Below are 276,208 nucleotides of genomic sequence, written 5' to 3'. Positions count from 1 at the left end.
GTCATTGCCTTTTTTTTTTTTTTTGAGACAGAGTTTCACTCTTGTTGCCCAGGCTTGAGTGCAATGGCACAATCTCCACTCACTGCAACCTATGCCTCCCGGGTTCAAGCGATTCTCCTGCCTCAGCCTCCTGAGTAGCTGGGACTACAGGTGTGCGCCACCATGCCTGGATAAGTTTTGGGGTTTTAGAGAGACGGGGGTTTCTCCATGTTGGCCAGGTTGGTCTCGAACTCCTGACCTCAGGTGATCCACCCGCCTCGGCCTTCCAAAGTGCTGGGATTACAGGCGTGGGCCACCTCACCCGGCCCACCCTTTTACACTTGGGGAAACTGGGGCCTGGAAGGAGAAATCTCGTCTAAGGTCACCCACAGTCCACTGCAAGCTAGAATTAGTGCTGTCACCTCCTGACCCCCAGCCCAAAGCCCTTTTCCCGACTCTGCCTCCCTTTGAAAGTCCCTGGGGAAAATGTCTGTGTCTCCTTTTCGCTTCTCGCAAAGTTCAGATTCCCTGAAAACTTCTACCTAGTTTTCGAGCTCTGCTTCTCTCCTCCCACTTTTCTAGGTTCTATCTTCTCTGAATCTTTACAGCTGTTGTCAAACAACTCTTTGTATAGCCTAAATATTTTCCATTAACTCTGGCTGAATTTTTAGAATTTAACTCCAATACAGTAGCTTCTGGCCACCACTGTGGCCGGAAATTAAAACTGGCCACATTTCAAGGGCGCAATAGCCACATGTGACTAGTTGCTGACTTGTTGGATAGCACAGATAAAGAATATTCCTGTTACCACAGAAAGTTTTACTGAGGTCGGGAACAGTGGCTCACACCTGATTTTAGGGTCAAAGTGCTAGTAATCCTAGCACTTTGGGAGGCTGGGGCAGGAGGATTGCTTGAGCCCAGGACTTCGAGGAGATCAGCTTGGGCATGTAACATGGTGAGACCCCATCTCTACACCTTTTTTTTTTTTTTAAAGAAAGTTTTACTAGCCAAACCGTACTATAGAGCAACTGTTTAACTCTGTAACTGTCATTATCCCATTTTATTTAAATAATTAATTCTTTTTTTTTGAGATGGAGTTTCACTCTTGTTGCCCAGGCTGGAGTGCAATGTTGCGATCTTGGCTCACTGCAACCTCTGCCTCCCGGGTTCAAGTGATTCTCCTGCCTCAGACTCCCCAGTAGCTGGGATTATAGATCTCCGCCAGGACGCCTGGCTAATTTTTGTATTTTTAGTACAGACAAGGTTTCACCAAGTTGGCCAGGCTGGTCTCTAACTCCTGACCTCAGGTGATCCGCCTGCCTCAGCCTCCCAAAGTGCTGGGATTACAGGTGTGAGCCACCACACCTGGCCCCATTTTATTTATTTACTTTTTTTTTTTTTTTTTGAGGCAGTGTCTCACTCTGTCACCCAGACTAGAGTGCACTGGCACAATCACAGTTCACTGCAGCCTCGACCTCCTGGGCTCAAGTGATCCTCTTGCCTCAGCCTCCGGAGTAGCTGGGACTACAGGTGCGCACAACTACACCCAGCAAATATATCCCCATTTAGTAGAAGAAACAAGTGAAGCTCAGAGAGATCGCCCCCAAGATCACCAATCAGATTGTCTCTCGAGCCCAGGAGTTCAAGACCAGCCTGGTCAGCATAAAGAGATCCCCATCTCTACCAAAAAAAAAGAAAAAAAGCTGGGCTTGGTGGTGCACACCTATCATTCCAGCTACTCAGGAGACTAAGGTGGGAGTATCACTTGGGCCCAGAGGGTCTAGGCTACAGTGAGCCCTGATCATGCCACTGCACTCCGGGCTGGGTGACAGAACCAATCCGCGTCTAAAAAAAAAAAAAGAAAAGAAAAATAGAAAAAAATCTCAGAGTCCCTGGACTAGAAACAAATGGCAGAGTAGGCAGGTGGACTTTTCCTTGGACCCACGCAAGATGCTCTCATTTGTTTCAGAACATGCATGGTATAAAAATATATGTCTAGTGCCCCCTTGTGTCTACCTACTCAAGCACTGTGTGTATTCATGTGCATCTGGTTTATTAAGCCCCAGAGGCAGCCAGTATTCTTTTTTTTTTTTTCTTCTTTTTTTGAGATGGAGTCTCGATCTGTCACCCAGGCTGAAGTGCAGTGGTATAATCTGGGCTCACTGCAACCTGCAGCTCCCAGGTTCAAGCAATTCTCCTGTCTCAGCTTCCTGAGTAGCTGGGACTACAGGCACGTGCCACCACGCTCAGCTAATTTTTGTATTTTTAGTAGAGACAGGGTTTCACCATGTTGGTCAGGCTGGTCTTGAACTCCTGACCTCAGGTGATCCACCTGCCTCGGCCTCCCAAAGTGCTGGGATTACAGGAGTGAGCCACCACGCCCAGCTGAGGCAGCCAGTATTCTAATCAAGGTCCAAATCACAAACATTTCCACTATCCATATCTTTATCTATATTCAGAAGTTTTGCTCATTAGTATAATGAATGTCAGAAACCTTCTATTGGTAAAACCAGGGGCTTGTTAATCAGCCTAAAAGGGCTGGGTATGGTGGCTCACTCCTGTAATCCCAGCACTTTGGGAGGCCAAGGTGGGAAGACTGCTTGAGCCCAGGAGTTTGAGACCAGCCTGGGCAACAAAGCGAGACCCTGTCTCTACAAAATAAAAAATAAATTAGCCGGGCGTGGTGGCACCCGCCTATGGTCCTGCCTACATGGGAGGCTGAGGCAGGAAGATCACTGAAGTCCAGGAGGTTGAGGCTGCAGTGAACTATGATCATGTCATACCACTGCACTATAGACTGGGTGATAGAGTCTCTGCCACCAAAAAAAAAAAGCCTAATAAATGTGGGAAAATTAGGCTCTGTGAGTGGAATTAACAGCATTCAAGTATGTGGGTTAGGCCAGGTGTGGTGGCATCCACCTGTAATCCCAGCTACTAGGTAGGGTGAGGCAGGAGGATCTCTAGAACCCAGAAGTTCAAGGCTATAGGGAGCTGATTGTGCCACAGCACTTCAGCCTGGAAAACAGAGAGAGACCATGCCATTAATTGTATTTTTTTTGGTAGAGAGTTTTGCTCTTGTTGTCCAGGCTGGAGTGCAGTGGCATGGGCACGTCTCACTGCAACCTCTACCTCCCAGGCTCAAGCAATCCTCCTGCCTCAGCCTTCCAAGTACCTGGGACCACAGGGATGGTCCACCACTACCGGCTAACTTTTAAATTTTTTTTTTTTTTTTTGAGACAGAGTCTCGCTCTGTCACCCAGGCTGGAGTACAAGTGGCACAATCTCGGCTCACTGCAACCTCCGCCTCCCGGGTTCAAGCAATTCTCCTGTATCAGCCTCCTGAGTAGCTGGGATTACAGGAATGCACCACCATGCCCAGCTAATTTTTGTATTTTTAGTAGAGACAGGGTTTCACCATGTTGGTCAGGCTGGTCTCGAACCCCTGACCTCAGGTGATCCAGCCGCCTCGGCCTCCCAAAGTGCCGGGATTACAGGCATGAGGCACCGTGCCTGGCCAATTTTTAAAATTTTTAATAGAGACAGGGTCTCACTATGTTGCCCAGGCTTGTCCTGAACTCCTGCGCTGATCTCGGCCTCCCAAAACACTGGGATTACAGGCATGAGCCTTTGCGCTGGGTAGTCTTTTGCCTTTTTTTTTCGAGACAAAGTCTTGTTCTGTCACACAGGCTGGAGTGCAGTGGCATGATCTCAGCTCACTGAAACCTCCGCCTCCTGGGTTCAAGCTATTCTGCCTCAGCCTCCCAAGTAGCTGGGACTACAGGTGCACACCACCACGCCCAGCTAATTTTTGTATTTTTTAGTAGAGACAGGGTTTCACTATATTGGCCAGGTTGGTCTCAAACTCCTGACCTCATGATCCGCCCGCCTCGGCCTCCCAAGGTGCTGGGATTACAGGCATGAGCCACCGCGCCCAGCCACATCTTTTCCCTTTTAAATACTGCATGGGGCTGGGTGCAATGGCTCACGCCTGTAATCCCAGCACTTTGGGAGGTTGAGGCGGGTGGATCTCCCAAAGTCAGGAGTTTGAGACCAGCCTGACCAACATGGTGAAACTCCATCTCTATGACAAATACAAAGAATTAGCCAGACATGGTGGCGGGCGCCTGTAATCCCAGCTACTCGGGAGGCTGAGCCAGGAGAATCGCTTGAACCCGGGAGGCGGAGCTTGCAGTGAGCCGAGATGGCGCCATTGCACTCCATCCTGGGCAACAAGAGGGAAGCTCCATCTCAAAAACAAAACAAAACAAAACAAACCCTGCATGGCTTGAATTTCCATTTTATAACCTGACTCAGGCTGGGGAATATCTCTGTCCAAGCTCTACTTCACAATTCCGTCTTCTGGGGAACAAGTAGGGACAGAAACTCCCTCCCCAACCCAAGCAGACGGTGCAGCGGGGAGACACCTCAACAAACAACATGGGGAATGAAGCCACATCAGCCAGGAAAATCGGTGAAAGCCTCGGTTTAATTGGAGACAAGATCGAAGGATTATTGATCAACGGACCGAATGACTGATCGTCAAAGTGGACAATACACAAGCAGCTTACAGAGGTCCTGTGCCCACCCTGGGGAGAGGAGCCCTGCTTGGGGGTGGGTCTGTCTCTCCAGTCACCCCCTGGCTCCTGGAGAAGGGGGAGGGGACAGGCTCTGCCCAGCCCCAACCCCTAGGATGACACGACTTCCCATAAAACAACAGCGGTGAGTCCACCCTTTTCCCAGGACTATGGTACAGTTTGTATAATACAGCAGGAACAGAGACTCTCCCAACGGGAGACCTCCTTCCCTACCTTCCCGACTGGGTCAGCCAGGGAAGGGCAAGTTTTTATTTTCCCTTTTTGCCTCCGTAGAATAATTTACAAACCAACCTTACAGTATGTACAAAAAAGAAAGAAAGAAAAGAAAAAAAGGTAAAGAATGAACAAAAAGAAAGAAAAGGCCCACTCCGATCGCCGGCTGGGACAAAAACGACTTTCGCTACAAAATATGAACCCTGTACAGACAGCATCAAGGGGGTGTGAGTGCGGGGTTACCTCCCCCTGGGGTGGACAGAGGGATGGAAGGCTAGGGAGGAACTGGGGGCTACAGTACCGTGTGCTCAGAATTGGGTAGGGGGCAGGCGATGAATGAGGTCGGTCCAGCTGCAGAACCAGGCCGAGGGCGAGGGGAGGAGGGAGAGAGGGGGTCTTTCCTTCCAAACAGTCCCCCATGGCTTGGAGAAAAATGGTCTTGCATCTGTCTGCCGTATTGCTCAGGGACTAGCTGGGGGGGAGGGAGAGGCTCGGCAAGGTACGGATGGAGGAGAAATTATTTTGGTGCCAGGGTGTAAGGAAGGGTTGCCCAGGAATGAGAATGAGGGTATACACCATTATTGCTTCCTCCTAGGGCAAAAGGTAGGGGGGCTGTGATCAGAGTGTGGAAGGTGGGGTCTGGAGGACCCTGGAAAGGGGGGTGCGGCCAGGATGGGGGTTCTGGGCGCCTGGCCCTGCCTCACCCAAGGTGCAGGCGGCCACTGCAACCCCCTTGCCTGTGGCCGTGGGAATTATTAAGGCAGAAACAAGAGGAGAAGCAGCTAGAAGTGGGGCGGGGGGCGGGGGGTGAGTGGATCAGAGCCACCGCCCCAAAAAACGGAGAAAATTCAAAGTGAACCCAAAGTGGAAGGGAAAGGGGATGGAGAGTGGAGGAGGTCTAGGGCCCTCCTCAAATCCCAGGCCCGAGGCTGGCGGTGTGAACGCCCCCTTCCACACCACCCCCGTATCCTAAAGTGAACAGCTCCCCCAGCTCCCTGACTTTCTAGCCAGTATCGCCAGGAGTATCGCCGGGATTGTGCAAAATCAAGCGGAAGACTTTTTTAGGGGGGAGAGGAGGCAGCAAACCAGAGGGGGGCTGGAGCTGGGACCTCCCACAGTGACTGCCCCCACCCTGGCCCCAGCCCCGCCTAGAATGGCTATTCCTGACCACGTTCTAGAAATCCTCTAAAATTCAGAAGAAAAGCCCAGAAGGAGGCCCCACACCTGCTTAGGCCCAGGTAGAGACTCCCCAGGCGGCTGGAAGACTGAGCCTGGAACTTGGGGGGCAGTGGGGGAAGGTGAGGGGAGGGGTTTGGAAGTGGAAAGCGGGAACCAGGAACAGGAGCATCTACAGTTGCTGTGTTTCTTTCTTTTTTTTTTTTTCTTTTTTTGTTCTTTTTCTAAAAATGTTACAATTAAAATTCAAAAAAATAAAATCCCTTCCGGGACCTCAGCCCCTCATTCCCCAGCCCCCACCTCCAAAAAAAGGCCCCGTGGGTGGGGGCAGGGGGGAAAGGGGAAAAAAAGAAAAGAGAAAAAAAAAAACCCACTTTTCGTTTTCTTTTTTCTCAGGAGGGACAAGAGTCTTTGAGGCAGCGGAGGAGGTGGTCGGGGGAGCAGGGGAGTGAGGGGAGGAGTGGAGGGGAACAGGGACAGAGGTCTGGGGATCAGGTAGGGTCTCCACCTGACCCCCCGCCACCAGGAGCTGGGAGTGCGGATGTGTCCTCCCCAAATGTCCCTGCGCAGGCACTGCAAGCCCTCTTGGCAGCCTGGTGCTCTCGTTGGGCCTCCACCTCGGCCGCCGTGGAGGGGAGGCCCGGGAGGCCCGGGGCATGCTCTGAAACAGACAGGGTCCTCCAGGCAGGGAGAAGGGGGCTTTGAAGAGCCAGGGCAGAGGGGCTGCTGTGGCTTACAGCAACCACGAATTCCTCCTGGGACGAGAACTCATCCCGAGCCACAGGTGCACTGCCTGTGGACTGTGCCTGCTGTGTCAAATACACTTCCTCCAGCTCGGCCTCCAGGGATGCTTCCTGTGCCATAACTTCCAATGACTCCTGGGCCGGGGATGCCTCCCGGGCCATGGTTGCATCCAGAGCTTCCTCGGCTCCTGACAATCCCTGCGCAGTCAATGCCTCTTGGGCTGTGCACGGTATCTGAGCCATTGATATTTCTTCCTCTTCTTCCTCCTCCAGCGTCAGCTCAAACTGGAACTTGTCAGGCGGGGGTGGGTGGCCTGGCCCCCTTGACTCCTCCTCGGGTGGCGGAGATGGACTCTGCCGGATGGCGCTGTAGTACCAGTCCCGGTTGTCCTCCAAAGTGTCCAAGATCTCCTGGGCATCTGGGTGGACAAGGTCCGCCCAGGTCTCCCACAATGGGTGCACAATGTAGTCAATAAAACCCACCTGGTGGAGGGGAAGAAAGTATAAATGGGCGGCCTATGGGGTGGATGATACCACCACATTCTGGGAGCTAATGAAATGAAAAACATGCTTATGGGCCGGGCATGGTGGCTCATGTCTATAATCCCAGCACTCTGGGAGGCTGAGGCAGTCAGATCATTTGAGGTCAGGAGTTCGAGACCAGCCTGGCCAGCATGGTGAAACCGCATCTCTACCAAAAATACAAAAATTAGCTGGTTGTGGTGGTGCATGCCTGTAGTTCAGCTACTTGGGAGGCTGAGATAGAATCGCTTGAACCTGGGAGGCGGAGATTGCAATGAGCTGCAATCGCACCACTGCACTCCAGCCTGGGTGACAGAGCAAGACTCCGTCTCAAAAACAAAAACAAAAAAATGTATACATTGATGCAGTTTACACACACACACACACACACACTTTTTTTTTTTTTTTTTTTGAGATGGAGTCTTGCTCTGTCACCCAGGCTGGAGTGCAGTGCCTCGATCTCGGCTCACTGCAAGCTCCGCCTCCCGGGCTCACGCCATTCTCCTGCCTCAGCCTCCCGAGTAGCTGGGACTACAGGCGCCCGCCATCGTGCCTGGCTAATTTTTCTATTTTTAGTAGAGACGGGGTTTCACTGTGTTAGCCAGGATGGTCTAGATCTCCTGATCTTGTGATCCGCCCGCCTCGGCCTCCCAAAGTGCTGGGATTACAGGCATGAGCCACTGAACCTGGCCTTTTTTTTTTTTTTTTTTGGACACAGTGTCTCACTCTGTCACCCAGGCTGGAGTGCAGTGGTGTAATCATAGCTCATTGCAGCCTTGAACTCCCGGGCTCAAGCGATCCTCCCACCTCAGTCTCCCCAGTAGCTGGGACTAAAGGCGCACGTTACCACACTCAGTTAATTACTGTATTTTTTGTAGAGACCGGGTGTCGTCACATTGCCTTGGCTGGTCTCAAACTCCTGAGCTCAAGCGATCTGCCTATCTTGGCCTCCTAAAGTGTTGGGATTAGAGGTGACAGCCACTGTGCCCAACCCTGTATGTATTTTTCTGTTTTTCTTTTCTTTCTTTTTTTTTTTGAAGACACAGTCTCACTCTGTCACCCAGGCTGCAGTGCAAGGGTACGATCTTGGCTCACTGCAATCTCTGCCTCCTGGGTTCAAGCGATTCTCCTGCCTCAGCCTCCAAAGTATCTGGGACTACAAACGTGTGCCACCATGCCTGGCTTGTTTTTGTAGAGATGGGGTTTCACCATGTTGACAAGGTTGGTCTCGAGCTCTTGACCTCAGGTGATCCACCCACCTCAGCCTCCCAAAGTGCTGGGATTACAGGCGTGAGCCACTGCACCTGGCCTATTTTTTAAAAAGCTAAATGCAATTCCAGCTACTCGGGAGGCTGAGGCAGGGAGAATTGCTTGAACCTGGGAGGTGGAAGTTGCAGTGAGCCGAGATTGTGCCATTGCACTCCAGCCTAGGCATCAGAGCGAGACTCCGTCTCAGGAAAAAAAAAAAAAAAAGTAGGCCAGATGCAGTGGCTCAGGCCTGTAATCCCAGCACTTTGGGAGGCTGAGGTGTGTGGATCACCTGATGTCTGGAGTTCAAGACCAGCCTGGCCAACATGGTGAAACCGTGTCTCTACTAAAAATACAAAAATTAGCAGGGCATGGTGGTGGGCACATGTAATCCCAGCTACTCAGGAGGCTGAGGCAGGAGAATCGCTCGAACCCAGGAGGCAGAGGTTGCAGTAAGCCAAGATCGCGCCATTGCACTCCAGCCTGGGGGACAAGAGTGAGACTTCATCTCAAAAAAAAAAAAAAAAGCTAAATCCACAAACTATTGCTATGAAGTTGCCTATGAACATAACTACATTATAAAGTGTATAAAATTAGTTTTCCATGGGGTGTGTGTGAGTGATTTTGCACACCTAGGGGACATTTGGCAATGTCTGGAGGAATTTTTGGTCTTTACAAATGAGCAGGGGGAGGCTGGGCGCGGTGGCTTATGCCTGTAATCCCAGCACTTTGGGAGGCCGAGGTGGGCGGATCACCTGAGGTCAGGAGTTCGAGACGAGCCTGACCAACATGGAGAAACACCGTCTCTACTAAAAATACAAAATTAGCTGGGCGTGGTGGCGCATGCCTGTAATTCCAGCTTCTCGGGAGGCTGAGGCAGGAGAATCACTTGAACCCGGGAGGTGGAGGTTGCAGTGAGCTGAGACTGCACCACTGTACTCCAGCCTGGGCGACAAGAGGGAAACTCTGTCTCAAAAAAAAAAAAAAAAAAAAAAAAGAGCAGGGGAATACTTCTGGCATCTAGTGGGTAGAGACCAGGGATTCTGCTAAGAATCCTGTAATACCCAGGGCAGCTCGTAGCACAAAAAATGATCACCCAAATGTCAACAGTGCTGAGGCCTAGAAACTCAGGTCTGGACGGGCAGAGACATCAAACTCAGATGGTTGGGTTTCACCAGGGAGGATATAAAGTGGGGAGGGGCCAGGCAGGGTGGCTCACCCCTGTAATCCCAGCACTTTGGGAGGCTGAGGGAGGCAGATTGAGTGAGCCCAGGAGTTCGAGACCAGCCTGGGCAACATGACAAAACCCCATCTCCATGAAAAATACAAAAATTAGCCGAGTGTGGTGGTGCACGCCTGTAGTCCCAGCCACTCTGGAGGCGGGGGTGGAGGATCATTTTAGCCCAGGAGGTGGAGGTTGCAGTAAGCCAAGATCACACCCCTGCACTCCAGCCTGGGTGGCACAATGAGACCCTGTCTCAGAAAAAAAAGAAAAAGAAAAATGAAAACAAGGCCAGGTATGGTGACTCACCCCATATCCCAGCACTTTGGGAAGCCAAGGTTTGAGCCCAGGAGTTCAAGACAAGACTGGCAACATAGCAAATCCCTGTCTCGACAAAAAATTTTAAAAAACTAGCCAGGTGTGGTGGTGTGCACCTGTATTCCCAGCTAATCTGGAGGCTGAGGCAGGAGGATCGCTTGAGCCCAGGAATTCAAGGCTGCAGTGAGCTATGATCACACCACTGCATGCCACCCTGGGCAACAGTGCAAGACCTGGTCTCAAAATAAATAAATAAAACCTAAATAAAAGAAAAACAGGAGGCTGGGCGCAGTGGCTCATGCTTGTAATCCTGGCATTTTGGGAGGCCAAGGCAGGTAGATCACAAGGTCAGGAGTTCAAGACCAGCCTGGCCAACATGGTGAAACCCCATCTCTACTAAAAATACAAAAATTAGCCAGGCATGGTGGTGCACGCCTGTAATCCCAGATACTTGGGAGGCTGAGGCAGGAGAATCACTTGAACCTGGGAGGCGGAGGTTGCAGTGAGCCAAGATCGTGCCATTGTACTCCAGCCTGGGCAATAGAATGAGACTCCGTCTCAAAAACAAAACAAAACAAAAAACAGGACAACTTGGCATTGTGGAAAGGCAGGGGAGGAGCTCCTGGGCCTCAGAACTTCAGGCCAAGATGGGCTGGGGAGACCCACCCTGTCCCCGTCCATCAATGCCCCGAGCCTGTACCTGAGACTTCTCCACGGAGGCAGTGTGCTTGTCACACATGGGGCTGATTTCCATGCCACGCTCGCGCTCTCGGTCACCCTGCTGGAAGAACTCGGCCATGATGCGGTCTGTCCACTGGCGGTACAGCTCCAGCGGCTTGGTGGGGTTGCTGAGGTCTGCACAGTGCACCATGTTCCGGAGGACCTGCATGGGGTTGGGGCACAGGGGAAACTTCAGAGGCTATGCCTCTGTCCCAGTCTGAGACCTCAGGCATTCTTTCTTTTTTAAGAAATGGGGGCCAGGCACTGTGGCTCACGCCTGTAATTCCAGCACTTTGGGATGCTGAGGTGGGTGGATCATGAGGTCAGGAGTTCAAGACCAGCCTGGCCAACATGGTGAAACCCTGTCTCTACTAAAAATACAAAAAAATTAGCCAGGCATGGTGGCGCATGCCTGTAATCCCAGTTATAGTGGGGCTGAGGCAGGAGAATTGCTTGAACCCAGGAGGCGGAGGTTGCAGTGAGCCGAGATCAAGCCACTGCCCTCCAGCCTGGGCGACAGAGTGAGACTCCATCTCAGAAAAAAAAAAAAAAAAAAAAAGAATGGGGCTGGGCGCGGTGGCTCACATCTGTAATCACAGCACTTTGGGAGGCCAAGGTGGGCAAATCACTTGAGGTCATGAGTTTGAGATCGGCCTGGCCAAGATGGCGAAACCCCATCTCTACTAAAAATACAAAAATTAGCCAGGTCTGGTGGTAGGCACCTGTAATCCCAGCTACGCTAGAGGCTGAGGCAGGAGAATTGCTTCAGCCCAGGAGGCGGAGTTTGCAGGGAACCAAGATCCGTGCCCTCTAGCCTGGGTGACAGAGAGACCCGATCTCAAAAAAAGAAAAAACCAAAAACAGAAAAGAAGAAAGAGAAAGAAGAAGGAAAGGAAAGGACAGGACAGGACAGGACAGGACAGGAAAGGAAAGGAAAGGAAAGATAAGGAAAGGAAAGGAAAAGAGGATCTTGCAATGTTGCTCTGGCTGGTCTCAAACTCCTGGCCTCAAACAGTCCTCCTGCCTCAGCCTCTGGAGTAGTTGAGATTATAGGCGTGAGCCACCACACCCAGCTTTCAGGCTTTCTTATCTCCCACCTGGGGAGGGAGGGAGTAGGGAGAGAAGGTGGGGAGAACAGAGAACAGAGGAGGTAACAGGGAGAGGTGTGTGAGAGATTGAGAAAATATGGGAGGAGTCGGAAGGGGGGTGAGGGAAGAGAAGATGGTTAGGGAGAGGGACAGGGGACCTGGAAGGGGTTGATGAGAAGAAAGGAGGAATTGGGGGAAATGGGAGGAAATGGTGGGAGAGATGGGAAAGAGAGATGGGATTGGAAAGTGAAGATGGAGAAGGGGACAGACAGAAAGAGGTCAGGTGTGGTGGCTCACGCCAGCTATCCCAGCACTTTGGCAGGCCAAGACAGGAGGATAACTTCAGCTCAGGAGTTTGAGACCAGACTGGGTGACATAGTGAGACCCCAACTCTCCTTTAAACATACAAAGTAAATAAAAATAAATTTAAAAAAAGAGGGCTGGGCGCGGTGTCTCATGCCTGTAATCCCAGCACTTTGGGAGGCCAAGGCGGGGGGCGGGGGGGATCACCTGAGGTCGGGAGTTCGAGACCAGCCTGACAGACATGGAGAAACCCTGTCTCTACTAAAAGTACAAAATTAGCTGGGCATGGTGGCGTATGCCTGTGATCCCAGCTACTCGGCAGGCTGAGACAGGAGAATCGCTTGAACCCGGGAGGCGGGAGGCGGGAAGCGGAGGTTGCGGTGAGCCAAGATGGCGCCATTGCATTCCAGCCCGGGCAACAAGAGCAAGACTCCGTCTCAAAAACAAACAAAAAAAAAAGAAAGAAGGACACAGGAAGATGGGCCACTTGGGAGAAAGAGGCCGAGGAAGGGGCAGTTAGCTACCCAGACCTAAAGGTGTGGCTGTGGGAGTGTCCTCCCTCCTTAGATGATGGGGCGTGGGGGCACCTGGATGCGGTCGGAGTAGTTATCCAGCAGGAGGACCCCTGAGCTGGTCACTTTCTTGGTCTCCACCATGGTCTTCAGGTCAGCCAGGAGGGTCATGTGCTTGGACATGTCCGTGGCCAGCACCTGCGGGCAAGGGGGCGTCACTGGGGCCGCTGACACCCGCCCCCCAGACTGACCCGGGCCTCTGAAGTTTTCACCAGGTAGAAGCCGCCCGCTCTGTCCAGGTTGAGGGTTCCTCTGGGACTCAGACCCACTCCTCCCCAAAGCCCTCGACTCCTAGGCTTCCTTTCCCGCTCCGTCCCGCCCCAGCCCCGCCCACCATGTCGATGACCATCTTGCGTAGGCTCTGCCGCTGGCGCTTGCTGAGGTTCTGGAAGATGTCGCAGTTGTCCTCCTGCAGCAGCTTGAAGCCCACGGCCAGGTGGTGATTCTCGAGCACCGACTCATCGTTGTACATGAGCGCCAGCTCCGAATCTGCAGCCCAGCCCGGAGGTCAGGGGAGGGCCCACGTGTGCAGCACCAACCGCAGGAGGGCCAGCTCCGCCCCCAACTAGCTAACCCCTCCCCAGCCCGGCCAGCCTCGCCTCCAGCCCAGTCAGCTCTACCCCAGCCCGGCCATCCCCTTTCCAGCCCAGCCACCCCCGCCCCCAGCCCCGCCTCCTGCCCGGCCATCCCCTTTCCAGCCCAGCCAGCCCCGCCCCCAGCCCCGCCTCCTGCCCGGCCATCCCCTTTCCAGCCCAGCCAGCCCCGCCCCCAGCCCCGCCTCCTGCCCGGCCATCCCCTTTCCAGCCCAGCCAGCCCCGCCCCCAGGCCAGCCAGCCCCTCCTCCAGCCTAGTTAGTTCCGCCCCCAGCCTGGCCAACACCGCCTCCAACTCAGCAAACCCCGCCCCTGGCGAGGGCCACTCACTGGTGTTGATGAGGAACTGGTTGGAGACCCCAGGGTGATCCACATCGTGGATGGCAGCCGCGAAGAGGGCGGCGAGAATCTCCAGGTCCGTGAACACTGCCTGGGAGCAGAGACACGGATGTTAGAATAACAGAGTTGAAGCCATGCATGGTGGTGAGCACCTGTTTGTCTCAGCTACTTAGGGGGCTGAGATGGGAGGGTCACTTGAGCCTAGGACTTCAAGGCCAGAAGTTCGAGGCCATCCTGGGCAACATAGCAAGGCCCTGTCTCAAATTTAATTTTCTTTCTTTTTTTTTTTTTGAGACAGAATTCCGCTCTTGTTGCCCAGGTTGGAATGCAGTGGCACGATCTTGGCTCACTGCAACTTCCCCATCCTGGGTTCAAGCAACTCTCCTGGTTCAGCCTCCCGAGTAGCTGGGATTACAGGCTCCCACCACCACGCCCGGCTAATTTTTAAAATATTTTTGGTAGAGACAGGGTTTCGCCATGTTGGCCATTTCTGACCTCAGGTGATTCACCTGCCTCGGCCTCCCAAAGTACTGGGATTACAAGTGTGAGCCACCGTGCCTAGCCCCCCCCAATTTTTATTTTATTTTTTTTGAATTGAAGTCTCACTTTGTTGCCCAGGCTGGAGTGCAGTGGCGCAATCTTGGCTCACTGCAACCTCCACCTACTGGGTTCCAGCGATTCTCCTGCCTCAGCCTCTGGAGTAGCTGGGATTACAGGCGTGCCCCACCACGCCCGGCTAATTTTTGTATTTTTAGTAAAGACAGTGTTTCACCATGTTGGTCAGGCTGGTCTCAAACTCCCAACCTCAGGTGATCCACCCATCTTGGCCTCCCAAAGTGCTGGGATTACAGGTGTGAGCCACTGCACCTGGACTAAAACTTTTTTTTTAAGAAATAAGATTTTTGACCGGGCACAGTGGCTCACGCCTCTACTCCCAGCACTTTGGGAGGCCAAGGTGGGTGGATCACGAGGTTGGGAGTTTGAGACCAGCCTGTCCAACTTGGCGAAACGCCATCTCTACTAAAAATATTATAAAAACTTAGCCAGGCGTGGTCGTGGGCACCTGTAGTCCCAGCTACTCAGGAGGCTGAGGCAGGAGAATCACTTGAACCCGGGAGGCAGAGGTTGCAGTGAGCTGAGATCGTGCCACTGCACTCTAGCCTGGGTGGCAGAGCAAGACTCCGTCTCAAAAAGAAAAAAAAAAGAGAGAGAAATGGCGTCAAAGATAGATAGAGGTCAGAGACACAGGGTCAGAGAGACACACAGGAGGCTGAAGAGGCAGTCACAAAGAGAGACAGGGACGGTCACTCACAGGGCAGTCACTCACATCTAGTGCAGGCGTGGCCAGCAGTACGTGGGTGGACTGCAGCACGTCAGCTGCGTGCAGGCTGTTATGGTAGGCCACGTCAGCGTGGTAGTGATCCTCCAGCGTCAGCATGTATGTCACCATCGTGTCCACAGGGATGCGGAATTTCTTCAGCAGGTCCCGCTCCTGAGAGCAGGCAGGGGCAGGGTGGTGACCTCCACCGGCCCCCAGCGCCCCGCTCTGAGCCCCTCACCCGGGCCCACTCCCGGCTGTCCCCATCACCTGGAATATCATGTACATGATGCAGGTGAGTGAGCGGCCTCCAGCGTAATCCGACACGCAAAAGATGTTCAGGCCCCACTTGTTCAGGTTCTCCAGTTCCTGGTGGAGACGGAGGCCAGAGGTCAGGAGCCTGTAAGGCTCAGGGCCCTGGAGAACATTTCCTAGGAGTTTGAAGCCTTGGTCTGAAGGAAGCACCATTATTGCTCACCCAGTGGGTGACAGGTTCAACAGCACAGAATGTACTGCCCTCGTCCTACTGGGCTGCAAAATAGCGAAAGCAATCACAGCCACTGTCTTTTGAGTACTTATGATCTGCCAAGTATTGCTCTAAGCACTTGATCTCATTTGGCAGGTGAAGGCACCAAGGCTGAGAGAGGCGATGTGACTTCTCCAAGATCATGCAGCTCATAAGTGGCAACGCTAGGATAGGAACCCAGCAGGACTGGCCCCCAGCACAGCTCAGCCTCTTAGCTAAGCTGTTCACAAGCCCCAGGGGAGAAAGGAAGAAGGGCTTATTTTCCATGTCTCTCCAGAATTCAGAAAAGGGCCAGCACATAGTAGCTGCTTAATAAACACCAGTTGGCCGGGTGCAGTGGCTCACGCCTGCAATCCCAGCACTTTGTGAGGCTAAGGCGGGTGGATCACTTGAGGCCAGGAGTTCGAGACCAGCCTGGTCAACATGGTGAAACCCCATTTCTACTAAAAATACAAAAATTAGCCAGGTGTGGTGGCACACGCCTTTAGTCCCAGCTAGTCAGGAGGGTGAGGCAGGAATATCGCTTGAACCCAGGAGGTGGAGGTTGCCTTGAGCCGAGATCACACTACTGCACTCCAACCTGGGCGACAGAGCGAGTCTCCATCTCAAAATAAATAAATAAATAAAAATAAATAACTAAAGGCCAGGTGACTGAATGGAAGATTCACTGGAGGAGGTGGCTCAAAGAGGGTTACAATAAGCCTCAGCTGAGTGAGCCGCCAAAGATGGATCACTTCCACTGCCGCTGTCCCCTGGAAGAGCTAGGAGTGAAACCCCGGTCTGGACTTTTGGGGACACTATGGGGGCACAGTCTGGATTAGCGTCACTGGTGTGTACACCAATCCCCCTGCAGCTGGGAGTGTTGCCTGCTAAGGCTCACAGCTGCCTGCATTTCCAGAAGACTAGTCCCAACAGGAGCTACATGGAAGAGGTGATACGTCCAGCCCTGGGGACGGCCCCCAAGCAATGAATGATACAGAGGTACAAAGAGCCAGCATGCTTGCCTCAAGATGGGCTCAAACCCTCATCTCAAGCTCTGCTTCTGGGAAACCTGGCCTAAGACATAACTCAATGCCCAGTCCTTCTCAGGGCCCCAGGAGACCACCCCCTCCAGCCCTGCCCCTACTGAGCCCCCACCCACTTGGGCCAGGAGCTCTTCTTGATCGGTCTTCACCCCAAATCGGGGAATGTTAGAGTTGTTCAGGCTGTTACTATGCATCAACTTTTTCACCCCTGTGATTTGGGACATGGGCTGTAAGTGTGGTACAGGGGGCGGGGGCGGCTGGGAGGGTCTTGGTCGCGGCGCTTGCTGTTTTTCTCGTTCCTTCATCGTGGGTGATGGGATCTCCACTTCATTCTGTTTGTCTGCAGAAGATGGGGAGCAGGAACAAGTGTGAACACCTCTTCCACCCCTGGAGGCTCCCTTATTCTTCAGCCCTCTACCACGTACGGGGAAGGCTCACCCGAAAGGGCAGAACCCTTCCAGCTGTGATGCCGCTGGCTACTCAGAGTCAGGAAACCAGAGGGGATGTGGGAAATCTTCCGGGAGGTGGTGGGCTGGAGTGGGGGCCCAGGGCTCTGGGATGGCCCCAGTCTGATCATCAGATATGGATGGAGAGTGGCGTGGGAAGTCAGAAAGCGAGGTGGGGATGCCAGGGAGAGCCGCTGCCTACCCCGAACACCCAGGGAACCTTTTTGGATGGGGAAGATCCCAGCATGCGGGCCAAGAGTGCTGGTGTGGGGGGTGGCATCACTGGGAAGAGGGAAGGGTGGTCTCTGGCTCCATGTCCCTGCCCCCCCCCCGCCCACCTTGGCACCAGCCTGCCTGGGGGACAGCCCCAGGAGCCCTTTTCCTGAGCTTTCAGGGGCTTCCAGAGCTCAGCCAAGGTCACCCATTGTGACCTGGAGCTAGCTAGTCAATGAAAAGGCCTAATACGGGTCATTTGCATGTTATGCTCCCATTGGGTGGATCCTCAGAACTCAGAGACACACTCTCACTGGTAGGAGCACTGGAAACACCGAACACTTTTTTTCTTGAGACAGAGTCTCGCTCTGTCGCCCAGGCTGGAGTGCAGTGGCACGATCTCTGGCTCACTGTAGCCTCCACCTCCCGGGTTCAAGCGATTTTCCTACCTCAGCCTCCCGAGTAGCTGAGATTACAGGCACCCGCCATCGCGCCCGGCTAATTTTTATATTTTTAGTAGAGAATGAGTTTCATCATGTTGGCCAGGCTGGTCTTGAACTCCTGACCTCAAGTGATCCGCCTGCCTCGGCCTCCCAAAGTGCTGGGATTACAGGTGTGAGCCACCGCGCCCAGCCCCAACACTTTTCTTGAGCTTGTCTGGGCGGTTCCCGAATTTGGGGGCCTTTGGAGTGTGGTGATAAACTGCGAGGATTAAATTATCCTGAGTTTGGGGGAATATCTCTAGCTTGAGGGTTTTGAGGTACCCATGAACTTAAGGGTTCCAGTGAAATCGGGGTATTCTGGTGCATCTGGGGTTCCATTGAATTAGGAATCTTACAGGTGTTAGTTTTTTTGAGACAAGCTGGAGTGCAGTGGCACAATCATGTCTCACTGCAGCCTCGAACTCCTGGGCTCAAGTGATCCTCCTGCCTCAGCCTCCAAGGTAGCTGGGACCACAGGCACACGACACCACACCCGACTAGTTTTTTATTCTATTTATTTATTTATTTATTTATTTATTTATTTATTTATTTATTTATTTTTTTGAGATGGAGTCTCACTGTGTCACCCAGGCTGGAGTGCAGTGACGCGATCTCAGCTCACTGCAACCTCCATCTCCCAGGTTGAAGCAATTCTGCCTCAGCCTCCTGAGTAGCTGAGATTACAGGTGTGCGCCAACATGCCCGGCTAATTTTTGTATTTTTAGTAGAGATGGCGTTTCACCATGTTGGTCAGGCTGGTCTTGAACTCCTGACCTCATGATCTGCCCACCTCGGCCTTCCAAAGTGCTGGCATTACAGGCGTGAGCCACTGCGCCCGGCCTAGTTTTTAATTTTTTTGTAGAGACAGGTTCTCACTATGTTGCCCAGGCTGGTCTTGAACTCCTGGGCTCAAGCTATCCTCTTTTCTCAGCCTCCCAAAGTCCTGGGATTATAGGCATGAGCTGCCTCTTCCTGCCTCTTACAGGTTCTTAAGCTTGATAATCTTCTAGAGATTAGGGTTCTAACATTTTGGGAGTCTACTGAATTGGGGGGGGGTCATACCAAGTTTGGAGACCCTATTGAATTTGGGGGTTTTTCAGTTTGGAGGTTGCTAAAGTTTGGGGGCCTTTTGTGGACTCGGAAGCACAGAACTTCCCTTAAGTTTGAGAACTCTACGGAGTTTGGGCATCTCTCTTGAGTTTGGGTGTGTCTACTGAGTTTGGAAGGGAGTCAATCCAAGTTTGGAAATTCTATTGAATTTGGGGTTCTACTCAGTTCAGGAGGCTTTTCAGCTTGGAGGCTTTTTTTTTGTTTATTTTTTGAGACAGAGTCTCACTCTGTTGCCCAGGCTGGAGTGCAGCAGTGGCGTGATCTCGGCTCACTGCAACCTCTGCCTCCCGGGTTCAAGTGAGTGCTAAAACAAAGAGGTGTTTGTTTGTTTGTTTGTTTGTTTGTTTGTTTTGAGACGGAGTCTCACTCTATTGCCCAGGCTGGAATGCAGTGGCGTGATCTTGGCTCACTGCAACCTCTGCCTCCTGAGTTCAGGAGGTTCTCTTGCCTCAGCCTCCCAAGTAGCTGAGATTACAAGCACACAACACCATGCCCGGCTAATTTTTTTTTTTTTTTTTTGAGACAGAGTTTCACTCTTGTTGCCTAGGCTGGAGTGCAATGGAGCAATCTCGGCTCACTGCAACCTGAACCCCCTGGGTTCAAGCGATTCTCCTGCCTGAGCCTCCTGAGTTGCTGGGATTACAGGCACCCACCACCATGCCTGGCTAATTTTTTGTATTTTTAGTAGAGATGGGGTTTCACCATGTTGGCCAGGCAGGTCTCAAACTGCTGATGTCAAGTGATCCACCTGCCTCAGCCTCCCAAAGCGTTGGGATTACAGGCGTGAGCCACCGCGCCCGGCGCTTGGAGGCTTTTTAAAGTTTAGAAGGGTTTTAAGCTCACAGATGATTTCAAATGTTGAGTTCTATAGAAGCTGGGGGTCCCACAGAGTTTGGAGGCATCAGGAACATGAGGGTTCTTGGATAGGGTGACTGTGACCTTTGGGGAGTTGAGAGTCAGAGTCCCTGGGAAGATGTGAGCAACAGGACCCAGGGTCAGGGGCAGCCCCCTCTCTACCTCAAATGTCCCCCCTCCAATCCCACGTGCTTCCCCTCACTCACCCAGGAATGTTGTGGAAATGTACTCTGAGACCTGGTTTCCGGACCTGCTCATTTCTGACAGGTGTGTGAGCTCACGGTTCAACATCCTCTTGAACTAAGGTAAAGGAGTCAACAAGGAAGAAATGATGGGGGAAGCACAGTGGTGGGGAGGGTGTCAGTCCTTCCCAAGAACGCCTGAAGACCCCATGAGTCCCTCCTATTTTTCTGCTCAGCCAACAGAGCCCCTATAAGACTGCTGGGGGGTTGGGGTCAGCCTTTCCTCTCCTCCCAGCTCTGGATGGAGGTCCCCAGGTTTGGGGAGTCATGATCAGCATAACCCTCCCTGCCTGAGGAAAGAGGGGCTTCCCTCCTCATCTCCCCCAAGGAGGAGCTAGAGGGGCACCTGTGGAAGGGAGGGGCTCCTGCCTAACAGGGAGCCAATGGGGAAGCAGGAGAATCCCGTCGCCATGGCGATGGGAGTCTCCTTAGCAACTCCCCCTCCAACCAGCTGCTGAGCTGGGGAAAAGGGGGGCAAGCCGGAGGCCCCTTAACCCTTGCCTTCCTAGAGCTGCCCCTGACCCAAGTGTTCCCAGACATGGACCCCAATCCTGGGGGTCCTGGCTCCTGGCATCCAGCTCAGTTTGGAAAAAGGGAACGTGGTAGCCAAGCTCTGGGGGACAAAAAGGTTTGGCCGGGGTAGGGGAGAATGGTGAGCTGAGGAAATCCCAGTTTGATCACCCAGGGGAGGGGGAGGGGGTTCCCATCATAGCCCCCTCTCCCCCAACCCCAGAAGGGTGGACAGATGCACGGATGAACAGAGTATACCCAAAACCGGGCTTGGAGGCCCCTCCTGGTCCCCCCATGCCACTCTGCACAGGCCTCTGCTGTGACATTGTACACAGAGGAGAAAGGGCATTGGCTCCCCACCCCCAAGCTCTGCCACAGCACCCCAAAAGCAGGAGCAGACTCTGTCCAGGGAAGCAGGAGAGACACTTGGCAGGAGGGGTGAGCCTGCATGGCCCAGGCTTGGACGGGGTGCTTCCTCCTCCCGGTGCCACCCAGAGACCCTGGGTACACATCCACACAAGATGGACCCACAAAATCTCACACAACCACACACACAATCACAGGCTCTCAGTCCTACACAGCGTCACACAGCCCAGACACACAGATCAAAGGGCATGCAAAATAAGGGGGTCACTGACATTTGGGGTCACATGTCCCCAAAATATCAGGCAGCTCTGGGCTCAGACACACAACCCAACACACAACACCACGGTCAGAGCCAGATGATCTCAGACAGGGCCACACAGTGACCCAGGCAAACAAGCCTATACTCAGGCAGACACACACCATCGCAGACACACACACACACATCCAGGCACTGACACAGTCACACCCAGTGAGGGACCCGCAGTCCACCCCCAGGAAGAGTCACACACCCCCAGCTGCCCGCCATCCACGCCCAGCCCTGGGCCACACACAGAGACAGTCGCAAGGCTTCATCTCCAGGCCACACACGTGCACAGCTGCACACACAAGCCCACACCGGGGGCCCAGCTCACCAGGATGCCCGCCCACCCCCTACCCTGCACTCTCCTACCTGGTCCCACCAGCCCACCAGCCAAGGCTTGGAGCAGGTCTCGCAGAAGAAATCCACCAAGGGCATCTTGGAGACTTAGCCCGCCTGGGGCTGCTGCACACAGAGGCTGGGCTTGGGGAGTCCCGGGGTTAACAACCACTGGGGAGGGGGTGCCGGGCAGGTGGGTAGTGGAAGGGGGAGCCGCGGAGGGGCCTGGGCCGGCCCAGCAGGGCTGGGGGCTCCCTTCCCCTCCGCGCTCCCAGCAGCAGCCCTGGTTACATGGCCCGCCAGCCCTGGGCCCCAACGGGCCCCCCCGCGGCAGTGGGTGGAGGCGGTGGGGGGTCCGTGCCCATGGGAGGGGGGCAGGGCAAGGGTCCCAGGAGGAGGCTGCGGAGCTCTGTGTGTGCACCCGTGTGTGTGCGTGTGTGCTCACTGCAGCACTGGCAGGCTGCATGGGATGTCAGGTGGTGCTGGGGGTGGGGGGGTATTAAAGGGGCATCAGAGCCCATGGGCCTCAGCCAGAACCTAGGTGGGCTGTCCCCATCAGGACCCGTCCCCTCCATGGACACACCCAGAGACAGAAACACACACCCACTTTACACTCACAGATGTACAAACACCCTGAGACACACCTTCCAGGGACACCCACACACATCCAGGCACTTGACACTTGAATATACACAGATACCCAAATGCTTTCTGTTGTACACTTACAGCACACACACACACACACACACACACACACGGAGACAGTCACAACTCTGATGTCCAACACACTTATAGGTCCACAGCTGAGCATATAGCAAATGCCTTCAGACACGCCCCATCTAAGGGCACAGACCCACGTCCAGACCCACATCCAGACCCACACCTATAGACAGACACCGAGATACCAGCCACATTTCTCTTTTTTTTTTTTTGAGACGGAGTTTTCACTCTTGTCGCCCAGGCTGGAGTGCAATGGCGCGATCTCAGCTCACCACAACCTCCGCCTTCCGGGTTCAAGCAATTCTCCCGCCTCAGCCTCCCGAGTAGTTGGGATTACAGGCACCCTCCAGCACACCCGACTAATTTTGTGTGTTTAGTAGAGACGGGGTTTCTCCATGTTGGTCAGGCTGCTCGAACTCCCGACCTCAGGTGTGATCCGCCCGCCTTGGCCTCCCCAGCCAGCCACACTTACAGACACACACTAAACACACCCACAGACACACTTTCCAACCATTGCAAATATCCACTGCCCTTGGACACAAACATATCCCGACAAATCCATAAGGAAATATACTCACAGATGCAAAAATACACACACACACACACACACACACACACACACACCATTGCAGAAACATCCTCAGACCCATATCCAGAGACACAGCTACATTTCAGATGCTTGATCCACCCTCAGGGACACAATCGCCCTCGGACTGCTATGTTCCTATACAAGCCTCCACCCACTGCTGTAAGCACCCCCCAACAAAGACACTCCCACCTACAGATCATTTCTTGATAAGCACCCGCCCACAAGGGCTGTTACCACTCTCTCCAACTCCAGGAAGCATCATTCACACATACTGCCTGCTTCCTGAATGGTGTCCCCTGGAGTTGTGCAGTGCACCGTCTGCACAACTGTACATGGGAGCATTGCAGTCACCCCTGCAGCCCTGCAAACACACACACATTCACAAACACATAGAGCTACACATTCAGTTTCCCATCTGGTCCGACTCTCCCCTGCAGACATGCGCACCCCTCTGGCACAGCCCCACACACCTATAACCCTGCATAATTACCCATGCAAACCTATACACCTACACAAGTACACACTGGCGTGCCACTCTTCAGAATCTATTCCCAACACCCCAGCGCTGCAAATGCGTAGCCAATAAACCAGCAGCTACACAGACCTATAGCCGCAGATACACCCCCGCAGACCATAAAAGCATAAAACCCCCCAACGGAAACGGTCACCTATTGACATATGTACAACCAGACAGACACACCCCACCCCACAACACACACCAGGCTCCTCCAGCCCTGGGGAAAGTCATAATCTACAGGAGCTTCAAGCCTTGAAGCTGCCGCCCAGGGGTTGGCCCCACCCAGGGACTGACCCCATACCATAGACCCTACCCAGAGATTGGCCCCACCCTCATGACCACGCCCAATAGTTGGCCTCGGCTACAGGACTAACCTAGTGGTTGGCTCCACCCATAGGGCCCGGCTCCACCAGCCCCCGCCCAGGGATTGGCCCTGCCTTAATCAGCCACACCCAGTAGCTATCTCCGCCCACAGGAACAACCTAATGGCTGGCTCCATCCGCAGGCCGCGCCCACTGGTCCCATCCAGTGGTTGGCTCTACCCACTGGCCCCGCCCCCGCCTGCCCCGCCCAGGGGTTCTGCCCACCACCTGCACACCTTGTGCGAGGCCATCTCGCTGACAGAGCGATAGGTCTGCATGGTCTCCAGCTGCTCCAGACACCAGTCCAGCTCCTCCAGAGTCTCCCGGGCCAACTGCTGACACGTTTCTTCTAAGGAAGGGGCAGCCAGGGTAGTGACTGAGAAGGTCTGTAGGCAGAAGCCCAGAGGCTCCAGACCGCCGTGACGGGGTTCGCCAGGTGAGTGGACTGCTGGGTGGGGAAGGGGCTGAGGGACCCCCACTGGGGCAGCAAGAGGGGCCCCTTCCCACCCCTCTGGGCTTAGCTACCTGACAGCGTGGCCTTGCAGACAGGGGTGGGGCCGCCCAGAGGGGACCGCCTGCAGAAAAAAAAAAAAAATTGGGCTGCAATGTCAGCCTGGGTCCCCCCACCAGGTCCCTGCCTCCCGCTTTCATGAACAGTGCCAATTTTCATTTGTCTGAAAACTCACCGTGTCCTAAGGACGCTGCCATGTACTCTGCCTGCAGCCTCAATGAGTCCCAGAAAAATCCATTTTATAGATGTGGAAACTGAGGCTCAAGGAGGTGAAACAGCTTCTTCAAGACCACGTGGCTGATCCGCCTTAAGGTCAGGTCCTGGGCTTCCAAGATCTCTGCTCTCTTGCCTAACTCTCCACAAATCCTCCAAGCCCCTGAGGATGTCTCTATCCCCCACCCCCAGAAGGACTGGCAGCTCTCAGCCACATCTCTTGCCCTAAAACAATTAAGGTCCACTCCTATGTACGCAGGGCAATATTCTAGCACTTTCTAGACATCATCTCCTCTCCTCACAGCAGTTATCGAAGGGAGGCATTATTGTAATCCTCATTTTATTTATCTATTTATTTTTTGAACCAGGGTCTTGCTCTGTCACCCAGGCTGGAGTGCAGTGGTGGGAACACAGCTCACTGCAGCCTCAACCTCCTGGGCTCAAAACTATCCTCCTGCCTTAGCCTCCTGTGTAGGTGGGAACCACAGACACATGCCACCATGCTGGGCTAATTTTTTTTTTTTTAGAGACAGGGTCTCATTTTGTTTCCCCTGGGCTGGTCCTGAACTCCTGAATTCAAGTGACCTCCTGCCTTGGCCTCCCAAAGTGCTGGATTACAGGCATGAGCCAGCACGCTTGGCTGTGATCATCACTTTGCAGAAGGGCAACAGAAGCACCATGGAATGCCATTTGCCCAGCAACTTGGTGTCAAGACCCAGCGTGGGCCTGGGGACTGTGGCTGTGGCCTCACCACCATGCATCCAGACCCCTAAATCTTTATTTATAAAAACCTCTGGGCCGGGCGCAGAGGCTCACACCTGTAATCCTAGCACTTTGGGAGGCTGAGGCAGGTGGATCACCAAAGGTCAGGAGTTTGAGACCAGCCTGGCCAACATGGTGAAACCCCATCTCTACTAAAAATACAAAAATTAGCCCGGTGTGGTGGTGCATGCCTGTAATCCCAGCTACCCGGGAGGCGGAGGCAGGAGAATTGCTTGAACCCGGGAGGCAGAGGTTGCAGTGAGTCAAGATCGCACTACTGCACTCCAGCCTGTGTGACAGAGTGAGACTTGATCTCAAAACAAACAAACAAACAAAAAACAAAAAACAAACAAACAAAAAACACCTCTGTGTCTTAGGCACTTGACCTGCAATGGCTCTCTGGCTCTCTGGGAGCTGTTGTCTGAACAGAGGTTCAGAGAGGTCACCTGCCTGCCGGAGGTCACACAGCAGGGCTGAGAGCAGAACCCGCATATGCTTCACCTTATGATCACAGCTGTTGCAGCCCAGCCTTCACTTACTTGTTACTGGGAACCGGCACATTGGTCAGGAGTGAGAAGTTGCTACGGACGCTCCGGAGGCTGGCCAGCACCTGGGATGGGGAGCGGCAGTGAGGAGTGGGGTTCCCCTAGAGAGGCAGTGGGGCTGGGCCCTGTCCCCAAGTGTGGCGGAGCATTGGAGCCCCTTCTCTCCTTAACCATTTGGGAAGAGGTCTCACCTGAGCAAATGGTGTTACGATGAGGTCTTCAGCGTGCCTGTGATTGAGGACAGAAGCAGGTCAGGGGTCCGCAGAGAAGCAACTGTCTAGGGTAGATGCCCTGTGAGGCTGGACCCAGGGAGGCTGAGAGGGAGGGAGGGGACTCTGTGGGACCCAGGGAAAGAACACTTGTACTGCATAAGGGTGGACATGTGTCCAGGGCTGATCATGGAAGAAATGGCAGTCAAGGAGTGTGGCTCAGGTAGGTCCAGGGAGAAGAGACAAAGTGGAAAAGGGGAGAGGGGAGAGGGGAGAGGTGAATATGGTTGGGTGTTTTTTTTTTTTTTTTTAGACAGAGTCTCACTCTGTCACCCAGGCTGGAGTGTGGTGGCATGATCTCAGCTCACTGCAACCTCCGCCTCCCAGGTTCAAGCGATTCTCCTGTCTCAGCCTCCCAAGAAGCTGGGATTACAGGCATGTGCCTCTCGCCCCACTAATTTTTGTATTTTTAGTAGAGACTGGGTTTCATCATGTTGGCCAGGATGGTCTCAAACTCCTGGCCTGGAACAATCTACCCACTTTGGCCTCTCAAAGTGCTGGGATTATAGGTGTGAGCCACCGTGCCTGACCTTTTTATTTATTTATTTTTTCTTTTAAAGAGATGACATCTTATCCTGGCCAGCATGGTGAAACCTTGTCTCTACTAAAAATACAAAAATTAGCTGGGCGTGGTGACTCACACCTGTAGTCTCAGCTACTTGGGAGGCTGAGGCAGGAGAATCACTTGAACCCGGGAGGCAGAGGTTGCAGTGAGCCAAGATCACGCCACTGCACTCCAGCCTGGTGACAGAGCAAGATTCCATCTCAAAAAAAAAAAAAAGAGAGATAAAAAAGAGATGAAGTCTTGCTATGTTGGCCAGGCTGGTCTCAGAATCCTGAGCTCAAGCAATCCTTCTGCCTCAGCCTCCAAATGTGCTAGGATTATGAGTGTGAGCTTCCAAGCCTGACCCGAGGTGAATACGTTGCAAGGGCGGGGCTTGATGAGGGGAGCAGTGAACAGGAAGGGGACCAAGTGGGTTGAGGTGTGTACAGCAATGGCTGGGGGCAAGGCCTGGAGGAACCGAGTGAGAGAGGAAGAGGCTGAGGAGGTTCAGGGGGAACTCACACCTCAACAAGTGTCACGATAAGGGAGGTTAGCTCAGGAAAACCTGGGGGAAGGGCAGGGGGTGGGTCAGGTGAGATGTACACACTGTGGGAAGATACAGTGGGTGGGCACTCACACCTTTCTGGCTGGACATGCTATAAAGTAACTGAGGGCAGGCGGGGTGGCTCATGCCTGCAATCCCAGCACTTTGGGAGGCTGAGGTGGGAGGATCGCTTGAGCCCAGGAGTTTGAGACCAGTCTAGGCAACATAGTGAGACCCCATCACTATTATATTTTTTTAAAAAGGAACTGAGGGCCGGGCGTGGTGGCTCACGCCTGTAATCCCAGCACTTTGGGAGGCCGAGGTAGGCGGATCATGAGGTCAGGAGATCGAGACCATCCTGGCTAACACGGTGAAACCCCATCTCTACTAAAAATACAAAAAATTAGCCGGGTGTGGTGGCAGGCACCTGTAGTCCCAGCTACGCAGGAGGCTGAGGCAGGAGAATGGTGTGAACCCGGGAGGTGGAGCTTGCAGTGAGCTGAGATTGCACCATTGCACTCCAGCCTGGGCGACAGTGCGAGATTCTGTCTCAAAAAAAAAAAATAATAAGAGAAAAAAAGGAACTGAGGCCAGGCGCGGTGGCTCATGCCTGTAATCCCAGCAATCTGGGAGGCTGAGGTGGGCAGATCATAAGGTCAGGAGATCGAGACCATCCTGGCTAACACGGTGAAACCCCGTCTCTACTAAAAAATGCAAAAAAATTAGCCAGGCATGGTGGCGGGTGCCTGTAGTCCCAACTACTCGGGAAGCTGAGGCAGGAGAATGGCGTGAACCTGGGAGGAGGAGCTTGCAGTGAGCCAAGATCGCACCACTGCACTCCAGCCTGGGCAACACAACAGAGAGACACTCCGTCTCAAAAAAAAAAAGGAACTGAGGCCAGGTGTGGTGGCTCACGCCTGTAATTCCAGCACTCTGGGAGGCCAAGGCAGGCGGATCACCTGAGGTCAGGAGTTTGAGACCAGCCTGGCCAACATGGTGAAACCCTGTCTCGACTAAAAATACACAATTAGCCAGGCATGATGGCTGGTGCCTGTAGTCCCAGCTACTCGGGAGGCTGAGGCAGGAGAATTGCTTGAACCCAGGAGGCAGAGGTTGCAGTGAGCTGAGATGGCACCTCTACACTCCAGCCTGGACGACAGAGCAAGACTCCGTCCCAAAAAAGAAAAAAAGAAAGAAAAAAAAAAGGAACTGAGCCCTTTATAGGAGGGGCAGGGTGCTGCTTACCCTTCACTGGGGAGGACAGGTTGGGGGTGCTGAGGAGGATAGGGGTGGGTGCCCCCCGACTCCCTGCTGGGAAGGGCAGCTTCCAGCAGGACCAGGCCTGGGGGAACTGGCATGTGGGGAGAAGGATGCTCACGCCTCGCTGGTGACCGATGAGTTCCGGGACATGGTCTTGGGTGACATGTCATAGTCGCTGTCTGAGCGGTACAGGAAGGACTCCCGGCGCTGGCTGGTGGCCGCCCCGGCGTGCAGCACGAGTCCTGGGCTCGCCTGCGAGTCCAGGGGGCTGCGGCCAGGAGGTGGTGTCGGCCCATTCTCTGCCTCGAAGCTGCAGGGGATGGGCGAGAAGAGGGGTCAGGAGGCTGAAACGCTGTTAGGGAGGTCAAGAGGAATGAGGAGGCCGGGTGTGGTGGCTCACTCCTGTAGTGCCTGTAATCCCAGCACTTTGGGAGGCCAAGGCGGCGGGGGGTGGGGGTGTGAATCACTTGAGGTCAGGAGTTCGAGACCAGCCTGGCCAACATGATGAAACCCTGTCTCCACTAAAAATACAAAAATTAGCCGGGCATGGTGGCAGGTGTCTGTAATCCCAGCTATTCAGGAGGCTGAGGCATGAGAATCGCTTGAACCCAGAAAGCGGAGGTTGCAGTGAGCCAAGATCGCACCACTGCACTCCAGCCTGGGTGACAGAGCAAGACAATGTCTCAAAAAAAAAAAAAAAGGTGGGGGTGGGATGAGGAGCCTAAGGGAATTCCTGGCAGACATTCAGGTGGAGAATTTTTTTTTTGAGGTATGGTCTCGCTCTGTGGCCCAGGCTGGAGTAGTGCAGTGGTGTGATCTTGGCTCACTGCAACCTCCACCTCCCGGATTCAAGTGATTTTTCTGCCTCAGCCTCCTGTGTAGCTGGGATTACAGACATGCACCACCACACCTGGCTAATTTTTGTATTTTTAGTAGAGACGGGGTTCCACCATGTTGGCCAGGCTGGTCTCAAACGCCTGGCCTCATGTGATCCTCCCTCTTTGGCCTCCCAAAGTGCTGGGATTACAGGCCTGAGCCACTGCGCCCAACCAAGTGGAGGATGTTAAAGAAAGACAGATGCCCTAAAAGAGACGGGAGACACAGAATTGCAAAGATGGAACTTGTTGAGCACCCGTGTGCATCCATCCCCACTGCTGTGCTGGGGACACCCCAAGGCCAAAATTTATGGGATCATTCACTCTTTCCTTCATACCTCAAATCAGCCTTGGTGCCAAAATCTATCCAGAATCTGTCTACTTCTCACCCACTCCTTGGCCAGCTTCCCTCAGCCAGGACTGGTTGCATTCACCTCTGCCCTAGTACCCACCTCCTGTTTTCAACCCCCAGTCTTTCTTCAGTGGCCACCAGGGGGAGCTTGGAAACACCTGAATGAGGTCAAGTCCTCCCTCTGCTCAGAACCTTCGATGGATCCCACCTTACTCTGGGCAAAATCCAAAGTCCTCACTGCAGCTCACAGGTCCTGTCCCATGACTTTCCCTTCCCCCCTCACTCATTCTGCTCCAGCCACAATGGCCTCCTCACTGTTCCCTAAAAATCTCAGACACAGGCCGGGGTGAGGTGGCTCATGCCTGTAATCCCAGCACTTTGGGAGGCCAAGGTGGGCAGATCACTGGAGGTCAGGAGTTCTCCACCAGCCTGGCCAACATGGCAAAACCCCATCTCTAATAAAAATATAAAAATTAGCCAGGCGTGGTGGTGGGTGCCTGTAATCCCAGCTACTTGGGAGGCTGAGGCAGGAGAATCACTTGAGCCCAGGAAGCGGAGGTTGCAGTGAGGGCCAAGATCTTGCCACTGCGCTCCAGTCTGGGCAACAGAGCAAGACTCCATCTCAAAAAAGAAAAATCTCAGACACAGTCCTGCCTCAGGGCCTTTGCACAGGCTGTTTCTCCAGCCCAGATTTGCAGCGGCTCCTCCTTCCCTCCTTCAGGCCTCTGCTCAAATGTCACTGCCACAAAGAAGCCTCCCCTGACCAACCCAGCTAAAATTTCAACCATAATACTTTTTTTTTTTTTTTGAGATGGAGTTTCACTCTTGTTGCCCAGGCTGGAATGCAATGGTGCGATCTCAGCTCACCGCAACCTCCGCCTCCTGGGTTCAAGCGATTTTCCTGCCTTAGTCTCCCGAGTAGCTAGGATTACAGGCATGCACCACCACGCCTGGCAAATTTTGTATTTTCAGTAGACACAGTCAGGCTGGTCTGGAACTTCCAACCTCAGGTGATCCACCTGCCTCAGGCCCCCAAAGTGCTGGGATTACAGGCGTGGGCCACCATACCCAGCCCATTTTGTATTTTTAGTAGAGATGGGGTTTCTCCATGTTGGTCAGGCTGGTCTCAAACTCCCAGCCTCAGGTGATCTGCCCACCTCTACCTCCCAAAGTGCTGTGATTACAGGCGTGAGCCACCGTGCCCAGCCCAATACTATTTCTCTTCCTTAAAACACACACACACAAACTAAAATCCCACACTTACTTGACATAATCTATATTTATCTTTTTTTTTTTTTTTTGAGACAGTCTTGCTCTGTCACCTAGACTGGAGTCCAGTGATGCGATCTTGGCTCATTGCAACCTCTGCCTCCTGGGCTCAATCAATTCTCCTGCCTCAGCCTCCCGAGTAGCTGGGATTACAGGCACCTGCCACCACACCTGGCTAATTTTTGTATTTTTAGTAGAGATGGGATTTTACCATGTTGGCCAGGCTGGTTTCGAACTCCAGACCTCAAGTAATCCACCCACCTCGGCCTCCCAAAGTGCTGGGATTACAGGCACGAGCCACTGCGCCTGGCCTGGTGTTTTTTTGAGATGAAATCTCGCTCTATCACCCAGGCTGGAGTCCTGTAGGGCAATCCCAGCTCACTGCAGCCTCAACTTCCTGGGCTCAAGCTATCCTCCACCTCCACCTCCCAAGTAGGTGGGACTACAGGTGTACGCCAGCAAGCTCAGCTAATTTTTTTTTTTTTTTGAGACAGGGTCTCACTCTGTTGCCCAGACTGGAGTGCAATGGCACAATCTCAGCTCAATGCAACCTCCACCTCCCTGGCTTAAGAAATCCTCCCACCTCAGCCTCCCAAGCAGCTGGGTCTACGGGCACATGCCACCACCCCCAGATAAATTTTGTATTTTTTGTAGAGATGGGGTCTCGCCATGTTGTCCAGGTTGGTCTGGAACACCTGGGCTCAAGCAATGCCCTCACCTTGGCCTCAAGTGATCCACCTGCCTCGGGCTCCCAAAACACTGGGATTACAGGCGTGAGTCACCGTGGCTGGCCCATTATATATTCTGGATACAAATCCCTTATCATGTATTTTTCTCCAAGTTTGCAGCTTATCATTTAGTGATGGGGTCTCACTCTGTTGCCCAGGCTGGAGTGCAGTGGCACTATCATAGCTCACTGCAGCCTCCTGGACTCTAGCGATCCCCCCACCTAAGCCTCGGGAGTGGCTGGGACTATAGGCACATGCCACCACACCCAGATAATTTTTGAATTTTTTGTAGTAATAGGTAATATGTAATATTGGTAATATATAATATGTAATATTACTAATATTACATACACATGCATATGCAATATTGCTAGTATTATATATGCATATGCAATATCGCTAATATTACATACATGTATATTCAATATTACTAATATTACATACATGTATATAATATTACTATATATAATATTACTGATATTATATATGTAATATTAGTAATATTACATATATTAGTAGTATGTAATAATAGTAATATGGTAATATGTAATAATAGTAATAAGGTAATATGTAATAATAGTAATAAGGTAATATGTAATAATAGTAATAAGGTAATATGTAATAAGTAATTATAATAATAAGGTAATAATAGTAATAGTAATAGTAATATGTTGCCCAGGATGGTCTGTTAACTCCTGGGCTCAAGAGATCCTCTCGCTTTGGCCTCCCACAGTGCTGGGATTACAGACGTGAAACGCTATGCCTGAAGCGTGTCTTCTTATACATTTTTGTTTTGCTTTGTTTTGTTTTTGAGACAGGATTTCACTCTGTCGCCCAGTCTGGAGTGCAGTGGCGCGATCTCGGTTCACTGCAACCTCTGCCTCCCGGGTTCAAGCAATTCTCCTGCCTCAGCCTCCCGGGTAGCTGGGATTACAGGCATGCACCAGCACATCTGGCTAATTTTTGAATTTTTAGTAGAGTCAGGGTTTCACCATGTTGGCCAGGCTGGTTTCAAACACCTGGCCTCAAGTGATCTGCCCACCTCAGCCTCCCAAAGCGCTGGGATTATAGGTGCCTGGCAGGCCTAGGAGATTTCAAACTTATTTCTTAGTAGAGAGACCATTCCAGTAAAGTCTTATGGCGACTCTCTATAGGCTGACCTAGAAAGGGAAAGCGGGGGGTTCCTATCCTCTCTCCCTCTCCACTTGCACCCAGTCAGAGCATAGCCTGAAATCTACCTACTAGTCTAACCCCAGAGACTACGCAATGGGGAAAGAACTGTCTTTTCAAAACGATGGTGCTGGGAAAACTGAAGAGGTGGACCACATACAGAAATTAACTCAAGGCCGGGCGTGGCGGCTCATGCCTGTAATCCCAGCACTTTGGGAGGCCTGAGGCGGGCAGATCACCTGAGGCCGGGAGTTCGAGACCAGCCTGGCCAACATGGTGAAACCCCGTCTCTACTAAAAATTCAAAAATTAGCCGGGCGTAGTGGTGGGTGCCTGTAATCCCAGCTATTCAGGAGGCTGAGGCAGAAGAATCCCTTGAACCCAGGAGGCGGAGGTTGCAATGAGCCGAGATCACACTACTGCACTCCAGCCTGGATGACAGAGTGAGACTCCACCTCAAAAAAAAAAAAAAAAAAAAATTAACTCAAAATGACCAAATACCTAAACATAAGAGCCAAAACTATAAAACTCTTAGCAGCTTCATGACATTAGATCTGGCAATGATTTCTTGAATTTGACACCAAAGCACAGGCAACAACAATAACAAACAAGTGGACTTCAACAAAATGAAAGACTTTTGTGTATCAACAGAGGCTGAGGTGGAAGGATGGCTTGAGACCAGGAGCTTGTGGCCAGCCTGGGCAATATAGTGAGACCCCATCTCTTAAAAAAAAAAAAAGGGCTGGGCACGGTGGCTCACGCCTGTAATCCCAGCACTTTGGGAGGCCTAGGCGGGCAGATCACTTGAGGTCAGGAGTTCAAGACCAGCCCAGACAACATGGCGAAACCGTCTCTACTAAAAATACAAAAATTAGCCGGGCATGGTGCTGTGCACCTATAGTCCCAGCTACTCAAAAACAAAGAAACAAACAAACAAAAAACACAAGAAAACAAAACTTGTTTAATTAGCCAGGCATGGCAGTGTGTGTCTGTAGACCCAGCTACTGGGAGGCTAAGACTGGAGGATCACTTGAGCCTGGGATGTTTGAGGCTGTAGTGAGTGAGCTGTGATCGCACCACTGCACTCCAGCCTGGACGACAGAGGGAGACTTTGTTTCAAAAATAAATAGGCCAGGCCTGGTGGCTCAGACCAGTAATCCCAGCACTTTGGGAGGCCGAGGTGGGCGGATCACTTGAGTCTAGGAGTTTGAAACCAGCCAGGGCAGCATGGTGAAACCCCGTCTCAACCAAAAAAAAAAAAAAAAAAAAAATTGGCCGGGCGTGGTGGCTCACGCCTGTAATCCCAGCACTTTGGGAGGCCGAGGTGGGTGGATCACGAGGTCAGGAGATTGAGCCCATCCTGGCTAACACGGTGAAAACCCTGTCTCTACTAAAAATAAAAAAATTAGCCGGGCGTGGTGCCACGTGCCTGTAATCCCGGCTACTTGGGAGGCTAAAACAGGAGAACTGCTTGAACCTGGAAGGTGGAGGTTGCAGTGAGCTGAGATCGCGACATTGCACTTCAGCCTGGATGACAGAGCGAGACTCTGTCTCAAAAAATACATAAATAAATAAAATAATTAGCCAGGCATGTCGGCTCTCACCTGTAATCCCAGCTACTAGAGAGGCTGAGGTGGGAGAATCACTTAAACCCGGGAGGCAGAGATTGCAGTGAGCTGACATCGTGCCACTGCACACCAGCCTGGGCAACAGAGTGAGACCCTGTCTCAAAATAATAAATAATAAATTGTAAATAATTTGACTTAATAGACAAATGACTTGAATAGGCATATCTGCAGAAAAGATATTCAAACAGCCAATAAACATATGAAAAAAAATCCTTAACATCACTCATCAGGGAAACGCAAATCAAAATAAAGAGATACAGGTCTGGTGAGGTGGCTCATGCCTGTAATCCCAGCGCTTTGGGAGGCAAGGTGGGTGGATCACTTGAGGTCAGGAGTTTGAGACCAGCCTGGCCAACATACCGAAACCCTGTCTCTACTAGAAATACAAAAATTAGCTGGGTGTGGTGGTGGGTGCCTATAATCCCAGGTACTTGGGAGGCTGAGGCAGGAGAATTGCTTGAACCCGGGTGGCAGAGGCTGCAGTGAACCAAGATCACGCCACTGCACTCCAGCCTGGGTGACAAAGCAAGACTCCGTCTCAAAAAAAAAAAAAAAAAAAAAGGAGATACCATGTCACGCCTATTAGGATGGTTCCTGAAGGGCCTTTTACTTTTGAAGATCTTAGGGTTCCTCCATCCCCTGCATGCAATGCCAAGGAGGGTATTTTGGGGACAGCTGTGTCCTGAGCCCCCTTCTCTCCAGGATGCCACTTGTAACTGGCCTTTACCCGTGTCCTGTTTCCCAGTTGCTCTCCCCTCCAGACAGCTGGTCTCTTCACTCCAAGAGAAGGGACTGTGGAGCCAGGAGGCACTCCTACCTCCATCCACCCCGTCTCTCAGCCTCTGACCTGCCTCCTGGGCCTCAGATTTGAGTTCCAGAGACAGACCTTGTTGAAGGCCTGGAGTCTTCGCATCCCTGAGGTCACAACACCTCCTCTCTCACCTGCTGCACTCTCCATTCCAACCAGGTCTCTCTGCTGCTCCGATTCCTCCCCACTCACAAACAATCCATTCCTACCTGCTGTTGAGAGAACCACCATAACCCCAATCAAAAATGTTTGTAGGCCAGGTGCGGTGGCTCACGCCTGTAATCCCAGCATTTTGGGAGGCCGAGGCGGGCAGATTACCTGAGGTCCGGAGTTTGAGACCAGCCTGGCCAACACGGTGAAACCCAATCTCTACTAAAAATACAAAAATCAGGTGGGCGTGGTGGCAGGCACCTGTAGTCCCAGCTACTCAGGAGGCTGAAGCCGGATAATTGCTTGAACCCGGGAGACGGAGGTTGCAGTGAACCGAGATCACACCACTGTACTCCAGCCTGGCCGACAGAACGAGACTCTGTCAGAAACCAAACAAACAAACAAAAAACCCTCAAAACTAACAAACACATAGAATCACCACACAACCCAGCAATCCCACTCCTAGGTCTATCCCCAAAAGAACTGAAAGCGGGGATCTCAAACAGATACATGTACACCCATGTTCACAGCAGCGTAATTCACGATGGCCAAAAGGTAGAAGTGACTGACGTGTCCATCAACAGATGAATGGATCAACAAAATGTGTTATATCCATTGAATGGAATAGAATTCAGCCTTAAAAAGGAAAGGAATTCTGACACAGGCTACAACATGGATGAACCCTGAAAACATTATGCTCAGTGACCCAGCACTTTGGTAGGATGAGGCGGGCGGATCACCTGAGGTTGGGAGTTCAAGACCAGCCTGACCAACATGGAGAAACCCTGTCTCTACTAAAAATACAAAATTAGCCGGGCGTGGTGGCACATGCCTGTAATCCCAGCTACTACTCGGGAGGCTGAGGCAGGAGAATCACTTGAACCCGGGAGATGGAGGTTGCAGTGAGCCGAGATTGGGACATTGCATTCCAGCTTGGGCAATGAGAGTGAAACTCCGTCTCAAAAACAAACAAACAAACAAAAAAACCAAACAAAAAAACATTATGCTCAGTAAAATAAGCCAGTCAGAAAAAGACAAATAGTGCATAGGAAATTCCACTTATATGAGGTCCCTGGAGTACTCAAAGTCAGAGACAGAAAGTAGAAGAGTGGGCGCCAGGGGCTGGGGGAGATAGGGAAATGGTGTGTTTGTGCTTAAAGTTTCAGTCTGAGAACATTAAAAAGTCCTGGCCAGGTGCGGTGGCTCACGCCTGTAATCCCAGCACTTTGGCGGGCGGAGGCGGGCGGATCACAAGGTCAGGAGAGCGAGACCATCCCGGCCAACATGATGAAACCCCGTCTCTAATAAAAATACAAAAATTAGCTGGGTGTGGTGGTGCGTGCCTGTAATCCCAACAACTCAGGAGGCTGAGGCACGAGAATCGCTTGAACCCGGGAGGCGAAAGTTGCAGTGAGCCGAGATTGCGCCACTGCACTCCAGCCTGGCGACAGAGCGAGACTCCGTCTCAAAAAAAAAAAAAAAGTCTTGGAGGCTGGGTGAAGTGGCTCACATCTGTAATCCCAGCACTTTGGGAGGCCCACGCGGGAGGATCGCTTGAGCTCAGGAGTTCAACACCAGCCTGGGAAACATGGCAAGGCCCTATCTCTACAAAAAATGAAAAAAATTAGCAAGGCATGATGGTGTGCGCCTGTGGTCCCAGCTACTCAGGAGGCTGAGGTGGGAGGATCACCTGAGCCCTGGAGGTATAGACTGCAGTGAGCAGTGATGATGCCACTGCACTCCAGCCTGGGTGATAGAATGAGACCCTGTCTCAAAAAAAAAAAAAAAAAAAAAGATGGATGGTGGTGATGGTTGCACAACAATGTGAATGTACTTAATGCCACTGAACTATACACTCGAAAATGGATAAAATGGGCCAAGCAGAATGGCTCATTCCTATAATCACAGCACTTTGAGAAGCTGAGGTGGGAGGATCACTTAAGTCCAGGAGTTTGAGACCAGCCGGGGCAACACAGCAAGACCCTATCTCTAAAAAAAATTTAAGTTAGCTGAGCATGGTGGTGCATGTGTATAGTCCCAGCTACTCAAGAGGCTGATGCAAGATGATTGCTTGAGACCAGGATTTGGAGGCTGCAGTGAGCTGTGATCATGCCACTGCACTCCAGCCTGGGTGATACAGTGAGACCCTATCTCACAAAAAAAAAAAAGGCCGGGCACGGTGGCTTACGCCTGTAATCTCAACACTTTGGGAGGCCAAGGCGGGCAGATCATGAGATCAGGAGTTTGAGACCAGCCTGACCAACATGGTGAAACCCCGTCTCTACTACAAATACAAAAATTAGCTTGGCGTGCTGGTGTGCGCCTGTAATCTCAGCTACTCAGGAGGCTGAGGCAGGAGAATCACTTGATCCTGGGAGGTGGAGATTGCAGTGAGCCAAGATCGAGCTACTGCACTCCAGCCTAGGGGATAGTCTCAAAAAACAAACAAACAAAAAAAGCCACTCTTAAGGTTCTTAAGGTGAGATAATCATAGATCATCAGCTTGGACCTTTGATGATAATGTCCATTTATTTATTTATTTATTTATTTATTTATGAGATGGAGTCTCACTCTGTCACGCAGGCTGGAGTGTAGTGATGTGATCTCAGCTCACTGCAACCTCTGCTGCCGGGCTCAAGCAATTCTCCTGACTCAGTCTCTCGAGTAGCTGGGACTACAGGCACGCGCCACTACACCTGGCTACTTTTTGTATTTTTAGTAGAGACGGGTTTCACCATGTTGGCCAGGCCAGTCTCGAACTCCTGACCTCAGGTGATCCACCCACCTCAGCCTCCCAATGTGCTGGGATTACAGGCGTGAGCCACTGCACCCAGCCAATAGTGTCCATTTGTTGAGCACCTGCTGTGTCCTGGGTGCCAGGTTAGATCCTTTCAGGCATACAGTAATAATAACAAGACATTTATTGAATGCTTGCTGTGTGCCTGGCATTATGAAAGTGCTTTATACACATTAACCGATAGAGGGCTCCAACCCACTCTATAAGTTAACATATAGGTCCTGGTTTTTGTTGTTGTTGTTTTTTTGAGACGGAGTTTCGCTCTTATTGCCTAGGCTGGAGTGCAGTGGCACCATCTCGGCTCACTGCAACCTCCGCCTCTCAGGTTCAAGAGATTCTCTTGCCTCAGCCTCCCGAGTAGCTGGGATTACAGGCATATATCACCATGCCCGGCTAATTTTGTATTTTTAGTAGAGACGGGGTTTCTCCGTGTTGGTCAGGCTGGTCTCGAACTCCCGATCTCAGGTGATCCACCTGCCTCGGTCTCCCAAAGTGGTGGGATTACAGGTGTGAGCTACTGCGCCTGGCAACATATAAGTCCTGTTAACATTCCCATGTCATAAGGAGACAAGGGGTTGGTGGCTTCATTGTCTGAGAACCGTGTCCTGTCTCCTAAGGTGGATTTTTTTCAGCTCCAGAGAAGGCGAGAGGAACATAGCTACACACCTCCAACTCCCCGGCCTAGGATTTAAGCTGCAGTTTAGGACGGTGAGACTCTGTTCCCAAGCAGGTGCCCAGCTAGCACATCCTGGCACATCTACCAGCCCCAAGGGACTCAGCTCACGTCAGCAGGAGCCCAGAGGCCTGGATGGGAAGAGGACACTCCCTGGGGCCCTGCTGTTTCTGTTTCAAGACCCGATGTCCCCTGGGCTGAGGGAGGACAGAGGGGAGGGGACAGGGCTATAGAACTTCTGCCTGGGAGCTGGTGGGGATAGGGGAGAGTCAGGGCCAGCGATGCCCCAGTATCAGACCCCTGAGCAATGGAGAGTCACCCCTCCCTGGCTTGCCACTGACTGCTCAGGGTGGCCCAAAGTTAGGCCAGAGGCCACTCCAGCAACATCCCCATGGGACCCAAGGCTGCAACCCAGACACAGGGGTAGCTGCCAGCCTTACATCACAGCCACATGCCCAGACACTCCATTGGAGGTGAAATGACCTGCCCAAGACTCCCTCTTAGGCAGGCTAATCATTGTTTTTTGTTTGTGTGTGTGTGTGTGTGTGTGTGTGTGAGTGTGTGCGTGTGTGTTGATACAGGGTCTTGCTCTGCCACCCAGACTGCAGTGCAGTGGGGCGATCATGGTTCACTGCAGCCTCAGCCTCCCAGGCTCAAGCGATCCTCCCACCTCAGCCTCCTGAGTAGCTGGAACCACAGGTGCACACCACCACACCCAGCTAATTTTTTTTTTTTTTAAGCAGAAATGGGGTTTCACCATGTTGCCCAGGCTGGTCTTGAACTCCTAGACTCAAGCAATCTGCTTCCCAAAGTCTCGCCCTCTCAAAATGCTGGGATTATAGGCATGACCACTGCATCTGGCCTCAGGCTGATCATTTGGTGACACTTTCAGATGAAGTTGCTACCTGTTTCCCCCTCCATGTGGCCCCTAGGCCTTCCCACCAGGGCTTTTGGGAGCATGAAATTGGGCTTGTTGAGGGCTATGCAGCCCAGGGAGAGTCTAGGCCTTGGGGGATAACTACTGCAGGGACTGATGGGACACAAACAAGCTAGGGAGCGGGGGCGGGGGAAACGAACACATTGGTAAAGATTATAATAACAAGAACTATGGCCAGGTGCAGTGGCTCATGCCTGTTGGAGCATCGCTTGAGCCTGGGAAGCAGAGGTTGCAGCGAGCAGAGATGGTACCACTGCACCCCAGCATGGATGATAGAGATGCTGTCTCAAAAAAAAAAAAAAAAAGCCGGGCACCGTGGCTCATGCCTGTAATCCCAGCACTTTGGGAGGCCAAGGCGGGCAGATCACTTGAGGTCAGGAGTTCGACACCAGCCTGGCCAACATGGGGAAACCTGTCTCTACTAAAAATATAAAAATTAGCCAGGCGTGGTGGCGGGGCGCTTGTAATCCTAGCTACTTGGGAGTCTGAGGCAGGAGAATTGGTTGAACCCAGGAGGCGTAGATTGCAGTGAGCCAAGATCGCACCACTGCACTCCAGCCTGGGTGACAGAGTGAGACTCCATCTCAAGAAAGAAAAAAAAAAACAAACTTATGTGAAGGCCACATGCTAGGCATTGTGCTATACTGTAACATGCATTAATGCTCCATTTTCCAGACAAAGAAACTGAGGCCAGGCACGGTGGCTCACGTCTGTAATCCCAGCACTTAGGGAGGCCAAGATGGATGGATCACTTGGGGCCAGGAGTTTGAGATCAACCTGGCCACCATAGAGAAACCCCATCTCAACTAAAAATACAAAAAAATCCTAGCTGGCATATGGTGGCGTACACCTGTAATGCCAGCTACTCGGGAGGCTGAGGCACAAGAATTGCTTGAACCCGGGAGGCAGAGGTTGCATTGAGCCAAGATCACTCCACTGCACTCCAGCCTGGGTGACAGAGCGAGACCCTGAAAAAAAAAAAAGGAAGAAAGAGAGAAAGAAAGAAGGAAAGGAAGAAAGAAAGAAAGGAAGGAAGGAAGGAAGAAAGAAACTGAGGCACAGAAAGGATAAATACTATGGTTATTAGTAGCAGAGCATGGATTTCTTTTAAAATTTATTTATTTTGTAGTGATGAGGTTTTGCTATGTTGCCCAGGCTGGTCTCAAACTCCTGGGCTTAAGCCATCCTCCCACCTCAGCCTCCCAAAGTGCTGGGATTACAGGCATGAGCCACCACACCCGGCCTAGAACGTGGATTTGAACCCGGGCAGCTGAGCTACAAAGCTGCGTCGAGTGTCTTCCCCCAGGGCGCACAGGGCAGGCAGGCCTGGTGTCTCCCCCGGCTCCCCGTGCTTTTCCACCTGACTCACTTGTAGGTGGTGCCAGGCAGCCTTTATGGAAAGGCCTGGCATTTGCTCTGTGAAGGTCACACGGAGGTTGAAGGCGGGTGCTGGTGTGTGTCTCCCAGGCAGGCGCGTAGTGCCAGGTGACACAGCTCTTTGGGGGGCTGAGTATGTAAGAGACTGGGGGAGAGGGAGGTCTGTGTGCCCCCGGGCATCGCACATAGACATCTCTGTGGCATCGCACATCTGCCCGTGTGAGCAGGGGCTGGGTGCTCATGGGTGCCTGTGTGCATCTCTGTGTCTTTATCTGTGTATTTCTGAGTCTGGGTGACTTTATGAGACCGTGTCGCACTGATACTGTGACAGTCCCTGACCCCTGTGTGGGCACGGGGTGCGTTCCTGTGTGTATCTGGTGCAGGTGGGAGTACAGCATGCAGGAACATGTGTGGGCCCTGGGTGTGTATTTTGGTGAGAATGTGTCTCACCAAAATACAATGTCCCCCACTGTGGAGGAACGCAGCGTAGACGAGGATGTGCGAGGGCTGGGCCAGGGTTGCTGTGGTCTGTGTGTCACCTGTGTGTGGCCATGAGTCAACTGCAGGGTCCTCTTGGTGCAGCCAGGAGACCCAAACCTAGTACGGTAAACACCAGGTGACCCGGATTGCCCTGTGTGCGGCCCTGTGTGCGTGTCTGTGTTAGAGACCATGGAGCAGGAAAGCAAGAACAAGGCTAGAAACCCCTGAGAATTCTGAGAACTTAAAGGCCACTCACAGCCCCAGCTCAGTCCAGCCTATTCTAAACACCCTCCATGAGACCCAGAATCTCCCCTCCCCACCCCCAACCCAGCTTGGTTTTCAGCCTGGCAGCTCCAGCATGAGAGGGGGTGGGGAAGGTAAGGCTGGAAACACTGAGCCAGGCAGGGACTTAGGGACCTGGTTCTAGGCCAGTGGCCTGGGAGTGGAGCCCAGGTGACGCTGGACACCCATATTTGCAGCCAAAGTGAATGCCAGAAGCCCAGGTTTAAGGACACAAAGAGGGTGACGGGTCCTACCTTGGATAGGCAGGAATGGACCCAGCACCCACTTTGAGGGCTGCCACCTTCAAGAAGCCCTCAGTAGCACCCCAGGCCTTTAGAGCCAGGAAAGGGGGTGGGGCCCCAGCCAGATCCTGGAAGCCACTTAGGGGACTCACCCAAGTAGACTCAGCACCCCCACCCCCCCAGCACAGCCAGTGCCCTTCAGTATTAAAAGAGAGGACTGACTGGCCACGGGCCACCCACCTGACAGATCTGCCCGGAGGGTGCCGACGGGTGTCCTCATCGCTGAAGGGGAAGTGGGTCAGGGACTCGGGGCCCGTGGTGGGCAGTGCCAGGGCAGGGGGCCGGGGCCGGGCCCGGGGCGCTGCACCGGAGCGCATGGGAGCCAAGCGCCGTCGTCGGGGCGCGCATGGGGACGGCGGCAGGGCGGTGTGGCGCGCGCTGCTGGCCAGGCCCAAGGTGTCCGCGGCCTCCACTGCCGGCACCTCCTCCACGCCTCTGGTGACCCCCCCAGGGACAGCCCCGGGCAGTCGGGCGTTCCCGGGTCTGCACGGGGGAGGGGAGCGCACGGGCGCTCTGTCTGCCTCCCCCTGCAGGGGTCCTGCGGAATCGGACGCACACTTCCCCCCTGTCTCCTCCCTCCTAGGCCTCTGGGGTGCCCCGGGGCTCCGGTTTCCCGGCTCCGGGCCCGCCCTCCTGCCACCGCCTCCGGCCCCGCCTTTCCCCCCTCCCCGCCCTGACGTCGAGCTGGGCCCGCTCGAGGTCTCTGATCGCCGTGCGCCCCCGGGGAAACGGGACTCGAGTGTGGGGCCGGGTGACATAAACCCAGGGGAGGGGAAGGTGCAGCTCAGCGGTGGGGAGGAGAGACAAAACAGAGACAGAAGAGACAGAAGTGGAGACAGAGACGCAGGACGCAGAGAGAGAGACCCGGAGAGAGGCAACGATTTCCCTACACACACCCTGCGGACCCCACGCGGGGCTCCCAAAGGCCCCGGCCCCTCTTCCTCTTCTGTCCCCGCCCCATTTCGTTCCTGGGGCCAGTCGCTGGGCCCGGTCCTGCCCCGCCGTGCCCTCCTTCAGTCTGTGCCTCAATTGCACGCGGAAAGTAGGTGGAAGAGGTGGAGGCTGAGGACCCGGAGAAGCCCCCAGGGCCAGCCAGTGCCCAACTCCGGGCTGCCAACTTCTGCCTCCAGGATATAAGGACATTAGAAAGCCAGACTGGATGTGGCTTCGGGGCCTGTCACCCCCAGACTTCAAGCCCCCGCAGCCCACCCCGTCTGGCCAGAAAGGGAACTTCCATTTGCCCTCCGTGGCCCGTTACTAGGAGTGAAACCAAGCCTCACCGCAAGGCCACCCCCAGAGGGCATGACTGGCCCCATTTCACAGGCCAGTAGACTGAGGCTGACAGAACTGAACACATATCCCCAGGATGAACACATGACCTGGATGGCAGGTCGCCCTCACTCCTCCAAAGCGTGACCGCAGCTTCAGGTTTGCACAGGAAGTGGGAAGGATGCAACATTTATTAAACGTCTACTGCATGCCCTATCAGAGATCTCCAGGGCAACCCTGGCGGGCAGGGATGATTTTGGTCGCTGCTATGTGACAGAAGAGGAAAGTGAGGCTGGAGAGAGTGAGCCACGAACCCTAGACCCTGGAGTGCGCCAGGTGGCCAGGGGCGACTCGAACCCACGGTCACCAGCGCTGCACTTACCCAGCCCCAGCCCAAGCCTGGCGGCCCAAATCCTGGCAGCTGCGGAGAAGCCGAAGGCGTCTGCGGAAAGTTGGGGACGGGCTGGCGAAGAAGACGGGCGAGGAGGGCGGCGAACGCGGGCGGCGGGGCGCGCGCGGGGCCAGGGGCTCGGGCAGGAACGCCTCGTCCTCAGCCGCCACCGCCACCGGGAAGGCCACCAGTTGCAGCTCCGGGATACGGCCTAGGCCGCGCGGCCGCGCCATGGCCGCGGGGCGGCCTCGCCTCGGCGGGCGCTGGGGAGCTGCGCCGCCCACCCCGCGAGGCCCACGCAGGCCGCCTGCCCAGCCCCGGGCCCGCGGGCCCCACCCCGCCCTGTCGCCTCGGCCCTTCCGGCTTCGCGCTGGAGCCGCCCCCAGGGCGGGGCGGGTCTGGGGCGCCCGCACGGCTCTGGTGGGGACTCTCCCGCAGACCCCAAAGCCGCCCGCGTTGGCTCTGATGTCCTCACAATTGCCAGACGCGTCCCCACAAACACCAGGGACACCCCCAAATCTGTGGGGACACTCCTGCAAACTCTCCATGGTGTTGACAGGCCCCACAAGCCCCAGGAGCCACCCCACAGTCTCTCAGAATCCCAAGGAGCACCCTCATTGTCCCTGAGACAACCCCACACAAGAAGTCCAGGGGTACCCCCCCAAATCCCGGGGCTTCTCAGCACAACTTAGAGGTGTTCTGAGACACCCTCATAAACCCTAGGGCACTCTCATAGCTCTCCAGATGCCCCCATAATCCTAGCAGTATTCTCACTGTTTCTGAGACATGCCACAAGCCCCAGGAGTGCCCTGAGAATCCCAGGGTGCACCCACAAATGCCAGGGATGCCCCCAAATCTCTGGGGGCACTCCCACAAACTCCCTGCCAGTGGTGCTCTGAGAGCCCAGGGAAAACCCTTCAGATCCCAGAACCCCCACCACAGTTCCTCAGATGTCCCAAAATTCCTCCAGAGCTCCCCATCATCCCCAACTCTCATCATCCCATCATGCATAGACCCTCCCTCAGTACCCCCAGAATCCCCCACACCCACAGAGCCATTTTCATAGACCGAATATAGGTTCCCACCAAATCCTAGAGTTCTCCACAGACCCCAGGAACACCTCCACAGTCCCTCAGATGTCCCTTAATCCCTGAATGGTTCTACAGCATCTCTGAGATGCCCCCACAAGTGCTGAGACCCCAAGACAACCTCGGGAATGCCTTCAGACTCAGGGGATGCCCTAGTAACCATGGAGATGCCAGCAAAATCTGGGGTGCCCCAGTAGACCCCAGGGACACAACTAGATTCCTCTCCAGCTCCTAAGACAGTCTCACACCCTAGAACAGAATCCCAAGATGCACCCCACAGTCCTTGGGGACAACCTAGAATGCCACCCACAGCTTCTGAGATGTGTCTTACATCTCTTAAGACACCCCTAGAAGGCAGGCGTGGTGGCTCATGCCTGTAATCCCAGCACTTTGGGAAGTGAAGGTGGGCGGATCACTTGAGCCCAGGAGTTCGAGACCAGCCCGGGTGACATGGCGAGATCCCATCTCTACAAAAGATGACAAAAATAAGCAGGGCATAGTGGGATGAGCCTGTGGTCCCAGCTACTTTGGAGGCTGAGGTGGGAAGATCACCTGAGCCAAGAGGTTGAGGTTGCAGTGAGTTATGAAAGTGCCACTGCACCATCTTGAGACAGTGAGACCCTGTCTCAAGAAAAAAAAGAGAAAAGAGGGTGAATCTCTATTTTCTTTTCTTTTCTTTCTTTCCTTCCTCTCTTTCTTTCTTTCCCTTTCTTTCTTCCTTCCTTCCTTCTTTCCTTTCCTTTCCCCTCCATCCCTCTCTCTCTTTCTTTTCCTTTCTCCTTCCTTTTCTTATTTTCCTTCCTTCCTTCCTTCATTTCTTCCTTCCTTCCTTCCTTTCCTTTCCTTTCTCCTTCCTCCCTTTCCCCCTTTCTCTCTTTCTTTCTTTTTCAACAGTCTCGCACTGTCACCCAGACTGGAGTGCAGTGGCACGATCTTGGCTCACTGCAACCTCTGCTTGCTAGGTTCAAAGGATTCTCGTGCCTCAGCCTCCCAAGTAGCTGGGATTACAGGCATGTGCCACAATACCTGGCTAATTTTTCTTGTATTTTTAGTAGAAATGGGGTTTCACCATGTTGGCCAGGTTGGTCTCGAATTCCTGGCCTCAAGTGATCCACCCGTGTGAGCCACCGCGCCCAACAGTGAATCTCTCTTTTCGAGTCCACGTCTGTGAAATATCCTTCCTTCTCTAGTGTTGGCTCTGATGCCATGGGGCCCAGAGTGAGGAGGCCTGGGCTTGCATGTGGCCTCTGGCACTTCTTAGCCCTTTGATCTCGGGCTAGTCACTTCATTTCATTGAGCCTCAGTTTCCCCAGTTGTAAAATGGGTATAATACTACCACTCACCCCATGGATGGACACATAAAAAGCTCAGAAAAGTGTCTGAACCTAGTAAGCACTCAATATGAGCTACAGTTATTATCAGTATTTGACAAATATTTACTGAAGGCTTATAATATGCAAATCACTATACTAGCCAGAGGGTATAGATGATGATGATAATGACGATGATGGTGATGATAGCAACTAACCCTTTAGAAAGCTTCCTGTGCATCCAGTGCCTCTAGCTATGATCTCTCTCTCTCTCTCTCTCTCCCTCTCTCTCTCTCTCTCTCTCTCTCTCTCTCTCTCGAGACAGGATCTCATTCTGTCATCGAGGCTGGAGTACAGTGGCACGACATAGCTCACTGCAGTCTCAACTTCCTGCGGTCAAGCGATCCTTCAACCTCAGCTTCCTGAGCAGCTAAGTAGCTGAGTAGCATGTGCGCCACCATGCCCGACTAATTTTTTGTACTTTTTCTAGAGATGGGGTTTTCCTATGTTGCCCAGGCTGGTCTTGAGCTCCTGGACTCAAGTGATCTGCCTGCCTTGGCCTCCCAAAGTGCTGGGATTACAGGTGTGAGCCACCATACTTGGTCTTATGATCTCATTTAATCCTCACAAAATACCCACCAGACACCTACCAGGTGATACTCTTTTTTTTTGTTTGTTTTTGACAGGGTCTCACTCTGTCACCCAGACTGCAGTGCAAGTGACATGATATTGGCTCACTGCAACCTCCACCTCCCAGGCTCAAGTGATCCGCCTCCCTCTCAGCCTCCCAAAGTGTGTTGGGCATGAGCCACTATACCTGTCCCAGAAATGCATTTTTGTTCACCGACCAGTTAAGGTTTCAACGCCCTTAGCTTCCCTGAATTGTTTTGCCAGTTCGTCAGATCAGCCCTTGGGAATATGGTTTTTACTAGGCCCATTTCAGAGACGGGGAAGCCAAGGCCCAGAGAGGAGTGACTTGGCCAGGGTCTCCCAATCTAGAAAGATCAGAGCTGGATTATGGACGCAGCTGTCTGGCTTCAGAGACAGGAATTTTAGCCATGAGGCTACACAAGCCCTTTATGGATGAGTTTCCTTCCAGCCCAATGATGCTTGTCCCGTCCTAGGAAGCCAGATGTAAACTGAGTCCTAAAGCCAACCTTGATCATGGCCTAATGGTCTATGAGCCCTTACATGAGCTGCCTGTCACCTCGCTCCCTCCTTTTTTTCCACTGCCTCCTCGCTCACTCTGCCTCAGACACACTTGCCTCCAACGTATCAGACACACTCCCACCACGGGACCTCTGCACTGGCTCTTCCCGCTGGTTGGCACCCTCTTCCATCAGACACCCATGTAGCAACTTCCCTCTTTTGTTTTTAGTTAGACGGAGTCTTGCTCTGTCACCCAGGCTGAAGTGCACTGGCACGGTCTTGGCTCACTGCAACCTCCACTTCCTGGGTTCAAGCAGTTCTCCTGCCTCAGCCTCCTGAGTAGCTGGGATTACAGGCACTTGCCACTGCGCCCAGCTAATTTTTGTATTTTTAGTAGAGATGGAGTTTCAACATCCTGGCCAGACTGGTCTTGAACTCGTGACCTCGTGATCCACCTGCCTCGGCCTCCCAAAGTGCTGGGATTACAGGCGTGAGCCACTGCGCCCGGCCCTTACCTCCCTCATTTTATTTGGGTCTTTGTTCAAATGTCACCTCCTCAGAGACACCTTCCCTGACCTCAGGATCCCTCTTTTTTTCATATCCTATGTGTGACTATCTTGAATTATCATACAGCTTTACTTGCTATTTCTTTCTTTTTTTTTTTTTTTTGAGACGGAGTCTGGCTTTGTCACCCAGGCTGGAGTGAAGTGGCACAATCTCGGCTCACTGCAACCTCTGCCTCCTGGGTTCATGCAATCCTCCTCCCACCTCAGCCTCCCAAGTAGCTGGGATTGCAGGCATGCACCCAGCTAATTTTTGTATTTTTAGTAGAGACAGGGTTTTGCCAGGTTTTGGCCAGGCTGGTCTCGAACTCCTGGCCTCAAGTGATCCACCTGCCTTGGCCTCCCAAAGTGCTGGGATTACAGGCCTGAGCCACCGCACCCGGCCCTTTACTTGCTATTTCTGCTTCACCCTCTAGTCTGACAATTTCAGGGCAGCAGGGAATGTGTCTATGGCAAGGGTGTGCAATCTTTTGGCATCCCTGGGCCACACTGAAAGATGAAGAATTGTCTTGGGCCACACATAAAATACACTAACACTAACAATAGCTAATGAGAAGAAAAAAAAAAAAGAATCTCATTGTTTTAAGAAAGTTTACGAATTTGTGTTGGGCCGAATTCAATGCCATCCTGGGCCACGGGTTGGACAAACTTGGTCTACAGCATTCTCAGCCACAGTTCTGAAGGCGCTCAGTGTTTGTGGAATCAACGAATCTGCTAGAAATGAGGAGACTGAGGCTCCGACAGGTGAAGGTCACACAGCGAGTCCAGGACAAAAGCTGGATTTACTTATTTTATTTTTTTCTTTTTGTAGAGATAGGGTCTCACTATGTTGCCCAGGCTGGTCTCAAACTCCTAGCCTCAGGCAATCCTCCCACGTCAGCCTCCCAAAGTGCTGGGTGTAAGCCACCTCGCCTGGCCAAAAGCGGATTTGAACTCTTTTCTTTCCTTCCTTCCCTCTTTCCTTTTTTTTTTTTTTTTTTTTGACAGGGTCTCACTCTCTCGCCCAGACTGGAGTGCAGTGGCCCAATCTCGGCTCACCGCAACCTCCGCCTTCCAGGCTCAACCAATTCTCCTGCCTCAGCCTCACCAGTAGCTGGGATTACAGGCATGCACCACTACCACCTGGGTAATTTTTGTATTTTTAGTAGAGACGGGGTTTCACCATGTTGGCCAGACTGGTCTCAATCTCCTGACCTCAAATAATCCACCCGCCTCAGCCTCCCAAAGTGCTGGGATTACAGGCATGAGCCACCGCGCCCAGCCAGATTTGAACTCTTTCATACTCCACAATGAAAAGAGTGGGCTCAGATGCCCTCACAATTCTGTTCTCACCCTGCCAGACTGTGGCTCTCCCAGGTCCAAAGCCCCAGTTTTCCTAAAGTCATAAGAGCCTGCAGTCAATCTGTTACCAATGAAATATGGGGCACCCTCCCCACCAGCCGGGTTTGAGGTTTGGGGGACGCCCCCTTTCTCTCTGCTGATGTCATTTGAGGAAGTACTTTCTCAGAACACCAGCTCCTGGCTGCCCAGCACCTACGTCAAACATATCAGCCTCACCACAGCCCTGGGGGTGGACAGTTCTTATTTTTCAGCCCCGTTTGACTGATGAGGAAACTGAGGCTCCGAGAGGCACAAGCACTGACCCCAAGTCACACAGCGAGTCAGCGGGCAGGGCTGCCATGTGAATGTTACCCAGCGGTCTGCAGTGGAGCAGATCTGTTTTTTGTTTTTTGTTTTTTTTTTGAGACAGGGTCTCGCTCTGCTGCCAGGCTGGAGTGCAGTGGTGCCATCTCGACTCACTGCAACCTCTGCCTCCCGGGTTCAAGTGATTCTCCTGCCTCAGCCTCCCGAGTAGCTAGGATTACAGACGTGTGCCACCATACCCGGCTAATTTTTGTATTTTTAGTAGAAACGGGGTTTCACCATGTTGGCCAGGATGATCTTGAACTCCTGACCTCATTCGTGATCCGCCCACCTCGGTCTCCCAAAGTGCTCAGATTACAGAGCCACGGCGCCTGGCCGAGATCTGGTTTTTAACTCCTATTCTCACCTTCCTCGCTGTGTGACCTTGGGCAAGTCCCGTGGTCTCTGTTTCCCGGGCAGGAAGCGCAGAGCCAAGGATGCTGGGGTTCACCGGCCTGCCGGGCAAGCGCGCAGAGGCGGGACGGGAACTCCACGGCTGCAACTTTTCGGCCAGGTTCCTCCCTGTCCTCCAGACGACAGTCCCCGCAGCGTGTGGCAGGGGCTGGCGCATGGGGAAAGCGGCCTGGTCCCAAGCCCGGGAGGGCGAGGACCCCACACGCAGCCTGCGGTCAGCCGGCCTGGCGCCCGCTCTCCAGGACGCTCAATAAGCATAAAATAATAATACTGGGCGCCGCGACGGTGGCGGCGACTTTGCTTTGCTCCGGGACTGGCGGCGTCCCTGGAGCAGGTCCGCGCTCGGAGCGCACACCCAGGCTGTGCCTTCCTCGTCGTCCGGCAGAGGGCGCGCGGGGAGACCCGCTCCCAACCCACATCCAGGGACTTGGGAGCGCCAGGGACAAGGGGGAGGCGAGGACCCAAGTGGAGACAGAGACCAGCGACCAGACGGAGACCCCAGCTCGGCTGCCTCCACCTGCTCCTGGGGCCACACTGTGCCCCCACCTCGATGGGGAAGTTTTAGGGCCCAGGGAGGGGGGACGCAGGGTCCGTATGTTGGCCCCGTCCCCAGTTCAGACAGCTCCCCACCCCCACCACCAAAGTCCTCCTCTTCCTCCCTCTCCATCTGCCTCTTGACAGATCGTGGCTGTGCCGTGACTCAGCCGTCTCATACATCTTCAGGTCTGGAGGGGAGGTTTGGATGACATCTCTGGTTGGGGGTGGGCAGTGCCCTCTCTCTGGGGATTCCTTTGACCCAAATCGGGGAGCTCGCTGGACTCCTTTTGCGGTAGCTGGATGAACTCCAGTGTGGGGAGCACTGAATCCTGTATGTGCCCTGGTAAAAACCCCCTTTTTGAAGAAATGCCTGTTCTAAGCATTGAGGTTGCCATCAGACACCTTCCTCCTTTTCCCTGGGAATGGGGGAGGACCCTGGCACTGATGCCAGCTACAGCCCACCCATCAGTCCCAGCTTTGGACCTCAGCATAGACACTGAAGGGTGCACAGGCCCACAGTGAAACAGAAACCCGAGTCGACGTGGGGATGTGGTTAAGGTTCCTGTTTTTTTCTACTCACCCTGGAGAAATGGGATCCACCCAGGTCCCCCCTCCTTAGTCCAGGTCCCTGAATGGAGATCTACTGATTATGTTAAGTCCTTTACACACATCTCCAAGCTCGCAGAACTCTCAAAGTGACCCCCACATGGCAGTGCCAACAACAGCCCCACTCTACAGACTGGACAATTAAGGCTCAGAGAGGGCAAGACACTTATACAACGATGCACAGGAATTGGGCGGACCTGCGTTGCGATTCCAGCTCTCCCATCTCCTGGTTGTGTGAGTTTGGGTGAGAAAGAGAAAAGGTTTAGCTGGGTGCAGTGGCTCATGCCTGTAATCCCAGCACTTTGGGAGGCTGAGGGGTGGGCAGATCACCTGAGGTCAGGAGTTCGAGACCAGCCTGGCCAACATGGTGAAACCCCATCTCTACTAAAAAATTCAAAAATTAGTCAGGTGTGGTGGTGGGCGCCTGTAATCCCAGCTACTCCGGAGGCTGAGGCAGGAGAATCACTTGAATCCGGAAGCAGAGGCAGAGGTTGCAGTGAGCTGAGATCACGCCACTGCACTCCAGCCTGGGTGACAGAGGAGACTCCGTCAAAAAAAAAAAAAAAAGAGAAAGGGTTTTGTCTCTGGGCTCCAGTTTCTCCATATGCCAGCAGGAATACCCTGCTGGAATACCCAGGGCACTGGGGATGAGGATGCATATGGAAAAGTCCCTGGCATGGAGCCGGAGGGTGAGCCATTGCAAGATGGATACCCACCAAAATATTGATGATTATTACCACTCAGCCACTGTCCCCTAAGACTCAGTGCCCCAGAGACCAGGCTAGGAGGAGTCCCTGGAGCCTTGCAAAGAAATGGGGCCTGGATCCTACTTCACTTCACCCACCCCTTGGTGTCTTAGGACAGTGACCTGTGCCAGTTTGGCCCCCTGCCCCAGTTTTAGCATTTTCTGTTGATTCCAACTTTCTCTTCCTTCAGCCTCTCTCCAGTTCCCTTTGGGAAATGTCAGCCCATGTATGCTGGGCCCGTGACACTTGCTTCCTGGTGGGTACAGGGGTGCAGGGGGACTGGGGCTGGGGGGTGACCAGAACAGAGGTGGGGGTGGCCTGGAGGGCTGCAATGACTGCTGAAGACCCCCAAAGAGACTTAGGAAGAGTAGGGCTACATCTTAGAGAGGCCTCACTCAGGAGCTCCAGGGATAAGGAGCCCAAATCTGACCGTCTTGGTGATATCCCCAGCAGTGGGGCATCGAGGTAGAGCACACGGGCAAAGCTGTCAGTTGCACACATCGCTGGAGCACAAGCAGTCAGACCCTGGAGCACCATCAGAGCAGGAACAATAACTAAGAACACCAGGTGGTTAGAGGACACCAGTTCTTAGGATACACCAGGCAGAGGGAACCCAGACCACATGTCAGAGCACCGACGCTCAGACGTGAGCACCTGGTGAAGACTAACACACAGCCACTGTGTTTCAATCACAGTGTCCAAGGAGCACAGACTGTTCCACGAACTCAATCACATTGTTCCCCAAGTGTAAACACCCCAGTGCCACAATCACTGCATGCCAGAAATGACACTGTCACAATCACATTGTCCCTAGACCACCAACGCCATTGCACAATCACTGTCCTAGGAGCAGAAACGGTCACTCTATCCCAATCACTGCATCCCATGAGGCCACAGTCACCCTGTGACAGTCACAGCATTCTTGGAGCACACACAGTCACTGTCGCAAACCCTGTCCCAGAAACACACAGTCACACTACCCTGGAAATACACAGTCACACTGTCACAATTACACTGTCCCTGGAGGACACATAGTCATCGTGTCACCATCACAAGACCCCAGAAGCTCACACAGAGCACACAACTGAGGTAGCCACAGCTGGTCATACCCGGACAGCTGGAGCAAACGGAGGTCAGTCGGAGGATACCCTCAGAGGAGACCACGCTCAACACACACGCACCCTCACTATGCTGTCACCTCTGCAGTCGGGGACTCCTTCCCTCTGTGCTGGGACTGCGCCCCCCCTCCACTGTTTCCTGCCTCTGAACAGCTACTTAACGCTAACACTCTTGCCCTGAGAGGGGAACTCCAATCTAACGCAAGGCTCCCAAAACAGTGCTCCCCCAAGAGGCACCTTCTGGATTTCTGACCCCAGCTGCTGCAGGAGAAGTCCACTAACATCCCCGCAATAGAGTCCTCCATCCCCTAGAAGGACCCTGAGAGCACCCCACCCTGAAGTAAAGATCCTGGTCCTAGCAGGCACCCCCTTATGGAGTGCTCCAAGAGTACCCCAAACACTGCGAATCTAGCCCTCAGTATAGTGCCCCTAGGAAGGTCCCTCCAAGTGGTTCCCAGCTTAGCAGCTGTTCTCCACTATCACCAAGAATACAGACCCCTAAATGTGCAGCCCCCTTCCCCAACCCAGACCTCGTGAACACCACGCGCAGCGTGGCGCCCCCTAAATGGACCCCAGGATGGGCTTCAGCAGGAAGCCTTCCGTAGAGCGCACAACCGGGGCCAGGTCCTAGACGCCCCCGCAGCCGAATTCCCTCCGCCGCCGCCAGCCAAACCGACCCCACCCGCATCCTAGCGCCCCCTGCGGCCGGCAGCTCGAGTTGCCTCCTCCCTGCGCGCCCATCCGTTCCGCGCGCATCCGCCGCGGGGAGTCTTACCGCCTGCTGCTGCCTCCGCCCGCGCCGCCGCTGCCGGTGCCAGTGCCATGGAAGGACGAGGGCCAGGACATGCGGGTCGTGCGCAGGCCGGGCCGGTCGCTGGTGTCCATGGCATCGGCGCGCTCTATGGGCCGGTGCGGCTGCCGCTCCGGCTCGGCGCGCTCCGCGCTGTCCGAGTAGCCGCGCTGCTGGATACGGATGGGGGTCCGAGGCTGCCGCCACAGGTGCTGGGGGGGAGGCTTCAGGGTGGCCTGGCCCTCCCGGGGCCCGGGCAGTGACAGAGACAGGCTCCTTTCCGAGGGGACGGTCGGGGGTTCCATGGCGCCGGCCCCCACTTGCGCCCTGGGGGGCCCTGGCCCTTCCAACCTACACCCCGCTCAGCTGCGCGCAAGCCAGCGAGCCCAGGGCCCCGCGGGTGCGCCCGGCCGCGGTAGGGCCATGGCGCCCCGGGGACAGACCCGGGGGCGCTGCGGGCCAATCGCCCCCGGGCCGGGCTCTGCAGCTTCCTTTCGGCGCCTGGAGCTCTGCTCAGTGCGGGGCGGCGCTCTCCGCGCTCCGCGCTCCGCGTTCCGCGCCCCGCTCGGCGCCAGCCCCGGCTCCTCCGCCCCGTCCCGCCCCTCCCCGCCCCCCGCCCGCCGCGGCTGTCAGCGCCGCCCCCCTCCTCCCCCGTCCGGGCCAGCGGGGGGCAGCTACCTAAGGAGGGGGGGCCCTTCCCGCCCACGCAGATCCCCGCTCCGGGCTGGGAGGGGGCGCTGGAACTCGTCTGTCTTCAAAGCACCCTGCTTGGCCGCGGCGCGCACAGGCACGAAGGAGTTAAACGGTTAATCCGATCTGGAAGCAGACACCGGACTGGTTGCCAGAGTGTCAGTCAGTCGGTCCATCATGGCGAGGGCGGAGTCCGGTGCTGGCGTGTCCTCGCCGCTACCCCTGGCCGGGGGTAGTTTTTGAGGAGTGGTCCTAGTGCCACCGGCGCGGTGCCTGCAGCGGGCGGCGGCAGAGTGTGTGGGATCTCCTGTCTGTGCGTCGGAGGATAGTGATGGTGCGGGCCCGGGGCGGGATGTGCGCGCACGTGGCCTCTTCCGAGGGTTGTCTGTGTTTTCAGTGTCGGCTGGAAGTGTGTGTGCGCACGTGGTTGGCTGCTGTTGTCTGCCCGTTTCTCTGGATTTGGCTGTGTGTATAACTGTGTGTGTCTGTGGGTGAAGGATGTGTGCGCACATGTGCTGCCTATTTGGAGGATGTGCATCCCTACGTGGTCTTTTTTCAGGTGGCCTGGGGACTGTGAATGTGTTCTCAAGCGCTTGGATGCGTTTGTGGTCGGTGTGTGCTTGCGGAGTTGTGCACGCGATTCGGCCTCTGTCGTCTGACTGTAGTGTCGGAGGGCGTCTATGTATGTTAGTGTGTGCGTGTGCGTGAGTGTATGTGTGTGGTCGGCCTGGGGCCTCTGGGGTGTTTCTGGGGTGTGTCCCATTGGTTCCCTTGTGGCTCCAGGAAGACACCCTGTGGCGGATACCGCAGCTGCCGGCCCACCGCTCTATACATCGCTGCCTCTTCTAAAGCGCTTCTGCGAGAGGTAAACTGAGGAAGGTCCCAGGTAGCCGCGGAGCGCACCCCCGTGCCCTTTTCAGGCGAGTAAACAGGCGAGCCTCCTCCCTGCGGCCCCCGCCAGCAGAGCCCCCCTTCCGGCACCTAAATCGGGAGTCGCCGTGACTCACGCTCCCGCCTCCCCCAGCGCCGCGCCAAGCGAGCAAGCAGAGAGCGAGCGGGATCCGAGTGCGCCCCCATCCCCCTCAACCCCCTCCCAAGGATGGCTGCTGGGCGGGGGGAGTGCACGCGCCCGCGTGTCCCACCGCCCCCCCCGCCCACGCCGATAAGAGCTCGAACGCGAAACTGCTCTGCTGCGCGACCCGGGGACCAGACCCCTGCCCCCGTGCGCCCCCTGTCACGGGCTCCCCAGGGCACGCGATGCCGTCTGCCACCGCCCTCCCCCCGCGCCCTTCTCCTTATTTGAAAAAAAAAAAAAAAAGACTGCCGGTCTTCAACCCCCACAGCCACTTTTCTCCCCGCCAGAGGGGGCTCCCGGCGTGGGCGAACGCCGAGCAAAAACCGGCCCCCCCATCAGCAGCCGCCGGGTATTCCAAGGGCCAAAACTGTGTTCCCCACTTCTCTCAGGAACACCCCCCCCATTACACACTCAAAACGGCTTCTAGGGAATTTGCAGGGGCTGTGAGTTCTCCCCAGACCATATTTGAGAGTCCTGGGCTGGGCCAAATTCTTGGCAGGGGTATGCTGTAACGTTGGTTAGAGATCTGGAAGCGGGTGGGAGTGCGTAATGTGAGGTGGGTGGGGGTGTCAGGACACAGCTGGGGTTGCAGAAGAAGGAGGAAACGAGGAGCGGTGGCCTGAGCTGGGGGATAAACTGATCTGGACCTGAGGCTAGTGGGATGGGCGTGGGGAGATATAATTAAGCAGCTCCAGGGGCGAGAGACAGTCACTTGCTCTCCCTATCTGGAAATGAACCATTGGACCATGACGGAAACAGAGACCCTGGAACCCTCCAATGGAGTAGATGGGGGTGGGGGTGGATTGGAACTGCCGAAAGCGGTGACCAGAGGAGGGCATGGGGGCAGGGACCGGCCAGAAGCCAGGACCAGCTCAGCTGTCTGACTTTCCAGCTCATTCTTGAGCCAAGAGGGGGGTTGAGTACTCTGGGAAACTGGTTGGGTACCTGGAAGGTCCCCAGTTGAGAATCAGCAGGAAGTGCTGTGTGAACCCAGAGCTCGCAGATATTTCTCACATCTCCCCAGGAGAAAGAAAAATGCTAGTCCAGACCCCTTCCAAGACTCCACCATCCGCTTCAAGGCGGAGAAGAAACCTGATCCTCCCAGGCGGGGACATGAAAGCCGGTGCACAGCCGCCTGATCAACCTGCCCCAGCTCTGTGAATATGGGAGCATCTTGGGGGCTGGAGACATGACACCCCTTTCCTCAGTCCTGCCCCTTGCTGACTCAGGCAGCTGGAAAATGAAATAAGGGGTTCCTAGAGCCTGCGAAGGGTGCCTTGGGGGTAGGGGTGTCACAGCCCGCCACAGGACAAGTTGCAGCTAGTTTTGCAAACGGCAGGGAGCATGGAGATCGGGAAGGGCTGGTGGCTGGACCTAGCCCAGTTGGCACCGTGCCTCCCCAACCCACCTCCCACTCTGCTCCCTCTCCTACCTACCTGTCGTTCTCGGCCCTGGTGATGGAAATCCGCGGTGGGATCAGCAGCGGCAGCGTGGTGGGCCGTGGCGGCAGAGGGACCCCAGGGTCCGAGGGCTCAGGCTGGGCCCAGCCCAGGCCAGGACCGGACGAGAGGCGGCGGCGAGGGCGACGCAGGTCGGCCCCCAGCATGTTGGCACGGTCGGATTCGGGGGTCTCCCTCGACCTCTGGGGAGGGACAAAATGGAATAGGGGCGTGGCCTGGCTGGGAAGCTCTGAGCCCCTCTCCCCAAGAACACCCCTACCTAGCTGTCTAAGGGAGTAGTTAATGGCGGTATAGGCTCCCCTTCACGTGTGAGCCACTCGCTGACCCCTCACACAGAGGATGCCCTACCATCCCTTAGGTCTAAGAGTGCCCCTTCTCAGCCATAATTTTTGTGGAGTCCCCTCTCGATGCCCCAGCCTTGGGGTCTGTCACATCTAGACATTCTGTCTCAAGTGTGAGACCTCTCTAACACATCACCTTTTTAGGGTCTCTTCCCAACCTCCACGTCTAAGAGGGCCCCTCTTGGTCTTAATGTCAATGCCCCCCTCCCATCCCTCACATCTGAGACTCTCAAGACCTCACCACCCCTAGCGCCCCCTCCCACCTCCTCGCCAAAATCCTCTCCTCATTTGAGAAGCCTCTGCCTGCTGTCCCTGGGCCGGCTGAGAGCCTCTTAATCAGGGCAGCAGGAGAAAAATGGAATCAAGGGGGTAAACTGAGGCACGAGGGGACCAAACTCCTCACAGCTTGGAGGTAGTGAAGCCACGTTCAGGAAATAGCCGTGGTCACTAGAGGGCGCTAGTCTACCCCCAGGGGCGAAGCCCCGCCCCTAGCCCTAGCCCCTCCTCTCGCACCTCGTCCCCGGTCCCTGCCACGGACAGGGCACTGCGACTCCTCTTCATCTCGCCAACCTAGCGCGCCGTTGGGGCTGCGGTGGCCATGTCGGCAGGGCCAGGGCCTCCTGCAAGACCAAGCCAAACGCATCTGCCATCAGTGCCCCAGGGCTCCCCCTGCCGGTCGGGCCTAGAACCCGCCCCCGCCACTTGCCTATTGCCTCTCCTGGGGCGTGACGTCAGCGGACTGACGCACTACCAATGTGGTGACGTCGCCCCCGTTGCCAGGGCGACGGCTGACGCACGGCTGGGCTCCTGACGGCGTCAATGCCGGGGTTGGCCACTGGGGGGCCGAGAGCCTCCGGGCCCGGGTCGCCCCAGCCCCCACCCTTCCTCCCGCGGGGGCTTCCCCGGCTCGGGGATCCCGCAGAAAAAACTGGGAGCTCCCAGAGCTGGCCGCGTGCGGCGCGTGGTCCGAGCCGGGGGCCGGAGGAAGCGTCTCCTCCGAGCTGTTGGGCTTTTAAGCCTTAAACCCGAAATAGCTCCAATGTGCGGGGGCCGGGCGCAGAGAGACGGCGGCTTGGGCACAGATGGGGGACGCACAGGCAGAGGCGCGTGGAGACAGACAGGGACGTGTGGAAATAGAAACAGACAGACAGGGACACAGACGCCGTTCCCGAAGACGGGTGCGCTCTGCAGCCACCGATCCTTGTCTGAAATGCTTGGGGGAGGGAGAGGCTGGCTTACTTTACCTTGGCACCCAGGCGCTGAAAATTATTGCTGTGCGGCCATGGGTCAGTGTCTTAAACTCTGTGAGCCTCAGTTTCTTTTCTGTGAAATGGAATGATATTCCCTACAGGGTCCATGTGAGAATGAAATGAGATCAAACCATATTGAACAGAATAGTGTCTGGCACTCAGTAAATGTTTAATAAATGGTAACATCTGACCCTGTGGGAGCCTGTTAGAACTCGATTCAGATCATGATCTTCCTCTACTCAGAGCCCTAATAGCTCTTACCTCACTCAGAGGAAAAGTCAAAGTCCTCGCGTGGCCCACACAGTCCTGCTAGATAACGCCCAGTCACCTTCCTGCCCTCAGCTCCAGCCACACTGGTCTAGCTGTTTCTGGACACAGCAAGCATGCTGGTGCCTCAGGCCCTTTGCACTTTCAGTTCTGTCCACCTGGAACTCTTCCCCCAAATATCCGCAGGTTGGCCAGGTGCGGTGGCTCAGGCCTGTAATCCCAGCACTATGGAAGGCCAAAGCAGGTGGATCACTTGAGGTCAGGAGTTCGAGACCAGCCTGGCCAACATGGTGAAACCCCATCTCTACTAAAAATACAAAAATCAGCCGTGCGTGGTGGCAGGCACCTGTAGTTCCACCTACTTGGGAGGGTGAGGCAGGAGACTCGCTTGAGCCTGGGAGGTGGAGGTTGCAGTGAGCAGAGATCGGGCCACTGCACTCCAGCCTGGGCAACAGATTGAGACTCCATCTCAAAAAAAAAAAAAAAAAAAAAATCCGCAGGTCCCTTATCTCTTTTAGGTCTTTGCTTATATCTCATCCTTTCAGGCATTTCTTTCTTTCTTACCCCACCCCCACTTAAAATTATAATACAACCTCCTAGGACTTCTGGTCCCCCTTTTCCCACTCTTCCCCCCTCATACCACACTATGTAATTTATTTATTACATTTATTGTCTGTGTCTCCTCACACTGGAATATTAGCTGCAGGAGGGCACGAAAACTTTGTTTAATTATTATGTTAACAATAATGTAGTATGATTCTTTACTATCTCCTGAGTGTCCTGAACACAATCTGGAACATAATAGGCTTTTAATAACCTGTTCAATGTCAGGTTATTATTGAGAGCCTGATAGTGTAATGTTCCTAACAGTTCTACTGTGTACTAGCTGGTTTATCCCCTACTTTGGTTCTTTTGTTTCTATTTTTTAAATAGAGACTGGGGTCTCACTATGTTACCCAGGCTGGTCTCAAACTCCTGAGCTCAAACTAAAGCTCAAACTCAAAGTGCTGGAATTACAGGTGTGAGCCATCACACCCAGCCTAGTTCTTATTTCTTTATTTTTTTTAATATTTATTTATTTATTTGAGACAGGGTCTCACTCTGTTGCCCAGGCTGGAGTGCAGTGGCACCATTGCACAGCTCACTGCAGCCTCGACCTCCCAGGCTCAGGCTATCCTCCCACCTCAGCCTCCAGAGTAGCAGCTGGTACTACAGGCACGCGCCATCATGCCTGGCTAATTTTTGTTTTTGTTGTTTTGTAGAGATGGGGTCTTGCCATGTTGCCCAGGCTGGTCTCAAACTCCTGGACTAAAGTGCTCCTCACACCTCAGCCTCCCAAAGTGCTGGGATTACATGAACCCATGTTCATGCTGGGCATGAACCACTATGCTCAGTCTGGTTCTTATTTCTTTTTCTTGCCTTATTGCCTTAGCTAGCACTTCAGTTCAATGTAAATTAATGGAAACTAATGTAAACATCATTTCTTCAACCTAGCCTTTAGCACCTGGTGGGCCCTCAACAGACATTTGTTGAACAAATGGATGAATGTATAAAGATAGCTTAGGCCAGGCACGGTGGCTCACGCCTGTAATCCCAGCACTTTGGGAGGCCGAGACAGGTGGATCACGAGGTCAGGAGATCGAGACCATCCTGGCTAACACAGTGAAACCCCACCTCTAGTAAAAATACAAAAAATTAGCCGGGCCCAGGGGTGGGCGCCTGTAGTCCCAGCTGCTCGGGAGGCTGAGGCAGGAGAATGGCGTGAACCCGGGAGGCAGAGCTTGCAGTGAGCTGAGATCACGCTACTGCACTGCAGCCTGGGTGACCTGGGTGACAGAGCGAGACTCCGTCTCAAAAAAAAAAAAAGATAGCTTAAAGGTCACCTCCATTTTTCAGCCAGACTGCCCCAGTCCATGTTCTGGGCCCCCACTGCAGGTTTTTCTACCCCCATTAAAGCACTCACCACTCTGATTGTAACCTGTATTCTCCAGCAAACAGAGCAAGAAATGGCACCCATTCATTGTGGCCCTCAGCCTCGACCTCCTGGGCTAAAGCAGTCCTCCCACCTCAGCCTCCTGAGTAGCTGGGATTACAGGCACACACCACCATGCCCAGCTAATTTTTGTTTTTTGGGTTTTTGTTTGTTTGTTGTTTTGTTTGTTTTTTTGAGACAGAATCTTGCACTGTCGCCCGAGCTGAAGTGCAATGGCACAATCTCGGCTCACTGCAACCTCTGCCTCCTGGGTTCAAGTGATTCTCCTGCCTCAGCCTCCTGAGTAGCTGGGATTACAGGCACCTGCCACCATGCCTGGCTAATTTTTTGTATTTTTAATAGAGACGGGGTTTCACTATGTTGGTCAGGCTGATCTCAAATTCCTGACCTCATGATCCACCCGCCTTGGCCTCCCAAAGTGCTAGAATTACAGGCGTGAGCCACCACGCCTGGCCTTAATTTTTGTATTTTTTGTAGTGATAGAGTTTAACCATGTTGCCTAGGCTGGTCTGGAACTCCTGGGCTCAAGCAAACCTCCCACCTTGACCTCCCAAAGTGCTGGGATTACAAGCATGGGCCACCATGCCTGGCCTAAAAAGTAAACATGTTTTAATAAAAAAAAAAAAGAGAGAGAAAGAAGCTGCAGCAAGTTACCCAGAAGAAATCTAGCTAAAATTATTGATGAAAGTGGCTACAATTAACAACAAATTGTTCAGTGTAGACAAAATAGTCTTTTTTTTTTTTTTTTTTTGCAATGGAGTGTTGCTCTGTCGCCCAGGCTGGAGTGCAGTGGCGCGATCTTGGCTCACTGCAAGCTCCACCTCCTGGGTTCACGCCATTCTCCTGCCTCAGCCTCCCAAGTAGCTGGGACTACAGGCACCTGCCACCATGCCCAGCTAATTTTTTTTTTTTTTTTTTGTATTTTTAGTAAAGACAGGGTTTCACTGTGTTAGCCAGGATGGTCTCGATCTCCTGACCTCATGATCCGCCCACCTCAGCCCCCCGAAGTGCTGGGATTACAAGCGTGAGCCACAGCTCCTGGTCTATTTTTTTTTTTTTTTTTTTCTGAGTCAGAGTCAGGGGGATGGGAAGAGCCTGTTGCTCAGACTGGAGTGCAATGGCGAGATTGCAGCTTACTGCAACCTCCGCCTCCCAGGTCAAGCGATTCTCGTGCCTCAGCCTCCGGAGTAGCTGGGATTACAGGTGCGTGCCACCACGTCTACCTAATTTTTTGTATTTTTATAGAGACGGGGTTTCACCATGTTGCCCAGTCTGGTTTCTAATTCCTAGGATTATAGGCGTGAACCACGGCGCCTGCCCAACAAAATAGTCTTCTATTGGAAGTAGATGCCAACTAGGACGTTCACCCTAGAGAGAAGTGAAGTCAATGACTGGCTTCAAAGGACAGCCTGACTCTTGTTAAGGGCTAATGCAGCTGGTGGCTTTCGGTTGAAACCAATTCTCATTTACTATTCTGAAAATCCTGGGGACCTTTAGAATGATGTTAAGTGTACTTGGCCTCTGCGCTATAAATAGAACAACAAAGCCTGGGTGACAGCACATCTGTTTACGGAATATTTTAAGCCGACAGTTGAGACTTCCTGTGCAGAAAAAAGTTTCATTTCAAAATATGACTGCTCATTGTCAATGCAACTGGTCACCCAAGAGCTCTGATGGAGATGTACAAGGAGATGTTTTCCTGCCTGCTAACACAGCGTCCATTCTGCAGCCCACTGATCAAGGAGTACATTTGACTTTCAAGTATTATTATTATTATCTTATTTATTTATTTATTTTGAGACTGAGTCTTGCTCTGTCACTCAGGCTAGAGTGCAATGGTGCCATCTCAGCTCACTGCAACCTCTGCCTCCTGGGTTCAAGAGATTCTCCTGCTTCAGCCTCTCAAGTAGCTGGAATTACAGGTGCCCACCACCACGCTAGGCTAATTTTTGTATTTTTAGCAGAGACGGGGTTGTACCATGTTGGCCAGGCTGGTCTTGAACTCCTGACCTCAAGTGATCCACCTGCCTCAGCCTCCCAAAGTGTTGGGATTACAGGCATGAGCCACCACGCCCGACCTGTTCTATTTTTAAAAATTGCCACAACCACCCCAACCTTCAGCAACCACCACCCTCATCAGTCAGAAGCCATCAACATTGAGGCAGGACCCTCCACCAGGAAAAAGATTATGACTTGCCGAAGGCTCAGATGATGGTTAGCTTTTCTTAGCAATAAAGGTTTTTTTGTTTTTGGTTTTGGTTTTTTTTCAAACAGGGTCTCACTCTATCGCTCAGGCTGGAGTACAGTGGCGTGATCTCGGCTCACTGCAATCTCCGCCTCCCGGGTTTAAGCGATTCTCCTGCCTCGGCCTCTGGAGTAGCTGGGACTACAGGCGTGCACCACCATGCCCAGCTAATTTTTGTATTTTTTGGTAGAGATGGGGTTTCACCATGTTGGCCAGGCTGGTCTCAAACCCTTGGGCTCAAGTGATCTGCCCGCCTCAGCCAAAGTGCTGGGATTATAAGTGTGAGCCACCACACCCGGGCAGCAATAAAGTTTTTAAGGTTTTTCTGTTTTGTTTTAGAGACAGGGTCTCACTCCGTTGCACAGGCTGGAGTGCAGTGCTGTGATCATAGCACACTGCAGCCTTGTCCTCCTGGGCTCAAGCTATCCTCTCACCTCAGCCTCCCAAGTAGCTGGGACCACAGGTGAGTACCAACATGCCCAGCTAATTTTTAAATTTTTTTCATAGAAATGAGGTCTCACTGTGTTGCCCAAGCTAATAAAGTATTTTAAAATTAAGGTATATGCATTGTTGTTTTAGACATAATGCTATTGCATACTTAATATACATATGGTATAGTGTCAGCATAATTTTTACATGCACTAGGAAACCAAAATTTTTTTGTATCACTTTATTGTGATACTCGCTTTATTGTGGTAGTCTAGAACTGAACTCACAGTATCTCTCAGCTCTGCCTGTATACTTTAGAGCAAATTACTCAGCCTCTCTGGCCCTCAGTTTTGTCATCTGTAAAATAGGAATAATATTCACACCCATCTGATGGGGTTGTTGTGAGGATGAAGTGAAGTAATGCATGTGAATTTATTTCTGTTCCCTTTTTTTTTTTTAAATTGAGACAGTCTCGCTCTGTTGCCAGGCTAGAGTGCAGTGGCACAATCTCAGCTCACTACAACCTCTGCCTCCTGAGTTCAAGTGATTCTCCTGCCTCAGCCTCCCAAGTAGCTGGGACTACAGGTGCGCACCACCACACCCAGCTAATTTTTGTACTTTTAGTAGAGACGGGGTTTCACCATGTTGGCCAGGATAGTCTCAATCTCTTGACCTCATGATCTGCCCGCCTCAGCCTCCCAAAGTGCTGGGATTACAGGCGTAAGCCACCGTGCTCGGCCTATTTTCATTTTGTTAAGAGACAAGGGTCTTACTCTGTTGCCCAGGCTGGAGTGCAGTGATGTTATCACACCTCACTGTAGCCTTAAACGCCTGGGCTCAAGTGATCCTCTTGCCTCGGCTTCTCAAGTAGCTGGGACTACAGGTGAGCACCACAACGCCCAGTTAATTTTTAAATTCTTTGTAGAGAGGGGGTCTTGCCATGTTGCCCAGGCAGGTCTGGAATTCCTTGGCTCAGGTGATCCTCCTGCCTCAGCCTCCCAAAGTGCTGGGATTACAGGCGTGAGCCACCATGTCTGGCCAACCCACCAGCCCCTTTGCTGTTCTTCAAACACCTAGAACATATTCAGACCTCAGATATCCTGATGCTTTTCCCATCCCCCTGACTCTGCTTGTGTTTTCTTTTTCTTTTTCTTTCTTTTTTTTTTTTTTTCTTGAGACGGAGTCTCGCTTTGTTGCCCAGGCTGGAGTGCAGTGGCGCGATCTCAGCTCACTGCAAGCTCCGCCTCCCGGGTTCACGCCATTCTGCTGCCTCAACCTCCCGGGTTCACGCCATTCTCCTGCCTCAGCCTCCCGAGTAGCTGCGACTATAGGCGCCTGCCACCACTCCCAGCTAATTTTTTGGTTTTTTTTTTAGTAGAGACGGGGTTTCACCATGTTAGCCAGGATGGTCTCAATTTCCTGACCTCGTGATCCACCCACCTCGGCCTCCCAAAGTGCAGGGATTACAGGCGTGAGTCACCGCGCCCAGCCCTGCTTGTGTTTTCTTTGCCTTAGACTTATAATTTTTTTTCTTTTTTTGAGACGGAGTTTAGCTCTTGTCATCCAGGCTGGAGTGCAATGGTGTGATCTCGACTCACTGCAACCTCCGCCTCCAGGGTTCAAATGATTCTCCTGCCTCAGCCTCCTGAGTAGCTGGGATTACAGGCGCCTGCCACCACGCGCAGCTAATTTTTGCATTTTCAGTAGAGACGGGGTTTCTCCATGTTGGCCAGGCTGGTCTCAAACTCCTGGCCTCAAGCAATTCCCCTGCCTTAGCTTCTCAAAGTGTTGGGATTACAGGCGTGAGCCACTGCGCCCGGCCTATTGTTTGTAATTTTGAAGAGGAACCCTGCGTGTGCGTTTTCCCTAGGCTCTGCAAATTCTGTTGCTCAAAGTCTCAAGGATTTGTGAAATGAAGAAAGCAATGAAGAAGACGATGTTGGAGGGGTCCAGCCGGCCAGGCGAGAGAGGCAGAGACATGCCCCTTACTGCTGTCAGGACACAAGTGCACATTTGCGGCAATCAGCCCTGGCTGCAGCCCAGGCGAGGGAGGCAGGGCCCAGGAGTGCTCAGGGTGGAGGGATGCCTCTAAGCCTGCCTTCTCCTTCCCTGGACAGCAGGCCGCTGGAGATGGGGGTCCAGATGGCAGCACAGGCTGCTCTCGACAGCTGGCATCAGGCTCAGGCCACGAGAGTCCTTTTCCCCCACCCATGTTGTCAGCACCATCAGCTACCAGCCCAGCCTGGGAGCCACTGGCCTGGCCTGGCAGAGGAGAGCTGATGTCACCCAGCCCGACATCCCGCCCACTCCCCACTTCCTTCAACAGAAGGATGTGGCGATGTACAGCAAATAACACGGAAGTGAGAATAAAAGCCCCTGCCCACACCATGGCCCTGAATATTCACGGCTGCCCAAGTTCCATGCTCAAAGCTGACGCAGGTCTTGGAAGGATTGTGAAGGGCTCCAGGCATGTGTGCATGTGTATGCAAATACATGCATATATATGCATGAACTTCATACCTGGCTGTGCATGTGCAAATGGGCTGGTGGAACCTTCTGTGAGTCTAAGTGTTGCATAGTTGAAACCAAATTGTACCCGCAGGAATCTATGTGTCAGGGCAATACCACATCGGTCTATGTGAATAAGAGGTTGGCTGTGCCTGTGTGACTGTAATATGAATGTGTAGGTGTGTGGGGGTGTCACTGTGTGAAGATGCAGCGGAAAACAGTATTTCACAGTGCCTAGAAATGCAGGTTCCGGGGGCTGGGCGCAGTAGCTCACGCCTATATTCCCAGCACTTTGGGAGGCCAAGGCAGGGGAATCGCATGAGGCCAGCAGTTTGAGACCAGTGAGGGCAACATAGCGACACCCCATCTCTTTTCTTTTCTTTTTTGAGGCAGGTCTCCTGCTGTTGCCTGGGTTGGTATGCGGCAGTGCGATCATAGCTCACTGCAGCCTCCAACTCTTGGAGACCCCGTTTTTAAAATGAAATGAAAAAAAAATTAGCCATGTGTGGTGCTGTGCACCTGTAATCCCAGGTACTCAGGAGGCTGAGGCAGGAGGATTGCTTGAGCCCAGGAGTTTGAGGCTGCAAGTGAGCTGCGATTGCCACTGCACTCCAGCCTGGGTGACAGAGTAAGATCCTGTCTTTAAAAAGAAAGGAGGGCTGGGCGCAGTGGCTCATTGGGAGCACTTTGGGAGGCCAAGACGGTCGGATCACCTGAGGTTGGGAGTTTTCAACCAGCCTGGCCAATATGGTGAAACCCCATCTCTACTAAGAATACAAAAAATTCGCTGGGTGTGGTGGCGCGTGCCTGTAATCCCAGCTACTCAGGAGACTGAGGCGGGAGAATCACTTGAATCTGGGAGGCAGAGGTTGCAGTTAGCCAAGATCGAGCCACTGCATTCTAGCCTGGGCATGACAGAGTGAGACTCTGTCTCAATTAAAGAAAGAAAGGAAGGAGGGAAGGAAGGAAAAAGAGTTCATGTCCTTTGCAGGGACATAGATGAAGCTGGAAACCATCATTCTCAGCAAACTAACACAAGAACAGAAAACCAAACACCGCATGTTCTCACTCATAGGTGGGAGCTGAACAATGAGAACACATGGACACCAGGAGGGGAACATCACACACTGGGGCCTGTTGTGGGGTGGGGGGCTAGGGGAGGTATAACATTAGGAGAAATACCTAATGTAGATGACAGGTTGATGGGTGCAGCAAACCACCATGGCACGTGTATACCTGTGTAACAAACCTGCACGTTCTGTACATGTATCCCAGAACTTAAAGTATAATAAATAATTAGTTAAAAAAAGGAAGAAAGAAAAAAGAAATGCAGGTTCCAGGTTTAAATCTCTGCTCAGCCACTCAGTCCCCATGGCCACTTTTCTGTGATGTGTATTAGTGGGATTATGTTTGGGTTTGAGTGTGTGTGTGCTGAATTCAGCTCCTGCAGGAAGTCTTTCTAAACACCCAGCCACACCCTCTATTTCCATCAGTATCCTAATAACAATGTGTTATTATATCTTTTTGATCATGTTATTTCATTTCAGTTTCCTCCACTAAATGTCAGCTCCACTGGGGCAGGGAGTTTTGTTCTGTTAATTGCTGTGTCCCTGGCACCTGGTACATAGTAGGTGCTGAATAAATATTGAATAGATGAAAGCAGTGCTGTGTCTATATGTTATGTGGGGAAGAGTGGGCACTGGCTGGACACCATGAGTTCCTGGGCACACAGTGCTCAGTTCTGGTCTCTGTCCACAGCTGTTCACAACCCTTGCTTTAACCACCTTCTTTTTTTTTTTTTTGGTGAGACAGAGTCTCACTCTGTCTCCCAGGCTGAAGTGCAGTGACGTGATCATGGCTCACTACAGCCTCGACCTCCTGGGCTCAAGTGATCCTCCCACCTCAGCCTCCCAATTATCGGGATTACAGATGTGAGCCATCGTGCTGGGCCCATCTTCAATTTTGTAGAAATGTTGACATTCTGGGATTCACTGTCTCCTGTATCAAATTCAAGGGAGCGGGGGTGGATTGGTTTATGCTAAGCCTTCTTCCTAATTTACAGTTCTAGAATCTAGTCTTAAACTAATCCCCTCTTTAATTCATTTAAGATTTTTTTTTTTTTGAGTTTTGCTCTTGTCACCCAGGCTGGAGTGCAATGGCACTATCTCAGCTCACTGCAACCTCTGCCTCCCGGGTTCAAGCCATTCTCCTGCCTCAGCATCCTGAATAGCTGGGACTACAGGCGTGTGCCACCATGCCCAGCTAAGGATTTATTTTTTGTTTTTATTTTTTTTTAGAGATGGGTGTTGCTGGGATCCTCCAGCCAGCCTCCCGAGTAGCTGGGACTACAGGCTCACACCAGGATGCCACGCTCATTCAACATTTATTGAGCACCTACTGTGTGCCAGGCACTGTTCTAGACCTGATCCTGCCCTCATGGAGCTCAGACCCAAGGAGGAAGGCAGGCAGGATCCAGAAGTCTTACTTAATCTGTTGTTGTTGTTGTTGTTGTTTTTTCCTGACAGAGTCTTGCTCTGTCACCCAAACTGGAGTGCAGTGGTGTGATCTTGGCTCACTGCAACCACCGCCTCCCGGGTTTAAGCAATTCTCCTGCCTCAGCCTTCTGGGTAGCTGGGATTACAGGCGCCTGCCACCACGCCCGACTAATTTTTGTATTTTTAGTAGACATGGGGTTTCACCATGTTGGCCAGACTGGTCTCGAACTCCTGACCTCAAGTGATCCGCCTGCCTCAGCCTCCCAAAGTGCTAGGATTACAGGCGTGAGCCACTGTGTCCAGCTTCTCCTTTAATCTTGAGTGCCTTTCCCTAGTCTCTCTCTGTCCGAGGACAGAATTTTAGTCTTCACAGTCTGAAATCACCCGCGGGGATTTGTATGTTTATACAGGGATCCTGCTCCCTCACTAGCCAGGAGCGGGGACCCCTACTGGGTTTGTTGGTTGCTGCTGCCCCAAAGCCTGGTCACAGTGCCCAGTACATCGTAAGCAGACACTTGGGAAAGAGATGTGAAATGAGCTAATAAATAAAATGATGGCGCAAAAGCAGGCTCCACGAGCACGATTTCGCGGAATCCTAGGTGTGTGTCATTACCCACTTTGCAGAGGAGGAAATTGAGACTCAGGAAGGCAAAGCCGCCTGCCGGGCCCCACCGCAGCTCAGTGGTAGTGGCTATGGGATGTAGCAGAAGAAGCAAGGGTAGCCCCAAAAAGCGTTCCCAATTCCCGCAAACCTCCCCCCCACACACACACAGGCAGGAGAGACATAGCAGGGTTTGCACCGATGGGGGTGGGATGGGGACCGGGGACAGAGGGACAGTGCAAAGCAACTTAGGGGTCCCTCTCCTCAGTCCCCAGGGCTGGAGGTGCTGTGCTGGCAGATTAGGAAATGCTTGGCGTTGATGGGGAAGCTTCCGGCGCCCTATCCCCAGTTCTGGAAGCTGAGGCTCCGGGAACCCTGTTTTGCTGAAGCTGGGCAGCTCCAGTCTCCAGAGCCAGGAAGAGACCCCCGCGCCTATCCGGGAATCCCCGACATCTGGGATTCTCTCCAAACACCCCCAGGCTGATGACGGGGCCGAAGCCCTAAAGGGCATACGGTGGGGGTGGGGGTACGACTTTCCTAGGGAGCCGGGGAACCCCCTACCGTCCTGGCCCCCTCCCACTGTGGCACCGTGTCCCCCTCCCCACCGCAGCTCGCAGTCCCAAGCTTACCTTGCGGGGGGGCCTGGGGAGGGGATGCCCCGCCCTCCCTGGCCTGGGGGGCGGGAGGGGACGGGGGTGTCCAGACCCTTTGTTTGCTGGTGTGTGAGTGTGTATGTGTGTGTGCGATTGTGAGAGCCGCCGGGGTGTGGGTCCGTGCGCGCGCGTGCCCGGGCCGTGACGGCCACTGATGTGCTGGACTGCCAGGGTGGAGGGGAAGAGGGAGGGGGAGGAGATGGGGACTCCCCCGCCCCTGCCCGCCCACTCGCGGGTTTTAATGAAGCGCGAGGGGGAAGGGCGGCAGCGGGAGGACGTTTTTGTCCGATGGCCCCTCCCGCTCCATGCACCGGGGAATCCTCCCACTTCTGGAGACCTTCGCTCGCTCTCTCCAGGCACTGCCTCCAACGTCGGCTCCAGGGGAGACTAGGAAGAGGCGCCCCTCACCGGAGTGGCTGGAGCTCCTCCTATCCAGCCTGACCCCCGAGGGGGCACCCTTTAATCTGAGATAATCCTGGCCCAAGGCTGCAACACGGCCTATTATCCTGGTATCAAAGCGTGGATTGGGATGCATGGAAGTGTGAGGTGGTCGAGGCCCTGCATGCTTAGAGTAATGGAGTCCTTAGAGCCCCGGCGGAGGAAGGGTACCCCCAGACGAACGGGGAGGGGCTATGCGTGGCCCCAGACTGTGACGACAAGGAAAGCCCCCTTCCACCCCTCCACGATTCCCCCCACCAAGCGCGGGGCTAGGAATACGCGCCGTGGGCTAGACTCTAGCGACACCCAGCGGCCAGCGGGGTGGGGCGCCGAGACCCGTTTTGGGGGGGTCCGGGTGATTCCAAAGTGTGTGTGTGTGTGTGTGTGTGTGTGTGTGTGTGTGCGCGCGCGCGCGCTCGCGCGAGTCCTCGCTGCGAATGGCAGGAGGTGGAAGACAAGGAGAAGGCTGTTGCCGAGGCGGGGAAACCCCAGCTCCCAAGGCAGGGCCACAGTCTCCCCTCCACGTTTAACCCCGCAAGGGAAGGGCCATACCACCCCCGATTTAGACACCCCCAGGGCAGGTCCAGTCCTCCTCGGGCTGAGAAAGTCCGAGGAGTCATCAGGCGCCCCTCTCCAGCGCAGGCTTAGGTCCCCGTTTACGAAGGGCAGGGGGAGGGCCTTCCCGCCGTGTCCCTACCCCTTGCAGACGTCACTGCGGCGTGGCTGAGGGGACAGTCCTCTCAGTCTCATCAACCGTCCCCTCCCTGCCACCCCAAACGCCCACCGTGGAGCGGCGGGAGATGAGGGGGGCTCGGAGTTGAAGCGCGCACTCATATGCCCCCAGGAGACCTAGCGGAGCCCCAGCGCCAGATGACGCGGAGTCTCTGCGGGAACTCCAGGGGGCCGGAACACTTACGCAGGGCCCTTTAAGGCTGGCTGGGTAGCTAGTGCCGCTGCCGCGGTTACTAGGGATGTGACGTCACACAGGGCGGGGTTTCCCGCGCTCGGCGGAAGCGGAAGGGGCGGGGCTCCGCGCACCGAGTCTCCACTGCTGCCGCCGTCGCCGCCACCCGAGCCGGAGCGGGCTGGGCCGCCAAGGCAAGATGGTGGACTACAGCGTGTGGGACCACATTGAGGTGTCTGATGATGAAGACGAGACGCACCCCAACATCGACACGGCCAGTCTCTTCCGCTGGCGGCATCAGGTAAGGCGCGCGCGCCCATCCCTTTCCCCACTCCCGGACCCCGCTTCGGAGTTGTGATCCCCGATACTGCCCAGGGACCCCGCTGTTCACACCTAGGATTCTCACCCCCCCAGTCTGGATTTTCAGGAGCTTCGATTCAACTCCGGGACCCCAGTACCACTGGGACCCTGAGTCCCTGCCCTGCATCTCCGCTCCCCCACTCCCTGCTCCGATTTTTGCGTGGGATTCCCTGTTCACCCCCTAGAACTTCTTCATAGTCTGGAGTCCCCTAGACGAGTCTTTGGGGTTCTCCCTAATTCTGTTCGGCAGTTAACATTTACACCCAGAACTCTGCCTCAAAGTTTGGATCGCAAATTCTTCTAGATGATCCCTCATCCTATTCGGGTATTCACTTCCTATCTGGGATCTCCCATCGCCCCCCCACCTCCGTAGTCTGGACCCCCAATATTTTGGTCTGTCCCGGGATCTACTTTCCGGGATCTTGATCCGGGGTTCCCATTCAGATCCGGAGTCGCCACTCCTTTTCTAAACGGAACAAGGAACTCTGTGCTACTCTGATATTCCTGTCCCTGCCCACACCCAGGACCCCCTTCCTAGAGTGTAGAACCGTCCCCCTTCAGGATCCTTAGTCTCACCGAGTACTTGGGTTTTGGAATCTGGTTCCCCTCTGGATCTAACTACCAGCTCCAACCCGATAGAGCCTCACATTCCAGCCTCTCCTTTGGCCTCCGGTAAACCCATTTCCCATTATACCAGGAAATCCTGCCCACGTGGCTTCCGGCCTAGCCAGAGCCCCTGCTCCTACTTGGTATTGCAGACCCTGTCACCACCCACTTCCCAGACTGGCTTCCTGTATGAGCCTCAGCCAGCATTGGAAACTCTCCCCTAACTCAAGCCCAGAACCCCAAACCCACCCCACCTTTTGTCCCCAGCCTGATAGCTACTCTGTGACCCAAATTGTCCCTGCTCTTATCCAGGGACTCTCCCGGTCTGATTCTAAATTCACCACCCCTTCTTCTATCTGACCACAACAGAGGCCCCAAATCCAGACCCCAGAATCCCAAGCCTGGGTGATCCATGTCCTACCACCACATCAGTGCTCACGAGCCAATGGGATGACTAAGACTTAAAGGTTTAACCTCCTGCTACCCCAAATGAGTGTGCCTGCATCACATACCAGTGTCTGTTGTATTCCTTTTTTTTTTTTTTTTTTTGAGACGAAGTTTCCTTCTTGTCGCCCAGGCTGGAGTGCAGTGGCACAATCTTGGCTCACTGCAACCTCTGCCTCCCGGGTTCAAGTGATTCTCCTGCCTCAGCCTCCTGAGTAGCTGGGATTACAGGCATGATGCACCACCATGCCTGGCTAATTTTGTATTTTTAGTAGAGACAGGGTTTCTCCATGTTGGTCACGCTGGTCTTGAACTTCCGACCTCAGTTGATCCACCCACCTTGGCCTCCCAAAGTGCTGGGATTACAGGCGTGAGCCACCGCACCCAGCCATGTTGTGCTCTTAAACGAAGGGCATATACCTCTCAGAACCTTCTAGTGAGGATCTCTTACCCCACCCTCCCATAGGTCAATTCCCCATCATTTATCCAGAAACAACTAGAAGGTCCCTTTCCCATCCTTCCAGAATACTCTGGAATACGGCATTAGTCTCTTCATCTAGCTCCCAGTCCCACCTCCAGACCTATTCCTTAAATCCTGAGTCTCCTGGGTAGTGTACCTGCCAAGCAAGCCACTGGAGTGTGGGAAGAAAGTTCTAGCGCTTCTATTTCTTGCCGTGTGTAACATTTTATTATGAAATATTTAAGACTTCCTCAAAGCTCCAAAGACTATTCTTGGGAAGACCTATTTCTGTCACATAAAGAGGTTAATCTTTACTACTGTGGAGAATGGTTTGGTCCTGCCGGGTGGGAGGGCCCCCCTCCTGCAGCGTAGTGTACCTGCCACACCCTCCTCCCTCTGGCACAGAGCTTTTCCTGTCCTACCGCTGAGAACCCGGGTGGTTGTAGTGGCACGTAAGGGAGGCAGGGGGCTTCAGCGTCTCCAGCACAGGTTCAAGGACAGGCAAGCTTGGGTTCCAATCCTAGCCCCAGCTCTTGCTGCTTCTTTCTTTCTTTGATGTGGCAAGACTCACAAGAAGCCTCCCTGAGCCCATGTGAAACCTGGGATAATATGGCCCCACCTCCCTGAGACCTTTGTAAGAATGAATTAAGACTGGGTCAGGAAAACTTGGGGCAGGTTTGGAAGGAAGCATTGTGGAGGGGAAGGAGAGATTGCTGTCGTTCAGAGCACAGGCCTGACTAGGTTCAAATCTCAGCTCTGTCTGTATCACTCACGTGCTACGTGACTGCCAGGGAACTGTTTGATCGCTCTGTGCCTCAGTTTCCCTACCTGAGAATCTGAATGATGTCCACCCCATAAGGTTGTTGTAAGGCTTACCTTATTCATTTAATATTTGTAATCCTTTTGGGGCAGTGGCTGTTATCATCATCATCATTTAAATAATTTCTGTTCATGGTTAAAAAAAAAAAATTCTGTAGCCACATGTGGTGGCACATGCATATAGTCCTAGCTACTCAGGAGACTGAGGCAGAAGGATCATTTGAGCCCAGAAGTTCAAGTCCAGCCTGAGCAACATAGCAAGACCTTGTCTCTCTCTTTTTTTTTTCGAGACAGGGCCTTGCTTTGTCACCCTGAGATGGCAGTGGCACCATCTCAGCTCACTGCAACTTCCACCTTCCAGGCTCAAGTGATCCTCCTACTTCTGCCTCCTGAGTAGCTGGGACCACAGGTACACACCACCATGCCTGGTTGATTTTTGTACTTTTTGGTAGAGACAGGGTTTCACCATGTTGCCCAGGCTGGTCTCAAACTGCTGAGCTCAGGCAATCCACCTGCCTCAGCCTCACAAAGTGCTGGGATTGTAGGTGTGAGCCACCAAGCCTGGCCTAAGACCTTGTCTCTTAAAAAAAAAAAAAAAAAAAATTCCAAAGTTTCCAGAAGCGGACAAATGAATCCCTTTTCTCAGCCCCAGCTCGCTGGCTCTCCTGCCCAGAGACAGCTGCTGTTAGTGGTTTCTTCTAATGAGTTGTATGACATTGAGATTCTGTGAGCCTCAGTTTCCCTAACTGTAAGGCAGGAGGGTAGTGACACCTGTGGGCCCTGCTTGCTGGGGTGGCTTCTCCCCTGCCCAGCCTGCTATAGCCCCTCCCCGATAGGAGGTGTAAAGCCCAGGCTGGGCAGGCTGCCGCCCCCACCAACTCCAAGAGGCCTTTTTTAGCTGCGGCCTCCCTGGCAGTTGTTCAGAGGACACAGGGGAGACTGGTGGCTGCCCAGCAGTGGATTGCAGGGTGGCAGGCAGGCTCCAGGGTGACACAGGCCCATCGTGGAGAAAGGGAGTTGGAGAGGCCACAGCTGCTTTTTTTTTTTTTTTTTTTTTTTTAAGACGGAGTCTCACTCTGTTGCCCAGACTGGAGTGCAGTGGTGCCATCTCGGCTCACTGCAACCTCCACCTCCCAGGTTCAAGCAATTCTCCTGCCTCAGCCTCCCGAGTAGCTGGGACTACAGGTGCGCGCCACCATGCCTGGCCAATTTTTGTATTTTTAAAGTAGAGATGCGGTTTCACCATGTTGGCCAGGCTGGTCCCGAACTCCTGACCTCATGATCTGCCCGCCTGGCCTCCCAAAGTGTTGGGATTACAGGCATGAGCCACCACGCCCAGCAACTTTTTTTTTTTAAGAGATGGAATCTCACTATGTTGCCTAGGCTGGTCTCAAATTCCTGAGCTCAAGTGATCCTCCCACCTCGGCCTCCCAAAGTGCTAGGATTATAGGCATGGGTCACTGTGCCCAGCCTGCAGCTGCTGTTTATCTCATGAGGTATAGCTTTTTTTTTTTTTTTTTCAGGCAGGGTCATGCTCTGTTGCCCAGGCTGGAGTGCAGTGGCGCAATCTCAGCTCACTGCAACTTCTGCCTCGGGTTCAAGCGATTCTGCCTCAGCCTCTGGAGTAGCTGGGATTGCAGGCGCCTGCCACCACGCCTGGCTAATTTTCGTGTTCTTAGGAGAGACGGGGTTTCACCATGTTGGCCAGGCTGGTTTCAAACTCCTGACCTCAGGTGATCCACCCGCTTCGGCCTCCCAAAGTGTTGGGATTATAGGTGTGAGCCACCACGCTCGACCATGTAGGCCTTCTTGACCCCTTATACATATGGGGGAATCCGAGGCTTAGGCTGGCTGTGTCAGTCCCCTGGGGTATTAGAATAGGGGCCAGCTCTGCCTGGCCCTGCCTTAGAACCTGGGGACACAGCCTCAGATAAGGCACAGAAATGAGTCAGCAGACCATTCAGGTGGCAGTGACAAGGACGGAGATGGTAACAGTGGGACACACCTACTGAGGGCTGTTTTGGAAGCATTTTCCATAGAGTTAGTCATTCAGTTCTCACGGCGATCCTGTGAGACTCCATTTCACAGAGGGGAAGACCAAGGCCGGGAAGGGTTTCAGTGACATGGCCAAAGTTCCATCTCCCGTCAGTGGCACAGCCGGGTGCTGTGACCATGTAGTAACAACCACTCCCAGTTATTGAGCGTGTACTCTGGGCCAGAAATTAAACTAAGCATTTGAAGGACATTTCCTTTTTAAAGCCCCAGAGTAGTCCTCAGAGAGAGAGAGAGATTGTCCTCTTGCACAGATGGTAATGACCTTGGCCAGTACAGGAAAGGTGCGTGCTGAGGGCCCACATGGCTCGGGACATTTTACTCTAATCATCTCCTTAGTTTCTTCCAATATGAGCTTGTGCGGTCAGCATTGTTGACTGTTTGACAGATGAGAAAACTGAGGTTACAGGAGGTTAGGGGATGGCCCGGGATACCCAGCCGGTACATGGTGGCTGTGGGCTAGGACCCAGGGGCCGTTGCCCCAAGGCTGTCCTCCAGCACCCTCACCACATCGTCACATTGTCACAGGAGGTCCTTTAGGGATCAGTGGTGCCTCAGGCAGGGAGCATTTGGGGAAGGCTCTGTTGAAGCTGAGTTTTGGGTGCAAAAGCAGGTAAGGGAACTGCACATGCAGAGGCCAAGAGGCAAGACAGAGCCCGTACTTTCGGGGAACGATGAGGGCCAGTATCTGCCTGGGACCCAGGACCAGGATGCCAGGATCAGAAGTCCCATCTGAATTCAGACCCCCCAAAATGTAGTGGGGAGGACTCTGGTCACGTGGTCAAATGCATGGGCTTCACAGGCCTCCGTGGCGGCAGCTGTGCCTGGATTGGAGAGGGTCAGCAATTGAAGGTGGTGGCACGTTTCAGGGTTTCAGGGTTTGATTAGTGGCTCTGGATAGAGCAGCCCCCACTGAGGTTCAGGAGAGGTGGTGGTGGAGCCACGCAGGGGTCTCAGGAGAGGCCTGTACAATCCGATGGGGCCCAGATGGAGGTCTGAGCGAGACAGGGAGTGAGGCGGGGACCAGGAGCCTGAGGAGATGAGGCACTGTTATCAGGAGAAAGAGGAGTGCCTGGGGAGTGACATCTGGGGCTGGGGTGAGCGGGAAGCAGATAGACACCAAGCTGGGGCTCAGGAGGGCATGCTGGGCTGGAGACAGAGCTAAGAGGGCCTTGGCAGTGATCCTGGGGCAAGGTTATGGGTGGAACAAAGAAACATCTAGAAGGGGCCCTGGTGCAGTGGCTCATGCCTGTAATCCCAGCACTTTGGGAGGCCAAGGTGGGTGATCACTTGAGGTCAGGAGTTCAAGACCAGCCAACATGGAGAAACCCCGTCTCTACTAAAAATACAAAATTACCCGGGTGTGGTGGCGCGTGCCTGTAATCCCAGCTACTAAGGAGGCTGAGGCAGGAAAATTGCTTGAACACAGGAGGCAGAGGTTGCAGTGAGCCAAGATCGCGCCACTGCACTCCAGCCTGGGCGACTCCGTCTCAAAAAAAAGAAAAAAAAAAAAAGCCAGGCGTGGTGGTTTGTGTGCACCTGTAGTCCCAGCTACTTGGGGGGGTTGAGGCAGGTTGAGCCTGGGAGATTAAGGCTGCAGTGAGCCATTATCGCACCACTGCACTCTAGTCTGCATGACAACAAGACCTTGTTCAAACAAAACTGAACAAAATAAAAACAAAAAAAAAAACAAGCATTTGCTGAGCCCCTGCTTTGCACCAGGCCAAGTTCCTGGTTCTGGGAACAAAAGTGGCGAACACGTTCCCATATTTAGAGAGCAGGGCTTCATTCATTGGAGGGGGGCAGTACCCAAAACGTGATAAATAATTGTCATATGATGTTAGTGGTTGCTGGTGTTGAGGAGGCAGGGAATTCCGGACAGGGGCAGCGGGAGGTTGCCATCATCAGGAAGGTGGTTGGGGAAGGGGTCCTCGCTAAGGCAACATGGAGCCCAGATCGCACAGGTGCCATGGAGTCAGCTGTGGGGGGCTCTGAAGGAAAAGCATTCCAAGTAGTTGGAACAGCCAGTGCGAAGGCCTTGAGGTTCAAGAAAAAAGTGGGCTCCGCAGGGCGCAGTAGCTCCCGCCTGTAGTCCCAGCACTTTGGGAGGCCGAGAGGGAAGGATCGCTTGAACCCAGGACTTCAAGACCAGCCTGGGCAACATGGCAAACCCCATCTTTACTGAAAATACAAAAATTAGCTGGGCGTGCTGGTGCACACCTGTAGTCCCAGCTACTTGGGAGACTGAGGTGGGAGGATCGCCTGAGCCCAGGGAGGTTGAGGCTGCAGTATGTCGTCATTGGGCCACTGCACTCTGACCTGGACGACAGAGTGAGACCCTGTTTTTTGTTTTGTTTTGTTTTGTTTTCTTACAAAAAAAATGGCCTCAAGAAAAGGTGAGAAAAGTGAGGGGCTGGTGTAGCTGGAAGGAAGAGTTACCAGGGGAGGTGCCGGCGCAGATTGTGTAGGGCCCATGTAGGCTGTGGTGACAACTTGGGTTCTGCTCTGAGTGAGATGGGAGCCGCCAGGGTTCTGAGCAGAGGACGGAGGGACCTGACCCCACTTGGGTGTGCGCTGGCACCTGTGGGCGCAGGGGCAGAAGCTGGGAGACCAGGGCACGAGAGGTGGACGCATACTTTTTCCTGGGGCCATCTCCGGTGCAGGGATTGGGTATGGGGGGGGGGGGGGGTAAGGGACAGACGACTCCCCAGAGTTGATAGGCCGTCCCTGCCCGCAGGCCCGGGTGGAACGCATGGAGCAGTTCCAGAAGGAGAAGGAGGAACTGGACAGGGGCTGCCGCGAGTGCAAGCGCAAGGTGGCCGAGTGCCAGAGGAAGCTGAAGGAGCTGGAGGTGGCCGAGGGCGGCAAGGCAGAGCTGGAGCGGCTGCAGGCCGAGGCACAGCAGCTGCGCAAGGAGGAGCGGAGCTGGGAGCAGAAGCTGGAGGAGATGCGCAAGAAGGAGAAGAGCATGCCCTGGAACGTGGACACGCTCAGCAAAGACGGCTTCAGCAAGGTGTGAGGGGCGGCCGGGGCGGGCAGTGCGCATGCGCAGCCAGAGAGCGTGCAACCAGGACGCATGCGCACCCAATGCCTGGTCAGGGGAGGACCCCGGCGGTGTAGTTGAAGAGTGTGGTGGGGGGCGGGGAGCTGAGGGATGGACGGGGGCCACGTGGGAGGGGGGACAGGCTTGGGGGGCCGGGCGGATGAAACACCCCAGCGGTCCCCTCCTCTGATCTGCCCCAAGGGCCATGCCCACGCTCCCGCCACCTTGATGCTCATGGCTTCGTCACCACCTCCGCCGTGGATGGGATGGGCGCTGCGGCCACGGCCCGCCCGGCCGCGCTCGAGGCGCTCCGCAGCCTTGCCCCAGCCCACTCCCCCTCTCACCCTACCACAGAGCATGGTAAATACCAAGCCCGAGAAGACAGAGGAGGACTCAGAGGAGGTGAGGGAGCAGAAACACAAGACCTTCGTGGAAAAATACGAGAAACAGATCAAGCACTTTGGTGAGTGGGGCGTGTGGGTTATGGGGGGCAAGGTCGAGGCAGGCCCTTTGCCTCCAGGGCCCTCCAGCACCTTGCCAGCATCTTCCCACAGGCATGCTTCGCCGCTGGGATGACAGCCAAAAGTACCTGTCAGACAACGTCCACCTGGTGTGCGAGGAGACGGCCAATTACCTGGTCATTTGGTGCATTGACCTAGAGGTGGAGGAGGTGAGTGGAGCTTTCCCCAGGGCTGTGAAAAGGCGCTGCCATGAGGCTGCCACTTGGTGACGCTGTGCCTGTTCTTCCTGGCAGAAATGTGCACTCATGGAGCAGGTGGCCCACCAGACAATCGTCATGCAATTTATCCTGGAGCTGGCGAAGAGCCTAAAGGTGGACCCCCGGGCCTGCTTCCGGCAGTTCTTCACTAAGATTAAGGTAGGGTCCCTGAGCTGCCAGGTGGCTGGAGGCCCCCTCCCCAGGGAACCAGCCCACGATGCTCTAGGTAAGGCCGACTCCTCTCCACTGGGACTCAAGCCCCTCCAGTCACCGCATCCTAGATCAGGAGAGGGTGGGGCCAGGGAGGAGGAGAGAAGTGGGCAGATTCTGCCAGACTTTAAAAGTGGAGGCCGGGCGCAGTGGCTTACGCCTGTAATCCCAGCACTTTGGGAGGCCGAGGTGGGCGGATCACCTGAGGTTGGGAGTTTGAGACCAGCCTAACATGGAGAAACCTCATCTCTACTGAAACTACAAAATTAGCCGGGCATGGTGGTGTGTGCCTGTAATCCCAGCTGCTCGGGGGGCTGAGGCAGGAGAATCGCTTGAACCTGGGAGGCGGAGGTTGCTGTGAGCCGAGATCGTGCCATTGCACTTCAGCCTAGGCAACAAGAGCGAAATTCCATCTCTAAATAAATAAATAAATAAAAGAAAATAAAAGTGGAGGTCAGGCCAGGCTTGGTGACTGAGTACTATAGTCCCAACTATTTGGGAGGCTGAGGCAGGAGGATCACTTGAGCTCAGGAGTTTGTGAGCTGTGGTTTGCCACTGCACTGCAGCCTGGGTGACAGAGCAAAACTGCATTACAAAAAAATGTGGGAGCAGTAGGATGTGCTGAAGGTCCCCAGGTGAATATGTGGGTAAAGGACAAAGGTGAGGGTGCCTCTAGGGTTTTGGGTTTTAGTTTGTTTTTGAGACAGAGTCTTGCTCTGTCACCAAGGCTGGAATGCAGTGGCGTGATCTCAGCTCACTGCAACCCCTGCCTCCCGGGTTCAAGCAATTCTAGTGCTTCAGCCTCCCAAGTAGCTGGGATTACAGGTGCCTGCCAGCCTCAGGGTTTTTTTTGTTGTTGTTGTTTTGTTTTTTTGAGATGGAGTCTCACTCTGTTGCCCAGGCTGGAGTGCAGTAGCACGATCTCGGCTCACTGCAACCTCCGCCTCCTGGGTTCAAGCGATCCTCCAGCCTCAACCTCCTGAGTAGCTGGGACTACAGGCATGTGCCACCATGCTCGGTTAATTTTTTGTATTTTTAGTAGAGATGGGGTTTCACCGTGTTAGCCAGGATGTTTTCGAACTCCTGACCTCGTGGTCTGCCTGCCTCGGCCTCCCAAAGTGCTGGGATTACAGGCGTGAGCCACCGCGCCTGGCCTAGCCTCTAGGATTTTTAACCTGCGTACCTGGAGGAACAGGGCTATCCTTACCGAGACTGGGGAGACCAAGGACAAGGCAGGCTGGGAGGTGGCCATGTTGAGTTAGAGGTGCCCATGCAGGGACACTGAGGACATGAGTGTCTCAGATCTGCAGTAGAGCAGGGCTCCCAAGCAGGTGGTCTTTGGCAAATGCCAGATGAGGTCCCTGGCGGGGGAGCCCAGGCCTTGGGGAGCCCTTCATGTAGGTCAGGAATAGACTTGGGGAACCCTGGGGTGCCTCTGAGGAGCTGCGGCTGGAGGGTCCTGGGCCTCCCAGTCCCTCCTGAGCGTTGGGCCAGGTCCAGTAAGCACTGCCCAACCCCCATAGACAGCCGATCGCCAGTACATGGAGGGCTTCAACGATGAGCTGGAAGCCTTCAAGGAGCGTGTGCGGGGCCGTGCCAAGCTGCGCATCGAGAAGGCCATGAAGGAGTACGAGGAGGAGGAGCGCAAGAAGCGGCTCGGCCCCGGCGGCCTGGACCCCGTCGAGGTCTACGAGTCCCTCCCCGAGGTGGGGCTCCCCAGCCCAGGCGGGCAGCAGGAGGACCCTGAGCGGGACCCCCCAGGGCCACAGGGACCCAGCCCCTGACCCCAGCCCCTCTGTACCGCCAGGAACTCCAGAAGTGCTTCGATGTGAAGGATGTGCAGATGCTGCAGGACGCCATCAGCAAGATGGACCCCACCGTGAGTAGCCCCCGCGCCCCATGCCTTCCCGGCGGGCCGTGTGTCTCCCCCAGCCCTGTGTGCCAAGTCTCTGAAGCCGGCTGGTGAAAGTGCCCCTCCAAGGCTTCTCCAAGGAGTAAGGGGGGTCGTGTCACCTTGGCACACACCCACATATATTGAGCACCTACTGTATCCCAGTATCAAGCAGATAAATGCTGAGCTTTGAGCTCATGTTCTTCGTGACTGTCACTGTTACTGTGACTGAGTCCAGCCTCAGTTTCCTTATCCAAACCACATTTTCTCTCAATATCAGCTCACAAAATGCGTGGGGAAGGGAGGTGAGCACATGGCAGGGGCTGGTAAACGCTGGCTGTTAATTGGATTTTGTCTACTTGTTTTTGAGAGACAGGGTCTTCCTCTCTCACCCAGGCTGCAGTCTCGACCTCCCAGGCTCAAGTGATCCTCCCACCTCGGCCTCCCCAAGTAGCTGGGGTTACAGGCTGACACCATGACATCTAGCTAATTTTTTTTTTAATTATGTTTTTATAAAGACAGGGTCTCACTGGCTATATTTTTGGAAGTGGTAATAGACGTTGAATCTAAGTAGGACACTGTTTGATCCTATTCCTACCACTTGGCTCCCTGGTTGATCACACTGGTTTTCTCGTCTGTAAAATGGGTCTAGCTGCAGGACTGGCCCTGAGTTTCTAGAAGCTTCTATGGGCATAGCCATCTAGACCAGGTTCTGCAAACTGCAGCTCCCAGACTCACTGCCTGTCTTTATAATAAAGTTTTATTAGAACAAAGAAGCCACGCTCAATTGTTTCCCTATCATCTACAACCGATCTTGCTCTACCACAGCAGAGTTGAGTCGTGATGGAGACCATATGGCTCGCGGAAGCAGAAATATTTAGTCTGTCCCTTTACCAAAAAAAATTTGCTGGCTTTTGTTCTAGATTGCACTATCTAAATTTAAATTAAAGTTAAATAAAATTTAAAGTTCCAGCTGGGTACGGTGGCTCACGCCTGTAATCTCAGCGCTTTGGGAGGCCAAGGCAGGCAGATCACCTAAGGTCAGGAGTTCAAGACCAGCCTGGCCAACATGGCAAAACCCCATCTCTACTAAAAGTAAAATTAGCCAGGCATGGTGACAGGCGTCGGTAACCCCAGCTACTTGGGAGGCTGAGGCAGGAGAATCACTTGAACCTGGGAGGTGGAGGTTGCAGTGAACCGAGATTGCACCACTGCACTCCAGCTTGGGTGACAGAGTGAGACTCTGTCTCAAATAAATCGGTAAAATATCAATAGGCAGGAAGCCAGCTTGGGGATGTGCAGGGGACAACGGGGACCACCGGCTGGCGGCCCCACCTCATCTGCCTGCCTTCTCCTCACAGGACGCAAAGTACCACATGCAGCGCTGCATTGACTCTGGCCTCTGGGTCCCCAACTCTAAGGCCAGCGAGGCCAAGGAGGGAGAGGAGGCAGGTCCTGGGGACCCACTACTGGAAGCTGTTCCCAAGACGGGCGATGAGAAGGATGTCAGTGTGTGACCTGCCCCAGCTACCAACCGCCACCTGCTTCCAGGCCCCTATGTGCCCCTTTTCAGAAAACAGATAGATGCCATCTCGCCCGCTCCTGACTTCCTCTACTTGCGCTGCTCGGCCCAGCCTGGGGGGCCCGCCCAGCCCTCTCTGGCCTCTCCACTGTCCCCACTCTCCAGCGCCCATTCAAGTCTCTGCTTTGAGTCAAGGGGCTTCACTGCCTGCAGCCCCCCATCAGCATTATGCCAAAGGCCCGGGGGTCCGGGGAAGGGCAGAGGTCACCAGGCTGGTCTACCAGGTAGTAGGGGAGGGTCCCCAGCCAAGGGGCCGGCTCTCGTCACTGGGCTCTGTTTTCACTGTTCGTCTGCTGTCTGTGTCTTCTATTTGGCAAACAGCAATGATCTTCCAATAAAAGATTTCAGATGCTCTCTGGGCTGCTGGGAGGGCCGTTCAGGCAGCCCATCTCTTGTAGGTGGGAGGGAAACCTGGTGGGATATTGGGGGCTGAGCTGTGCTTCTCTGGTCCTTTGCCCACCAGCCATCGTGGGTCCTCGCCTCACACATGCTGTTCCACAACTTGGAACAGTCTTCTTCCAGAGGCCTCAAAAGCCCCCAACCTTCAGTCTCACCCACCCACTCCCTTGTCCCTACTTGGACCTCCAGAATGCAGGGTGGCCCAAGCTGATCACCACCAGAGGGCAGTAGTGATCTGCAAACCAAGTCACCTTCCCTAGGGTTTTGTGGATCTGGCGCACCTGCCCGCACCCCACGCCTTTCCAGCTTCCTACAACCTTTTGGAGCAGCATCCTGGACGATATCTCCCCACCCTATGGCCAGCGCTGCCCCCAAACAGATTTTTTTTTTTTTTTTTTTTTGAGAGTCTAGCTATCACCCAGGCTGGAGTGCAGTGGTGGAATCTCGGATCACTACAACCTCCGCCTCCCAGGTTCAAGTGATTCTCCTGCCTCAGCCTCCTGCTGGGATTATAGGCGCCCACCACCACACCCGGCTAATTTTTTGTATTTTTAGTAGACACGGGGTTTCACCATATTGGCCACACTAGTCTTGAACTCCTGACCTCAGGTGATCCTCCCACTTTGGCCTCCCAAAGTGCTGGGATTACAGGTGTGAGCCACCACACTTGGCCCCCCCCAAACATTCTTGATTCTGACCACTGCCTTTTGTCCCTATGGCCTTCAGGTCCCCATTGCCTCTGGCTCTAATTCCTGCCCCAGCCTCCTCCTCATTCCCCACTACAAGTCAGCCCCTGAACAGGCAGCAGCCAGAGGGTACCTGTGAACACAAGGGTCAGGGCATGTCCCACCTCTGCTCAAAAGCCTCGCAGGACTCCCCTCCCTGGGAGCAGAAGCCGAAGTCCTCCCTGCAACTGACCAGGCCCCCAGCACCATCTGCCTGTTACCTCGCTGCCCTGTTGTCCCCAGCTCCATGCTGGCCCTTGAGCACTTGAAATTTCTCTTCGTGTGGCCTTGGGTGATGCGCTGAGCCTCAGTGTCCCTGCTCTTAGGGCTAACGTCGTCGCACTAGTGCCCTCCTCAGGCCGTAGTGAGGGGGACAAGTGAGGTAATGGTTCAGACAACTGGCACCTGGCACTCAGATTCTCTGAACGGGGACCTTGGCACTTGCTGGCCATCTTCAAAAGTCACAAAATATTTCTGCCACAGGAAAAGTCTTAAAGAAGAGTGCACGGCCAGGCATGGCTCACACCTGTAATCCCAACATTTTGGAGACCAAGGCAGGAGGATCACTTGAGCCCAGGAGTTCAAGACCAGCCTGGCTAACATGGCGAAACCCAGTCTGCACTAAAAACACAAAAATTAGCCAGGTATGGTGGCACGTGCCTGTAATCCCAGCTACTCAGGAAGCTGAGGCAGGAGAATTGCTTGAACCCGGGAGGTGGAGGTTGCAGTGAGCCAGGATCACGCCACTGCACTCCAACCTGGGTGACAAATACTTATCTCAAAAACAACAACAACAGCAAAAACAGTGCTGGGCGCAGTGGGGCGCACCTGTAGTTACAGATACTTGGGAGGCTAAGGCAGGAGGATTGCTTGAGCCCGGGAGGTCAAGGCTTCAGTGAGCTAAGATCAAAGTACAATAAATACCCAGGTTCACATCAGTTTAAGACATGAAATACCTCCGATCCAGTAGACTTATGCCTACCTCTCCTGGGGGACATCATCTCTGAGGGGACTGCTTGTCACTCAGACCACAGATCAATGCCACTTCTCTGAGGCCCTCCTTGACCTACTTTAATTCCCCTCATGCTCGGCCACCAAACCTGCCTCACATGCCTTTCTTCGCACAGACCTGTGTATTGTCACCTCCCATGTACTGTGGGTGCCACCAGAGCACGGACTTTTTCTTGCAACATACACAGTGCCAGAAAGCGGACCTTCAGAAAACATTTGCAAAAGCATTGGATAAAAACCCCTGGAATGCTGTTGTGCCCAAGCCGATCACCACCAGGGGGCAGGAGTGAGCTGCAAATCTAGTAACTTTCCTTAGTGTTTTGTATGAGTGAGAACGACAGGTAGGAGCTGCAGGGGGACTCCTGGAACCCTGATTGAGCCTCAGACACCTTCCAAGATCTTTTTATTTATTTATTTTTCAGAGACAGGGTTCTCTCCATGTTGTTCAGGCTGGATTTGAACAGAGCTGAAGCAGTCTGCTCGCCTCAGCTTCCCAAAGTGTTGGGACTACAGGCCAGTGTGCCCTGCCGAGTAAAAATTTTAATTTTTGAGCGGGGCGCGGTGGCTCACGCCTGTAATCCCAGCACTTTGGGAGGCCGAGGAGGGCGGGTCACAAGGTCAGGAGTCCGCGACCAGCCTGACCAACATGGTGAAACCCCGTCTCCACAAAAAATACAAAACTTAGCCAGGCGTGGTGGCACGTGTCTGTAATCCCAGCTACTCGGGAAGCTGAGGCAGGAGAATCGCTTGAACCCGGGAGGCGGAGGTTGCAGTGAGCCAAGATCGCGCCACTGCACTCCAGCCTGGACAACAGAGTGAGACTCCGTCTCAAAAATAATAATAATAATTTTTGTTCATCATAGACATTTTGGTGTTAATTTCAGTTTTTCAAAATACTGCATTCCTTGTTATTGAAGGTTTTGTTTGTATTTTGTGAGACTGAGTCTCACTCTGTCGCCCAGGCTGGAGTGCAGTGGCCTGATCTCGGCTCACTGCAAGCTCTGCCTCCCGAGCTCACGCCATTCTCCTGCCTCAGCCTCCTGAGTAGCTGGGACTACAGGCGTCTGGCACCACGCCCGGCTAATTTTTATATATTTTTAGTAGAGACGGGGTTTCGCTGTGTTAGCCAGGATGGGTTTGATTTCCTGACCTCGTGATCCACCTGCCTCAGCCTCCCAAAGTAACGGGATTACAGGCGTGAGCTACCGCACCGGGCCTAATTTTTGTATTTTTTTGTAGACGCAGGGTTTCACTATGTTGGCCAGGTTGGTCTCAAACTCCTGACCTCAAGAGGACTGCCCGCCTTGGCCTTCCGAAGTGCTGGGATTACACACGTGAGCCACCATGTGTGGCCCCCCCCCCTTTTTTTTTTTTTTTTTTAAGAGATGGGATCTGGCTCTGTCACCCAGGCTGGAGTGCAGTGGCACAATCATAGCTCACTGCAGCCTCTAACCTCTGGGCTCAAGTGATTCTCCTGCCTCAACCTCCTGAGTAGCTCAAATTACAGCCAAGAGACACACACTGCATCTGGCTATCCACCACCAGTCCTTTTATTTATTTATTTTTTGAGACCAAGTCTTGCTCTGTTGCCCAAACTTAAATGCAGTGGCACGATCTCGGCTCACTGCAACCTCCATCTCCCAGGTTCAAGCGATTCTCCTGCCTCAGCCTCCTGTACAGGCGTGCACCACCACACCTGGCTAATGAAGTGTATTAACTCATTTGATGTCCCTGACATGCCTCTGGGTTTGGGACTAAATAGTCACATCTTGCAGAGGAGGAAACTGAGGCACAGTGAGGTTAAGGGACCGCCCAGGATCACACAGTGATGGAGCTGGGGCTTGAACTCAGCCCGTCTGGTGCCAGCCTTCATGTGTGTAAGTTACTCCTCTGTATCCTCTCAGGCCAGCACCGAGTGTCCCATTTGGGGCTGCTCCTGAGAATTTTCTAGAGAACACAGGTTCACACACGTGCCCAAAGGAGCGTAGAATTTTTGTGTAAAGATTCCCAGGAGGCTGGGCACGGTAGCCTCATGCCTGTAATCCCAGCACTTTGGGAGGCCAAAGCGGGTGGATCACCTGAGGTCAGGAGTTCGAGACCAGCCTGGCCAAGATGGTGAAACCCCGTGTCTACAAAAAATACAAAAATTAGCTGGGCGTGGTGGCAGGCGCCTGTAATCCCAGCTACTCGGGAGGCTGAGACAGGAGAATCCCTTGAACCCAGGAGGCAGAGGTTGCAGTGAGCCAAGATCGTGCCATTGTACTCCAGCCTGGGCGACAAGAGGAAAAACTCTGTCTCAAAAAAAAAGATTTCCCAGGAAATCCATCTCATGGTTGTTTTGAGGAGGAGACTGGCTGTTCCCTGAACTTTCTCACTCATGAAAACACAAAGGTATTTTACTTTTAATTCATCAACTCTTGGCTTTTCCCAGGTCCCAGGGGGCTCTGAGGAGGCCCCTCCCTGCAGCCCTTGCAGAGCCAGGGGAAGCCCCCAGCTTTTGTTCCTTCTGAGAAACCCACTGTAGTGGCGTGGCCAACTGTCCTGGCTTTCCCAGGACTGTCCCAATTTTAGCATGGAAAGCCCCCCATTGGGGAACCCCCTCAGTCCTGGGAAATCCCCTCCTGCTAGTCACATGTGGGGTCTGGGGCCTCCCTTATGGACCAGGTCTGAGTTTGGGCAGGAGGCCCCAGGCCTTGGCAAAACAGCCTCCTTAGCCTCTTTTCTTCAATTGTCAAGTGGGGGTGCTGATACCACTTGCAAAGAAACTGAGAAGAGGCCGGGTGCAGTGGCTGGTGCCTGTAATCCCAGCACTGTGGGAGGCCGAGGCCGGCAGATCATGAGGTCAGGAGATCGAGACCATCCTGGCTAACATGGTGAAACCCCGTCTCTACTAAAAATACAAAAAATTAGCCGGGTGTGGTGGCAGGCGCCTGTAGTCCCAGCTACTCGGGAGGCTGAAGCAGGAGAATGGCATGAACCTGGGAGGCGGAGATTGCAATGAGCCGAGATCACACCGCTGCACTCCAGCCTGGGCGACAGAGTGAGACTCCATCTCAAAAAAAAAAAAAAAAAAAAAGAAACAGAAGACCCAGAGATGGCTAAATACCCACCCTCGGCCCCAGTGTGCAGGCTGGGAAAATGTCAGCTTTATTTATTTATTTATTTATTTATTTATTTATTTATTTATTTATTTGACAGGGTCTTGCTCGGTTGCCCAGGCTGGAGTGCAGTGGTGCGATCACAGCTCACTGCAACCTCAACCTGTGGACTCAAGTGATCCTCCCACCCCAGCCTCCCTAGTAGCTGGGACTACAGGCGTGTATCACCATGCCCAGCTAATTTTTAAAATTTTTTTGTAGACACGAGGTTTCACTATGTTGCCCAGGCTGGTCCAGGACTCCTGGGTTCAAGCCATCCTCCTGCCTCTGTCTCTCAAAGTGCTGGGATTACAGGTGCCAGCCACCGCACCAGCTCATTGTTAGAATTGATATCGTTACTGGGAGTATGACTAGCATTGTTATTACTAACCACCTCATGTGGCATTTCCTGCTAGTTCCTTTGGGAGCGGGGAATACCGGGTCCCAGGCCCACTCGGCCCACTGTGTTCTAGCGTCTAATCATGGAGCATCGCCCTGATGGCTGTTGAAAAATCTGGCACTCTCTAGGCCGGGCACAGTGTCTCACACCAGTATTACCCAGCACTTTGGGAGGCCGAGGTGGGTGGATCACCTGAGGTCGGCAGTTCAAGACCAGCCTGACCAACATGGAGAAACCCCATCTCTACTAAAAATACAAAAAAGTAGACGGGCGTGGTGGCACATGCCTGTAATCCCAGCTACTTGGAAGGCTGAGGCAGGAGAATCGCTTTAACCCAGGAGGCAGAAGTTGTGGTGAGCCGAGATTGCGCCATTGCACTCCAGCCTGGGCAACAAAAGCGAAACTCCCTCTCTCAAAAAAAGAAAAAAGGAAAAAGAAAAATCTGGCACTCTTGGCTTCTAGGTACTGTACTCCAAGCAGCGACAGAGAGGAAGCTCACAGCCAGCCCTCCCGCAGCAGGCAGGACAACAGCCAGGGATTCCTGGCTCCCAGGCCATTCATTCCCCACTAGCTGTGGCTTCTTAAGCCACCTACTGGGCTCGATGCACAATCTCAGGCACTGAGGGCATAGCAGACAACCAGACAGACCTCTTTCTGGTGCGGTCCTAGAACCGAAGACAGGCAATAGAACTTGTGCTCAAAGAAACTTCCCAGGGGCTGGGCACGGTGGCTCATGCCTGTAATCCCAGCAGTTTGGGAGGTCAAGGCCAGAGGTCCACTTGAGCCCAGTAGTTTGAGACCAGCCTGGGCAACATAGTGAAAACCCATTTCTAAAAAAATTACACACACGAAAGTTAGCCAGCCAGCCAGGCGAGGTGGCTCACACCTGTATTCCCAGCACTTTGGGAGGCCAAGGCGGGAGGATCACGAGGTCAGGAGATCAAGGCCATCCTGGCCCACATGGTGAAACCTCGTACCTACTAAAAAATACTAAAAAATTAGCCGGGTTTGGTGGCATGCACCCGTAATCCCAGCAGTTTGGGAGGTCAAGGCGGGAGGACCACTTGAGCCCAGTAGTTTGAGACCAGCCTGGGCAACATGGTGAAAACCCATTTCTTTTCCTTTTTTTTTTTTAAGATAGAGTCTCACTCTGTCGCCCAGGCTAGAGTGCAGTGGCGCGATCTCGGCTCACTGCAAACTCCGCCTCCCGGGTTCAAGTGATTCACCTGCCTCAGCTTCCCAAGTAGCTGGGATTATAGGCACCCGCCAACACGCCCGGCTAATTTTTGTATTTTTAGTAGAGACGGGGTTGGTGGAAGCCCATTTCTGTAAAACATACACACACACAAAAGTTAGCCAGGCGGCTGGGCGCGGTGGCTCACGCCTGTAATCCCAGCACTTTGGGAGGCCGAGGCGTGAGGATCATGAGGTCAGGAGATTGAGGCCATCCTGGCCAACATGGTGAAACCCCATCTCTACTAAAAAATACAAAAAAATTAGCTGGGTGTGGTGGCACGCGCCTGTAATCCCAGCTTCTCTGGAGGCTGAGGCAGAAGAATCGCTAGAACCTGGGAGGCAGGGATTACAGTGAGCCGAGATCGTGCCACTGCACTTTAGCCTAGCAACAGAGTGAGACTCCGCCTCAAAAAAAAAAAAGTTACCCAGGCATGGTGATGCACATCTGTAGTCCCAGCTAGTCGGGAGGCTGAGGTGGAAGATTGTGAATGGTGAATCTGGGAAGTTGAGACTGCAGTGAATTGAGATCACAGCACTGCACTCCAGCCTGGGCAACAGAGTGAGACTCTTGTCTCAAAAAAAAAAAAGAAAGAAAGAAAGAAAGAAGAGAAACCCAGCTGGGTGCGGTGGCTCACATCTGTAATCCTAGCACTTTGGGAGGCCAAGGTGGGTGGATCACCTGAGGTCAGGAGCTCGAGACCAGTATGGCCAACCTGGCCAAACCCTGTCTCTATTAAAAATACAAAAATTAGCCAGGCGTGGTGGTGCACGCCTGTAATCCCAGCTACCGGGGATGCTGACGCAGGAGAATTGCTTGAACCTGAGAGGCAGAGGTTGCAGTGAGCCAAGATTGCGCCACTGCACTCCAGCCTGGGCAACAGAGCAAGACTCTGTCTCTTTAAAAAAAAAAAAAGAAAGAAAGAAAGAAACTTCCCATGAAATGTCAGGTTGCAATAACGACTCTGAAGAAAATACAGCAGAGCCCAGGAGGTCAAGTTGCCCAGGCTGGAGTGCAGTGGTGTGATCACGGCTCACTGTAGCCTCAACCTCCTGGGCTCAAGCAATCCTCCCACATCAGCCTCCGGAGTAGCTGGGACTAACTAATTTTTTTCCCCCCGAGATGGAGTCTCACTCTGTAGCCCAAGCTGGAGTGCAGTGGTGGGATCTCGGCCCACTGCAACCTCCACCTCCTGAGCTCAAGCGATTCTCATACTTCAGCCTTAGACTAATTTTTTTATTTTGGGTAGAGATGGGGTCTTGTTATATTGCCCAGGTTGGTCTTGAACTGGGCCCAGACAGTACTCCTGCCTTAGCTCCCTGAAGTGCTAGGTTTATAGGGATGAGCCACTGCATCCAGCCAGGACAAGTTTCTATCAGCAGTTTATTTTATTTTATTTTATTTTATTTTTGAGACAGAGTCTCACTCTGGCGCCCAGGCTGGAGTGCAGTGGCGCAATCTCGGCTCACTGCAAGCTCCGCCTCTCCGGTTCACGCCATTCTCCTGCCTCAGGCTGCCACTACGCCCAGCTAATTTTTTGTATTTTTAGTAGAGACGGGTTTTCACTGCCTTAGCCAGGATGGTCTCGATTTCCTGACCTCGTGATCCGCCCACCTCGGCCTCCCAAAGTGCTGGGATTACAGGCGTGAGCCACTGTGCCCGGCCTCTATCAGCATTTTCTTTCTTTTTCTTTTTCTTTTTTTTTTTTTTTGAGACAGAGTTTAGCTCTTGTTGCCCAGGCTGAAGGGCAATGGTGCGATCTCGGCTCACTGCAACTTCTGCCTCCCAAGTTCAAGCGATTCTGCTGCCTCAGCCTCCTGAATAGCTGGGATTACAGGTGCCCACCACCACGCCCAGCTAATTTTTGTATTTTTAGTAGAGACAGGGTTTCACCATGTTGGCCAGTCTGGTCTCGAACTCCTGACCTCAGGTGATCCGCCCGCCTCCGCCTCCCAAAGTGCTGGGATTACAGGTGTGAAAGAGACCATTCCCGATCTCTTTCAGCATTTTCATACAGAATGTCCACAGCTGCCCTGTGAGGAGGCGTTTTACCCATATTTTCTGACTCAGAGAGAAGCAGCCACATGTCCCTTGGCCATGGCAGTTAAGACCAACTCCATGGAGCTGGGTGTCTTAGCTCACATCTGTAATCCCAGCACTTTGGAAGACCAAGGCAGGATGATTGCTTGAGGCCAGAAGTTCAAGACCAGCCTGGGCAACATAGCCAGACCCCATCTCTACAAAAATTTAAAAATTAGCCACAAAATTTAAAAATTAACAACAAAAGGGCCGGGTGCGGTGGCTCACGCCTGTAATCCCAGTGCTTTGGGAGGGTGGATCACGAGGTCAGGAGTTCGAGACCAGCCTGGCCAAGATGGTGAAATCCCATCTCTACTAAAAATACAAAAATTAGCCGGGCGTGGTGGCGGGCACCTGTAGTCCCAGCTACCCGGGAGGCTGAGGCAGGAGAATCGCTTGAATCCGGGAGTCTGAGGTTGCAGTGAGCCGAGATCGCAGCATTGCACTCCAGCCTGGGCGACAAGAGCGAAACTCCATCTTAAAAAAAAAAAAAAAAAAAAAAAGTGGAAGATGAGGAAGTTGATCAGACATCAAGGATGAGCGGATGACTTAATAGGCTTCTTTGCTAAGACTTGGCTGGGCAGATGAAAGACAAAGTCGAGGAGTGGTTATGGTGTGGCACAGAAGAAGGGTCAGTGGACGGTCTTTGTTACCTGTTCATGCCTGAGTTTCTTCCTCTGTGAAATGGGGATAATAAGAGCCGCCATACAGGGAATTGCTGCTAGGATCAAATGAGATAATGTATGTGAAACACTCTGGCAGTAGGCTTCTCAGCAAATGGGCACGACTTGCGGAGTGGGGATTTGAATTCACGTCTGGCGGGATGTCCAAGCTGCTACCCTGACCGCTAGGGAGCTTCAGAGGACAGGGCTGCAGGTGATCAGGAAGAGGACAGGGGCAGGTGGGCGAGGAAAGCCTCCCAGGAGTGAAGGAGGGGGAATTCTAGTCAGCAGGGTGGAGTCGGCCAGGTAGAAACGAGGGAAAGGAGACAGGACCGGATGGAACGGGGAAGCCACAGGGCAGGGCGTCGGAGGGTTGAATGGTGGCCGGTGCAGCTTTGAACACCGAGGTGAGGACATGCAGCTGTGTCCTAGTGTCAGGACCGTACACGCCTGACCCAATTCCACAGCACAGAGGGGAACTCCAGGATCCGGCCGCGTTGCCCACACACTTCGCTCTCCCGCCCGCCTCTCGCAAGCCCCTCCCACGTCTCCGTCCACCGAGTTCCAGCCAATAGCAGAAGCGACAGCGCATCTGGGTGCCGACTCAGCCAATCGCGGCTGAGTGATGAATGAGCCCCAGGACCAATCAGAGTGCCGCCACCATGGCAAAAAAAAAAAAAAAAAAATTCCAATGGTGACGTGCAAGGAGAACAGAGCAGCTGCCAATGGGCGTGTGCGTTTCAGGCGGCCAATGGGAGGAGGTGTCTCGGCGGGGGACAAGTAGTAGCTGCCCGCGGGGGCGGGGAGGGGTCCGGGTTCGAGCTTGTGTTCCCCCGGAAGGGTGAGTCTGGACGCGGGCGCGGAAGGGGCGCGGCCGGAGGTCCTCAGGAAGAAGCTGCGGGGACTGGCTGCGCTTGAGAGGCTGCACTTGGGTGGGAGCACCTGGTGCCTCGGGACTGCTCCGATGCCCGGTGGGTGCACAGCCCAGTTCCCGCCGTTGCCGGCCGGGTTTAGAGGTTTTGGGGGGAGGACATGGGGGCGTGCAGCCTTCCCAGTTGCACACTTCACTCCGACCCCGCCTTCAAAGCTGGGTCTGGGTCCAGTGGGGACGAGAAAGGAGGAAGGAGGAAGTAGGCTCCGCGAAAGCCCCATCCCCAGGATCTCATCTATAACATGAATAGGTATTAATGGCAAACGCTAATTAAGCGCTTACTGTATACCAGGCACTTTCTCTGCCTCCTCGCGTTAAATCCTCCCAGCAGCCCTTTGAGGTAGACACTGTTACATGCCCCTTTTCCAGATGAGGAAACCAGCAACATGGGTGGAACTGACAGCCCCTCCACTTCCATACTGGCGCCCTCAGGAGGCTCAGGCCCTGGACTGGGGGGATGGAGCTGGACATAAACTCTCCTAGGCTTTGGGGAGTCAACAGGGACTGAGGTCACTCATGGGGGTAAATGTGGGAGAGGAGAATTGTGGCCCGAAAGAGGCCATCACCACGATGAAACTAATAACAATTATGTTATTCTTGTTTTGGTCATATTTGTTCTTTTTGTGTGTGCCTGAATCAGGGTCTGTGCTGAATGTGTAATATGCGGAACTATATTGAAACATTACAACCATCTTTTGATGGCAACACCCTGAGGACCTCCCTTTTCCAGATGGGGAAACTGAGGCCCAGAATTGCTAAGTGGCTTGCTTGAGTTGACACAGGGAGCTCCAGGACTCGCCCTCAGGTATGTTTGACCACATCTGCCTGTGTGATTATTTTGGGGAGGTGTGTTAAGAGCAGATTTTTATTTTACTTTTTATTTATTTATTTATTGTATTTTAGTAGAGATGGCGTTTCACCATGTTGGTCAAGATGGTCTCACTCTCCAGACCTCGTGATCTGTCCGCCTTGGCCTCCCAAAGTGCTGGGATTACAGTCATGAGCCACCGCGCCTGGCCCTTTTTATATATTTTTATTACTTATTTATTTATTTATTTATATTTTTAGAGTCAGGGTCTCACTCTGTCACCCAGGCTGGAATGCAGTGGTGCGATCACTGCTCACTGCAGCCTCCAACTCCTGGGCTCAGGAGATCCTCCCATTTCAGCCTCCCGAGTAGCTTGGAGTACAGATGTGCACCCCCACATCTGGCTAAATTTTAAAAATTTCTTGTAGAGGCCGAGCACAGTGGCTCACGCCTGTAATCCCAGCACTTTGGGAGGCCGACGCGGGTGGATCACCTGAGGTCAGAGGTTCAACACCAGCCTGGCCAACATGGCAAAACCCTGTCTCTACTAAAAATACAAAAATTAGCCCGGTGTGGTGGCAGGTGCCAGCTACTCAGGAGGCTGAGGCAGGAGAATCACTTAAACCCAGGAGGCGGAGGTTGTGGTGAGCAAGATTGCACCATTGCACTCCAGCCTGGGCAACAAGAGTGAAAACTCCGTCTCAAAAATAAGATAAGATAAGATAAGATAAGATAAGATATAAAATAAAACGTCTTGTAGAAACAGGGTCTTGCTATATGGCCTAGGCTGGTCTCGAGCTCCTGGGCTCAAGCGATCCTCTTGCCTCAACATCCCAAAGTCCTGGGATTAGAGGCGTGAGCCACTGTACCTGGCCAGAGCAGATTTTTATATCTGTGTCAATTTGTGGAAAGAGAGGAGGGTTCAGTGTTATTGTTGATGAGAGATCTAGGTGGGGATGCATACCCCAACCCTGTCCAACAAATGTGGAAAACGAGACTCAGAGAGGGAATCGGGTCTCTAATGTCATGCCAAGATGGGAGCCCAGAATCTTCCCCTCAGGCCTAAGCTGGGGTGGGTGGAAGGTTGAGGAGCTAACAGGGGTCTCTGGGCTGAGACTTGGGAGCTGATAGATTGTCCCCTTTCCAGCTGAGCCACCTGCCAGGAGCATGCCTCTGCGCCACTGGGGGATGGCCAGGGGCAGTAAGCCCGTTGGGGATGGAGCCCAGCCCATGGCTGCCATGGGAGGCCTGAAGGTGCTTCTGCACTGGGCTGGTCCAAGCGGCGGGGAGCCCTGGGTCACTTTCAGTGAGTCATCGCTGACAGCTGAGGAAGTCTGCATCCACATTGCACATAAAGTTGGTGAGTCTGGGGCGTTGGCACCATGGGGACTGGGGTGGGTGTGCAAGCAGCAGCTGGGCCCCATCCATCCATCTATCCACCCACCCACCCATCCACCCACCCATCCACCCACGCATCCATCCATCCATCCATCCACCCATCCACCCTCCTAATCATCCATCCATCCACCCACCCACCCATCCATCCACCCATGCATCCATCCATCCTCCCATCCACCCATCCACCCACCCATCCACCCACCCATTCACCCATCCACCCACCCATTCACCCATCCACCCATTCATCCACCCACCCACCCACCCATCCATCCACCCACGCATCCATCCACCCACCCACCCACCCATTCACCCATCCACCCATGCATCCACCCACCCACCCACCCATCCATCCACCCACGCATCCATCCATACATCCACCCACCCACTCATCCATCCACCCACCTATCCACCTATCCATCCACCTACTCACCCACCCATCCACCCACCTATCCACCCACCCACCCATCCACCCATCCATCCACCCACCCACCCACCCATTCATCCATCTATCCATCCATCCACCCATCGATCCATCCATCCATCCACCCACCCACCCATCCATCCACCCATCCATCCATCCATCCATCCACCCATCCATCCATCCATCCACCCACCCACCTACCCACCCATCCATCCACCCACCCACCCATTCATCCACCCACCCATTCATCCATCCACCCATCCATCCACCCACCCATCCACCCATCCATCCATTCATCCATCCATCCATCCACCCACCCACCCACCCATCCATCCATCCATCCATCCATCCACCCACTCACCCACCTATCCACCCATCCATCCACCCACCCACCCATCCATCCACCCACCCATTCATCCATCTATCCATCCATCCATCCATCCATCCATCCATCCATCCACCCACCCACCCATTCATCCATCTATCCATCCATCCATCCATCCATCCATCCATCCACCCACCCACCCATTCATCCATCTATCCATCCATCCATCCATCCATCCATCCATCCATCCATCCACCCACCCACCCATTCATCCATCTATCCATCCATCCATCCATCCATCCATCCATCCATCCACCCACCCACCCATTCATCCATCTATCCATCCATCCATCCATCCATCCATCCATCCATCCTCCCATCCACCCATCCATCCACCCACCCACCCACCCACTCATCCATCCACCCACCTATCCACCTATCCATCCACCTACTCACCCACCCATCCACCCACCTATCCACCCACCCACCCATCCACCCATCCATCCACCCACCCACCCACCCACCCACCCACTCATCCATCCACCCACCCACTCATCCATCCACCCACCCACCCATCGATCCATCCATCCATCCATCCACCCACCCATCCACCCACCCATCCATCCATCCACGCACCCACCCATCTATCCATCCATCCACCCACCCACCTACCCACCCATCCAACCACCCACCCACCCTCCACCCATGCATCTATCAATCCATCCATCCATCCACCCACCCACCCATCCATCCACCCATCCATCCATCCATCCACCCACCCACCTACCCACCCATCCATCCACCCACCCACCCATTCATCCACCCACCCATTCATCCATCCACCCATCCATCCACCCACCCATCCACCCATCCATCCATTCATCCATCCATCCATCCACCCACCCACCCATCCATCCATCCATCCATCCATCCACCCACTCACCCACCTATCCACCCATCCATCCACCCACCCACCCATCCATCCACCCACCCATTCATCCATCTATCCATCCATCCATCCATCCATCCATCCATCCACCCACCCACCCATTCATCCATCTATCCATCCATCCATCCATCCATCCATCCATCCATCCATCCATCCATCCACCCGTTCATTCGGTGAACATTTTGTAAGCATCTACTGTGTGGCAGCTGCAAATCACTACCTTTGTAGAGCTGAAATTTTAGTAGGGAGGACAGCAAGAAATATAATAAATCAGAAAACTTGGCCAGGTGCAGTAGCTGACACTTGTAATCCCAGTACTTGAGGAGGCCCAGGCAGGAGGATTGCTTGAAGCCAGTAGTTGGAGACCAGCCTGGGCAACATAGGGAGACCTTGTCTCAACAAAATAATTTTTAGAGATTAGCCAGGCATGGTGGTACATGCCTGTAGTCCCAGCAACTTGAGAGCCTGAGGCAAGAGGATCGCTTGAGCCCAGGAGTTCAAGCCTGCAATGAGGTATGGTTTCGTCACTGCACTCCAGCCTGGGTGACAGAGTGAGACCCAGTGTCATTAAAAAAAGAAAGTCAGGCGGGGTGCGGTGGCTCTTGCCTGTAATCCCAGCACTTTGGGAGGCTGAGGCTGGTGGATCACTTGAGGTCAGAAGTTTGAGACCAGCCTGGCCAACATGGCAAAACTCCAGCTCTACTAAAAATACAAAAACTAGCCAGGCGTGGGGTGCGCGCCTGTAATTCCAGCTACTCAGGTGGCTGAGGCAGGAGAATAGCTTGAACCTGGGACATGGAGGTTGCAGTGAGCCGAGATCACACCACTGCACTCCAGGCTGGGTGACAGAGCGAGACTCTGTTTCAAAAATAAAAAAAGGCCAGGTGCGGTGGCTCATGCCTGTAATCCCAACACTTTCAGAGGCTGAGGCGGGCAGATCACCTGAGGTCAGGAGTTCAAGACCAGCCTGGCCAATGTAGTGAAACTGCATCTCTACTAAAAATACAAAATGTAGCCAGGCATGGTGGCAGATGCCTGCAATCCCAGCTACTCAGGAGGCTGAGGCAGGAGAATTGCTTGAACCTGGGAGGTGGAGGCTTCAGTGAGCTGAGATCGTGCCATTGTACTCCAGCCTGGGCAACAAGAGTGAAACTCCATCTCAAAGAAAAAAAAAAAAAGAAAGAAAGGCTTTCCCTCCTCCTGCAGAGGAAATTGCACTTCCAAATATATCTACTACAGTCTTTCTTTTTTTCTTTTTTTTGAGATGGAGTCTCGCTCTGTCCCAGGCTGAAGTGCAATGGCGCAATCTCAGCTAACTGCAACCTCCGCCTCCCGGGTTCAAGCGATTCTCCGGCCTCAGCCTCCCGAGTAGCTGGCACTACAGGTGTGTGCTACCATGCCCGGCTAGATTTTTTTTTTTTTTTTTTTGTATTTTTAGTAGAGATGGGGTTTCACCGTGTTAGCCAGGATGGTCTTGATCTCCTGACCTCGTGATCTGCCCGCCTCGGCCTTCCAAAGTGCTGGGATTACAGGTGTGAGCCACCATGCCTGGCCCAATTTTCTTTTTTTAATGACACAGGGTCTCACTCTGTCACCCAGGCTGGAGTGCAGTGGTGTGATCTCAGCTCACTGCAACCTCCATGTCCCAGGTTCAAGCCATTCTCCTGCCTCAGCCGCCTGAGTAGCTGGAATTATAGGTGCGCACCCCACGCCCAGCTAGTTTTTATATTTTTAGTAGAGCTGGAGTTTTGCCATGTTGGCCAGGCTGGTCTCGAACTTCTGACCTCAAGTGATCCACCTGCCTCAGCCTCCCAAAGTGCTGGGATTACAGGCGTGAGCCACCATGCCCAACCAAGGAAAGGCCTTTCTAAGGCGGCTTTGGTTACATATGCCTTCTTCCAGAAACTCCTCTTACCTCCCCCATTCCCAGCTTTCCATGGCTGGATGGGGGCATTGTAATCAATTTTTATAACACTTCCTACTTCCCCATTGATGGCTGAGTCTTTTTTTTTTTTTCTTTTGTAGAGACAGTCTCTCTCTTGCCCAGGCTGAAATGCAGTGGTGCAATCATGACACATTACAGCCTCTAACTGCCAGGCTCAAGTGACTCTCCTGCCTCAGTCTCCCGAATAGCTGGGGCTACAGGCACATGTCACCACACCCGGATAATTTTTGTATTTTTTGCATGTTGCCTCATGCTGGTCTCAAACTCCTGGGCTCAAGCCATCCACCCGCCTTGGCTTCCCAAAGTGTTGGGAGGCATGAGCCATCGCACCTGGCCATGACTGATTTTTTTTTTTTTTTTGAGACGAAGTCTCGCTCAGTCCCCAAAGCTGGAGTGCAATGGCACAATCTCGGCTCACTGCAACCTCCGCCTCCCGGGTTCTAGCGATCCTCCTGCCTCAGCCTCCTGAGTAGCTGGGATTACAGGCACCTGCCACCACGCCCAGCTAATTTTTATATTTTTGGTAGAGATGGGGTTTCACCATGTTGGTCAGGCTGGTCTTGAACATGCATGCTGTTCCCCCTGCCTCAGCCTCTCAAAGTGCTGGGATTACAGGTGTGAGCCACCGTGCCCGGCTTTTTTTTTTTTTTTTTTTGAGACGGAGTCTTGCTCTGTCACCCAGGCTGGAGTGCAGTGGTGTGATCTCGGCTCACTGCAACCTCTGCCTCCCGGGTTCAAGTGATTCTCCTGCCTCAGCCTCCTGAGTAGCTGGGATTACAGGTGCCCACCACCACACCTGGCTAATTTTTGTATTTTCAGTAGAGACGGGGGTTTCACCATGTTGGCCAGGCTGGTCTCGAACTCCTGACCTCAACTGATCCGCCTGCCTCAGACTCCCAAAGTGTTGGGATTATAGGTGTGCACCCTCGAGCCTGGCCATGGCTGATTCTTTGTTTTGTTTTGTTGTTTTGTTTGAGATAGAGTCTTGCTCTGTCGCCCAGGCTGGAGTGCAGTGGTGCGATCTCAGCTCACTGCAAGCTCCGCCTTCCGGGTTCACGCCATTCTCCTGCCTCAGCCTCCCGAGCAGCTGGGACTATAGGCACCCGCCACCATGCCTGGCTAATTTTTTGTATTTTTAGTAGAGACAGGGTTTCACTGTGCTAGCCAGGATGGTCTCGATCTCCTGACCTCGTGATCCGCCCACCTCAGCCTCCCAAAGTGCTGGGATTACAGGTGTGAGCCACTGTGCCCGCCCCCATGACTGATTCTTAAAGGATTCAGACAGGTGTGCGGGGTGATGTGAAACACGCTCAGCAGAGGGAACAGCATGCATGGAGGCCCGGAGAGCTTGATCTGTCTGAGGAAGCGAAAGACCTTCAGGGTGACTGGGGTATCAATTTTGAGAGTTTGGAAGGGGAAGTAACAATTGAAATTGGGGCATAGCAGGCAAAAGCCAGGGTGGGGGTACTCAGAATCAAGGGTCAAGGGGTTGGGCATTCTCCGGGAGCAATGGGGAGCCATGGAAGGTTTAAGCCAGAGAGTGAAGCAGTCTGACTAGTTCTTTTATTTTTATTTTTTATTTTTGACTGGTTCTTTAAGAAGTTGTCTCAAGCCAGGCACAGTGGGTCACGCCTGTAATCCCAGCACTTTGGGAGGCTGAGGCAGGCAGAACACTTGAGGTTAGGAGTTTGAGACCAGCATGGCCAACATGGTGAAACCCCATCTCTACTAAAAATATAAAAATTAGCTGGGCGTGGTGACGCACATCCCAGCTACTCGGGAGGCTGAGGCAGGAGAATCACTTAAACCTGGGAGGCGGAGGTTGCAGTGAGCCGAGATCGCACCACTGCACTCCAGCCTGGGTGACAGAGTGAGACTCGGTCTCAAAAAACAAAAATATGAAACATTGGCCAGGTGCCGTAGCTCACACCTGTAATCCTTGCACTTAGGGAGGCCAAGGCAGGTGGATCACTTGAGGTCAGGAGTTGAAGACCAGCCTGGTCAACATGATGAAACCCCATCTCTACTGAAAATACAAAAAATTAGCCGGGCGTGGTGGCGGGCGCCTGTAATCCCAGCTACTCAGGAGGCTGAGGCAGGAGAATTGCTTGAACCCAGGGGGTGGAGGTTACAGTGAGCCGAGATCACGCCACTGCACTCCAGCCTGGGCAACAAGAGCAAAAACTCCATCCAAAAAAAAAAAATACAAAAAATACAAAAAATTAGCTGGGCATGGTGGCACATGCCTGTAGTCCCAGCTACTCAGGAGGCTGAGACAGGAGAATCACTTGAACCTGAAAGGCGGAAGTTGGGGTGAACCAAGATTGCAACATTGCACTCCAGTCTGGGTGACTCCATCTAAAAAAAATATATATTGTTTCACAGGGAGGTATCCTCCCTTCACAGAGGGGCAGTATAATTCCATGGTGTGACTTTGGAGAGTGATTTGATAACACAGTCAAAGCTGGATGCAGTGGCTCACGCCTGTAATCCCAGCAGTTTTGGAGGCTAAGCGTGGAGGATCACTTGAGCCCAGGAGTTCAAGATCAGCCTGGGCAACATGGTGAAACCCCGTCTCTACTAAAAATACAAAAAATTAGCCAGGTGTGCTGTGTGCTGGTGTGCACCTGTAGTCCCAGCTACTCAGGAGGCTGAGGTGGGAGGATCACTTGAGCCTGGGAGGTTGAAGCTACAGTGATCATGCCACTGCCCTTCAGCCTAGGTGACAGAGCAAGATGCTGTCTCAAAAAAAAAAAAAAAAAAATATATATATATATATAGCTGGGTGTGGTGGCATATTCCCGTATTTCCCAGCTACTCAGGAGACTGAGGCAGGAGGACCGCTTGAGCCAGGGAGGTCATGGCTGCACTGAGCCATGATTGCACTACTGCATTCCAGCCTATATGTCAGAGCAAGATCCTGTTTCAAAAAAAAAAAAAACCCAGGCTGGGCGCCGTGGCTCACGCCTGTAATCCCAGCACTTTGGGAGGCCGAGGTGGGCGAATCACGAGGTCAGGAGATTGCGACCGTCCTGGCTAACACGGTGAAACCCCGTCTCTACTAAAAAAATACAAAAAAATTAGCTGGGCGTGGTGGCGGGCGCCTGTAGTCCCAGCTACTCGGGAGGCTGAGGCAGGAGAATGGCGTGAACCCAGGAGGCAGAGCTTGCAGTGAGTGGAGATCGAACCACCACACTCCAGCCTGGGCAACAGAGCGAGACTCCGTCTCAAAAAAAAAAAAAAAACAACCCAGAAACATCTTCCCTGAGGCCATATAGTTCCACTCCTGGACAGTGACAGTCACTCTATAAACAGTCAGCTCATGTGCTCCCAGGGACACTTATGAGAATGTTTAGAGCCGCCTTGTTTATCATAGGAAAAGGGGAGACCATTGCAAAGTCCCTCAATAAGAGACTGCCTAAGTAAATTGCAATCTGGTTGAATACTGGACTACTGCGCAGCCGGGAAAAGGAATTTAACCAGAATTACTCATGTCATTCTGCATGAAGCTTTATAACCTCTCGTAGCCTGAAAAAGCACATTGCAGAGGGACGTCTGCAGTATAATACCACACATTTACAGTTCATAACATTTTTTTTTTTTTGAGACAGAGTTTCGCTCCTGTTGCCCAGGTTGGAGTGCAATAGCACGATCTCAGCTCACCGCAACCTCCACCTCCCAGATTCAGTTCTCCTGCCTCAGCCTCCCGAGTAGCTGGGATTACAGGCATGTGCCACCATGCCCAGCTAATTTTGTATTTTTAGTAGAGACGGGGTTTCTCCATTTTGGTCAGGCTGGTCTCGAACTCCCGACCTCAGGTGATCCGCCTCCCTCAGCCTCCCAAAGTGCTGGGATTACAGGCGTGAGCCACCGCGCCCAGCCACAGTTCATAACATTTAAGACTAGATTGTAGAGGATATGAAAATTATAAACACTACTTCAGGGCAGAGCACACTGGCTTATGCCTGTAATCCCAGCACTTTGGAGGCTGAGCTACTTAGCCTCCCAGCTACTCAGGAGGCTGAGGTGGGAGGATCGCTTGAGCCTAGGAGTTTGAGACCAGCCTGGACAACATGGTGAGACCCCTTCTCTACAAAAACTACAAAAATCAGCTGGGCATGGTGGCGTGCGCCTGTAGTCCCAGCTCCTTGGGAGGCTGAGGCAGGAGGATTGCTTTAGCCCAGTAAGTCGAGGGTGCAGTGAGCCATGATCGCACCACTGCACTCCAGCCACACCTGGCTAATTTATTTTATTTTTAGTTTTTTTAGAGATGAGCGGTCTCACTATGTTGCTTAGGCTGGTCTTGAACTCCTAGGTTCAAGTGATTCTCCCGCCTTAGCCTCCCAAAGTACTGGGATTACAGATGTGAGCCACCATACCCAGCCTTAGATAAAATTATTTATTTTATTTTATTTTATTTTATTTTATTTTATTTTATTTTTTTAGAGCCTCACTCTTTCACCCAGCCTGGAGCGCGGTGGCGTGATCTCGGCTCACTGCAACCTCTGCCTCCAGGTTCAAGCAATTCTCTTGCCTCAGCCTGCTGAGTAGCTGCGATTACAGGTGCTCACCCCCACACCCAGCTAATTTTTGTATTTTTAGTAGAGACGAGGTTTTGCTATGGTGGCCAGGCTGGTCTCAAACTCCTGACCTCAAGTGCTTCACCTGCCTCAGCTTCCGAAAGTGCTGGGACTATAGGCATGGGCCACTGCACCCAGCCAGATACAATTTTTTTTTTTTTTTTTGAGACAGTCTTGCTGTGTTGCCAGGCTGGTGTGCAGTGGCACAATCTCGGCTCACTGCACCCTCCGCCTCCCGGGTTCAAGCGATTGTCCTGCGTCAACCTCCTGAGTAGCTGGGACTAAAGGCGCACCCCACCATGGCCAGCCAATTTTTTTTTTTTTAGATCTCACTCTGCCGCCCAGGCTGGAGCTCAGTGGCACGATCTTGGCTCACTGCAACCTCCGCCTCCCGGGTTCAAGCAATTCTGCCTCAGCCTCCTGAGTAGCTGGAATTACAGGCGCATGCCACCAGGTCCAGCTATTTTTTTTTTTTTTTAATAGAGACGGGATTTCACCATGCTGGCCACGCTGGTCTCGAACTCCTGACCTCAGGTGATCTGTCCACCTCAGCCTCCCGAAGTGCTGGAATTACAGGCATAAGCCACTGCACTTGGCCTAATTTTTGTTATTTTTAGTAGAGACGGGGGTTTCACCATATTGGCCAGGCTGGTCTTGAACTCCTGACCTCAGATGATCTGTCCACCTCAGCCTCCCAAAGTGCTGGGATTACAGGCATAAGCCAGCATGCCTGCCCCACAGATACAATTGTGTTTTTTTGGTTTTTTTTGAGATGGAGTCTTACTCTGTTGCCCAGGCTGGAATGCAGTGGCGTGATCTCAGCTCACTGTAACCTCCACCTCCTGTGTTCAAGCGATTCTCCTGCCTCAGCCTCCTGAGTAGCTGGGACTACACGTGTGCGCCACCACGCTTGGCTAATTTTTGTATTTTTTAGTAGAGATGTGGTTTCACCATATTGGCCAGGCTGGTCTTGAAGTCCTGATCTCGTGATCCGCCTGCCTCGGCCTCCCAGAGTACTGGGATTACAGGCGTGAGCCACCGCACCCAGCTGACAGATACAATTTTTTTTTTTTTTTGAAACAGAGTCTTGCTCTGTCGCCCAGGCTGGAGTGCAGTGGCGCAATCTCGGCTCACTGCAAGCTCCACCTCCTGAATTCACACCATTCTCTTGCCTCAGCCTCCCAAGTAGCTGGGACTACAGGCATCCGCCACATGCCTGGCTAATTTTTTGTATTTTTTAGTAGAGACGGGGTTTCACCATGTTAGCCAAGATGGTCTCGATCTCCTGACCTCGTGGTCCGCCCACCTCAGCCTCCCAAAGTGCTGGGATTATAGGCGTGAGCCACTGCGCCCGGCCGACAGGTACAATTTTTAAATGACATCAATAGAAGAAAGATACCCTGGGTAGCTGGTGTGGGAAATTACAGCAAGTCTGGAGACTGGATTGGGGTTGAGGTTTGCATTTGAAGGTGGTGGATGGAGCCCCAGGACATGGAGGGTGCAGGAAGAGCAGGTCTTGGTGACCAATCTGTTTTGGAGCAGGTGGGAGAGGTTGAAGATAAGGACCAAGTTCCTGGTTTGAAGAACTGGGCAGAAGCCACACACCCTGGCTCATAGCCATAATCCCATCAACTCCAGAGATTGAGGTGGGAGGATCGCTTGAGCCCTGGAGGTTGAGGCTGCAGTGAGCTAGGATTGCACCACTGCACTGCAACCTGGGTGGCAAAGAAAGACCCTGACCCTTAAAAAAAAAGGGCAGAGGAAGGGAAGGTTGGAGTTTGCCAACCACAGATAAGATATGTTGTTTGGAACAAGCCATATCTAAGGGGGGGCCTGTGATGTCCAGGGGGAGACAGCCAGGAGGTGACTGGATGTTTCTTTGGGGCTGGAGTTCAGGGAGACGCCAGACAATTGCAGCAGTTTGTAGAGTTATGTGGGTCAGGCTAGGATTAGTTTTGCTGCAGGAATAAGCAATCCCCCCAAATCTTGATCAAGGTTTACCTAAAATCGGCCAAGCACAGTGGCTCATGCCTGTAATCTCAGCACTCTGGGAGGCCAAGGTGGGCAGATCACCTGAGGTCAGGAGTTTGAGACCAGCCTGGCCAACATAGCAAAACCTCGTCTCTTCTAAAAATACAAAAACTAGCCGGGGGTGGTGGCGCACACCTGTAATCCCAGCAACTCAGGAGGCTGAGACAGGAGAATCATTTGAACCCAGGAAGCGGAAGTTGCAGCGAGCCAAGATCATGTCACTGCTCTCCAGCCTGGGCAACAGCAAGACTCCATCTCAAAAAAAAAAAAAAGTTTTACTTAAAATCAAGTACAGGTTGGATGGTTCACCTCTGTCTTACAGCTTCACCATCTGGCACAAGAAGCCTTCATCATACCTCGGGTGGTGAAGGTGGCAAGAGAATTTATTTCCAGGCTTCGAAATGTACCCAGCCCTTTGGCCAGAAACCAGCAGTGCAATTGGCCCCATCCTAGCTGCAAGGGAGGCTGGGAAATGTAGTCCTCCTGTGAGGCCACAGCATGGGCAACATACGCACTGTCCTCTGCCCAGGGGCAACGTGAGACTGAAGCTGCAGGTGGGGGAGGGGGCCTCAGAGGGAGTGTGAAGGCAGACATTGGGTCTGGGGGGTCTTTGGGGCTGACGGTAGCAAATGACGTGACTCCTGACCTCGTTTCTCACCTGATCCAGGTATCACTCCTCCTTGCTTCAATCTCTTTGCCCTCTTCGATGCTCAGGCCCAAGTCTGGTTGCCCCCAAACCACATCCTAGAGATCCCCAGAGACGCAAGCCTGATGCTATATTTCCGCATAAGGTGGGTGGAGACCTTTGCAAAGCTCGTCCCCTCCTGTGCTGAAGCTGGTCTGACTCTGTGCTAAGCCCCAGCTGCGTCCCTCCTTCCTGCAGGTTTTATTTCCGGAACTGGCATGGCATGAATCCTCGGGAACCAGCTGTGTACCGTTGTGGGCCCCCAGGAACCGAGGCATCCTCAGATCAGACAGCACAGGGGATGCAACTCCTGGACCCAGCCTCATTTGAGTACCTCTTTGAGCAGGTATGAGCAGGGCTGGGGTGGCAAGACTATTTGTGGGAGACTTAGGGGCAGTTGAGGAGCCCCCATTTCCCTCCCTGATTCAATATAGCTAATAGGTTTCAACTCATGCTATCTGGGGATCTTTTTTTTTTTTTTTTGAGACGGAGTCTCGCTCTGTCGCCCAGGCTGAAGTGCAGTGGTGTGATCTCTGCTCACTGCAAGCTCCGCCTCCCAGGTTCATGTCATTTTCCTGCCTCAGCCTCCCAAGTAGCTGGGACTACAGGTGCCCGCCACCATGCCCAGCTAATTTTTTGTATTTTTAGTGGAGATGGGGTTTCACAGTGTTAGCTAGGATGGTCTCCATCTCCTGACCTCGTGATCCACCCGCCTCGGCCTTCCAAAGTGCTGGGATTACAGGCGTGAGCCACCGCGCCCGGCCGATCTTTTTTTTTTGAAATGGAGTCTTGCTCTGTGGCCCAGGCTGGAGTGCAGTGGCGTGATCTCAGCTCACTGCAACCTCCACCTCCCAGGTTGAAGCGATTCTTCCACCTCAGCCTCCCAAGTAACTGAGATTACAGAAGCCTGCCACCACCCCCGGCTAATTTTTCTATTTTTAGTAAAGACGGGGTTTCACCATGTTGGCCACGCTGGTCTCCAACTCCTGACCTCAAGTGATTCACCTGCCTCAGCCTCCTAAATTGTGGGATTATAGGTGTGAGCCACCATGCCCAGCCAAGAGTTCAGGTTGAAGGGGAAAGAGTGCTGTGATTGATTAGTAATGTCTGCCACATGCACAAGATTGACAAGAGGTGGGGTGTATGCTGTGTATTTGGCCTTTCCAGTAAATGGTGGTCTCTCCCCTCCTCAAGGTGGTAAGACGCAGGAAATTAGAGTTCTCTGGCTAGAGTAAGCTTGTCCAACCCCTGGCCTGCGGACTGCATGCTGCCCAGGACAGCTTTGAATGAAGCCCAACACAAATTCATAAACTATCTTAAAATATTCTGAGATTTTGCTGCGATTTTTTTTTTTTTTTTTTTTTTTGAGACAGAGTTTCATTCTTGTTGCTCAGGCTGGAGTGCAATGTCATGATCTCAGCTCACTGCAACCTCTGCCTCCTGGGTTCAAGTGATTCTCCTGCCTCAGCCTCCCGAGTAGCTGGGATTACAGGCATGCGCCACCACACCCGGCTAATTTTGTATTTTTAGTACAGGCGAGTTTTCTCCATGTTGGTCAGGCTGGTCTCAAACTCCTGACCTCAGGTGACCCGCCCGCCTCGGCCTCCCAAAGTGCTGGGATTATAGGCGTGAGCCACCATGCCCGGCTTGCGATATATATATATTTTTTTAGCTCATCAGCTATCATTAGTGTTAGTGTGTTTTATGTAGGGCCCAAGACACTTCTTCCAGTGTGGTCCAGGGTAGCCAGAAGATTGGATACCTCTGGGCTAGAGAGGAACGCATTCTCCCACCTCCCTTTCTGCTCAATTTCCTGTTCCCAGGGCAAGCATGAGTTTGTGAATGATGTGGCATCACTGTGGGAGCTGTCAAGCGAGGAGGAGATCCACCACTTTAAGAATGAGAGCCTGGGCATGGCCTTTCTGCACCTCTGTCACCTCGCTCTCCGCCATGGCATCCCCCTGGAGGAGGTGGCCAAGAAGACCAGGTGTCTGGGAATGGGGTGGGGATGCTGTGTAGGCAGGGGGAAGTGTCCTGAGCATCTGGGAGCCAGGGTAGACTTTGCATATTGCCGTGCCTCTACTTTTTTTTTTTTTCTGAGCTGGAGTCTCTCTCTGTCACCTAGGCTGGAGTGCAGTGGCGCAATCTCGGCTCACTGCAACCTCTGCGTCCCAGGTTCAAGAGATTCTCCTTCCTCACCTCCTGAGTAGCTGGGATTACAGGTGCCCACCATCGAGCCCAGCTAATTTTTGTATTTTTAGTAGAGACAGACTGAGTTTCATCATGTTGGCCAGGCTGGTCTCGAACTCCTGACCTCAAGCGATCCTTCCGCCTTGGCTTCCCAAGTAGCTGAGACTACAGGCTCAAGTCACCACACCTGGCTAGTGTGCCTGTTTTCCAGATGAGGCAGCTGAGGCTCAAAGAGGTTAAGCCACTTGCCCTGTGTCACCCAGCTGGGCCTGCAACCCAGGTCCCTGACCAGCCCCTCACTGTGTTTCCCCCCAGCTTCAAGGACTGCATCCCGCGCTCCTTCCGTCGGCATATCCGGCAGCACAGCGCCCTGACCCGGCTGCGCCTTCGGAACGTCTTCCGCAGGTTCCTGCGGGACTTCCAGCCGGGCCGACTCTCCCAGCAGATGGTCATGGTCAAATACCTAGCCACACTCGAGCGGCTGGCACCCCGCTTCGGCACAGAGCGTGTGCCTGTGTGCCACCTGAGGCTGCTGGCCCAGGCCGAGGGGGAGCCCTGCTACATCCGGGACAGTGGGGTGGCCCCTACAGACCCTGGCCCTGAGTCTGCTGCTGGGCCCCCAACCCACGAGGTGCTGGTGACAGGCACTGGTGGCATCCAGTGGTGGCCAGTAGAGGAGGAGGTGAGCAAGGCGCCCCTTCCGCCCTGGGGGTTCAGGTTGGGCTGGGGTGGGTTTCTGTGTGCATCCTTGGCCCTAGCCTCTGAGGGTGGCTGACCTGAGCCCTCTCCCCACATGGCTCTGGGGCACCTGTCCGCTAGGGCCAGTTTCTTGGAGAAGGTCCTCCATCTGCTTACCCCCTGGGGACCTTATTTCTGGGGTCTGCACCTCCAGGGAACCCCTTCATCTGGGGACTGGCACCTGGGTGTGAGGGGGTCAGGATTCTTCTCTCTGCCTTCCCTAAGGGTCCGGCTTCCAGCATGTGTATGTTTTTGGGGTGGGTCCCCATCCCACCTGTGACACTGGGACTTGGGAGGTCAACCTAGGTTGGTGCCTGGCCCTTCTGGCTCCAGTCTCTCCCCAGGGGAAAGTGCAGGAGGTATAAACGGGCATTGCCCTCTCCATCCTCTGCCCCACTTGCTGGGTGTTCAGGGTTCTAGTGGCAGCAGTGGCAGGAACCCCCAAGCCAGCCTGTCTGGGAAGAAGGCCAAGGCTCACAAGGCAGCTGGCCAGCCGGCAGACAGGCCGAGGGAGCCACTGTGGGTCTACTTCTGCGACTTCCGGGACATCACCCACGTGGTGCTGAAAGAGCACTGTGTCAGCATCCACCGGCAGGACAACAAGTGCCTGGTGAGGCCCAGGGTAGGGGCCGGGCTAGGGCCCGTCATGGCCTGGGAGGACACCCACCTGATGCGCCCCTGGCTGGTAGGAGCTGAGCTTGCCTTCCCGGGCTGCGGCGCTGTCCTTCGTGTCGCTGGTGGACGGCTATTTCCGCCTGACGGCTGACTCCAGCCACTACCTGTGCCACGAGGTGGCTCCCCCACGGCTGGTGATGAGCATCCGGGATGGGATCCACGGACCCCTGCTGTGAGTGCTGGGTGGGGGGCGCTGGGGGCCACCGCCAAGGGTGCCAACTAGACTGTGAGCCCTAGGGGCTGTGCAGGGTGTGTGTGTAGGTGCACGTCTTATTTTTTTTTTATTTTTTGTCACCCAAACTGGAGTGCAGTGGCGTGATCTCAGCTCACTGCAGCCTCCGCCTCCTGGGTTCAAGCGATTCTCCTGCCTCAGCCTCCCAACTGACTACCTGGGACTACAGGCACTTGCCACCACGCCAGGCTAATTTTTGTATTTTTGTAGAGATGGGGTTTCATCAGATTGGCCAACCTAGTCTTGAACTCCTGACCTCAGGTGATCCACCCGCCTCTGCCTCCCAAAGTGCTGGTATTACAGGCATGAGCCACCACGCCCGGCCATGACTGTCATTGTGTGTTGAGGTTGTCATTGCACAGAACTGGTGATTTTCATGGGACTGTGTGTTACCCTGACGCTGGTGACCATTCAGGCGTATGTTGGATGCTTCCACCTCTGCAGGCGGCTGCCTGTGCTGGTAACTTGTGAGTCACCATCTCAGCGGGGTCCTGTGTGTGACTTGTGGGCCTGAGGGCGTGAAGTTGTCGGTACTTATGTCATCATCAGGTGCAGGGGAGTGTGTGGCTGTCCTGTGTGCTGCCAAGTCGTGATTTGTGACTGTCTCCTTGTCTGGTCACTGGCCCTGTGACTCTCTGTCCCTTGTCCTACCTGTGATGCCAGGGGAGGGGGAAGTGGCCATTTCACCTTGTGAGGCCTGTGGCCGTGCCTGCTGTCAAGGCTATATGTGTGCTGCCCCCGTACAGACAGGTGTTTGGGGACCATGTGTGTCAGCCACTGCACATGTAGGTGTCTGGACCTATGTGACCATGACACTTTACAGTGCATGTTTGTGTCACCTCTGTGTCTGGGATGCCCTGGCCCCTATGTTGCCCTGTCATACTGGGTGATTAGTTGTGTCTGGGATCGTTGTCCTTTGCTTGTGTGATTGGCCATCCACCGTGCGTCACCCTTGTGAGTGGCGGTGGTCGTGGCTGGGTGTGCGCCCATCCGGCTCCTGATGGCTGTTTCCTATCTTGGAGTGTGTGTCACCTTGTCAGGGCCCGTCTGGTGTCAAGTACAAGAGTAGGAGTAGGCTGGGTGTGGTGGCTCACACCTGTAATCCCAGCGCTTTAGAAGGCCGAGGTGGGAGAATCACTTGAGCCCAGGAGTTCAAGAGCAGCCTGGGCAACGTAGCAAGGTCTTTTAACTACTGAAAACACAAAAATTAGCTGGGCACACCTGTAATCCTGGCTCCTCAGGAGGCTGAGGTGGGAGAATCTCTTGAGCCTGGGAGGTGCAGGCTGAAGTGAGCCAAGATTGCAGCGCTGCACTCCAGCCTGGGCAACAGAGCAAGACCCTGTCTCAAAAAAAAAAAAAAAAAAAGAGATCAGGTAGCCGGGCGCAGTGGCTCATGCCTGTAATCCCAGCACTTTGGGAGGCTGAGGCTGGCAGATCAGCTGAGGTCAGGAGTTTGAGACCAGGCTGGCTAACATGGTGAAACCCCCTCTGTACTAAAAATATAAAAATTAGCTGGGCATGGTGGCAGGGACCTGTAATCCCAGCTACTCGGGAGGTTGAGGCAAGAGAATTGCTTGAACCCAGGTGGGCGGAGGTTGCAGTAAGCTGAGATCACGCCATTGCATTCCAGCCTGGGTGACGAGGGAAACTCCGTCTAAAAAATACAAACAGATAAACAAAAAAGCAGGTGTGTGCCGGCTGCTGCGTTGTGTCTCCATGTAAGTGGCTGTGTGTCCAGAGTTAGTGTCCCCACAAGAGTGGCTGTGTCTGACACTTGTCCTAGCTGTGTGTGTGCCCTCTAAGCAGGTAATGAGTGTCATTGTTCCCGGGTATGGGTCCAGCAGTGGCCCCAGGTGGCCTGATAGTCCCCCTGGACCCCCTTCCAGGGAGCCATTTGTGCAGGCCAAGCTGCGGCCCGAGGACGGCCTGTACCTCATTCACTGGAGCACCAGCCACCCCTACCGCCTGATCCTCACAGTGGCCCAGCGTAGCCAGGTGAGCCCAGGGCTGGGGGCTGGGACTGGGGCTGGATACGTTCCCTGCCTGGTCCCCTGCTTACTGCTCCCACCTCTGCCACCTCCCGCCAGGCACCAGACGGCATGCAGAGCTTGCGGCTCCGGAAGTTCCCCATTGAGCAGCAGGACGGGGCCTTTGTGCTGGAGGGCTGGGGCCGGTCCTTCCCCAGCGTTCGGGAACTTGGGGCTGCCTTGCAGGGCTGCTTGCTGAGGGCCGGGGATGACTGCTTCTCTCTGCGTCGCTGTTGCCTGCCCCAACCAGGAGGTACGACGATAGGGGGACCTCTGGGTGGGATGTGGCATCTCTCCCCCAGGCCCGCCCTCCATGACTTGATGCCTGCCCCCAGAAACCTCCAATCTCATCATCATGCGGGGGGCTCGGGCCAGCACCAGGACACTCAACCTCAGCCAGCTCAGCTTCCACCGGGTTGACCAGAAGGAGATCACCCAGGTGGGTGCAGGGAAGGGGCCCAGGGCAAGGGCAGGGCCCCTGGGGATGTGGGTGCTGGGGGCCCTGGGAGATCAGCTGCTAACTTTCACCATGGCGGTATTCTGTGCCACCTGATCCCGCAGCTGTCCCACTTGGGCCAGGGCACAAGGACCAACGTGTATGAGGGCCGCCTGCAAGTGGAGGGCAGCGGGGACCCTGAGGAGGGCAAGATGGATGATGAGGACCCCCTCGTGCCTGGCAGGGACCGTGGGCAGGAGCTACGAGTGGTGCTCAAAGTGCTGGACCCTAGTCACCATGACATCGCCCTGGTGAGTGGGCAGGGCCAGGCCTGGGGGTGTGTCCGTGGAGGAGGTGGCCGGAGGAGGTGTGTCTGTGGAGGAGGTGGGATGGGAGGGGTGTGTCCGTGGAGGAGGTGGGATGGGAGGGGTCGGCTTTGCAGCCACCTGACCTGCCCGGTCCCCACAGGCCTTCTACGAGACAGCCAGCCTCATGAACCAGGTCTCCCACATGCACCTGGCCTTCGTGCATGGCGTCTGTGTGCGCGGCCCTGAAAGTGAGTGGGTCCCGCCATACCCATCCCCCTTTGGCAGGCCACCCCTGACTTATACCCACTCCCTGATCTGTACCCCAACCCTCGACCTACGCCTATTTCTCGACTCTCAACTGTACTCTGATCCCGGGCTACACCTTGACCTTCAACCTAGACCCCAACCCCTAACGATATTCCAGCCCACAACTTACATCCCAACACGTCGACCCTCACCTGCCCTCAGTCTCAACCCCCACCCTGATTCCCAACTACATCCCCATTTCCATCAACCTCCCAAACAACCTCTACAGTCCAGCCCCCATCTGCCCCTGGCCCCATCAGCACTATGGCCTCATGCAGACTCCAGCGCTGATGTGTGTTGATTGTCCTAGACCTCAGCCCCTGCACATCCAACCCTGCCTAACCCCACCTCTTCCTTTCCTCTGCAGGTAGCTCAAAACTCCTTGTATAGGCTAGGTGTGGTGGCTCACACCTATCCCAGCACTTTGGGAGGCAGAGGTGGGAGGATCGCTTAAACCCAGGAGTTCAAGACCAGCCTGGGTAACATGTCCAGACCCTATCTTTACAAAAAATTAAAAAATCAGGGTCAGGCATGGTGACCTATGCCTGTAGTCCTAGCTACTTGGGAGGCTGAAATGGGAGGATCACTTGAGCCCAGGAGTTCAAGGCTGCAGTGAGCCATGATTGTACCACTGCACTCCAGCCTGGGCAACAGGGCGAGACTCTGTCTCAAAAAATATAATAAATAAATAAAAAATAAAGCCCTTGTACAGAACAACCCTAGACCCACCCATCCCTCAACCCCCCTGTGTGTGTGTGTGCATCTCCCCCACTTTCCCCTGGACCCTGGCCGACACCCTGACCCACATCCCTCTGACTACTCTGGTACCCAAACATCTCCTATACCCCAACCTCAAGCCCCTAGCCTCTGCTTATCCATGCCCATCCCCCCCATCCCTAGTTGCTTACTTTGTAGGCTCACCTTTATCTCTTTTTTTGTGAGACTAGGGTCTCCCTCTGTTGCCCCGGCTGCAATGCAGTGGTGCCATCATGGCTCACTGAAGCCTTGACCTCCCGGGCTCAAGCGATCCTTCCGCCTCAGCCTCTTGAGCACCTGGGATGACAGGCGTGTGCTATCACACCCGGCTGATTTTTAAAAATTTTTTGTAGAGATGGGGTCTCACTATGTTGCTTAGGCTGATCTCAAACTCCTGGGCTCAAGGGATCTTCCTGCCTCAGCCTCCCAAAGTGACAGGATTGCAGGCATGAGCCACTGTACCCTGCCACCTTTATCTCTTTTTTTTTTTAATTTTTTTGAGACGGAGTCTCACTGTGTCACCCAGGCTGGAATACAGTGGCGTGATCTCGGCTCACTGCAACCTCCGCCTCCCGGGTTCAAGCAATTCTCCTGCCTCAGCCTCCCGAATAGCTGGGATTACAGACATGTGCCACCATGCCCAGCTAATTTTTTTTTTTTTTTTTTTGAGATGGAGTCTTGCTCTATCGCCCAGGCTGGAGTGCAATGACGTGATCTTGGCTCACTGCAAGCTCCGTCTCCCACCATTCTTCTGCCTCAGCCTCCCAAGTAGCTGGGACTACCGGCGCCCACCACCATGCCTGGCTAATTTTTTTGTCTTTTTAGTAGAGATGGGGTTTCACTGTAATTTTTTTGTATTTTTAGTAGAGTTGGGGTTTCACCATATTGACCAGGCTGGTCTCGAACTCCTGAACTTGTGATCCGCCCGCCTCAGCCTCCCAAAGTGCTGGGATTACAGGCGTGAGCCACCGCGCCCGGCTGTATTTTTTTTTTTTTAGTAGTGATGGAGTTTCATCATGTTGGGCAGGCTGCCGTTGAACTCCTGACCTCAGGTGATCCACCCGCCTCAGCCTCCCAAAGTGCTGGGATTACAGGCGTGAACCACTACGCCCAGCCCACCTTTCTCTCTTGAACTTCAACTTCTTCCGTGCCCCATCCCACCTGGACCCCAATGCCCTCATCCACCGCTGCCTCTGCTGCATTCCGCATTTCTTCTCTCCCCAAACTCACTTTCAACCCAGACCAAACTCCACCCACACCTCTGCCCTGACACCTCCCCAGCCACATGCCAAGTCCCTCCCTGGCGTCTCCCCCCATTTCCCGCCATCCAGAGGGCAGAAGCAGGCAGGTTGCCCCAGAGCAGCTGTGTCTTTACAGATATCATGGTGACAGAGTACGTGGAGCACGGACCCCTGGATGTATGGCTGCGGAGGGAGCGGGGCCATGTGCCCATGGCTTGGAAGATGGTGGTGGCCCAGCAGCTGGCCAGCGCCCTCAGCTACCTGGTGTGTGGCCTGTGTGTGGGGCCTGGGTCGGTCAGGGAGGGCCAGGAGCCTAGGAGTTCGAGATCAGCCTGGGCAACAGGGCGAGACCCCATCTTTTTTGTTTGTTTGTTTTGTTTTAGATGGAGTTTCGCCCTGTCACCCAGTCTGGAGTGCAATGGCATGATCTCGGCTCACTGCAACCTTCGCCTCCCGGGTTCAAATGATTCTCCCGCCTCAGCCTCCCAAGTAGCTGGGATTATAGGCTCCTGCCATCACGCCCAATTAATTTTTGTATTTTTAGTAGAGATGGGGTTTCACCATGTCGGTCAGGCTGGTCTCGAACTTCTGACCTCGTGATCCACCCACCTCAGCCTCCCCAAGTGCTGGGATTCCAGGCGTGAGCCACCACGCCCAGCTGGCCCCATCTTTTAAAAATAAACAAATAGCCAGGCGTGGTGGCTCATACCTGTAATCCCAGCAGTTTGAGGCCAAGGCGGGTGGATCACCTGAGGTCAGGAGTTTGAGACCAGCCTGGCCAGTATGGCGAAACCTTGCCTCTACTAAAAATACAAAAAAAATTAGCCAATGTGGTAACTTGCACCTGTAGGCCCAGGTACTCAGGAAGTTGAGGTGGGAGGATCACCTGAGCTCAGGAATTTGAGGCCGTAGTAAGCTATGATCACACCACTGCACCCCACCCTGGGCAGCAGCATAGCTAGACCCCATCTCCACCAAAAATTTAAGAATCAGCTAGGCTGTGGTGATGTGCACCTGTAATTCTCGCTACTTGGAAGGCTTGAGCCCAGGAGTTTGAAGCTGCAGTGAGCTATGTTCGTGCCACTATACTCCAACCTGAGAGACAGAGTGAGACCCTGTCTTAAAAAAAAAAAAAAAACCAAGAAAAAAGTAACCCCCCAAAAAACAAGACAGAAAGAAACCCAGTGATGGTCACAGTTGTCCTTTTCACATTGGCTGTCCCTATGGGGACCAGGTTTGGGGTTGGTGTCTGTGCCCCTCCTGAGTGGCCACACCCCCTCTCCTGCCCACCTCAGGAGAACAAGAACCTGGTTCATGGTAATGTGTGTGGCCGGAACATCCTGCTGGCCCGGCTGGGGTTGGCAGAGGGCACCAGCCCCTTCATCAAGCTGAGTGATCCTGGCGTGGGCCTGGGCGCCCTCTCCAGGGAGGGTGAGTACCCAAGGGGACCTGGGCACAGTGGGGGGCTTCCCCTGCTCCTTTCACCCTTGGTGACCTCTGACCTTGGCCTCCCAGAGCGGGTGGAGAGGATCCCCTGGCTGGCCCCCGAATGCCTACCAGGTGGGGCCAACAGCCTAAGCACCGCCATGGACAAGTGGGGGTTTGGCGCCACCCTCCTGGAGATCTGCTTTGACGGAGAGGCCCCTCTGCAGAGCCGCAGTCCCTCCGAGGTATGTCTAGGAGACCCTTGGGCCCTCCCCGCAGCGGGGGCCCCTCCAAGAAATCCAGAGGACAGAATCAGAGCTCAAAGCTGCGTCCCTTCTGGCCTCGTGACTTCAAGTCTCTCTGGGCTACCAGCAGGTGGGCCACTCGCTGGGGCTCAATGTAGTCCCAGCCTTTTTAAGTCCTTGTGGAAGTCACTTGTGCCTGGCACACAGAAGGCAAGTAAGAGACTTGATTTCAGTTTTAGGCAGAGTGACCAGGGCAGTGATGGGAGACGCCCAGGCTGCAGAGTGGGGAAGAAGGGCTGAGGATGCGCCTCACCCAGCAGTGGGGTCAGACAAGGCTTCCCAGAGGAGGTTCGTGAGTGTGGTGGTTTTATTTTGAGACGAAGTTCCACTCTTGTTGCCCAGGCTGGAATGCAATGGCGTGATCTCAGCTCACTGCAACCTCCGCCTCCTGGGTTCAAGCGATTCTCCTGTCTCAGCCTCCCGAGTAGGGGGGATTACAGGCGCATGCCACCACACCCGGCTAATTTTTGTATTTTTTGTAGAGATGGGGTTTCATTATATTGGTCAGGCTGGTCTCAAACTCCTGACCTCAGGTGATCCGCCCACCTCGGCCTCCCAAAGTGCTGGGATTACAGGCATGAGCCACAGTGCCCGGCCCCAGAAGAGGTTTTATCTAAGTGTAGAATTATGCCAACGAGCCTGGCTAGGAAGGGCAGCCTAGGCAGAGTGCATGGCCTGTGCAAAGGCTGAGGCTTCAGTGTATTAAGGAGCTGTGGTCTACAGGAGGGGCGGGAGGGAAGCTTGGGGCAGGAGGCTGACTGTGACACTCCAGCTCTGCATAATCACTGGACCTGGGTCCCAGTCCTGATTCTACGGCTGTGAGCACGTCCTCCCACTTTGTGGAGCCTCAGTTGCCTCATCTGTATAATGGGACTGATAAGAGCGGGCACCTGGCGGTCCACTCTGGGGACTTGACTCTGCCTCTTGGGGAAGGGGTGGGGGCGAGGGGAGGATGTTGACTCCTCTGGGTCCCTTTCCCAACAGAAGGAGCATTTCTACCAGAGGCAGCACCGGCTGCCCGAGCCCTCCTGCCCAGAGCTGGCCACACTCACCAGCCAGTGTCTGACCTATGAGCCAACCCAGAGGCCATCATTCCGCACCATCCTGCGTGACCTCACCCGGCTGCAGCCCCACAGTGAGCACCATCCCAGTGCTGGGACCCTGGGGAAGTGGGACGGGGCTGGGATCCCTGCTGTATGCCTATAGCGCACGAGAGGTCTCTGCACAGTGGTTCAGGGTGTGTGCCAATTTCTTGCAGTGGCGTTCATAAGCATGCCCTTCCTGGCTGCCCTGAGCTGTCATTAATGTATTTATTTATTTATTTGCAATGGAATCTTGCTCTGTCGCCCAGCCTGGAGCGCAGTGACGTGATCTTGGCTCACTGCAACCTCCACCTCCCAGGTTCAAGCAGTCCTCCCACCTCAGCCTCCCAAGTAGCTGGGATTACAAGCGTGTGCCACCATGCCCGGCTAATTTTTGTATTTTTAGTAGAGGTGGGGTTTTGCCATGTTGGCCAGGCTGGTCTCAAACTCTAGACCTCAAATGATCTATCTGCTTCAGCCTCCCAAATTGCTGGGATTACAGGCGTGAGCCACTGCGCCTGGCCTCCTTAATGTTTTGTCTGGGGAGAGACACAACTTCTTTGGATTAGAGAATTAGACCATTGCAGTTTTTTTTTTCTTTTTAAAAAAGTTTTGTATTGTTTTCTTTAAAAAATTAATATGCTCTTTTTTCTTTTTTTTTGAGACAGAGTCTCACTCTGTTGCCAGGCTGGAATGCAGTGGTGCAATCTTGGCTCACTGCAACCTCCGTCTCCCAGGTTCAGGTAATTGTCCTGCCTCAGCCTCCTGGGTAGCTGCGACTACAGGCGCCCACCACCACGCCGGGCTAATTTTTGTATTTTCAGTAGAGACGGGAATTCACCATGTTGGCCAGGATGGTCTCAGTCTCTTGACCTCATGATCCACCCGCCTCGGCCTCCCAAAGTGCTGGGATTACAGGCATGAGTCACTGTGCCTGACCTATTTTCTTTTTCTTTCTTTTTTTTTTTTTGAGGTGGAGTTTTGCTCTTGTTGCACAGGCTGGAGTGCAATGGCACGATCTTGGCCCACTACAACCTCCGCCTCCTGGGTTCGAGCAATTCTCCTGCCTCAGCCTCCCGAGTAGCTGGGATTACAGGCGTCCACCACCACACCCAGCTAATTTTTGTATTTTTAGTAGAGACGGGGTTTCACTGTGTTGGCTAGGCTGGTCTCAAACTCCTGACCTCAGGTGATCCACCCTCCTCAGCCTCCCAAAGTGTTGGGATTACAGGCGTGAGCCACCATGCCCGGCCTAATATGCCATTTTCAACTGGTCATATCACATTTTTCTTTCTCTTTTTTGTTTTAAAGACTAGGTCTTGCTGTGTTGCCCAGGCAGGAGTGTGGTGGCTATTCACAGGCACGATCATGGCTCACTGCAGCCTGAGACTCCTGGGCTCTAGGGATCCTCCTGCCTCGGCCTCCCAAAGTGCTGGGATTACAGGTGTGAGTCACCACGCCTGGCCAGTTTTTCTGTTTTCTCTATGAAATATCTGTGCCCTCTACCCAATCTTGGAACTTCCAGATGTCAGGTTTTTCTGTTTTTTCTTTTTCTTTCTTTCTTTCTTCTTTTTTTTTTAAAGACAGTGTCTCTCTGTGGCCCAGACTCACTGCAGCCTCAAAACTCCTGGGCTCAAACGATCCTCCTACCTCAGCCTCCTGAGTAGCTGGGACCACAGGCATGCACCACCACACCTGGCTAATTTTTTTTTTTAACTTTTTTGTAGAGAGGGGGTTTCACCATGTTGTCCAGGCTGGTCTTGAACTCCCGGGCTCAAGTGATCTTCCCGCCTCGGCCTCCCAAACAGGTGTCAGTTTTGATGCAGCCAACTCTGCATCATTTTGTACAATAAGTGGACTCTTTCAGCTGTTGCAGGAAAAAGTTTTCTTACCTCTAGAATCGGATCCTGGGGTAGCTGTGGCTGGCTTTGTGACTCCCAAGTGTGGGCCTGCTGGGGAAAGGATCGGGGTCAGGCCTTTACCCACCGCAGCTCTTCCAGATCTTGCTGACGTCTTGACTGTGAACCCGGACTCACCGGCGTCGGACCCTACGGTTTTCCACAAGCGCTATTTGAAAAAGATCCGAGATCTGGGCGAGGTGAGGGACTGGCCTGAGCTGCTAAAAGGCCCGCCTGGTCGGGGAGGAGTTGCGGGTTGAGGATAAATTCCTACCTAAGGTGATTCTCAGGAGATGTGGGTGGGACCCTCTGCTTTGAGGGAGGCCTAGGTGCCAAGGAGTCTTAATAGAGCGGAGTAGGCGGGGCCTGGGGTATTCCGAAAGGATCTGCCTGGAGGAGTGGCCCGGGAAATCGGGGGTTGGGAAGTGGTGCAGGGATTGGGGAGGTGGAGCTGACCCTCGTGCGCGCCGACCAGGGTCACTTCGGCAAGGTCAGCTTGTACTGCTACGATCCGACCAACGACGGCACTGGCGAGATGGTGGCGGTGAAAGCCCTCAAGGCAGACTGCGGCCCCCAGCACCGCTCGGGCTGGAAGCAGGAGATTGACATTCTGCGCACGCTCTACCACGAGCACATCATCAAGTACAAGGGCTGCTGCGAGGACCAAGGTGGGCGGGACCCGGCGAGTCCTAGAGACTCGAGGGGGCGTGGTTAGAGCGTGGGTGTGGCCTTGTGGGCGGGGCCAGTCTGGCCTAGCCAATTAGAGACTCTCAACCCCAGGCTGCAGTACGCGGTTCTTGGCATCTGGGTGAGCGTGGCTGGGCTGCCTCCTTCCCATCTGGGGGGTGCTACCTGCTGGGGCCAGGATGGACGGGAGCCACCAGCAGCTCCCTCAAGTGAGAATGGGGTTCTGGATGGGTCCATCCCACCTGAGAACTGGGTCTAGTGTGCGCGGGTCTTGGCCTTCCCTCCCGACCTTGGAGGGGCTCTGCTGGGCTCAAGGTAGGCGGTCCCCGGCCCGCCCTCTATCGTCCCCCACCGGGGCCGCCCCTCTCCGCGGCAGGCGAGAAGTCGCTGCAGCTGGTCATGGAGTACGTGCCCCTGGGCAGCCTCCGAGACTACCTGCCCCGGCACAGCGTCGGGCTGGCCCAGCTGCTGCTCTTCGCCCAGCAGATCTGCGAGGTTGGTCGGCCCCGCCCCTGCTTCTGGAGCTTGCCCCTTCCTCTTCAGCTTGGGCTGGCCTGAGCGATCCGGTGCAGTCTGCTCTCACGCTCCGCGCCTGCTCGTTTGCCCAGGCTCTCCTGTCCTTGCACTGACCTCCGAACTGTTTGGCTTGCTTGGCCACACCCCCTCCTCCCAAGGGACCACGCACAGCAGGCTCGGCCCCTCCCAACTCGCCCTCCTGCCCAGCTTTGCTCGTCTAGCCCCGTCCCTGCTTTCTGCCTCAGCCTCCTTTTGCTTGGTGCCACGTGCCATCCGGCCCTCTCCAGCGGCCGGGTAGCCACCGGCCTGACCTGACTGTCCCCCAGCCCTCCTGGCTGCTCAGGTCCTGCCGCCGCCCCCGGCCGAACCCCGCCCCACTGAAACTCACGAGCCCTGCCCCGCCCCCAGGGCATGGCCTATCTGCACGCGCAGCACTACATCCACCGAGACCTAGCCGCGCGCAACGTGCTGCTGGACAACGACAGCCTGGTCAAGATCGGGGACTTTGGCCTAGCCAAGGCCGTGCCCGAAGGCCACGAGTACTACCGCGTGCGCGAGGATGGGGACAGCCCCGTGTTCTGGTGACCAGGCGGGGTGCAGTCTGAGGGGGTGCTGGGGTCACTTGGAACAGGCAGGGTGGAGTAGACGGATGCTGGGTATCATGACAGGGCATGATCCCAGTGAAGCGCGGCGGGGCCTAGCCGTGCGGGGGTGGGGCCTATGGAGGCATGGGGCGGTGTATAGAGTGCGGCTTGGCCTGGTGGGCGGGGTTAACCCGGCCTAGCGAATGAGCACATCACCCCGCTCAGGCTGCGCTCTTAAGGGTGGGTCCCAACTGAGCCCAGAGGGTCCTTCAGTCTCAGGCTTCAGCCTGGTCTGATCCCCAAGCCCTCAGTGCAGCCCCCCGTGGCCTGAGTGCCCCCCTCCCCCTAGGTATGCCCCAGAGTGCTTGAAGGAGTATAAGTTCTACTATGCGTCAGATGTCTGGTCCTTTGGGGTGACCCTGTATGAGCTGCTGACGCACTGTGACTCCAGCCAGAGCCCCCCCACGGTGAGAGCCAGGCCCGCAGCCCCACCGGGAGTTTGCTAGAGCAATTAGAAAGGCATAGGCTGGGCCAGGCGCGGTGGCTCAAGCCTGTAATCCCAGCACTTTGGGAGGCCGAGGCGGGCGGATCACGAGGTCAGGAGATCGAGACCAACCTGGCTAACACGGTGAAACCCGTCTCTACTAAAAATACACAAAAAATTAGCCGGGCTTGGTGGCGGGTGCCTGTAGTCCCAGCTACTCAGGAGACTGAGGCAGGAGAATGGCATGAACCCAGGAGGCGGAGCTTGCAGTGAGCCGAGATCTCCCCACTGCACTCCAGATGGGTGACAGAGCGAGACTCCGTCTAAGACAGGACCGGACAGAGAGAAAGAGAAAGAAAAGAAAGGAAAGAAAGAAAGGCATAGGCCGGGCGCGGTGGCTGACACCTGTAATCCCAGCACTTTGGGAGGCCGAGGCGGGCAGATCACGAGGTCAGGTGATCGAGACCAGCCTGGCCAACATGGTGAAACCCCGTCTCTACTAAAAATACAAAAATTAGCCGGGCGTGGTGGCAGGTGCCTGTAATCCCAGCTACTCAGGCAGCTGAGGCAGGGAGAATTGCTTGAACCCGGTAGGCGGAGGTTGCAGTGAGCCGAGATCATGCCACTGCACTCCAGCCTGGGTGAAAGAGCAAGAGACTGTCTCAAAAAAAAATTCTGGACGGTAAGAACAATCTGCTGTGAGGCTTAATAATAACGACAAACACCTGACTCACGCTTACTCTATGAATGTTAGTTTAACGTTCACAGTAATCCCAGGTGGCAGATGTTATTACCCTATTTTACGGATGAGAAAACAGGCCCAGAGAAGTGAACGCAAATTCAAAGTCACACAGCTGAGAAGTGTAAGAGGTGGGATTGGAACCCATGCAGTCGATTTCATGAAGTTGCAGAGTGATTCCTTTTTCTTTTTTGAGATGGAGTTTCACACTTGTATCCCAGGCTGGAGTGCAATGGCACAGTCTCGGCTCACTGCAACCTCCACCTCCCAGGTTCAAACGATCCTCCTGCCTCAGCCTCCCAAGTAGCTGGGATTACAGGCGCCTGCCATTATGCCCAGCTAATTTTTGTATTTTTAGTAGAGATGGGGTTTCACCATGTTGGCCAGGCTGGTCTCGAAGTCCTGACCTCAGGTGATCCACCCGCCTCAGCCTCCCAAAGTGCTGGGATTACAGGCATGAGCCACCGTGCCTGCCTTTCATTGCCTCTTGAAAAGAGCTTGTCTTGTTTATACTGTAGAAATTCCTTGAGCTCATAGGCATTGCTCAGGGTCAGATGACAGTTCTGAGACTCACTGAGTTGCTGGAACGAGGGGAGAGGCTGCCACGGCCCGACAAATGTCCCTGTGAGGTGAGACTTCCTTTGTCTTTCCCTGACCCCACTATCCTGCTGTGGAGAGGGCAGCCCCCACCAGCCCTGGTTTTTCCTTCTAGGTCTATCATCTCATGAAGAACTGCTGGGAGACAGAGGCGTCCTTTCGCCCAACCTTCGAGAACCTCATACCCATTCTGAAGACAGTCCATGAGAAGTACCAAGGCCAGGCCCCTTCAGTGTTCAGCGTGTGCTGAGGCACAATGGCAGCCCTGCCTGGGAGGACTGGACCAGGCAGTGGCTGCAGAGGGAGCCTCCTGCTCCCTGCCCCAGGATGAAACCAAGAGGGGGATGTCAGCCTCACCCACACCGTGTGTCTTACTCCTGTCTGGAGACCCCACCTCTGTGAACTTATTTTTCTTTCATGGCCGTGAGCCTAACCATGATCTTGAGGGACCCAACATTTGTAGGGGCACTAATCCAGCCCTTAAATCCCCCAGCTTCCAAACTTGAGGCCCACCATCTCCACCATCTGGTAATAAACTCCTGTTTTCTCTGCTGGAGCCTGTGATTTTTGGAGCCCTCATCAAGAAAGCTGGGTTAGCTGGGAGTCTGGTCTCCTGTGGACAGCAGCTAGCATGAGACAGCGCAGAGGTGGCTGGATTCAACTGTTTAACTTTTTTTTTTTTTTTCTTTTTGAGACAGAGTCTTGCTCTGTCGCCCAGGCTGGAGTGCAGTGGTGTGATCTAGGCTCACTGCAAGCTCCACCTCCTGGGTTCACACCATTCTCCTGCCTCAGCCTCCCGAGTAGCTGGGACTACAGGCGACCGCCTCCACGCCTGGCTAATTTTTTGTATTTTTAGTAGAGTTGAGGTTTCACCTTATTGGCCAGGCTGGTCTTGAACTCCTGACCTCAGGTGATCCACCTGCCTCCGCCTCCCAAAGTGCTGGGATTACAGGTGTGAGCCATTGCGCCTGGCCAATAACTACTTGTTGAATGCACAAAGTATTTGGTCGGGGCAGTCACATGCCACATAGATTAGACTGCCAGTTTCACCCTTTCACATTTGTGTGACCTCAGGCTAATGGCTTCACCTCTCTGGGCCTTAGTCCTCCATTATGGGAGCTTCACACTTGCTATCTCATAGGACTCGTAAAGAGCTCATGAGGTGGTGTCTGTGAAATGCTTAGCAGAAAGACATGCAAACAAGTGCTTAATAAATATACAATATTGGCCGGGCACGGCGGCTCACGCCTGTAATCCCAGCACTTTGGGAGGCCACGAGGATCACAAGGTCAGGAGATTGAGACCATCCTGGCTAACACGGTGAAACCCCGTCTACTAAAAATACAAAAAAATTAGCCGGGTGAGGTGGCGGGTGCCTGTAGTCCCAGCTACTTGGGAGGCTGAGGCAGGAGAATGTCATGAACCCAGGAGGCGGAGATTGCAGTGAGCCGAGATTACACCACTGCACTCCAGCCTGGGTGACAGAGAAAGACTCCATCTCAAAAAAAAAATAATTAAATAAATAAATATACAATATTATTGTTGACTGGATGCAGTGGCTTATTGCCTGTAACTCCAGCACTTTGGGAGGCTGAGGCAGGAGGATCCCTTGAGTCCAGGAGTTCGAGACCAGCCTGGGCAACATAGGGAGATCCTGTCCGTATTATTTTTATTTATTTATTTATTTATTTATTTATTTATTTATTTATTTTTGAGACAGTTTCACTGTTCTCCAGGCTGGAGTGCAATGGTGCTATCTCGGCTCACTGCAACCTCCCCCTCCTTAGTTCAAGCGATTCTCCTGCCTCAGCCTCTGGAGTAGCTGGGATTACAGGCGCACGCCACCACACCCGGCTAATTTTGTATTTTTAGTAGAGACGGGGTTACATCTTGTTGGTCAGGCTGCTCTCAAACTCCTGACCTCAGGTGATCTGCCCGCCTCGGCCTCCCAAAGTGTTGGGATTACAGGTGTGAGCCACTACACCTGCCCTATATTATTTTAAAATAAAAATTTTAAAAATGAAGTTGGCTGGATAGAGTGGCTCACGCCTGTAATCCCAGCACAGCACTTTGAAAGGCCGAGGCGGGCGGATCAGTTGAGGTCAGGAGTTTGAGACCAGCCTGCCCAACATGGCGAAACCCTTGTCTACTAAAAATACAAAAATTAGCTGGACATTGTGGTAGGCGTCTGTAATCCCAGCTACTTGGGAGGCTGAGGCAGGAGAATCACTTGAACCCAGGAGGCAGAGGTTGCCATGAGCCAAGATCAAGCCATTGCACTCCAGCCTGGGTGACAAGAGCAAAACTCTGTCTCAAAAAAAAATAAAAAAAGACACATGCACACGTATGTTTATTGCGGCACTATTCACAATAGCAAAGACTTGGAACCAACCCAAATGTCCATCAATGATAGACTGGATTAAGAAAATGTGGCACATATACACCATGGAATACTATGCAGCCATAAAATAGGATGAGTTCATATCTTTTGCAGGGACACGGATGAAGCTGGAAACCATCATTCTCAGCAAACTATCACAAGGACAGAAAACCAAACACCACATGTTCTCATTCATAGGTAGGAACTGAACAATGAGAACACTTGGACACATGGCGGGGAACAACACACACCCACACCGGGGTCTGTTGTGGGGTAGGGGCCTGCGGGAGGGATAGCATTAGGAGAAATACCTAATGTAAATGACGAGTTAATGGGTGCAGCAAACCAACATGGCACATGTATACATATGTAACAAACCACGTTGTGCGCATGTACCCTAGAACTTAAAAAAAAAAAAAAGTCTGAAACCGTGAACAATCATCGTTATTTACCAAATTTGTTCTTGTTGAGGAAAAAAAAATTAAGATTCAAGAGGAAAAAAATACAAAAATCAGCCAGGTGTGGTGGCACACACCTGTAATCTCAGCTACTCTAGAGGCTGAGGCAGGAGAATTGCTTGAACTGGAAGGCAGAGTGCATTGAGCTGAGATCGCACCACTGCACTCCAGCCTGGGCGATAGAGCAAGACTGTCTGAAAAAAGAAAAGAAAAAAAGTATTATTGTTATTCTGGTGTTTGGCAAAGCGTTTCTACTTAGCCTGTGTGACTTGAGATGGTGGGATAGATTATGAGTCAGACACATTTGTGAAAGGCAGTTAAATATCCCCAAAAGGACTTCTTTTGTGGGGCTGGGGACTGGGTCTCGCTCTGTCACCCACACTGGAGTACAGTGGTGCTATTACAGCCCACGGCAACCTTGACCTCCCAGGCGCAAGTGATTCTCCCACCTCAGCCTCTGTAGGAGCTGGGACTATAGGCTCCTGCTACATCACCTGGCTAATTTTTTTTTTTTTTTTTTTTTTTTTTTTTTGAGAAGGAGTCTCACTATGTCACCCAGGCTGGAGTGCAATGGTACGGTCTAGGCTCAGTGCGACCTCCACCTCCAGGGTTCAAGCGATTCTCCTGCTTCAGCCTCCCCAGTAGCTGGGATTACAGGTGCCCGCCACCATGCCTGGCTAATTTTTGTATTTTTAGTTAAGACAGGGTTTCACCATGTTGGCCAGGCTGGTCTTGAACTCCTGACCTCAGGTGATCCACCCACCTCAGCCTCCGAAAGTGCTGGGATTACAGGTGTGAGCCACCATGCCTGGCCATCTGGCTAATTTTAAAATTTTTTGTAGACACAGCGTCTTACTCTGCTGCCCAGCCTGGTCTCAAACTCCTGGGCTCAAGTGATCCTCCCACCTTAGCCTCTTGAGTAGTAGGATAACAACTCAATTTGTTTAGAGCAGTTTTAGGTTTACAGCAAAGTTAAGTGGAAAATACAGAGTTCTCCTATATCCCCTCCCTCCCATCCCCCTGCACAACCTCCCTTGCTGACCTATCCTGTACCACAGTGATACATGTGTTAGAATCTATGAACCTCGGTGACTCATGCCTGTAATCCCAGCACTTTGGGAGGTCAGGAGTTCGAGACCAGCCTGGGCAACATGGTGAAACCCCATCTCTACTAAAAATACAAAAACTAGCCAGGCATGGTGGCAGGCACCTGTACTCCCAGCTACTCAGGAGGCTGAGGCAAGAGAATTGCTTGAACCCAGGAGGTGGTGGTGGAGGTTGCAGTGAGCCAAGATCATGCCACTGCACTCCAGCCTAAGCGGCAGAGCAAGACTCTGTCTGAAAAAAAAATCTATGAACCTCCACTGACATATTTTCTCCTGAGGTCTGTACTTTACATGAGGGTTCACTCTTGCTGTTGTACGTTCTGTGGGGCTGGACAAACGTATAAGGCATGAACCCACCAATATAGTATCACGTGGAGTAGTTTCACTGCGCTAAACGTCATTCATGCACTGCCTGTTCATCCCTCTCTTCTCACTAACCCCTGGCAACTGCTGATCTGTTATTTACTGTCCCCATAGTTTTGAAACAGAGCCTTGCTCTGTCATCCAGGCTGGAGTGCAGTGGCGCAATCTCTGCTCACTACAACCTCCGCCTCCCACGCTTAAGCTAATTTCTGTATTTTTTGTAGAGGCAAAGTTTCTCCATGTTACCCAGGTTGATGAAGCCCCGGGCTTAAATGATACCCCTACCTCAGCCTCCCAAAGTGCTGGGCTTTCAGGTATGAGCCACCACACCCGCCCAATAGATCATTTATTTTTAGTTCTGAATAAAAAAATAAATAAAAATACAAACAAGGTCCCCAATTGCATTTGGTTGAGGCCAGTTTTCTGTAAGTCTCTTAGTTCTGAAAAAATAAAATAAATAAAAATACAGGGCCGGGCACAGTGGCTCACGCCTGTAATCCCAGCACTTTGGGAGGCCAAGGCAGGCGGATCACCTGAGGTCAGGAGTTCAAGACCAACATGGCCAACATGGCAAAACCCCATCTCTACTAAAAATACAAAAATTAGCCGGGTGCGGTGGCGTGTGCCTGTAATCCCAGCTACTCAGGAGGCTGAGGCAGGAGAATCACTTAAACCCAGGAGGCGGAGGTTGCAGTGAGCTGAGATTGTGCCATTGCACTCCAGCCTGGGCAACAAGAGTGAAACTCCATCTCAAAAAATAAAATAAAATAAAAAATAAAAATAAATAAAAATACAAACAAAGTCCCCAATTGCCTTTGCTTGAGGCCAGTTTTCTTACGTCTCTTTTGGTCTGTGGGTTTCTCTTTCTGTCTTTTGCCCCCTTGCAACATATTTGTGGATGAAACTAGGTTGTTTGTCTTGTTGACTTTTTTTTTTTTGAGATGGAGCCTTGCTCTGTCGCCCAGGCTGGAGTGCAGTGGCACGATGTCGGCTCACTGCAACCTCTGCCTCCTGGGTCCAAGCGATTCTCCTGCCTCAGCCTCCTGAGTAGCTGGGATTACAGGCCTGGGGCCAGTACGCCTGGCTAATTTTTGTATTTTTAGTAGAGATGGGGTTTCGCCATGTTGGCCAGGCTGGTCTCGAACTCCTAACCTCAGGTGATCTGCTCACCTCGGCCTCCCAACGTGCTGGAATTATAGTCATGAGCCACTGCGCCTGTCATGTTTTCTTCTTTTTCTGCATTGCTATTAAAAATTTTGGCTGGGGCCGGGCGCAGTAGCTCATGCCTGTAATCCCAACTCTTTGGGAGGCCAAGGTGGGTGAATCACCTGAGGTCAGGAGTTAAAGACCAGCCTGGCCAACATGGTGAAACCCCGTCTCTACTAAAAATACAGAAATTAGCTGGGTGTGGTGGCGGGCGCCCGTTATCTCAGCTACTTGGGTGGCTGAGGCAGGAGAATCACTTGAACCTGGGAGGTGGAGGTTGTAGTGAGCCGAGATCGTGCCACCGCACTCCAGCCTGGGCGACAGAGCAAGACTTAATCTCAAAAAAAAAAAGAAAAGAAAAAATTGTTTCCTCATAATCGTAAAGCTGTTATACTCACTGCAGGCACAGCTAGTACATTTTGCTCAACCCCACAGGCTCCGTTCCCTTTACGAGGTATTTATTTATTTATTTATTTTTATTTTTGCGACGGAGTCTCTCTCTGTCATCCTGGCTGGAGTGCAGTGGCATGATCTCGGCTCACTGCAACCTCAGCCTCCAGGGCTCAGTCGGTTCTTGGGCCTCAGTCTTCCAAGTAGCTGTAAGTACAGGCATGTGCCACCACGTCCGGTGAATTTTTTGTATTTTTAGTAGCCATGTTGGCCAGGCTTTTACTAGCTATATATAATATGCTTGAGTCACTCACAGGAATGAAATACTGTCAGCATCAATAGTTAGCAGCTCTTTCAAAATACATTTTATTGCCTCTATAAGAAACCTTAACTATTCTATCAGTCCAGTAATTCCAAATGGTCTTATTATTTCTTGGGTTTTGTTTGTTTGTTTGTTTGTTTGTTTGTTTTTGAGACGTTGTTTCTCTCTTGTTGCCCAAGCTGGAGTGCAATGGTGCGACCTCGGCTCACTGCAAACTCCTCCAAGGTTCAAGTGATTCTCTGGCCTCAGCCTCCTGAGTAGCTGGGATTACAGGCACGAGCCACCATGTCTGGCTAATTTTTTGTATTTTTAGTAGAGACTGGGTTTCCTCATGTTAGCCAGGCTGGTCTCAAACTCCTGACCTCAGGTGATCCATCCGCTTCAGCCTCCCAAAGTCCTGGGATTATAGGCATGAGCCACCGCACCTGGCTGGTCTTATTATTTCTATACATAATATATGCTCTTTTGGCTGGGCGTGGTAGCTCAAGCCTGTAATCACGGCACTTTGGGAGGCCGAGGTAGGTGAATCACCTGAGGTCAGCATATCGAGACCAGTTTGGCCAACATGGCAAAACCCCGTTTCTACTAAAAATATAAAAATTAGTCAGGTGTGGTGGCACACGCCTGTAATCCCAGCTACTTGGGAAGCTGAGGCAGGAGAATCGCTTGAACCCGGAAGGTGGAGGTTGCAGTGAGCCGAGGTCACGGCACTGCACTCCAACCTAGGAGACAGATGGAGACTCCATCTCGGGAAAAAAAAAAAAAAAAGGCCAGGCACGGTGGCTCACGCCTGTAATCCCAGCACTTTGAGAGGCCAAGCAGGCGGCTCACAAGGTCAAGATATTGAGACCATCCTGGCCAACATGGTGAAACCTTGACTTTACTAAAAATACAAAAATTAGCTGGGTGTGGTGGCCCACGCCTATAGGCCCAGCTACTTGGGAGGCTGATGCAGGAGAATTGCTTAAACCCGGGAGGCAGAGGTTGCAGTGAGCCAATATCGCGCCACTGCACTCCAGCCTGGCGACAGAGCGAGACTGAGTCTCAAAGAAAAAAAAAAAAAACTTTAAACATTTACATAGCTGAATAGGTCCCATGTTTTTACTGAAGATTCCCAAAAGGCTTTTAGAGGGTTTTTTTATTTTTTCTTTAATTTTTTTTTTAATAATAGAGATGGGGGTCTCCCTATGTTGCCCAGGCTGTCTCAAACTCCTGGGCTCAAGCGATCCTCCCACCTCAGCCTCCCAAAGTGCTGGGATTACAGATGTGAGCCACCATGCCCAGCCAAGTTTAACTTTTTCACAATAAAGGAAAGGAACAGTGTCAATCCGTGATTGTCAGAACAGCAATTTAATAAGATCATCTTCAGCTGGGCGCGGTGGCTCACGCCTGTAATCCCAGCACTTTGGGAGGCCGAGGTGGGCGGATCACCTGAGGTCAGGAGTTTGAGACCAGCCTGGCCAACGTGGTGAAACCCCTGTCTCTACTAAAAATAGAAAAATTAGCCAGATGTGGTGGCAGGCGCCTGTAATCCCAGCTACTTGGGAGGCTGGGGCAGGAGAATCGCTTGGACCTGGAAGGCAGAGGTTGCAGTGAGCCAAGACTGAACCACCTCACTCCAGCCTGGGCAACAGAGTGAGAACCCATCTCAAAAAATACTGATAATAATAAGATCATTTTCAGAACTCAGTTCCTGGTGCATGAAGAGATTCAATACAGCCCCCTCGCTCTCAGTTCTTAGAAGAATATGCCAGCCTGACCAACATGGTGAAACCCCCGTCTCTAATAAAAATACAAAAATTAGCTGGGTGTGGTGGCGCACGCCTGTGATCCCAGCTACTCAGGAGGCTGAGGCAGGAGAATCGCTTGAACCTGGGAGGTGGAGGTTGCAGTGAGCCCAGCCTGGGAGACAGAGCAAGACTCATTCTCAAAAAAAAAAAAAAGAAGAAGAAGAAGAATATGAAAGAGATAGGATCAATAACTACCTTCATTATTTAATAGCCTAAGAGTGAAAGCCCAGCACAGTGGCTCACCCCTGTAATAATCCCAGCACTTTGGGAGGTTGAGGTGGGAGGATCACTTGAGCCCAGGGGTTCGAGAACAGCCTGGGCAATATGTCAAACGCTCCTCTGTAGAAAAAATACAAAAATTAGCCGAGTGTAGTGGCACACACCTATAGTCCCAGCTACTAGGGAGGCTGAGGTGGGAGGATCACCTGAGCCTGGGAGGTCAAGGTTGCAGTGAGCCATGATTATGCCACTGCATTCCAGCCTGGGAGACACAGCCAGACCCTGTCTCAGGAAGAAAAAAAAAAAAAAAAGCCAAATCTTTTTATCCCAGGATGTCTGAAAAGGACAGAGTCTATGGAGCATGGATGCAGAAAAGTAGTTATTCCTACCAGAAAAAAAAAAAAATGAAATGTGGACACAGCCACTCAAGATCAGAGACTCAAGCAGTGAAAGCAATTAGCTTCAATTTCATTGTCACCAGGAGGGCGCACACCAGAGAACCTGGGAGAAAGCCTGGGCTAGAGCCCTTAGCATTCTCAGTGTTACTGGTGCTGTGGTTCAACAACCTTTGTGGGAATGAGGAGAACCAGAGACCATCACCATCACACGTAAAAAGGATCCTATAGCAACAATGTGGCTGTCAAAAATCAGCTGGAGGCCAGGCGCGGTGGCTCATGCCTGTAATCCTAGCACTTTGGGAGGCCGAGGCGGGCGGATCACCTGAGGTCAGGAGTTTGAGACTAGCCTGGTCAACATGGTGAAATCCCGTCTCTACTAAAAAATACAAAAAATTAGCTGGGTGTGGTGGTGCATGCCTGTAATCCCAGCTACTCAGGAAGTTGAGGCGGGAGAATCACTTGAACCTGGGAGGCAGAGGTTGCAGTGAGCCCAGACTATGCCACTGCACTCCAGCCTGGGTGACAGACTGAGACCCTGTCTCAAAAAAAAAAAAAAAAAATCAGCTGGAGCTTAAATTATACATTGTTTGCAATCCAGACTGTACTTGCTTTCTTGTCAATGGCTTGAGATATGTGCAGAGGCCCCTTAAACATGTGTAGGTGACCTTTCTCTGTCGCCCAGGCTGGAGTGCAGGGGCACAATCTCAGCTAACTGCAACCTCCACTTCCCGGGCTCAAGCAATCCTCCCGCTGCAGCCTCCTGAGTAGCTGGGACTACAGGTGTGTGCCATCAAGCTTGGCTGATTTTTTTGTACTTTTTTTTTTTTTTTCGAGATGGAGTCTCGCTCTGTCGCCCAGGCTGGAGTGCAGTGGCGCAATCTCAGCTCACTGCAAGCTCCGCCTCCCGGGTTCACACTATTCTCCTGCCTCAGCCTCCCAAGTAGCTGGTACTACAGGCGCCCGCCACCATGCCCAGCTGATTTTTGTATTTTTTTTAGTAGAGACGGGGTTTCACTGTGTTAGCCAGGATGGTCTCGATCTCCTGACCTCGTGATCCGCCCGCCTCGGCCTCCCAAAGTGCTGGGATTACAGGCGTGAGCCACTGCGCCTGTCCGATTTTTTGTATTTTTAGTAGAGACAGGCTTTTGGCATGCTGCCCAGGCTGGTCTGGAACTCCCGACCTCAAGGGATCCGCCTGTCTAGGCCTCCCAAAGTGTTAAGATTACAGGTGTGAGCCACCACGCCTGGCTCAGAAATACTTTTTTTTTTTTTTTTGAGATGGAGTCTCACTCTGTCGCCCAGCCTGGATGGAGTGCAGTGGCGCGATCTCGGCTCACTACAAGCTCCGCCTTCTGGGTTCACGCCATTCTCCTGCCTCAGCCTCCCAAGTAGCTGGGACTACAGGCACCTGCCACCATTTTTTTTTTTTTGTATTTTTAGTAGAGACGGGGCTAATTTTTTTTTGTATTTTTAGTAGAGATGGGGTTTCACCGTGTTAACCAGGATGGTCTCGATCTCCTTACCTCGTGATCTGCCCGCCTCGGCCTCCCAAAGTGCTAGGATTACAGGCGTGAGCTACCACACCTGGCCCAGAAATACTTCTTTCTCAGAAATATTACTGGCGGGTGTAGCAGGGCACGCCTATAATCCCAGCACTTTGGGAGGTCGAGGCAGGCAGATCCCTTAAGCTTAGGAGTTCAAGACCAACCTGGGCAATATGGTGAAAGCCGTCTCTACAGAAAATTAGCCAGGCACAGTGGTGTGCACCTGTGGTCTCAGCTCCTAGGGAGGCTGAGGTGGGAGGATCACTTGAACCCAGGAGGCTGAGATTGCAGTTAGCTGAGATTGCGCCCCTGCACTCCAGCCTAGGCAACACGGTGAGACTCTGTTTCAAAAAACAAAAAAGAAATATGACTTATTTACAAATATTTCTTTCTTTTTTATTTTTAGAGACAGGGTCTCACTATTACGTAAGTATTATAAATTATATATATATGTTTGTTTGTTTGTTTGTTTGTTTGTTTGTTTTTCTGAGACAGAGTCTTGCTCTGTCACCCAGGCTGGAGTGCAGCGGCACAATCTCCGCTCACTGCAACCTCCGCCTCTTGGGTTCAAGTGATTCTCCTGCCTCAGCCTCCTGAGTAACTGGGACTACAGGTGCCCGCCACAACGCCCAGCTAATTTTTTATATTTTTGGTGGAGATGGGGTTTCACTGTGTTAGCCAGGATGGTCTCGATTTCCTGACCTCGTCATCCACCTACCTCAGCCTCCCAAAGTGCTGCTAGGATTACAGACGTGAGCCAATAAGTCCGACATCTTTTTTTTTTTTTTTTTTTTTTTGTGGAAACAGGGTCTCACTGTGTCTCCCAGGCTGGAGTGCAGGGGCGCAATCTCGACTCACTGCAGCTTTGACCTCCCAGGCTCAAGCGATCCTCTCACCTCAGCCTTCCAAGGAGCTGGGACTACAGGCACCAGGCCCATGCTACTGGTCCCTGCTGTTTACAAATACACTAGACTTGGGTTTTAGCTGCTCTCTCAACACCAGGTGGGAAATGGATTGTTCGGAAGGTAGAGGAATAGAGGAGGGACCTGCTTAGGAAGGCGGGGGTGCTCTAGATGAGAGAGGAGGTGCTGTGACCTCAAGGTCTGGGGAAAGTGGGTGAGTGCAGGGCCCCATCAAGGCTCTCAACAAGGCCTCTCTCTGGAGCTCAGATGTGAAGCCCATAAGGCAGGTCAGAGGCCTGAGGTCAGAGGCAGGTCAAAGGTGGGGGTCCCACCTGGTCCCCTTGGTGCCTTCCCTTGGAATGCAGTGACCAGCTGCCTGGAAGGGTGGGCAAGGAGACAACAGGATGGGTAAAGGCCAGTTACAAGTAGAATCCTGGAAGGCCGGGCGCAGTGGCTCACGCCTGTAATCCCAACACTTTGGGAGGCCAAGGCGGGCGGCTCACTTGAGGTCAGAAGTTTGAGACCAGCTTGGCCAACATGGTGAAACCCCGTCTCTACCAAAAAGTACAAAAATTAGCCGGGCGTGGTGGCACACGCCTGTAATCCCAGCTACTTGGGAGTCTGAGGCAGGAAAATCTTTTGAACCCGGGAGGCAGAAGCTGCAGTGAGCCGAGATCCCGCCACTGCACTCCAGCCTGGGTGACAGAGTGAGACTCTGTCTCAAAACAAACAAACAAAAACCAAGTAGAATCCTGGATAGACAGTGGCTCAGGGACTCAGCTGTCCCCAAATCACCTACCTCAGCTCTTTGTGCAGGGGATGGGGGATCCCCAAGATCTTCAAAGATAGGGAGGTATCCTCAAGATCTTCAAAGGTGGCCAGGCACGGTGGCTCACGCCTGTAATCGCAACACTTTGGGAGGTCAAGATGAGAGGAGGCCATCTTAAGGCCAGGAGTTCAAGACCAGTCGGGGCAACATAGCAAGACTGCTTCTGTTTCTGTTTTTTGTTTTTTTTTTTTTAATGTTTCATCGAAATCCCACCTTAACATCTACACAATGGTGCCTACAGTTTTCCCCATTAACTTCCTCTCTGGGGACAGAATATTTCCCTCCCCACCTAAGTTCAGCCGGAAGGAGATGCCTCATCCCCCCCACCCAGGCTTCCCAGTGCTGAGAACAAAGGAAACCAGTTTAGTTAGTATTTCCTGTGAATTCAAATGGGGGCCAGCAGTGCAACTGGGACCAGCCCGTTCCCTGGGGGAGACTCAGCAGTGCTGGCCACTTTGCAGAGCCCCGTCTGGGTCCCCCACCCTGGCCCCCAAGGGCCACAGCATCCCCTTCCACCCACAGGCCTGGGGAAGGTGCAGTCCCCAGACTTCTGCAATCTTAACCGCTGTGCTTCCGTCGCAGTGGGAGGCCCCGCCTTTTCCCCTGCCTGCCCTTCGGGCACCTCAGGAAGGCACCTTCCTCTGTCAGAATGGCCACCACGGTACCATCCGTGTTGTGGCCCGGGGCCTGCTGGACTCTGCTGCTCTGCTGTCTGCTGACCCCAGGTGAGACCGGTCAAGCCGGGGAGGGCTGGAGAGGGCTGCGTTTTGGGGATCAGTAGAGGGTAGAGGAATAGAACGCAACGCTGTTCACATCCTGCCACACTGCGACCTGGCCGCTGACTCTGTATCCTCGGGAGAAAGTTCTGGTTCCTTAGTTCAGCCTTCAGGTGGTCAGGCCCCAGCATAGGCTTGTACACCATCCCTCTCCCCTAACACACACACACACACACCCCTCATGCTTCCTGCTCCATCTGAACTCCTGAAATTTGCCCTTTGCGTGTGTGCTTCCCTCTGCCAGGATCACCTGTCCCTTTCACTTGCTAACTCCTACTTAGCCTTCAGTTTCGGGCTGCAATGGTCCCCGCTTCCAGGAAGCCTTCCCTGACTCACCTCCTCCTATGCTGGATCAGAGCCTCTTCTGGCCTCCTTCTGAGTTCTCCCCGGTCCCTGATGGATTCTACCTTTCCCACTGGACCATGAAGGCAGGAACCCTTCTGTCTCGGCACAAGGAGAGAGGTGTTAAATGGTGGGGCCTGTTGATGCGTGGGTTGGGGGACAAGGAAACAAACACCAGGACTTCTTCATGTTCCTGAAGGTGTCCAGGGGCAGGAGTTCCTTTTGCGGGTGGAGCCCCAGAACCCTGTGCTCTCTGCTGGAGGGTCCCTGTTTGTGAACTGCAGTACTGATTGTCCCAGCTCTGAGAAAATCGCCTTGGAGACGTCCCTATCAAAGGAGCTGGTGGCCAGTGGCATGGGCTGGGCAGCCTTCAATCTCAGCAACGTGACTGGCAACAGTCGGATCTTCTGCTCAGTGTACTGCAATGGCTCCCAGATAACAGGCTCCTCTAACATCACCGTGTACAGTGAGTCGACGTGTCCGGAGGTGGGACTGGTCTTGGGTAGTGGTGTGGGCAAGTGGCCAATGGCTCAGGAGAGTGGGGACCCTCAGTTTGCAAAGAATGGACCACGGTTCTGACCCAGAGCTCAGACCTGGACATTTGTGTGTGAGATACAAAGACAGACAGAGACAGAGACACAGAGACAGAGACAGAGATATAGAGACGCATCTTAATCTCATCTTAAGCAGTTGTGAAATCAATTAACTTGGGCCCCAACAAGCATTTTTTTTTTTTTTTTTGAGACAGAGTTTCGCTCTTTTTGCCTAGGCTGGAGTGCAGTGGCACGATGTCGGCTCACTGCAACCTTCGCCTCCTGGGTTCAAGTGATTCTCCTGCCTCAGCCTCCCGATTGGCTGGGATTACACATGCACGCCACCACACCCAGCAAATTTTGTATTTTTAGTTGAGATGGCATTTCACCATGTTGGCCAGTCTGGTCTTGAACTCCTGACCTCAGGCGATCCGCCCACCTCGGCCTCCCAAAGTGCTGGGATTACAGGCATGAGCCACTGTGCCCGGCCCCAACAAGCTTTTTTTTTTTTTTTGAGATGGCGTCTCTTACTCTGTAGCCCAGGCTGGAGTGCAGTGGTGCAATCTCGGCTCACTGCGACCTCTGCCTCCCAGGTCCAGCTAATGCCCAGCTAAGTTTTGTATTTTTAGTAGAGACGGGGTGTTCCGCCCACCTCAGCCTCTCAAAGTGCTGGGATTACAGGTGTGAGCCACTGCGCCTGGCCCCAACAATAATCCCAACACTTTGGCAGGCCGAGGCAGGAGGATTGCTTGAGTCCGGAAATTTAAGACCAGGCAGAGCAATATAGGGACACCCCGTCTCTACAAAAATAAATAAAAAATATTAGCTGGGCATGGTGGCACATGCCTGAAGTCCCAGCTACTTGGGGGACCGAGGTGGGAGAATCGCTTGAGCCCAGGAGTTCAAGGCTGTAGTGAGCTAAAATTGCACCACTGCACTCCAGCCTGTGCAAAAAAGCAAGACCCTGTCTCTTAAGCAAAAAAGAGGGTACCCCTTTCAGTCAGCAGTAGGCAAATGGAGGTTTTACATTTACACTTTTTTATACTTTTATTTTAGAGACAGGATCTCCCTATGTTGCCTAGGTTGGTCTCAAACTCCTGGGCTCAGGCAATCCTCCCACTTCAGTCTCTCCAGTAGCTGGGATTGCAGGCCTGAGCCACTGTACCTGGCTGCTTTTTTTTTTCTTTTCTTTTTTTTTTTTTTTTTGAGACGGAGTCTCACTCTGTCCCCCAGGCTAGAGTGCAGTGGCGCAATCTTGGCTCACTGCAACCTCTGCCTCCCGGGTTCAAGCGATTCTCCTGCCTCAGCCTCCTGAGTAGCTGGGATTACAGGCTCACGCCAACACGCCCAGCTAATTTTTGTATTTTTAGTAGAGACAGGGTTTCACCATGTTGGTCAAGCTGGTCTCGAACTTCTGACCTCATGATCTGCCTGCCTCCGCCTCCTAAAGTGTTGGGATTACAGGCGTGAGCCCCGCGCCTGGCCTTTTCTTCTTCTTCTTCTTCTTCTTTTTTTGGAGATGGAGTCTCACTCTGTTGCCCAGGCTGGAGTGCAGTGGCATGATCTTGGCTCACTGCAACCTCCACCTCCCAAGTTCAAGAGATTCTCCTGCCTCAGCCTGCTGAGTAGCTGGGACTACAGGTGTGCACTACCACACCCAGCTAATTTTTGTATTTTTAGTAGGGACAGGATTTCACCATGTTGCCCAGGCTGGTCTCAAACTCCTGGCCTCAAATGATCTGCCCACCTTGGCCTCCCAAAGTGCTGGGATTACAAGCGTGAGCCACCATGCCTGGCCTACTTTTTGACTTTTTTTTTTTCTTTGAGACGCAGTCTTGCTCTTGTCCCCCATGCTGGAGTACAATGGCGCGATGTCAGCTCATTGCAACCTCCGCCTCCTGGGTTCAAGTGATTCTCCTGTCTTAGCCTCCTTAGTAGCTGGGATTACAGGCGTGTGACACCATGCCCGGCTAATTTTTGTATTTTTAGTAGAGACAGGGTTTTGCCATATGGGCCAGGTTGGTCTCAAACTCCTGACCTCAAGTGATCCACCTCCCTCGGCCTCCCAAAGTGGTGGGATTACAGGCATGAGTCACCTTGCCCAGCCTTTTTTTTTTTTTTTTTTTTTTTTTTTTGACATAGAGTCTCTCTCTGTCGCCAGGCTGGAGTGCAGTGGCACTATCTCAGCTCACTGCAATTTTTGCCTCCTGGGTTCAAGCGATTCTTGTGCCTCAGCCTCCTGAGTAGCTGGGATTACAGGCACGTGCTACCATGCCTGGCTAATTTTTGTATTTTTAGTAGAGATGGGGTTTCACCATGTTGGCAAGGCTGGTCTTGAACTCCTGGTCTCAGGTGATCCGTCCACCTTGGCCTCCCAAAGTGCTGGGATTACAGGCATGAGCCACAGTGCCCGGCATGAGGCCCAGGGTTTTGTAGGTGTACTGGGGAGGGCACCCAGCCTGGGAGTGTCAAGTCTCCTGTGACTGTGCTGGAGTATCTTGAGAGGCTGCCACAGGGCTGGTGAACCAGGAAAGCCCTGAGTGTCTGAACCTGATTGGAGAGAACTGAACTAATAATCCTGACCTCGTGATCCACCCACCTCGGCCTCCCAAAGCTCTGGGATTACAGGCGTGAGCCACCAAGTCTGGCCATAAACAGGAATTTTTAATATTCATATCATAGTCATAAACGTTCATCCCTTCCATCCTCATTTTTTTTTATTGTGCCATCTTTGAGAACAGAAAGTTTTGTTTAGCGCCTTGCAAGGTATCTGACAACACAGGAAATGATAATCACTGCGCTAATGATAATAGCAAACGCTTCGACTGGCCCAGCTCTAAGCCCTCTAAGTTTATTAACTCAGAGCTCACAGTTCTCGGCAGGACCGCCCTGTCTCCTCCCCAGTCCCTGGGGTGAGTGGGTGGGTTTGCAGGACTCGCTAAGTGCCATCCTCCCCTCCTCTCTCAGGGCTCCCGGAGCGTGTGGAGCTGGCACCCCTGCCTCCTTGGCAGCCGGTGGGCCAGAACTTCACCCTGCGCTGCCAAGTGGAGGGTGGGTCGCCCCGGACCAGCCTCACGGTGGTGCTGCTTCGCTGGGAGGAGGAGCTGAGCCGGCAGCCCGCAGTGGAGGAGCCAGCGGAGGTCACTGCCCCTGTGCTGGCCAGCAGAGGCGACCATGGAGCCCCTTTCTCATGCCGCACAGAACTGGACATGCAGCCCCAGGGGCTGGGACTGTTCGTGAACACCTCAGCCCCCCGCCAGCTCCGAACCTTTGGTGAGAGAAGGGGCTTCAGACGGTGGGTGACGAGCTGAGCCAGGGTAGACGGTGCCCTGACCTTGGGGTTCCTGAGAGTGGGGTACCCTGGACTTCACAGGCTTCTGGGAAGGAAAGCCCCCGGCCACTGCGCAAGGTGGCCCCGGAAGGGAGGCCCGAGCCGTGGGATCTTTGAAGAAGGCCGTTTTCATGGCCCTGTGTGTGTGTCCTGTGAAGAAGGGTGACCCAGTCAGCAAGATATCCTGATTGGGGGGGATGAGGGTGTCCTGGGGAAGGCACAGTCCTGGGGGTTGTACTATGCCCACCTTTCTCCCCAGTCCTGCCCATGACCCCCCCGCGCCTCGTGGCCCCCCGGTTCTTGGAGGTGGAAACGTCGTGGCCGGTGGACTGCACCCTAGACGGGCTTTTTCCGGCCTCAGAGGCCCAGGTCTACCTGGCGCTGGGGGACCAGATGCTGAATGCGACAGTCATGAACCACGGGGACACGCTAACGGCCACAGCCACAGCCACGGCGCTCGCGGATCAGGAGGGTGCCCGGGAGATCGTCTGCAACGTGACCCTAGGGGGCGAGAGACGGGAGGCCCGGGAGAACTTGACGATCTTTAGTAAGAGGAGGCGTGGGAAGGGGGCGCGGCCTCAGCAGTCTGGGGGCGTGGCAGAGGGGACGGAGACTAGCCGAAAAGGTGGGGCCTGGCTTGCCCCAATAGCAGTTGCAACGTGGGTTAGGCCTGAGTGCCCGAAGCTGGACACAGCGCGGAAAGAGGGCGAGGCTTGAACGGCCGAAAGCGTGGCCCGGATATCCCGAGAGGAAAGGGGAGGGCGGAGGGAGCGGCTTGACCCACAGGAAGGTCCTGTTCATTAAGCTCCTGGGCAATGCCCCGCCTTTAGGCTTCCTAGGACCCATTGTGAACCTCAGCGAGCCCACCGCCCCTGAGGGGTCCACAGTGACCGTGAGTTGCATGGCTGGGGCTCGAGTCCAGGTCACGCTGGACGGAGTTCCGGCCGCGGCCCCGGGGCAGCCAGCTCAACTTCAGCTAAATGCTACCGAGAGTGACGACGGACGCAGCTTCTTCTGCAGTGCCACTCTCGAGGTGGACGGCGAGTTCTTGCACAGGAACAGTAGCGTCCAGCTGCGAGTCCTGTGTGAGTCGGTCACCCTGACCTTTAATCCCTCCACCCCTGCCCTGGAAAGATTAGACGCTCCTTTGCACCACTGTGCCTCGGGTGTGTTGGGTGTCTGATCACACATGGTGGTTCCACAGATGGTCCCAAAATTGACCGAGCCACATGCCCCCAGCACTTGAAATGGAAAGATAAAACGACACACGTCCTGCAGTGCCAAGCCAGGGGCAACCCGTACCCCGAGCTGCGGTGTTTGAAGGAAGGCTCCAGCCGGGAGGTGCCGGTGGGGATCCCGTTCTTCGTCAACGTAACACATAATGGTACTTATCAGTGCCAAGCGTCCAGCTCACGAGGCAAATACACCCTGGTCGTGGTGATGGACATTGAGGGTGAGCTAATACGGGGCTGCGGGTCTGGACCGGTAAGCCGGGGGGCGGGGGGGTTGGAGACAGGAGGGACGCATATTGACTTAGCGCTTTCTCTGCACAGCTGGGAGCTCCCACTTTGTCCCCGTCTTCGTGGCGGTGTTACTGACCCTGGGCGTGGTGACTATCGTACTGGCCTTAATGTACGTCTTCAGGGAGCACAAACGGAGCGGCAGTTACCATGTTAGGGAGGAGAGCACCTATCTGCCCCTCACGTCTATGCAGCCGACAGAAGCAATGGGGGAAGAACCGTCCAGAGCTGAGTGACGCTGGGATCCGGGATCAAAGTTGGCGGGGGCTTGGCTGTGCCCTCAGATTCCGCACCAATAAAGCCTTCCAACTCCCTAATCTGTGGTTTGATTCCACCCGCGCTGCAAGTCTCTCCCACCCAGGTGCACATCCACTGAGTAGCGTCGCTGCGACGGAAGGGGGCGGGGCCTGTGGCGCGCAGACGCAGCTTGAACTCTTGAGAGGCGGGCTGGGGCTTAGCCAATGGAGCAAGGGAGGCGGGAAGGAGGTGGGGTTTCTCCCAGCCAATCGACGGGCGCGCCCTCGTTGCCGCTCTATGCCGCTCCGCCCCGGCTCGCTGGTCCCAGAAGGCGCCGGGTTTCCCAAGATGGCGGCGGACGTGTCCGTTACTCACCGGCCCCCGCTGAGCCCTAAGTCTGGGGCCGAAGTCGAAGCCGGCGATGCCGCGGAGCGCCGGGCACCGGAAGAAGAGCTGCCGCCTCTAGATCCAGAAGAGATCCGGAAACGCCTGGAACACACCGAGCGCCAGTTCCGTAACCGCCGCAAGATACTGATCCGGGGCCTCCCGGGGGACGTGACCAACCAGGTATTGGGGGGGGCGGTGTAGGAGCGTGGCGGGAAATACCACGGTGCGCGTGCGCGGGGGGAACCGGGCGACACCAACGCTGAGGTGCGCGGGGGTCGTTGGCGGGGGCGTCCAAGCACCGGATCCACGCGGAATCGGGAGAGACCAAGAGCGGGACGTGGGGGGGTGATGATGAAAGGGGAAACCGACTGCGAAGTGAGGGAGGGCGTTGCTAGGGGCGACCACAGGCTTGGGCGACACCAAGTGATGGAAGGGGGCGGACAGCTTTGGTCCTGTTGGGGAATTGTGAATGGGCTGGTACATTGGACCACCAGTTGCCCCCTGCTTGGATGATGCTTTTCTCCACCCACTCTACCACAGGGTGGCGGGACCTCACATCCAGAAGTTTCAGGACTGCGGAGAGTACGCCCCTCCATATCACGCGTTTATTCACTGCTCTCAGAGATAAATCCGGAAGTTACAGCAGCCTCTGGGTCTCAGCCCCCAAAACCTCAGGATTAATTTGGGAAAATGGGGTCTTCTGCCACCAGCCTACAGACCTACAGGAAGGAAGCGAGGCCTGTGTTCTATGGAGCCCCTCGTGCTAATCTTTCTGCTAGGAGTGCCCTTCTCATGGGGCCAGCATGGGGCAGCGCTTCCCAATGCTCTTTGGACCCAGGGAAATGGCATCTATACTGCCCTGCCCTGTGGCGGTGAAATAGGCTCTCGCTTCCTGCTGCTGAGATTCCCTGCTCTCCGGCCCACCAGCACACCGGGTGGGCACGTGGCTAGTGGAACCCCAGGGATGTTGGGAGGGGCTGAATCTGGGGACAGATCGGGACAGGGATCATTAAGGATGGTCAGGTTTCTTTCTGGGTCTTCCTCTCAGTGTCTGCAGTCTCTCAGCTGGGAACACATTGTTTCTCCTGCAACATGCACAGTGTGTCTGGCCCCAGCAGGCGCCAGCACTTTGCCTTCAAAGCTGGCTTGAGAGGCTGGGCATGGTGGCTCATCCCTTTAATCCCAGCACTTTGAGAGGCTGAGGCAAGAGGCTGTATTGAGCCCAAGGGTTCGAGACTAGCCTGGGCGGTATAGTGAAACCCCCATCTCTACAAAAAATTTTTAAAAATTAGCCAGGCACGGTGGTGCGTGCCTGTAATCCCAGCTACGCAGGAGGCTGAGGTGGGAGGATCACTTGAGCCTAGGAGGTTGACGCTGCAGTGAGCTATGATTGTGCTACTACACTCTAGCCTAGGTGACAGAACAAGACACTATCTCTAAAAAAAAGAAAAATAAATGAGCTGGCTTGTAAGAGGGCAGCTTTATCAGCAGGAGGAAATTGGGAGGCATGTGAACCCACACAACGTGGGGCTTACTAGAAGGTGGGCTCCCCAGTCAGGTACCCCATGGGTGGCTGCGCTGCCCAACTGCATGGCCTCCAGCAGATCTCTTCACTTCTCCTAGCCTAAGTTTTCTCATATACAACATGAGTTTGTTAATACTTCACTTACAGAGTTGTTGGAAACAGTGAATCTTGCAAAAGGAGGTTCATGCAGGTTAAATGACTTCCCTAAAGGCATACTCTTTTTTTTTTTTTTTTTCTTTTGAGACGGAGTCTCACTCTGTTGCCAGGCTAGAGTGCAGTGGCTTGATGTCTGCTCACTGCAACCTTCACCTCCCGGGTTCAAGCAATTGTCCTGCCTCAGTCTCCCGAGTAGCTAGGACTACGGGCGCACGCCACCACAGCCAGCTGATTTTTGTATTTTTAGTAGAGACGGGGTTTCACCTTCTTGGCCAGGATGGTCTCGATCTCTTGATCTTGTGATCCGCCTGCCTCGGCCTCCAAAGTGCTGGAATTACAGGCGTGAGCCCGGCCTCTTTTGTTGTTGTTGTTGTTGTTGACAGTGTCTCCCTTTGTCGCCCAGGCTGGAGTGCAGTGGCACACTGCAACCTCTGCCTCCTGGGTGCAAGCAGTTCTCCTGCCTCAGCCTCCCGAGTAGCTAGGATTACAGGTGTGCGCCACCACTCCTGGCTAATTTTTGTATTTTTAGTAGAGACAAGGTTTCACCATGTTGGCCAGGCTGGTCTCGAACTCCTGACCTCAGGTGATTCACCCGCCTCGGCCTCCCAAAATGCTGGGATTATAAGCGTGAGCCACCCCGCCCAGCCAGCTAAAGGTATACCCTCTAAAAGCATGTTGCCTGGGTAATAGCACAGTCTGCAGCTAGGTTCTGAATCCCATCTCTGCCAGGTATGAGCAGAATGATCTTGACAAAATTACTGCATCGAGCCTCAGTTTCCTCATTGGTAAAATGGGGGGTGGTAATTGACCTGCCTTCATAGCTGGTGGCAGCTATGAAGCGGCACTGGGTTGCCCCCTTCCATCTCCAGTAACTCCCTGTCTTTTGTCTTGTATCTCCACAGGAAGTACATGACCTGCTCAGTGACTATGAGCTCAAATACTGTTTTGTGGACAAATACAAAGGGACAGGTTTGTGGGGCCATGGGGCGGGCCAGGGCAGGGAGTGACCGTCCCTGAAGATGGGAGGGCCTGGCTCACTGTCTGCTGCTCTGAGCTTCAGGCCCAGTGTTGCCCCCCAGGCCAACATGGCAGGTTGCCCCTATCTGCCTGTCATCCTGTCATCTTGGGACAGCCTTCATGTTCTCCTTGGAGAACACTGGGCATCGGGCTGATTCCTTTCCTATTCCACTCGCTTGGCATTGAGCTAACTCTTGACAACGTTTGGCCATGGGTTCATTCTCTTCTTACCCCTCTTGCCTCACTCAGCCAGTCACCCCTGCTTGTGTGGTCTTTTTTTTTTTTTTTTTTTTTTTTGAGATGGAGTCTTGCTCTGTCGCCAGGCTGGAGTGCAGTGGCGCGATCTCGGCTCGCTGCAACCTCCGCCTCCTGGGTTCAGCCCATTCCCCTGCTTCAGCCTCCCGAGTAGCTGGGATTACAGGCATGTGCCACCATGCCCGGCTAATTTTTGTATTTTTAGTAGAGACAGGGTTTCTACCTGGGTGGGTCCAGGTTAACCAGGTGAGGAGGTGGGACTCAGTGTTCCACGCTCAGGAAACAGCAGCTGCAAAGGCCCCTCTGGAGTGTGCCTGGCGTGGTCCGGGTGGCAGCGGTGAGATGGGAGGGGAGGTCAGCGAGCCCGCGCAGGCTGCACTGCACCCTGCAGCTAGAAGCCACAAGATGGATGTGGCGTGATCTGGTTATCGTTTTGAACAAAGCTTCCTGCGGCCGCTGGGTGGATCGCAAATCTGGGGCAGCACGTGGCAGCAGGGTTCAGGGGCACTGGTGGCCTGGAAAGGTGGCAGGGGTGGGCAGTGTGTAGAGTGGGCCTCTGGAGTCCGGCTGCCTGGGTTCAAGTCCAGGCTCCCCTACTCGGGCAGAGGGGTGCTGCTCTGGGCCCGTTTCCTCTCTGGCAAAATGGTGATTGTGACGATTAAGTTATATCCATTTGACAGATGAGGAAACTGATACCCCCAAAGCCACCTGGGGCTTGGGGCTTAAATCTGGGCCCCAGTGAGCATGGGCTTAACCACTGCCCTTGGTATCACCCGAGTGACCCACAGCGTTCTTAGGACAGAGCCAGGCCCACAGTTGGTGAGCGCTGCTGTGGGTGCAGGTGGACGCAGGGCTGGGAGAGGGAGTGGGCTTCGTGGAGCCTGGAGTCAATGGCAGGCGCTCTCGCCTGTGTGAGTCGCCAAGGCTGGCAACTGCTCAGATCAGCAGGCACCTGAGATGCCCAGCATTTGGAGGTCCCACCTGGTTTGCAGGGTGGCGGGGTGGAGGGGCAGGCCCTCGGGGCCCGGCTGACCTCGCACTGCCCTCCTCCCACCGCAGCCTTCGTGACCCTGCTGAATGGGGAGCAGGCCGAGGCCGCAATCAACGCTTTCCACCAGAGCCGCCTGCGGGAGCGCGAGCTGTCGGTGCAGCTGCAGCCCACGGATGCCCTGCTGTGTGTGGCCAACCTGCCCCCCAGCCTCACACAGCAGCAGTTCGAGGAGCTGGTGCGGCCCTTCGGCAGCCTGGAGCGCTGCTTCCTGGTCTACAGTGAGCGCACTGGCCAATCCAAGGGCTATGGCTTTGCCGAGTACATGAAGAAGGACTCGGCTGCCCGTGCCAAGTCGGACCTGCTGGGCAAGCCGCTGGGACCACGCACCCTCTACGTGCACTGGACGGATGCCGGGCAACTGACGCCTGCCCTTCTCCACTCCCGCTGCCTCTGTGTGGACCGCCTGCCACCTGGCTTCAACGATGTGGACACTCTGTGCCGGGCGCTGTCAGCTGTCCACAGCCCCACCTTCTGCCAGGTGAGCCCTGTGGAGAGCATTGGGGAGCAGGTGCCAGGCCCGGAGCACCTGAGGGAGTCTTTGGAGTCATTTGCCTTTTCTTTTTTTTTTGAGACAGAGTCTCACTTTGTCACCCATGCTGGAGTGCAGTGATACAATCTCAGTTCACTGCAACCTCCGCCTCTTTGGTTCAAGCGATTCTCCTGCCTTAACCTCCAGAGTAGCTGGGATTATAGGCGCCCTGCCCCCATGCCGGGATAATTTTTATATTTTTAGTAGAGATGGGGTTTTGCCATGTTGGCCAGGATAGTCTTGAACTCCTGGCCTCAGGTGATCCTCCCAAAGTGCTGGGATTACATGCGTGAGCCACCACACCCGGCCAGGGGATTTGAATCCCTCTGCAGCCTCAGGCCTCACTGTCCCTCTATCAGATGCAGGCAAGGCCACTCTTGTAACTATGGATCTCAAGGCTTGCTCACCACTCACCTCCTCATTCGTTGGTACCCTCGTCAAACCTCCCATGGGGTCCCAGACCTGGACCAGGCATTGAGGAGGCTGCAGAGGAGCCCACAGTCTATTTGAGCCTTGAGGTCAGAGACTGAGGCTTCGCCAGATCCCAGCCCCGCCCTCGAGCTCGGGCCAGTCACTGGCTCTCTGATCTGCAGTTTCCCTCCTCCATAAGCAGGGACTCAATACTTGCACAATGGGTTGGCAAAACAGTCCCTTGTTCATTCAAGCCACACATGCCAGGCACTTCTGTGTGTGTGCCTCGCCCTGTGACAGGCGCAGTGGGGCGAGAACAGGCCAGACTCACTCTCTAAGAGCCCCCAGAAGGTCTTGATCCCCAGAGATCCCAAAGGGGACATTCCCCCAGCACTCGCTGTGGACTCTGAGTACGTAACTTTCAGTTGCTTCATCCTGTAGCAACCCTGAGAGGCAGGTATCACTCCCATTTTCAGGTGAGGATACCAAGGCACAGAGGGGTCAAGTAACTTGCCTAGAGTTAAACAGCCAGGGTCTGGCAGAGCTGGGATCAGAATACCGCAGCCTAGCTCCAGAGCTTGGGCCAGTGAGAGGAGGCCAGTGCAGAGGCTTAGAAGGGGTAGGCCTGGCCAGGCGCAGTGACTCACACCTGTAACCCTAACACTTTGGGAGGCTGAGGCGGGCGGATCCCTCGAGCCCAGGAGTTCGAGACCAGCCTGGGCAATATGGTGAAATCCTCTCTATACAAAAATTAGATAGGTATGATGGTGTGCCTGTAGTCCCAGCTACTCAGGAGGCTGAGGTGGGAGGATTGCCTGATTCTGGGAGTCCGAGGCTGCAGTGAGCCATGATCGCACCACAGCACCATGACACTACAGCCTGAGCAACAGAGCTAGACCCTCATCTCAAAAACAGAAAGACAGTCCTGGGCTCGGACCCCCAGCTCTGTGGGCTTGAGTGGGTCCCTCTCGTGTAAGTGGGGTATTGGTGCCCCATTTAAACTAGGTGTCTGTTGGGAGGCAGAGGCAGGAGGATCACTCGAGACCAGGAGTTCAAGACTAGCCTGGACAAGATAGTGGGACACCATCTCTATATTTAAAACAAGAAACAGGCTGGGTGAGGTGGCTCATGCATGTAATCCCAGCACTTTGAGAGGCCGAGGCAGGTGGATCACTTGAGGTCAAGAGTTCGAGACCAGCCTGGCCAACATGGTGAAACCCTGTCTCTACTAAAAATACAAAAAAAATTAGCCAGGTGTGGTGGTGCAGGCCTGTAATCCCAGCTACTCAGGAGGCTGAGGCAGGAGAATCACTTGTACCTGGGAGGTGGAGGTTGCAGTGAGCTGAGATTGCGCCACTGCACTCCAGCCTGGGTGACAAAGCAACACTGCATCTCAAAAAAAAAAAAAAAAAACAGGCCAGGCGCAGTGGCTCACGCTTGTAATACCAGCACTTTGGGAGGCCGAGACGGACGGATCACCTGAGGTCAGGAGTTTGAGACCAGCCTGACAAACATGGAGAAATCCCGTCTCTACTAAAAATACAACAAAAAAAAAAGGTAGCCAGGCATGGCACCACGCGCCTGTAATCTCAGCTACTCAGGAGGCTGAGACAGGAGAATTGCTTGAACCCAGAAGGCTGCGGTTGCGGTTAGTGGAGATCGTGCCACTGCACTCCAGCCTGGGCGACAGAGCGAGACTCCGTCTCAAAGAAACAAAAAAAACAAAAACTGAGTATCCATGAGCCATGGGAACCCCCTCTCTGTTTACTTATCATTCATCCATTCTGCTGCTTTCTCTTGGACACCTGCTACGTACCAGGCCTGCTATGTACCAGGCCGCCTGTGTGGGCTCAGGACAGAAGATGAGTTAGCATAATGGCCTCACCTTTCTTTTATTTTATTTTATATTTTTTTAAGACAGAGTCTCGCTCTGTCACCCAGTCTGGAGTGCAGGGGCGCGATCTTGGCTCACTGCATCCTCTGCCTCCTGGGTTCAAGTGATTCTCCAGCTTCAGCCTCCCGAGTAGCTGGGATGACAGCGCCTGACACCACACCCAGCTAATTTTTGTGTTTTTAGTAGAGATGGGGTTTCGCCATGTTGGCCAGGCTGGTCTTGAACTCCTAACTTCAGGTGATCCACCTGCCTCGGCCTCCCAAAGTGCTGAGATTACAGGTGTGAGCCACTGCGCTGGCCTGGCCTTACCTTCTTATGTGGAGATCAAAGGTCACAGGGTCATGACCAGCTACAGGTACTCTCCTAGCCTGTTTCCACATCTCAAAATGGGGCTGGCAGTGCTTCATGATCAGGTTATTGTGAACAGCTGCCCATTCATTCCTCCACTCGAATATTCACTAAACCTAATTTTTTTTTTTTTTGAGACAGGTTCTCACTCTATCACCCAGGCTGGAGGAGTACACTCCAGCCTCGACCTCCTGGGTTCAAGAAATCCTCCTACCTTGGCCTCCCATGTAGCTGGGGAACTACAGGAATGCGTCACCATGCCCAGCTGATTTTTAAAATTTTATGTAGAGGCCGGGCACAGTGGCTCATGCCTGTAATCCCAGCACTTTGGGAGGCTGAGGCGGGCAGATCACTTGAGGTCAGGAGTTCGAAACCAGCCTGGCCAACATGGTAAAACCCTGTCTCATGGCCGGGCATGGTGGCTCACGCCTGTAATCCCAGCACTTTGGGAGGCCAAGGTGGGTGCATCACGAGGTCTGGAGATCGAGACCATCCTGGCTAACATGGTGAAACCCTATCTCTATTAAAAATACAAAAAAAAAAGAATTAGCTGGATGTAGTGGCATGTGCCTGTGGTCCCAGCTATTTGGGAGACTGAGGCAGAAGAATCACCTGAACCTGGGAGACAGAGGTTGTGGTGAGCCAAGATCCCACTACTGCATTCCAGTCTGGGTGGCAGAGCGAGACTCCGTCTCAAAAAAAACAAAACAAAAAACAAAAACCCTGTCTCTATTAAAAATAGAAAAAAAATTAGCCAGGCATGGTGGTAGGTGCCTTTAATCCCAGCTACTTGGGAAGCTGAGGCAGGAGAATTGATTGAACCAGGGAGGTGGAGGTTGCAGTGAGCCAAGATCATGCCACCGCACTCCAGCCTGGGCAACAGAGCGAGACTCCATCTCAAAAAAAAAAAAAATTATGTGAAGATGGGGTCTCCCTATGTTGCCCAGGCTGGTCTGAAACTCCTGTGCTCAAACGATCCTCCTGCCTTTGCCTCCCAAAGTGCTGGGATTATAGATTCGAGCCACTGGGCCCGGTCTCACCAAACATTTGTTGAGCATCTGATGAGTACCAGGCGTTGAGGTGACGTCCTCCGAGGAGCTCACCTTTAATGTTAGGTGACCCGGCTGAATGGAGGGTGGGCTTGACAGTGAAGCAGCTTGAGGTTCACACATCAGTCCCTCTACTTAGGAATTGTGTGGCCTTGATCACTCTGTGACCCCTCTGAGTCTCTCTCTGTTCATCCCTAAGATGGGTGTGTTTATGGCCGGGCACAGTGGCTCACGCCTGTAATCCAGCACTTTGGGAGGTCAAGGCAGGCGGATCGCTTGAGGTCAGGAGTTCAAGACCAGCCTTGCCGACATGGTGAAACCTCATCTCTACTAAAAATACAAAAATTAGCTGGGCGTGGTGGTGCACGCCTGTAATCCCAGCTACCAGGAGGCCGAGGCAGGAGAATCACTTGAACCCAGGAGGTGGAGGTTACGGTAAGCTAAGTTCACATCACTGCACTCCGGGGTGACAGAGCAAGACTCTGTCTCAAAAAAAACAAAACAAAACAAAAGCTGACAGGTTTGGTTATGGGAGATCTGTGCCCAGACCTTGGCACAGGGCTTGGGCAGAGGTGAAGGGCTGCTACCTGCACCTTTGCTGCCCGGGCATTCAGAAAATGCCGGTGCGCAGCCCAACCACTTCCCTTAGCACTGCTACCTGGCTTGGCCACTGTCTGGAACGAGAGCCCTTCCTTCCCCACCCGTTGCTGATTATCTCTATTTTTTTTTTTTTTTGAGACGGAGTTTTGCTCTTGTTGCCCAGGCTGCAGTGCAGTGGCGCGATCTCGGCTCACCGCAACCTCTGCCTCACAGGTTCAAGTGACTCTCTTGCCTCTGCCTCAGCCTCCCAAGTAGCTGGGAATACAGGCATGTGCCACCACGCCTGGCTAATTTTGTATTTTTAGTAGAGACGGGGTTTCTCCATGTTGGTCAGGCTGGTCTCGAACTCCCGACCTCAGGTGATCTGCCCGCCTCGGCCTCCCAAAGTGCTGGGATTACAGGTGTGAGCCACCACATCCGCCCGTGGCCTTGGCTTTGTTGGTGAGGTGCCTCCCAGCTCCGCCCTCCCTCCAGCTGTGTGGCCTTGGGTGTGCTGACCTCTCCGTGCCTCAGTTGCCTTCTCTGAGAAATGGGTATGATGCAGCCTCCCAGGGTCATTGGGAAAATCAGATGAGCTGATTCAGGAATGAGGCACAGGGCAGTGGAGGCCTGGTGTGGAGTTCACCCTTATGGGGCAGCTGAGTCTGGTTACGGTTGTCACTTCCCGGGGTGGTGCAGTCACTGCTGCCCAGATGCTCATGACTGCCTGCCTTCCTCTGGCAGCTGGCGTGCGGCCAGGATGGGCAGCTGAAGGGCTTCGCGGTGCTGGAGTATGAGACGGCTGAGATGGCGGAGGAGGCACAGCAGCAGGCGGACGGCCTGTCCCTGGGGGGCAGCCACCTGCGAGTCTCCTTCTGCGCCCCTGGGCCCCCCGGCCGCAGTATGCTGGCCGCTCTCATCGCTGCCCAGGCCACGGTGAGCCTGTGCGGGCAGAGGTGGTGGGGTGGGGATGGGAGCCCCATGGGGATGTCAGGGCCCCGGCGGCACTCTGAGCTGCTTCTTTTCCTTCCTGCAGGCCCTCAATCGGGGGAAGGGACTCCTCCCCGAGCCCAACATCCTGCAGCTGCTCAACAACCTGGGCCCATCCGCGTCCCTCCAGCTGCTGCTCAACCCCCTGCTCCATGGCAGTGCAGGGGGGAAGCAGGGTAAGGTGGGGCTGGACGGGGGCCCCACTGTGCAGAACAGGGGCTGCAGCGCTGCCCCCGGCACTTCCCGAAACTGCTCATCTTGGCTGCAGTGACAGGAGCCCCAGGAGTAGGGCCGAGGGGGAGTATGGAGTCGTAGAGGGGGCTGCTGCTGTCCACAACTGGGGGCCGGGACCAGAGCCACACAGCAGCCTGCAGTGAGGTGGGGTGCTGACAAGAGGGGGCTGGCCTTCACTGGAGTAGCCTCTGCCTCTTCTAGGCCCTTCCTTTGGGCAAGTCCACTGCCCACCCCCCTAGCCCCAGAGTGTCAGTTTCCTGCCCCATCAATGGGTTCAGGGCTGTGTTTCGTGAGGTGGGGCAGGGAGGACACAGGGACCCCCACACATCCTCCTATGTCTCCCTCCAGGCCTCCTGGGTGCCCCCCCAGCCATGCCACTGCTCAATGGGCCAGCCCTGTCCACGGCACTGTTGCAGCTTGCCCTGCAGACCCAGGGCCAGAAGGTAACACACGCATCCCCCTCACCCACTGCTCTACAGCCCCTACATGCTCTTTTCAACACAGCTGGTGGGATCGGTGGGGTGGGGGGACCTCTGGCTGTGCCCTGGGGGCCCAGAACCAGGGTGAGGGCGACTCCCCCAAACCCCTGCCTTTCCCACCCACATCCCCATCCCCCTCTGGCAATTGCTCATGACGGTTCGCCATCTTTCCCTCCATTCTGAGAGCGCCCCTGGACTTGGTGCCTGGGGTGGGGTCAGGGGACCTGGACACGCCCATTTACAGCCTGAAACTGGGTGTGGGCTGGGAGCGCCGCTGCTGGGCACCAGTTTGTGAATATACTCAGCTCAGAAGCTCTATAGACATGCCTGGGAAAAAACTCCAGGTCTATCCCCTCAGTGCGTGCGCACACACACACGCACACACACAACTCACGCCTAGAAACACAGGTATACATATAGACTGACACATACAAAGATGCAAATATACACACAGAGACATAGACACACAAAGACATAAGACAAAGACACACACATAGACACAGACACACATATAGACACAAGACAGACACATGCACACAGAAACAAAGACACAGATATACACGCACACACATACACAGACACACACACACATAGACATACACCCATGCTCCGCCCTGTCTGGTGTGGTTCCCTGGATTCTAAGTCAGGTGTGTCTGTCTGGTGGTAACTGACAGAGTATGTGAGCTTGTGGGTCTGGCGTTCTGTGACTAAAAGTGGCTGAAACACTGTGTGGCTGTCCCATTCCATATGGCTGCAGTTGATACTGTGCTGTAATCATTGGCCAGGGAACTGGGGCCTGGAGCTCAGGAGACCCTCGGTCACCATGGCTGATGGGACAGTGATAAGAGTTGGAGTGTGGCGGGCACTGGGGAACCCTATGCCTGTCTGCCCAGGATCGGCTGTGCCCTGGAGTTGGGGTGTGTCTGCCAAGACTCTGGGCCACACCTGTCTGCTTCCCTGGGCCACCCTGCCCCCATCTGCAACTGTCTGTGCTCTGTCCCTAGAAGCCCGGCATCCTGGGAGACTCACCCCTGGGCGCCCTCCAGCCTGGGGCCCAGCCAGCCAACCCCCTCCTCGGGGAGCTGCCTGCAGGTAACGCAGACCCTGCCCACACGGTGTCCCCCAGCCACTTCCCCTTCCTTCCCTGCTACGTGGCCTCGGGCGAGTGACCCAACCTCTGGGTCCCAGCGCCTTCGTCCATCAGTTGGGTGCCCCCCACTCAGGGCCCAGGGATGAGCTCTGCTCAGTGGCCAGCATGGATTTGTCTCTTGACCCCTGGGCCCTGGTCCAGGTGGGAGCTGGAGGGCCCTGGGGAGAGGGGTCCTGTGAGCCTGGGCCCCTGAAATCCTCCTTCCCTCCCTAGGAGGGGGCCTGCCCCCGGAGCTGCCGCCCCGGCGAGGGAAGCCACCACCCCTGCTGCCATCCGTGCTTGGCCCTGCTGGGGGTGACCGGGAGGCCCTGGGCTTGGGTCCCCCAGCGGCCCAGCTCACTCCTCCCCCTGCCCCTGTGGGGCTCCGAGGCTCTGGCCTCAGAGGCCTCCAGAAAGACAGTGGGCCTCTGCCGACGCCCCCTGGGGTAAGGCCCTGCCCTGCGCGCGGCACCACACTAGCCTCCTGTTCCACAGGGTTCCCTCTCCCAGGGGCCCTCTCGAATCCCGCCTTCCCGCCACAGGTCTCACTGCTGGGGGAGCCCCCCAAGGACTACCGGATTCCCCTGAATCCCTACCTGAACCTACACAGCCTGCTCCCGGCCAGCAACCTGGCGGGTAAGGAGGCCCGGGGCTGGGGAGGCGCCGGGAGAAGCCGCCGCCCAGCTGAGGGCCCCCCAACTAACCCCCCAGCCCCTGGAGGTGGCAGCAGCAGCAGCAAAGCCTTCCAGCTCAAGTCCCGCCTGCTCAGCCCCCTCAGCAGTGCCCGCCTGCCCCCCGAACCAGGGCTGTCTGACAGCTACAGCTTCGACTACCCCTCGGTGAGTGCCTGGCTGCAGCTCTCTGTCCCCTAAGGCCAAATCATTCTCCAAACTGATATTTCTCTAGGATTGACTATGCCAGGCCATGTGCTAGGGAGGCGGCAGGGAACATGCCAGATATGGTCTCTGCTTTTTTTTTTTTTTTTTTAGAGACAGGGTCTCCCTCTGCTGCCCTGGCTGGAGTGCAGTGGTGCGATCATAGCTCACTGCAGCCTCAACCTCTTGGGCTCAAGCGATCCTCACACCTCAGTCTCCTGAGGAGCTGGGACCACAGGCACGCACCTCCATGCCCAGCTAATTTTTAAATTTGTGGTAGAGACGGAGTCTCATTGTGTTGTCCAGGCTGGTCTCAAACTCCTGACCTCAAGTGAGCCACCCGCCTCAGCCTCCCAAAGTACTGGGATTACAGGCAAGAGCCACCGCGCCCAGCCTCATGCCCTTAAAGTTTCCCGTCTGTCTGCACATCGCCCCCTGCTTCCGGTCCACCTGCCTGTCTGTCCATTCCCGAGACCTGGAGGATCTTGGGTCTCAGCCTGTCTGTCATCCTGCGTCTGTCTGTCTTTCTCTCCCAAGAGGACTTAGGCCACACTGTCTCTCCCCAGAGACAGGGCTTGCCCTTTCTGTCCCTCTCTCCCACCTTTGATTCCTGTCTGTGCCCCTGGAGATTTGGTCCTTCTATGATGCCAATCTCCTTGGCAGTTCAGAAATTGCAAACTGGGCCAGGCACGGTGGCTCACGCCTATAATCCCAGCACTTTGGGAGGCCGAGGCGGGCAGATCACCTGAGGTCAAGAGTTCAAGACCAGCCTGACCAACATGGAGAAATTATATACTATAAAATATATAATAAAATATATATTTTATATATAATATAAAATATAATTTATGTTTTATACTAAAAATATAAAATTAGCCAGGTGTGGTAGACATGCCTGTAATCCCAGTTACTAGGGAGGCTGAGGCAGGAGAATCACTTGAACCTGGGAGGCGGAGGTTGTGGTGAGCCAAGATTGTGCCATTACACTCCAGCCTGGGCAACAAGAGCAAAACTCCGTTTAAAAAAAAAAAAGAAAGAAATTGCAAACTGGCCGCCCACAGGTCACCTGGGTGATGTTTGGCCCCCTCTGTGTTTCAAACAAATAACAACAGGAACTAACGCCGACACAGGAAAACTGCAAGAGTCCACACAGCTCGAATTCCCAGCTTGCCTGGGAAACTCCAAACACTTAGGCCCATGGGGGGCACCCCCCTTCACAGCAGCCATCCCTGCCGAGCTGCATCCAGCCCCAAATTTGCCTCTTCCTGGTCCCAGAGTGGTGGGGACTGTCTTCCCTGATGACAGCTCTGCCATGGAGTTCAGCCAGGGGTGAGGCTGGGACAGACTCCAACCCAATGTGCTTCTCCCGCTTTCATTCAGGACATGGGACCTCGGCGGCTCTTCTCCCACCCACGGGAACCAGCCCTTGGGCCTCACGGACCCAGCCGACACAAGGTAAGAGCCACCTGGTATGGCATGTGTAGCAATCAGCTTTTACTACATGACAGGCTGTGCCATGACTTAGTAGCCTGGAATAGCAGACCTTGTATTTTGTGTGTTCTTTGTGGGTTTTTTTGAGACAGGATCTCACTGTGTTGCCCAGGCTGGAGTGCAGTGGCTCCATGATAGCTCACTGTGGCCTCAAACTCCTGGGCTCAAGCAATCCTCCCACTTTGGCCTCCCAAAGTGCTAGGATCACAGGCATGAGCCACCATACCATGCCAGGCATTGTATTACTTCTTGCCACTCTACGGGGCAGTGGGCGGTCCCCGGCACTCACCTGGGTCTCAGTGAGCTATGTGGCCTCACATATTTGGCGTCCACAGGCTGGAACAGTTTCTCTGTGCCCATTCGTGCAGTGATGATCCCTGGGTTCCTGGAGGAGGAAGAGGAGGCGGGTACCCACGTGCCAGCTCTCCTCAGTCCTATTAGCCAAAGCTAGTCTTTGGAAAGCCCAGAACTGCCGGGCATGGTGGCTCACGCCTGTAATCCCAGCACTTTGGGAGGCCGAGGTGGGCGGATCACCTGAGGTCGTGAGTATGAGATCAGTCTGACCAACATGGAGAAACCCCGTCTCTACTAAAAATAGAAAAAATTAGCTGGGCATGGTGGCGCATGCCTGTAATCCCAGCTACTCAGGAGGCTGAGGCAGGAGAATCGCTTGAACCTGGGAGGCGGAGGGAAGATTGTATACAAAGGGCTGGGTACTACAATTGTCTGCTTCACTCCACCGGCCCTTCTTCTACAGATGTCCCCCCCGCCCAGTGGCTTCGGCGAACGGAGCAGCGGTGGGAGTGGCGGGGGCCCCCTGTCTCACTTCTATTCAGGCTCGCCCACTTCCTACTTCACCAGCGGCCTGCAGGCTGGCCTCAAGCAGAGCCACCTCAGTAAGGTGAGGAACCTCTCTGGCCAAGCACAGGCCCCCTGGGACAGCTAGGATTCGGGGGTGCCTGCCACCGGGGCTCTGTAACCCTCGGTGCCCAGGCCAAAGCTGGGGTGGTGGCAGGGGTTGGTCTTGCTCAGGGTGGAGTAGCAACAGCCTATTGTCCTCCATCCACTCTGCATCAAGCACCTAGCACTGCCAGCATTCTGGGCTTTCTGTCACTTCCTCTCTCTACAGCCCAGGCTGTGGGTGCTACTGGCCCCATTTGACAGATGAGAAAACCGAGGCTCAAATAAAATGGAGCAATTGGCCCCAGGTCTTATAGCTAGAAAGTAGCAGAAGCAAGATTTGAACCTGAAACTGTTCGCTTTCCCTCAGGGCTGGGGGGCAGTGGCAGGGGGGCGGGGTGGGTGCTTCCTCTGGCCCCCAGGGAGTGACCTGTTCCACCTCTCCATTTCTCCCAGGCAATCGGCTCTTCCCCGCTGGGGTCCGGAGAAGGGCTCCTGGGCCTCAGCCCCGGGCCTAATAGTCACAGCCACCTGCTGAAGGTACGGGCAGGGGGTGGGGACATGCAGGGCTGGGAAGCCCCGGCCCCCCAGCGGCCCCTGACCCGCCCCGCCCTGCCCTCTGTCTCCAGACCCCACTGGGCGGCCAGAAACGCAGCTTTGCCCACCTGCTGCCCTCGCCCGAGCCCAGCCCAGAAGGCAGCTATGTGGGCCAGCACTCCCAGGGCCTCGGCGGCCACTACGCGGACTCCTACCTGAAGCGGAAGAGGATTTTCTAAGTGGCTGGCACCAGAGATAACTCAAGGGCCTGCACCAAATCGCTTTTGGGTTTTCTGGTGTTTTGTTTTGTGTTTTTTTAAACCATTTTCTCTCTTTCGGTAATAGAAAAATCTCTGAAAGACTTTACTGACCAATCAGCCGGAGCCCCAGGAGCCCAAGGGGTGTGGGGGAGTCTGGAGGCCTCATTATGTCTCTGGCTTGCTCCCCACGCTGAAACCCTGCAGCCTTAAGAGAGAGGGGCCCCGGCCTGCTCTCCCTCCCTCCCCCCATCTCCTCCTCCGCTGTGCCCGTCTCTCCGGAGCCCTCCTGCCTCATTGCTCCTGTAATTTTGGCCTTTCGAGTGCCTTGGAGGTTTCCCTGACCTCCCGTGAAGATACAGAGACTGTCTCCTTTTTTTTTAACTTTGACAACTGACTTCTGTTTCCTTTTCTAAGTTTTATTTTTCAAACCACCCCGGACAGCCCCCAGCTCTGATTCCTTCCAGGCCCGGCCTGTCCGGGCCACCATTCCACACCTTGCGGTTTGAAACAGCTGTTTTTCCCACATTTGCTGCAGGCATGGCTGTCTCCTGCCCCTGCCTGCCCATCTGGCCTATACCCCAGCCCTGGGGCCCGGGGTCCCTGCCGCAGCCCCCTCCTCTTCTGATGCCTTAAAAGCTGGGCCCCAGGCCCTGCTGGCCAGAGGCACAGATGCCAAGCTCTGGGAGCTTGACTATGGACCAAACAGCTCTGGCCTAGGGATTGGGCCACCCTATCCAGGATCTCCACCCTGGGGACAGTAGAAGGGGAAAGCCTTCATCTTGGCGAACCGGCCCCACCACCCCCTCCTCCCCGGGCCTCCGTGCAGAGATGGGCTTTCTCTGCCAGTCCCCTGCTGTCTGTCTGTGGGAGTCGGACATTGTGCCCATCTCCCGGAGCCTCTGCTGTCACTCGCTTGTTGAAGATGAATTCTTGAATTCTGCCTGCCCACCCCCGGCCAGATCCCTGGAGCTGGCCTCCTTCCAGCCCAGTGCCAGAAACCAGCACTCCATGAAGATAAACTCTGGGCCCGCCCACCAGCAGGACCTGTCGACCTGAGGTGACCCTGGGCCTTGCCCCCAGCCAACTGGGCCACCAGCTTCCCTCCCTTGACTCTGGGGGTCCACATCCACTCCAAGGGGACTATTCCCCCGACCCCACCCCAGTCTCCCCACACGGACCTTTGCTGAATTAAAGTTTGTAAGTAAATGGTTTTAAAGAAATCAGAGTTGGCTGGTTCTTGGGACAAACAGTGGGCTTGAGTGGGAGGTCTGGGATGGCCCCGCGGGTTTACCTGAGATGGATTCCGCCCTGCTCTTCCCACCTGGTCACCGCAGGCCCTAAGCAAACATCTGCGCTTATGTGCCATTAATTATGGGCTTTCCCTCGCCTCCCTGGCGCGGCGCATGCTCAGTCGGTGAGTCACGTGATGCATGTCATGGCCGCCTCCATGGCCCGGGGAGGCGTGAGTGCCAGGGTTCTGCTGCAGGCTGCCAAGGGCACCTGGTGGAAGAGACCTGGGGGCACTTCGGGGTCGGGAGAGGGGGTGGCTCCGGGGACAACCAGAAAGTTTCAAGCGACAGGTACCTGGGGCGCCCGGGGCGGGCAGCGTTAATCCGTCAGATGCCGGCGGGGCGGGGCTCGGCGCAGCCGCTCACCGAACCGTGTTTTCCAGGCTCGCGCCCGGCGGGAGAGGAGGACGCGGGTGGCCCGGAGCGGCCCGGGGACGTGTGAGTGCAGGGGACCAAGTCCCCCATTCCTCATCCCACGGAATTCCTCTGGTCCCCATCTTGCCCTGTAGCTTCATCTCGAGGTCCCCCTTCTGCTTTGCCCTATTCAGTACCTGGGCGTCAAGCCTCAATTCCTACTTCCTAACCCTAGATTCTACCCGGGCCCTGAGCCCATCATCCAGTTCGGCATTCGCACTTCCATCTGTCCCCAGGGTGAACGTGGTGTTCGTAGACCGCTCAGGCCAGCGGATCCCAGTGAGTGGCAGAGTCGGGGACAATGTTCTTCACCTGGCCCAGCGCCACGGGGTGGACCTGGAAGGTAGGAACCGGGCAGAGGGAATTAAGGAGGTCCTTATCCATTTGTCCAAAAAAAAAAAAAAAAACCCACAAATCAGGTGTGTCTGTTCACGTCTTTTTCCCACCAAATATGGACTAAAATCCAAACCCCTCACCACGGCCTCATCTGTTGCCAAGCTCTTATTTATTAAGCATTTATTAGAGATCACTAGGACTCCTGGCTCCCAGGATTTTGTGTTCTCTTCCCCCTTCCTCCCTGTATTCTAGCCACACTGACTTTCTTTTTGTTGTTGTTGTTTTGAGATGGTGTTTCACTCTTGTTGCCCAGGCTGGAGTGCAATGGCTTACTGCACCTCAGCTCACTGCAACCTCCACCTCCCGGGTTCAAGCGTTTCTGCTGCCCCAGCCTCCAGACTAGCTGGGATTACAGGCGCCCACCACCAAGCCCAGCTAATTTTTGTATTTTTAGTATAGACGGGGTTTCACCACATTGGCCAGGCTGGTCTCAAACTCCTGAAAGGTGATCCACCCGCCTCAGCCTCCCAAAATGCTGGGATTACAGGCATGAGCCACCGCGCCCAGCCCACACTGGCTTTCTTGTGGTTCCTCAAACAACCAAGCTCATTCCTGCTTCGGGGCCTTTACATTTGCTGTTCCCTCTGTCTGAAGTGCTTTCCCAGCAAACATTCTGGCTCTTTCTCATCCTTCAGACCTCAGTGTAAATGTCATGTCCCTAACAATCCCATTCCCCTCAGCCCAGCTGAAGTACCCATGCCCTAGTTACTCTTGTCTTATCAGTGTGATATGATATATAGCACTTCTCACTTTTTTTTTTTTTCAAGAGACGGAGCCTTGCTGTGTCGCCAATGCTGGAGTGCCATGATGCAATCATACCTCACTGCAGCCTTGAACTCCTGGGTTCAAGTGATCTTCCCACCTCAGCCTCCCAAGTAGCTGGGATTATAGGCACAAGCCACAATGCCAGGCTGTTTTGTTTCCTACTTTGTCATCTGTCCCCCAGTGAGATTGGTGACCCATGTTCTTATTCATGCTTATCTGTTGCCTGTCAGGATGTAACAGATGTTTGATAATTTGTTGAGAGAAAAATAATAATAGAAATTTCTTGTCCAGGCGCAGTGGCTCATGCCTGTAATCCCAACACTTTGGGAGGCCGAGGCAGGCGACTCACTTGAGGACAGGAGTTTGAGACTAGTCTGGCCAACATGTCGAAACCCTGTCTCTACAAGAAACACAAAAATTAGCTGGGCGTGGTGGCACATGCATATAATTCCAGCTACTTGGGAGGCTGAGGCACAAGAATCACTTGAACTTGGGAGGCAGAGGTTGCAGTGAGCCGAGATTGCGCCACTGCAGTCCAGCCTGGGCAACAGAGCGGGACTCCATCTCTAAGAAAAAAATTACAAAGGAAAACAAAGGAATGAATGAGGGGGATGGGGGAACTGCAAGACTAAGTGAAGGAGTTTGGATTTTATTCTGAGTGTGAAAACCCTTTGGAACGTTTTAGGCCAGGAGGGACATGATCCCCAAGCACCGGTCTCTGTGATCAGAGGATGCGGGGGTGTGACCAAGGGCAGGTGGTCAGCAGAAAACTTCAGGTTCTGTCTCTTTCAACCCTAATTCCTGGTCTGGTGCAGTGGCATATGCCTGTAGTCCCAGCATTTTGGGAAGCCAAGGCAGGCAGATTGCTTGAGCTTAGGAGTTTGAGACCAGCCTGGGCCACATGGTGAACCTCGTCTCTACAAAAAAAAAAAAAAAAAATATGGCCAGGTGCGGTGGCTCACACCTGTAATCCCAGCACTTAGGGAGGCTGAGATAGGTGGATCACCTGAGGTCAGGAGTTCAAGACCAGCCTGGCCAGCATGGCAAAACCCCATCTCTACTAAAAATACAAAATTAGCTGGGCGTGATGGTGGGCGCCTGTAATCCCAGCTACTTGGGAGGCTGAGGCAGGAGAATCACTTGAACCTGGGAGGCAGAGGTTGCATTGAGCCGAGATCATACCATTGCACTCCAGCCTGGGCAAAGAGAGCGAAACTCCACCTCAAAAAAAAAAAAAAAAATTAGCCAGGTGTGGTGGTGTGCACGTGTAGTCCCAGCTACTCGGGAGGCTGGGGTGGGAGGATCGCTTGAGCCGGGAGGTTGAGGCAGTAAGCTATGACTGAGCCACAGCACTCCAGGCTGGGCAACAGAGTGAGACCCTGTCTCAAAAAAAAAAAAAAAAATCCTGGCCGGGTGCAGTGGCTCACGCCTGTAATCCCAGCACTTTGGGAGGCTGAGGCGGGCAGATCATGAGGTCAGGAGATCAAGACCATCCTGGCTAACATGGTGAAACCCCAGCTCTACTAAAAAAATATAAAAAAATTAGCCAGGCGTGGTGGCGGGCACCTGTAGTCCCAGCTACTTGGGAGGCTGAGGCAGGAGAGTGGCATGAACCCGGGAGGCAGAGCTTGCAGTGAGCTGAGATCGCGCCACTGCACTCCAGCGTGGGCAACAGAACAAGACTTCATCTCAAAAAAAAAAAAAAAAAAAAAATCCTAATGCCTGATTCCTTCCCCCACCACACTGACTGCTGAGTCAGCCGGTCCATCCTCCAAGAGCAGCGGAGAGGTGGGGACACATTAGCCCAGCACAGTGATAGGGTCACAGCAAGGGCTCACAGGCTGCGGGGAGCCTGCCTGGCCTTTCCCCTCTCAGCTACCTGGCAGCCAAGTCCATGCTCCTTAATGGTTCTGCATCTCAGCCTGCTAGGGAGTCCCTGGGAAATGGGGCCTCCCGGATGTCCGTTTGTAAACCCTACACACTGGGGAACAGCTAGCTGAGGACATTGAGGACATGACACAGTGCCTGGTACACACAGTGGAGCTGCAGGCCCAGCAGGGAGACGTGAGGCACGTGGTGGAAGAGAGGTCTACTCCTCTACACCGTTCGCATAGCAGCCCCTTCCTGACTCTGCCATTCACTTGCGCCCCCTTCCCTTCCCACCCCTAGGGGCCTGTGAAGCCTCCCTGGCCTGCTCCACCTGCCATGTGTACGTGAGTGAAGACCACCTGGATCTCCTGCCTCCTCCCGAGGAGAGGTGAGTGGGTCAGCCCTGTCTAGCTGGCAGCTTCACCCTGGAGCATTCAGCAGCCCCCACCATCCTCCCCACTTCCAGTTCTTGGAAGGGGAGCTGCCTCCCCCACCACTACTCTCTGCGCTCAGTCAGCTTCCTCCCTCCCCCACCTCTGGCCCCCCACCCACCCAGCTAGCTTGCCCTCGGCTAACACTGCCCGTGTCACCACCCCAGGGAAGACGACATGCTAGACATGGCCCCCCTCCTCCAGGAGAACTCGCGGCTGGGCTGCCAGATTGTGCTGACACCGGAGCTGGAAGGAGCGGAATTCACCCTGCCCAAGATCACCAGGAACTTCTACGTGGATGGCCATGTCCCCAAGCCCCACTGACATGAACACCTGGACCATTCCACATTGCCATGGCCCCAGGGCCCAGATTGAGGGAATAGCCAGGTGCCAGCCCTGCCCAGAGTGCGGACAGGCCCGGGAGAGACGTGGAAGCCCCTGTGAAGGACAACACCCCTGCTTGGGAGAGAGTCCCATGTCCAGGCTCTGGTGGGGACAGGGCCCCTAGTGGGGTGGCCTTCCCCAGGCCCCTGAGAATCAGGGTGTGAGTAGGAGTGGACTCATATTGGAGCTGCAATAAATCGATAACACAGGCCCCAGCATGTTGAGTGTCCTTGGGGGACAGATCTGGGGTCTACAGGTGGCTCACACCTGTAATCCTAGCACTTTGGGAGGCCAAGATGGGAGGATCACTTGAGGCCAGGAGCTTAAGACCATCCTGGGCAACATGGCGAGACCTCGTCTCTATAAAAACAGTAAAAATTAGCGTGGAGTGGTGGTAAGTGCCTGTAGTCCCAGCTACTCGGGAGACTGAGGTGGGAGGATCACTTGAGCCCAGGGGATTTAGGCTGCAGTGGAGCGGTGATCAGGCCATTCCACTCCAGCCTGGGTGACAGAGTGAGGCCCTGTCTCAAAAACAAAAAACAAAACAAAACCACACCTGCATCTGCTGTGCTGGGCCCCCGGTTCTCTTTTCCCTCTGGGATCTAAGATGCCGCTGGGGATCCAAGGCAGAGGCCTGGGAGCCCCCATTTCCGAGGGGGAGGGCTAGCGTGGAAGGCCCCGCCCCGGCAGCTGCGGAGGGATTTGGTGGGGTCCAGGCCGCCCTTGCCACGCAGGGGTGCGCGGATGACCTGAAAAAAGCCAGAAAGAGGAAAGGCGCCGCCGAGGCTGGTCGCTCTCAGCTGGGGCTCATCGCATCCTCTACCAAGAGCGCTCCCACCACACAGGTCCCGCCCCTCCCAGGTGGGTTTCATCGGGTGGGCCCAGCGGGACAGGGTCGGGTGAAATTAGGGAGGGGGCTGGGCTGGGGCGCAATGGAGGCCGAGCCAATCCCGGACTCCTCAATGCCAGCAAAGCTGCTGGCGCCGCCCTGTCTGAACCTGGAGCCGCTGGGAGGATCCCCCTCCCAGGAGAAGCCGAGGACCCCAGGATGCTGCAGAATCAGTGAGAGGTGCGTAAGGCCAAACCCCATTCCCCGGACCCCGCTAGCACTTCACCACCTGGCTCAGTGATCAAGGAAGGGGTCATGACCTCTCTTTGCTGGGGTTATCAAGAAGTGGCAATTTTATAATAGTTACTGAAACTTACAAAGAGGTTCTGGTGCCCAGAGACACTTGGGGTCATCTAGGGATCAGAGGCCATGCAATTCCATGTCTCTGGGGCTGATGTAGGCACTCCCCAGGGATCATCCAGGGGTTATGGAGGGCAACTCAATAATAATGAAAATGATAAAAATCGTAATCATATTATGGCAAGCCAGCGGCGTGGTGGCGCGTGCCCGTAAGTCCCAGCTACTCGGGAGGCTGAGGCGGAAGGATCGCTCGAGCCCAGGAGTTCTAGGCTGCACTGAGTCCTGATCACGCCCCTGCACTCCAGGCGGGGGTACAGAGTGAGGTTCGGTCTCTAAAAGAAACACAAAGAAAAAAAGTAACCTTTTTCTCGATCCTGCAGCCAGAGGCTTGATATCCTGCCTCGGTCACCTAGGGCGGTCCCTGCCTGGGTGATCTACGGGTGCCGTAAGGGGTTGATTGATGTGGAGGGCTGGGCGTGCCTGGGAGGCCCACAGTGGGCGAGGTGAGTTGCAATTACTGCAACTCTTAAACCTTCCACCCAGAGTTAGAAATGACTGAACCTCAGGTGGGGTGTGTAGCCTGTCCAAGGGTACACAAAGAGCCGGCCCAAGTTGGAACCCCCTGGCCAGCTAAACCCAGGAGTCACCCAAGAAAACGTGACCCCACTGCCCTTCTCCCCAGGTCCCTCTGGCCTGCATGCCAGGACCCGGTCACCGCCCTGTGCTTCCTCCAAGAGACAGTGGAGAGGCTGGGTCAGTCCCCTGCCCAGGACACCCCGGTCCTGGGGCCTTGCTGGGACCCAATGGCTCTGGGGACTCAGGGCCGCCTGCTGCTGGACAGGGATTCCAAGGACACACAGACCAGGATCAGCCAAAAGGGCCGCCGTCTGCAGCCCCCGGGGACTCCCTCGGCCCCACCCCAGAGAAGGCCCCGGAAGCAGCTGAACCCCTGCCGGGGCACCGAGAGAGTGGACCCTGGGTTCGAGGGGGTGACTCTGAAGTTTCAGATAAAGCCGGACTCCAGCCTGCAGATCATCCCCACGTACAGGTAGGGGCCGGCTGGGGCCAGGCCACCCTTTCTCCCAGTTACAACGCAAACACCAGTGTGGGAGGTAGGGGTGCTCCCTGGCGTCGGTGTGGACCCTCACCTGTGCTCTACGTTACACATGGCCCAGTCTCTGGTTGACAATTTGAGCTGGTGCCAGATACAGTCCTGCCGCTCCTGACTCAGTGGCTCCCCACTCCCAGTGTGAGACCTGGTCTCTTTAGGAATCAGGCCTGGCCTTGCTTAGGCTGCAGCTGCAGCTGCGGTGATTTTTCCCAATAATGCTAACAGCTACTATTTGTTGGTAGTGACAACAATAAGAGGTTAACAGGCAGTATTTTATGTGTGTGGGCTCATTCAAAAGCCTGGGGAGGCCGGGCACAGTGGCTCACGCCTATAATCCCATCACTTTGGGAGGCCAAGGCGAGCAGATCACCTGAAGTCAGGAGTTTGAGATCAGCCTGGCCAACATAGTGAAACCCCATGTCTACTAAAAATACAAAAAATTAGCTGGGCGTTGTAGTGGGTGCCTGTAATCCCAGCTGCTCAGGAGGCTGAGGCAGGAGAATCGCTTGAACTCAGGAGGTGAAGTCTTCAGTAAGCAGAGATAGCGCCACCTCACTCCAGCCTGAGCCACAGAGCGGGACTCAGTCTCAAAAAAAAAAAAAAAAAAAAAAAACTAGCTGGGAATGGTAATGGGCACCTGTAATCCCAGCTACTTGGGAGGCTGAGGCAGGAGAATCGCTTGAACCCAGGAGGTGGAGGTTGCACTGAGCAGAGATGGCACCACTGCACTCCAGCCTGGGTGATAGAGCAAGACTCCATCCCCTTAAAAAAAAAAAAAAAAAAAGCTTTGGGAAGCTGGGCCTGGTGGCTCACACCTGTAATCCCAGCACTTTGGGAGGCCAAGGTGGGAGGATTGCATGAGCCCAGGAGTTCAAGACCAGCCTGGGCAACATAGTATGACCCCCATCTCTAATTTTTACCTATTTATTGTTATTATAAAAATTATAATTATGACTTTTTTAATCATGCCGCCAAAACAATACTTTTTTTTTTTTTTTTTTTTTTTGAGATGGAGTTGCACTCTGTCATTCAGGCTGGAGTGCAATGACACAATCTCGGCTCACTGCAACCTCTGCCTCCCGGATTCAAACGATTCTCCTGCCTCAGCCTCTGGAGTAGCTGGGATTACAGGCGCCCGCTACCACGCCTGGCTAATTTTTGTATTTTTAGTAGATATGGGGTTTCGCCATGTTGGCCGGGATGGTCTCGATCTCTTGACCTCAGGTGATCCATCTGCCTTGCCCTCCCAAAGTGTTGGGATTACAGGAGTGAGCTGCCACCATGCCTGGCTGCTTTTTTTTGCTTTTGTTTGTTTGTTTTTGAGACAGGGTCTTGCTCTGTCACCCAGGCTGGAGTGCAGTGGCGCAATCATGGCTCACTGCAGCCTGGACCTCCCAGGCCCAAGCCATCCTCCCTCCTCAGCCTCCCAACTAGCTGGGAGTGCAGGCCTGTACCACCACTCCTGGCTATTTTTTTTTGTTTGTAGAGACGGGGTCTCCCTATATTGCCCAGACTCCCATCTCTTTTTAAAAATCAATAAATCAAATTTTCAAAGAAAAAAAAACTGTTGTGTTGGGAAGCCCATTTTACAGATGAGGAAACTGAGGCACAGAGTAGGAGATAATGTGTCCAGGCTCACACAGCAAGGACATGGAGAACTGGGATTGGAACCTGGCAGGCTGTCCCTGTGCTTACTATTTTTCAAATAATAATAATAATAATTAGGTCGGGCACGGTAGCTCATGCCTGTAATCCCTGCACTTTGGGAGGCCGAGGTGGGTGGATCACTTGAGGTCAGGAGTTCGAGACCAGCCTGGCCAACATGGTGAAACCCCATCTGTACTAAAAATATAAAAATTAGCTGGGCGTGGTGTCGCACGCCTGTAGTCCCAGCTGCTCGGGAGGCTGAGGCATAAGAATTGCTTGAACCCGGGAGGTGGAGGTTGTAGTGAGCTGAGATGACACCACTACACTCAAGCCTGGGCAACAGAGCGAGACTCCATTTGCAAAAAATAATAATAATAATAATAATATTACTAATGAGAGGCAAAGCCAGGCCATTCAGATATTAGTTGCCTTCTCAGGGGATGGCTGATACCTTGATACTAAATCTTCATTTCGGAGGGCTGTTGGGGACAAGCTACGGATCCCCCCCAGTGCTAATACCTTGTCTGCCCCACAGCCTGCCCTGCAGTAGCCGTTCTCAGGAATCCCCTGCAGATGCTGTTGGGGGCCCTGCAGCCCACCCAGGAGGCACCGAGGCCCACTCAGCAGGCAGCGAGGCCCTGGGTGAGTCCTGAAAACCCAAGAGCTATAAATATTTTGGGGGCCAATTTCCTGTCTTCCCTGCCTTTCTCCCTGCCCCCCCCTTCTCCATCTTGCTTCCCCATTTAGAGCCCTCAGGGAGGAGTCGCAGCACCCCCCTCCACTTGGGCTGAGTCACCCCCACCCCCAGCTTCCTCCTCTGCGGAATGCTGCCATCTGTCTCCCTTCCTGGCTTTGCTGTGGCTTAGAGCTGGCAACTCCCAGGGCTGATCCAGAGCTAGATGGGGCCTTTACTGAGACCCCCACAAAATGCCCGACTCCGCACAGGCATCCCGAGCTCACATGCGTGGCCTCTGACCCGTGCCCTTTGACCTCTGACCCTTAAGAGCCCCGGCGCTGTGCTTCCTGTCGGACCCAGAGGACCCCGCTCTGGAGAGACGCTGAAGATGGGACCCCTCTCTGCAACGCCTGTGGGATCAGGTCCTTAGAATGGAGGAGGGAGTTGGGGCGGGGGTCCCCAAATCAGTCCACGTGTAACCAGGATGGCCTGTGGGGAAAGCAAAAAGCAAAACACCTATCTCTTGGGAAAAGTGGTTTCCCTGTGGCGGTTTCCGGGCCCCCACTGCATCCTAAATGGCAGTTTCTTGTCCCCCAACCCTAGGTACAAGAAATACGGCACTCGCTGCTCCAGCTGCTGGCTGGTGCCCAGGAAAAATGTCCAGCCCAAGAGGCTATGTGGCAGATGTGGAGTGTCCCTGGACCCCATTCAGGAAGGTTAAACCCAGCTTCACCCTGCTGAGCTGCTGCTTCTGCCTCCGTTTCACCAGTGGGAGAATGGGCAGAAGCAGCTCTCCTAGGAGGATTGGGGAAAGAGCCGGCCTGCCTCCTCTCTGCCATCTCCAGATTCAAGGGTCCCGGGGGAAGACCCAGGCCTCAGGTGGTAGAGCCTGCTAGGGGTCACCAGCCCCTTCTCCAGTCAGCCTTGGCCGAGGCCCCCTCAGGAGACACTCTCAGGAAGGATGAGCATTGTTACAGCAGGGACAATAAAGTACAGAGATATGCCGAGAGAAAAAGCCTGTGATTTGGGATCCCGCCTCCTGTGCCCCTGTGCCAGCCCAGGAAGGTGGACAGGTGTTTTCTCGTTGGGGTTGTGAGGGGCGTGCACACACGTGCGCATGCACAGAGACACAGTCTTATCCACAGGCAGCAGCCCCCACACAGGGAATTAGCCACATTTACCACAATGTCCCATGCAGGGAAACAGCCACTACCCACAGACACACACAACAGACACAGAAAGACACACACAAGCTGGGTGCAGTGGCTCACGCCTGTAATCCCAACACTTTGGGAGGCTGAGGCAGGAGGATTGCTTGAGGCCACGAGTTTGAGACCAGCCTGGGCAACATAGTGAGACCCTGTTATATACAGAAGGGAAAAAAAAAAAGACACATGTCTAGCCAGGCACAGTGGCTCATTTCTGTAATCCCAGCACTTTGGGAGGCTGATGCAGGTGGATCACCTGAGGTCAGGAGTTCAAGACCAGCCTGGCCAACATGATGAAACCCCGTCTCTACTAAATATGCAAAAATTAGCCAGGTGTGGTAGCATGTGCCTGTAATCTGAGCTACTTGGGAGGCTGAGGCAGGAGAATCGCTTGAACCTGGGAGGCAGAGGTTGCAATGAGCCAAGATCGTTGCAATGAGCCAAGATCGTGCCACTGCACTCCAGCCTGGGTGACAGAGCAAGACTCTATCTCAAAAAAGACACATGCAAGACAGCCGTGCATGCTGACAGACACATCAGCAGAGACACACGTCGACAGGGATATGCTGACACGTAGCTGAGTCACACACAGATACAGCCCACACAGGACACACGCACAAGGCACACGTAAAACACACAAGTAGATGGCACACACTGGCAGCATATACCAGTGGATCCTTCATCTGTCACCCAACCCCTGCCTGCAGTGTGTCACTCTCCTTAGCCCCTGCTGTGTCCCCTACCCCCTTTTAAGATCTCCCTAATCCAGCCAAAATGTGTCTCCCAGGCCTGAAGTCAAAAGCCCCAAGTCAGAGGCATCTTTCAGCAGGCGGGACACACAGGCCACCAGCACTCACAGGGAGGGAGGGAGGATGGAGAGTCAAGACTGGTGGCGGGCTGGGCATGGTGGCTCACACCTGTAATCCCAACACTTCAGAAGGCAGAGGTGGGAGGATCGCTTGAGCCCGGGAGTTTGAGACCAGCCTGGGTAACACAGTGAAACCCCGTCTCTACCAAAAAATCAAAAAATGAGCCAGGGGTGGTGGTGCGTGCCTGTAGTGCCAGCTACTCAGGACACTGAGGTGGGAGGATCACTTGAGCCCTGGAGGTCAAGACTGCAGTGAACCGTGATCGTACCACTGTACTCCAGCCTGGGTAATAGAGGGAGACTTGGGGAAAAAAATAAATAAAAAGATGGGTAGGGTGGGCATGGTCCTTGCTGTGGGCGTGAGTGAGCCACAAAGCCACACACCCTTATGAGATCCTCTTTGTCTCTCCTGGGCAGCCCTGAATGGGAGAACTGGAGTCCAGATTCCTCTGCCCTCAGATCCCTGAATTATTTGATCTTACCCTTCCTTGGCCTGAGACACCCTCCCTCCACATCTCCCCATGGCTGACACCTTCTAATCGCTTGAGGAGGCCTGGCCCCAACATCAGCTCTTCAGAGAAGCCTTCCTTGACCACTCAGACTAAAATAGACACCTCCCCCGACTCAGGCCAGGTGTGGTGGCTCACACCTGTAATCCCAGCACTCAGGGAGGCTGAGGTGTGAGGATCACTTAAACTCAGGAGTTTGAGGCTGGACTTGATGGCTCACACCTGTAATTCCAGCACTTTGGGAGGCCAAGGCAGGAGGATCACCTGAGGTCAGGAGTTAGAGACTGGTTAACATGGTGAAACTCCACCTCTGCTAAAACTACAAAAAATAGCCGGGCGTAGTGGCAGGCGCCTGTAGTACCAGCTACTTGGGAGGCTGAGGGAGCACAATTGCTTGTTATCTACAGAATGAAAAAAACAAGACACATGCCCAGCCAGGCACAGTGGCTCATTCCTGTAATCCCAGCACTTTGGGAAACTGAGGCAGGTGGATCACCGGAGGTCAGGAGTTCGAGACCAGCCTGGCCAACATGGGGAAACCCTGTCTCTACTAAAGATAGAAAAATTAGCCAGGCGTGGTGGCATGTGCCTGTAATCCCAGCTACTTGGGAGGTGGAGGTTACAGTGAGCCGAGATCGTGCCACTGCACTCCAGCCTTGGAGACAGAGACTCCATCTCAAAACAAAAACAAAAACAAAAAACTAATTAAAAAATAAAATAGGCCAGATGTGGCTCACAGGCTCACACCTGTAATCCAGGCACTTTGGGAGCCCAAGGCAGCAAGATCACTTGAACCCAGGAGTTCAAGACCAGCCTGGGCAACATGGTGAAACCCCGTTTCTACCAAAAATACAAAAATTAGCCAGATGTGGTGGCATGCACCTATATTCCCAGCTGCTTGGGAGGCTGAGGTGAGAGGATCACTTGAGTCTGGGAAGTTGAAGCTGCAGTGAGCCACGATCGTGCCACTGCACTGCTGCCTGAGCAACAGAGTGAGACCCTGTCTCCAAAAAAAAAATAAAATAGACATTCCCACTCTCACCCTGTGTCAGCCTCCGGTTCAGCTCCTTGCTGGTCTCCCTCTTAGAACCTATCAGAATTTCCATTGTCTGGAAGCCTTCCTTGACCACTCAGTCTAAAATAGAAAGGAAGGCTTATGGTTACATTATCCACATCCATCTCCCCTACTGCCCCAGGAGTTCTCAAGTCTGAGGTCGCCACATCTATGTCCTTGCCCACGACAGGCCTCTCCAGTGCCAAGTATAGAGAAGCTCTCTGCAAGGACACACCTTGAACACATATCTGCAAGCTCGTGGCTGTCATTACCCACTTATTCAACATTTATTGAGCAACTGTGTGTGCTAGGACCCAATGAGGACCCTCAGTGGTGAACAGAACAAAGATCCCTGCTCTACTGGGGCTGATGTTCTAGGAGACAGTAAAAAAAAAAAAAATACTCAGAGGCAGGACGCGGTGCCTCATGCCTGTAATCCCAGCACTTTGGAAGGCTAAGGCAGGCGGATTGTCTGAACTCAGGAGTTTGAGACCAGCCTGGGCAACACGGTGAAACCCTGTCTCTACTAAAAAACAAAAAATTAGCCAGGTGTGGCGGCATGTGTCTGTAGTCCCAGCTACTCGGGAGGCTGAGGCAGGAGAGTTGCTTGAACCTGGGAGGCAGAGATTGCAAGGTTGCAGTGAGCTGAGAGCACACCACTGCATTCCATCCTGGGTGACAGAGAGAGACTCCCTCTCAAAAAACAAACAAACAACAAAAAAAAAAACCTCAGGTGTATGTCTAAGAGGATGTTAAGTTGTGAAGTTGTGAGCTGGGCTACAGAGAAAAAGTGTGCAAGGAAATAAAAGAGTTAAGGAGGTCGGGCGCGGTGGCTCATGCCTGTAATCCCAGCACTTTGGGAGGCTGAGGTGGGCGAATCCCTTGAGGTCAGGAGTTCGAGACCAGCGTGGCCAAAATGGTGAAACCTCCTTTCTATTAAAAATACAAAAATTAGGCAGGTCTGGTGGCACGTGCCTGTAATCTCACCTACTCAGGGGGCTAAGGTGGAAGAATCACTTTAACCCAGGAGGCAGAGGCTGCAGTGAGATCTTGCCTTTGCACTCCAGCCTGGGTGACAAAGTGAGACTCTGTCTCAAAAAAAAAAAAAAAAAAAAAAAAAAAAAAAAGTCGGGCACCATGGCTCATGCCTGCCTGTAATCCCAGCACTTTGGGAAGCTGAGGTGGGTGGATCAGGAGTTCGAGACCAGCCTGGCAAACATGGTGAAACCCCATCTCTGCTAAAGATACAAAAATTAGCCAAGCATAGTGGTGGGTGCCTGTAATCCTATTGGGAGGCTGAGGCAGGAGAGAATCGCTTGAACCTGGGAGGCGGAGGCTGCAGTAAGCCAAGATTGCGCCACTGCACTCCAGCCTGGGCCACACAGTGAGACTCCGTCTCAAAAAAAAAAAAAAACAGAAAGAAAAGGAAAAAGTAATTGCAGTTTTTGCCATTACTTTTTTTTTTTTTTTTCCTCTGAGACAGTCTCACTCTGTGGCCCAGGCTGGAGTGCAGTGGCGTGATTTCAGCTCACTGCAGCCTCCGCTTCAGGGTTCAAGCAGTTCTCCTGCCTCAGCCTCCCAAGTAGCTGAGACTACAGGGGTGTGCCACCATGTCCAGCTAATTTTTTTTGTATTGTTAGTAGAGACAGGGTTTCACCATGTTAGCCAGGCTGGTCTTGAACTCCTGACCTCGTGATCTGCCCACCTCGGCCTCCCAAAGTGCTGGGATTACAGGCGTGAGCCACCATGCCCTGCCTGCCATTACTTTCAATGGCAAAAACAGCAATTACTTTTGCACCAACCTACTAAAATAAATATCTCATCTGAAGGCTCTGAAAGAGACCTTGAGGTCAGTAGGAGCGGAGAGAGATCATTAAGTAGGGAGGGCACAGGCAGAAAAGGTGAGGTGCTGTTAGTGGCAGGGACTGCACCTGGCTGGTGCCTTTTTGGGTGTTATACCTGGCCCCTGGCTCCAGCACCGACCACTGGCCTGCCCTCTTGTGCCATTTCCCTGTCTCATCTTTGCTCATTACACGTTTGCATGGGACTGGCTTCCTTCTCTAGGGCTCCGTGTTCCTGCTTTTGAGGGAGGAGGGGCAGAGGAGGAGGCTGTGGGGAGGAGGCTCAGCTGCTGTGCCTTATGCTGTTGGGGATGAGGGGGGAAGGTGCCGTGTAGTGGGGGTTACAGCGGATACCCTGTGTGTGTCTGTTCTGAATCATGATAGGCTGAGTGGAAAGGCAGGGTGGGGGTAAACTGAAGCACTGTGGGTGGACACAGGACAAAGGAGGCATTGAGGGTGGGGCAGGGGTGCACCCTTTAACAGGGGGGACATGCTAAGGGCTGACACCCATAGCATCAGCCAGTGCCTGCCCAGGAAGGTTTCACCGAAGTCTCAGGGCAGAGGCACAATGGAGAGGGCCTCCACCCACCCTGGCAAGGTGGCCTCAGCTCTGCCGGTAACCAGGCCTGGGGGAAGCACCTAGCTCCCACCTCCAAGAGTGACCCAGATCAGAGGGCAGTGCTGGGTGGAAGAGATAAGTAGGAGGAAGGAGTGAGGCCCCCACCCCTGCCCAAGGGTGTGAAGAGAGCAGAAAACAGGCACTGAGAGAGGACGAGCTCTAGGTCACACTGAGAAAAGCCAGCCGGGCCAGGCACAGTGGCTCAGGCTTGTAATTCCAGCACTTTGGGAGACCGAGGCAGGTGAATCACGACGTCAGGAGTTCGAGACTAGCCTGACCAACATGGTGAAACCCTGTCTTTACTAAAAATACGAAAATTAGCCGGGCATAGTGGTGGCGCGCGCCTGTAATCCCAGCTACTCAGGAGGCTGAGGCAGGAAAATCGCTTGAACCTGGGAGGCAGAGCTTGCAGTGAGCTGAGATTACACCACTGCACTCCAGCCTGGGCGACAGAGAGACCCTGTCTCAAAAAAAAAAAAAAAAAGAAAAAGAAAAAGACAGCTTAGATTGTGCCTGACGCATAGTAGGTGTTCAAAAAAAGTTTTTGGATTTTTTCGTTGTTTGTTTTTAGAGACAGGGTCTTGTTCTATCACCTGGGCTGGAGCACAATGATGATATCATAGCTGGAAGTGGCTTTGACCTCCTAGGCTCAAAGGATCCTCCTGCCTCAGCCTCCCAAGTAGCTGGGACTACAGGCATGCACCACCATGTCTGGCTAATTTTTGAAAAATACGCCAGGCATGGTGGCTTACAGCTGTAATCCCAGCACTTTGGGAGACCGAGGCAGGTGGATCACCTTAGGTCAGGAGTTCGAGACCAGCCTGGCCAACATGGTGAAACCCTGTCTCTACTAAAAATACAAAAATTAGCTGGGTGTGGTGGTGCATGCCTATAGTCCCAGCTATTTGGGAAGCCAAGGCAGGGGAATTGCTTGAACCCAGGAGGCAGAGGTTGCAGTGAGCCGAGATTACACCACAGCACTCCAGCCTGGGTGACAGAGCAAGACTCCATCTCAAAAAAAAAATTTTTTTTTTTGAGGCCGGGCGCAGTGGCTCACGCCTGTAATCCCAGCACTTTGGGAGGCCGAGGCGGGCGGATCTCGAGGTCAGGAGATAGAGACCATCCTGGCGAACACGGTGAAATCCCATCTCTACTAAAAATACAAAAAAAAATTAGCTGGGTGTGGTGGCAGGCACCTGTAATCCCAGCTACTTGGGAGGCTGAGGCAGGAGAATGGCATGAACCTGGGAGACGGAGCTTGCAGTGAGCAGAGATAGTGCCACTGCTGTCCAGCCTGGGCGACAGAGCGAGACTCCATCTCAAAAAAAAAAAAATTTTTTTTGAAGCATGTTTTTTGTAGGGTCTCGCTATGTTGCCCAGGCTGGTCTGAAACTCGTGGGCGCAAGGGATCCTCCCACCTGGGCCTCCCAAAAGTCCTGGGATTACAGGCTTGAGCCACCATGCCCAGCCCCCTCAAAAAACACATTTTTTTTTTTTTTTTGAGACAGGGTCTCGCTCTGTTGCCCAGGCTGGAGTGCAATGGTGCGATCTCGGCTCACTGCAACCTCTGCCTCCGGGGTTAAAGCGATTCTCCTGCCTCAGCCTCCTGAGTAGCTGGGACTACAGGCATGTGCCACCACGCCCGGCTAATTTTTTGTATTTTTAGTAGAGACGGGGTTTCACCATGTTAGCCAGGACAGTCTTGATCTTCTGACCCCATGATCCACCCGCCTCAGCCTCACAAAGTGCTGGGATTACAGACGTGAGCCACTTCGCCCGGCCTTAATTTTTTGTATTTTTAGTAGAGAAGGTGTTTCACCACGTTGGCCAGGGTGGTCTCGAACTCCTGACCTCAAGTGACCCCCCTGCTTTAGCTTCCCAAAGTTCTGGGATTCAAGCGAGAGCACTGTGCTCGGCCCTGGCTAATTTTTTTTTTTTTTTTTTTTGAGACGGAGTCTTGCTGTCTGCCAGGATGGAGTGCAGTGGCGCGATCTCGGCTCACTGCAAGCTCTGCCCCCCCGGGTTCATGCCATTCTCCTGCCTCAGCCTCCTGAGTAGCTGGGACTACAGGCGCCCGCCACCACGCTCGGCTAATTTTTTTTTTTTTTTTTTTTTTTTGTATTTTTAGTAGAGACGGGGTTTCACCGTGTTAGCCAGGATGGTCTCGATCTCCTGACCTCGTGATCCGCCCGCCTCGGCCTCCCAAAGTGCTGGGATTACAGGCGTGAGCCACCGCGCCTGTTTTTTTTTTTTTTTTTTTTTTTTTTTTTTAAGACGGAATCTCGCTCTGTCGCCAGGCTGGAGTTCAGTGGCACGATCTCGGCTCACTGCAACCTCTCCCTCCGGGGTTAAAACGATTCTCCTGCCTCAGCCTCCCGAATAGCTGGGACTACACGCTCGCGCCACCATGCCCAGCTAATTTTTGTATTTTTAGTAGAGACGGGGTTTCACCATATTGGCCAGGATGATCTCGATCTCATGACCTCGACCTCGTGATCTGCCCGCCTCGGCCTTCCAAAGTCCTGGGATTACACGCGTGAGCCACCGCGACCGGCCTTGGCTAATTTTTGAAAAATATTTTTTGTAGGGTCTCCCTATGTTGCCCAGGCTGGTCTGAAACTCTTGGGTGCAAGGGATCCTCCCACCTGGGCCTCCCACAAGTCCTGGGATTACAGGCCTGAGCCACCACCCTCGGCCCTCTCAAAAATCGCTTTTTGAATGAATAACTCGGGAGGTCACGACTGGAACCCTGGGCTTGTTCCACCTTGCAGAAACAGAAGCGGAGACAGGGAGTTCCTTTATAAAAACTTTATTGAGGGGATGGGTAGAAAATGGGGGTGACGCCCTTGGAGTTGAATACATAAATAAATGAATAAGTAAATAAATAAAGCAATAAATAAGCCCCCGTGTGCGTCTGGGGGGCGTCCCCCGGCCCGCGGGGAGAGGGGAGCGGGCTCACGCCGATGTCAGCTGTATGGCGAAGACCTCGCCCTCCGCCGGCGACTCGGCCGCGCCCCCCGCTGCCTCGGGTCCGCCCTCCGCGCCTGCCGCCCCGCCAGCGCCGCCGCCCGCTCCGTTGAGACACACGGCCTCGCCTGAGCTCTCGGCCTCCTGCACGTTGTACTCGCCCTTCTTGCAGGCGGTGGACTGCACGTAGAAGGCCAGGCCGGCCCCCGCGGCCAGCAGCGCCGCGCCCCCCGCCGCGCCGCCCACGGCGACCCATAGCCACGGACCTGCGGGGTGGAGACCCTCGCGGAGGGTGGCCAAGCTCCGGGGGGCTTCTCCCACCGCCCCCCGCACTCCCACAGGCACGAAGTCAGTCCTCATGCCCCGGGGAGCTCACTGTCTGGCCTTGGGAGAAGGGAGACAACCCATGCAATAAGGCCACTCCCAGTGCCAGGGCGACCCAAGACCCGATTTATATCGCACTTCAGCCCATGGGGATATAAACCCGTGACCACACTTAGCCCCCTGGCGACAAGTCAACTCTCCCCATCCCCCAAAAAATGAGGATCGGCAGGACCAGGTCAGGTTCCCCCGACCCCAGAGAGAACCCAGCCCCAGGAGCTTCAGGAAGTGAGAGAAGGCGATCTTGACCCCTCTCTCCATCATCCAATGACTTTGGTCCCTCCCCAATCTTCCCCACAGTGGATTGTGAATTGGGTCAAGTATCCACCACGCAGAATCCATCCCAAGTTTTTAAGTCCTTTCCTGCAGCAGTGACAGCCCCGGAGGGTCCCTCCCCTTGAATTCAGTCCCCCTGCCACCTACATCTCCCACCCCTCAACGTGCGATCAACAGCCCCACCCGCTCAGGCACCTTTGACTTCTACTCTGTTCCACTTCCGTCTAGTCTACCGGGACCGAGAGGGAGGCAGGCGGGGCCGGCCGCCCCAAGACCCAGGTCACGTCCCCTCTCAGATACCTCGCCCCGCCTCTCCCCAGCTGCCACTTACCGGCCACGCGCACCGTGATGCGCCGCGCGTGGCGCCCGTGCGCGTTGGTGGCTGCGCACTCGTACTCGCCGCCGTGGCTTCCCATGGCGCCTGCCACGCTCAGTGTGCTGTTGTTGCTCGACAGGCCGATGTTGAGGGCCCCCGGGGGCGCGCGCCAGCTGATCTGGGCTGGAGGCCAGGCCTCCGCGCGGCAGGTCAACGTGAAGTTTCCGCCTGGGCGCACGCCTCCAGGGGGCGAGGCAGCAAGTTCGGCCACCACTGGCCGGTCTGAAGGGCACAGAAGGTGAAGTGGGGCTTAGCGCCGGCCCAGCCACTGATCAAATGCCCTGCTCCGGCCCACCACGATCGATGGGAGACCACCGCGCCTCTGATGGGCAGAAGAGGATCCTGCCTCCTATCAGAGCCTCCTTCCCCGACAATCAGGCTGCTGTTGCGGCTAAAATTCCTCGCCCTTCTTCACCGAATGGAAGGAGGTGAAGCACAGGTCAGTGTTCTAATCCAGGATTTGAGGAGGGCCGTGCTGCTATTCCCTAGAATTTTCTTTTTTTTTTTTCTAAGAAAGAGTCTCACTCTGTTGCCCAGGCTGGAGTGCAGTGGCGGGATCTCGGCTCCCTGCAACCTCTGCCTCCCAGGCTCAAGCGATTCTCCTGCCTCAGCCTCCCAAGTAGCTGGGACCACAGGCGCCCACCACCACGACCGGCTAATTTTTGTAGAGACGGGTTTTCGCCATGTTGGCCGGGCTGGTCTCGAACTCCTGGCCTCAAGTGATTCATCCGCCTCAACCTTCCAAAGTGTTGGGATTACAGACCTGAGCCACTGCGCCTGGCTAGAATTTTCATTACCCCCTGGTTTAGGCTGGAATTCCCTGTCCCCGAGGAGAATGGGATTGGGAGAGGTGCCCTTGAATGCTCCCACCGCTGCGAGTCATTCTTCCGAGGACCGTGTCCCCTCCATCCGGTGCTGCCCCCACTCACATTCCACGCCCACAGTGACGGTCCGGGAGTCCGTGCCATGCGCATTGGTGGCCACACAGTGGTAAGTGCCCGCGTCCTCTCGGGACACGCGCTGCTGCTCAGGCCATGGGATGCCTTCCCGAGAGCAGCGCACTCCTGGGGAAGGGCGACCCCGGGCGGCGCAGGCCAGCGCGGAAGCCTCAGCCCCTTCCAGCCACGTCTGGTGACTTGGGCAGGTAGATTCATCCATCTCCGGTGGCGCTGCAAAGCAGCCATGGGGGATGTCAGGGAGTGCCTGGACCGTGGGGCACCCCTGCTCCCTACCCGCCTGGGCCTCGCTCACACTCCGCGCTCACGACGACTGTTTTGGCCACGGAGCCGTGGCGGTTGGTGGCGTTGCAGACGTAGATACCGGGTGCCAGGACTCTAGGGATTCTGGGAGCTCTGGGGCTAGGGTCTGGGGGTGCCAGCGGCAGCAGCACCCCCTCAGTGGCGCCCCCGGAGCCCACGCACTTCACGCTTGGCTGTGGCTTCCCATCGACCTCACAGGAAAACAGGCGCCCAGATCCTTCCACCCATGTCCAATTGCTGGGGCAGCTCGGCTCCTCAAACCTGGGGCCATCTGGGAAACAGGATTGCAGGGGCTCACACAGGGGCCAGGAAGTCCAGCCGGGGTTGTCCCACAGATCCTGCCTAACTCCGCGGTGCCCCTACTCACATTCCACCGTGACGGCCACATTTTTGGCCGCAGAGCCCCGAGGGTTGGTGGCTTCGCAGCGGTAAGTGCCCGCATGCTCCCGGGCCACACGCAACAGCCCCTCGATGACGGCCCCGAGCTCTCCAGAGCGCACGCAGATCACATCAGGCGGCGGTACTCCGTGCGCCACACAGCTCAGCGAGGCTTCTGTTCCCTCCAACCAAGTAATGCGTTCTGGGCAGCCCACGCTGTCCAGCGCTGGTGCGTCTGGAGGAGGGAGTGTATTGTTGACTTTGGGGTTTGGGGGCAAATCTGACGTCCCTAGACCCTCCTTGGCGCGGCAAGGCTTCCACGAAGTGTTGTCCCTGCATAACCCTTGGACGCCGATCCAAGGAAGTGTCACGCTAGTCGAGCCATGCACTCTGTCTGGGAGCTTCCTGAGCCACCAGTGGCGCCTTTTTCGGTCTAAAAACTTAAACACTCTGGACTGCCCGCCTTTCCACGACTCCGCCCAAATACCGCGCCCTAGGCTAGGGGCACGCCCACCCGGTCCCTTCCATCCTCCAAGATCTTTCTCCAACCCCACTAATCAGCCTCTTCCCTTTCCCAAAACCTCACCCAAAGGGACACCTCATACCCTACTCCTACTCTTCCCTGGAGGCTGGCCACCCTCCAGACCCTGAACCAGATAGAAATGCACCCTGCGCACCCCCACTCACACTCCACCGTTAGCGTTACGTCCTTGACCGCCTCGCCTTGATCATTGGCCGCCTTGCAGCGGTAAGTGCCTGAGAGCGCCCGAGTGACTGGACCCAGCAGGCCCAGAGCCAGCACGGCCCCGCCGTCGGAGCGCGCACAGTGCACTGAGGGTTCTGGGTTCCCGCGGGCCTCGCAGCGCAGCGTCTGCTCTGGGCCCTCGGGCCACGTCCAACTCCTGGGGCAGTCCGAATCGTCTAGCCGGGGAGCGTCTGCGGGCAGGGCGTGGGGTTACAGAGGCTTAGACGTAAGAAATGGCTCCGCCTCCACGACACGGCGAGGGAGCAGGCGGGTCCTTGGAAGTCACCAGGAGGTGGGGGGCGAGGGGTTATCACCAACTCACATAGGACACGAAGCTCTGCGCTCCTGTTCTTGATCAGGGTCTCCCCGTCCACGTCGAGGGTGGCGTCGCAGAAGAAGCTGCGTCTGTCGTCGTTCTCGGTGGCATTTAGCTGAAGCTGGGCGGGCTGCCCCGGGACCGCGGCTGGAACTCCCTCCAGTGTGACCAGAGCTTGGGCCCCAGCTGCGCAGGTTACTGTCACCATCTGCCCCTCGGAGACGCTGGGTTCGCTCAGGGTCAGGAGTGGTGCAGGGAAGCCTGGGGGCGGAGCATTTGGTCGGAGTATACTGACCATACCCCTCCCTCCGGTCAAGGCCCGCCCCTTATCTGCCTGAATCCTCGGGGTGCTGAGACCGAATTAGGGTACCGCGCCCCGCCTCTCAGGCTGTACAGGCTCCTCCTCCCCAGCGATTACGTCTCCGTCCCCACCTGCCCCGCCCCCTCGGGAAACTCGGGCCACGCCTGTTCCGGTACTGAGGTCCCGCCCACTCTTCGCCCCGCCTTCGCATTCCTCTGGTCCCACCTCGGAGCCGCGGAGACCCCGCCTCCTTCCTTACTGTAGATGGTCACGTTCTCCCGGGTCTCCCGGTTTTCGCCCCCCAGGGTGACGTTGCAGACCAGCTGCCTGGCACCCTCCTGCTCTGCGCTAGCTGTGGCTGTGGCAGTGGCCACGAATGCGTCCCCTTCGAGGGTGACATCAGGACTCAGATTCTGGTCCCCCAGTGCGAGGTAGACCCTGGCCTCTGAGGCTGGAAACAGTCCGTCCAGAGTGCAGCTCACGGGCCTTTCCGAGCCAACTTCCAAGAGCCGGGGAGCAGCGAGGCGCGGGGGATCCGGAGACAGGGCTAGGGGTCGAAGAACCAAGTTTGAACGAACTCCGAGCGCTCAATATGTCCTAAGCACTTGACATGCACTATCTTATCGTATTATCATCCTCAAGGCACGGAGGGGGAAACAGCTCAGCCGGCGAGGGTTGAAGTCGGGATCAGCATTCAGATGTATCTACCTCTAAACCTCCTAAACACCGACCGACCCCACTGGGTCCCCATCTCCTCCCCACACCCACTCACAGAAGGTTCGGAGCTCTCTGGGGGCCGAGCTGTTTTCAAACAGTCCCAGTCCGTGCGGCCGCAGGTCCAGCTCCGCGCGACACGAGAAATTTGCTCCATGGTCCTCCCTCCGAGCCAGTACCGTGGCTGTGAGCACCGCGCCCCGCGCTCGGGGTGGTTCACCGGCGAAGCTGCGGCGGATCAGCTCCTGGGCGCCCCGCAGCAGGGTCAGCGTGAGGCTCGCACGGGGCCCGGCGCCGGGGACCCTACAGCTCAGGGTGAAGTTCTCGCCCACCGGCTGCCAGGGAGGCAGCGGCATCAGCTCTACGCGATCTGGTCGCTCTGCAAGGGGGAAGAGTCCGCAGCTCTTTGAACGCCGGGACTTGGAACAGAAGGTGGGGCCTGAAGGGGAGGACCCTGGGACCCAGAGGGCGGGGCCTGGGAGGGAGGGCGAGTAGTGGAGTACGCGCGTGGCCACCCAGAACTCACGGAAAGTGCGAATGAGCCCACGCGCCTGTAGTGTGCGCCGCGCGCAGCGGAAGAAGCAGACGGGCTGAGTCTCCGGCTCGCGAATGTCCACCAGCTGCCGCGCCAACCAACGCAAACCCCTCTGGGTCCCGTTTCGGCGCAGCGAGGTCTCCAGGCCACCGCGCTCCGGCCGAGGGCAGTTGGTGCTGCAATTCAGCCACAGCGAGCCCCCGCGCTCCACGAACGCCACGCGAGGCTGCAGGTCCGCCCAGAAGGGCTCCTGCGAGACCGCTGCCCAGGGAAACGCGGGCTGAGCCTGGGGAGCCAACTCCCTGACATCTTAGAGCCCCTATGTCGAGTCAAGGGTTCTCAGAGGGCGGGGAGGAGGAGGAGAGGCTGCAGCCTGGGAAAGAACCCAGGCGTCCCGCGTCCTGCCCAGGCCTCCGGTTTAAAGGCGCGTTCCCAGAGTCTAAACCTCGAGGGTGTCTCTGGGACGTGGTAGCAGAGAGCCATGGTCTCCAAAGCGCCGATGGAGCGGCGGGAAAGCATGGGGGGAGGGGGTAGAGGAGAGGAAAGGTGGGTTCTTGGATGAACACAGCAAGTCTGAGAGAAGGGGACCCGGGATGGGGGATGGGGGATGAACCAGTTCTCAGGGTCCTGGCAGAATGCCGGGATACAAGGAGAGTGCGTTTGCGGCAAGGGCAAAGGAGAGACGAGGCTGGGTCAAGGATCAGGAAGGACCCTACACCCGGTGAAGAACACGGAGCCGGGACGCAAGGCTGGGCTCATGGAAGGAACCGCGGGAACAGCTGAGGGACCCGGTTGCCAGGGCTCTGGGTGGAGCGGGAACAGCGCCTCTGAGTCAGGGTAGTTGGAGAGATGGAGTCTTCGCGGACCGCGAGTGGGGAAGATGCCAGTCCGTGGACCATGGTGCACAGCAGAGCGTAAGGAGGTACCCGGGGAGCGGACAGGAGAGACACTGGGTCTCCAGGGCGAAGGGTTGTGTGCGGAAGAACACCTAGGATCTCGAAGCGGGTAGGGGCTATCGAGGAGTCAGGAAGCTGGGGCTCGGGTGTGTGTTGGGGAGGAGGGGGAAGGGGAGAAGACTCAGGCTCGAGGTGGGGGCAGAGGCGTGGGAGCGAGGCGAGGGCGGAGCTGGGAGGGACAGGAGGCCGTTTCTCAGGTCCAGGGACTCCGCCCCCGCCCTGTCCACCCCGAACCAGAGCGGGGCTCTTACCTGAGAGGCCGAAGAGCCCCAGGCCCAGAGCAGCCCAGAGGCCGAGTAGCGCCCGGCGCAGCCCTGGCGAAGGCCCTGGCATCGCCGCGGCGGGGAAAGCACAGGAGGCGAGGAGAGCGCGAGCCGAGGAGCTGGGCTAGAGGACGGCTCCGCGCGGCGCGGCGGGTGGGGTGTGGGGGAGGCAGAGTTGCGCTCGGGGATTGGTTTAACGTTGGTAACTTGGTTTCCAAGGAGGGGGCGGCGGCAGAGGCGGCGGGGGGGCGGGAGGCGAGCGTGCGCTAAGCTCCTGGCCTTGGTGAAGGCGAGCTGGCAGGAGCGAGCGACCCCCGGGGTCTACGTGGAGGCCGGCATGATGGCCCGGGGCCTTCTGGGGGCGACCACGCTCTCTCGCGTCATCCCCGGCCGCGACTCTGGGATCGGGGGATGCTGGGTTGCCCTTCCCAAACCCCTACCCCAGCCCTGGCTGAGATGCTATGATAATGAGCTGTACTCCGAGCTCCGCCCCCACATTTAGCTCCTCCCACCAGCGCCCCTTAGGGCGGGGATACATTTGGGGACTAAGAGAGATTTGGGAGGCACTGGATGGGGAAAGGACAGTGCTAGGGGAGGGTGTGGGGATGCCTCTTTCACTGATCCTTCTCCTTTTGACCCCGCGGAGCCATACCTCTAAGCACCCCTCCGGGTCAGCTCCGGCACGCGACGGAGGGGGCGGGACGAAAGTGCCAGCGAGCCGAGGACACGTGTGCGTGCGCGCAGCGTTCGCGGGCGTCTAAATTAGAATCCGCTCGGCTCCGGGTCTGTATTTACCCAGGGTGCAGCGGGCACGTGTCTACTCAGCGTGTGTGAGCTCGAGCCACCCTGGAGCGCCCGAGTCCGCCTTCTGCTCGGTGGACGGGGGCCCTGACATCCACACGAGAACGAGGGACCGAGGGTGATGCTTTTGACTCCGCTTCCGGGCCCCAAGCTTTGACACCCCCCACCCCCAACTCCATGCGCTCATCTGGCTGGGTGACTACCAGGACATCGTCAGAATTCGAGTTTGTGATATTCCCTGTGGACCATCTGATCACCCCTTCCCGGCTGCCACCACATGGATACCTCTTCTGCGTATCCATGTCCCTCAATATGTCCGTGGGACCCTCCCCTCCCCACCATTCGTGGTCTCACTCCAGCGTGGTAAGTTATTTTGGAGATGAGCTCTCGCTCCACAGTTGTTTGGCCTCCAGGAAAGCACAGGGTCTGAAGGTGGGGCTGGGATAGCAAACTTAACATCCAATCAGAGCTGCCGCGTGGTGGCGGCGGCGCCAATCAGGAAAGCCATACCATGAACCCCACCCCTCCCCTGCCCGTGGCCCTCCCCGGCCGGCGCTGATCCCACTCGATAAGGCCAGCAGAAGGAGAGGTTTCTGTGACACCCGCTAGGGATACACAGAGTCTGGGGCTTCGGGACCCCAGGTGGGCCCTGAGTGAGGAAACCTCAGGTGCCCTCAGAGAGACAAGGAACTTGGAGAAAGTGATCGCAAAAACAAAAACAACAACAACAAAAACAAACCAGTTCCTCTGAAGAAGGGCAGTAATGGGGACCCTTAGGTCACAGGACAGAGGCTGGTTAAGGAAGCCTTTATTGATTCCAGAGGGTTCCCCCGCCAATATTTATTTTTATTTTTATTTATTTTTGGAGACAGGGTCGTGCTCTGTCCCCCAGGCTGGAGTGCAGTGGCACGATCAAGGCTCACTGCAACCTCGACTTTCAGGGCTCAAAGGATCCTCCCAACTCAGCCTCCCGGGTAACTGGGACCACAGGTGCGGGCCACCACACCCGGCTAATTTTTGTATTTTTTGCATAGACGGGGTCTCACTATGTTGTCCAGGCTGGTCTCGAACTCCTGGGCTCAAGCGATTCTCCTGCCTCGGCCTCCCAAAGTGCTGGGATTACAGGCGTCAGCCACCATGTATGGCCATTTCCCCAGATTGTTCCATATTCCTCTTTTGTCTCGCTCAGCCGGCATAGAACATCCCCCTTTACGCCTGGGACTTCATAGCTAGGCACTTGCACAGGTACGCAGCGCCCACAGTGAGGAGGATCCCTACAAGGGCAGCGATGGAACCGGAGGCCAAAGCTGTGGGCGCGGGGCTCCAAGCTGGGAGCAGGAGGCGAGAATTAGGAACGGAACACAGGGAGGTCTGTCGACCCGCGTGGAGCTCACGCTTGGTCTGTGCGCCCTCTTGGGGTCATAACTCTCTCTGCCCCCTTCCTCCTGGTCCCCAGGGTTACAGGGGTGCCTCACCGAGCATCAGTGTAATGGGTGCCGAGCTGTTGCGGACCACCAGGCCGTCGAGATTGAGGCGCGCGTGGCAGATCACGGGCTGCCAGAAGTCGCGGGGTCCAGCAGCAAACTCGTAGGTCAAGGTCACGTTGGCCAGATCCAGGCTGGTGAAGCGCTCCAGGCTTTCCGAATAGATGACCCGGCTTCCGTGCCTCAGGGTCACCACCAAGTAGCCCACCGGGAACACCTGCGTCACGTGGCAGCGCAAAGTGTATTTCCTGCCCTTTAAGACCGGAGGCTCCAAAATCACGCTGTGGGGCGGTTCTAAGGCAAGGGGGAGCCTCTGAGTGAGGTCCGCGGGCGCTCCCTATAGAGCGACTGTCAACTACCCTCCCCCCACCTCTTCCAGCCCCCTCCCCTCACCCCAGCCGGGACCGAGCCCCTGTCCCTCACTGTAGGCGGTGATCCTGGCGGTGGCCCAGCGTGTTTTTCCTGCGCAGGTCACGAGGCAGTGCGCGAGGGAGCTCCAGGCCCTTACGTCGAGCAGCTGGTAAGACACCCAACCCGGCCCTCTGAGCGTCTTGCCCTGCCGCAGCGGGGTGCGGAGGCTGGAATTCTGCGGCTGGGGACAGCTGTTGCTGCAATTGAGCCGCACTGACTTCCCCGGCTGCACAGCCACGAATTCCGGGCTCATGCGCACCCAGAAGGGCACTGAGGTCCCGGAGGGCGCGAGAGGGCTACCCTTGGGGCCTTGCGCCCGCTTAGTCCGGCGTCCCAGCGCGCTCCCAACTCCCGGGTAGGCGGCCGCCAAAAAAAACAGCAGCGACAGAGGGAACAGAGACCCCATGGCAAAAAGCCCGGACTCAGGGGCCCCGCGCCAGAGAGCCAGGGCCGGTTCTAGAGATAAGGAGGCCCACAGCCCCGCCTCCTCAACTCCACCCTGGAGAGGAAGGGGAGGCCCCAACAGAGGGCCCGGGAGTACTGCAAAAAGGGATTCCGCTCCCCAGGTCAAGAATGAGATTCCAGGCCTCATTAGAAACCAAATGTTTTTTTCTGGAGAGGAGTCTTTAGTTTTCACTAGAGACCCAGAAGGTCATAGAAAGTCCCAGATTTGGACCAGAACCTCACGGTATGGCCATCAACCCACAATGTTTTCTTGGGGGAGGAAGTGGGAGGATCAGGCTGTGGCTGCTTAGAAAGGACTCCAGCTGGATGTGACACCTCCCCTCAACTCACACAAGGCTGAGGCAGTTGAGAAAGCTTTATTAACACAAAGGAAGTCTGGGCAATGTTGCGAGACCCCGTCTCTTAAAAAAAAAAAAAATCAAATTTGCCAGGTGTGGTGTTGTGAGCCTATGGTCCCAGCTACTCAGGAGGCTGAGGTGGGAGGATCACTTGAGCCCAGAAGGTCAAGACTGCAGTGAACTATGATTGCACCACTGCACTCCAGCCTGGGTGACAGAGCGAGAGCTTGTCTACACACACACACACACACACACACACACACACACACACACACACACACACGGATGAGGCTTCCAAAGCTGGGAGGGAGTCCTCCAATAAATTGGCCCCCTTCCCCACTGCTTGCAGGACCCTGATCACTGCAAGAAACTGGAGCTGCATAGTGCAAGCTCCCAGTGAAATGCAAACAGGACAAGAGGACAAGGCATAGCTTGGGCATATTCCCTGGGCACTCATGTCCAGACATGACCACTGAGTGTCATTGTGAACACTGGCAGAAATGTATGTGGGTGGGGAGGTGGCTAACAAAGGTGTCAGTTTTGGGGGGAAGGGAGGAATAAGGCCTCACTGGGTAATCTCTGAACCTGTAACCATTACTAGTCCATATAGTGCTTTTGTGCCGATAGAAAAATCACTCCTTCTGGGGAAAGGTAGGTTGGCCAATGAGAAGTCCCAGCCCCATTTGATCTTTTTGCCAGGCACTCTCTTGCAGTGTACAACCTGTACAACTCTACCTGGTGACCTTGAATGTGATTAGGACTGGGAGCTCCGTGAGGCCAGAGACCTATGTTCATTTAGCCTACATAAAAGACACTCAATAAATAGCTGGTAAAATAACAAATGAATAAATACATATCATCAAGGGTTGGGGTCAGTAGACAGCAGTGTCCAAGCTAGCATCCGTCAGGAAGCGTGGGCCTTTGTGTTTTGATGCTACACATGTCTATGGAGGGCCACTTCTTCTGTAAGTCTGTGGGGCCTCAGCATACCCAATAGGCAGCAAGTTTCAGTATTTCCCAGTTGTATGTCCTCATGGTGGGGCTATGTCTCCCCCACCACTTCCCCTCTCGTCAGGCTAGACTTTAACATCCATCAATCATGTCTTGAGTCTTGCTCCTTCCTCTTGGCTTAGTCATGTGACTACAGATCAGATGTGTGGCCTAGTGTTTTAGGTGTGCAGGTACCATGGCCCCAAATGCTGTTGTATCTGACTGAGGACAATGCCCTGTCCTCCGGCATCCCAGGGCCGGTAGGTGTAGCTGCATGGCATATGTCTTCCACTCTGTTCAGTGTGGCACCACTGCCACCAATATGGGAAGGCCGAGGAAGAGGCCCTGTCCCGGGATAGGTTCAGGGAGGCGTGGCTTGTGTGTTCGGTTTCATGGGGGTCCCTTTTTGAGCCTGTTGTAGTCTGTATTTCCTGATCTTCCGCTGGCGGTTATAGAGGTACGTGCTGAGGCCTGCAGTGCCCATTATGACTGCGGCTGCTACCACAGCGATGATGACAAACTCATACCGGGGGGCTGTGGGGAGGATACAACAGGCGGTGAGGATTGCATTGGGTCCATGGCCCCTGCCCCCACCCAGCTGTGCCCGCCGGCTCACTCACAGAGCACATTCACGGTCACCTCGCGGGTGACCTCCCCTTGAGTGCTCCTGGCCCGACAGAGGTAGGTGCCCTCAAGATCTCGAGTGACAGTCACTGATTCCCCGACGGGCAGTGGGAAAGTGCCATCCTTTAGACACTTGAGCTCGGGCAATGGGTTCCCCCAAGCCTGGCACATTGGAGTCTGCTGGGAATTTTCTGGCCACGTCCAGTTTCCCGGACAATCCCTCTCATCCAGTCGGGGGCCATCTGGAAAAACACGACGAGATGACATGGAGGTGGGTGGGGGCAGGACTTGGAGGCAAGACCTTATGGGACTTCAGGGAGATTGGGCCTTGGGGGATAGGGGCCAGCAGCCCCACTCACACAGGACACGAAGCTCCCGGGTCTGGTTCTTGTGTATAAGCTGGCCGGCCACCTCCAGGGTTGCAGAGCAGGAGAAGCTGCGCCCGTTGTCCTCTGGGGTGGCCTTCAGCAGGAACTGGGTCCTCGGGCCCGGTGGCTGGGCTGGAACCCCATTCAGTGTCACCTTGGCTCTAGGGTGGGCCTCACACTTCACTGTCACCTCGGTCCCTTCTGAGACCTCTGGCTTCGTCAGAATCACGTTGGGTGCCGGAAAGCCTGGGATAGGCACACAGTGAGCCCCGCCCCGGGTTCAGGTCACAGCCCCAAGAAGCCCCGCTCCGCCCCTGCCCCTTCTTACTGTAGATGGTCACTGTCTGCAGTGTCTCCTGGCTCTGGGTCCCCAGTATTACTGCACACGTCAGCCACTGGGTGCCCTCGTCCTCTGCGGTCACACTGACTGAGGCCTTGGCTGAGAAGGAGTCGTTGCCATAGGTGACTGTGGGGTTCAACCTCTGGTCCCCCAGTGCCAGGTGGACCTGGGCCTCCGAGACTGGGAACAGCCCGTCCAGGGAACAGACCACAGTCCCCTGCGTGTCCACCTCTAGGACCCGAGGGCTGACAAGTTGTGGGGGAGTCGCTGGCAGGACTAGGGAGAGAGGAAAGGTGTGAGCAGACAGGGATGGACGTCCCGAAGCCCTTCTCTGGGGCATTTCATTCCCCCTCCTGTGAGATCCTCTTCCAGGGCCACTCAGCAGCCTAGGTCACATACGCCTAGAACACATGCACCCCTTAGCCGGGGCCACACCCATCTCAAAAGATCCTGTGGACACAGGCATTGCAGGATACCCCACCCCCACCCTCTCCCTGCTGGCTTCTTCAATCCTCACCAAAGGTTTGGAGCTGGTAGGGGGCCGAGGTGTTCTCAAACAGCTTCAGCCCTTGGGGCCGCAGGTCCAGTTCAGTGCGGCACAAGAAATTGGCTCCATGGTGATCTTTCTCCACCGGCACCGTGGTCGTGACCTCGGCGGGCTCCCCCACAGCTGGCTCCCGTTTCAGCTCCTCCTCCCCACGGAGCAGCACCACGATGAGGTTGGCCCGGGGTGCCCCACCCTCCACCTGGCAGCGTAGGGTAAGGTCCTTGCCCACTGGCTGCCAAGAGGGGAGGGGTGCCAGTTCCACCCGTTCTGGAGTCCCTGCAGGAAAACAGAGGTGGGGGTGTCCGGTGAAGTGGACCTTGCTGCCTGCCTAACAGACGAACTGCACCTGCCTGGGAGCCCTACCTCTTCAGTATCTCCCCCAAACACACCCAGACACCTAAGCAGATAGGAATGTCAAGATCTTCAGTGAAAACTGGTAAGAGGGCCCCGAGTGTTTGTGAAGGGGATCAAAAAATTCCTTATTCATGACAGCAGCATCTTAGAGTGAAAAGTGGAAAAGAACTTCAAAGTCTATTGCTAGGTGTCTGGTCAAATAAATTCAGCAGCCCAGTGCACTAGACTGGGCAAACAGTGGCTCCATCTCGGCTCACTGCAACCTCTGCCTCTGGGATTCAGGGGATTCTCCTGCCTCAGCCTCCTGAGTAGCTTAGATTACAGGCACACACCACCACACCCGGTTAATTTTTGTATTTGTATTTTTAATTAATTAATTAAGTTTTTAGACTGAGTCTCCTTCTGTCACCCAGGCTGGAGGGTGATGGCACGATCTTGGCTCACTGCAACCTCTGCCTCCTGGGTTCAAGCAATTCTCCTGCCTCAACCTCCTGAGTAGCTGGGATTACAGGCACGCGTCACCACACCCAGCTAATTTTTGTATTTTTAGTAGAAACGGGGTTTCAGCATGTTGCCCAGGCTGGTCTCGAATTCCTGACCTCAAGTGATCTGCCCACCCCGGCCTCCCAAAGTGCTGGGATTACAGGTGAAAGTAAATGAGCCTGGCCTAGACATTCTTTAAAAACAAACAAACAAACAAAAAACCTGTTGGCCAGGTGTGATGGCTCAGGCTGTAACCCTAGCACTTTGGGAGGCCAAGGCAAGAGGGTCACTTGAGGCCAGGAGTTCAAGACAAGCCTGGGCAACATAGGGAGACCCCCATCTCTAAGAAAAATAAAAAAAAGGTTGGCAGGGCGTGGTGTCTCACGCCTTTAATCCCAGCACTTTGGGAGGCCAAGGAGGGTGGATCATGAGGTCAGGAGTTCGAGATAAGCCTGACCAACAGAGTGAAACCCCGTCTCTATTAAAAATACAAAAATTAGTCCGGCATGGTGGTTCACGCCTGTAGTCTCAGCTACTCTGGAGGCTGAGGCAGGAGAATCTCTTGAACCTGGGAGGTGGAGGTTGCAGTGAGCCAAGATTGTGCCACTGCACTCCAGCCTAGGTGACAGAGCGAGACTCCATCTCAAAATAAATGAATGAATGAATGAATGGTTAACTGGGTGTGGTGGTGCACACCTGTAGTCCCTGCTACTTGGGAGGCTGAGGCAGGAGGATCACTTGAGCCCAGGAGTTTAAGGCTATAGTGAGCTGTGATCATGCCACTGTACTTTAGCCTGGGAAAGAAAGACCCTGTTTCTATTAAAAAAAAAAAAAAAGTCAGTAATGACAGAGTCTAATAACAACAAAAAGCCTGTGTGTGGTGGCTCACGCCTGTAATCCCAACACTTTGGGAGGCCGAGGCAGGCGGATCACCTGAGGTCAGGAGTTCAAGACCAGCCTGGCCAACATGGTGAAACCCCGTCTCTACTAAAAATACAAAAATTAGCCAGGCGTGGTGTTGTGTGCCTGTAGTCCCAGCTACTTGAGAGGCTGAGGTTTACTTGAGAGGAAAGGATTACTTCAGCCCAGGAGGCAGAGATTGCAGTGAACTGAGATCGCGCGACTGTACTCTAGACTGAGTGACAGAGTGAGAGTCTCTCTCAGAGAAAAAAAAAAAGCATCAGGACCCGGGGGGTCCTGCATTTGATACCCAGCCTTGCTTCTTTGCTGTGGGTAAGTGACTTTGTCTCTCTGAACCTCAGTTTCCTGAACTGTAAAACAGGGCTATTAAAGGTAGGAGAATTCACTTAAGAGGTAGACAGAGTCGCTGTATATAAGCAGGAGGTTTCTTTTTTAGAGTGATTGAAATATTTTAAAATTAGATTGTAGTCATGGTTGTTTGTACAAAAGTCATTGAATTATGTGCTTAAAAGGGATGAATTTTATGGTATTCTAAATCATATCTCAAGAAAGCAAGGCTGGGGCATGGTGGCTCACACCTGTAATCCCAGTACTTTGGGACGCCAAGGCAGGGTCATTTGAGGCCAGGAGTTCAAGGCTAGCTTGGGCAACATGGCAAGACCTCATTTCTCAAAAAAAAAAAAAAAAAAAAATTAAAAACAAGCTGGGCTTCGGCACGGCGTGGTGGCTCATGCCTGTAATCCCAGCACTTTGGGAGGCCGGAACAGATGGATCACCGGAAGTCAGGAGTTCAAGACCAGCCTGGCCAGGCCGGACATGGTGGCTCATGCCTGTAATCCCAGCACTTTGGGAGGCCGGAACAGATGGATCACCGGAAGTCAGGAGTTCAAGACCAGCCTGGCCAGGCCGGACATGGTGGCTCATGCCTGTAATCCCAGCACTTTGGGAGGCCAAGGTGGGTGGATCACGAGGTCAGGAGATCGAGACCATCCTGGCTAACATGGTGAAACCCCGTCTCTACTAAAAATACAAAAAATTAGCCAGGCGTGGTGGTGGGCGCCTGTAGTCCCAGCTACTCAGGAGGCTGAGGCAGGAGGATGGTGTGAACCCAGGAGGCGGAGCTTGCAGTGAGCCCAGATCGCACCACTGTACTCATGCCTGGGCGACAGAGTGAGACTCTGTCTCAAAAAAAAAAAAAAAAAAGGCCAGGCACGGTGGCTCATGCCTGTAATCTCAGCACTTCGGGAGGCCAAGGCAGGTGGATCATCTGAGGTTGGGAGTTTGAGACCAGCCTGACCAACATGGAGAAACCCCGTCTTTACTAAAAATACAAAATTAGCCTTGTGTGGTGGCGCATGCCTGTAATCCCAGCTACTCAGGTGGCTGAGGCAAGAGAATAGCTCGATCCTGGGGGGCGGAGGTTGTGGTGAGCTAAGATCGCGCCATTGCACTTCAGCCTGGGCAATAAGAGCGAAACTCCGTCTCAAACAAACAAACAAACAAACACCAAAAAAAAAAAAAACAAAAAAACCAGCTGGGCTTCCTGCTGGCTCACACCTGTAGTCCCTGCTACTCAGGAGGCTAAGGGTGAGAGGAGGATTTCTTGAGCCTGGGAGTTTGAGGCTGCAGTCAGCTATGATTGTACCACTGCACTCCAGCCTGGGTGACAAAGTGAGACCCTGAGACCCTGTCTCTAAAAATAAAACAGAAAGCTGTTAAGCTGTTAAAAAAAAATATATATATATATATAGTCAAGAAAACTCTGACCTCCAGCCCTTCTCTCTTACTACCTCCTACAGACTCTTGCAGAACTTGAGGTACCCTCAAACCTCAGCCCCTAGAGGAAACCCAGCTCAGCTGCCTGGTGCAGCGGGGAGGAAGTCTGTCCTGCTCTCACCTCTTCTTGACCCTGACCTGCAGTCCTTTACCAAATCCTGGTCACTGAAGTATTCAAATACTTGTCTGTCCTTCCCTTCTTGAATACGGTCACTGACCACAACATGGGCCGTGTGGACAAGGACCATAGCCAACTGCTCATTGGCTTCCAGTAAATCCAGTCTTCAGCTATCTAATCCCTGGCCTGCTCACAAACCCTCCATGACTCCCTATCACCCCAAGAAGGAAAGTCCCAGCTCCTCCGCCTGGCATTCAAGGCTCTGCCAACCTCACCCTTCCTCCCATCAATCAATTTTTTTTTTTTTTTAGGGGCAGTGTCTCTCTCTGTCACCTGGGCTGGAATGCAGTGGTGCAATCATAGCTGACTGTAACCTCAAATTCCTGGGCTTGACCAGGCTCAGTGGCTCACACCTATAATCCCAGCACTTTGGGAAACTGAGGCAGGAGGCTCTCTTGAGGTCAGGCGTTCAAGACCAGCCTGGCTAACATGGTAAACCCTATCTCTACTAAAAATACAAAAAAATTAGCTGGGCATGATGGTGGGCACCTTAATCCCAGCAACTCGGGAGGCTCAGGCAGCAGAATCGGTTGAACCCAGGAGGCGGAGGAGGCTGCAGTGAGCCAAGATGGCACCACTGCACTCCAGCCTGGGCCACAGAGTGAGACTCCATCTCAAAAAAACAAAAACAAAAACAAAAAATTCCTGGGTTCAAGTGATCCTCCCACTTGAGCCTCCAGAGTAGTTGAGAATACAAGCATATGCCACTGTACCCTAATTTTTTTATTTTTTCTTAGAGACAGGGTCTCGCTATGTTGCCCAGGCTGGTCTCGAACTCCTGGGCTCAAACGATCCTCTTGCTTTGGCCTCCCAAAGCGCTGGGATTACAGGTGTGAGCCACTGCGCCTGGCCCACACCAACCTACCTCCTCCTCCTCCTGCCTCCATCAAGATTTCTCCCTGCTCCCAACTTTTCCCAGGCTGTTCCTCCTGCCCAGAATGCCTGTCCTTATGAACTCCTACACATCCTTCAAAGCCCAGCTAGTGGTCGCCTCCTCTAGGAATTACACCTCTAACCTTTTTGGAGAAGATTGAGCCATCCAGGGAGGCTTCTTTACGTTTACACCAGGGGTGGGGCAAGACCAAGCTAGAGTCTCTCTCAGGTAACACCCTCCCACATAACTTTTACTCCTTTGCTACCTGTGCCAGCCATCTGCTCCATTTCACAGAGGTAAAAACTAAGGCAAAGTGGGGCACCCACAGTCATAGAGGGAGAAATGTGGCAGAGCCAGGTCTCAAACCTGGAGTTCTACGCTCTCAGCTATCAGGCAGAGCCAGGCATGGTGGCTCAAGCCTGTAATCCCAGCACTTCGGGAGGCTGAGGCGGGTGAATCACCAGAGGTCTAGAGTTCGAGACCAGCCTGGCCAACTTGGCGAAACCCTGTCTCTACTAAAAATACAAAAATTAGCCAGTCGTGGTGCCGGGTGCCTGTAATCCCAGCTACTGGAGAGGATGAGGCAGGAGAACTGCTTGAACCCGGGAGATGGAGGTTGCAGTGATCCAGCCTGGGCGACAGAGCAAGACTGTGTCTCAAAAAAAAAAAAAAAAAAAAAAAAAAAAAAAAAAGACCTATCAGGCAGAGATGCACAAAAGACCTTCAAAGAGGTTTCCCTGGGGTTTCCAGAAGCTGCTGGGAATGTTCGGGGACTTCCCTCACCTGGGAAGGTCAGCATCTGCTCACCCACCCTCCAAATCAGAAGCAAAGCTGATCATTTGATCATTTACCCAGAGGCTTCCTTGCCCTGACACAATGATACGAGAACATCCTTTGTCGCTCACCGTGTCATTTTCCCCATCAGAGGAGGTCTCACCTGATTGCAAAGTAAATGCAGAAGCCATGTCCCCCAAGCTATTAAAGGCCTTGCTGGGACTGGAACCCAAGGCTAATCCCAAAGCTACTTGGCCAGTTTTTATTTTTCAGAGACAGGGTCTTCCTTCTCTGTCACCCAGGCTGGAGTGCAGTGGTGCCATCACGGCTCACTGCAGCCTGGACCTCCCAGGCTCAGGCGATCCTCCCACCTCAGCCTCCTGAGTAGCTGGGACTACTAGTATGCCACCACGCTTGGTTAGGTTTTTTATTTTTTGTAGATATGGGGTCTTGCTATGTTGCCCAGGCTGGTGTCCAACTCCTGACCTCCAAGCGATCCTTCTACTTCGGCCTTCTAAATCACTGGGATTATAGGCATGAGCCACGTGCCTAGCCTGCCCAGTGCTCTTCTGTTTTTTCTTCTTTGATTTTGTTTTGTTTTCATTTGAATTCCTTATTTTGGCCTTGATAACTCTTTCCCACCATTCGAAGTCCCCAAAGTAGGAAGGACGCAAAGAGAAATTCTCGGCTGGGGGCAGTGGCTCACGCCTGTAATCCCAGCACTTTGGGAGGCCGAGGCGGGCAGATCACAAGGTCAGGAGATCAAGACCAGTCTGGCCAACATGATGAAATCCCGTCTCTACTAAAAATACAAAAATTAGCCAGGCGTGGTGCTGGGCGCCTGTAATTCCAGCTACTTGGGAGGCTGAGGCAGGAGAATCGCTTGAACCGGGGAGGGAGAGGTTGCAGTGAGCTGAGATTACACCATTGCACTCCAGGCTGGGGACACAGCAAAACTCCATCTCAAAAAGACAACAACAAAAAAAGAATTCTCAGCCAGGCAAAGTGGCTCACGTTGTAATCCCAGCACTTTGGGAGGCCGAGGCGGGCGGATCACCTGAGGTCAGAGTTCGAGACCAGCCTGACCAACATGGAGAAACCCTGTCTCTACTAAAAATACAAAATTTGCCAGGCGTAGTGGCCCATGCCTGTAATCCCAGCTAGTCGGGAGGCTGAGGCCAGAGAATCACTTAAACTCAGGAGGTGGAGGTTGCGGTGAGCTGAGATCGTGCCATTGCACTCCAGCCTGGGCAACAAGAGTGAAACTCTGAGGCCGGGCGCGGTGGCTCACGCCTGTAATCCCAGCACTTTGGGAGGCCGAGGCGGGTGGATCACGAGGTCAGGACATCGAGACCATCCTGGCTAACACGGTGAAACCCCGTCTCTACTAAAAATACAAAAAAAATTAGCCGGACGTGGTGGTGGGCGCCTGTAGTCCCAGCTACTCGGGAGGCTGAGGCAGGAGAATGGCATGAACCCAGGGGGCAGAGCTTGCAGTGAGCCGAGATTGCGCCACTGCACTCCAGCCTGGCAACAGAGCAAGACTCCGTCTCAAAAAAAAAAAAAAAAAAAAAGAGTGAAACTCTGTCTCAAAAAAAGGAAAAAAAAAAAAAAGAATTCTCCACACCCAAGTCCTCTCCCACAGCCTCCCAGCCTCTCTTCTCATAGCCAACTAATATTGTCATTTCTCCCACTTCCTTTTAGGGCTATTTTATACATAAATACAGCCTCCCCGAAACTGCCCTTCCCTAATGTGAGGGTGGCATACCACTCATATTCAACATACCTTCTTTCATTTCTTTTCTTTTCTTTTTTTTTTTCAGATGGAGTTTTGCTCTTGTTGTCCAAGCTGGAGTGCAGTGGCGCAATCTCAGCTCACCGCAACCTCTGCCTCCCAGGTTCAAGAGATTCTCCTGCCTCAGCCTCCCGAGTAGCTGGGATTACAGGTATGCGCCACTATGCCTGGCTAGTTTTTTTTGTATTTTTAATAGAGACAGGGTTTCTCCATGGTGGTCAGGCTGGTCTCAAACTCCTGACCTCAAGTGATCCGCCTCCCTCAGCCTCCCAAAGTGCTGGGATTACAGGCGTGAGCCACCGTGCCCAGCCCATGACATTTTGAGAACTGATGCCCAATTTCCCGCCACAGGGTTGGGCTTATTTATGCTCCCAACAGCACTGTCCTAGGACCGCCTACGTTCCAATAGCCTTGGCAGCACAGCTGTTATCAATTTTTTTTTTTTTTTTGAGATGGAGTCTTGCTCTGTCGCCCAGGCTGGAGTGCAGTGGCACGATCTTGGCTCACTGCAAGCTCTGCCTCCCGGGTTCATGCCATTCTCCTGCCTCAGCCTCCTGAGTAGCTGGGACCACAGGCACCCGCCACCATGCCCGGCTAATTTTTTGTAGTTTTAGTAGAGACGGGGTTTCACCATGTTAGCCAGGATGGTCTCGATCTCCTGACCTTGTGATCCGCCCGCCTCGGCTTCCCAAAGTGCTGGGATTACAGGCGTGAACCACCGCGCCCGGCCATCAATTCTTTTGTTTGTTACCAATATGTGAAAAATGCCATCCCAGGGCTAGTTTTAACTCATATCTTTTTTTTTTTTTTTAAATAAAAATGGGGTTTTGCTATGTTGCCTAGGATGGATTCGAACTCCTAGGATTTGAACCCTTGGGTTAAAGCAATCCTCCCATCACAGCCTCAGGAGCAGCTGGGATTACAGGTGCACACCACGATGCCCAGCTAAATTATTTACTTTTTTTTTTTTCTGGTAGAAACAGGGTATTGGATGGGCACAGTGGCTCACGCCTGTAATCCCAGCACTTTGGGAGGCCGAGGCGGGCGGATCACTAGGTCAGGAGATTGAGACCATCCTGGCTAACACAGTGAAACCCCGTCTCTACTAAAAATACAAAAAAATTAGCCGGGCATGGTGGCAGGCACCTGTAGTCCCAGCTACTTGGGAGGCTGAGGCAGGAGAATGGCGTGAACCCGGGAGGCGGAGCTTGCAGTGAGCCGAGATCACACCACTGCACTCCAGCCTGGGCGACAGAGTGAGACTCCGTCTCAAAAAAAAAAAAAAAAAAAAAGAAAAGAAACACAGCCTCACTCTGTTGCCCCCAGGCTGGTCTCAAACTCCTGGGCTCAAACCATCCTTCTGCCTCAGCCTCTGGAGTAGTAGTTGGGATTATAGGTACAAGCCACCACACTTGGCTTAATTTGCATCTTTTATTAAAGTGTCTGAAGCAGGACCTTGTCATATGTTCAAAGAGTGAGGCATAGAGAGATGGCATTCTCGAATGCTCGAATGTGCTGAATTCCTGTTGATACCTTTTTTTTTTTTTTCTTGAGATGGAATCTTGCTCTGTTATCCAGACTGGAGTGCACTGGCGCAATCGCGGCTCACTGCAATCTCTGCCTCTCAGGTTCAAGCATTCTCCTGCCTCAGCCTTCCAAGTAGCTGGGATTACAGGCGCTTGACACCACGCCCGGCTGATTTTTGTATTTTTAGTAGAGACAGGGTTTCGCCACGTTGGCGAAACTTAAACTCCTGATCTCAGGTGATCCGCCAGCCTCAGCCTCTCAAAGTGCTGGGATTACAGGCATGAGCCACCTCACCCAGCCTGTAAATACTTTAATTGTACCCAAAGAAATTCACAAAGGGACTTTCCAAGGATGTCCCCACCTGCCCTGCAAGGAGCCCCTCCTTGACCCTACAAGCAAGTGGCAAAGATTCCCCCAGGCCTCTGCAGGTGCCCCTGCATGTCTCTCCCACCCGGTCTGCCTAGTCCAGCCCTCCGGGCTCAGTTACTCACAGTACACGGTGAGGAAGGTTTTAGCTGTTGACTGCCCATCAGGGCAGTTTGAATAACACATTGGTTGGCTATCTTCTTGCACATTGCTCAGTTCATACACCTTCTGGTTGTTCCCAAGCAGGAGCAACTCCTTTTTAGGCAACGGGGTCTCTATGCCCAACAAGGTGGGCTGGTCACAGGAGGTGCTGCATGTCACCAGCACGGAGCCTCCCCGGGGCAGGATGACTTTTGGGGGGGACACAGATGTCTGGGCATTGCCAGGTCCTAGAAGAAACGAGGGAAGAGGCGACAGGCATTACAAATCAGGTTCATCATGGGAATGTGCGCCCAGCCTGTGCTGGGTGCTGGAGGCACAGCCTTAATAAGACAATACTTTGCCTTCGATGTGGAAGTTAAAGAGAAAATTCATGAGCAGGCCGGGTGCGGTGGCTCACGCCTGTAATCCCAGCACTTTGGGAGGCCAAGGCGGGCAGATCACTTGAGGTCAGGAATTTGAGATCAGCCTGGCCAACATGACAAAACCCCGTCTCCACTAAAAATACAAAAATTAGCTGGGCGTGGTGGGACGTGCCTGTAGTCCTAGCTATTTGGGAGGCTGAGGCACAAGAATCACTTGAACCCGGGAGGTGGAGGTTACAGTGAGCCAAGATTGTGCCACTGTACTCCAGCCTGAGCAACAGAACGAGACTCTGTCTCCAAAAAAAAAAAAAAAAAAAATTATGAGCAAACAAGATAATTAATAACTGATGTTAATATGAGTTTTGACAAAAACAAAACAGGGTGATAGAATAGACAGTGCTTTGGTGACAGGGTAATGTTTCAGCAGAGATCTAAATGACGAGAAAGGGCTGGCTGTCCGGAGAAAAGGGAAATAAGTTCCAGGCAAGTACAGACGTCCTGGGGCAGGGTGGCTGGAGCTGAGTGAGCAAGGATGAAGAGGGGGAGATTAATTCAGGAAGATCCCGTGAGCACGGAAGGCCATGCTAAAGATGTGTTCTTTTATTTTTTTTTTTTGAGATGGAGTCTCGCTTTGTCACTCAGACTGGAGTGCAGTAGCGCAATCTCAGCTCACTGCAACCTCCGCCTCCCGGGTTCAAGCGATTCTCCTGCCTCAGCCTCCAGAGTATCTGGGATTACAGGCAAGCACCACCACGCCCGGCTAATTTTTGTATTTTTAATAGAGACGGGGTTTCGCCACGTCGGCCAGCCTGCTCTCAAACTCCTGGCCTCAAGTGATCCGCCTGCCTCAGCCTCCCAAAGTGCTGGGATTACAGGCGTGAACCACCACGCCCAGCCACATGTGTTCTTTATACTGAGGGCAATAGGGAGCCATGGAAGGACTTTAGCCATCACTTTTTTTTTTTTTTTTTTAACAGGTCTCCCTCTGTCACCCAGGCTGGAATACAGTGGTACAATCGTAGCTCACTGTAACCTTGAACTCCTGGGCTCAAGTGATCCTCCCATCTCAGCCTCCCAAGTAGCTGGGACTACAGGACACCACCATACCCAGCTAATATTTGAAAAACATTTTTTTTTTTTTTGAGACGGAATTTAGCTCTTGCTGCCCAGGCTGGAGTGCAATGGCACGATCTCAGTTCACCGCAACCTCCGCCTCCCAGGTTCAAGCGATTCTCCTGCCTCAGCCTCCCGAGTAGCTGGGATTACAGGCATGTGCCACCATGCCCGGGTAATTTTGTACTTTTAGTAGAGATGGGGTTTCTCCATGTTGGTCAGGCTGGTCTCAAACTCCTGACCTCAGGTAATCCGCCCGCCTCAGCCTCCCAAAGTGCTGGGATTATAGGTGTGAGCCACTGCGCCTGGCCCTGAAAAACATTTTTGTAGAGATGGGGTCTCACTATGTTGCTAAGGCTGGTCTCAAACTCCTAGCCTCAAGTGATCCTCCCACCTAAGCCTCCCAAAATGCCAGGATTACAGGTGTGAGCCACTGTGTCCAACCAGATTTTAATGTGAAGTTGGTGCCCTCCGCCCTCCTAAGAAGTCAGGTGGAGAGAGTCAGCCCTCTAGGAATCAGACTGGCTCCTCACTCCCTGAGACACGTAGTTTCCCCCTCTTTGGGCCTCAATTTCCCCATCTGTAAGGTGGGTGAGTATAGCCACCCCATCCCTTGCTAATACAAGTAACTCAGCACAGGATGGGTAGCAACTGGCTACCTTGCAGGTAAGTGCAGGTAAGAAAGAAGGGGCTTACGGGGTGGGCACTGTGGCTCACACATGTAATCCCAGCACTTTGGGAGGCAGGGTGGGCGGATCATGAGGTCAGGAAATCGAGACCATCCTGGCTAGCACAGTGATTAGCCGGGTGTGATGGCACATGCCTGTAGTCCCAGCTACTCAGGGAGGCTGAGGCAGGAGAATCGTTTGAACCTGGGAGGCAGAGGTTGCAGTGAGCCGAGATCACGCCACTGCACTCCAGCCTGGGCGACAGAGTGAGACTCCGTCTCAAAAAAAAAAAAAAAAAGAAAAGAAAAGAAAGAAAGAAGGGGCTTATTTGGATCAGGTCCCTCAGATTCTGCTGCCTCCGAAGGTGGGAAAAAATGTCTGAGCCCAGCACTGCCTCACTCAAAGATTCCTGTCTCAGATTTGTTCTATCTTGGATGGGGGTGTGAGGACACTGGCTCCATACATTCTCCAAGGGAGATTCTGGGACCATTCCCATTTCATAGAGAGAAATGGTTACTCAGCTAGAAAGCAGTGCGATCTGGTTCTGAGTCCAGATCAGAACACTTTGTTTTTTGAGACAGAATCTCGCTATGTCTCCCAGGCTGGAGTGCAGTGGCACAATCTTGGTTCACTGCAACCTCAGCCTCGTGGGCTTAAGGGATTTTCCTCCCTCAGCCTCCCGAGTAGCTGGGATCACAGGCACCCACCATCATGCCAGCTAATTTTTGTATTTTTAGTAGAGACGGGGTGTTGCCATGTTGGCCAGGCTGGTCTCAAACTCCTGACCTTAAGTGATTTGCCCGCCTGGGGCTCCTAAAGTGTTGGGATTACTGGCATGAACTACCGTGCTGGCCTGGATCTGAGGCTTTGTTGAGCTGTTAACCAAGCTGTCAATCTCCCACCCTCCTGGTTCCCCAAACTTACACCACCATGAAAGACCCTGTGACCCCTTCCCTCTTCCCTAGCTGGGCTGGAGCTGGGGGAGGGTGTGCTGGGGCGTCCCACTTCTCAGCTTTGGGCCACGGATAAGTCAGCTCTGGAATTCCCCCGAGTAGAAGCAGCCCTGGACTTCCCCAGGGGCAGAGAGGATGAGGAACAGAATATACATCTTGAGGGGGGTGGGGGTCCCTTAAGCCTTGTTGGGTTGGCGCAGAGCCAAGTTCCCAAACCATCATGATCGAGTCCTGGGGCCAGGTGCTGCGCTGGGCCAAGATACCCTGCCAGGTGGCCGCTATAACGTTTCCCGTTTTACAGCTGAGAAACTGAAGTTTAAGAGACCCAATCCAGCCAAGCAAGGCGGTGATTCACACCTCTCATCCCAGCTACTCGGGAGGCTGAGGCAGGAGGTAAGGCTAGACCCCCGGAGTTCAAGACCGGCCTGGGCAACAAAACGAGGCCCGCCCCTCCCCTCCATCTCCAACCCCCTACCCTTTTTTAAAGCTGCAATCTATAGCCCGAGGCCACACGTGGAGGTATGCAGGGTCTGGATTCGAACCTACTGGCTGTTGCCTTTCAATCGCTGTCTCTAGCCCCGCCTTCCCATAAACAGCTACCTAAGCATGCATGACCTGACCCGGGAGCCGGTCCTCCCGGGGCTTCGGAGAACTGGCCCGACGGCAATCCCCACCCCGACTCACCTGGGAACAGAGCCCCGAGCAGGACCAGGAGTGCGGGCAGCGCGGGCCGGGGGCTGCTGGGAGCCATAGCGAGGCTGAGGTTGCAACTCTGAGTAGCAGAGGAGCTCAGCGTCGACTGGGGCGCAGTGGGGCGCGTGATCCTTTATAGCGCTAGCCACCTGGGGGCCAAGGGGCGGTGCTGCTTTCCCGGAAACCTCGCGCCTTCCCCTCCGGAACAAATGCTGCAGTTATTTCCGGACTGACAGGGTGCCCGGGCCGAGAGGGTCATCCTCCCTCGCTGGCCGCTTCAGCTCCGGAATTTCCAAGCTAAAGCAATCGGGCGGCGGTGGCAGGGCGATGACCCCGGGGGCTGCTCCCGGCCTCCACGCCTCCCGTTCCCGGCCAGGCTAAGCTTGAATCACGGTCTACACCGCGCTAAGCGGTTTATTAAGTACTGTTAAATACTGCCAACTTCCCCGGAGAGTGGAGACTGTTATTGTGTCCATTTCACGAAGCGGTAAACTGAGACTCCAGGCTGCGAAGGGATCCGAACTCAAGTCCTCCCTCTCCAGCTTACGCAGGCCTCTTTAATCGAGTGGATGAGCCCCTTGCCTGGGTGGGGGCCCAGGAATCCTCCCTGGGCTCCCTCCACTGAGGGATGCCCCTCCCCCTAGGTCACGTCCACACCTAGCTGACACGGGCATTTCTCGAGAAGCGGCCAGAGCAGAGCCAGGCACCTCCCGGCGACCGCTAACCGTGGGAGTGACGAAGCGCGGTCTCACCACGTCCGGGGAAATCGGCGTCCTCTCTCTACACCCGAGGGCACTCACCCCCGCGGCCTCCTCGCTTCCCCTTTCGGCCTTGGCCGCGGGGGCGTCTTTACAGCTCCCAGAAAAAGGAAGGAAGCTGCGTGATCCCTACGCGCCGAGCCCCTCCGCTGGCGTCCCAGGCTCCGCGGGGAAACTGAGGCAGCTAGCTTGGATCTTGACGAGGGAGGGGAGGGGGACGCTCGAAATCCCTGCCTGTCGCTGGGAAACTGAGGCAGCAGCCCCCAGGCGCCGAGGCGAGGCAGGGAGAAGGGGCGCTCGAACCCCTGCCCTACGCGCGAGGCTCCGGCAACTCGAACCCAGGCTCGTGCACTAAATATGAGCGGGTGTTTGCTTGGGCACCGCCTGTGCGTGTGACCCCAAGACTCGACATCCACCACGTCGAGGCTGGGTACTCTTAAGTCTCCGAGCGCCAAGCCGCGCCGCCTAAGGCTTTCCTGTTGTGGGGCGCGCGCGGCGTCGCCATGGAGATCTCCGAGGGGCCAGGGAGGTCGCGCAGCAGAAGGGGAAGCGAAGGGTCCCCGGACGCGCAGGCCCTTCCTATCGGGGAAGGGGGCTGCGAGTCACTGGCCATCCAGAGACGCATATTTCCCCCGCCTCGGTCATTCCCAAGGAATTTCCACGGGGATATTTTTTTCTTGGGGGGCTGAGGGGTTCTGAATTCCCGCCCCGGAACGGCCTGAGCAAAGTCACAGGGTGGGACGGGGGACGCCCTGGTCCTCAGAAGGCCTGGGAAAAAATTCCTGCGCCACGGGTTCTTCCTCGGGCGGGTTCCACTGAGCTCTTGCCCCGGCCCGAGGTGCGCGGGCTCCCCCGCGCGGCCCAAGTCCCACTTGCAGCCACAATGGCGCCGTTCTTTTCTCAACATGTGGCTCAATGTTTTTTAAGCGCCTACTGTGTGCTTGGCGTCCTTCCAGGTACTGGGTACACAGGAATGAACAGAGTCAGACAAAAATCCAGCTGGGCGCGGCTCCCACCTGTAATCCCAGCCTTTTGGGAGGCCGAGATAGGAGGATCACTTGAGCCCAGGAGTTCAAGACCAGCCTGGGCAACATAGGGAGACCCCCATCTCTATGCAAAATACAAAAATTAGCCGGGTGTGGTGGTGCACACCTGTAATTCCACCTACTTGGGAGGCTGATGCAGGAGAATCTCTTGAACCCGGCAGGCGGAGGTTGCAGTGAGCCAAGATAGAGGCACTGCACTCCAGCCTGGGTGAGAGTGAGACTCAAAAAAAAAAAAAAAAAAAAAAAAAGGAACAGCCAGATAGGTGCAAGTTCCTGTCACCTGAGGAGGACTTTGTTGTTTTGTTTGTTTGTTTCTGAACCCCAGTCTCGTTCTGTCACCCAGGCTGGAGCACAGTGGTGTGATCTCAGCTCACTGCAACCTCTGCCTCCCAGGTTCAAGCGATTCTCCCACCTCAGCCTACCGAGTAGCTGGTACTACAGGGGTGCGTCACCACGCCTAGCTAATTTTTGTATTTTTAGTAGAGACGGGGTTTCACCATGTTGGTCTCTAACTCCTGACCTCTAGTGATCCGCCCACCTTGGCCTCCCAAAGTGCTGGGATAACAGATGTGAGCCACCATGCCTGGCCAGGACTTTGGCTTTTATGCCCAGCGAGGTGGGAGCTATAGAGGGTTCTGAGCAGAGGAAGGACCTTGCCCTAACTCAAGTGTTCACAGGGGCCCAGTTGAGGCTTCAAGAGCTGCAGCCAGGAGATGGGAGAGGAGGTGACTGTTCTAGTCCAGATGAATGATAGTGGGGCCTGGACTGGGCAGTGTCCTTGGAGAAAGGGCTGAATTTGACATCCGTTTTGGAGGCTGGGCCAACTGGAGGTGCTGGGACAAGGGGGATGACTCCTTGATCAGGGTTCGAGCCTTTTGGAGGATGGCGGGTCACTTTCTGAGATGGGAGTGGGATGGCTATGGTAGGGGGCAGGCTGGCAGAGAGAGACGGCACCTCCCAGTCCTCCGTTCCCTTAAGCGTTTTTCAAGGAAAAGGGAAGCAGATATTTCCTAGACCTTTGCTTCTGTCTCCAGGAAGGGCAGGGCTTCCTCCCGGTTGCCAGACAGTCAGGCAGGCCAAAGAATGGCCTCAGACCAGAGGCTGCCCACCAAGGGCAGAAGCCATCCCATAGTGTCCCATGCAACTGCCTTGCAATTCCCTCAGCTTGGAATGCTCTTCCCTTTAACCCCAACAAGGCTGGCTCCTCCTGTCTTGTGGCCTGAGCTTTCTCCTAAATGAGTGTCCCCCTACTCCATCCTGGGCCACATCCTGGGCGTTCCTTGTCACTCGCCTTAATATTCGAATTCCTTAACTCATTACTTGCTGAATTTCTTTTTTAATTTTTTGAGACAGAGTTTCGCTCTGTCACCCTGGCTAGAGTGCAGTGGCACAATCTCGGCTCACTGCAACCCCTGCCTCCCAGGTTTAAGTGATTCTCCTGCCTCAGCCTCCCGAGTAGCTGGGATTACAGACATATGCCACCAGACCCGGCTAATTTTTGTATTTTTAGTAGAGACGGGGTTACACCATGTTGGCCAGCCTGGTCTCAAACTCCTGACCTCAAGTGATCCACCTGCCTTGGCCTCCCAAAGGGCTGGGATTATAGGCATGAGCCACTGCTCCCGGCCTATTTAGTTTTTTTTTTTTTTTTTTTTTTTTGAGACAAAGTCTCGCTCTGTTGTCCAGGCTGGAGTACAGAGGTGTGATCTCGGCTCACTGCAACCTCCGTTTCCTAGGTTCAAGAAATTCTTCTGCCTTAGCCTCCCAGATAGCTGGGATTACAGGCGCCCACCAACCCCCCTGGCTAACTTTTGTATTTTTTTTTTTTTTTTCAAGACGGAGTCTCACTCTGTGGCCCAGGCTGGAGTGCAGTGGCGCGATCTCGGCTCACTGCAACCTCCACCTCCCAGGTTCAAGTGATTCTCTTGCCTCAGCCTCCCAAATAGCTGGGACTACAGGTGCGTGTCACCACGCACAGCTAATTTTTTGTATTTTTAGTAGAGACAGGGTTTCACCGTGTTAGCCAGGATGGTCTCGATCTTCTTACCTCATTGTCTGCCTGCCTCAGCCTCCCAAAGTGCTGGGATTACAGGCGTGAGCAAACGCACCCGGCCAACTTTTGTATTTTTATTTTACTTTTTATTTTATTTATGTAAATTTTTGTGATGTCGTCTCACTCTGTCACCCAGGCTGGAGTGCAGTGGTGCAGTCTCGGCTCACTGCAACCTCCACTTCCCAGGTTCAAGCGATTCTCTTGCCTCAGCCTCCCAGGTAGCTGAGACTACAGGTACCCACCACCACATCTAGCTAATTTTTGTATTTTTAGTAGAGATGAGGTTTTACCATGTTGGCCTGGCAGGTCTAGAACTCCTGACCTCAGGTGATCCGCCCGCCTTGGCCTCCAAAAGGTGTGAGCCACTGTGCCCGGCAGAGCTTATCTTTGATTACAGATTTCTTCTGGGGAATAGCTTAGTTTGTGGTTTTGTTTTTCAAAACTCTGCTTCAGCAAAGATGTGGGGAAAAAAAAAGGGCTATGGAAACTCTTCTGATTCCAGTTATGGTGATGGAAGACAGCCACCAGGAAACCCTGCCGAAAGAATGGGTCAGATCAATAATCTGAGTGGTCCCAGTCCTCCTCCAATGGCTGATGGATGAGGAAGGTAAATATCAGTTCTAAGAAGCAGACAACTGGACATGCACATTCATAGCAGAAGGAAACCGTCAAAAAGTAGAGGGAAGGTGGGGTACAGTGGCTCACCCCTGTAATCCCAGCCCTTTGAGAGACCGAGGTGGGAAGATCACTTGAGGTCAGGAGTTCAAGACCAGCCTGGGCAACACAGTGAGAGCCTGTCTCTACAAAAAACAAAATAAGTAATCCCAGCACTTTGGGAGGCCGAGGCAGGCGGATCACAAGGTCAGGAGATCAAGACCATCCTGGCTAACACAGTGAAACCCCATCTCTACTAAAAATACAAAAATTAGCCGGGAGTTGTGGTGGGCGCCTGTAGTCCCAGCTACTCGGGAGGCTGAGGCAGGAGAATGGCGTGAACCCAGGAGGTGGAGTGCAGTGAGCCGAGACCATGCCACTGCACTCCAGCCTGCGCAACAGAGCGAGACTCCGTCTCTAAATAAATAAATAAATAAATAAATAAATAATAAATAAAATTTAAGGCCATGTGCAGTGGCTCACACCTGTAATCTCAGCACTTTGGGAGGCCAAGGCAGGAGAATCACCTGAGGTCAGGAGTTCGAGACCAGCCTGGCCAACATGGTGAAATCCTGTCTCTACTAAAAATACAAAAATTAGCTAGGTGTGGGGACGCGTACCTGTAATCCCAGCTACTCGGGAAGCTGAGGCAGGAGAATTGCTTGAACCTGGGAAGTAGAGGTTGCAGTGAGCCAAAATCACGCCACTGGACTCCAACCTGGACAACAGAGTGAGACTCTGTCTCAAAAAAATAAATAAAATTTAAAAAGTGGAGGGCTGACCATGCTGGACGAGCAGATAAAATGTGTATGTCCAAACAACAGTTGCTGACCAGGCACCTGTCATCCCAGCACTTCGGGAGGCCGAGGTGGGTGGATCACTTGAGGTCAGGAGTTTGAGACCGGCCTGCCCAAACTGGTGAAACCTCATCTCTAGTAAAAATTAAAAAATTAGCTGGGCATGGAGGCACAAGCCTGTAATCTCAGCTACTCAGGAGGCTGAGGCATGAGAATCTCTTGAACCCAGAAGGTGGAGGTGGCAGAGGGCTGAGATCATGCCACTGCACTCCAGTCTGGGCAACAGAGTGAGATCCATCTTAAAAAAATAAAACACAAGGATTGCTCTGTCTTCACAAGCGAATGAGGTCACGCTGGGAATTCCCTCTGCAGGGACTGGACTGACCAACATGCAGTTCTCTAAATAAATGCATATTTATCTGATTATCATTTTTGTGTAGTTAAGCATTAACACAGTTTTTTTGTGTGTGTGTGTATTTTTTTTTTTTTCGAGACGGATTCTCGCTCTGTCGCCCAGGCTGGAGTGCAATGGCGCGATCTCAGCTCACTACAACCTCTGCCTCCCCGGTTCCTGCCATTCTCCTGCTTCAGCCTCCTGAGTAGCTGGGACTACAGGCACCCACCACCGCGCCCGGCTAATTTTTTGTATTTTTTAGTAGAGACGGGGTTTCACCGTGTTAGCCAGGATGGTCTCAGTCTCCTGACCTCGTGTTCCACCTGCCTCGGCCTCCCAGAGTGCTGGGATTACAGGCGTGAGCCACCGCACCCGGCCAGCATTAACATAGTTTTGATAAATATTTTTTGGGGCCAGGCTTGGTGGCTCACGCCTGTAATCCCAGCACTTTGGGAGGCCGAGGTAGGCAGATCACGAGGTCAGGAGTTTGAGATCAGCCTGACCAACATGGTGAAATCCCATCTCTACTAAAAATACAAAAATTAGCCAGGCATGGGGATGCGCGCCTGTAATCCCAGCTACGCAGGAGGCTGAGGCAGGAGATTTGCTTGAACCGGGAGGCAGAGATTGCAGTGAGCCGAGATTGCACCACTGCACTCCAGCCTGGGTGACAGAGTGAGACTCTGTCTCAAAAAAAAACAAAAAAACAAAAAACTGTGTATTCAGCACTCTCAGTGTCACCTTCTCCAAATTTTGAAATACAGCTCCTTATTTATTTATTTAGAGATGGAGTCTCGCTCTGTCCCCCAGGCTGGAGTGCAGTGGCATGATATCGCCTCACTGCAACCTCCGCCTCCAGGGTTTAAGCGATTCTCCTACCTCAGCCTCCCATAGCTGAGATTACAGGCGCCCGGCACCACACCCGGCTAATTCTTTTGTATTTTTAGTAGAGATGGGGTTCCACTATATTAGTCAGGCTGGTCTCGAACTCTTGACCTCAAATGTTCCACCTGCCTTGGCCCCCCAAAATGCTGGGATTACAGGCATGAGCCACCACACCCAGCCTACGGCTCATTATTAATTCGTTCTCATCTATAAATAAATATCTCACTGTATTTATTTCAGTAGTTTTGCAAAAAACAAAAACAGAAAACTTTTTTTTTTTTTAGATGTGCCGTGATGTGATCTCGGCTCACTGCAACCTCCACCTCCTGGGTTCGAGTGATTCTCCTGCCTCAGCCTCCCAAGTAGTTGCGACTACAGGCTTCTGACACCACGCCTGGCTAAATTTTTTTTCTTTTTTTTTTTTTGAGATGGAGTCTCACTCTGTCACCCAGGCTGGAGTGCAGTGGCGCGATCTCGGCTCACTGCAAGCTCCGCCTCCCGGGTTCACGCCATTCTCCTGCCTCAGCCTCCCGAGTAGCTGGGACTACAGGCACCTGCCACCTCGCCCAGCTAATTTTTTTTTGTATTTTTAGTAGAGACGGGGTTTCACCGTATTAACCAGGATGGTCTCGATCTCCTGACCTCGTGATCGGCCCGCCTCGGCCTCCCAAAGTGCTGGGATTACAGGCGTGAGCCACCGTGCCCGGCCATGCCTGGCTAATTTTTATATTTTTAGTAGAGATGGGGCTTCACTATATTGGCCAGGCTGGTCTCGAGCTCCTGACCTTGTGATCCACCCGCCTCGGCCTCCCAAAGTGCTGGGATTACAGGTGTGAGCCACTGCTGCCGTCCACAAAAAATATTTTAAAAATAAAAAGGAGAGGGCCAGGCTCAGTGGCTCGTGTCTGTAATCTCAGCACTTTGGGAGGCTGAGGTGGGTGGATCACCTGAGGTCGGGAGTTCGAGACCAGCCTGACCAACATGGTGAAACCCCATCTCTGCTAACAAAACAGAATTAGCCAGGCATTGTGGCGCATGCCTGTAATCCCAGCTACTTGGGAGGCTGAGGCAGGAGAATCGCCTGAACCCGGAAGGCGGAGGTTGAGATTAGCCGAGATTGCACCATTGCACTCTAGCCTGGGCAAGAAGAGCAAAACTCCGTCTAAAAATAAATGAAAAAATAGGCCAGGTTCAGTGGCTCACACTTGTAATCCCAGTACTTTGGGAGGCCAAAGCGGGTGGATCACCTGAGGTTACCAGCCTGGCCAATATGGTGAAACTCCTTCTCTACTAAAAACACAAAAATTAGCCAGGCATGGTCGTGGGCGCCTGTAGTCCCAGCTACTCGGGAGGCTGAGGCAGGAGAATCGCTTGAACCCAGGAGGCAGAAGTTGCAGTGAGCCGAGATCGAGCCACTGCACTCCAGCCTGGGCAACAGAGCACGACTCTGTCTAAAAAAAAAGATAAAGAAAAAAGAGAAAAATAAAAAGGAGAAATTTAGACACAGAAACAGACACATACCCACAGGGACAACATCATGTAAAGATGAAGGTGGAGACTGAAGCAGTGTGGCTACAAGCCAAGGAATGTCAAAGATAGTCAGCAAAGCAAACCGCCGGACGCTAGGAGAGGGATCTGGAACAGACTTTCCCTTAGAAGGAGCTAACCCTGTTCTTCACCTTGGACTTCCAGCCTCCAGAAACAGGACAGAATAAATTTCTGTTGACTAACCCCCCAACCCCTGCAGTTTGTGGCACTCCTACGGCAGCCCTAACAAACTCATATACCCCACCTATTTAATTAATGAATTCATTCATTCATTCATTATTTCTTTTTTTCGAGACCGAGTCTTGCTCTGTCACCCAGGTTTGAGGGCAGTGTCATGACCTCAGCTCACTGCAACCTCTGCCTCCCAGGTTCAAGCGATTCTCCTGCCTCAGCCTCCCAAGTAGCTGGGATTATAGGCACCCGCCACCACATCCTGCCAATTTTTGTATTTTTAGTAGAGACGGGGTTTCACCATGTTGGCCAGGCTGGTCTTGAACTCCTGTCCTCTAGTGATCCGCCTGCCTTGGCCTCCCAAAGTGCTGGGATTACCGGCGTGAGCCACTGCTCCCTGCCTATTTTTTATAGAGATGAGGTCTTGCTGTGTTGCCCAGGCTGGTCTCAAACTCCTGGCCACAGCCTTCCAAGTAGGTGAGACTGCAGGTGCATGCCACCATGCCCAACTATGCCAATTATTTTAAAGCACATTCTAGTCAGTGTATCATATTTTTCTTTTCTTTTCTTTTCTTTTTTTTTGAGACAGGGTCTTGATCTGTTGCCCAGGCTGGATTGCAGTGGGGTGATCTCCGCTCACTGCAGCCTCTACCCCTAGGGCTCAAGTGATCCTCCCACCTCAGCCTCCAGAGTAGCTGGGACCACAGCCACACCACCGTGCCTGGCTAATTGTTCTATTTTTACTAGAGATAGGGTCTCACTGTGTTGCCCAGGCTGGTCTCAAACTCCTGTGCTCAAGCGATCCTCCCGCCTCAGCCTCCCAAAGTGCTGGGATTACGGGCATGAGCCACCAGGCCTGCCTGTATCATTTTTTTCTGATGCCTGTTTTTATCCTCAATCTGGCTGAGGGATTCCAGTGTGGGGGAATACGTTCTGACCCATTTCTTTTGAAAATCTGTCTGGGCAGCAGTTGGTCTCACCATGTTTCCTGACAGGTATGACGCAGACTGAACCACATTTATACTTCTGGCTGCAACTCTTCAGGCTGGGCCAGGCACTGTCAGGCCAACAGCTGGGTGTTACTCTAGGCCTTGGTGCCCCCACAAGACTGGCAAGAGGAAGAGTGATGAGGCGGCATTTTCTGCTGAGCTTTGGCACGCCTCTGTGTTTTTTTTGAGACAGTCTAGCTCTGTCGCCAGGCTGGAGTGGAGTGCAGTGGCGTGATCTCGGCTCACTGCAAGCTCCACCTCCTGGGTTCACGCCATTCTCCTGCCTCAGTCTCCTGAGTAGCTGGGACTACAGGCGCCCGCCACCACGCCCGGCTAATTTTTTGTATTTTTAGTAGAGACGGGGTTTCACTGTGTTAGCCAGGATAGTCTCGATCTCCTGACCTCGTGATCCACCTGCCTCGGCCTCGCAAAGTGCTGGGATTACAGGCGTGAGCCACCGCGCCCAGCCAACTGGTTTTAATAGCTTTTTCTTTTTTACTTAGTCAAATCTGCTGCTTCAAGGATCAAAGTCTATGTCTACTGAGGGTGTTTGGAGAATGTGTTGCAATCTCTGAAGGCAATCCCAAGAGAAGCATTCCAGAGAGGTTTTCAGCCAGGGGTGGCCCAGCAGGTAGGGAGGGTTGTGTGGCTGCTTAGCCTGGCCAGGCCCACACAGGCAGAAGGCAGTCCTGATTGACTTTATTTATTTATTTATTTATAGATGGAGTCTTGCTCTGTCACCCAAGCTGGAGCGCAGTGGCGCTATCTTGGCTCACTGCAACCTCTGCCTCCTGGGTTCAAGCGATTCTCCCACCTCAGCCTCCTAAGTAGCTGGGATTACAGGTGCCCGCCACCACTCCCGGCTTGGCTAGGCTGGTCTCGAACTCCTGACTTCCGGTGATCCACCTGGCTCAGCCTCCTAAAGTTCTGGGATTATAGGCATGAGCCACCGCGCCCAGCTGGTTGACTTTAAATAAATCGATCACATTGTCTATATTATAGTCTGTTATGGCTGTTAAGAAAAATTAACTTGGCTGGCAAACAACCTCAGCAAACTCAAAAATTGGGATACTGGGGTTTTAAGACAGTGTCTCACTCTGTCACCCAGGCTGGTGTGTGGTGGCTCAATCTCAGCTCACTGCAACCTCTGCTTCCTGGGCTCAGGTGATCCTCCCACCTCAGCCTCCCAAGTAGCTGGGACCACAGGTGGACGCCAACACGCCCACTTAATTTTTATATTTTTTGCAGACATGGGGTTTCACCATGTTGCCCAGGCTGGTCTGGAAGCTCTGGGCTCAAACAATCCTTCCACCTTGACCTCCCAAAGTGCTAAGGTTACAGGTGCGAGTCACCACGCCCAGCTGGTGTTTTTAAACATGTGCTTATCTGCTCACTCACAGAGAGACATTTACTTTTCTGACTGTGCTTACAGGAAGTCACTCTGAAAACTCAGGTTTACACAACATCTACTTGTACAATCAAGCACACACTCTCAGGCTGCATGAAGTACTGTCGCAGACAGGACTGCAAACCCTCTCAGGGGTGACAATGGCTGGCAGCAGTGCTCAGGAGAGGGATGTGGCAGGAGTCAGCTCCTAGGAAGTGCCAGTGCCCACGCACCTGTGAGCTCCTGGAGTCTGACTCACCGGGTAAGTGAATTCTTGTAATTTCCACAAACAGCCCTGGGGTTCCCCTAAACCAGACTGTGAGCCTCTTGAGACAGCCGATCCCCAGCAGTGCCCAGAACCTGGGAAGGAGCTCATCGTTCCCAATGCAATTATTAAAAATGACACTGAGAAGTTATCTTTATCCTCCTTGATTCAAAAATACAATTTATTTTAAAAACAAAAAGAGGGAATGGATGCAGAAGCCCGTCTGGGCTCTCCGTGGAGTCGCCCCTTCCCAATGGCGATGGCCGCTCCCTGTGGCCTCAGCTTCCTCCGTGGAATGAAGGGGTCCAGGTGACACCTTCCTCGAAGGGTGGGCGCGGGCCTGAGGCTCCCAAGTCGGCCAGGGGCTCGGCCTGGCTCAGAAGAGGTGCTTCACATCAACAGTGGTACGGGGTGGCCGCCGGGCCCTGGGTAGCACGGGGTGGGGGTCAGGGGAAGTCGCTGTAGGGCAGGCTGAAGGGGTAGAGGGGTCTGTAACGTGAGTCCTGCCACAGCAGCTTGTCCTCCAGGAAGGCGACGGTGGGCAGCGTCAGGACCAGCGTCTGGTGCTTGAGCAGGCTGTGCACATTTAGGCCTGGGGGTGGGGGCGGGGCGGGGGACGGTCAGGCCGGGGCTGCCTCTCTCCTCACCCCACCCACATCGGAGTCCCTTTGTGCTTACAGAGATCGTCACTGTGGTCTAGTGTGGCTTTGTGAGCCCAGCAGCCCGGGGCCAGACCCTGCCTGGCCGCTTGTTGCCTGTAAGCCTCTGGCCAAGGAGCTGCTCCCAGCTCATCACCTGCTGACCGAGAGCCAGGCTCGGTCCCGTGCCTGGCTGGGGCTCCTGGCTCCCATTCTGGTGGGGGAGACCCAGGGCAAATGACGGGAGGGCAGGGAAGTGACGGGGCACGTCGTGCAGGGCCTGACGTGCCACCCTGATGACTTGGGCTTTCATCCTGAGAGAGGTGGGGAAGCCAGCAAGGGGCGTGGGTTGAGGGACAGGACTTGACTTAGGCTCATGTCGCCATCTTGTGGCTGTGGAAGGAACAGACTGTGGCTTTGACAGAGGTGACCTTGGAGCTTTTTTTTTTTTTTTTTTTGAGACAAGAGTCTAGCTCTCCCCCCAGGTTTGGGTGCAGTGGTGCGATCATGACTCACTGCAGCCTTGGCCCCCTGAGCTCAAGCTATCCGCCTGGCTCAGCCCCCCGAGTAGCTGGGACTACAGGTGCACATCGCCACGCCTTTTTTATTTTTAGTACAGATGGGAGCCTCACTATATTGCCCAGACTGCCTTGGCCTCCCAAAGTACTGGGATTACAAGCGTGAGCCACCATCCCCAGCCAAGCACTTCTTTAGGAAAGATTATTGCTTTGGGCAAGCTGAGGGTTGGGTCCGGGAGCGTGGTCACTGCCTGAGGCCACTCAGCGACCAGATGCCGGATTTGAACCGCTGTGATTCTAACAGCGGAGCCTGCACGTGCGCACTCTAGGGGCCTGGGCCCTTTGCTCACCAACAGCCGGGATCACGTTGAAGGTCTTGAGCCTAGAGGTGGCCTCCACGATGCTCTGTGGCATCTCCTCGTGTGTTCTGTAAGAGAGGCCAGGGAGCGGGGGTTGAACCCTCGGAGTACGGAGCTCAGGGCCCCCTGCCCCTGCTCTGCCCTGTGCCCTCACAAGTCCACAAGGAGCACGGAGTCCCCCCAGCGGCGGTAGTGCGCCAGCTCTGTCAGGTACTGTGGGTCTCCGGTGGGCAGCTCTAGGGAGTCCATGATGTGCAGGTCATCCTGGTGGAAGGAAAGGATGGTTTGAACCCGGGGTCCAGAGCAGCCCCACTTTTAGCAGCTGTCTGGGCCCCCCCATGGCTGTACCTGGGCCAGCTTGACGGTCAGTGCCACTTTGAGACCCAGCGCCCGCACCTTCATGGGCAGCATGTAGTAGTAACTTGTGGGGCCCCGGGGGCCATGGGCAACACCTCCTGCGGAGACAGAGGCATGTGAGCAGGTAGGGACCACTGCAGAGCCTGGAGGTCAGCAATCTGCTGCAGTGGCTGGCATGGGGTGACGAGAGAGGGGGCGCTGCCAGGAACAAGGCAGAGAGGGTGGGGCCTCAGGGGAGGCTGGATCAGGGACAACATGGGACCAGTGACTTGCTTCACTGGGCTTCAGTTTTCCCAGCTGTCACACTCTGAGACAGGGCTGGCGAAGGTGGCTCACACCAGCATTTTGGGAGGCTGAGGACGGAGGATCACTTGAGCCCAGGAGCTCAAGGCTGCAGTGAGCTATGATTGCGCCACTGCACTACAGCCTGGGCAACAGAGCGAGATCTTGTCTCAAAAGCAAACAATAAAAAAACCAAACCACCTTGAGATCGGACAGTTCCTGCCCCATAGGACACCATGAGTTATGGTGTGGATTCCATAGAGTGGCTAGAGTGTGAACTTAACTCAAGCACGCTGTTAATGCTGAAGTTATCAGGAGGTTCGAACTTTCAGGTCGAGCGGGAGAGGAAGGCATCAGGCACATGCTCCGGTAGAGCAAGCAGTATGATCTGGGAGCAACAACAGTCAGGGAGACCCCTGCAAGCACCATGTGTTGGTGTCTGCCCTCGCCTGGGCCTTGGAAATGCAGCAGAAAAGACAACAGACATGGTCCCTGCCCTCATGCCATTCACATTCCGGCAGGGCAGAAAAGAGGCTCAGCTGTAGAAGAAATCAGGGTAGCTCCGGGGGATGTGGAAGGAAAAGAGATCAAGGGGGCTTCCTGGAGGAGGTGTGGCCCAGAACCCTGAAAGGTGAGGAGAGCTGGCCAGGTAAACAGGTGACGGGGTGGCTGGCACCACCCTGAGTCATCTTGTTACCATTCAAGAAAATAAAAAGTTAAAAACAAACCAACAACTACAACCGAAAAAAAAAGAGTCATCTCTGCCTGGTCAGAGAGGGAAAGGAGGGGATGAGGGGGAAAGGTGTGCAGCCACCAGGGCCCACAATGACAAGGTCCGGAGTTCAGGTTCCACGATTTAGAAGAGCTCTCTGGGTGCTGTGGGAAGTGTGGGTCAGGAGAGGGTGACAGGAGGTGGGGTCAAGAGGGGCTGTGGCGACAGGCTGAAGAGACAGGGCATACGAGAGGGAGGAGTGGATGGCTCCCAGATCTCTGTCCCCTTATATGGGTAGTGAGGTCCAAGGGCCTCAGTTCCGATGTCACCAGCCCAGGTGGTTCCATGAGGTGGAGGGAACAGAGCTGACATAATACCATGCCAGATGTGCGCAGCTGTGTGTGAGTAAACACCCAGGCCCTTCCCTGGCCCCCCCACTCCTCCCCGCCCCCTCCACCCTGTCCCGTTACCTCCTCGCCAGAGCGGAGAGCGGATGCTGCCATGCCGGGCCCGCCCAGTGCCTTTCTGCGGCCAAGGCTTCCGGCCACCGCCCCGCACCTCGGCTCTCGTCTTGGTCTTGGCATAGCTCTGGAGGCACAAAGAGGAGGGGGGTCAGGTCCACGAGGCAGGTGTCAGGGAGCCGGGCAGATCAGTCCTGCCACGGGGAAGTCAGACAGGAGGCACCATGATGAGGGGCTCTCTCTGGCCAAGCACAGAGTACTTGGGGAGCGAGGGGGAGGGTAAAGAAGTTAGAGCTCCTGCCCCATGCCAGCCTCACAAAGGCAGGGGCCCTGCCACCGGGCACGCAGGGGGTGCTCAGTATTTTCTGAACTATTGATTTTTTTTTTTTTGAGACAGTCTTACTCTGTCACCTAGGCTGTGGAGTGCAAGTGGTGTGACCTCGGCTCACTGCAACCTCTGATTCCTAGATTCAAGCGATTCTCCTGCCTCAGCCTCCCTAGTAGCTGAGATTACGGGTGCCTGTCACCATGCCCGGCTAATTTTTTTTTTGAGATGGAGTCTCGCTCTGTCGCCCACGCTGGAGTGCAGTGGCGCGATCTCGGCTCACTGCAACCTCTGCCTCCCAGGTTCAAGCAATTCTCCTGTCTCAGCCTCCAGAGTAGCTGGGACTACAGGCGCCTGCTACCACGCCCAACTAATATTTGTATTTTTAGTAGAGATGGGGTTTCACCATATTGGTCAGGCTGGTCTCGACCTCCTGACCTCGTGATCCATCCGCCTTGGCCTCCCAAAGTACTGGGATTACAGATGTGAGCCACCGCACCTGGCCCCAGCTAATTTTTTGTATTTTCAGTAGAGACGAGGTTTTGCCACGTTGACTAGGCTGGTCTGGAACTCCTGGCCTCAAGTGATCCACCTGCCTTGGCCTCCCAAAGTGCTGGGATTACAGGTGTGAGCCACCGTGCCGGCCTATTTTTTGAACAATTTTAATGTGGTTGTAGCCGCAAGGAGGGAGGGCCATGGGAAATGACACAGACAGGGAGAATCAGGAAAGAGGAGCAGGGCAAGGAAATCAGGAAGAACTCAGAATAGCAGACTGATGACTTTATTCCTAGGGTGATGGGGAGCCAGGGAAGGTGTGAGCAGGGGGAGGACTGGCCGGACCTCTGGGGTGGATGGATAAGACCCTGACTGGTAATGGATTCTTCATTGTTCTTGGCGTAAAACCCAGACTCCTCCCCACTGCTCCCACTGGCCTCTGTGGCAACACTGGCTTCCTTGTGGTCCTTGCCACGGGGCCTTTGCACACCCTGTTCCTGTTATCTCCACACTAGCCCCACTGCCTCCTTGATCTGGTTAGCTTCTACAGTAGACCCAAGGTCGAACGTCCCATTCTCTGGGACATGCTCATAATTACACATTACGTATGACCATCTGACTCACCTTCACTTCTCCCATGACACTGTGACCTTCATTAGAATAGGGACTTTGCCCATCTTTTTCTTGGGGTTGTGGGGGAAGGGGTAGAGACTGGGTCTTGCTGTTTCCCAGGCTGGTCTTTCCTGGCCCCAAGCAACCCACCCACCTCAGCTTCCAGTGCTGGGATTACAGGCCTGAGCCACTTGCACCCAGCCGGACCTTGCCTGTTTTGTCCTTGTGGTCCCTGCTATATCCTCTCACCCACCACAATGCCCACATCAGTGAGTGATCAGAAAACAACTGAAAATGAGCTGGGCACGGTGGCTCACGCCTGTAATCCCAGCACTTTGGGAGGCCAAGGCAGGTAGGTTCCTTGAGGTCAGGAGTTTGAGACCAGCCTGACCAACATGGTGAAACTCCATCTCTACTAAAAATACAAAAATTAGCCTGCATGGTGGTGCACACCTGTAATCCCAGCTACTCAGGAGGCAGAGGCAGGAGAATCGCTTGAATCCAGGAAGCGGAGGTTGCAGTGAACCAAGATTGCGCCACTGTACTCCAGCCTGGGTGACAGAGTGAGACTCCATCTCCATCTCAAAAACAAACAAAAAAAAGAGAACCAAAAATGGATCCATCGGTGAATGGTTCAGGAGACAGATGAGGCCCCAGCCGAGCAGTCCAGAGAAAACCCAGCGATGGGCCTCCTCTGGTTCTATCCCCAACCTCCCCAGGAAACTCCTTCCCACCACCTTGCTCCATTTAGGCACTCACAATTCTCTTGAAGTTCTTCTGCCACATAGCAACCTGGTGCAGTATGTCCAGCCTGCGGGGAGGAAGGACACATGAGAAGCCCAACTCTGCTTCAAACGCTCCCACCCTACTATAGGAAAACCCAGGATTCTCCCTTCTGCCTCCAGGGCCCTGTGTGATTTGCCTCTGCCCCTCACTGACCCCATCTTGAAATTCTGCCTCAGGGCCTTGGCACTTGCTGTTCCCTCTGCCTGAAACACTCTTCTCCTGGATGGTTCCTTCTCAGCCTACAGGTATCAGCTCCAATAACTGCTGAAAGGTACCTCCTAAAGAAAGAGCCACCCTGACCAGGTGCAGTGGCTCATGCCTGGAATCCTGGCACGTTGGGAGGCCAAGGCAGGTGGATCACTTGAGGCAAGGAGTAAGGCCAGCCTGGGCAACATGGCAAAGTGATGTCTCTCCAAAATATACAAAGATTAGCTGGGCATGGTGGTACATGTCTGTCATTCCGGCTACTCGGGAGGATGAGGCATGAGAATTACTAGAACCCAGGAGGCGGAGGTTGAAGTGAGCTGAGAGCGTGCCATTGCACTCCAGCCTGGGCGACAAGAGCAAAACTTTGTCTCAAAAAAAAAAAAAAGCCACCCCTTCTTCCTTGTTTTTCCTACCATTACTTTTTTCCTGCTATTACACTTCACTTATTGCCACCTTCTTCAGGGACTGGTTTCCCTCTCTAGTTCTATACCATTCCATACAGTCACATACTCAACATCTGAAACATGGCCAGTGCCCCATGCTACAATGTGATTTCGACATAGTTTTAAATACAGGTTAAATACATTATTGAAATCAATTTCACCTGTTTTTTTTTTTTTGCGATGGAGTCTGTCTCTGTCGCCCAGGTTGGAGTGCAGTAGTATAATCACGGCTCACTGCAACCTCCATCTCCCCAGGTGCAAGCGATTCTCATGCCTCAGCCTCCTGAGTAGCTGGGACTACAGGCTTGCACTAAGACGTCTGGCTAATTTTTGTATTTTTAGTAGAGACGGGGTTTCACCATGTTGGCCAGGCTGGTCTGCAACTCCTGGTTTCAAGTGATCCGCCCACCTCGGCCTCCCAATGTGCTGGGATTACAGATGTGAGCCACAGTACGTGGCCCCTACATTTTCTTTTCTTTCTTTTTTTTTTTTTTGAGACAGAGTGTTGCCCAGGCTGGAGTGCAGTGGCGCGATCTCGGCTCACTGCAAGCTCCGCCTCCCGGGTTCACGCCATTCTCTTGCCTCAGCCTCCCGAGTACCTGGGACTACAGGCGCTCGCCACCACGCCCAGCTAATTTTTTTTTTGTATTTTTAGTAGAGACGGGGTTTCACCATGTTAGCCAGGATGGTCTCGATCTCCTGACCTCGTGATCCGCCCGCCTTGGCCTCCCAAAGTGCTGGGATTACAGGCGTGAGCCACTGCGCCCAGGGTGGCCCCTACATTTTCTTAGAGATGTTATGAACAGCAGGGTAACTAAAATACAAACAGCCTCTTCCAGGTACCTAGGAATGGTTTAGTCTTTTTAGTGCTCTTATTTGCAAAAACCAGTTAACAAAGATTATCAACATTTCTATAGAACTTATTATGTGCCAGAATTAAGTCATTTATTCATCACAGCAACCTCCCGACCGCTGACAAAATAGGGACACTGAGGGACAAGAGGGGAAGGCATGATTTGAACCTAATCAGTTGGGCTCCAGAATTCTGTCTCCCTAACCCTTAGATGATGTCACCTCTCAGCCTTCAATCTCACACAGCGCTACAGCAGGGGAAACTGTCATCGTTCCCCTTTGACAGGTGAAGAAACGGAGGCTGTAGAAATTCAGCACTTTCCCAAGGGTACAAGCCCAAAGTCATCGTGACTCCTGAAATCCCGCTCTTCATCCCTCTGCCACTCAGTTCACCATTACAGCCCTCGCTCACCTGGGCGCGGTGGCGAAAACATCGGGGTGCAGGTCGGCCAGGCCCACGCGCTCCTGCTCGAAGCCCCGCAGGGACTCGACCCAGGCCTGCACTGGGCGTCGATGAGTGGGTACCGGGAGCGCGACTTTGCGCAGCACGGGCTCCGGGAGACCTGGAGCGATTGCGGGGGTCAGAGGTTAGGGTCAAGGGTCAGACCTCTCTGTCGCCGCCCCACCTGGAGCCACCCCGGTTGCCTTACCCTCGCTCGCCACCTGCTCCGGGTTCTCGGTCGCACGCGCTGCCTCTTCCGCCAGCGAACTCAGGCCCTGCAAGGGGTGGGCCAAAGTGAGAGACGACACCTGGACACCCCCAAATTTCATCCTTCGACCACGCCTCCAGCCCCTGGCCTCACCTGGCAGCCCGTAGGCCGACGCCAGGCCCGCGCCCCGGCCCGGACCAACTGCAGCATCGCCGCGCAACCTCCCACGCCGCGGGAGGTCAAGGCCACTGGAGCCTCGCGAGGCGCCGCTGGATGACGTCACGCACGCGACGCCGCCCGACCCGCCGCGACTCCGCGCTGGAAAGCGGGGTGTGCAAAACCGAAGATGGAGGGGGTCCGACCCGGCGTGCCCAGACCTCCACCCCAGGACTAACCCCCAGACCCAATTTTCACTCCTGCCTCAAGGACCCTCCGTAACACTGGGGAACGCGACCTCACAGCAAGAAGACCCAGCTTCCGCAGGCCTAGCCTACTTTGGGTCCCGCCTCCGACGAGCCGGTGCAGGAATTCAGCCAATGAGACCTCTCTGGCCCAATTCAGCCAAAGACTGTTAAGCCTGAAAGAGTGACCCCCGCCCATAAGTGGGCAGTTCTGGAGCGAGCAACTAAGGAATACAGCCAATAACGCTTAAACTTTTGCTGTTGGTCACGCCCACCGGGCCACGCCTTCATCCCGCCTCCAAGGCTGTCGGAGATGGTTTTTTCTTTATCCAGTTATGTGGTTTTGTTTGTTTTTTTATTTGTTTGTTGTTGTTGTTGTTGTTGTTTTTCTTTTTTTGAGACGGAGTCTTGCTCTGTCGCCCAGGCTGGAGTGCAGTGGCGCGATCTCGGCTCACTGCAAGCTCCGCCTCCTGGGTTCACGCCATTCTCCTGCCTCAGCCTCCCGAGTAGCTGGGACTGCAGGCGCCCGCCACCACGCCTGGCTAATTTTTTGTATTTTTAGTAGAGACGGGTATCACCGCGTTAGCCAGGATGGTCTCGATCTCCTGACCTCGTGATCCGCCCGCCTCAGCCTTCCAAAGTGCTGGGATTACAGGCGTGAGCCACCGTGCCTGGCGTTTTTTCATTTGTTTAAAGGCAGGGCCTTATTGCCTACAGAAAGCCTTCAGGATTGGGCCTGCCAGACCATGCCTCCCAGTTTAGATTCCCCAGGGCAGGGCCATGTCCCCCCGAAACCCCTCAGATTAGGTATTTGTGTCCCTTACCCCCTAGACCAGGGTCCTATCCCCTACCCCCTTAAACCAGGTCCCGTCCCCTCTCAGACCTTCCAGGGCTCTCCAAGGACAGAACAAAGTGGGGAGTCCACAGATCCTGGACTGCCTCCCTTGTCGCCCCCTAACAAATCCGAATGCTTATTTTTAGTTTCTTTGTTTTGGTTTTTAGAGACAAGGTCTTCCTCTGTCGCCCAGGCTGGAGTGCAATGGGCAAGATCATGGCTTACTGCAGCCTCGACCTCCAGAGCTCAAGGGATCCTCCTGCCTCAGTCTCCTGAGTAGCTGGTCTACAGGTGCGCAAGCCCGGCTCATTTTTGTATTGTATTTTTTTATTTTGTATTTGTATTTTGAGATGGAGTATCGCTCTGTCGCCCAGGCCGGAGTGCAGTGGTGCGAGATCGCACATCTCGGCCTCCCGGGTTCAAGCGATTCCCTGCCTCAGCTTACCGAGTAGCTGGGACTACAGGCGCCCGCCACCACACCCGGCTAACTTTTTGTATTTTTAGTAGAGAGGGGGTTTCACCGTGTTAGCCAGGATGGTCTCAATCTCCTGACCTCGTGATCCGCCCGCCTCGGCTTCCCAAAGTGCTGGGATTACAGGCGTGAGCCACCGAGCCCGGCCCTAATTTTCGTGTTTTTATTAGAGACAGGGTGGCACCACGTTGGCCAGGCTGGTCTTGAACTCCTGACCTCAGGTGATCCACCCGCCTCAGCCTCCCAAAGTGCTGGGATTACAGGCGTGAGCCACCGCGCCCGGCCTAATTTTTTTTTTTTTTTTTTGTAGAGATGGCGAGGGGTGGGTCTCCCAATGTTGCCCAGGCTGGTCTTGAACTCCTGGGCTCAAGCAATTCTCCCGCATTGGTCCCCCAAAGTGCTGGGATTACAGGCATGAGCTACTGTGGCCCACCCATTTTTAGGTTCTTTACCATGTTCCCGATAGACCTCCAGGGGGCGCCACCAGATCATAGCCGGCTTCCCTACGAGTCCAGGGCTGTCTACTTGGAGGCCAGTGCGTTCTGGACAGAGCACAGCTGACAACGTGGTCTGTGAACCAACCTCATTTTCCTCTGCTGGAAAAGGAGGTTATGAGATTTCAGTGACGTAATGGAGGCAAAGCTTCCCATGCCTGGTACAAGGTGAAAAGTCAATAAATAGCATTATTTTTTTTTTTTTTTTGAGACAGAATCTCACTCTGTTGCCCAGGCTGGAGTGCAGTAGCGCGATCTTGCCTCACTGCAACCTCCGCCTCCCGGGTTCAAGCGATTCTCCTGCCTCAGCCTCCCGAGTAGCTGGGATTACAGGCGCCCGCCACTACGCCCAGCTAATTTATTTATTTATTTATTTATTTATTTATTTATTTATTTATTTATTTTTAGTAGAGACAGGGTTTCACCATTTTGGCCAGGCTGGTCTCGAACTCCCGACCTCAGGTGATCCACCCGCCTCGGCCTCCCAAAGTGCTGGGATTACAGGCGTGAACCACCGCGCCTGGCCTCTACCAAAAATTTAAAAATTAGCTAGGTGTGATGGTATATGCCTGTGGTCCCAGCTAATGGGGAGGCTAAGGCAGAAGGATCACCTGAACCCAAGAGAGAGGCTGCAGTGAGCCATGTTCATGCCACTGTACTCCAGCCTGGGTGACAGACTAAGATCCTGTCTCAAAAAAAAAAAAAAAAAAATGTGGCTGGGTGCGGTGGCTCACGCCTGTAATCCCAGCACTTTGGGAGGCCAAGGCGGGCGAATCACGAGTCAGGAGTTCGAGACAGCCTGGCCAACATGGTGAGACCTTATCTCTACTAAAAATACCAAAAAATTAGCTGGGCGTAGTGGCGGGCGCCTGTAATCCCAGCTACTCGGGAGGCTGACGCAGGAGAATCGCTTCAACCCGGGAGGCAGAGGTTGCAGTGAGCCGAGATCCCGCACCGCACTCCAGCCCATGCGACGAGTGAGACTCTGTCTCAAAAGAAAGAAAGAAAAAAAAGTATAGTGTATTTCATTGTGTATTTTATCCCTGCAAGAATAACTGAATGCAGCTGGGCATGGTGGCTCATGCCTATAATCCCAGCACTTTGGGAGTCCAAGGCGGGTGGATCACCTGAGGTCAGGGGTTCGAAACCATCCTGGCCAATATGCCAAAACCCCATCTTTACTAAAAATACAAAATTAGCTGAGCATGGTGGCGCATGCCTGTAATTCCAGCTACTTGGAAGGCTGAGACAGGAGAATTGCTTTAACTTGGGAGGCGGAGGTTGCAGTGAGCTGATACCGCACCATTGCACTCCAGCCTGGGCAACAAGAGTGAAACTCCATCTCTAAATAAATAAATAAATAACCGTGGATGCATGTTTAAGGCTCTATGTATTTTGCAACTTTAAAAGGTCTTTTAATCCTTTATTTTGTTGCTGTTGTTTTTGAGACAGGATCTCACCCTGTTACCAGTCTGTAGTGCAGTGTAACGATTATAGTTCACTGTAGTCTTGAATTCCTGGCCTCAGATGATCCTCTGCTGCAGCCACCTAAGTAGCTGAGGCTTCAGGCATGTTCCACCATGGCCAGCAATTTTTTTTTTTTTTTTTTTTTTGTAGAGGCAGAGGTCTTGCTTTGTTGTCCAGGCTGGTCTTGAACTCCTGTTCTCAAGTGATGCTCCCTACCTGGCTAATGTTTGTATTTTTCGTAGGGACAAGGTTTCACCATGTTGATCAGGCTGGCCTCAGACTCCTGACCTCATGTGATCCACCCACCTCAGCCTCCCAAAGTGCTGGGATTATAGGCATGAGCCACTGTGCCTGGCCTATGGTATATTTTCATTGGTCATTCATACACCTGGTAGAGAAAATTTCAAAAATTACAAAGATTACTAGAGTGAAAATTCTGTCTACTCTTATCTGTGCCCCCTACCCCCAGTTCTTCTCCCAGAAGCCACCACTACAATCAACCTCCTGTGTGTCTACTCCAAAATCCGGTGTATAATTTTACAGGCAGATTTGCAAGTCTGTTCCGCACCAGAGAGTTTAGATTTTATGTGGCAAATGATGGAACAGTATTTCGTTTCTTTCTTTTTTCTTGTTTCATAGAGACAGGGTCTCGCCATGTTGCCCAGGCAGATCTCAAACTTCTGGGCTCAAGCGATCTGCCCGCCTTGGCCTCCCAAAGTGCTGTGATTATGGGTGTGAGTCACCTCGCCTGGCTTTTTTTTTTTTTTTTTTTTTTGAGACGGAGTCTCGCTCTGTCGCCCAGGCTGGAGTGCAGTGGCGTGATCTTGGCTCACTGCAAGCTCTGCCTCCCAGGTTCACGCCATTCTCCCGCCTCAGCCTCCCGAGTAGCTGGGACTACAGGTGCCCGCCACCACGCCTGGCTAATTTTTGTATTTTTAGTAGAGACAGGGTTTCACCATGTTAGCCAGGATGGTCTCGAACTCCTGACCTTGTGATTCTACCCCTCATCCCCCACAACAGATCTGTAACATCCATCCATGCCCTGTACCTTTTTTTTTTTTTTTTTTGAGACACAGTCTCATTCTGTCACCCAGGCTAGAATGCAGTGGTGCGATCCCGGCTCACTGTAACCTCCTCCACCTCCCGGGTTCAAGCAATTCTCCTGCCTCAACCTCCTGAGTAGCTGGGATTACAGGCAGATGCCACCACGCCCAGCTAATTTTTGTATTTTTAGTAGAGACGGGGTTTTGCCATGTTAGCCAGGCTGGTCTCGAACTCCTGACCTCAAGTGATCCGCCTGCCTCAGCCTCCCAAAGTGCTGGGATTACAGGCGTGAGCCACCACACTAGGCCGCCTGGCTTAGTTTCTTAGTGATTTATTAGGCACCTACTGTGCACCACTGGTACACCAGTAAATCCAGCAAACACTTTTGAAATATTCACAGTCCAATGCAGAGGCCTGAAGGATCAGAGTTCAGGAGGGGAGTCTACAGGGTCTGTGGGCGTCCACAGGAGGAATTCCCAACCACAGGGGCAGGGTCTTGGGGTGGTCTTATGAAGCTGTAGCCTGAGAGCTAAGGCTTGAGGACTTTGTCCAGAGGAGAAAGTGTGTTTCAGGTTGAGAGAACAGCAGTCGCAGAGGCCAGGAGTGAGGAAAGACTGACAGGGGGCAGAGGTGGCTGAACCTTTCTGACTACCCACTGCATGCTTCCTTTGTTTTTGTTGTTGTTGTTGTTTGAGACAGGGTCTCACTCTGTCACCCAGGCTGGAGTGCAGTGGTGTGATTTCAGCTCACTGAAACCTCCGAGCTGGTGTGCGACTGTAGTCCCAGCTTCTCAGGAGGCTAAGATGGGAGGATCACTTGAACCCGGGAGGCGGAGGTTGCAGTGAGCTGAGATTGCGCCACTGCACTCCAGCCCAGGTGATAGATCGAGACTTTGTCTCAAAAAAATAAAAAAGCAAATCTTCACCCCTGACCCTTCTGACCCTCTTCTCTTGCCCTGTTTTAATATTTATCTTCTTTTTTTTGAGACAGTGTTCCACTCTGCCACCCAGGCTGGAGTGCAATGTCGAGATCTTGGTTCACTGCAACCTCTGTCTCCGGGGCTCAAGTGATCCTCTCACCTTGGTCTTTTGAGTAGCTGGGACTACATGTGTGTGCTACCACACCTGGCTATTTAAAATATATATATATATTTGTAGACACGAGGTCTCACCACATTGCCCAGGCTAGTCTTAGACTCCTCGGCTCCAGCAGTCCTCCTGCCTTAGCCTCCCAAAGTGCTGGGATTACAGATGTGAGCCACCACATCTGGCCTAATGGTTATCTTCTTTTTCTTCTTCTTTTTTTTGAGACAGAGTTTTGCTCTTGTTGCCCAGGCTAGAGTGCAATGGCACAGTCTCAGCTTACTGCAACCTCCATCTCCCAGGTTCAAGCAATTCTCCTGCCTTAGCCTCCCAAGTAGCTGGGATTACAGGTGCCTGCCACCACACTCGGCTAATTTTTTTGTATTTTGAATAGAGATGGGGTTTCACCATGTTGGCCAGGCTGGTCTCAAACTCCTGACCTTGTGATCTGCCCACCTCGGCCTCCCAAAGTGCTGGGATTACAGGCGTGAGCCACTGCACCTGGCTAAAAATGCTTTTTGTCTGCCTCTCCCATTAGAGTGTAAACTCCCCCAAGGCTGGAATTTTCCTCTATCCTATTACCTGCTGTAGCTTCAGCACTCAGCTTAGTGTCTGGACCACAGTACATGCTCAATAAATGTTTCTTTAGTTCTTTTGTTTTTCTTTTTAGAGACAGAGTCTCACTCTGTCACTTAGGCTGGAGTGCAGTGGCATGATCATAGTTCACTGCATCCTGCAACTCCCGGGCTCAAGTAATCCTCCTGCCTCAGCCTCCCGAGTAGCTGGGACCACAGGCATGCACCACCACACCCAGCTAATAAATGTTTCCTGAGTGAATTCCTTTGTTCATCCTGTTGCAGGGGTACTGCTAACAACAGAGGACTTTCTCCCTATGTCCCTGGGTCTCAAATCTCTGTCCACCTGAGGTCACCGGGCACGTAAGGTGCCCATACATGATTATTCATTCAGTAACACTGGTTTGAATCCAGGCACTGCCGCTAATTGGCTGGATGGCCTTGGGCAAGTGGGAGCTGTGGCCTCCTAATCTGTAAGTGAAATACACACAAACCCTCTCCTACGGGGCTGTGTTGAGAATGAATTCTTCCTTCCACCCTCACTCCTCATCATCTGTTACCCATCCCCTAGAGGTAGGCTGTAAACATCTGAGTCAGGTCACTTCCCTCTTCTGCTTAGAACCCTCAGTGCCTTCATTTCACTTAGCACTAAAACCAAAGTCCTCATGCAACCCTCAAGTCCCCGCAGGACCTGCCCTCACCTTCCATTCTCCTGTTCCCCTTCCTCCATGGCTTTAGCCGCCCCGGCCTCCTCACCAGAACCCAGAACCCACCAATCACATTCCATTTCCCCCTTAATATCTATTTTTGTTTCTTTTATTATTTTATTCTTTTAAAAAACATGGTGAGGGCCAGGCGTGGTGGCTCACACCTGTAATCCCAGCACTTAGAGAGGCCGAGGTGGGCAGATGACTTGAGGTCAGGAGTTCGAGACCAGCCTGGCCAACGTGGTGAAACCCTGTCTCTCTAAAAATACAAAAATTAGCCAGGTGTGGTGGCAGGCGCCTGTAATCCCAGCTACTTGGGAGGCTGAGGCAGGAGAATTGTTTGAACCTGGGAGGCAGAGGTTGTAGTGAGCTGTGATTATGCCACTGCATTCCAGCCTGGGTGACAGTGAGACCCTGTCTCAAACAAAACAAAACAAAACAAAACATGATGGAGTCTCACTATGCTGCCCAGGCTGGTCTCCAACTCCTGGCCTCTAGTGATTCACCACTTTAGCCTCTCAAAGTTCTGGGATTACAAGCTTGAGACACCATGCCCAGCCTCTCCTGAATATCTGTATGTCTCACTCTTTCATCTCCTTTGGCTCTTTACTGAAATGCCACCTTCTTAGGTGACAATGCATCTAAACTTATCCTTCCCTTCCTACTCCAGCTTTTATTTTTTATCTTTTAGAGGCAGAGTCTCCGTCTGTCGCCCAGGCTGGAGTGCAGTGGCAGGATCATAGGTCATTGCAACCTTTACCTCCTGGGCTCAAGCCATCCTCACACTCAGCCTCCTGAGTAGCTGGGACTACAGGCACATGCCACCACACTGGGCTCACTTGTTTTATTTTTGGTAGAGACAGAGACCCACTATGCTGGCCAGGCTGGTCTCAAATTCCTGGCCTCAAGCTGTCCTCCAGCCTCGGCTTCCCAAAGTGCTGGAATTATAGGCATGAGCCACTGCACCTGGTCCCTACCCCAGTTTACACAGCATTCCCCAACTGGCATATTGATTATGAGTCTTTTTTTTTTTTTTGAGACGGAGTTTCACTCTTGTTGTCCAGGCTGGAGTGCAATGGCATGATCTCTGCTCACTGCAACCTCCGCCTCCTGGGTTCAAGTGATTCTCCTACCTCAGTCTCCTGAGCAGCTGGGACTACAGACACATGCCACCACGCCCAGCTAATTTTTGTATTTTTGGTAGAGACGGGGTTTCACCATGTTGGCCAGGATGGTATCGATCTCTTGACCTCGTGATCTGCCTGCCTCAGCCTCCCAAAGTGCTGGGATTACAGGCGTGAGCCACTGCACCCTGCCTTTTTGTATTTTTAGTAGAGACACGGTTTCACCATGTTGTCCAGGCTGGTCTCGAACACCTGGCCTCAAGTGATCTGCCCGCCTTGGCCTCCCAAAGTGCTGGGATTACAAGCGTGAGCCACCGCGTCCGGCCCCCAGTTATGAGTCTTAATAAAAGGGCAGTAATGACCAGGGGATCTTCACACCAAAAGGCTCAAAGTTTGACCATTTTGAGCCAAGCCTGGGGAGAGGTCAAAGGTCAATGCAACCAGCCCTCTCCTGTGGATCAAAGGCTCAATTGCAGGTGACCTCTGTCCTTGGTAGTGTGGGACCAGCATCAACTCTGTAATCCAGAGAGGGTCTTTGCTGGCCATGGGTATCACACCAATTTAGGGGGCACATATCAGATGTGGGAAGGCCCCTCAACATCTGGCCTCAGCTTTTCCTCCATTACTGAACAAGGGTTCTCACAAAGGCCAGGGGTCAGGGCTGCAATACTGGGGGGCAGCCCCCCAAAAAGAAGGTACAGAGCATGAGGTCAGTGGCTAAAGTGATCTGCCCAACTCAGCCTCCCAAAGTGTAGGGATTACAGGCTTGAGCCACCTCACCCGGTCAATTTTCTTCATCTTTAAAATGGGATTGGCTGGGTGTAATGGCTCACGCCTGTAATCAGCACTTTGGGAAGCCAAGGAGGGTGGATCATTTAAGGTCAGGAGTTTGAGACCAACCTGACCAACATGATGAAACCCCGTCTCTACTAAAAATACAAAAATTAGCCCGGCATGGTGGCGGGCGCCTGTAATTCCAGCTACTCAGGAGGCTGAGTGACGAGAATTGCTTGAGCCCGGGAGGCAGAGGTTGCAGTGAGCCAAGATTGCGCCACTGCACTTCAGCCTGGGTGACAGAGCAAGACTCCATCTCAAAAAAAAAAAAAAAAGTACAGGGCATGGATGGATGACACAGATCTGTTGGTGGGGGGTGAGGGGTGGTCTCCTATACTAGGGAGAGCTGCCTAAAGCGCCCCTCCCCCATCAACTGTCCAAACATCTGCTGTTTGTTTTCAGCTCAGCTTGTGTGTAACTGCCAAGCTCCGTGAGGGGGCAAAGCCTCCCACGGAGGGCCTCCCCGCAGTGGGGCTGATTTGCATGGATATTTTCATTCCCTACAGTTCCCTGAGCAACCAGGACAGGCGTGAAGGGTAGAAAAAAAGCCACAGAACTAGCCCTCCAGGCAGGTGTTGGCGAGAACCAGAGAGTCCAATCTCCTTGAGGGCCTGAGACCCTGGGCATGTCACATTGGCTCTCCAGGCCTCAGTTTCCTCCTCTGTAAAATGGGGGTATAGTTGCCCCTACTCACATGGTTCTTGCAGGGCTTAAGCCTGCGAGCCCTGGCATCATCTGGTTCCTGTGCTGTTCTCCCTGCATGTCTCAGGGCTGACCTCTGCACAGGACATCTCCCCTGCCAACTGGCTTCTGGCCACATTTAGCCAATGGGAGGCACTGGGGGCAGATTTTCCGAGAGGAAGGTAGGAGAAGCCAAGATATTTCTTTTCTCTTCTTTTCTTTTTTGAGATGGAGTTTCGCTCTTGTTGCCCAGGCTGGAGTGCAATGGCACGATCTCAGCTCACTGCAACCTCCACCTCCTGGGTTCAAGTGATTCTCCCGCCTCAGCCTCCCAAGTAGCTGGGATTACAGGCACGCACCACCATGCCCGGCTAATTTTGTATTTTTAGTAGAGACTGGGTTTCACCATGTTGGTCAGACTGGTCTTGAACTCCTGACCTCAGGTGATTCACCTGCCTCAGCCGCCCAAAGTGCTGGGATTGCAAGCGTGAGTCAGCACGCCCGGCCTCTTTTTGCTTTTTTTCTAGGGATAGGGTCTTACTCTGTCACCCAGGCTGTAGTGCAGTGGCACAGTCATAGCTCACTGCAGCCTCGACCTCCTGGGCTGACGTGATCCTTCTGCCTCAACCTCCTGAGTAGCTGGAACCATAGGTGCGTGCAACCAGACATGGATTTTTTTTTTTTAAAGATTTTTAAAATAGAGATGGGGGTCTCCTATATTACCCAGGCTGGTCTCAAACCCCTGGCTTCAAGTGATCCTCCCACCTTGGCCTCTCAAAGTGCTGGGATTACAGTTGTGAACCACTGCACCCAGCCCAAGATATTTCTCCCCATATGCCTCTGGTAGCGCCTCCCATTAGATATCATCTTCCTATATGGTAATTTCTATTTAAATTTTTTACATGGTCTGCCATATCCTTTATTTTTATTATATTTTTTAAGAGATGAGGTTTGGCTATGTTGCCCAGGCCAGAGTCCAACTCCTGGACTCAAGTGATCCTCCTGCCTCAGCCTCCCGAGTGGCTGGGACTACAGGCCTACACCACCATGCTTGGTTTATGCTAATTTTTTTTTTTTTTTTTTTTTTGAGATGGAGTTTCGCTCTTGTTGCCCAGGCTGGAGTACAATGGTGCAATCTCGGCTCACCGCAACCTCCGCCTCCTGGGTTCAAGCGATTCTCCTGCCTCAGCCTCCCTAGTAGCTGGCATCACAGGCATGTGCCAGCATGCCCGGCTACTTTTTTTTTTTTTTTTTGAGACTGAGTCTCACTCTGTCACCCAGGCTGGAGGGCAGTGGCATGATCTCGGCTCACTGCAAGCTCCACCTCCCGAGTTCACGCCATTCTCCTGCCTCAGCCTTCCGAGTAGCTGGGACTACAGGTGCCTGCCACCACGCCCGGCTAATTTTTTGTGTTTTTAGTAGAGACGGGTTTCACCATGTTAGCCAGGATGGCCTCGGTTTCCTGACCTCATGATCCACCTGCCTTGGCCTCCCAGAGTGCTGGGATTACAGGCATGAGCCACTGCGCCCAGCCACACCTGGCTAATTTTGTATTTTTAGTAGAGACACGGTTTCTCCATGTTGGTCAGCCTGGTCTCGAATTCCCGACCTCAGGTGACCCACCCGCCTCGGCCTTCCAAAGTGCTGGGATTACAGGCATGAGCCACTGTGCCCGGCCTATGCTAATTTTAAAATAATCTCTCCATCCGTTTTGTTTTGTTTTGTTTTGTTTTAGACAAAGTCTTACTCTTTCACCCAGGCTGGAGTGCAGTGGTGCAATCTCAGCTCACTGCAACCTCCGCCTCCCGGGTTCAAGCGATTCTCCTGCCTCAGCCTCCCAAGTAGCTGGGATTACAGGCTCCTGCCACTATGCCCAGCTAATTTTTTGTATTTTTAGTAGAGACCGGGTTTCACCATGTTGGCCAGGCTGGTCTCGAACTCCTGACCTCGTGATTTGTCCGCCTTAGCCTCCCAAAGTGCTGGGATTACAGGCATGAGACACCACGCCTGGCCATCGTTTGATTTTTTATCTACGTATTAAATTGACCCATATATTAAATCCCCTCTATTGGAGATACTTCTGTTTTCCTGATTAGACCCTCACTGATGTAAAGCTACTGTCAGGAGGCCAGGCAGAGTGGTTCACTCTTGTAATCTCAGTGCCCTTGGGAGACCAAGGTGGGAGGATCGCTTGAGCCCAGGAATTCAAGTCCAGCCTGGGCAACATAGTGAGACCAACCTAACCCTCTACAAAAAATGTAAAAGTTAGCTGGACTTGGTGTCTTGGGCCTGTAGTCCCAGCTACTGGGTAGGCTGAAGTAGGCAGATTGCTTGAACTCACGAGCTTGAGACTACAGTGAGCTATGATTGCGCCACTGCACTCCAGCCTGGGTGACAGAGCAAGACCTTATCTCTAAAAAGATAAAAACTAGGCCGGGCGCGGTGGCTCACGCCTGTAATCCCAGCACTTTGGAAGGCCGAGGCGGGTGGATCACGAGGTCAGGAGATCAAGACCATCCTGGCTAACACGGTGAAACCCCGTCTCTACTAAAAATACAAAAAATTAGCCCGGCGTACTGGCGGGTGCCTGTAGTCCCAGCTACTCGGGAGACTGAGGCAGGAGAATGGCGTGAACCTGGGAGGCGGAGCTTGCAGTGAGCTGAGATTGTGCCACTGCACTCCAGCCTGGGCGACAGAGCCAGACTCCGTCTTGGAAAAAAAAAAAAAAAAAAGATAAAAAATAAAAATAAATAAATCGCTTCTCGGCCTTTTGGCTAAGATCAAGAAAACAAATAAACAAACACACAAATAATAAGGCTGCTGTGAGAATTTTTTAAACAAAAGTATTGCTTTTTTTGCACAATTTAGATACAATAAAAATCTTCCTGGCCGGGCGTGGTGGCTCACGCCTGTAATCCCAGCACTTTAGGAGGCTGAGGCGGGTGGATCACAAGGTCAGGAGTTCGAGACCAGCCTGGCCAAGATGGTAACACCCCATCTCTACTAAAAATACAAAAATTAGCCAGGCGTGGTGGTGGACACCTGTAAGGTGAGGCAGGAGAATCACTTGAACCCAGGAGGCAGAGGTTGCAGTGGATCGCGCCACTGCACACTAGCCTGGGCGACAGAGCAAGACTCTGTCTCAAAAGAAAAAAAAAAAAAAGAAAGAAAATCTTCCCTTTTTTGCATACAGTTGTTCACATTTCAACAAACATATATAGTCACGTAACCAAAACCACAATCAAGACGCAGAATGGTTCCATCACCAAAAAAAAAAAATCCCCCCATGCCCCCCAACTTTTTTTTTTTTTTTTTAAGACATGGTCTTACTCTGTTGCTCAGGCTGGAGTGCAGTGGTGCGATCATAGGTGACAGTAGTGTCAAACTGCTGGGCTCAGGCAATCCTCCTGCCTCAGCCTCTGGAATAGCTAGTACAGGCACGTGCCACTGTACCTGACTCATTTTTTTTTTTTTTTGTAGAGACTGGGTCTCACTCTGTCACTCAGGATGGTGTTGAACTCCTGGGTTCCAGCAATTCTCTCACCTCAGCCTCTGAAAGTGCTGGGATTACAGGCGTGAGCCACTGCACCCGGTCCCACCGTGCCCTTTTGCAGTCAACCTCTCCTGTCCCAATATTTCACCATCCCTATAGTTTTTCTTCTCCTAGAACATTATAGAAATAGAGTCATACAGTATGCAACCTTTGCGTTGAACTTCTTTCCCTCATCCTAATGCATTTGAGAGTTCTCCATGTGGCTAGGTATCACCAGTTCCTTCTTTTTGATTTTTTTTTTTTTGAGATGGAGTTTCATTTGTTCTTGTCACCTAGTCTGGAGTGCAATGGCGCAATCTCGGCTCACTGCAACCTCCACCTCCTGGGTTCAAGCAATTCTCCTGCCTCAGCCTCCTGAGTAGCTGGGATTACAGGTGTGTACCACCAAACTCAGCTAATTTTTTCGTTTTTAGTAGAGATGGGGTTTCGCCATGTTGTCCAGGCTAGTCTCGAACTCCTGACCTCAGGTGATCCGCCATCCTCAGCCTCCCAAAGTGCTGAGATTACAGGCATGGTCTTCCATTGTGAGGATGGACTGCAGTTTATCTCTCCTTTCTCTAGCTGAGGGAGCTGCTGTGAGCTATTGAGAGTGAGTCAATATTTGTAAAACACTTAGGGCAGTAACTGGCACGTTATACACATGTCAGCTGTCATGAGCATGCTGGGGTGGGAGGGGCTTGCTGAGAAGTTAGCCTTTTTGAGGTTCCCCTTTCCCCTAATTGTTCATCCTGCTTTCGGCGGGAAGAGAGCCCACCCCTTCCCCAGCTCGAAGGGCCAAGACTGCTTCTGGTGCAGATGTGGCAGAGGCTGGCCTCCAGTGGGAGCCTCCCCACCCCATCACTGAAGCTGAAAGTGGGCCCTGAGCCCATGGAGGAGATGAGGCTGCCGCAGTTCCCTGATGCCTGCCAAGATCAGCATCTGGGAAGCTTCTCTGTAGCCTGGGGCCCCTTCCCCCAGCGCTGGGGCGATGATGAGAAAGTTGGGATCCATCTCAGACACTTCCCAGGCAGTTCCTCCTGCCAGAGACGAGAGCCAGGGGGGTGGGGGGACAGTGGAGGCCCAGGGAGGATGGAAAACAGGCCTGCGTCTCATGGATTTCAGGGCCATGGTGGGCAACCACAGGATCTGGTGTGAAGGGCCTGGGCCTCCTGGATTTGGGGGAGTTCACAATATCTGGGGTGAAGGTAGGAATGAGGGTCAGAGGGCGTCCCTTCTCCTGGATTATGGAGAACATTCCACATCTCACTGTTGACCAATGTAGTCCTGGCTGGTAACCACTGCCTGTCTGTTCCTACCTGCTGGGGCAGAGATGGGGGTGGTGGCACAGGAATGGGGTGGAGACTCCGAATGAATAAGAAGACAGACAGCCAGGGCTGCTGGATTGAGAGGAGCCGGATGGCTCTAGTTCGAATCTCACCTCTCCTGTATGCCTCAATTTTCCTCCTTTTTTTTTTTTTTTTTTTTTTTTTTTTTTGAGATAGAGTCTCACTCTGTCACCCAGGCTGGAGTGCAATGGCATGATCTTGGCTCACTGCAACCTCCGCCTCCCGGGTTCAAGCAATTCTTGTGCCTCAGCCTCTCGAGTAGCTGGGGTTACAGGCGCGCATCACCATACCTGGCTAATTTTTATCTTTTTAGTAGAGATGGGGTTTCGCCATGTCGGCCAGACTGGTCTCTAACTCCTGATCTCAGGTGATCCGCCTACCTTGGTCTCCCAAAGTGCTGGGATTACAGGCGTGAGCCACCGCGCCTGGTCAATTTTCCTCTTCTTTAAAATGGGATTGGCCGGGCGCAGTGGCTCACACCTGTAAGAGTGTGAGCCACTTTGGGAGGCCAAGATCAAGGTACATGGAATAGATTACTTCAGGTCAGGAGTTTGAGATCAGCCTGGCCAGCATGGTGAAGCCCCGTCTCCACTAAAAATATAAAGATTAGCCAGGCATGGTGGCGCAGGCCTATAATCCCAGCTACTTGGGAGGCTGAGGCAGGAGAATCGCTTGAACCCAGGAGGCGGAGGTTGCAGTGAGCCAAGATCATGCCACTGCCACTCCAGCCTGGGAGACAGAACGAGACTCCATCTCAAAAAAAAAAAAAAAAAAAAAAGACCAGTCACGGTGGCTCACGCCTGTAATCCCAGCACTTTGGGAGGCCGAGGTGGGCAGATCAGCTTAGGTCAGGAGTTCTAGATCAGCCTGGCTAACACAGTGAAACCCCGTTTCTACTAAAAAATACAAAAAATTACCCAGGTGTGGTGGCTCACGCCTGTAATCCCAGCTACTCGGGAGGCTGAGGCAGGGGAATTCCTTGAACCTGGAAGGCGGAGGTTGCAATGAGCTGAGATCGCGCCACTGCCCTCCAGCCTGAGTGACAGAGCGAGACTTCATCTCAAAAAAAAAAAAAAAGATGATGATTATCGTAATACCCACTTCCTCGGGTTGTGAGGACTCACAGCGCCACATCTAGCACACAGTCGGTGGCTGTGAGTGTTAGCCATTATTGTCACTGACCCTATAATTAGTGGAAGTTGGTTCAAGCCTCTTCCTTCTCCTCTATTTCCCCTGCTGGGAGTTCTCCAAGAAAAGGGCCCTGTTTCCTTCCTCCTCCACTGTTCTCTCACTCAGCCCCCCACCCCCCGCCACCGGGGTCGGCCAAGCTCTCCTCCTGACCCCCACCAAGACCATCAGGAAGTCCAGGCCTCCAGCGTTTTCCAGTCCTCTGTAGCGCTCCCTTGGCTGACCTGGCGAAGACATTGTGTTGCCTCAGAAGTGGGAGGGAGGCGGAAGTTGCATGTCGGTGTGTCTGTGTGTCCCCGGGGACATCACCTTTGTCTGGGAGCCACGGTTCCCCTGGCAGACGGCCACATATGTCTGCAGCCTTGACATCACCCCTCTGCCCCAACCCCCCAGGTCCCAGGAGAGACTGCAAATTGCTGAGCCAGCCCAGGCATATGAGGGCGGTCACTTCCTCCCCAGCCTTCAGGTCCCCACACAAGACTGAGATTTCCGCTCTGATAGCTCTCAGACGAGGAGAAAACCTAATTTTCTTCGTGCTTCCTCCTCTGCGGATTAAACACCTGGTTTCTAGAGTGTCCAGGCAACACTTCTCACTTGGTAGAGGAGGCAGTGAGGTTTTGCCAAGGTCCAACTGTGCCCCAAGATCTGGCCCAGAACCCAGCAGACCCTGAAATCGAGCTCAGGAAAAGGGGCAAAGTCTAGAATTGACTAGTCACTTTCTGACTTTCTTTGTATCCCCCTTCAAAGCCCCATCACCCTGTGTTAGAATTGTCTGGTTTCGGCCGGGCACGGTGGCTCACGCCTGTAATCCCAGCACTTTGGGAGGCCGAGGCAGGTGGATCGCCTGAAGTCAGGAGTTCAAGACCAGCCTGGCCAACATGGTGAAACCCCATCTCTACTGAAAATACAAAAATTAGCCGGGTGTGGTGGTGTGTGCCTGTAATCCCAGATACTTGGGAGGCTGAGGCAGGAGAATTGCTTGAACCTGGGAAGCGGAGGTTGCAGCGAGCTGAGATCTTGCCAGTGCACTCCAGCCTGGGCGACAGAGTGAGACTCTGTCTCAAAATAAATAAATAAATAAATAAAAATAATTGTCTGGTTTCTTCTCTGTCTCCTCCATCAGACTGTCAGCTTTGGATGGCAGCAACCAATTAGGCATCACCAGGCTTAGCACAGAGCATTACATGTTGTGTTACATACACACATATATTGCATGCCTATATGTAGCATTAACATGTTGATTTTTTTTTTTTTTTTTTTTTTTTGAGATGGGCTCTTACTATATTGCCTGGGCTGGTCTCAAATTCCTGGCCTCAAGCAATCCTCCTGCCTCTGCCTCCCAAAGTGCTAGGATTACAGTTGTGAGTTACCGTGCTTGGCCTGTTGATTTTTTTTTTTTTTCCAGACAGTGTCTTGCTCTGTCAACTAGGCTGGAGTGCAGCAGTGTGATTTCAGCTAACTTCAGCCTCCACCTCTCAGGCTCAAGTGATCCTCCCACCCCAGCCTCATGAGTAGCTGGAACTACAGGCACACACAACCATGCTTGGCTAATGTTTAATTTTTTGTTTTTTCTTTTGTAGAGACGAAGTCTCACTATATTGCGCAGGCTGATCTCAAGCTCCTGGGCACAACTGGTCTTCCCACCTTGGCCTCTCAAAGTGCTGGGATTACAGACATGAGCCACTATCCATGACCAATTTTTAAAAATTTTTAATATATTTTTTGAGATGGAGTTTCACTCTGTCGCCTAGGCTGGAGTGCAGTGGCACGATCTTGGCTCACTGCAACCTCCACCTCCCGGGTTCAAGCAGTTCTCCTGCCCCAGCCTCCAGAGTGGCTGTGACTACAGGCACCTGCTACCACGCCTGGCTAGTTTTTTGTTTTTGTTTTTTTTTTTTTTTTGAGATGCAGTCTCACTCTGTTGCTCAGGCTGGAATGCAGTGGCGGGATCTCGGCTCACTGCAACCTCCGCCTCCTGGGTTCAAGTGATTCTACTGCCTCAGCCTCCCAAGTAGTTGGGACTACAGGTGTGCACCACTGTGCCCAGCTAATTTTTGTATTTTTAATAGACACCGGATTTCACCATGTTGGCCAGACTGGTCTTGAACTCCTGACCTCGTGATCCGCCTGCCTCAGCCTCCCAATAATTTTGGTGTTTTTAATAGAGATGGGGTTTCACCATATTGGTCAGGCTGGTCTCGAACTGCTGAATTCAGGTGATCCCCTTGCCTCGACCTCTTTGTACATTTTTTTGAATTGGTAATAGAAGCTAAAGATTTCAAACAGCAGGCTGGGCGCAGTGGCTTATGCCTGTAATCCCAGCACTTTGGGAGGTTGAGGCAGGCGGATCACCTGAGGTCAGGAATTCGAGACCAGCCTGGCCAATATGGAGATACCTTGTCTCAAAAAAAAAAAAAAAAAAAAAAAAGATTTCAAACAGCCCTCCAGGGTATACCATGAAAAGCTGTTTCTTCTTACCTCGTTTCCCTGCCCCCTGGTTCCTCTCCCTAAGAGTAACTGTTGTGACTAGGGTCTGGTGCCTTCTCCCAGAGACAGACTGTGTGTCACAGGCAAATGTGTGTGTATTTATATAGTTCTTATAAATACACCCAGAAATGCAATGCATACTGGTCTACACTGTACTTTTTCAACTTAATATGTTGAAGACCATTTCCCATCAGTACACACAAGACTACTCCATTTATTTATTTAGTTTTATTTATTTATTTATTTAAAATGGAGTATTGCTCTGTCGCCCAGGCTGGAGTGCAAAGGCATGATCTCGGCTCACTGGAACCTCTACCTCCAGGGTTCAAGCAATTCTCCTGCCTTAGCCTCCCGAGTAGCTGGGACTCCAGGCACACACTACCATTCCCGGCTAATTTTTGAACTTTTAGTACAGATGGGGTTCGCCATGTTGGCCAGCCTCGTCTTGAACTCCTGACCTCAGGTGATCCACCTGCCTTTGCCTCCCAAAGTGCTGGGGTTATAGGTGTGAGCCATTGCACCCAGCCTCTTTATTTTTATTTTATTTTATTTTTTGAGACGGAGTCTTGCTCTGTCGCCCAGGCTGAAGTCCAATAGCACCATCTTGGCTCACTGCAACCCCCGCCTCCCCGGGTTCAAGCGATTCTCCTAACTCAGCCTCCCGAGTAGCTGGGATTACAGGCGCCCGCCACCACGCCCGGCTAATTTTTTGTATTTTTAGTAAAGAAAGGGTTTTGCCATATTGGCCAGACTGGTCTCGAACTCCTGACCTCAAGTGATCCACCCATCTTGGAGTCCTAGAGTGCTGGGATTACAGGCGTGAGCCACCATGCCCAGCCAATTTTTATATTTTTTGTAGAGATGGGGTTACACCATGTTGCCCAGGCTAATCTAGAACTCCTAGGGTCAAGCAATGCACCCACCTTGGCTTCCCAAACTGTTGGGATTACAGTCGTGAGCCACCGTGCCTGGCCAGATTATGTTTATAACATATAATGTCTACATTTTCACAAATGGTACCCTCATAAAAAGCCATATTTCCCACCTGAACATAAGATCCACTGGGTTGGCCGGGCACGGTTGTTCATGCCTGTAATCCCAACACTTTGGGAGGCCGAGGCGGGCAGATCATGAGGTCAGGAGATCGAAACCATCCTGGCCAACATGGTGAAACCTCCATCTCTACTAAAACTACAAAAATTAGCTGGGCATGGTGGCGCATGCCTGTAATCCCTGCTACTCAGGAGGCTGAGGCAGAAGAATCGCTTGAACCCGGGAGGCAGAGGTTGCAGTGAGCTGAGATAGTGCCACTACATTCCAGCCTGGCGACAGAGCTAGACTCTGTCTCAAAAAAAAAAAAAAAAAAAAAATCCATCTGGTCAAGGAGTTTTTCCTTTTTGTTGTTGTTGTTGTTGTTCACTGCTGTGCCCAGTAGGTGCATAAAAAATATTTGTTGCCAGGTGCTGTGGTTTACATTTGTAATCCCAGCACTTGGGGAGGCCGAGGCAGGCGGATCACTTGAGGTCACGAGTTCGAGACCAGCCTGGGCAACATGGTGAAACCCTGTCTTTACTAAAAATACAAAAAAATCAGCCAGGCGTGGAGGCACGCGCCTGTATTTCCGGCTACTTGTGAAGCTGAGGCACAGGAATAGCTTGAACCTGGGAGGCAGAGGTTGCAGTGAGCTGAGATGGCACCACTGCACCCCAGCCTGGGAGATAAAGGAAGACTCTGTCTCAAACAAAAAAATTTTGTTGATGGAATGAGGGGCTTTCCTATCCTGTTGTCGAACTGCTGGTTACACACACACACACACACACACACACACACACACACACAATCGTTCAGTGAAGGTGTAGTGTCCATCATTTCCGCAGGCAGGCACACAGAAATGCCCAGGAATTAGTGAAAATTGGAAATCTGGATAGAAGACTGGGCCCGACACTGGAAGGCAGGCACAAACTGGGCCTTGCTGGTCCCCCCGCCAGAGGGGACAGTGATCTACAGAGGCAGGAAAGAGGGTGGAGTGTCCCCAATCCCCCAAGGGAGACAGGGCAGCACCTGAATTCTGGAGTCCTATCAAGGGAGAGACTGGTCAGGCACAGTGGCTCACGCCTGTCATTCCAGCACTTTGGGAGGCTGAGGCAGTAGGATTGCTTGAATGCAGCAGTTCAAGACCAGCCTGGGCAACACAGCGAGACCCCATCTCTACAAAAAACTGCAAAAAATTAGCCAGGCATGATGGCGCACCTGTAGTCCCAGCTACTCTGGAGGCTGAGGCAGGAGGTTGAGGCTCCCGTGAGCTATGATTGAGCCACCACACTCTGGCCTGGATGACAGAGCGAGACCATGTCTCAAAAAAAGAAAAAAAAAAAAGAGATCAATTTTGTCTTTGGGCCAGGGCATCGCACTTAGTAGGAATTTCATTATTTGTTGGGTGGACACACAGTAGGCACTTAATGCCTATTTGCTGCGTTGACACCTAATAGGTACTTCCAAGGCTCTTTGTTGAGTCAATAAATGTGACCTCGTGTTTTCTTCCAAGTCCAGGGTCCCAGGGGTAAGCCCAGAGGTAACCTGGGGTTGAAGACAGTTGTTTCAGGTTGAGGCCACCTGGCCAGGAGTACTGTGACGTCACCAGGCTGCGTGACGTTTCGCGCCGGCCGGTTCTCACGGGTGGGGGCTGGGAGCGGCAGAGTGAGAGGTCGGGGGGGGGGGGGCGGACAAAGGGCCCTCCGTGCAGCTCCTGTCGGCCCCCGCGTGCGCCCCGGCCAGCCGGCCGGTCACATCTGGAATTCATTGCAGCCGCCGCCGGAAAGGGGAGGAGAGGAGGGCGGGGCGAGCGGGGGGCAGAGGCGGCGGCTCTCCCCGCCCCACTCTGTCCCTCGTCCCAGCCCCGGGACGTAGCCGAGCCCGGCTGGCAACCCCAGCCCCAGCCGCGGCCGCCCCGGGGACGCAGACGCCAAGGCCCCTCCGGCCAGGGCCGGGAGCCGGGCCGGCCTAGCCAGGTGAGCGCGCGTGGCGACAAGGAGGCAGAAAAGGCGGGCCTGGTCCCCTGAGGTCTCGGGATCCGAGCTGAGGGGCCCCAATCGGGGGGCTGGGGCGCGCACGCGCCGCCTGGGTTCCTGCTGCACGGAGCGGGTGGTCATAGTGCGCCCTTTCCAAGACTCCGGGCGGCCCCCACTGCCTCGGCCGCGAACCCCCAGACTGTGCTCCCCGCCTTTCTCAGCGGCAGGAAGTTGGCGCCGGGGAGAAGGCGGAATCCGAGCGCTTTCGACTGGAGTCTTTGGGAGGCAGGACGCCGTGCTCGGGGACCGGGGTCTTGGGGAGTGTGTTTGGGGGAGGGGTGCAGCACCCCTCCTGGCTGACTCCGGCTGAGCGAGGGCAAAAGGATGTGCGCGCCGTGGAGCCTCCAAGCCAAGGGGCGGCACCTACGGGGAGGGCGGTCGGACGTCGGGCTTTCTGCCTCGGTTTCCCCAAGTTGTTTGCCTCCTCCGGTCCCCCGGCGGGGGGCGTGGCTTTGTTTTGTAAGGAAAGAGAAAGTGACTGCGTGGCTCAGACGCCTCCTCTTTCAACTCCGGCTCAGGGACGGGTCGTGGGTGAAGGCGCGCGTGGCGCGGACCTCGCGTGGCCCCGAGCCGGGCGGAGCGTCGGGAACTCGCCCCCTTCTCAGGCACGGGTTGACTCACCCGGGGATTTCCACCCCCTCCTCTGTCTCTGTCCTTGTCAGATGCTCCGGGCGCCACGCGCTGAGCCCACGGTCCCCCTCGTGGGGCGACACGGCCAGGCGCGGAACTCGCGGTGCAGCTGCTGCTGCGATCTGGTCCCCCACCCCCAGTCTTCCCAGAATCTCGAGGCGGGACCCCTGGCGGGACGGAGAGGAATCCTTCCAGTGCCGCTTGGAGACGTGGGGGCCCCGCGCGTGTGGCGGTCTCGGGGGCAGGGGGGAGAGGAGGCGTGGCTCCCGCGCGAGCGAGCGTGGATACCGCGCATTCCTAAGCCAGATAAGGAGGCCGAGAGTGCGGGCCAGCACGGGGGCGGGTCCTGCTGCCATCTCCATGGAGACACGCTGGGCTTTGCCTGGTTGATGGTGGGCGATGGGGGCGCTGCCCGCGGACCAGAGGTGTCTCTAGGCTCCTTTGTTGCTGTTTGGGTCTGGGCTGAACTTAGGAGTTTCCACCCTTGGGAACCCACTAGGGTCTCCTTTGTTCATTGGTTCATTCATTCATTCATTCATTTGCCCATTCCACATGTTTTCTGAGTGTTTTGTTTGTGCCAGGCATCCCTGTAGGGGCTGATAACTGACTTGCTCCCTGGCCTTAGGCATTGACTGTCTAGGTGGAAGCCAGACAGAAAAGGAAAGATATCATGATAGTTTCCCATAGTGGCAAGCGCTGTGCAGATAATAAAACAAGATTCTGTGATTAGGAAAGGCTTGGAGATGGCTGCTATTGTAGACTGGGGGTCAGAGGAGTCCCCTCTGAGGAAGTGACCTTTAAATAGAAAGGTCACTTTCTATAAGGTAGGGTGGCTACCACGGGCTCCATGGGTGACCAGGGGGAACTGTAACCACAGGGTCTGCCTTTCTGAAAGATGGGGAGACAGTCATTCAAAGATTTGAGGAAAGGCCAGGCGTGGTGGCTCACGCCTGTAATCCCAGCACCTTCCTAGGCTTAGGCAGGTGAATCACCTGAAGTCAGGAGTTCCAGACCAGCCTGGCCAACATGGTGAAACCCCATCTCTACTAAAAATACAAAAATTAGCCAGGTGTGGTGGTAGGCATCTATAATCCCAGCTACTCAGGAGGCTGAGGCAGGAGAATCACTTGAACTCAGGAGGCAGAGGTTGTGGTGAGCCGAGATCACACCACTGCACTCTAGCCTGGGCAACAGAGTGAGACTCTGTCTCAAAAAAAAAAAAAAAAAAAAAAATTGAGAAGAAGAGTGTGCCCCAAGAAGAACAGCAGGGGTAAAGGCTTGGAGGTAGGGGTAGGGGTAGCATGGAGGAGGTTTAGTGTGGTTGGAGTGGAATGGCCCTGGGGGAAGAGTGGGAGGAGGCTTCGTCGGCAGGGGCCATGCTACTTGGGCTATAGGGAGCCATGGAAGAATTTGGAGTTGGGGAGTGACATGGAGTTACAAGTTTAAAAGCTCCCCCTGGCTGCTTGGTAGAGAATGGCAGGGTAGGGGGTCCTGACAACCACAGGGAAACCAAAAGGTAGGGTGGCTACCACGGGCTCCATGGGTGACCAGGGGGAACTGTAACCACAGGGCCTGCCTTTCTGGAACTGGGAGTGGGTGAAGAGGACCTTGGAAACCACTGAGGCTTCCTCCATCCTTCCCCTCTCCTAATCTCCAGCCAAACAGTCGTCTGAGTCTATCTCTCTTCCCTTCCTTCCAAACCCCATCACTTGTCCCTCCTGTTCCATTTCAGGCCTGGACATTCTATGTGAGCCCAGTGGCCTCTTTCTGAGCTTCTGAGAGGGAGTCAGGGTGGACTTGGTGAAGGTGACCGGGAGACAGGCTCTGTGTCCTTCTCAAAACCTGGTAACCTTACACAGGGAGGGGACACGGGCTAGGCCACGCCATCCACCTAGGGGATGACTCTTCTGCCAGCTCCAACCTCAGTGCTCTGCTTCCTCTTTCTGGGAGGCGTCAACCGCCCAAGTGCTCGCCTCAGTAAAGTCCTAGTGGTTAAGATGAGGCTTGGATAGAATGTGGGCCTCAGTTTCCCCTTCTCTAGGAGAGCTGCTTCTCCCTCTGTGAATGCCTTAGCCTCCCCGGGCTGCAGAAGGTGAGAATGCAGCACCCCCAGTCTTCCTCTCAGGGAAGAAGACAGACTGCTTGGTTAGTCCCTGGGGTGCAAGGGCTGAACACATTTCATTTTGTTTTGTTTTGTTTTGAGACAGAGTCTCGCTCTGTCACCCAGGCTGGAGTGCAATGGCTGCGATCTTGGCTCACTGCAACCTCTGCCTCCCGGGTTCAAGCGATTCTCCTGCTTCAGTCTCCCAAGTAGCTGGGATCACAGGCGCACACCACCATGCCCGGCTAATTTTTTTTGTATTTTGAGTAGAGAGGGGGGTTTTACCATGTTGGCCAGGCTGGTCTTGAACTCATGACCTCAGGTGATAGGCCCGCCTCGGCTTCCCAGAGTGCTGGGATTACAGGCATGAGCCACTGCGCCCGGCCTAAACACATTTCTTATTTGTCCAGGAAGCCACAGCAAATCTCTTGGTGAGCAGCAGAGGGGGCGGCTGCACTGCACAGCGTGCTTCCCAGGCCTGGAAAGGGACCTTGATTCTCACTTATGAACCCCAGGAGGGGCCCAGCAGGCCAGGGCAGCCTGGGGGTGTCTGGTCGGGGTGACCCAGAGGTCAGGCTGCGGTTCAAACTCCCCCTAGGGACGTCCACATAGCATTAACTCTATCCTTAGAAAGCCTGAGCTCCCGTCGCCTATAAAGGACCCCATCAGTAGGGCTGGCCGTAGAGCGCCCCCAACTGGACCAATCAGAGGCAGAAGATGGAAAGCCCGGGCCAATAGGCAAATTGCTCAGTGCCCTTGGATTGAAAATGAGCCAATCAGGGCGTGGGCTGTTTCCGGCTCATCAGCTGTGTCTGATCCAGCCGCAGCCCGGGCCCAAGCCTGCCTGGGACTGGCTGCAGCGTGCAGAGGGCATCAAGATGCCCGGGGCTCCGTCCAGCAAGGGAACAAGGGGCCTCTGTGTGGCTATCTGGGAGGGGCAGCAGTCCCCGGGGACGTGCACAAGCCCTTGTCTGTTCCCAAACTAGGACGGATGTCCCTCCGCCCTGGGGGAGCAGCTGCCTCTCTCCAGCCAGGGGCCAGGATGCCCCTTGGAGGGGGCGGCCAGGGACTGAGATGGCTGGGTGACTCCGGAAGCCTCCATCACTCCTGGGCTCAGGAGAACTGGCCTAACCAGACTTTTCTGGAACGGTGCACACAGTCCTTGCCAGACGTGTTTCTAGGGACCTGGGGAGGACTCCCCCTACTCTCCCCCCTCCCTCCCATTTAGCTACGGGCTGGAACTTCCTCTCCCTTCATGAAAGGCATACACTGCACTGGCTCCTCTGACACCCCCCAACCCTACCCCCAAGCTGGGGGAAGGCCATGGTGTCTGCCTCTCATCCTCTCTGCCGAGGAGCGCCTCTCCCCGCCCCCTCCCACCACGGCTCAGTTTTCCTTGGTGGGTGGCGATGGGGGGGGTGGGAGGGGGTAGAGGGAGGGATGGAAGAGGGTGGAGGGGAGGGATGGGAGGGGGTTGGGGGGGTGACTCAGGCTTTCATGGAACAAATGCCTTACCCCCTCCCGGCGGGGCTGCACACCCCTTCACGGCTCACATGACTTCAGCAAAGCTGCCCCATCCTCCCAGCCAGGACCTCCCAGATGGGGTCTCTCCCATCCTGACTCCCCCCACATCCCGCCTTCCTCACACCGGATGTGACTGCAGAGTGAGGACTCCACCCTGTTTGTTCCAGGGGCCTCACATCTGGATTTCATCCTGGCTGGGGAGGGGGTGCCAGCGCCCTGCCCATCCCGGCAGGACCTTCTGTCCCAGGGCAGAGCTAGATGGTGCTGATGAGAACAGGCTGTTGGAGATCTCGTCTGGTTGGCTTACATCCCTTCCCTTCCCAAAGGACTGGAGGAAAGAGGGGAGCTAATAACATTTGGCAGTATTTGTTGAGTGCTTACTATGAGCTAAACGTGCCTCATGCGTCATTTAAAAGGATTTTCCCGTCACCCCCATGAAGTGGGCTTTCTTCTGTCCATTGCACAGATAAGGAGGTTCAGGCTGAGACAGCGTCTAGGGACTTGCCCAGTGTTTCAGAGGTGGAATGGGAGCAAATTCTGGATTGCCTTCAAGGTCTGTGTCCTTGAAGATGGTGTGACCTCTGGGATGTTTGAATCTCAGGGCCGCCCTGGTGTCTCCCCAAGACCTTATCTTGGGAGCACCCGTGGCCTCAAGGCTTAGACCCAGCCTGAAATCCAGCGTTAGTGGGTGGTAATGAATGAGCAGGGCATGGAGCTATCAGTGGTGAGACTCTCCCTGACCCAGGTCAGCATGAGGGCGCAGGCGCCTGTGTGTTCCAGAAAAGAGACAAACCCTCCAGGACCTGCCTAGGGCTTGCTCTCTGGGTAGGTGGGCAAGGTTTCTGGAAGTCCACATTTTTAATGCCATTTGGGGGAGCTTCTTTCCCTTCGAAAGTGTGTAGCTACTCAGGAGACTGAGGCAGGAGGATCACTTGAGCCCAGGAGTTGAGACAACTGTGAGCTATGATCATGCCACTGCACTCCAGCCTGGGTGACAGAGCAAGACCCTATCTCTAGAAAATAATAATGAAAATTAAAAGAGGCAAGATGTCATGGTTCACACCTGTAATCTCGTTGCTTTGAGAGGCCGAGGAGAATTGCTTGAAGCCAGGAGTTCAGGACCAGCCTGGACAACACAGTGAGACCCAATCTCTAAAAAAAAAAAAAAAAAAAAAAACTAGCCAGGCGGCTGGGCCCGGTGGCTCACACTGGTAATTCCAGCGCTTTGAGAGGCCGAGGCAGGTGGATCATGAGGTCAGAAGTTCGAGACCATGCTGGCCAACATGGTGAAACCCCGTCTCTACTAAAAATAAAAAAAAAATTAGCTGGGCTTGGTGGCAGGTGCCTGTAATCCCAGCTACTCACGAAGCTGAGGCAGGAGAATCACTTGAACCCAGGAGGAGGAGGTTGCAGTGAGCCAAGACCATGCCGCAGCACTCCAGCCTGGGCAACAGAGGGAGACTCCATCTCAAAAAAAAAAAAAAAAAAAAAATTAGCCAGGTGTGGTGGCATGTGCTTGTAGCTGAAGCTGAGGTGGGAGGCTGAGGTGGGAGGATCACTTGAGCCCAGGATTTCAAGGCTGCAGGGAGCTATGATTGTGCCACTGCACTCCAGCCTGAATGACAGAGCAAGACCTTGTCTTTAAAATATAGATAAATAAAATAAATAAGAAAGAGTGTAGCCTAGGGCTTATAGAGGCCGCAGAGCCAGTCTCTCTGGCCCTGCTGCTGGTTAAATTTGAGACTTTAGGAAAGTGAATTAATCTCTCTGGGTTTCCTGTCTGTAAGTGGGGATGATGATGATTCTGAATTCATGTGGCCCTTCCTCGAAGAGTAACAGAGCAGGAAATTGAATCTCAGCCCATCCGAGGCCAGAGCCCAGGTAGTAGCCACAGCTCTGACCTATTGTCTGTCTGTCTGTCTGTCTTCTCTGCAGTTCTGAGAGCCCCATGGCCCCAGCAGGCCTCTGAGCCCCACCATGGGCAGCTTGTACTCGGAGTACCTGAACCCCAACAAGGTCCAGGAACACTATAATTATACCAAGGAGACGCTGGAAACGCAGGAGACGACCTCCCGCCAGGTGGCCTCGGCCTTCATCGTCATCCTCTGTTGCGCCATTGTGGTGGAAAACCTTCTGGTGCTCATTGCGGTGGCCCGAAACAGCAAGTTCCACTCGGCAATGTACCTGTTTCTGGGCAACCTGGCCGCCTCCGATCTACTGGCAGGCGTGGCCTTCGTAGCCAATACCTTGCTCTCTGGCTCTGTCACGCTGAGGCTGACGCCTGTGCAGTGGTTTGCCCGGGAGGGCTCTGCCTTCATCACGCTCTCGGCCTCTGTCTTCAGCCTCCTGGCCATCGCCATTGAGCGCCACGTGGCCATTGCCAAGGTCAAGCTGTATGGCAGCGACAAGAGCTGCCGCATGCTCCTGCTCATCGGGGCCTCGTGGCTCATCTCGCTGGTCCTTGGTGGCCTGCCCATCCTTGGCTGGAACTGCCTGGGCCACCTCGAGGCCTGCTCCACTGTCCTGCCTCTCTACGCCAAGCATTATGTGCTGTGCGTGGTGACCATCTTCTCCATCATCCTGTTGGCCATCGTGGCGCTGTACGTGCGCATCTACTGCGTGGTCCGCTCAAGCCACGCTGACGTGGCCGCCCCGCAGACGCTAGCCCTGCTCAAGACGGTCACCATCGTGCTAGGCGTCTTTATCGTCTGCTGGCTGCCTGCCTTCAGCATCCTCCTTCTGGACTATGCCTGTCCCGTCCACTCCTGCCCGATCCTCTACAAAGCCCACTACTTTTTCGCCTTCTCCACCCTGAATTCCCTGCTCAACCCCGTCATCTACACGTGGCGCAGCCGGGACCTGCGGCGGGAGGTGCTTCGGCCGCTGCAGTGCTGGCGGCCAGGGGTGGGGGTGCAAGGACGGAGGCTGGGCGGGACCCCGGGCCACCACCTCCTGCCACTCCGCAGCTCCAGCTCCCTGGAGAGGGGCATGCACATGCCCACGTCACCCACGTTTCTGGAGGGCAACACGGTGGTCTGAGGGTGGGGGTGGACCAACAACCAGGCCAGGGCAGAGGGGTTCATGTAGAGGCCACTGGGTGACCCCAGACAGAGACGTGGGGCTGCTGAGCCAGATGCCCCCGCCCCACAGACCTGGGTGATGTTGCAAATATTTCACACCTGGAAAGGCCAGATAAGGCACTGACTAGTCACATAGCAGTGTTGCAGTGGGGTCCTGAGGGCCAGTCCAGTGGCTAGTGTGACCCCTTTAGAACTGGATCCTGGGGAGGCCAGGGCAGGGGACCTGTGAAGAGCCAGGGTGAGGGCAGGCAGCATTTAAGGGGAGCTCAGGGCAGGAGCACTTTACCACCTGGTACAAAGGATTTTTTTTTTTTTTTTTTTTTTGAGATGGAATCTTGCACTGCTGCCCAGGCTGGAGTGCAGTGGCGCAATCTCGGCTCACTGCAAGCTCCGCCTCCTGGGTTCATGTCGTTCTCCTGCCTCAGCCTCCCAAGTAGCTGGGACTACAGGCGCCTGCCACCACACCTGGCTAATTTTTTGTACCTTTAGTAGAGATGGGGTTTCACCGTGTTAGCCAGGATGGTCTTGATCTCCTGACCTCGTGATCCGCCCGCCTCGGCCTCCCAAAGTGCTGGGATTACAGGCGTGAGCCACCGTGCCCGGCCTTTTTTTTTTTTTTGAGATGAAGTCTTGCTCTGTTGCCCAGGCTGGAGAGTGCAGTGGTACGGTCTCAGCTCACTGCAACCTCCGCCTCCCAGGTTCAAGCGATTCTCCAGCCTGAGCCTCCTGAGTAGCTGGGATTACAGGTGCCTACCACCACGCCCAGCTAATTTTTTTTTTTTTTTTTTTTGTATTTTTAGTAGAGACGGGGTTTCACCATGTTGGCCAGGCTGGTCTCGAACTCCTGACCTCATGATCCGCCCGTGTTGGTCTCCCAAAGTGTGGGATTACAGGCATAAGCCACCTCACCTGGCGGTACAAAGAATTTCTGCATTTTCTTCCCTGGCCCCTAGTCCTGCACCGATTTCTCCTTTTCGAATGTATTCCTCCTGCCACCTTCTCTGGGCAACTTCGTGCGACTACAGAACCACTGTCCTGAAGAGCTAGAGGCCTCCTCTCTGACCATCCAGAGCCCAAATCCACAGCTTCCCCAAATTTCATCAGCTGCCACTTGACGACTTCTCCCCTTCTCTCTGAGGCCCGGAAACCACGGCTGGAGGTGGGGAGGGGATGGCGGCTGAGGTCCATTCCTCATTCTCAGACCTCATTGCTCAGTTGCACTATTTGGGGCACAGAATAATCACCAAAAGTGAGAAAAACGAGTTTGGGTGGCTGGGGAGGACTTTGGGACTCTTGATGCAAGGCGCAACTTGAGAAAATTCTGGGTGTGATATTTGCACAGACACCCTCCTTTCAAAAACAGCCACCCCCCAAGCTATTCTCAGCTCCACACCTGCAGCCCCAGCTAAGGTACCAGGTCTCCTGAGCAAGGCAGAGAGAAGCCTTGAGCCTGAACCCCGCTGTGTCTTCTTTCAAGATTTTTTTTTTTGAGACAGTTTCAAGATTTTTGTTTTGTTTTTGAAATGGAGTCTCACTGTGTCACCCAGGCTGAGGTGGCAGTGGTTCAATCTCCGTTCACTGCCACCTCCACCTCCCGGGTTCAAGCGATTCTCCTGCTTCAGCCTCTCGAGTTGCTGGGACTACAGGCACCCGCCACCATGTCTGGCTAATTTTTGTATTTTTAATAGAGACAGGGTTTCACTATGTTGGCCAGGCTGGTCTCAAACTCCTGATCTCAAGTGATCCGCCCTCCTCGGCCTCCCAAATTGCTGGGATTGCAGGCGTGAGCCACTGTGCCCGGCCTTCTTCTTTCAAGTTATATAGAATGGAGCATGGGGGTGGCAGTGGCTAGGGACATTTCCTGGGGACACTCTCCCCTAACCCCCCAGAAGGACTTCACAAAAACCTGTGGATAATGGAAGGGATGTTACGGTACAAACGTATATTTATGTGTGTGTGTGTGTGTGTGTGCGCGTGTGCGCGCACATAGGCGTGATGTCTGTGACCCTCCTCTCCTCGTCACATTTCCCCCAGAATGAATGCTGTCCTGTCTGCTCATGTTTGTGTTGAAGCTGCCAAAGTCGGGGAGCTCTGGTCCTGCCCAGACCCCTTTGGAATTGCTGGCCCATCCTCCCACTGGAGAGCTGGGGTGCAGCTCACCTTGGGGAAGGAAACCTCATGCCTCAGAGTAATTTGTTGTGAATGCAAAGCCTGGGGGAGCGGGTCTTTGGGGGGCAAGGAGCCAGTCAGGGGCTTGTTTCCCCTCATAGAGCTCCCCAGACGTGCCTCCGCAATGCCTGAAACCCAGACCTAGGCTAATAAACGGTTCAATTTCTGTTTCCTGTGGTTGGTGTGTCTTTTCAGGGAGCAGTTTCCCCCAGGAGCACTCCATGGCTGGGCTGGATGGAACAGGAGGGGGGCTGCTGCCTGAGTAACTCATCCTTTGCCAACCTTCCCATTCTGTGCTCCTGACACCCTTAACCCGGCCTGAGCCAGGAGAAAACAGAGGTCAACCGGGATCTTTCCCAGGGGCAACTCTCCTGCACCTCCCAGGGATTAACTCGGCCTGGGATCTCCCTGCTTTCTCTGAAAGAGACAGCCTGGCAGGTGGTGGGAGGCTCCTACATCCTCCCAATTGTATGTGCCTCCCGGGGAGCTGGAGAGATGGTTTGAGGGGGCTACAGAGAACCCAGATACCCACCCTTAGACACGGTGTTCCCAAAAGTAATGGCTGACCTTCACCGAGCACTTTCCAGGCATAGACTTAACTGCTCAGGAGGTGGAAGTTACTATAAACTCTTATGGAGGTGTGAGTTCAGAGAGATCAAGCAAACTGCTCAGAGTCACACAGCACTAGTCGGGGTAGCGCCTGTCTGGATTTGAACCCAAGCAGGCTGACTCCAGACCATACTGGATCCGCCACTGGGCTAGAGAGAGGCCACTCAGCTGAGTGCAGTGGCTCACTCCTATAATTCCAGCACTTTGGGAGGCTGAGGTGGGTGGGTCAATTGAGATCAGGAGTTCGAGACCAGCCTGCCAACATAGGGAAACCCCGTCTCTGCAAAAAATACAAAAATTAGCTGGGTGTGGTGGCGGGTGCCTGTAGTCCCAGCTATTCAGGAAGCTGAGGCAGGAGAATTGCTTGAATCCGGGAGGTGGAGGATGCAGTGAGCCGAGATCACGGCACTGCACTCCAGCCTGGGCGACAGAGCAGAGCAAAAAAAAAAGAGAGAGAGAGAGGCCACTCAGCTCCCTCTTTGCCATGGAAGGAGGAGCCACGAAGTTCATCAAGAACCAGGAGAAGCCAAGACAGGATGCAGCCTCGGGTGGGTCCCTCGGTGGGTTCCCTGGTGATACTCTTCTCTTTTGTCTGCAGGCAGCCGGCTCAGTGGCTCCTTTGAAGAAAAGTCTAGAGTTTTTTTGTTTGTTTGTTTTTTGAGACAGGGTCTTGCTCTGTTGCCTAGGCTGTAGTGCAGTTGGTGCCATCATGGTTCACTTCAGCCTCCCAAGTAGCTGGGACCACAGACATGCACCACCATGCCTGGCTAATTTTTTTTTTTTTGTAGAGAATAGGGGGGGTCTCCCTATGTTGCCCAGGCTGGTCTCGAACTCCTGGACTCAAGCGATCCTCCTGCCTCCACCTTGGCCTCCCAAAGTGCTGGGATTTCAGGCATGAAGCCTTTGATGGGGGACCCTAGGCACCCAAGCTGGAGCCCCAGACAGCAATACCAGCTCAAAGACTAGGACAGCCAGTGGGAGAGAAGGCAGACCGCAGAGGCTGAGGGCCTGCAACCCCCATCGGAATTCCCCTTCTCTAGCAGTTGAGACAACAACCTCTGTTTGGAAACCTGAGCCCTAGATGGGATGGGGGGTGGGGTGGGGGAAAAAGGCACACGCCAGGCTGGAGTCAATAGATTTTCCCCAAGTACCCACAGGGTTCTCTATCTCCCCCTTCAGGACTCTGCTCAAATGCCACCTCCTCAGAAAGGAGTCACTTGCTTATTACCTGGCAGTATATATTATTAAGTTGGTGCAAAAGTCATTGCGGTTTTTGCCATTACCTTTAATAGCAAAAATTGCAATGACTTTTGCTATTTCTTTTAATGGAAAAAACCACAATGACTTTTTTTTTTTTTTTTTGAGATGGAGTCTCGCTCTGTCACCCAGGCTAGAGTGTATGGCCCGATCTCGGCTCACTGCAAACTCCGCCTCCTGGGTTCATGCCATTCTCCTGCCTCAGCCTCCTGAGTAGCTGGGACTACGAGTGCCTGCCACCATGCCAGGCTAATTTTTTGTATTTTTTTTTAGTAGAGACAGGGTTTCACCGTGTTAGCCAGGATGGTCTCAATCTCCTGACCTTGTGATCCACCCACCTCGGCCCCCCAAAGTGCTGGGATTACAGGCGTGAGCCACCGTGCCCGGCCTACAATGACTTTTAATGGCAAAAACCGCAATGACTTTAGCACCAACCTAATATGTATCAATTTATCTGTCTCTACCCCCATTAAAATACAAGCACTGTGAATATAGGACTGCACCTGCCTTATTTACTAATGTATCTCCAGTGTTTTTTTTTTTTTTTTTTTGAGACAAGGTCTTACTCTGTTACCCAGGCTCGAGTGCAGTGGTGCAATCACAGCTCACTGCAGCCTCAACCTCCTGGGCTCACGGGCTCAGGTGATACTTCCACCTCAGCCTTCCTAGTAACTGGGATTATAAGCCTGCTAATTTTCTTTTTTTGTAGAGACATGATTCTGCCATGTTGCCCAGGCTGGTCTTGAACTCCTAGGCTTAAGAGATCTGCCTGCCTCAAACTCCCAAAGTGCTGAGATTACAGGTGTGAGCCAACTTGCCTGGCTATTTATGGCTCTCTAGCATTTTTTTTTTTTTTTGATACAGGGTCTGACTCTGTCACCCAGGCTGGAGTGCAGTGACGTAATCACAGCTCACTGCAGCCTTGACCTCCTGGGCTCAAGCCATCCTCCCACCTCAATCTCCCAAGTAGGTGGAACTACAGGTATGTGCCAGCACACTGGCCTGCTTTTTTGTATTGTTTGTAGAGACAGGGTTTCACCGTGTTGCCCAGGCTGCTCTCAAACTCCTGGGCTCAGTGCTCCTCCCACCTCAGCCTCCCAAAGTGCTGGGATTACAGGCATGAGCCACCATGCCTGGCTATCTCTAACATCTTAAACACTAGTTGGCATGTTCCCACCCCAGGGCCTTTGCACCTGCTGTTCCCTCTGCCTGGAATGCCTACACACAGTAGGTCCTTAATAAATACTTGTTGAATAAATAAAACAAAAGCAAATGGTGGTCATTTCAGTGAGTGTTAAGTGCTAGGAAGAAAATAAAATAGGGCCCGGCCAATGGTGGCTCATGCCTGTAATCCCACCACTTTGGGAGGCCGAGGCGGGCGGATCACCTGAGGTCAGGAGTTTTTTTGTTTTGTTTTGTTTTGTTTTTGAGACGGAGTCTTGTTCTGATGCCCAGGCTGGAGAGCAATGATGTGATCTCGACTCACTACAACCTCCACCTCCTGAGTTCAAGCGATTCTCCTGCCTCAGCCTCCCGAGTAGCTGGCATTACAGGCATGTGCCACCAAGCCTGGCTAATTTTTGTATTTATAGTAGAGACGGGGGTTTCACCATGTTGGTCAGGCTGGTGTCGAACTCCTGGCCTCAAGTGATCTGCTCGCCTTGGCCTCCCAAAGTGCTGGGATTACAGGCGTGAGCCACTGTGCCCAGCCAAGGTCAAGAGTTTGAAACCAGCCTGGCCAGCATGGTGAAACCCTATCTCTACTAAAAATACAAAATTAGGCCATGTGCCTAATTTTGGGATTACACCTGGGATCATGCCTGCAATCCCAGCACTTTGGGAGGCCAAGGAGGGTGGATCATGAAGTCAGGAGTTCAAGACCAGCCTGGCCAACATGGTGAAACCCTGTCTCTACTAAAAATACAAAAGCTAGCTGGGCGTGGTGGCACGCACCTGTAGTCGCAGCTACTCAGGAGGCTGAGGCAGGAGAATTCTTGAACCTGGGGGATGGAGGTTGCAGTGAGCTGAGATCGCGCCACTGCACTCCAGCCTGGGCAACAGAGTGAGACTCTGTCTCAAAAAAAAAAATTAGCCGGGCGTGGTGGCGAGCGCCTGTAATCACAGCTACTGGGGAGGCTGAGGCTGGAGAATTGCTCGAACCCGGGAGGCAGAGGTTGCAATGAGCCAAGATCGCGCCTTTGCACTCCAGCCTGGGCAACAGGAGCGAAACTGCATCTCAAAAAAAAAAAAAAAGGGGGGGGCATTTGTCCCTGCGACAGAACTGCTGCCACCATCGCCGTCTCTAATATCTAATATAATAATATCTAATATCTAATATAATAAGGTCTCACCACAGCCACCAGGCCTTGGGGAAGCCACAGCGTGGCCGACTGGCCAGTCAGACCCCCACCCGTGCTGCCTCCCAGCCCCTACAGATGGGGCCCTGCGCCTACAAGATCAGGCAGTTCCTGGACTGTTCGACCACTGAGAGTGACCTGTCCCTGTGTGAGGGCTTCAATGAGGCCCCAAAGCAGTGCAAGTACAACCATGGTCTGAGCTCCCTGCCTTGAAGACGTCGGTGCAGACTCGAGGGCCAGCCCTGCACCCACCTGTACCCCTTGCCCACAGCCAGACCACAACACCAGATTGTACCTGGATAGCTGGGATTGGAAGTGAGGAAGAGGTTTCTCACCCCACAGATAACCCAAGACACAAATGTGCAATTAAAAAATTTATTTTAGACCACCAAAACAAACAAAACAAAACAGAAACAAAGAAAAAAAAGAAAAGAAAATAGTGCCAGGGGTGGGAGCTCACTCCTGTAATCCCAGCACTTTGGAATGCTGAGGCGAGTGGATCGCCTGAGGTCAGGAGTTTGAAACCAGCCTGGCCAGCATGATGAAACCCCATCTCTACTAAAAATACAAAATTAGCCAGGCATGGTGATGGGCACCTGTAATCCCAGCTACTTGGGAGGCTGAGGCAGGAGAATCGCTTGAACCCGCGAGATGGAGGTTGCAGTGAGCCGAGATCACGCCATTGCACTCTAGCCTGGGCAACAAGAGCGAAACTCCATCTCAAAAAAAAAAGAGAGAAAAAAAAAAGAAAAGAAATGAAAAGAAGGCCGGGCGCGGTGGCTCACGCCTGTAATCCCAGCACTTGGGGAAGCTGAGATGGGAGGATCACGAGGTCAGGAGATCGAGACCATCCTGGCTAACACGGTGAAACCCCGTCTCTACTAAAAATACAAAAAATCAGCCGGGCGTGGTGGTGGGCACCTGTAGTCCCAGCTACTCAGGAGGCTGAGGCAGGAGAATGGCGTGAACCTGGGAGGCGGAGTTTGCAGTGAGCTGAGATCGCGCCACCGCACTCCAGCCTGGGTGACAGAGCAAGGCTCTGTCTCAAAAAAAAAAAAAAAAAAAAAAAAAAAAAGGAAAGAAAAGAAAATAGGGCCAGGCATGGTGGCTCATGCCTGTAATCCCAGCCCTTTGGGAGACCAATGCAGGAGGATCACTTGGGGCCAGGAGTTTGAGATGAGCCTGGGCAACATTGTGCGACCTCATCTGTAAAAATAAGTAAATAAATACATATATACCCTGGTGTGGTGGAATGTGTCTATAGTCCTGGCCACTCTGGAGGCTGAGGTGGGAGGATTCTTTGAGCCTAGGTGACCGAGGCTGCAATGAACTGTGGTCATGCCACTGCATTCCAGCCTGGGCAACAGAGTGAGACCCTGTCTCAAAAAATAAAAAGTCTAATGTGTGCTCGTGTGCTGGGCACTGTGAGAATCATTCGACATCTGCAAACTTCTGGAATCCTCACAATAATCCTATAGAGTAGGTGCTGTTATTGGCTTTTTGACAGATAAAGAAACCGAGGCACAGAGAGGTTAAGTAATTCACCCAAGGTCAAGTAGCATGGGAGTCAAGGGGCCAGGATTGGAACCCAGTGAGTCACTGAAGACCACAGTCATATCTTTTTAAAATGTTTTTCAGCCAGGCGCGGTGGCTCACGTCTGTAATCCCAGCACTTTGGGAGGCCGAGACGGGCGGATCACCTGAGGTTGGGAGTTCAAGACCATCCTGACCAACATAGAGAAATCCTGTCTTTACTAAAAATACAAAATTAGCCGGATGTGGTGGCACATGCCTGTAATCCCAGCTACTCGGGAGGCTGAGGCAGGAGAATTGCCTGAACCCAGGAGGCAGAGGTTGTGGTAAGCCGGAGATCGCACCATTGCACTCCAGCCTGGGCAAGAAGAGCAAAACCCCGTCTCAAAAAAATTATTATTTATTTATTTATTTTTGGAGATAGAGTCTCACTCTGTCGCCCAGGCTGGAGTGCAGTGGCACAGTCTCGGCTCACTGCAACCTCCACCTCCCAGGTTCGAGAGTTTCTTCTGCCTCAGCTTCTCTAGTAGCAGTGATTACAGGCACGCACCACCACGCCTAGCTAATTTTTTTTTTTTTGAGACAGAGTTTCTCTCTTGTTACCCAGGCTGGAGTGCAATGGCGCAGTCTTGGCTCACTGCAACCTCTGCCTCCCAGGTTCAAGTGCTTCTCCCGCCTCAGCCTTCCGAGTAGCTGGGATTACAGGCGTGCACCATCATACCCAGCTAATTTTTTTGAGATGGAGTCTTGCACTGTCGCCCAGGCTGTAGTGCAATGGTGCGATCTCGGCTCACTGCAACCTCCGCCTCCCAGGTTCAAGAGATTCTCCTTGCCTCAGCCTCCCAAGTAGCTGGGATTACAGGTGCCCGCCACCATGCCTGGCTAATTTTTTTGTATTTTTAGTAGAGACAGGGTTTCACCATGTTACCCAGGCTGGTCTTGAACTCCTGACCTCATGATCCACCCACCTTGGCCTCCCAAAGTGCTGGGATTACAGGCATGAGCCACTGCACCGGGCCCACAATCATATCTGATCCTCCTCAATATCTGGATCTGAAGATCCCATTTGTTGATAGCTCTCAAATCTTGGAGCCCAAATTAAAGTGGTCCTTCCAGCAGGAAACACAAGGTGACTTTCACCTCCTTTTTCCCCTAGGGAGGCTGTTGCCTAATAGGGACCAACAAAGGAATGACCTGGAAGAACCTGCTTAAATGCAAGTTCTCAAGCTCTATGGTCAGAGATTCTGACTAAACAGATCTGGAATGAACCTAGAAATGTGTGTTTCTTACCAGGAACCCCTAGTAATTTAAAAATATGTAGTCCTTGGCCGGGGAACAGTGGCTCACGCCTGTAATCCCAGCACTTTGGGAAGCTGAGGCTGGTGGACCACCTGAGGTCAGGAGTTTGAGACCAGCTTGACCAACATGGAGAAACCCTGTCTCTACTAAAAATACAGAATTAGCCGGGCATGGTGGCGCATGCCTGTAATCCCAGCTGCTTGGGAGGTTGAGGCAGGAGAATCGCTTGAACCCTGGAGGCAGAGGATGCGGTGAGTCAAGGCTGCACCATTGCACTCCAGCCTGGGCAACAAGAGCGAAACTCTGTCTCCAAAAAAAAAAAAAAAAAAAAATATATATATATATATATATATAGTATTTGCACTATATTCTGTTTTGTTGTTGTTTTGGAGACAGGGTCTCACTCTGTCACCCAGGCTCGAGTGCAGTGGTGCCAATTCGGCTCACCGCAGCCTCAACCTCCCAGGCTCAAGTGATTCTGTTGCCTCAGCCTCCCGAGAAGCTGGGACTGTAGGTGCTTGCCACCAAGCCTGGCTACTTTTTAAATTTTTTATTTGTAGAGATGGGCTTTTGCCATGTTCCCTAAGCTGGCCTCAAACTCCTGGGCTCAAGTGATCCTCCCATCTCGGCTTCCGAAAGTGCTGGGATTACAGGTGTGAGCCACTGTGCCTGACCCTTGCACCATATTCTAAGAAGCACTCTCGGCTCCATAATTCAGAGCAGCACTGTCATGAGCATTACAAATACGACTAATGTGAGGCAGGCAGGGGCTGAATTTTACATATTATTGAATTTTAATTAACAGAAATCATTAGCTACAATATTGGGCAGCGCAATTCTAGATTTCATATTTCTAGTTTCTGCAGCCTCTGAGTAACTGAGCTCTTTTGATTACTATCTCAACAATTTTTCTTTTCTTTCTTTTTTTTTTTTTTTGAGACAGAGTCTCACACTGTTGCCTGGGCTGGAGTGCAATGGTGGCTCTCGGCTCACTGCAACCTCTGCCTCCCAGGTTCAAGTGATTCTCCTGCCTCAGCCTCCCGAGTAGCTGGGATTACAGGTGCCCACCATGCCCGGCTAATTTTTTTTTTGGTATTTTTTTGTAGAGACAGGGTTTCACTATGTTGGCCAGACTGGTCTCAAACTCCTGACCTTGTGATCCGCCCGTCTCGGCCTCCCAAAGTGCTGGGATTACAGGCATGAGCCACCGTGCCCGGCCCATCTCAACAATTTTTTTTTTTTTTTGAGACAGCGTTTTGCTCTTGTTGCCCAGGCTGGAGTGCAATGGTGCAGCCTTGGCTCACTGCAACCTCCACCTCCCAGGTTCAAGTGATTCTCCTGCCTCAGCCTCCCAAGTAGCTGGGATTATAGGCGCATGCCACCACGCCCGGCTAATTTTTGTATTTCTTGTAGAGACAGGGTTTCACCATGTTGGCTAGACTGGTCTCAAACTCCTGACCTCAGGTGATCCGCCTGCCTCAGCCTCCCAAAGTGCTAGAATTACAGGCGTGAGCCACCGCACCTGGCCAGAACAAAGCGTTCTCTAATATAACCTCAGTAAAAAGATCAAAAGCAGAAAATCTGCAAACCTAATTAGATTTCACCCATTGTCACATCACTGACCTTTATAGCAAAAGAAAATCCCAGATCAGTTGTTGTTTCCAGTTGTCTTTTTAGTTTCTTTCACTGAGATCAATTTCTGAGCCTTTTTGTGTTTTGTGACCTTGACGTTTTAACAAAATGTAGGTTAGTTATTAGGCAGAATGTCTTTCGACTTGGGTTTGTCTGCTGTTTCCTTATGATTAGATTCAGGTTGTGCCTTTTTGGCAGGAAGACCCCAGCATGTCTCTGCTATAAAGTTACTGCTTTCCGGTTTGTAATTATTAAGTTTCTTGTGGGGAGGTATGTGGAGACTCTATAAATATCCTATTATTCATCAGACTTTCACTCTTTCAGCATTCATTCTTGCCTGAATCAATTATTATTCAAAGGATTTTTTTTTTTTTTTGAGATAGTGTCTCACTCTGTCGCCCAGGCTGGAGTGCAATGGTGTGATCACAACTCACTACAGCCTCGGCCTCCCAGGCCCAAGCGATCCTCCTGTCTCAGCCTCTCAAGTAGCTGGGGCTACAGGTGCAAGCCACCATGTCTGGCTAATTTTTGTAAAGAAGGGTTTCGCTATGTTGCCTAGGCTGGTCTCCAACTCTTGGGCTCAAGCAATCCACCCACCTTGGCCTCCCCAAATTATGGGATTACAGGTGTCAGCCACCACACCCAGCCAGCCTCACTGGATATTTTGAAGCAAATCTGAGGCCTCAAATAATTTCATTTGTAAATACTCCATTTTTTTTATCTCTAAAAGGTAGCAACACTTAAAAAAATGCTACAATACCTTTTTTGGGCAGGGTGTGGTGGCTGACTCCTGTAATCCCAGCACTTTGGGTGGCTGAGGTGGGAAAATAGCTTGAGCACAGAGGTTGGAGGCCATCCTGGGCAACATGGTGAAACCCTGTGTCTACAAAAAAAAAAAAAGCTGGGCATGGTGGCATGCACCTGTAGTCCCAGCTACTCTGGAGGCTGAGTGGGGAGGATTGCTTGAGCCCAGGAGGCAGAGGCTGCAGTGAGCAGAGATTGCCCACCTGCGCTCCAGCCTGGGTGACAGAGTGAGACCCCCCATCTCAAAAGCAAAACAAAACAAAAACCGAAAAACCTTTCTGTAGAACCGAGGTCTCACTATGTTGCCCAGGCTGGTCTGGAACTCCTGGGCTCAAGTGATCCTTCTGCCTCAGCCTCCCAAAGTGCTAGGATTACAGGCATAAGCCACTGTGCCTGGCCTTTCTTTCCACTTTTCACTGATAACTAAGAATGATCCAGGAATTCGGATGCCATCCGCCTGACGCTGCCTTTGTAAATTCCCCACTTGGCGTTTCCCTAAAGGTTTGATCATCCATGGATAACCATTGCCTGGAACTGTTGTTTCATTAGCAGTCTTCAAAGGGTTTCTGGCTGGGCGTGGTGTGGCCCACGTCTGTAATTCCAGTGCTCTAGGAGGCTCAGGCGGGAAGATTGCTTGAGGCCAGGAATTTGAGACTAGCCTGGGCAACACAGTGAGACACCCCCAGCTCTACAAAAAATCTTAAAAATTAGTTGGGCATGGTAGCAGGAACCTATAGTCCCAGCTACTCAGGAGGGCAAAGCAGGAGGATCACTTGAACCCAGGAGTTGGAGGATGCAGTGAGCTATGATGGCACCACTGCACTCCAGCCTGGGCAGTAGAGTGAGACTGCCTCTCTAAAAACAAACAAACAAACAAACAAACAAAAAACCTACAAACGGTTTCTAAACCATCTCTCCATCCTTATATCTAGCCATTTTTTCCATTTGTCTACAAAGCTGACATACTTGCCCAAAATTCAGACACCCAATACCACCACCTTCCCCCTTTTTTTGGACATATTTAACTATTCTCGGATAAGAAATTCAAAGAAAGCAATACCACCACCCTTCCTTGAATGTCTTATCCAAGAATAGACAAATCTGTCCAAAAAAAGGGAAATGAAGTGGGTCGGATGTGATCCATTGTTGTCGGCAATTGTGGTGGCATAACTGTTAAAAGTGCATACTATCAAGTTAAGAAAAGCAGATTTGAATCTCGCATCCCACACTCAACAACACAAGTAGCCTTTGGGGATGGCACATGACAACTGTCAGCTGGCCTCATCTATAAAATGAGTATGTTACTTTATTTTTTTTTGAGATGGAGTCTCACTCTGTCTCCCAGGCTGGAGTGCAGTGGCGCGATCTTGGCTCACTGCAACCTCCGCCTCCCAGGTTCAAGCGATTCTCCTGCCTCAGCCTCCCCAGGAGCTGCGATTACAGGTGCCCACCACCACGTCCAGCTAATTTTTGTATTTTTAGTAGAGACGGGGTTTCATCATGTAGCCAGGCTGGTCTCAAACTCCTGGCTTCAAGTGATCTACCTGCCTCGTGATCCACCCGCCTCGGCCTCCCAAAGTGCTGAGATGACAGGCGTGAGCCACTGCACCCAGCTCATTACTTTTAATAGCAAAGATCGCAATTACCTTTGCACCAACTAATGATCCCCAACTTGCAGATTGCTTTTGGAGAATCAGCTGCGGTTAATTGGTGGTCTTTTCCAGGAAGGAGTCTCCTCACGTGACATCCCTCTGGCTTAATTTAAGGCCAGGGCAGGCCTAGCTTTTATTCCTGCTCACTGCAGTGTAGACAGGGAAACTTTCTTTGCAGTTCAGGAGCAGACGCTGTGTATTTTCACGTCATTCTCCAGGAGGTGGGCAAGTCTCTGGCCTGTAACTGGCATTTTTTCTCTAGGGCTTGTGGCTTTCATGGACAATGGCCATGTCATGGACCCTGGCAGGCTGAAGGAGGCTGGGAAGAGTTGAGGGAGGAAGGCAGGCTGTAAGTGGCCTGGAAAGAAAGAAGGAAGCCTAAATTTGAAGTGGGTGAGAAAAATGAAGATAAGTGCCTTGGTAATTTCTATAATCAGAATCACACAGTATGTACCCTCCTATGACTGGTTTCTTTCATACAGTGTAAGGTTTTTGAAATTCACCTTTTTTTGTTTGTCTGTTTGTTTTTTCTAAGATAGGGTCTTGCTCTGTTGCCCAGGCTGGAGTACAGTGGCATAATCATAGCTCACTGCAGTCTTTATCTCCAGGGCTCAAGCAATCCTCCCACCTCAGCTTCCCGAGTAGCTGAGACCACAGGCGTGTGCCACCATGCCCAGCTAACTTAAATTTTGATTTTTTTTATTTTTTGCTGGGCGCAGTGGCTCATGTCTGTAATCTCAACTTGTTGGGATTACAAAAAAAGAAACAAATTAGCTGGGTGTGGTGGTGCATGCCTGTAGTCTCAGCTACTACTTGGGAGCCTGAGGCAGGGGGATTGCTTGAGCCTGGGAGGTTGAGGCTGCAGTGAGCTATGATCACATCACTACACACCAGCCTGGGTGACACAGCAAGACCCTGCCTCTAAAAAAGAAAGTTTATGACCCTTGTGTATAATATTCCATGTGAATAAGTAACTATTTATCTGTTCTATTATTGTTCATGTTGTCTTCAGCTTTTGGCTATTGTGAGTAAACTATTATGAACATTCCTTGTTCATGTCAATTGGTAGATATATACACTCATTCCAGGCATGGGATTGGTGGGTCCTGGGCAGCAGTAGACTTGGCTTTAGCAAATGTTGCCAAATCATTTTCCAAAGCAGCTATACCATTTGAGACTTCCTCCAGCAACATAGAAGAGTTCTGGTTTTGCCAACACTTGAAAAAAATTTTTTTTTCATTTGTGTGTGTGCGTGTGAGGGTGATATTGTATTGCGGATTGAGTTTGCATTTCCCTGATGACTAATGAAGTTGAGCAGCTTCCCACATTAGCCTTGGCCATCTGGGCATCCTCTTTTGTGAAGTGCCTATTTAGCTCTTTTAGCCACTTGGTAAAAAAGTGATTGTCATTAAGTTGAAGGAGTTCTATATGTATTATAGGTATGAATCTTTTGTCAGACGTATGTCTGTGGCTTTTCTTTTTTTGTTTGAGATGGAGTCTCGCTCTCTCACCCAGGCTGGAGTGCAGTGGCGCGATCTCGGCTCACTGCAACCTCCGCCTCCTGGGTTAAGCAATTCTCCTGCCTCAGCCTCCCAAATAGCTGGGATTACTGGTGCCCGCTACTGCGCCTGGCTAACTTTTGTATTTTTAGTAGAGGCAGGGTTTCACCATGTTGGCCAGGCTGGTCTCAAACTCTTGACATCATGATCCACCCACCTCGGCCTCCCAAAGTGCTGTGATTACAGGCGTGAGCCACCATGCCCGGCTGTCTGTGTCTTCCTTTTTAATGGCATCTTTTGATGAACCAAAACTCATTTTCAGCTGGGCGTGGTGGCTCACACTTGTTATCCCAGCACTTTGGAAGGCCAAGGTGGAAGGGTCACTCGAGGCCAGGAGGTCGAGACCTGCCTGGGCAACATAGTAAGACCCTGTGTCGACCAAAAAAAAAAAAAAAATTAGCCAGGTGTGGTGGTGCATACCTATAGCCCCAGCTACTAGCTACTCTGGAGGCTGAGGTGAGAGGATCACTTGAGCCCAGGAGTTCAGCATTGCAGTAAGCTGTGATTGCACCACTACACTCCAACCTGGGAGACAGTGAGACCCTGTCTCAAAAAAAAAAAAAAACAAAACCCAAAAACTCATTTTCATAGAGTCCAGCATATTTTCTTTTATTAATGTGCTTTGTGTCCTGCCGAAGAAACACTTGCCTGTCCACAAGTCACATAGATGTTCTGTGTTTTATTTCAAAAGCTTTCCTGACTTTGCTTTCGTATTTAGATATGTGATGTGTCTGAGTTGTGTCTTTTTTTTTTTTTGAGACAGGGTCTTACTCTGTCACCCAGGTGGGAGCACAGTGGTGTGATCATGGCTCATTGCAGACTCAACCTCTTTGGGCTCAGGTGATCCTCCCACCTCGGCCTCCAGAGTAGCTGGGACTACAGGTGCCTGCCACCATGTCCAACTAATTTTTTTTTTGAGAGGGAGTTTTGCTTTTGTTGCCCAGGCTGGAGTGCAATGGCGTGATCTCAGCTCACTGCAACCTCTGCCTCCCAGGTTCAAGTGATTCTCTTACCTCAGCCTCCCAAGTAGCTGGGATTACAGGCATGTGCCACCATGCCTGGCTGATATTGTATTTTCAGTAGAGAAGGGGTTTCACCATGTTGGTCAGGCTGGTCTTGAACTCCTGACCTCAGGCGATCCACCCAGCCTAATTTTTGTATTTTTTTTTTTTGTAGAGATGGAGTCTTGTCATGTTGCTCAGGCTGGTCTTGAATTCCTGTACTCAAGCAAATCCACCTGCCTCGGCCTCCCAGATTGCTGGGATTACAGGTGTGAGCCACTGCCCAGCCTGTTGGTAATTTTGATGGATATTTGTAAACTGAGCATTTAATGTGGGAAGAACAGGCTTCGTACCCTCTCTCATCTGTGTAGGGCTCCATAACATTTTATTGGGTGCTAACTACATCCTGGGTGCTTTGCTATGCACTGGGCATCGGTGGGGGTATGGCTGACGTAAATCTCAAAATATATGATCAACAGCTGGGGTAAAGGCTCTGAAAGAAAGGGCTTGGCTTCTAAAAGACCATGGAACAAAGACCTGAAAGGGCTAGGGGAGGTCAGGAAAGGCTCCTTGAAGGAGGTCATGGTTGAGCCACAATGGGGAGAATAATTGTAGATTATCGAAGCAGGAGAACTGGGCATGTAGAATAGGACTTTCCAAGCTAAGGAAACAGCACATGCAGAAGCCTTGCAATACATATCTACGGCTGCATTAACAACAAGCCTCAAACCACAGTGGCTCAGAACAACACCCATGCATTATATCCTGTGGTTTCTGTGGGCTGGGAATTTGGGAGCAGCTCTGTTAGGGGTCTCTTATGAGGTTACAGTCAGATATCATCGTGGTTCCACCCATCTGCAGGTCTGATGGGGGCTGGAGTGCAGCTACTTCCAATGTGGCTCACTCACCTGGCTGATAAATTAGTTTCTCTTCCTATGGGCCTCCCTGCAGGGCTGTTTGAGCATCCTTACAATATGGCAGCTGGTTTCCTGGGGAACACAAGGTGGTGCTGGAATGCCTTTTATGATCTAGGCTTGGAAGTCACTCACCTTCTCTTGGCCACATAAACTGGCCCTGACTATGGAAGAAGGCTTGGCAGGGCATGAATACCAAGAGGCAAGAGACATTGAGGGCCTTCTTGGAGGCTGGCCACCACAGGTCTTAGGCAGAAAGAGGCTGGAACTGTCCATGATATGGCTCAAGTGGAGTGGGTTAATAGGTGGGCAGCAGGAGCTGAAAGGACAAGAGACAGCTGGGCACTGAGGCCTTGTGGGCTGCAGTGGAGAAGGTAGGGTTGGGTTTACCCTAAGAGCCCTGAGAAGCCATTCAGGGGCATTCGGTGAGGTAGGGAGGAGCTAACATGATCAGATTTGGGTTCTGATGAACTTCTTCCGTGGTGAATGGATGGTGAGGGGCCCAAGTAGCAGCCCAGGAATGAGGCTGGGCAGGCATCCAGCAGAAAGGTGAGGGTGACCTGGGCCAGGGGCCCAGGAGGGGCAGATCAGCTGACTCAAGGGCTCTTTGAAGGAAAAACCCACAGGGCTTGGCAGCAAGCCTCTTGTGATCCCCAACAGAGAGCTGTCCGCCTGCTCAAAGGCCCCACGAGGAGTAGGCGGCTCTACCCAGCACACGCTATGGGACTTGGGTTTCTGCAGATCTGATTCCTAGCTTGGGCAAGTCGAGCCTGGAGAGAGTGCTTCTGAGGCCCTTCCAGGGTAAGGGTGGTAAAGTGTCCCCATTGTTACTGAGTGCTGCTGTTCCTGCCCAGGGCCTCTGATGGGCCTGGCACTGAGCACGGTGTCTGGGATGACTCACCTTCAGCCTTCTGACTGACCGTAGCTCAGGACACGTGGCCGGCTCTCCACCAGCCCTCATGCTCTGGGCTGCCTGGACCTCGGTTAGACTGGTCTCTGGGCCTCTCCTGGCCTCCCTGGAATGTGGCCTGGGAAGCAAGGAGCTATGGCCTGGCAGATCTTTCCTTTTCATTTACATTTTTTCTTTTTGGTGGGGACAGAGTCTTGTTCTGTCACCCAGGGTGGAGTGCAGTGGCATGATCTTGGCTCACTGCAACCTCCACCTCCCAGGTTCAAGTGATTCTTGTGCCTCACCCTCCCAAGTAGCTGGAATTACAGGTGCCTGCTACCATGCCCAGGTAATTTTTGTATTTTTAGTAGAGATGAGGTTTCGCCATGGTGGCCAGTCTCGGACACCTGACCTCAAGTGATTCACTTGCCTTGGCCTCCCAGTGTGCTGGGATTACAGGCATGAGCCACTGTGCCCAGCCTAAATTTATTTTTTGTTTTTTAGAGATGTGATCTTACTCTGTTGCCCAGGCTAGAGTGCAGTAGCATGATTATAGCTCACTGCAGCCTCAAATTCCTGTCCTTAAGCAATCCTGCCCCAGCTTCCCAAAGCGCTGGGATCACAGGCATGAGCCACCATGCCTGGCCTGGCAAGGCTGTCTTGTGGCATATTAGTAAATGTGACTTTGGAGGCTGAGAGGTGGAGGCAGAGTGAATGCCCATGAAATCTGTACCTGTTTTCTTTTAGAGGCTCCACTTCCTTCTCTCAGGTAAGGCATGAGCCACTGTACTCGACCTTTGTTTGGTCTTTCCTTTCTCCTTTCTTTTTTTTTTTTTTTTTTTTGAGACTGAGTCTCACACTTTCGCCCAGGCTGGAGTGCAGTGGCGCAATCTCGGCTCACTGCAAGCTTGCCTCCCGGGTTCACGCCATTCTCCAGCCTCAGCCTCCCGAGTAGCTGGGATTACAGGCGCCCACCACCACGCCCAGCTAATTTTTTTGTATTTTTAGTAGAGACGGGGTTTCACCGTGTTAGCCAGGATAGTCTCGATCTCCTGACCTTGTGATCCGCCCCCCTTGGCCTCCCAAAGTGCTGGGATTACAGGCGTGAGCCACTGTGCCCGGCCTTCTCCTTTTCTTTTCTCTTTCTCTCTCTCTCTTCCTCTTTTTCTCTCTCTCTTTCTCTCTCTTTTTCTCTTTCTCTCTCTCTTTCTCTCTCTCTTTCTCTCTTTCTCTCTTTCTGTCTCTCTCTCTTTCTGTCTCTCTGTCTTTCTCTCTCTCTGTCTTTCTCTCTCTCTGTCTTTCTCTCTCTTTGTCTCTCTCTCTGTCTCTCTCTGTCTCTTTCTCTCTCTCTTTGTCTCTCTCTCTGTCTCTCTCTTTCTCTCTCTCTCTCTTTCTCTCTCTCTCTGTCTCTCTCTCTGTGTCTTTCTCTCTCTCTCTTTCTTGATGGAGTCTCACTCTGTTGCCCAGGCTGGAGTGCAGTGGCACAATCTCAGCTCACTACAACCTCAAACTCCCGGGTTCAAGCGATTCTCCTGCCTCAGCCTCCCAAGTAGCTGGGATTATAGGTGTGAGCCACCGCACCCAGCTAATTTTCATATTTTTAGCAGAGATGAGGTTTAACCATTTTGGCCAGGCTGGTCTCAAATTCTTGACCTCAAGCGATCCACCTGCCTCGGCCTCCCAAAGTGCTGGGATTACAGGCGTGAGTCACTGTGCCTGGCCCTTTGTTTGAGATTTCTAGTGGTCAAATGAACAAAGCAAATGACCCAGGAACTGGAGACAAAACTAGGTTTGTAACCTGATCTGGTTTGGGTTTCTGTTTGTGAAATGGAAATGACACTGTCGTTGGGGGAAAAACAACTTTACTTTTATTTATTTTGAGACAGGGTCTCGCTCTGTCGCCCAGGTTGGAGTGCAGTGTTGTGATCTTGGCTCACTGCAACCTCCGCCTCCCGGGTTCAAGCAATTCTTCTGTGAGACAGGAGACAGCCTCCTGAGTAGCTGGAACTACAGGTGCACGACACCACACACAGCTAATTTTTGAGAGTGTTTTTTGAGACAGAGTCTTGTTCTGTTGCCCAGGCTTGAGTGCAATGGCACGATCTTGGCTCACTGCAACCTCCGCCTCCTGGGTTCAAGCAATTCTCCTGCCTCAGCCTTCTGGGTAGCTGGGACTACAGGTGCACACCACCATGCCCAGCTAATTTTTGTATTTTTAGTAGAGACATGGTTTCACCATGTTGGCCAGGCTGGTCTTGACTCCTGACCTCAGGTGATCTACCTGCCTCAGCCTCCCAAAGTGCTGGGATTACAGGTGTGAACCATCGTGTCTGGCCTAATTTTTGTGTTTTTAGTGGAGATGGAGTTTCACAATGTTAGCCAGGCTGGTCTCGAACTCCTGACCTCAGGTGATCTACCTGTCTTGGCCTCGCAAAGTGCTGGGATTACAGGTGTGAGCCACCATGCCTGGCCTCATGTCCTATATGTTAATTCAACCTATATTTGCATTCCTCTGGAGCTTGTAGTCTGTGGAGGAGTCAGCACACTAAGGCCTGAAGGCCAAATCTGGCTGGCCATTTGTTTTTTATAAATAAAGTTTTACTGGAACACAGTCATACCTACTCATTTACATATTGGTGATGGCTATTTCTGCACTTTGATGATGGCAGGGTTGAGTAGTTGGGGCATAGAATGTGTGGCTCATGAAACCCGAAATATTTCTCTGGTTCTTTAGAGAAAATGTGTGCCAACCCCTGCTTTGTTCTTGTGGGACAGACAGATTACGATAGATAGTAAATAAAAAAATCTCAGGCTGGGCGCAGTGGCTCACACCTGTAATCCCAGCACTTTGGAGGTGGAGGCAGGCAGATCACCTGAGGTCAGGAGTTCAAGACCAGCCTGGCCAACATGGTGAAACCCCGTCTCTACTAAAAAAAAAATACAAAAAATTAGCCAGGTGTGGTGGTGGGTGCCTGGAATCCCAGCCACTCAGGAAGCTGAGGCAGGATAATTGCTTGAACCTGGAAGATAGAGGTTGCAGTGAGCTGAGATTGCACCACTGCACTCCAGCCTAGGTGACAGAGCAAGACTCTAAGAAAGAAAAAAAAAAAAAAAGAATCTTTGACAGTGGTAAATGCTACGAAAAAACAGTAATAGTAAAGCATGACTAGGTGGGTAAAGGGTTGCTTCCCAGTGGTCTGGGGAAGCCTCTGTTTTGAGGCAACGTTGAGCTGTGTGAATCTTCCAGAAGGCTGATTTGGGCAGAAGTGGCAGCAAAAACAAAGGCTTTGGGGCACTTAAGAACTTGAGAGGCCAGGGGCAGTGGCTCATACTTGTAATCCCAGCACTTTGGGAGGCTGAGGCAGGAGAATCGCTTGAGCCCAGGAGTTCAAGACCAGCCTGGGCAACATAGCAAGACCCTGTCTCTACCAAAACAAAACAAAACAAAACTAGTCAGACGTGGTGATGTGTACCTGTAGTCCCAGCTACTTGGGAGGCTGAGGCAGGGTGATTGCTTGAACCCAGGAGTTGGAGGCTGCAGTGAGCTGTGATTGCACCACTACACTCCAGCCTGGGTGACAGAGTGAGACCCTGTCTCAAAAATACAAAATGTAAATAAAGCTAGGCCGGGTGCAGTGGCTCATGCCTGTAATCCTAGTACTTTGGGAGGCTGAGGTGGGCAGATCACTTGAGGTCAGGAGTTCGAGACTAGCCTGGCTAACATGGTGAAACTCTGTCTCCACTAAAAATACAAAAATTAACCGGGCGTGGTGGTGCGTGCCTATAATCCCAGCTACTCGGGAGGCTGAGGCAGGAGAATCACTGGAACCCAGGAGGCAGAGGCTGCAGTGAGCTGAGATGACACCACTGCATTCCAGCTTGGGGAACAAGAGTAAAACTCCGTCTCAAAAAAAAAAACAAAACAAAAAATACCCCAAAACTGGTGCTCAGTGAAGGGAGGAATAAGACTCACCCAAACAGGACCCTGTAAAAATAGTAAAATGTTTAGATTTTATTTCAAGAACAATGGGAAGTTCTGGAAGGTTTTAGTGGCGAAGAAGGGGATGGCATGTTCCAGTTTATTTTTGTAAACATTTCTCAGGGCCAGGTGCAGTGGCTCATGCCTGTAATCCCAGTGCTTTGGGAGGCTAAGGTAGGAGGATTGCTTGAGCCCAGGAGTTTGAGGCTGTAGTGAGCTATGATCATGTCACTGTACTCCAGCCTGTGGTGACAGTGAGACCCCAGCTGGGTTGCTGTTGTTGTTGTTAAAAAAAGGCCAGACACGTAGCTCACACCTGTAATCCCAGTGCTTTGGGAGGCTGAGGCGAGTGGATCACTTGAGGTCAGGTGTTTGAGACCAGCCTGGCCAACATGGTGAAACCCCATCTCTACTAAAAATACAAAAAATTAGCTGGACATGGTGGCTCGTTCCTGCAGTCCCAGCTACTTGGAAGGCTGAGGCAAGAGAATTGCTTGAACCTGGGAGATGGAGGTAGCAGTGAGCCAAGATCACACCATTGCACTCCAGCCTGGGCATCAGAGTGAGACTCCATCTCAAAAAAAAAAAAAAGGCCTGGTGCGGTGGCTTACACCTGTGATCCCAGCACTTTGAGAGGCCGAGGTGGATGTATCACAGGTCAGGAGTTGGCCTGGCTAACATGGTGAAGCCTTGTATTTACTAAAAATACAAAAATTAGCCAGGCATGGTGGCGAGTGCCGGTAATTCCAGCTACTTGGGAGGCTGAGGCAGGTGAACTGCTTGAATCCGGGAGGCAGAGGTTGCAGTGGGCTGAGATTGTGCCACTGCACTCCAGCCTGGGTGACAGAGTAAGACTCTGTCTCTAAATAAATAAATAAATAAATAAATAAATAAATAAATAAATAAAATAAAGCTTTCTAGCCGAAGGGTTTGGAAGGGACTCTCCAGGGCAGCTGGGAGGTCAGGGAGGAGGCTTCTAGAATGAAGTCCAGGTGAGTGATGATGGCAGTTTGGGCTGGGGTAGCAGGAGCGTGGATAAGTAGAAAGACTTGGCTTGTATTTTAGATGAAGAACCAGCAGAGCTTGCTCATGTTTTGCATCTGAGGCAAGGAGAGGCATGAAAGGAGATGCCTGGATTTTTTGCCCAGACAACTTGGAAGCAAATTCCAACTTGCAGGGTACCCTTAAGGCAAATCGTTTCCATATCTGAGTTTTTTTCCCCATATCTGGAAGATGGGTCAAGCTATCTCTTCCTGACAAGGTTGACAATGCTGTTACAAAGGAAATCTAGCTTAGAGGAAGTCTCCAATAAATGCAGCTGGTCTCCTTGCGTTGAAGTCCCTGAGTAGGAGGTCTGTTCATCTGTCCCGTCTTCCTATTTCCTCCCCTGGCTCTAAGGTGGGTTAGGGGCCCTGATCATGGGTTCTGACAGGTTTATGGGCCTAAGGTTCACTCTGGTGAGACTGTCTTCTGTCATTCCCTTTCTGTTCCTACCCTAGTCCAGCTTACTTCAAGTGCTATCCCTTTGGTCTCCCATGGCCTGGACAACTGGCCGTCCCTGGGGCCACTGTTCTGCCCTCAGGTTCTGGATGAAAGACAGCTGGATTCATGGTTCTTACTGCTGAGTGAGTCTCTGATCTTGGGTAAGTGGCCTCTGAGAGTCCTATGTGTTGAATATTTCAGGCCATGGCAAACAGGGTCCTGCTACCTACCTTTTATGGTTAAGGATTAAATTAAATAATTCCCAGGCTGGGCAACATGGGACACCCTGTCTCTACAAAAATATATAAAAAATTAGTCAAGCCTGGTGGTGTGTGCCTGTGGGTCCCAGCTACTTGGGAGGCTGAGATGGGAGGATTGCTTGAGCCTGGGAGGCTGAGGTTACAGTGAATGGTGATCATGCCACTGCATTCCACCCTGGGTGACAGAGTGAGACCCTGTCTCAAAATAGAAGAAGGCTGGGCACAGTAGCTCAGGCCTGTAATTATAGCACTTTGGGAGGCTGAGGCAGGAGGATCACTTGAGTTCAGGAGTTTGAGACCAGCCTGGGCAACACGGCAAAACCTTGTCTCTACAAAAATTAACCAGGCATGCTGGCGCATGCCTGTATTCCTAGCTATTCGGGAGGCCGAGGCAAGATAATTGCTTGAGCCTGGAAGGTGGAGGTTGCAGTGAGCCGAGATTGCACACCATTCCATTCCAGCCTGAGAGACGGGAGTGAAACCCTGTCTCAAAAAACAAAACAAAACAGCCGGGCGCGGTGGCTCACGCCTGTAATCCCAGCAATTTGGGAGGCCGAGGCAGGCAGATCATGAGGTCAGGAGTTAGAGGCCAGTCTGGCCAACATAGTGAAACCTCGTCTCTACTAAAAATAAACAAAAAATTAGCTGGGCTTGGTGGTGGGCGCCTGTAATCCCAGCTACTCAGGAGACTGAGGCAGGAGAATTGCGTGAACCCGGGAGGCGGAGCTTGCAGTGAGCCGAGATCGCACCACTGCACTCCAGCCTGGGCTACAGAGCGAGACTCAGTCTCAAAAACAAAAAACAAAAAACAAAAAACAAAAACAAAAAGCCCCAGGCACAGTGGCTCATGCCTGTAATTGCTTGAGCTCAAGAGTTCAAGACCAGCCTGGGCAACATAGTAAGACCCTGTCTCTATTAAAAAAAAAAAAATTGAAAAAGAAAAAGTTATCTAAAGAGCCTGGTAGACTACGTAAGTGCTGATTCAATATTAATCGCTGGGAATTTTAGTCTTATTATTCAGTCTTCCTGGGTCCTGCCAAGTGTGAGCAATTCATAGCAAACGGAGGGTCTGTGTGAAGGTTCACTTCTGGCCAGGATGACCCTTCCCTACCAGCTGTTGGGGGAACTGTGTGTGCATGTATATGTACATGCATATAAACACATTCACTTGTGAATTTTATAATACAAATATTTTGCAATACAAAAATGTAAAAGTATGCCCTAATTTTAAACTCCTTTCTGGTGCTTCTTGTTGTTGAAGGTAAAGTGCTTTTTAGGGCTAGGTGCCGTGGCTCATGCCTGTAATCCCAGCCCTTTGGGAGGCCGAGGTGGGCGGATCACTTGAGGTCAGGAGTTCAAGACAAGCCTGGCCAACATGGCAAAACACTGTCTCTGCTAAAAATACAAAAATTAGCTGGGCGTAGTGGCGCGTGCCTGTAATCCCAGCTACTCGGGAGGCTGAGGGAGGAGAATCGCTGGAAC

General features: G+C 53.5%; 12 protein-coding genes and 1 long non-coding RNA gene across 42 annotated transcripts; 7 read left to right on the top strand and 6 right to left on the bottom strand.

The window, feature by feature from the left end:
• Positions 1-4,446: 4,446 nt before the first annotated feature.
• On the bottom strand, positions 4,447-69,838 carry PDE4A (phosphodiesterase 4A). Of its 7 annotated transcripts, XM_055371658.2 has the most exons (17): positions 69,672-69,838; positions 57,768-57,874; positions 56,890-57,095; positions 28,316-28,507; positions 25,772-25,808; positions 25,575-25,645; positions 24,075-24,124; positions 23,786-23,898; positions 19,813-19,906; positions 16,617-16,840; positions 15,220-15,318; positions 14,959-15,123; positions 13,623-13,722; positions 13,034-13,188; positions 12,715-12,837; positions 10,717-10,899; positions 4,447-7,189 (listed from the first exon to the last, which is right to left on the bottom strand). In XM_055371658.2, exons 2-17 carry the CDS (start codon positions 57,813-57,815, stop codon positions 6,455-6,457), a joined length of 2,595 nt encoding a protein of 864 aa, XP_055227633.1. In that variant the 5' UTR covers positions 57,816-57,874; positions 69,672-69,838; the 3' UTR covers positions 4,447-6,454. The 7 variants fall into 7 exon arrangements, with proteins under 7 accessions (XP_055227633.1, XP_055227634.1, XP_055227632.1 ...); XM_055371659.1 differs by lacking the exon at positions 69,672-69,838 and having other exon boundaries at positions 57,768-57,985; XM_055371657.2 differs by lacking the exons at positions 56,890-57,095; positions 57,768-57,874; positions 69,672-69,838 and adding an exon at positions 53,674-54,221.
• A 1,280-nt stretch (positions 69,839-71,118) lies between these two features.
• CDC37 (cell division cycle 37, HSP90 cochaperone) lies at positions 71,119-83,576 on the top strand. The gene is made up of 8 exons (XM_019015770.3): positions 71,119-71,338; positions 78,516-78,791; positions 79,176-79,284; positions 79,376-79,491; positions 79,576-79,698; positions 81,273-81,455; positions 81,557-81,628; positions 83,002-83,576. The coding sequence occupies exons 1-8, from the start codon at positions 71,237-71,239 to the stop codon at positions 83,155-83,157; spliced, it is 1,137 nt and encodes a 378-aa protein (XP_018871315.1). The 5' UTR covers positions 71,119-71,236; the 3' UTR covers positions 83,158-83,576.
• A 9,946-nt stretch (positions 83,577-93,522) lies between these two features.
• TYK2 (tyrosine kinase 2) lies at positions 93,523-124,719 on the top strand. 16 transcript variants are annotated; one of them, XM_055371617.2, is made up of 26 exons: positions 93,599-93,840; positions 94,441-94,605; positions 95,756-95,968; positions 106,925-107,048; positions 107,141-107,288; positions 108,766-108,929; positions 109,448-109,814; positions 110,283-110,480; positions 110,560-110,717; positions 112,664-112,772; positions 112,865-113,057; positions 113,140-113,243; positions 113,366-113,551; positions 113,709-113,796; positions 115,988-116,115; positions 117,147-117,282; positions 117,367-117,521; positions 118,566-118,716; positions 119,332-119,406; positions 120,664-120,761; positions 121,037-121,229; positions 121,625-121,743; positions 122,173-122,345; positions 122,698-122,815; positions 124,090-124,200; positions 124,284-124,719. In XM_055371617.2, exons 3-26 carry the CDS (start codon positions 95,776-95,778, stop codon positions 124,416-124,418), a joined length of 3,624 nt encoding a protein of 1,207 aa, XP_055227592.1. In that variant the 5' UTR covers positions 93,599-93,840; positions 94,441-94,605; positions 95,756-95,775; the 3' UTR covers positions 124,419-124,719. The 16 variants fall into 16 exon arrangements, with proteins under 16 accessions (XP_055227597.1, XP_018871326.2, XP_055227592.1 ...); XM_055371621.2 differs by having other exon boundaries at positions 93,610-93,710; XM_055371620.2 differs by having other exon boundaries at positions 93,660-93,840; positions 94,531-94,605.
• An 11,728-nt stretch (positions 124,720-136,447) lies between these two features.
• On the top strand, positions 136,448-142,894 carry ICAM3 (intercellular adhesion molecule 3). 3 transcript variants are annotated; one of them, XM_031004050.2, is made up of 7 exons: positions 136,448-136,800; positions 137,393-137,659; positions 140,694-140,999; positions 141,317-141,604; positions 141,888-142,142; positions 142,262-142,510; positions 142,611-142,894. In XM_031004050.2, exons 1-7 carry the CDS (start codon positions 136,725-136,727, stop codon positions 142,811-142,813), a joined length of 1,644 nt encoding a protein of 547 aa, XP_030859910.1. In that variant the 5' UTR covers positions 136,448-136,724; the 3' UTR covers positions 142,814-142,894. The 3 variants fall into 3 exon arrangements, with proteins under 3 accessions (XP_030859910.1, XP_055227749.1, XP_055227750.1); XM_055371774.1 differs by having other exon boundaries at positions 136,458-136,800; positions 141,419-141,604; XM_055371775.2 differs by lacking the exon at positions 141,317-141,604 and having other exon boundaries at positions 136,458-136,800.
• Positions 140,370-141,550, bottom strand: LOC115931581 (uncharacterized). The gene is made up of 2 exons (XR_004068042.3): positions 141,433-141,550; positions 140,370-141,207 (listed from the first exon to the last, which is right to left on the bottom strand). It is a non-coding gene; the product is annotated as an uncharacterized lncRNA (long non-coding RNA).
• Positions 142,895-143,146: 252 nt separating the features above from the next.
• On the top strand, positions 143,147-160,130 carry RAVER1 (ribonucleoprotein, PTB binding 1). Of its 3 annotated transcripts, XM_019015778.2 has the most exons (14): positions 143,163-143,381; positions 145,785-145,851; positions 147,214-147,683; positions 152,760-152,951; positions 153,052-153,181; positions 153,588-153,682; positions 154,723-154,810; positions 155,082-155,293; positions 155,390-155,483; positions 155,559-155,686; positions 157,103-157,177; positions 157,971-158,114; positions 158,570-158,653; positions 158,743-160,130. In XM_019015778.2, exons 1-14 carry the CDS (start codon positions 143,163-143,165, stop codon positions 158,887-158,889), a joined length of 2,145 nt encoding a protein of 714 aa, XP_018871323.2. In that variant the 3' UTR covers positions 158,890-160,130. The 3 variants fall into 3 exon arrangements, with proteins under 3 accessions (XP_004060028.3, XP_018871323.2, XP_055227673.2); XM_004059980.3 differs by having other exon boundaries at positions 143,147-143,381; positions 155,390-155,686; XM_055371698.2 differs by having other exon boundaries at positions 155,390-155,686; positions 158,570-160,130.
• Positions 160,131-160,316: 186 nt separating this feature from the next.
• FDX2 (ferredoxin 2) lies at positions 160,317-164,668 on the top strand. The gene is made up of 5 exons (XM_019015777.3): positions 160,317-160,490; positions 160,583-160,637; positions 160,850-160,956; positions 163,944-164,031; positions 164,242-164,668. The coding sequence occupies exons 1-5, from the start codon at positions 160,337-160,339 to the stop codon at positions 164,396-164,398; spliced, it is 561 nt and encodes a 186-aa protein (XP_018871322.1). The 5' UTR covers positions 160,317-160,336; the 3' UTR covers positions 164,399-164,668.
• Positions 164,669-164,768: 100 nt separating this feature from the next.
• Positions 164,769-170,096, top strand: ZGLP1 (zinc finger GATA like protein 1). Of its 2 annotated transcripts, none has more exons than XM_055371878.2 (5): positions 164,769-165,527; positions 166,330-166,695; positions 168,941-169,047; positions 169,410-169,503; positions 169,685-170,096. In XM_055371878.2, exons 1-5 carry the CDS (start codon positions 165,391-165,393, stop codon positions 169,800-169,802), a joined length of 822 nt encoding a protein of 273 aa, XP_055227853.1. In that variant the 5' UTR covers positions 164,769-165,390; the 3' UTR covers positions 169,803-170,096. The 2 variants fall into 2 exon arrangements, with proteins under 2 accessions (XP_055227853.1, XP_063557063.1); XM_063700993.1 differs by having other exon boundaries at positions 165,218-165,527; positions 166,489-166,695.
• A 7,877-nt stretch (positions 170,097-177,973) lies between these two features.
• On the bottom strand, positions 177,974-185,402 carry ICAM5 (intercellular adhesion molecule 5). Its single transcript, XM_019015226.3, has 11 exons — positions 184,636-185,402; positions 183,420-183,689; positions 182,952-183,272; positions 182,439-182,726; positions 181,885-182,139; positions 181,505-181,753; positions 180,807-181,052; positions 180,432-180,710; positions 180,110-180,349; positions 179,136-179,402; positions 177,974-178,413 (listed from the first exon to the last, which is right to left on the bottom strand). The coding sequence occupies exons 1-11, from the start codon at positions 184,715-184,717 to the stop codon at positions 178,136-178,138; spliced, it is 2,775 nt and encodes a 924-aa protein (XP_018870771.1). The 5' UTR covers positions 184,718-185,402; the 3' UTR covers positions 177,974-178,135.
• A 793-nt stretch (positions 185,403-186,195) lies between these two features.
• Positions 186,196-187,807, bottom strand: ICAM4 (intercellular adhesion molecule 4 (Landsteiner-Wiener blood group)). The gene is made up of 3 exons (XM_004059982.4): positions 187,356-187,807; positions 186,924-187,226; positions 186,196-186,776 (listed from the first exon to the last, which is right to left on the bottom strand). The coding sequence occupies exons 1-3, from the start codon at positions 187,747-187,749 to the stop codon at positions 186,658-186,660; spliced, it is 816 nt and encodes a 271-aa protein (XP_004060030.1). The 5' UTR covers positions 187,750-187,807; the 3' UTR covers positions 186,196-186,657.
• A 1,506-nt stretch (positions 187,808-189,313) lies between these two features.
• On the bottom strand, positions 189,314-204,082 carry ICAM1 (intercellular adhesion molecule 1). Its single transcript, NM_001279603.1, has 7 exons — positions 204,006-204,082; positions 200,189-200,452; positions 190,986-191,291; positions 190,457-190,744; positions 190,120-190,374; positions 189,757-190,002; positions 189,314-189,670 (listed from the first exon to the last, which is right to left on the bottom strand). Exons 1-7 carry the CDS (start codon positions 204,070-204,072, stop codon positions 189,498-189,500), a joined length of 1,599 nt encoding a protein of 532 aa, NP_001266532.1. The 5' UTR covers positions 204,073-204,082; the 3' UTR covers positions 189,314-189,497.
• An 11,042-nt stretch (positions 204,083-215,124) lies between these two features.
• Positions 215,125-223,241, bottom strand: MRPL4 (mitochondrial ribosomal protein L4). 3 transcript variants are annotated; one of them, XM_063700992.1, is made up of 10 exons: positions 223,118-223,231; positions 222,812-222,976; positions 222,659-222,725; positions 222,421-222,571; positions 220,480-220,531; positions 218,298-218,415; positions 216,825-216,931; positions 216,631-216,740; positions 216,468-216,544; positions 215,125-215,553 (listed from the first exon to the last, which is right to left on the bottom strand). In XM_063700992.1, the coding sequence occupies exons 2-10, from the start codon at positions 222,866-222,868 to the stop codon at positions 215,408-215,410; spliced, it is 885 nt and encodes a 294-aa protein (XP_063557062.1). In that variant the 5' UTR covers positions 222,869-222,976; positions 223,118-223,231; the 3' UTR covers positions 215,125-215,407. The 3 variants fall into 3 exon arrangements, with proteins under 3 accessions (XP_063557062.1, XP_018870770.1, XP_055227842.1); XM_019015225.3 differs by having other exon boundaries at positions 222,812-223,241; XM_055371867.2 differs by lacking the exon at positions 215,125-215,553 and adding an exon at positions 215,576-215,992 and having other exon boundaries at positions 222,812-223,201.
• A 20,537-nt stretch (positions 223,242-243,778) lies between these two features.
• Positions 243,779-253,669, top strand: S1PR2 (sphingosine-1-phosphate receptor 2). 2 transcript variants are annotated; one of them, XM_055371850.2, is made up of 3 exons: positions 243,779-243,935; positions 250,186-251,121; positions 252,284-253,669. In XM_055371850.2, the coding sequence occupies exons 2-3, from the start codon at positions 250,228-250,230 to the stop codon at positions 252,443-252,445; spliced, it is 1,056 nt and encodes a 351-aa protein (XP_055227825.1). In that variant the 5' UTR covers positions 243,779-243,935; positions 250,186-250,227; the 3' UTR covers positions 252,446-253,669. The 2 variants fall into 2 exon arrangements, with proteins under 2 accessions (XP_055227825.1, XP_055227824.1); XM_055371849.2 differs by having other exon boundaries at positions 250,186-253,669.
• Positions 253,670-276,208: the final 22,539 nt, after the last annotated feature.

This window comes from Gorilla gorilla, chromosome 20 (genome assembly GCF_029281585.2).
Source record: "Gorilla gorilla gorilla isolate KB3781 chromosome 20, NHGRI_mGorGor1-v2.1_pri, whole genome shotgun sequence".
Classification (NCBI taxonomy): domain Eukaryota; kingdom Metazoa; phylum Chordata; class Mammalia; order Primates; family Hominidae; genus Gorilla; species Gorilla gorilla.
The sequence above is the reverse complement of the archived record's forward strand: the minus strand, read 5'-3'. Positions and strand labels throughout refer to the sequence as shown.

Coding starts and splice junctions, on each gene's coding strand:
- RAVER1 (XM_055371698.2), top strand. CDS start 143,163: ATGGCGGCGGACGTGTCCGTTACTCACCGGCCCCCGCTGAGCCCTAAG. Junction 143,382..145,784: donor CGGGGGACGTGACCAACCAG/GTATTGGGGGGG, acceptor GTATCTCCACAG/GAAGTACATGACCTGCTCAG. Junction 154,811..155,081: donor CCTCGGGGAGCTGCCTGCAG/GTAACGCAGACC, acceptor TTCCCTCCCTAG/GAGGGGGCCTGCCCCCGGAG.
- ICAM5 (XM_019015226.3), bottom strand. CDS start 184,717: ATGCCAGGGCCTTCGCCAGGGCTGCGCCGGGCGCTACTCGGCCTCTGG. Junction 182,140..182,438: donor GGAGAACGTGACCATCTACA/GTAAGGAAGGAG, acceptor CTCCGCCCCCAG/GCTTCCCTGCACCACTCCTG. Junction 180,350..180,431: donor AGTCGTCGTGAGCGCGGAGT/GTGAGCGAGGCC, acceptor GCTGCTTTGCAG/CGCCACCGGAGATGGATGAA.
- ICAM3 (XM_031004050.2), top strand. CDS start 136,725: ATGGCCACCACGGTACCATCCGTGTTGTGGCCCGGGGCCTGCTGGACT. Junction 137,660..140,693: donor CTCTAACATCACCGTGTACA/GTGAGTCGACGT, acceptor CTCCTCTCTCAG/GGCTCCCGGAGCGTGTGGAG. Junction 141,000..141,316: donor CCGCCAGCTCCGAACCTTTG/GTGAGAGAAGGG, acceptor CTTTCTCCCCAG/TCCTGCCCATGACCCCCCCG.
- ICAM1 (NM_001279603.1), bottom strand. CDS start 204,072: ATGGCTCCCAGCAGCCCCCGGCCCGCGCTGCCCGCACTCCTGGTCCTG. Junction 200,453..204,005: donor GCTCGGGGCTCTGTTCCCAG/GTGAGTCGGGGT, acceptor CGTTTCTTCTAG/GACCTGGCAATGCCCAGACA. Junction 190,003..190,119: donor CCGGGAGCTTCGTGTCCTGT/GTGAGTGGGGCT, acceptor GTGTTTTTCCAG/ATGGCCCCCGACTGGATGAG.
- ZGLP1 (XM_055371878.2), top strand. CDS start 165,391: ATGGAGGCCGAGCCAATCCCGGACTCCTCAATGCCAGCAAAGCTGCTG. Junction 166,696..168,940: donor CAGATCATCCCCACGTACAG/GTAGGGGCCGGC, acceptor TCTGCCCCACAG/CCTGCCCTGCAGTAGCCGTT. Junction 169,504..169,684: donor TGCAACGCCTGTGGGATCAG/GTCCTTAGAATG, acceptor CCCCAACCCTAG/GTACAAGAAATACGGCACTC.
- MRPL4 (XM_055371867.2), bottom strand. CDS start 222,868: ATGCTGCAGTTGGTCCGGGCCGGGGCGCGGGCCTGGCGTCGGCCTACG. Junction 222,726..222,811: donor GTCGGCCTACGGGCTGCCAG/GTGAGGCCAGGG, acceptor CACCCCTTGCAG/GGCCTGAGTTCGCTGGCGGA. Junction 220,532..222,420: donor GTTTTCGCCACCGCGCCCAG/GTGAGCGAGGGC, acceptor TCCTCCCCGCAG/GCTGGACATACTGCACCAGG.
- TYK2 (XM_055371617.2), top strand. CDS start 95,776: ATGCCTCTGCGCCACTGGGGGATGGCCAGGGGCAGTAAGCCCGTTGGG. Junction 108,930..109,447: donor GAGGTGGCCAAGAAGACCAG/GTGTCTGGGAAT, acceptor GTTTCCCCCCAG/CTTCAAGGACTGCATCCCGC. Junction 117,522..118,565: donor AGAGCCGCAGTCCCTCCGAG/GTATGTCTAGGA, acceptor CTTTCCCAACAG/AAGGAGCATTTCTACCAGAG.
- PDE4A (XM_055371657.2), bottom strand. CDS start 53,993: ATGGAACCCCCGACCGTCCCCTCGGAAAGGAGCCTGTCTCTGTCACTG. Junction 28,508..53,673: donor GGCGGAGGCAGCAGCAGGCG/GTAAGACTCCCC, acceptor CATCCCCTGCAG/CTTCGAGGCAGAGAATGGGC. Junction 16,841..19,812: donor CATTTCCACAACATTCCTGG/GTGAGTGAGGGG, acceptor CATCTTCTGCAG/ACAAACAGAATGAAGTGGAG.
- S1PR2 (XM_055371849.2), top strand. CDS start 250,228: ATGGGCAGCTTGTACTCGGAGTACCTGAACCCCAACAAGGTCCAGGAA.
- CDC37 (XM_019015770.3), top strand. CDS start 71,237: ATGGTGGACTACAGCGTGTGGGACCACATTGAGGTGTCTGATGATGAA. Junction 78,792..79,175: donor GCAAAGACGGCTTCAGCAAG/GTGTGAGGGGCG, acceptor ACCCTACCACAG/AGCATGGTAAATACCAAGCC. Junction 79,492..79,575: donor TTGACCTAGAGGTGGAGGAG/GTGAGTGGAGCT, acceptor TCTTCCTGGCAG/AAATGTGCACTCATGGAGCA.
- ICAM4 (XM_004059982.4), bottom strand. CDS start 187,749: ATGGGGTCTCTGTTCCCTCTGTCGCTGCTGTTTTTTTTGGCGGCCGCC. Junction 187,227..187,355: donor CGCCAGGATCACCGCCTACA/GTGAGGGACAGG, acceptor CCCTTGCCTTAG/AACCGCCCCACAGCGTGATT. Junction 186,777..186,923: donor ACCCATTACACTGATGCTCG/GTGAGGCACCCC, acceptor TCCTGCTCCCAG/CTTGGAGCCCCGCGCCCACA.
- FDX2 (XM_019015777.3), top strand. CDS start 160,337: ATGCATGTCATGGCCGCCTCCATGGCCCGGGGAGGCGTGAGTGCCAGG. Junction 160,638..160,849: donor CCGGAGCGGCCCGGGGACGT/GTGAGTGCAGGG, acceptor ATCTGTCCCCAG/GGTGAACGTGGTGTTCGTAG. Junction 160,957..163,943: donor CCACGGGGTGGACCTGGAAG/GTAGGAACCGGG, acceptor TCCCACCCCTAG/GGGCCTGTGAAGCCTCCCTG.